This window comes from Crocodylus siamensis, chromosome 7 (assembly GCF_052110815.1).
Source record: "Crocodylus siamensis isolate JL-2025a chromosome 7, ASM5211081v1, whole genome shotgun sequence".
In the NCBI taxonomy this organism is placed as follows: Eukaryota; Metazoa; Chordata; order Crocodylia; family Crocodylidae; genus Crocodylus; species Crocodylus siamensis.
In genome coordinates this window covers 1-276,842 of record NC_143401.1, presented here as the reverse complement: position 1 = coordinate 276,842, position 276,842 = coordinate 1, and the positions used below count along the sequence as shown (strand labels likewise).

Below are 276,842 nucleotides of genomic sequence, written 5' to 3'. Positions count from 1 at the left end.
AGCTCCGCGGGGGTGCAGCGCTCTTCTGGCTGGCTGCCCCCCCGCACCCTCCCTGCGGCCCGTGCTGACAGCGATGCCTTGCCCAGATTTCTTCTGCCGCTGCATCTCAGCAGGCACTTGGCCGTTCGGCATTGCTCGTGCCTCTCTCTCTGTCGTGCCAGCCTTTCCCGTCGAGGAGCTGGCCCCATTCTCCCGCCAAGTGCTTCTTTGCCCTGCTTCCTTCTCGTCCATTGCAATTCACCAGTCATGGCACATGTCAATCAGAGGGAGATGGATGAGCCCAGGGTGAAATAATCGCGCCAGCTGCACTTCATTGCCCTACCTGGCCTGCAGAGGAGATCACTAAAGATAAAATAAAATAAAGATCTCGCTCACCCATACTTCACCTGCTTTCTCTACACCCTGAGCCAGGGGAAGCCCAGGAGCGTCTTGCCTGAGCGCTCGTGTGCACATGAACCAGGAGGCCTTTACAGGCGAACTAGTCCTACATGATTTCTCCTGGTAGCTCTCCTAGTTCTCCTTGAGGCCAGTTGAAGGGATCCTTAGCAGTATGATGTCAGTAACACTTCACATTTCCGTGAGTTTCATTATGTCACTAGTGGTCAGCTGAAGTTAATTTGACCTTTAAACTCCATTTCTGTGTGTGCCTCGTCTTGGCATCCGGTACGATTTGCATTTGGCAATACTGCCACTCAACCTAACAAATGACTTTCTTTCCAAACTGCCTTTGAAGTATCTGAACTTAATGGACTATAACATTTATGAACATCTGAGTTCTTCTCTCAGCAGCTGCACCAGGTTATTGATGACCTAATTGAAATGCTGGAAAATATATCCAGCAGTATATGGGAAGCAGCAGACTACTTAGTAGTGGGATCCTAGTCTTGGAAGCGTATGCTTTGCACGCTGTTCATTACAAGCATGCCATATATTTTCAGCTGTGTCTGCTGCAGAGAGACCAGAGGCAGAAATATCCACACCCTCACGCAGGAAGAAGGCTGAGATTCATTCATACTGCTCGGCCTGGTGCCTGCTCTGAGAGATGCAGAGTGAACCTGTTACGAGCTGCTTTCTGCTTTGCACCTGTAATTCTCTTGCACCGATACTTGGGTTCAGCTCACGTATCCAAGGAGGGACCTTCCTGACACAAGCTCTCCTCCAGTTAGAGTATGATAAAAATCACTTGGTTTCCTGCAGGAGAAGTGGCACTGGACTTAGGTACCTCATGTAACCCTGTTCCACATTGCCTGAATCCCTGAGAAGTCGCCCATATCTCTATCCTTGTGTTGCACCAACACTTTGCCTCAAACCTAAGTCACAAAGATGCAGCAAGTGGGAGAAGAACCCACCTGCCTGTTGGGTCTGAGGTTTACAGCTATCAGACACATCTCAGAATGACACTTAGCCTTCAGTGCGTGGGCCCCGGCCGGCTGGGAAGTGTCCTGGTTTCTGGGGATTCTCTACTGATTGCATATTTGTAAATTGGGGATAGAAACACTTGCAGGAAGCGTTTACAGACTGGTCCAGGTTCCTATTACTCTGGATGTGCAGGACTCATGGGACGACTATTCGGCATCGCAGGCACCAGGGGAAGCTGCCTCTGGGACACGAGCTGCTTTTGAACTTGAGCTTCATTGATCTGAACATTAGTGCTGCAAAAGGCATGTGGCAGAGTCCGATTTTCACACACAGTTGGGGCTACTGGGTGGCTTCCTGCTGGGCTGCACCCTGCAGTGCTCATACTATGAGTGGATGGTTCTTGCAAGTAAAGCATGGCCTGTCCATGGCAAAGGCAGTGTCATATGGTGAGCATCTTTTGCAGCCTTCTGTGAGGTTCTGGCTTATGCACAATAGGTTCCTTCCAATCTGCTTGCATTTGCACTCCTGTCTTTTCCACACCTGGAGCAGGGAGTCTTTAATCTCTTCTACACCATCAGAGCCTCTCCAGAAATCCACGGGGGGTGATACAGCCCTGGAAATGTTCTAATTGGCCATAAGATGCCACCATTGCTCCATAGAAATGCAGCTGGCACACATTCCCTGCAACACTTAAATACCTTGAAGTTTGAAAATGCCCATTTCAGTTCTTAGTAATGTCTCCAATTTCATTGCTCTCAATATTTATCCAGCAGTCAATTGATAGCAACCACTTTGCTTTACACTGATTGGCACATAATTAAGCAAAGGAAAGGAAGTCATAATGTTTAGCAGCAATATAATTTGAATATTCAACAATAACAGGAAAGAGATGAACGTTGTGCTATTAAAAATAAATAAGGGATGTCCTATTAAGAGGTGTATTTAGTTCCCATGCAATGAATAGCTGCAGGCACTCCATTACATTTTATTTTATTCTGATGGTACTCCATTTATAAGATGGCTACAGCAGGAAGAAAGACAGATATAGGAAAAATAAGAACAAACTACAGAGGAGAGGGAATCCAATTTGTATCGTGCAGCAGATGGAGGTTGAACCATTTCTGGCACTGTCCATGCAGCTGGATTTCCTCCCCTGGCCCAGCTGGCTAAGAGAAGCAGATAAAAATGAAAAAATGCAAATTAATTTTCTACACCTTCCTGGACATCCATAAATGGAGGATGCCACTCAAAACGCAATCTCTCCAAAACATTTAAAAACACTGTGCAATTTATATCTTGTGCTTGACAGAGCATCCAAAAGTAATTTCAGCACTGTGTACCAGTGCCACCGCTATTTGCCGAGGGTGCCAGTCACTGCTCTGTGACTGCCTTTCAGCTGTATAATTTCCCTTTTCTTTCCAAGCTGCAGTGCTTTAAAATGTAATATGCATTGGCCACTGGCCTCTTGTTTCTGCTGGAAAATCTGGCTGTGCCGACAAGGGTAAGGTCAGCAATGGAAAACCTGTTATTGCTTGTAAAGGAGGTGGGTGGCCGGGAATGGGGAAGGGTGCATTGTTTGCCAGAGAATAGCTTTCAGTCTTTGTGAAGGCAAAATAAAAGGCCCTGGGGGCTGGCTGGCTACACAGGATGATCAGGTATGAGTTTTTATCCGTATCTCCCTCTTGCAAATGTTCTGTCTCCTTGAGTATCTGAGGCCATGCCCTGCCCTCCCGGGCTGAAGACCCACAGTCCTTCGCTCTCAAGATACAACGGCCTTCTGGGCTAGTGATAAAAACATGACCTATAAATAAGAAGAATTTTTCCAACTATTTTCGTTAGTCTAATAAAAGATATTGGATTTACCCAGAGAACCTTATCTGCCTCAGACCTACACTAGTGATAAAAATATGACCTATAACCACACACGCACGCACACATTTTCAACCCAATGGATAAAAAGTACTGTGCCATCTGAACTAGGTGACTGTACAGGAGATAACTCAGGCAGCCAGATACACAGCACAGGGCACAGAGAACCAGGCACAGTTCGTGTATTCTGGTATCAGCACGGCGGGGCTTAGGACGGGAGGGACAGAATACAGCATTCACCTCAAACACGAGGGAGAGTTTAGGAAAGACCATTACATCATGACCCAGGTAGCAATTCTGATAGGAAATCAGGCACAGGGCACCTCACAGTTAGATGTTTAATAGCGTGGTGTTGGTCGTGCAGATGTTCTCAGCCCACAAGTACAGCAACGCGGACAAGGGCAGGAGAAGGGCATTGAATTGAATGATGCCACCTGTGGAGTCAAAGCAGTGCTTCTGGGAATGCAGGGGTTTTCCCTTCCCCCCTCCCAGCCGCCCCACCATTAATGCAAGAGGGTTCGATTTGCACAGCTGCATGGGTGCACAGGACCTTTTGCACAACCTCCTGAGATTCTGGTTTAGCACAGTGGGATTTCTCCTCTCCCTGTTTTCTGTCTATCCACTGTGATAGCATCCCCTGAACATGGAGGGACTTAACCTCCCTTTACCCATGTGAGGATGCAATGGCCCTATCTCTGTGGCACAGATGAGCAGCACGGCGACATGAAGGGGCCTGCCCAGGGTGCGTGGCATTGTACAGGAGCTCAGGGTCGCCAGGCAGGATGCGCCAGTCACTCCTGTGGCCAGCGTGCTGTCACCAGTGAGAGCGAGCCGCCTCCGAGGGAAGGGCAAGGACCTGCTGGAGCCCGTTACGGGATAGCCTGGCCCCAGCAGGAGCCCCGTAGCCCAGGTGCACCTGAATCTTCAGGGTTGTGACTCGGGATGTTCAGCATCCGGCTCAGCCGCAGGACCAGGCTGCATCGTGCAAGTGCAGCTTCTGACTTCTCCAGTGCCCGCAGTTCTGGGCTTAACTTTCACACCAGGCTTCCAGAACTCACTGAGTTGGGGCTGGAGCACGCAGTTTGTTTCATTTCAAAATCTGCAAAAGAAAACAGTTCTGCTTCATTACCACGTAACGGGAAGACCAGCATGTGGATACGTAAAGGAGCGATCTCAGGGCTACTTCTTTCTGATTCACCCAGAAATTCCCTTTCTTTTCAGCTTTTCACTTTCTTTCACCCACGAACTGAGAGTCAGGGCGAGACAGTCAGATTACCAACTTTTCCGCTGTAGCCTAACATCTACAGCAGGCCAGACAAGGGAGTCAGACCCAACAGGGGTTATGCCCATGCTTCCGTTACACATGGGTCTCACAAGCTATACTGCTTTATATTTTTGACACCGTTCAACTTTTAGCCTTTTTGGACACTAATTCTCACCCACACTCTTGCTGCAGTGACGTCTGCAGAAAGGGACAATAGTTCACCAAATTAATTTCCCCCAAATTCATCAGTTCCCAGCAGAGGTGAAAGGATTTACACTTTTGATAATAAAAAAGGCCATTAAAACAACTGTATTCCACTAATTTTTGCAAATGGATTTTGGGTAGAAAGATTAACATTTCCACTCCTGGCTAATGTATCATGTAAAGTCTAATGATAATACAGCTCCCTTCTCTCCCAAGCTCTTAAATGATTTCCTCAGGCTCCTCACAGAATACATGCTTCATTTAAAACCTCTCGCTTCTCTGCTGCAAATAATGAAAACCAGATTCATTCTGTGGATTTGTCACTTAAAATTTCTATTAAGAAAGTGAGCTTTATGTTAAAGCCATAAGAATTTTGAACCAGTTAACAGAAGCGGTGACAGTCCTTCATAGGTTCAGCTGTCATACTAAATAGTTTCCAACCTAATTAGCTCTCCAAGGCGAGGAGAGAGAGACTTTTGAAAACAATGCGACCCAGCGAGCTGGGATTAGATTTCATTTGGTCTGAAAGACGGCACACCGCAGGGATAAAGCAGATTAGTGATACAGACCTTTCTGTCAGATTTGCCTTGCATGTTTTTGCACTCTGGATTTTTACCCAGTGCCCCAGATCCTCACGGCATCATTCAGCTGGAAAGGGCTGTGCCTAAGGCAAAACCAGAGGGAAGCAGAGATCTGCCTGGCTCCTTCCCAGACCCATAAATCACCCTAAAGCGATTCCAGATCGACGCCCCCGTTCCCTGGAACAGTTCCTGAAACGCGGCCAAGTTTCTAGCGAACCTGGCGTTAGTCCCAGGTGAGGAAAGCGCCGTGGAATTAGGAGTTTGACCCAGAGCGTTGCCTGCTTCTGAACATGACTCAGTCCTTTACAACAGAAAAGGCAGAAGTGTTCAATACAAATCTCTGTTTTCTCTGTGGGAAAAAGTCAGATAGTGCAGCCACATCCTAGCGTGATAATGAACACTTTGCACACCAACAGCAGCTCAGCACAGCAACTGCTAAATTTAACCTGAAAGCTACTCTTTAAGTCAGCTAGTCTGGAGCTCTTGCTTACAAGAGTGGCAGAAGAGCTGGCTCAGGAGTCCTCTGGGCGTTGTCAATGATCTGGAAGAAAACTGATGAAAGCTGCAAGTGTTGCAAACCCTGAGGAGTGAAGAGTGAAGAGGAGAGGTCCCTGACACACAGGGATCAGGATCGCTCGGTCAGCAGGGTGCAAGCAAACAAAGCCTGCCAAAGCAGCTGAGGGTAAAGGCATGATGTAGACAAGGCAGGCAGGCTCCCCTTGGAGAACAGGCAGCTTTTCTGGGAAGCAGTGGCCCACTCAGGGCACAGACAGCTCAACACAAGGCTGCAGCACAACTCAATGGGTGGAAGGGTTGAATGCCACCCTGGGGTGAGGAAAGAGGCAGGTATTGAAGGGGGTAGACTCAGACTGAAATACCACCTCTGCACTTGGCACTGGTACGAGTGTGCCTGGACTGCACTGCCCCGTCCTAGTGCCACGGCTCAAGAAGGGCCCAGGACAGGTGGAGAGGGCTCATGGGGCAGCCACAAGAACAACAGGAAAACATGTCCGAGAGTGAAACACCCCAGGGGCTCGATTGATCTAGCTGGGCCAAGAGTGGGACAAGGCAGGACTCGATCGCGGTCTCTGTGGGCGATGCTCTGTTCTTTCCTATGTGTCAGATCCGGTCGCCTACACGGCTGCACCTTCTGCTGGGGCAGCAGTCCAATCAGGGACATGTAGCCGACCCGTGTGCAGTGGCACGGCTGCATACGCACCATGCCTGGGCCTGCAAGGGAGACAGAGAGCACCCCATCCTGCAAAGCACCGAGGCTGAACCCGGGGCTCCCTGATTTCCAGCACAGCGCTGCACCCAGCCATTGTCCATGGCTCCTTCTGAAGCTCCCGCAGGCAGCGCTGAGAGAGGGATGGCCGTGGGACACAGGAGGAAGAGTGCAAGCCAGAGCGTGCCTGGGTCAGGGAGGTGGCTGCCACTAGCTCCATTTTACAGACGGGGAACAGAGGCACGGGGGTTGCTAAGTGATTTGCCCAAGACCATACAAGCAGTCAGTGTAAGAGATCACAGGGCCATCTTTCCTGCCCCAAGGGGCTGGCCCTGGGCAGGCCTCAGCCCAGGTCCGAGGAGGCAATGCCCAGACAACTCCCAAAAGCACCTGAGCCTTTGCAGGTGTCCCTGCACCGCGCGTCATGAGCTGCCAGGGTTCCCGCTGCCGTTGCAGAGCTCACGTCTGCGTCTCGTGTTCCCGAGGATCAGGTGATTATTTCTTTTTCCAGCATCCTTTAGTTCCTAAGTGAACACAGCGTGTTTTTTGATCTGCATTTCCCCACTTTGATCATCTGTTCTGCATATCAGTTTTCATGTTTAGCAGTACAGAGGAAGACGTAATGCATGCAAATGGCATGCGCTCCGAGATGAATGTCTAGACTTCAGAGCCTAATCCGTGCCAGCCGTACACCCCAATACAATGTTTTCATATTTAATACATTCAGAGGGATTTTGCTTTTATAAATAATGAACTAATCTAATCTTCAAGGCGCCGCTTTGCAGTTTAGTCGTGAAAAAAATAGCTTGGCTCTCTGAGCTTGAAGAAATCGATTCCAACCCATTTTAGCTGGCGCCACCTTTGGATGAAGCCTGTTCACACTAGATGTTGATCCCCCTTTAAACCACAGCGTCCGGCTCCAGTTGCACACCAAGGGCAGAAGAGCAGGGACCCTCAGAGCGATGCTGCCTGGAGCAGGATGTGGCCTGGGGTATGCCCTGCAGGAGCCCGGGAACCCCTGGTCTTTGCAGGTCATTTCCCAGCCAAGCAGCCCAGGCAGATGCAATGCTTTGCTCTTGTTCCCCCTTGTCTGCTCGCCCAAGGAACCGCAAGGACCCACAGCCCAGATCCTGCCCCTCTAGATCAGTCAGTCTTGGCCAGATGCGGCTCCGAAGACGGCGGCGTGAAGCTCTGGGGTGAGGGTTCAGCATCAGCGTGGATTTACACTGCTGCAGGCGGGCCTGGGCATACGTGTCTGCGTGGGGCGCAGCTTTGCAGAAGATGCCACCAATTTTCTGGCAGTCGGGACTCTGGTGTCCATTCTTCTAAACACTGAATCGAGGGTTACCATATGTCCAGGTTTTCCCAAACACATCCACTTTTTGGATCCTCTGATCTTCATCTGGGTGGTTTTTTAAAATATGAACAAATGTCCAGGATTTTGGTCAGCTGAGCTTCCAAGTTTTTCCTGGCACTTCCCGGCTTGCCCGAGCTGCCTGGGGCTGAGGCAAGGGGGAGGGCAGTGGGAAGCAGGGGCCATGCCCGTGGCCGGCGTGCATCTGGCAGGGGGTGGGAGCAGCTGCTCACCTGGATGCAGGTAAGTGGGGGTTGGAGGGCCAGGGCTAGGGGATTCCCCAGTGTGTGTATGGGGGGGATGAAGCAGGGCCGGGGCACCCAGCAGGAGGCTCCTGCCCCTCCAGCGGTGAAGGGGCGCATGGGAAGCCGCGTGGCTGGGGCAGCCTGGAGACCCTGCAAGGCTGGGGGGGCAAGGGGCTGTGGGTCGGGAGTGAGGGGCACCGACAGGGCTGGGGGGGGCTGTGGCTTGGGAGTGAGGGGCAACAGAATGGGTAGGGGTCGAGTCACTGCCCCGACAATCATATACCCCCCTCCATGTGACAGGTGTCCTCTTTTTTGGAACTGGAAATATGGTAACCCTACCGAATCCAAGTACAATCTCCTGCATGACGCAGAGTGGAGACATGGAGACCTGTCCTGACTTACTATAAAATAATACGCCAGCTGCCACGTTGTGATGGGTAAGCACTAGCCGCCCCATGCTTACTGCTGGAATTCCTATCGAGGTTGCAAAGGAAATGAGGCAGAGTTACCCTGATTGCCCAAGACCATCACGCTTCACATACGAGAGCTTCCTGCAGCAGCACGGGGAGAAGGGAAGGCTGGAAGGATAGATTTTGCAGAGCCACCTGCAACCCCCACAGCTGCCTAGCATAAAAAATACCACGCGGTACCTGCACAACCTGAGAACAGAGTGAGCAGGAGTGCTAAACTGGACCTGCCACGTGTCCAGCTCTCTCTGTATTTATTCCCATGGAGAAGCACAGGAAATGGACTTTTTTTTGGCACCTGCTGGGAAGAGGAAGCTCTTGGAGCGTGTGCTGCAGTGCTGCCTTGGAGCCTCTTCCACCCTCTCTCTTTCTGGAAACAAACACAGGCTTGCAAGCAAGATTGCGGGGTGCAAAACACCAGGGACTCCTTCAGCCACTGCCTCAGAGCCAGAGGTCACTGCATTTCCTGCCACAGTGTCCTGGGGCTCCAGCCCCACGGCAGTGAGGTGCTGGACCCCTGCCTCCAAACACCCACTGACAGGGCCGGGACTAATCCTGCACTGAAAGCAAGGCCGGTGCTTGGGGACTGGTGGCCTGGACCACTGTGGCTCCGCAGGGCTTGCATTGCTTTCTGCAGCAATCCTGGTAAAACCCCCCGGAGGCAGCAGAAAACAGCATGCTGAGGGAGGCGAGGTCCCTCGCATCCTGGGGCCCGCCAGGAACACCGCAGGGAGCAACCTGCTCTGTCCCATCCTGGTACAGCTTTCCGGTGGGGCGAAAAGGTCCGGCTAAAGCATCACGTTGGTGCGTGGCCCACGTAAGGGCAGCACCTGGTCACGCTGCCCAGGAGCAGCCGAGGAAGCCGGCCGCAAGTCTAGCACAATGGGGAGCCGAATTTGCTGGTGGGGGGCGAGAAGGTTAGCGCAGGCCCTCAGCAGCCAGCTGCGTCCTGCCGGCACGCCCCGGCATTCGATGAGCCCTCTCCCCCCGCTCAGACACCTCTCCATCACCGCCGCCCTCTGCCTTCCCTCGTCGCGGCTGTTTTAGCAGCAGCATCGCTCACTCTGCCTTTTACACACTTCGTATTTCACTACAGATGCTTCCCATCTGGCCTCCGGCTTTATGAGGCTTTTCACCCAGGCCTGCTTTAAAATATCCAGCCTGAAAAAGATGCCAATCAAGGGGGGATTATTTCCGTTCCTCGCTTCTGTCTTGAAGTGAGTTAAACCAGCCGTCCTGCTCGCAGCCTGAGGACGGGGTGGCCCCAGACCTCAGGCCGGCAGACGCCTGCCCAGAGGCCCGGCTTTGCAGTGAGGCTCCAGGCGGTTGCTCCGGTATGTAAGGATCCGCACTGGCTTGTGCATCCTGCAGCCCCGCAGCCCCAGGCCTGCTCAAAAACCTATGGGAACAACAGGAGATTGGAGCCGCACCCCACACCCTAGCCTGACGTCCTGGGCCACAAACTGCCCGTGGCCGCCCCGGTGTCCCGGCACTCGCCCAGCGCAGACCTCTGCCGTCGGGCAGCTGGGCGCTGGTGCTGCCTGCACGCGCGGCAGCCACAGGAGCGAGGGGCCAAAGGGCCCGTGACCGTGGAGGCTCAGTCCCGCTCGCAACCACAGAGTGGGGTCCGGCATGGCCAGCGTGCCCTCGGGGCCCTGGGCCAGACCCTGGCTCCTGCTGTGCGCAGTGGCCAGCGCCAGCACCCGACAGGAGCTCCCGCCGGCCCCCGGAGCCGCAGCCTGGTGCTGTCCTGCCCCATGGGGCGTTATGATCCCAGCACCGCTCCTATGCTGCTGAGGCTCGGCTGGTCTCACAGCCCACACGTGGGCTCGGCCGCCCCTGGGTCCCACCAGGCTCTCGGCCGCCACGCTGCCTGGTGGCAGTGAGCTCCACCATCCCTTTACCCCCATCTGAAAAGCGTGTCCTTGGAGCAGTCCTCAGCGCACGATCCAGCCCTTCTGCTGCCAGGCCTGTCCCCCGGCACCTCCCATCAGCACCAACCTTTAAACAAATGGAAAAGAAGGAGCTCCGTGGAAGAATCTCTATAAATAAGACAAAATAAATGACAATATTGTTTTGTGAAAGAAGCAGAGCATCCTATTCGTTTTATTTCATTGATTTTTTGGCAGAACCATTATGTTCAATTTAGGAGCACCTTCCAGTTACTTTCTCAGCCTGTTCCCCGCCATGCAGGTTTTTGTTCCTAGCAAAGGCAGGCAGGTGAGATAATTCACAATGAATATAATACTAGCGTTATTTTGGGTTCTGTGAAAGCAGGAAAGGTTTTGCATCTCTTTCCAGCCACACAGCTCCTCTCTCAGTGATTTAAAATTAATGGAAGGCATCAAACTTGTATTGCCTGAAGCCTGGAAACTCCCCAAAGTCTGCATCATGCTGCTTTGCGCTGGAAGCCGGGGCCCGCTGACACCCGATGCAATCCAGGCAGCAGACAGCGCGCGCTCCAAGAGAGGATGCTGCATGCAGAGCTGATTTCCATCTGACAGTCTTTAACAAAGGCTGATGCAAGGGGAAGAATCGCATTTTGGAACAAAATTGTCTGCTGTAATAGTCATTATCTAAGCAGCAAGGAAACAAGTGTCCCCTTTAATATGACAGGCCCAGGAATGTAGCTTCCTAAGCTTCTCGGGACCGCATGTTTCTTAAGGAAACTGTCGACAGCCAGAATTACTGTATTTACATCTTTCCCACTCATAGATCTCACCTAATAGCATCCCCAGAGAGGGGCAGGAGCTTGTCGCATCGTATTTCTTTATGCTGATACAGACACTGCTGTTCCAGTTCCTCCAAGTTCCCTGATAGCAGCACAGGCCACTCGGGGGATTTAAACCAATTGATCACAGCAAGAGAATAATTTATTTTTAAAAATTGCAAGCTGAGGCAGCTCTGAATTGTTTCCAGGTCAGAAAGAAAAACCAGATTTTCCCCAGGAGCTGTTTTGGGTGTCTCTGCCCTAGCACAAGTGGGTTTTCACAGCAATTGGCTCTAGATACCCCTCGAGTCACTCCCACCCCGATGCTGCCATGGGCAGTGAAGGCGGGGGGGTCAGCGGTGCTCTGCGCCCCGGGGGACAGGGCCTGGCCCTGCTCAACGGCCGGTTGGAGCCGATGAGAGCCTGGCTTCAGTGGGAGACGTGTCATGGCTCGAAGCCCCTGCTTCCACCTCCCTTTGCTGACCTGGCAGCCGAGGCACGGCCCTGTCCAGGATGGTGTTCGGCAGACAAGAGGCTTTATGACGGCTGCAGCGATGGGCACCTCAGACACTGCAGCGTACCCCTGCCCATTTTGGCTCCCAGGCTACCACCGGAGAAGCCCCACTAGTGCCGAGATAGCACCGGGTCCTGCTCCCTGAACGAGCTGCCCCGCAGCGCTGGATGCTCACGGCGGTTACTCCCCGGATGGGACTGCTGGTCAGCACAACCGGGACCTGTGAGCCCACCTTCCCCCTTATCACCCAACCTTGCTCAGTCCACAGGGGACCAGAAAGGGCAGGGAGGTGCCCAGCGTCCGTGGGAGGTGGGCAACCGTGTCCCATTAGTGCTTTTGGGGCAGGGACATGAAACATGGCAGCTCGAGCTGCTGCCCCGCTGCCGACTTCACAAGCTGCCCTGGCCATAATCCCCAGCCTGGGATGTCTTGTCCAGCAGCAAAGCAGGGTAAATGCAACCAGATGCAACGCCAATCAGCAAGGCATCACCGGGCAAATGGGACACAGGAAAGCGTGCAGGACGCTGGCTCCCTGCAGCACTGCCAAGGAGCGCTTTTGGCTCCCTTGGCTGCCGTCCTGCCCACACAGATACCAAGGCACTTTCCAGCCGTCGGCAGATCATGCCACGTAGCCGCAGATATAGCTCCCGCCCGCGCTGCCACCCGGGGAGGCGGCAGGGCAGGGCCATTGCAGTGCTGCGCACAATCTGGGAAAGTTCCCACCATATTTTACAGCATCTGCTCGGCTGACTCTGCTTCTAGCAAGAGCAAAGAGGAACCACAGAAGCATACGGCGCAGGCAGAGGCCTGCCTGGCACTGCTAGACACGGGAGCAGTGTGGCCTGCTTTCCCAGAGCTGGAACAGGGAGTGCTGTGAAAGCTGCCCAGCCGGAGCTGGAGCCCAGGCGCCCCAGTGCCGCCTTCTGCCGGGCCCTGGCAGCACATCCAGGAGCGCGCGGTGCCACTCATCTGTGGTCTCGTTGCCTGTGGATGCCCTCCCCGCCTGCCAGAAGCTATTAGGATGCATGGAGCAAGCTCCAAAGAGGCTGCCCAGATGCACTTCCCTCGCACACACAGGAGTGCGGGCTGCATCATGGGCTGCGGCAGTAACTAATACTAGCTCAGAAAAAAGCCAGATCCTAGAAAACTGCCTGCAAGGTCTAATTTCATAGACTCATATAATGGAAAATGAGGTCTGAGGTGGCCCTCAGGAGGTCACATCTACTCAGAGCAGGGCCAGCCCCAACTTGATCATTTCAGGCAGTATCCTTCCAATTTGAGCAGCTCCTTGGATCTGACGGGGCGTCCTGGTTGTTCAGGCTGGGAGCCAGGGAGGGCCGACCTTGGCACTAAGCCACGTCATCTCTTTCAGTGTCCATGGTCCCCTCTGCCAGTACGCCTTGACCAGGCTGGTTTCATGGGATGCCAGGCTTGGGGGAGGCTGGGACATGTTTTGGACTCATAGGAATAAATGATTGCCTGATGCAGCCATAGCTATGTCTGCCCCTTTCGAACACCAGCCAGCAAACGTTGTTCTCTGGAGAGGCTCCTGCTTCCTGCTCGGGCGCTGGGGCGGACCAGCATTTTGGACAGAAACAGCAGCATCTGCCTGGCTGCGGTGTCACCCCCACATGATTGTAAGGGAAAGAGACGCCTCCAAGCCACACTGGACACAACCTTGGAAATCACCTTTTTCATCTCCAAGCTCCTGGTGAATTTTAGATGAAAGGGAAGCTTTCCTCTCAATAATGCATTCCCCCCAGTTCCCTTGCCTTTCCCATCACAGAAAGCTCAAAAGATGAAGCTTTCCCCAGTTCAAACTCCTGAGCTGAGGCTCCTGCCTCCCCAAAGCCTGGCTGGGGAGAGAGCAGAGGAAATCAATGCATGAATTTCACATTCAAAAAACCTCCGGCCTTTTTTTATCATTGAGTTTCTGAGACCCTTTGAGGAGACAGCAGAGGCGTTAGCCGTTGTGTTAAATAAGGATGTTGAGAAGCAGGGTCACTCAGCCCCACGCCTGTCCCCCCCCCCCGAATGGCTCTGCACAAACCGCAGCCAGGGCTGTGCAGCCTGCGCGGAGTGGGGAGACAGGCAGGCCATTTGCAAACCCGCATCACTGCCCCGGCTGGGGCTGCGCCCTGCTCTGGGTCTCAAACCCTGCTCACCGGGTGGACCCCACCGTTCCTGTCCCATCACACCCACCCCTGCCCAGATGGACAGGCAGAGCAACCACTGCCCCGTACTGAGTGGGCAGCATGATGCGTTTGGGGAGAACTTTTGCAAGAGGAGTACCCAATTGCCAAAAGCTGTGCTGTCCCCTGCCGCCCCCCACCCTGGTTGCACAGAAAGGGGTGGTGGTAGCTGCTCTGCTGGTACCCCTCTGTGTACGTGAGATGAGAGGGGTTCACCCGCTCACACCCCAGTTGGCCCCAGTGCTTCCTCTCCTGCAATCTCTCTGCAGCGGGCGGGCGAGCCGCGGTCCTGCACCAGGCCTGCTCATCACGTCCCCGGCAGAGAGGAAAAAGCAGCGTCTCAGGTCACCTTGGCCAGCACCACATTGCTCCCCAAAGTGCCTTCCACAGCACTTGCAATGCAGAGCTGCTTTGTTGACTGTCCCGTTCTCAGCCTGAAGATCGCATTGGCACATCCAGAGCAGTCCGGGCTAAGTGCCATTTCCCTGTAACTCCTGCCAAAGGCCTGGAGCAATAGGAGCTTGAGTGCACACAAGTGTGTGTGTGTCTGTGTGTGTGCACGTGTGCATTTCTCCCTCGGTGGAACTATGGGCTGTGAAACAGGTACAAAAAACAACCCAATTCTGGCATAAATGCACTGCAGTCCGGTGCCACTCTGTGAATGGTTTTAGCGTGTCAGACGCAGGCCTGCGGTGCTCCCCAGCCCGCTCACAATGACCTCTCTTCAGCGCTGGCTGAACAAAATTAAAATGGAAGCTCTTAATGAATCCAGTGCCACGCTGGCTGTGAAAAAGACCTTCCCTGGTCAGCCACATTTATCTTGCCTAAAATGTGCATCTTCATGAAGAGCACCAAAGGCAATGTCTTTTATTAAGGCAAATTACTTACATGGGATTATATTTGTGCTTATACCTCAGGTTTACTTGCCTCCTCTCTCAGGGCAAATGGCTAAGCAAAGCTGATCCCTTGGCCAGCGCCTTCCCTGGAAGGTGGCTCTGCTGCATCCAGGTCAGGACAGGCTGTATCGGGGTTTTCTCCCCCTGGAAAGCTGCTGCCTGTAAACCTCCAGCTGGCCAGGAAAGCCACATCTCTGGGGACGTGGCTGTGAGCGGCACTGCCCTTTCTGCCTCCCTCCCATGCGAGCACGGCATTGTCCTGACTGCGAGGCTGGACGGGCACTGTATTGCTGTGCTGACCTCACCCCTTCCCCCTGTGAGAGAGAGATGAGACGGGGCGGTATAGGACCAGCTGCCCAATGCGGTGCTTCTCAGCCATTTGCAACTCAAGAAAATGCCAGCTCTTGGCTTTTCCTTGTTATTTTTGGCTCTGGAAAAAAGAATAGAGCCATTCTCCTGTCACAAAGACCCAAATGCCCACAACAGGAGGCATTTGACTCTATAGCCTCCCCTTTGAAATCTCTCCTGTGACTCGTGGAAGGTTTGCACACCTGACAGGGCGTGACAACCTGCAGCACCCTTGCAAGGGTCTCCTGGCACCCCGGGGAGCTGCAGCAGCCTGGCTGGGACCCCCTGACATAACCCCTGTGCCAGGACAGCCCTGGCTGCTCACCCAGGACAGTTCTGTCCAAGCGGCACAGGGGTGCACGCTACAGCGTGTGACGGGATCAGGCCCATTGACATTCAGAGAGATGCTTGTCTTAAAGCAGGGGAGAGGCTCCCTGTCGAGCTGGGGCAGCGCTGGGGGAGGCACCTGGGCTTACCCAAGCCTGAACCTTTCAAGGTTTTCTGCAGCATCTTCCCCTGACTCGGTGAAAGTCATTTTCAGGGGATTGGATTCAGCCCCTGGGCTTTAATTGTTAAATGAAAGCACTGAAACATCGTCCCGATATCGGCAAGAGCCTCCCAGGGGCTGCGTGCTGACAGGCCTCCGCTTTTCCCTTGACAGCTTAATGAGACGTGATTCTGTTTACTCGGAGGAGTTCCCGGACCACCACTTTGCCAGGCGCATCCTGACACTTCAGATCAAAACTGTTTCAGGCTCTCTGCTGCTCAAGCCCCGCCACTCCCTCCCTGCAAACTCAATCAAAAGACATAAAGAAGCACAGTGGAAAGGGCGTTTTATTGTGCTTTTGTCTTGTTTTGTTTATAGCGTCCCATGGTATTTTTCCCCCCTCTTTATTGAAACATGCAGCCAGGAAGGGAAAACAAAAAGAGATCAAGCCGCACAAGACAGACAATGTATTATGCAGCGCCAGACAATAGGAACGGCAGGATAATGGCAAACGCGGGTGTATTTGGAGCCTGACATTTCAGCATCGTTTTGTGGGGGAGAGGGATTCTCCAAGGGCTTGGGCTACCCGGGGCTGCCTGCTGAATGAATTCTCCTGTGCAGTCGCATGTGCATCCACACCTCCTGCGTGCCGAGCCTCCACGGGCCATCCTCCGCGTGGCTGGCTGAGCAGAGGATTGCTAACAAAGACATGAGACGCGGGGACGGGAAATGTGCAGGAGGCTGGAGCACAGGGCAGGGGACTGGAGGATCTGTGGAAATCCCCCTGGGCTTTCTCCTGCCCCAGCCTGGCTGGAGAGCGGGGTGTGCAGCTATCCCAGGGTGGAGCTGTGAAGAGCCTTGCCAGGTAGGTCAGGCAGGCCTGTGCCCAGCGCCTCGTGCAGCTGCTTCCCCGACGCGTGAGGCGGGGGACAGGACCCGCGCTGTCTGGCACCACCTGGCCGCGGGGGCTATGCGGGCGCGGGGCAAGGGAGGAGGGCACTGGCTCACGGGAGAGCTGGGTGACCGTGGGGTGGCTCCGTCAGCCTGTGCCCTGCTGCCTCCCACTAGCCGCTGGCACAGGCAGCAGAAGCAGCATTTCTCCCCTGCTGCTTGCTCCAAGCGCCTTTCTAAATTCACCACCCAGGCAGGCACCAAACCTCGGCTGAAACCAACCCGGTCCAGCAGCCTGGAGTTCAGCCCCAAACTCTCCCTTCTGCTTTATCGTCTCCCACTCTCAGGTGCCTCCTAGGCTAGGGTGCCATTGCTCCTGAGAAACCTGTCATTTCATTAAGGTCAGCTGCTGAAGTGCTGGGGGCCGCTGGCTGCCCAGAGCAGGGTTTTAATAGGGGCGTAGCCCCCTCCCCTCCCCTCCTCTGCAGTGCACAGGGGCTCTGCCTTCCTCGGCAAACCGTGTCCTCATCCAGCGCTCTCCAGGGAGCTGCGGACGGGGGCTTGAGCCCTCTCCCCTTTGGGGGTGTGCTGGCCGGAGCAGACAGAGCTGGGACACACAGGGTCAGGTGGGGACCAGGAGAGGCTGGCAGGGGGCTTCTGAGTGAAGTGCGAGCTTCAGAGTCTGTCTGGTTTGGGCCAGTGCTCGTGCCACAGAGAAGGGGCCGTGCTAATTCCTGCCCTCATTCCCCTCAGGCCTGCTCTGCATTGCGAGCACCCCCAGAAGCCTTCTCGGCCCCGGCATCGCCGGTGGCATGGGGCGGTACCCACGGCGGTATGGCGGCAGGCCTGTCGGGCAGCACGGCCACGCGGGCTCTGCGCCACCCAGGAGCAAGCCCCGGCACAGGGACGTGGTGCTGCAATGGCACACGTGGCCGGGGTATGGATGGCGCTTTCCTTGGGACGGCTGTGTTCAAGTGCAGACGGGGTGTGCTGGAGGCCAAGCGCCGAGCTAGCGTGCACTCACTGCCCTCACAGCACATTCACCAGGATGCACTAGCAGGCAGACCGGTGGGCTGGCTGCTTTTATAGGCAGCGACAATTAAATAAATAAAGGTGAAGTGAGAGGGAGGGCTGTGATGGCTAACCCTCTCCTGCCCAGGCCCGTCTGCTGGGGGCACACAACAGAGAGAGATGATAATCATGTTTATTTCCTGGCAAGCATATTTTTGACATAATGACAGCAGCCGACAATTTGCAACTCCATAAACTGGAGGCATTGCTCTAATTTATGTAGAGAACTAATGGATCGTTGCTCCTGTAATAAACAGTGCTGGCTAGGTAGGCTTTACCAGTGAGCAGGTTGCCCTTCACACATTTTTGTTTAATTTTATTTTATTTTGTGAGGTGCCAAGTCAACAAGTTATTAAATAGGAGGCTGGATTTCCCCACTGGGGTCTACTGAGTTCCCTAATCCATTCAAGGGATGGAATTTAATTGCTCCTGGAAAACAGAACTTGTTTGTTCACAGGGGCTTTCAATTCAAAACAAAGATGCTGGGTTTGTATCTCGACAGAAGGGAAGGCTCTGAAATACGTTATAACAGGAAATTAGTGAGCGAAGGAGTCTGGAAGGGGATGGACCGGCCAGGCCAGAACTCCCTGCCTTCTGGTCACCAGGCGGGCGAAATGTACAGCCGTCCTCCCCTGCATATGCTGTCTGGCATCTGAAACTCGTCACCGCCCTTTGCCAATTAGCAGGGCCTCTCCCCTGCATATGGAAAGGGACGACCGGGCCTGAAGAGAACATGTCCAGCCTCTGGCTGAAGTTTGGCTCTGGACCCATTTCCCCTGCGCATCCAAATGACGGCATTACCTATTCTGGCTTTGTGCTTGCCCTGGGTGCTGGGGGGCCGTAAGCAATGGGAAACTCCGGGGCACTGTGGTTGCGATATGTACAGCACCAAGCACATTGTGGCTGTGTAACCAATAATGGTTGTAATGGGCAGTACTGACAGATCCTTCCTCAGTAATGAGTACACACTTATTCAATAACACCATGCGACCCTGCTTCTCCTGCATGGGCATTTTGGGCCTGGGGAAGCATGTAGCTGCATTGTAGCCACGGTCGCGCCCATGTGGCTCCATCCACCTGGACTGATCTGCGTTTGCTCGTCTGCTGCCCCCTCCGCTCCAGACACGCCGGGCCGGGGCTCTGCGGGGAGGGCCAGAGGGGTCCCAGCTCTTCCACCCGCACCCGCTGGCACCACGAGCCCACGACCACGCGCGGTGTGCCGGGCACAGGCTCACACCAGATCCCTTATCAGGGGCTGAGAGGGGTCATGCCCAGGAGCGCTAGGGCGGAGAAGAGCCGCCAGCAAGCTGCTTTGTCCCTGGAGGCAAGAACCTCTTTCGGACCGCAGCCGGCCGGCCCTCCATCCACCGCCCCGGCCACTGCCCTGGACTGGAGGTGCTGGGGCAGGGCCTGCGGCCCCGGTGGCACGCGATGCGGCGGGGCTGCTCGCCGTCACGGTCGCCAGGAAATGCTGCGCTCCAGCAGGCGGGCTGGGGGGACGTACGAGCGGACCTGAGCCCAGGGGCTAGGCTGCAGCCGAGAAGCAGAGCCTGGCCGTAGAGCCGCGGGGGCTCGTGACTTGCCAGGGGCTCATGCACAGCCGGGAGGCAGGGCCGGCTGGGGGTGCTGAGCTGGCGCGGGGCACGGCTGTGCTGTGCCTCGGCTGTCACTGCCAGAGCTCGCCGGGCACCGCAGTCCCGAGCGCGCATCTTGTTCGCCGATGCTGCCATCTATAGCAGGCTCCGCAGCAGTGCAGTGCCCCCGGCCTGGGCTCCGCTCCGCGCTCTGCCAGGAGCAGCAAGGGGGTCCTCGGCCCGGGGAGCAGGCGGAGGGTGCGGCGCAGGCCCCCGCAAGACGGCCGCTGAGGCCAGGGGAGCTCACGGCCTGCCCGCGCAGGCGGCCGGGCAGCCCTCACCTCGCACCGGCCCTGAGCTCTCTGGGCTCGTCGGGGAGACGCCGCACGGCACGAGGGGTCCGCGCCAGCCCTGCTTGCGGCAGCAGGTGGGAAGGCGCCGGTGCCCTGCGAACCGTCCTCTTCGAGGACACGGCAGCCACCGGGGCGGAGGTGGGAAGCGGCCAAGGGCACGGCCACCTCGACGAGCCCCCGAGCTCCCGGCGTCACCGCCGCGCTGTGCCCCCCCGCAGAGCGCACCCGCCACAGCGGCTTAGCCGCCTCCAGCACCTAAAACAAGCGCACATGAATATTCAAAAGATGCTAATTCAGCCAGCTTCCCAAAACTGTGGGACCTGTGGGGGCTCCCCCTCTCCCAGCCGAGGCGGGGGGGGACTGGCAGGTCGAGCTCCCACACAGGATGGGTTTGCCCCCATCACGGCCACAGGCCACGCGCCCCTGGTGCACTGGAGCTGGGTTTTTCCCGTGGACGCGGAGCTGTCTTGCCAGCGGAGCTGCCTAATCTGTGGAACAGCTGCTGCGCGCAGGCAGCCGTCTTTTAAATGGCACCGTGCACTTGACGGCTCTTCGCCTCTCTGCGGGCCCCGGAAGGCTCTCGCTCGCGCAACGCGCCCCCGCTGCTCCTGCTAATGACCCCAGTGCAAATGATATTCGCGTGCCATGATATTCCCCCCGTGCAGCCAGGCGGGGTGTCCGAGGAGTGCCAGAATAACGTCTATTAGTCCCCACGGCTTTATTTCCCGTTCTCGGGGAATTGTTTCCAGCCCCGGTAATAGCCAGCATCAGCAAGGACAGGCCTCCTGTCCGCTGCTTTAGCGGCGCCAGCTCAGGGCATTTCGCTGGGTTTGGGTGGCTGATGGATTACCGCGATGCCTGGAGAGGACGAAGAGTCGGTCTGCACCGTCGGCAGCTCGCGGCCCCCTGCCCAAAGGGGCTGTGGAGGAGGTGGCGTTGGTGGCGCGGGTGGGCTGCTGCATCCACGGCAGTTATCATGTGTGGCCTGCGGGCTGCTCTGCCTGTGCACCAAAGTGTGCTGTTCAACATGGGCTTCAGCCGGATTTGCAGCTCTCCTGGCACCCGGCCACGTTCTCGGGGCATCCCGGCTTGATCCGTGCAATGATCAAGGGACCAAACCCAGAGCGTGGGAGCAACACGGTGTGGGCAGCATCCGCTCCTCTGCACCCCCGCAGGGCTCTGGGGCCTGAGCACCATGATCCCCTGAGCCTGGAGAGTGGGGGCACTGCTGAATCTGGGCCTCCCCAGAGAGCAAGTGGATCTCCATCACCACCATACCCACAGCCCCTTTGCTCAGGGGCCTGAACACACAACCCAGCAGCACCCTGACACCTGGAGACATTTGAAACACAGCTCAGGTCGGGGCTGAGCTCCTGTCTCTCCTGGGCAGGGGGCAAGCAGAGACCCCAGCCCCCGGAGCCAGTTCTTCAGCCCCTTTGCAGAAGGACAAAGCTTCTGCAAGCCCCTCCACCCCAGCCCCTTTCCTGCTGCGGAAACCAGTTAACCCTCCTCTCCCTTTGCCCTGCTCAGCCCACACCACAGCCTCCAGGCTTCAAGCCGCGCCATCAGCAGCTCTTCAGAAGATGGAGGCTTTGGGTGCTGCTGCCTCCGTCTGCTTCTCGGGTGGCTGGAGACAGGGAAGGGTTTGCTCCGTGCTTGTAAAGACCCAGTTCGCCATGAGAGCGGCTGGCTGTCTGCTGCATGGGGGATCACGCCGTCCCCACCCCAGCCAGAGCAGCAGACAGTCCCCCTGGTTTACACCCAGTGCATCACTGGGTCCATTTCCTCTCTCTGGGGATTCCCAGTTCAGAGGAGAATCGCACCATCCTGCCAGAGCTTTAGCCTGGAGCCTGGGGGTGCCCCTGGGCAAGCAGCCCCCTCGTGGCTCTGCTTCTCCTGCTGTGATATTTGCTGCTGTAGCCAATCTCTCTGCTTTTTCCCCTCTTCCTCGTACTTATCCACCCATAATTCATGGTGCTGTAATTCCCTGGGCCCTCCTGGGACGCAGGTTCGCTGGGAAGGAAGCCAGAACAAAGCCTGAGATGCGCTTGTTTACCTTGTGGCTTCTCCGTGCTCCCCCGCCCCAAATTTTATGATTAAAACCCACTAACGGTCAAGTTGTTAAAATGTGAGTGACACAAAATCGATGAGATGATATTGCTGCCTGGGAAGGCTTCAGTAAATATTTTGTTTCTTATTGTTTGCTCACTGAAGAGGCAGACAGCCCCGCTGGAACGAGATCACGTTAATGAATTAAAAGCTCCCAGCCGGCAGGGCCGGGTAATAGCATTAACATTGTAAAATGCATCATTAGGTCAGTGCCTGTCAGTGTCGTGAGGCATCGGAGCAGCGTGCAGCCAGACAGGAGCTGAGGCCTGGAAATTAAACCCAGATTTAAGAAAAAAGCTGCTTGCAAAAGTATGTTTCACATCCCTTGTCTCTGATGCACCGCTGCAGCTGGATTCCCCAGGCCCGGGCATGGGAGGTCTGAGCGTGGCCCGGGCCCTCGTTCATGATGTGGTGTCTTGAGGAGCCCTGCAGTTGTCCCCCCAGTGCTCCCTGGGGAGGACACGGCCATGGGACAGTGCACCCGTGCTGTGCGTGCCTTCTCCACCCGCCCGTGCACCCGTGCCCGTCCTCCTGCCCAGGTGCTTTTATCGTGCGGCGTCGGGACGTGGGCGGCTCCTGTTTCGTGTGGACAGGCCGCGTGGCCCAAAGACTCCCGCAGACCAGTTTTGAACTCCCTTTGTCAACTCCTCACACGTAACACTCTGAAGTTCACCTTCTGAGGCCGTTTACCAGGAAATTTAGGGGTAAGTGAATGCAGAAGGGGAACAAATGTAAATGAAGAAAAGCGGCTTTAAAATAATTCAAACAGATATTGCGAGAACTTTTTTCTCCCTCCCGAGCTCTGGCTCATGAATTCTGCTAAACTGCAGTTTTCATTATCACCTCTTCCGTCTCCTGCCAGCGGCTAGTCCAAAACTGACTCTATCGTGTAGATTTCTTTAATAAAATAAAATAAAAACCCATCCCTGGAGATTTTGAGCTCATGCTGCCTGGAATTCCCAGACTCAAAATCAGCTAAAACTGACAGAAGCTTTTAAAAACACTGTCAAGTGTTGAAAGTGTCAGATTTGGTTAGGGCGATGGCTGAGGCACTGGGGAATACAATTGTTCTCTTTCTTTCGCCCAGGTAGGCTGCAGTCATTACAGTAAAAATAGACAGTTTGTGCCAGGAGGATAAAAAGTTGCAGTCCAAGCAGTTCTGAGGTGCACTGAGATGGGGCATGAATGCATCGGGGAGGTCTGTGCTCATGAGACGAGCTCAGGGAAGTATTTCGTTTATTCTTAAATACTGGGTGAAAGTCTGGCCCTGGGTGCTGTGATATGATGGAGTAGAAAACTGAGAGATCTTTTCAAATCAGACTGGAAGGAAAAATATCAGGGGATTTCACTCCTTCTGCAAATCCTATCCGGAATTACCTCTGGGCATGGACACACCTACTGCGGTTTGCTATATGATGTCAAGTGCGCCCGGATCAGAGGAGCAGGAAGAGATGCACAAGCAGGTATCCTGGGGTAGCTGCACGCAGTACAGAACGGAGCAGGTAACAGCAGGTTTGCCTTTGCAAAACACTACCGTGGGGTAGACATAGAAGGACAACACCTAAACCAGTATAATCCAGAGGAGTTTTACCCTTGATTTTTCTGGGGGTAATTCTATGCCAGATTCTGCTGATTTAAACCAATTCAGTGGTGTGTGTCATCTGCCCTCCTCTTTCTTTATGTGTGTAATGCCATCTGTCCATGGCCCGAGTCTTCAGTTTGCGGGGCCCTGCATCGTGCGCTTCATGTTCCCCTCTCCCATCTACATCCTGAGGACTCAGAGACTCAGTAGAACAGCCCTTGTTGCTTTAATTTCTCTGACCTAGGAGCACATTAGCAAAAAAAAGAAAAATGTCTGTTTGCTTCCTCCCTCCATTTCTTTCTTGGAGAGAAAGAAACCAGAGATCTGGAATGAAAATGAAATTAGTTAGCTGGTTGTGCATCAGAACCAAGTTTCAGAAGAAGAGAGGAACGAGAAATAGCTGTGTGCCCCCCACCTGCCACCCCTGCCACAGCCAGCCAGAGAGACCCTCGCAGGACATGCAGCCAGGGAGACAAGGACAGAAAAAGATGGAAAAATGGAATTAAAAATGCTCCCAGAGCCAAGTCTCCAGACAAAATAAATAGAGATCGTCATCTCTTCTCTAAGGGAGGGAGCTGGAGCACAGGGGGAAACGGATGCCCTCTGCCAGAGCCATTCAAGCCTCTTGTTAGCGACCCCGTTTATCTTCTGCTCGCTCCCCTGGGGTTCTCGGCTCAGACGAAGCGTCTTCGCCCCGTGTCTGAGAACAAAGCTCATCTGAGCAAACCTTTACTTTTTGGTTACTGTCATGCCAGGGACCTCTGGCTTCGTGGGCCCCTCGGTTTGACCCAGGCCCTTCCTCCTGGGAGCATCGCTCCTCCCTCGGGGGCGTCCCGCTCCAGGCCTGCGCTGCCCCTCTGGGCACCCTCCCATCTCTCCCCACACAGCTAGCGCACCACGTCCCTGCACGTGCACAGCTCTGTGAAAAGCTTCCTACATCACAAGAGACCTAGTGCCTGTTGCAGGGCTTTAAATTCGGTCCTTCATGCCGAGAAGGAACTAAGGGTTCAGTCATCATTAAAGAAACTCCACGTCCTGATTTTCCCAGATGAGAAACTCATGAAGCAACCGGCCCGTGCTATTGCTACAGGAGAACACAGAGAACCAAAATGTTCTAGTCTTCTCCCAGCAGCTGCTTCCCGAGATGTGGCAGCAATGCTGCGCTCGCTGCCCGTTTCGCAGACAGCCAGTCCAGGATGTAACGGCTGGTGCAAAGGGCGTCCCGACCTGAATTCACACTAGGTCACTTAACTCCTCCCAATAGACCGGCAGTATGACAATAATAAATCCCCTGAATCCACAGTGTTGTACTAAGCTCTGCATCTCTCGCCTGCTCTGACCTCCCTCGGCTTTGCTGCCTGCCGCAGGGTTCGAGTCTCGGCTGGTACCAATGGCAGCGCTGCGCGGAGGTCGCTGCAGATGCCCCGGGCAGTTTCCAGCTGGGAAAGACCTGGCCGTGCGGGCGCTCGTGCTCTCGTCCTGTTTGCAGGAGGAGCGCAGGCTGGTTCCCCTTCGCTCCCCCACCACCCACTGCTGTTGTGTTTGGCGGGGCAAGGCGGCCTAAGGCCTGTTTGTCGGCTCACGGAAGAAGCGGCTTGTATCACCTGGACCCCACAGTGCAGTGAGCTGCCTTGCTGCAGTGGCGTGCGACGCACCATGTCCTGCACAGAGCAGCTGTCACCCACCCGGGCGAGAACAAACCCCCAGGCCATGTCGCCCGAGCTCCAGGCCACGTTTGGTGGACTTGCAAGTGTTTGAAGGAGAGAAACAAGAATCCCCTCACCTCAGGGCAACTGCTTCACAGCAGAGCTGAGGGGTGCAGTGCAAACACGCAGGTCCCGTCTGGTACTGGGGCATGGCTACGCTGTCACTGGATCAGAGTCCAGGTGCCAGCCACCGCAGGGACAAGGCCCCAGGAGCATGCAGTCTCATCAAACGGGCGAGAGACAGGAGGGATTTCTCCAGCCACAGATCTCTGCCACGGGCATTCGTCTTCCCAGAAACTCCTGCACTCATCTGGTGGCTTACTTCTTTGCTTGCTTCACACCTGACTTGGCCGGGGGGATTTGCCCAAAGCCGGTCAAAGTTTGGTCAGGGAGCATTTCCAGTTGCTTTCTGCCTGGGCAGCCAGCCGTGCTTGTCTGGGCGCTTTCATTTCAAAACAGGAGAGACCAGAGCAGGGCAGTCCCGCAGAGGCAGTGCAGGGAGCTGCAAGTACTGGCTGATAAACAGGATTAAATATTGACTTGGACAGAGCTTCCAAGAGACCGGCTGAATTAAACAAGGCACTTGTCCAACCAGGCATCTCTGTGCAAGATAAGCAGCCGTGTTCCTCCTGTGCACTCCTGTTAGCCCCTGACCTGCCTCCCCGGGAATGGGCTCTCATACGGGCCTGACTCTCCTCCTTGCTGCTCTGGGGAGCGGGGCTTGGGGAAGGCGCTCTCCCCGTTGCATTTAGCTTCCCGAACTTACCACCCGTCATTCCTCAGCGCCATCTGTTTGCATTTGCATATTCAGTATCGATCTGTCCTTTCATATCATTATTTTTGTGATGTTTGAGGGAGGACACCGGCTGCGTGCAGCCTGCTAGATCTGCTTCTCTCCTTTGTCTTGTGTCAAGGAAGCTCTTGCCTTTCTCCTTGAGCAGGACCCATCCCCTGTTTTGCTACTAGTCACAGGAGAATCCTGCCATTGCAGATCTCATACGAGCAGGGTGTTAGCAAAGGCGTCTGCTCGCCTGAGCAGAGAAATAAATCAAAATGTTGGCACCCTCGCTGAAGCCGGGGGGCAACAATTTTTGTTCCCATGAAAAAATGCAGACAAAAGCATTGCCTTTGAAACTTCATGCTTTTCCCTTCAATGAAAGCCCCAAATCAGAATTTTTCCTTTGGCTTTTAGGTGAAAGCTCCCCCATTCCCATTTGCTTGACAACAACATCTTTTGACGGAAAATCACTGACAGGTTCAAATTCTCAGAACGCCCGAGACAAAACAACCTAACGCCAGTCTGAGAGAGGACAGGGTTTCCACTGCATCCAACAGCAAAAAGAGATTATGTGCCAGTCTTACGTGGCTTGCATCGAGCCATGCCAAATACAGACACTCCTGTGAAATGCTTGGTGACAGGGCCTTTCCCCTGGAGCCTGCGTGGCGCCGGGGCCCTTCCTTGGCACCTGCATTCAAGGGACAAGTGACTTGGAAGAGGCGCGGTTCAAGGAGGTTAACGAGACCAGCCGTGCCCAACTGGTCCCATGAGCGCCCTCAAGGGACACTTCTGCTGCAAGTGTGCATGAGGGTCCAAAGCCTCCCACAAACACCAGCTGAGCAGAAAATGCACCCCCAGACAATCAATTTAATTTTGCCTCTGGGGCAATTAAATGAGCTTTTGACCCCTACACAGGGGTCCAGGCAGTTGCCCCAAAGCTTGGCTGGCTTGTCCAGGGCCACCCCGCTGGTGTTGGGACCAGCCCCAGAACCGGGCGCCCTGCCCAGAAGCCCCTTTCTGAGCCATGACACCTGTCTCCCACCCTTGCATCACTGCCCTGTTCGAAGACAGCATCTCCTCTGCACCAGACGGTCGCCGCCATGGTTGTTACTTCTCAGCCAGTGGCAATCTATTACCCAAACAGCTGCAGACAAGCAACAAAATTATAGCCCTATTCAGAGCTGTGGTTGGAGACACCGACCAGTGCGGACGCCCCTGCCGATCGGCGCGGCGGCAGCGAAGGTGTGAGCTTCGACTGTGACGGCAGGGGACAGCAGTAAAGCTTCCGTGACGTGGCCAAGATGAGGCAGGAGGAGAGGGAACAAAGGCTGCCGGCAGTGAGCGGGGAGGCAGCGTGGACCGTGGGTGTCCAGCCTGGTGAAGTGCAGGCCTGGTGAGGAACGTGCCACACGTTACAAGGGGCAGCAAAGCAAAGAAAGGATGTTTCAGGTGTTGGCAGCAGAATGCAGTGTGCATGCGTGGCCCTGCCTGGGGGGGGGCCCCCTCTGCTCCACCTGCCCCCCCACCTGGCCCCAGCAAAGCAGGGGGCGATTGCAGCCGCACTGCCTGCTGCTCAAGACTTGCTCGTGGGCCAGGCCCTGAGCACTGCCCAAGCCCGTGCATGTGAGTGGTGAGGCTCCTGCTATCACGGTCCCCGTCTTTCCCCATGCACGTCGGCAGCAGCTGCTGGGAGCAGCCCCAGATGCGTGTCCCAGCTGTGCCCCAGCCTGGGACCCCCCTCCCTTCTTTCTGCCGTCAGGCAAGCCATTGCCTTCCTCTCACCAGGCACCTGGGGGGCCAGGAATCAGGTCCCAGCCCCAGCCAAGGGCCTGGGACACCTCGCTTTCCACTGATACCAGCATCCAGCCGCACAGTGAGGCTTTCAAGGAGCTGAGCTCAGCCCAAGTTCTCCTGATAACGCAGGTCCCTGCTGCTCCACCCGATTCCCCCAACTCTTCATTTCACCTCGGTACTCGTGGCAATAACCTTCACATAAATTCCCTTCCCTCCATGGCCCCCGCATCCTTGGATGGTCTGCCGACAGTTGGCACGTCCCCCTCTAGACGCCGCTGCTTGAGATGCTCAGATGGAAGTTGCCTACCCAGAAATAAACCCTTTGGTAAATCACAACAGCAGTAATTGAACACGAGCAGGAGCTTATAAGAGGAAAGGAATAAAAGATGAATTCCCTCTCCACCCCCCCCCCCCCATTTTATACCCTGACATTTAATATATGATGGTGGTTATTCCTATTGCCTCCAAAGTATATAGGCAGCAGTAAACAACCCCTCCACATCCACCGTGTACTAAACTTTTCAGTACATGGGGGCTGGAGTGCCTTATAAACTCAGAGGCCAGTGAAATTATCTCTAAACAAACATTAAATCACAGCCCTTGGGAACAGCAACAGAGTCTGCACAACGCCCGCACGGAGCTTTACAGCCCCAAAGTAAATCAGCCTCAGGACTGTAGCAGTTTTTCCCCCTCTGCTGCCAAACCAAGTTGCTCCAGGTGAGCCACAGCAGCAGCAGTCTGGACATAAAAAAATGCCATAACATAAAGGACTCTGGGAATATAACCAGGCCCAGGTAATGCACCTCCCCCCACCCCCCCCGCCCCCCGGGTGTGCATGTGCAGGGGGAAATTCCCTGTTTCCAGTGCAAAGTCCTGTCCCTACATCCAGGTAAGGCACCTTTTCAAATGAAGGAGCAATGGATGTGTTGGCACAACCTGGGAAGGGCAGTGCCCGCCTGTTCCTGTAGGCACCGCGCTGTTCTTCACTGCTGTTCGTGTGACTGAAGGGCCCAGGGAAGTGGGCCCATTGCAGCGGGTACTGTAAAAACACCTGCAAAGGAAGCACTGCGGCAGAGAAGAGCTCACGGCATCAGGGCTGTTGCAACAGAAAGCAATCGCTCGCTGTCATTGGGAAATGCAGCTTCATGGCACCACAGGGACTTAGGCACCTGCCTGGGCACCTACCTCTCCTACACGTATTCCAACAACCCAGTCTCCCAGGGCAGCCGCTTGTACCGGTCAAGGTTTGAGCTATGACCCAGAACTCAGCACATGGGGTTGTGTTTGCTGTCTCGATCCCAGGATGTGGGTACTGCATGCAGATGACAGCAAACAGCCCAGAGTTTGCAGCCACCTTCCCCCATTCCCAGGAGGGTCAGCACTGGGCGGGGGTGGTGCAGAGAGGAGGGAACTGTCTGGGGCTGCACAGCCGGTCAGCAGCAGAGCTGGGAGCAGGGACCAGGACCCCCAGGGCTGGCCCAGGGCTTTATTGACTGGAGCACTCTGAGCACTGGGAAGCTCCTTAGTTTTGGGTTGCAGGGGCCTGGGCAAATCTGCCACTGGGAGAGGGCAGTGGGCCCTGTGGGGTCTGTGGCACCCATGCATGAACCTGGAAAGCCAGTTCCTGTTGCAAGTCAGGCCTCCCTGAGGATCAGCCCGGGAAGCTGATGGAAACTGCAAGCAGCCCAGCTGAGCGACTGCTCACAGAAAACACAGCGGGATAGGGCAGAGGAATTTGTTCTGGGATGGACCCAGGCCCAAGGGGGCCATTGCCCAAGCGGCAGGAGACAGGAGAGGCAGAATTTAGAAGCATCTGCACTGGCAAGAGCCTCCCCACAGACCCGCCCAGAGGTAACAGAAATAAACCTTACGCTGGCTAGTGTCCCCCTTTCCCCCATGGTCTGCATCACTTTTATTTCCCAATTCATCCTGTCACAGCTGCAAACACGCCCGCCCCCGCCCCCCGTGCCACAACACTGCTGATGGATGGGGCCATTCCTCCACGCTACCTTCCTCTGGCCTTCGTGCTGCAGATTGCTTGGGGTTTTGCACTTCAATCATTGTCCGGCTCCTGCGCCGGCGCGTCCCACCCGGTTCAGAGATGGGGCTGCTTCTCCTTCGCCCCCAGCATGGCCGAGGGGCTCCGGGTCCTGTAGCCAGTACTGCCCTCTGGCTCCACGTGCCCGGCGTCGTCAGGGCAAGACGAGGAGAACGAGGACATCTGGGCACAGGATGCAGCACAGGAGGGCGGCAGGGACGGCACTTCCCTCGGTGCCCAGCACGGGGACCTGTTATTTCTGTGCCGCAGCCTGACCGAAGGAGGCTGTGGTGACTCGTGAGGACTTGTGGGGAGAGGCTGAGGGAACAGGGCTGATTTAGTCTGGAGAAGAGAAAACTGAGAGCAGCCTTCAACTCCCTGCAGGGGGGCTGCAAAGAGGATGGAGCTGAGCTGTTCTCGGTGGGGCAGATGACAGAACGAGGAGCAAAGGGCTCAAGAAGTTGAGGGTGGATATTAGGAAGAATTTTCTCATGGGGAGGGTGGTGAAGCACTGGACCAGGTTACCCAGAGAGGTGGAGGAGTCTCCATCCTTGGACATTTTCCAGACCTGGCTCAACAAGGCTTTGGCTGGGATGATGTAGTTGGGGATGGTCCTGCTTGGAGCAGGGAGTTGGACTAGCTGACATCCTGAGGTCCCTTCCAGCCTTCGTTTTCCATGATTTCTATGATTATTATGTCTCCACTCCCCTTTCCTATCTCTGTGGCAGATACCAGGACTGAGAATGCCCCATGGATCAAGCTTTCTAGAGGGAAACCTGATGGGGACGGGGGCGTGGGAATCCCACTTGGGCAGGGCTCTGTTTGCTTTGCCATCAGCTCGGCTGCGGGCACACAGAGGAGGCAAGTCCTGCGGGCCCTTCGGAGCCGGTCCTTTGCTGGCTGCCCCATTATCGCCCCACAGAGCCAGCCCCGGTGCTGCTGGCTGCAGCAGAAGGGGCCGCAACGCGAGCCGGCCTCCCCCGCCCCTCTCCGGACAAACACTCTCGGTATCATTTGCAACCACGGCAGGTGAAACAAATTCTGCAGGACGTGCAGCCTGTGCACTGACTGCACCCTGGGAGCGCGTGGGGGGAGATTAGCTGAAAGCATGGTTATTAGCAGAGCTAATTAGTTAATCCTTTTACAGGGATTCAAGAGCCTCAGATGAAAACAGAGAGGAAAGAAGAGCTAATGGCAGAGCTCCCTCCCTTTCTGTCTACAAACACCCTTACTGAAGAGACTGGAGGGAGTGCAAGTGCAAGAGAAGGCCAGTCCGGCCACACTCCGCACCCGGGGGAAGATGGGCAACACGCTGGCCATGGGCATCAGCAGAGCACCCCGGGCCACGTTCATTATCCAGCATGAAACCCGCCTTCCTGGCAGCTTCCCAGAGCTGGCGCACTGAGGGGACCTCCGTGTCAACCCGACCTTGGCAGCCATCGCACAATTGGTGGTGAGCATCAGAGCCGGACTTGCCAGACCACATAATGACAAAATTATGTTAGAACAAAACACGCTCTGGAGAGAAATCTGCTGCAAGACAGAACAATTACGGAGCGAGAGAGGAGTGAACTTCCCCGGCTCACCTGCCTGGCACCTTCTTTTGATTCCATAATCGCAAGTGTCAAACCACCAAGCTCTTCCTTTATTGCCCGTGACAGTAACCAGCCAAATTATTGTTATTAACATGACTCGGCACCTCTGCAGCCCTATCGAAACCCAGGAAAATCAGACCTCACAGCACCCCTCTGAGGCCTTGCTGCATGCTAATAGGGCCAAATCCTGCACACCTGATGCTTATGAGCAGTCGCAGCTCCCCGTGCAGAGGGGCTGGCCTGACACCAGCCCCCACTTTGATCCCGGTGCATCCCGGCAAGGCCTAGTGCTGCGTACGTTGTTTCAGCCCACGGGTGTTTGTGCACAGGCTGTGGACTGGGTTTTGCACAGGGCTGGATCGTGCCGCCTGACAGCGAGAGCTAGAGTTTTCTGTTATCAGTGGTGCCATGGATCACTGTGTTTGATGGACCTCTGTGCTATCAGTGGTGCCTGTGTTTGATGAGCTGTGTAAATGCCAGGAGAGCTGGTCAAAGCCTAGGAGTTCCACCCCCCTTGAAAATAAGTTCTGGAAACAGGCACAAGACTGGGCTTCCTGGCTCCCACAGAGACATCCCGGCTCTTCTTTCCTTCTTCCCGTGCTCAGGGAGCGAAGGGTCAGCAGGAAAGTCAGGGCCAGACCCCCGAGTCGGGGTTCACAGCCCCCAGCTCCGACAGTCCGGACTCAGAGGCCCGCTACGGCTCACACGAGGGGCAGCGCTCCCAGCAGCAGCCCCGAGCCCTTCGGAGGGACACGTACAGAGATACTGGATGTTGAGGTGTGCTCTGCTGTTAAATGCATCACGACGGCGCCTTCCCCCCTGCCCCCCCCCGCAGGTGAGATTACAGCCCAAATTCCAAGCTGCACTTAATGGATTCATCAAGTTTATTAAACTGTGTCGACAGGTGCTGTAAATATTCTTTCCCCTCCACTGCGCTGCATTGATCATGGGGTGCTGTAGACCTGAGATAAACTTTCTCCACATTTCTTTTAATAACTTCCCTCTTGTTGGCACTAAATGTGACCAGACTTTTGATGAAGAGACTGATGTGACACCAAGAAGCCACAGCTGCGTCTCTGGAGGGATTAATAAGAGAGGGAAAAAACACGGGGATCTCACCGCTTCCTCCACTCCAGACGGCTGTGTTTTGCTCCCCATTTTCCGGGACAGTGCTGCTAATTCAGAGAGGTGCTAAAAGCCAGGACGGGGATGCAGCCTGGCACTGCACATCTTCCCAGCATTGGAGCTGGAGCAGGGGAAACCCTGCCTGCATCAGTGGGATCCCATGTGGCAGGTACCCCCCTGACCTCTGGACTTGATGGGGGCAGGCTGCCAGCATCCCCTGACCCAGTCTGCCTGTCAGGGGCTGCCCCGGGACTAGCTGTGCCCTGCTGTGTAACCTGCTCCTCCGTCGGCCGCTACCACTGCATCTGCTTTGGGATAGAAGAGGCCTCTGCAGCTCTCCTTCAGGTCTGAGCGTGGCCTGAGCCAGGTGACAGGCCTTGTCCGTGACCTATGTTCCTCTGCTCAGCTCCGTGGCTTGCCCAGCCACACACATGTATGTGCATGTGCATACACACATGCACGCACACGTGTGTCAGGCTGGCAGACGGAAAGCTCAGCCTTCTGCCCAGGCCTTATGGCCCCTACCTGAGAACTGATGCCCTGCTGCCCTCGTCTCCTTCCATCCTCACCCTCCTCTTCCTCTCTTGCCCCCTCCAACTGGCAGCTCCTCACACATGCAGCTGGGGCAGTCACTGCCCACATGAGAGCAAGGCAGAGTGGTGCCCTGCAGAGGTCAGCTGCCAAGGGGCCAATTCCTGCCAAGACAGCACACAGGGGAAATGCCGCCGTACTGGGCTCCCATGGGGCGGGCCAGTGGCACTAAGAACATCGACCCCTTGGGGACACACTTGCAAACATGAGCCCAGGGGCTCAAGCCCACCCCCAAAGGCAATATGCAGTGCCCACACTTACTTCTTTGTCCCTCTCCTTGGGTTTGACGCCAGTCTCATTGTCTGTGGGAGGCAGTTTCCTGCAAGTGCAGCCCCTGGGGCTGTCAGTGCTGCATAGACAGGGGTGCCTGCACCCAAGAGCATCCTGCAGATAAGACAACCGTATTGCCCGAGTCCCAGGCTGGGTCATGGGAGCTGTCAGCTGAGAGCACTGGAGCACAGGAGGGGCACGGGGGTGCAGCCATCCCGTTTTCACCAGGAGAGTCTGGCCCTGACGGGTATTCGATCAGACCTCTGAAGCCCAGCCACGCCTGGGGGCAATGGCCATGCAGCCCATCGGCCACGCTCAGCTCCACAGATCCACTGCAAGGATTGGCCTTGCTCCAGGAGCCCAAAGAGCATGGCCGGGTCACCCGGCAGGCGGTCAGACCACACTGCGCAGGCCACCCCCGTTCTGCCCGGAGCCCGTGCTCATCGGGGGGCATCGTCTGGCTTTATTAAATCACCGTGACACAGGCAGTGGCAACACATGCCAGCTTGCAGCTCCCGTGACTGGCACACGCAGGAAATCAAGGTGACAGTGATGTATAAGGCTTGAATTCCTCCGGATGCTCCGTCTAGCAAAAGGTATAAATTGGATTATGTTGTGAAATTCTCGATGAGGGGAGCTCTGCCATTTGAGTGGCATTTCCATATTCTGCCGAGCACCGCGTATGCCCATAAAATCTGATCAGTTTTCTCGGTCATCACTTTGTGTATTTTTATGAGTCTATTAAAATGTGATTTACATTTTTTCAATTTTTTCCCCCTTTTCCCTTTAATATGCCCAAGGGATGGGAGAATAGATTGGAGGGAGCCCAAGACCATATGGCCAATTGGATTAGACTCTTCTAAGTGCTCTGCAGAAAGTAATAGGTGTTTTAAACTTGTGTCCCCCATTCTGGATGCTCGCCTCGCCTGAATTGCAAGACAGCTGCGGGTTGGTTTTTTTTTTTCCTTTTAAGCCTTTTGCCGTATTAAGGCAGCCAGTGTGATGACAAGGGGGATGTCTGCCTAAGCCAGTGGTGAGGGCTTGTTTACAATGGAAAACTGCCTGGCATAGCTAATCCAGAAGAACTCTTGTGCTAATTCTGTGCCCACTTGGTGCCCCGGAGAAGGGCCTTTTCCCAGGTTATTGCACCTGCTAAGGGCATTTTCACTGCCGCAAGCACGTCCACGCAGGCCCTGCTCAGGAATTGCCCTGAATTCACCACCCCCTCCTTCCAGGACTACCTCCCCTGCTGCACTTCTTCCCCTGCCGGGCTCCCAGCAGGATCGTGGGCGCTGGGCAGGTGATGCTGCTAAGTGAGCCACGTAATGGAGATCCAGCATAATTAAAGGGTGGGACTCGTGGCCACATGAGGTGGTGGACACTGGCGGTTTAGCTGACTTCCAAAAGGGACTGGACACAAGCTTGGAGGAAAGGGGACTCAGGAGCACAGGATGGACTTCCTAGATCTGAAATGCTGGAGGCTGCAAGAGGGAGAGGGGCAGGGGGACACCCTGGTCAGATCCGGGTCATACGCCCTTTCAGCCTCCAGACATGGTTTCCTTCCCTTGCCATCACTCCCCTGCTGTCACAAGCAGGCGCATCCTTCTCTCGATAGAAGGAATATGGAAAGAGAAGAGCCGCCCCGACTGCCAGAGGGCTGGGCAAGGAGAGGAAAGGTAACTTGAAGATGGATGCATCATCTGGGATCTGCTCGCACAGGTCTCGTGGGCACTTGGCCCCCAGGAGCTGCAGGCTGTGTCTGCAGGATCAGGTGCTCCACGTTTCATAGACCGGGTCTGGGGAACCTCCAAGCTACCACTTCTATTTAAAAAAGGGAGACATGGAAAGATTGCAAAGTTGCTGGCCTTCCCCAGGGGCCAGCAGGGCCCAGAAGTGCTGCCTATGGATGGCAAGAGACGGGGGAGCTCTCCGGGGCAGGAGATTGCCGGTGGTGGCTCACAGCAGGCTCCCAGGCACTGCCCAGAGAGGACCTTCCTTCCTCACCCCGCGGCCACGCCGGGTGAAGCAGGCAGACCCCACTCCTCCGCCCCCCCCCCCCCCCCCCCCCCCCCCCCCCCGCAGCCAGAGGGCTGTGTGCACCAACTCTCAGGCACGTGGAAGAGGCTCCCATCCAGTCCCTGATGTAAAGCAGCCCCCTCCCCACCTCAGCCCCGGTGAAACGCAGCCTGTGCCCTGATTGCTGGGACACACTGGTTAGAACAAGCACCGGTAGTTCTCCAGCTGTGAAAATAACAACTGCTTAATCTTTCCCTTTTCAGCTGCAGTAAAATGCGTGAGTCCACGCCATCCGGTTTTTATAACCTTTTGCACAGGGAGATGCAAAGCACTGCTAGCTGCCAGGTTTGGTTGTAAGGGTATCCTCAGCTGCACAGATTCATAGATGCTCAGGTCAGAAGGGACCTCAGCGGATTATCAAGTCTGACGCCCCACCTAGGCAGAAAAGAGCCCCGGGTCAGATGACCCTGGGCAGGTGCCCATCCAGCCTCCTCTTGAAGACCCCCGAGGAGGGGAGAGCACCACCCCCTTGGGAGCCCGTTCCAAATTCTGGCCACCCTCACCGTGAAGAAGTTTTTCCTGATATCCAGCCTAAAGCCGCTCTCTGTCAGTTGTGTTACCTTTGTGACCATGGGTCAGAGCCCACACGCTGGAGGAGGGGACACCACATACAGAAGGGAAGTAGAGGCACGGCAGGTGGGAGCAGCGGGAGCCTCCTGGTCCAGCAGCGAGCGATGTGTCGTGAGACCCGGGCTCTGCTCCCCACTGCAACCTGGAGCAAGCCGGTCAGCTGGTGTTCACCTCCGGCTCCCTGCCTCTCCTGGTCAGTCAAGCCTCTTCTCTGTGTGCACAGTGCCCAGCAGACTGGGGCTCCTGTCTCAGCTGGACACTCCAACTGGTATCACTGCTAATTACTGGGCTGTATTTGAAACTGTTGCTGCAATAGGCAGGTTGCCATTGCCTCCTGCCACTGCCCATGTCCTTGTTGCTAATAACTGGAAAAGAGTGCAAATTCACGACAATTAATTAATTCAATGAATTTCAATTTGCTTTCCTGTTCACCAGTTGTTCATGGGCAGATCGCAATATTCTCCAATTTATTCACCATTTCATCTCATTAACATGGAAATGGATGGAGCGTGTTGTTACGGTTTGTATGTCTATGCCCAAGAGGATGTGTCTTTGTCGGTGCTCTGCAGAAGCGGGTTTTATATCATTTCCATCAGTTATGAATAAAATGATGTGGGGGAAGATGGGGCGGGGGGAGAGTTTCAGTGTCAAGGTCAGTTGTCATGCACCTTGCACCGCCTTTGTTAGTTACCCAAAGCATGTGACCCTGTCTCTCACTCCTGATTGGGTAACGCATTAAATTAGCTGATCCAGTGCACATTGTAAAATTCTAATTTTGGGACAATCAAATAAATTAATGTTCCAGCTTAAAATTTGCCCCTCATAAGTATTTGCGCTTGCAAAGAGCGACAGCTGGAACACGGCTGGGGAGGGAAAACAAAGGGCGATGAATGCTGCCAGTGAATCAAAATTCACTCTCAAATTTGAAAGAGTATTTGCAGAATTTCTCTCTCTGCTATTTGCTCAATTCTGCTAATAACAGGTTGCCAACCAGGTTCAAAGACAGATGAGCAAGCAGACCTCTGAGAAGCATCTGTAATTCTCTTCTCTCCAAAGAGACGGAGGCAGATTAACAGACAAAGAATCAGCAAGAGTGAGGCTTTGCCAAAAAATAATCATTTTCAGATCAAGGCACTCCGTGTCTCGATCCTGAGCAAATGGCAGATGCAAGAGGATCAGAAGCTTTCATCCCGTGACACCAGGGAGAAGAGTTCAAACAACGCTGGTGCAAAAAGAATATTATACTGAATTATTGTCCTCCCCTCCCCTCCCTCCCCATCCAGACCCTCTGAACCCACTGGCATGCCTGGTCCCCAGAGCCTTCTCTGGCCCTTCACCTTGCCACCCAACATTACGCACCCCCCAAAGCAGCACTTAATACCCACACTCAAGTTTAATTGGGGATGAGCGATATGCGCCTGCCACAGCTGTGTGCAAAGCAGGCGAATGCTGCCATCTATGGAGCGTGAACCACAGCCCGCAGCGCTGCTCGGCAGCCAGACACGGCCCCGCAAAGGGGCTCCACTCCTCGCTCACGCTGGCGGGTGGGCGAGCACCTGGGTGTGCCATGTGCTTCCCCTGTGGGGGCTGTCGCCCTTTTCCTCCTGGCTGGAGTGAGTAGAGTCCTGCACCTACGCTGAAGGTCATGGCCCCCTTTCCAGAAACTGAGGCACGGAGCAGAGAAGAGACTGGCCACGAAGTGCCCCTGCAAGGAGGCAGGAGCCACACTCAGGAATCAGATCCCAAAGGGGATCCTGAGCCTGCACTTCATGCTGGAGCTGCCAGAGCTGTAGCGAGACACATGCACTCCTGGGGCACTTCCACGCTGTCCCCGGGGCCATGGACTATGGCTGAGGAGCACCTGGGGTGAGCAACAGCTCAAGCCGGAACAGCTGGGAACGCTACTCCCCTTCCCTAACCCAGAAACATAAGCCATGTGCACCATGACCCTCTGGGAACATCAGGTCCTGGGAGAAGAAGAGAGGGACCAGAAGCATCCTTAGGTCTGTCCAGCCTGTGTCTGTCTGTCCAGTCTTTGTCCCACAAAGGCTCCTTGCCCGGTCCAGCTGCTCTGTTCCCTTTGCACGCAGCAGGCACTTCTGGTCCTCGTCTTTGGGCCAGTTTCATTTTCAGTTCCCCAAACAGCAGGGCTCAGACATGAGCGGGGGGACCATGTCCGAGGCGCAAACAGAGCTGCCGGGGTCCCACACGCAGCGCCCGCCTGCGCTGCTGGCCCTCCCCTGTTACAGGCGAGGGGCATGCATTGCCTCCAGGCCTTCCCGGCCTGCAGGAAGGGGCTGTGCACATGAGAGTACAACCCAGAGGCCAAAGGCTTCATCCAGTCACTGGGATGATTTGTAAGGAGCAATAGCAGCCAGAAACCTGCCTCCGAGGAAGAAGGCAAGTCTCTCTCCTTCCCCTGTCGCTGCTGCGGGCAGAGAGCAGAGTCGTGGTGTATTTGCGCAGCTGCCCCACGTAATGTTGTCTGCATTAAACACCAATGAAGAAAACTCTCGGATGCTGTAAAGCAGGAAGCTTTTAAAACCCCGTTTTATGTCAGACGTTTAGCACTTCTGATTCCTCCAACAGCGCAAGCCTGAGGAACAAGGCTAGCAGGGGCTGTAAAGTCAGCACTGAAATGTTCAGTGAAAGCAGTGGGGACGCTGGCTATGGCATCCTCTTGCACCCGGCTGCATGGCACCCGGTGCTCTCACCATGGGCTGGGGCAGACATCCATCACCATGACCAGCCGACGTGAGAGACTCAGGAAGAGAACCAGCGCTTCCCCTTTCCTGTGCTCTGCTGCCAGGATCGCCGGCTTCTCTGCCTGATAAGGGAACCAGGGCGCCTCATAAGGACCCGTCGCTGACACATGCAGACCTGGGGATGCAGCGCTGGACCCTTCTATCCCTCTTAGGTGCGGAGATGTCCTGGTGATGGGGTCCCATGCATGGCCAGAGACAAGCAATTCTTTATATGCCCAGTGTATTTGTGTGCCCAAATGTAGGTAGAAAATCATGGCCTGAGAGACGTGCCAGGGCCTGCCTTTCACAGGACACAGCCATGTATCAAGCTGTGGCTCTGAGTAGTTATTTGACAACTTTACTCTTTTTACTATTTAATGAACCATACAGACTGAGGCAGGGGCCTGGACAGGAGCTGGCAAACACCAGCAGCAACTTTGTGGGAACAATAGCAAAAAGTTATCAATGTCTCTCAACTTAAAAAAAAAAGAAGTCATCAGACACCTGGTTGAAAAACTGGTCAAAAAATGAAGATTTTTTGAAGATTTCATAGTTTAGTAGTAGCTAGGGCCAGGAGGGACCTGAACAGATCATCTAGCCTGACCCCCTGCCACAGGCAGGAATGAATGCTGGGTTCACAAGACCCCAGCATTTCTTTTCTCAAAGCTCCTTCTTTCTTCTACGTACATTTAAAAAACTCATCAAAGACTTAAAATCGGGAATTTCTCCTAGCTGTAGCCTGGGCAAGGTGTAGACTTCCTGCTGGGACTTCAGACTGGCGGTTCCTGGCTAGAGGGCCTGGCCCCTCCAAAACAGGCATATTTGGGGTCAGGAAGGGATTTTCCCCCTGGGTAGATCAGTACAAGCTGTGGATGATCTGCCTTCCTCTGTAGCAGGGACAAAGGGACGAGATCCCCTTCCTGGGATATCTTGAGGGTATATTCACAACTTTGTAGCAGCGGGATGTCCCCTGCTTTCCCTGTGGCAGGTTCAGGTGTGATGTCTTGTGCCGTGTCAGGGGGGGCTAGTTCTGCTATTAGACAACAGATTCATATGGGGCAGTTTGGATAGGGACGGTCCTGCCTTGGGCGGGAGTTTGTGGCCTCTGGAGCTCCTTCCAGCCCTGCTCCTGGTTGCATGATCAAGGCTGAGCCCTGGCTGCAAAGAAGCAGTGTGCAGCATAATGGGCCCAGTCCTGACACCAGTGGCTCCCCATCAGACACTGCCACAAGGCACGGCTAGCACGAGACTTCAGTGGGGAGGGCTGAAAGTTTGGGCAGCCTCCTGCTGTCTCTTCCCAGATGGGCCGCACCAGCCAAGACCCATAATTAACATTGCAAACAGGGCTGGGCGCTCAGAGCGCTGACACCCCAACACATGCTCAGCCCGTCCAGATGCTGCCTCGGTCCCCGTGTCTTTATTCTGCTTCTGGCCACTGTGGCCTGCTTCCCTCCTGCACACGTGGTGGCTGTTTCATGTGTGAACTGCAAAGGATCCCTCCCTGTCATTTTCTCTCCATCTCAGTGCGCGTCTGCCCCGTCACCATGGTGCCTGCGCTCATCCCGCTGCCCCGGGGGCTCATCGATAAGATCTTGCACATCAGACGCCAGATGGATGTCACACAATCAATATCAGGCGAGGCCGTGTTGCAATCACTACATCAGACCCTGGGCTGGATTTTCTTTACAGAGACACTGTCATTTTTCAAGGAGCAAAATGGCAAATTTCACAGGGCCACTTTAAGTGTCATAAACACGTCTTTTAATGGCCACTGCCAAGCAGGCATGGGTGTCCATAACAGGCTGGAAAGGCTTCTCGGCCCATCTGACGGAGGAAGGAAAGAATTCCCACGCGCTTTTAAAGCTACTTGGAGCTTGATGTTGACAACTGCCTGCACTCACGGGGTCCCTTGGGCCGAACTTGTGGAGGGAATATAGCCATCACCCTCTTATCGTTGTCCCAGGAAAGAATAAAAGAGCCAACAGGCTAGGGGCTGTGCATGCAATGAGCAAGACTGATGCTCTGCGCTGACAGCCTTAGTCCAAATAGCCAAGACAGACAACGGATGAGAAAAAGGAAGCCTGTTATCCAAGGACACTGCAACATGGGGAGAGGAGAAGGGACTTGTCTGTGGTGGCGGGCATAGGTTTAGGGCCCAGCCCAGGTCTCCTGGGTTTCCAATTCAGTGTTCAACCCGGGGAGACTTCCCTTCCTTTGCGGCCTCCTTGAGCCACCTCTTCAGGGAGGCTTGGTCCAGCTGCGGGGATTCGCTGCTGCATGCGGCCCTGGGCTTTCCGGAGTCAGTCTGAAGCGGTGGGCACCCGGACCTCCTCTCCCCATGTTGCAGCTCAGCAGTCCCCGCTGAAGCAAGAGGAGGTGCCTTCCCCTCGGACCAGAGACGCCCCATCCCAGCGGCTTCACGAGGCCCCGTATTGATCAGCTCTGGGACCTTGCGCTCAAACGTGCACAAGACATCAGGCCAGTGGTTCAGAGACATTAAAACAGGAGCCAGGCCTCTGAGGGGCCTGACTGTGCCCCCGATGCACAGACATGCAGGGAGCCACCGTGTCCCAGCAGCAAACTCCCCGGCCGCCAGGCCAGCGGGCAACAGAGTGACGTTTCCTGCCCCTGGAGCGAGGGCACTCGGGATCCCCTCATCACTACAGCACAAAGCATGAAGAACCAGAGAGGAGCAATACAGAGAGACTTGGCCCACAGCCCTTGCAACGGCAGAGACCCATCCCTCGGTCACGGAGGCTGGGGGCAGCTGCAAAGCACAGCAGGGCAGGACGGCCTGGGACAGGAAATCACCCCAGAAGAACACGCGCGGTCACACAGTGACCCCTGCGCTTCCTCTGGCCGCGGCTGCTGAAACGCAGCTGGAACGTTGCAGAAAACCCGGCTCCTCCTGTACGGTTCATCGAAAAGGGATGAATTATACCAATTAAGTGGGGGGGCCGGGGGAGGAATGATCCACTCTCATTTTCCATCTCAGTTTTTACAACACGTGACTGCAATTTGTTCAATTTTACTCTTTAATAGCTTCTGTATCCCCTGATGGCTTCCTGCTTGTAAATAGTTGAGCATCACAAAAACGCTACTAAGTAAAAACCTGAAATCCAATTTTTTTTCAGCTGTGTTGCAATTTCAATTAACATATGCTTAGTTTTGCCCCTGGGAAGACTGGGGGGGGCGGTAAAAATAGGGGAAAGTGAGCCAGATAATGAAAGATTCAGACTCGTGTGTGTTCTGACAGATAGCACAAGTGCCCATTAAATGCTAAAATTAATTGTTTAAATTATTTTGAGCGGCATTTACAAAAATCACCTTGTCAATACAACTGGGCATTTGGTTTCAAAAGCTCTTCTTGTATTATCTGCATCTCAGCGTTTCACAACAAACTAATTTGTTCTACAGACATTTTTTTCCCCCCTCATAGCTTGACCAGAAAGGACGTGGGGGAAATGCAAATGGCTCGTTTCTGCGTGTAGGTGCCCTGCTGAAGGTGCATCGCCTGATATGCAGAGGTGCTGCAGTGGACCCCGTGGACTCTCCCTTAGTCCGCTCCTCTTTCCCCAGGCTGCTCTCCTCCCAGCCAGCCCTGACACGTCTCCCTCTGAGCGCAGCCTGGCGCCCGCCCCTGACGGGCAAGGTTGTTAATAGGCAGTGCTTTTCTTCTATTCTGCTCAAAACTGTGATGGAAAATACTTTGGCTGGAAGTGAGACAAAAATCAATAGTCCATTCCATTTAACAGGGTGACTGTCACAGTAACTAGATAAAAGTGGATTAGGTGCCTGTGGCTTGGAGACCCACGTAGCCCCGCACTTCAAGTCGGGGGCAAACCTTTATGTGGTGAGGGGATCCCACCTGTCCTTATCTAGTCAGGGCCAGGCATAGAGAGCACGCCTGTGGGACAGCGAGCGTCTCTGGAAGGCAGAAGAGCCATCTGCATCTCCTCCGTCGCCTTCAGACAGACCTGGTTTTCTCAACCTTCACAATCCTTTTTTTTTTCAATTTCCTTTCCAACTCGGTAACACTCTTAATCGATACTTCACCCACCAGGTTTATTTCAGTGTGTTTCTTCCACAGCAGCACATTAATTGAATTGCCTTGTTGACACTCTGAAATGAATAAACAATTAAATGAAGTCGAAAAGCCCTGGCTGGCGGAGCTGGAAGAGACATGGGAAGATGAACGAGCCTGGGGCCAAGGCCTGAGCGTGGGCTTGGGGGAGACAGGTTCCGTTCCCAGCTCTTCTACAGGTGACTCGGGGCCAGGTTTTCTGATGTACTTGGGACACAGGGACCTAAAGGCTGTTCCTAGAAATGCTGTGAGCCGTTCCCCACAGGCAGGATGGCGAGGGGCACTGATAGATCGGTGCATGGGCTGGCCTCTGTAGATGGAGCCAAGCTCCTCGGGAGTCTCCATGAGTTGGAGGGCCCTGGAGCAGGGATTGCAGCTCCCGGCACTGGCACACGTGGCTTGGGGGAATGACACTCTTCATGGAGGTGACGTGCTCTGGGCTGCAATGTCCGAGGCAGGCAACCCCTGGAGTGCATGGGCCTGGTTGCTCCACCCTACAAACCCCACAGGCAAAGCTGTTTGTCTCCATGCAACAAAAGGGTGCCCCAGACACCAGCCCACCAGAGCAGCATCCTTCAGCCCCCACTGAAGCCCCCGTGATGCCATCAGGAGAGATAGGTCCAGGTCCAAACCTGGCACCCATCACTTCAGCACAGCACAAGCTGTCGCAACATGAAGTGAAGGGAGAACCAGAGCCAGACTGCACATCCGCAGGACTAAGTCCCGGGGTCAGGGGGAGAGGACCCACCATAAGTCAGGCGCTGGAAGTACCCAGGGAGGTGACAGCTGTCAAATACTATAAAAATTGAGGATGTTAATAATTCTTACCATTTTGCCAAGCCATAATGCCTGGGCTGTCCGTCGCAGTGACAGAAGCTATTACAGAGACAAGATTGGAATATTTCAGCAGCAGTCTTGCAGCTGGTAGCATTCACTGTCTCGAATGCATGACACTGATGTTGTGAGACCAGCCGCACTGCTGGGAATAGGATATATTGCTGCAGATTAGATTTATTTGCCCCGCATAGATTTCCTCTTAGTATGTTTTAATTAACTGCTGAGATCAGTGAGCTTCCTTCCCCCCCCAACCACAAACCACCAAACAAAAAACCAGCCTATCAACTGCATTATTATTATTGCACTTTTCAGCTCTGTCCTGTAATGCACTCTCTCATCTCCGGGATGTGTTTGCATTATTTATTGATACATCGTAGGCCAGAACTCTTCAAAGTCCGGGACCTGGTGTCCCCGAGCAGCACCTCCTGCTCCCCTCACGATGGTAATCACAAAAAGTCAAGCAGCAGCAGCCTCTACTTCATGCCTTCTTGATCCATTTTCCCCATGAAAATGTCAAGGAAAGATCAAATATTTCATTCCTGCTCAAGAAGTTCTTTGAAACCTGCAGTGTTTTCACTGAAAACTCAAAAATTTGCAAAAGGACTATTTTTTTCAAAAGGTCCCCAGCTAGTGAAAAAGACATTTCCAGTCAACCCCGCTCTCAAGGATTTAAACCCGTGGGCCAGCCCTGGTACATGCCTCCTAGCTCCCAGCACTGCCTCGTCTGGAGGCTTGCACAGACCCTCTGCCCAGGCATGAATTTTGCCTCCAGGGACTGAAAACTAAGGGCATCAGGAGGCCAAGATGATCGGAAATTCCCTGCCCCTCGAAACTGGGGAATAAACAAAGAAATTCCTCTTCTCCCCCTTGTGAACCAGGCTGTCTCCCCCACAGCAAACCCTGTGCTCTTCCTCCTCTAGCACAGCAAGCCACCCCCCGCTCAGAGAAGGGGTCATTCTAGCTGGATCCTTTATGGGAACGATTGAAGAACCTGACCCCGAACGTTCCCCTAATGTAAAATTGTTTTTCCCTTTTGTTTGAGCTGCAAGAAAAGTCCACCTTTCCCTTTTCTTCTTAATTTTCACTGAGGTCTCATCTGGGGCAGGAAGCAGAAACTTCACATTGCAGATAGGATGGCTCCATTCGCCCACTGTTCCCAGGCTTAAGGAAACCTTAAGTACAGCAAGACTCTTGGCTTTAGGACTTATCTGCCTATGTCCCTTGCATACATGCCCAGGAGCGATGACCTGCTCTTCTTGCCATGCTGCTGCATCCTATCAGCTGCAACGGGGCTGCTGGAAGTTCAGCACAATGAAAGGGATGGAAACGTGCAGCACAAGAGCAGGAGGGGCAAAACCCCACAACTGCTGGTCTAACCGGCCTGAGGGATAAGGAGCAACGTCACTGACAGAACTCATATGTTGAACCCCACAAACCTCCATGATGCGTTTAGGGGCTCAACTGCAAGGACCCAAGGAAGAGGATGGAGTCATAACCTCCAAGCATTTCAGAGGCACCTCTTGTAGACTGGGGACTGGGCTGCTCTTTAAAGCTGAGCTTGGCGGCCAGTGGACTCTCCTCCACGTTATGCCCCCTCCAGACAGTGCAACCCCAGGGCACTCAGGGAACCGCTGCTGGCTGGTTTCACCCGCCCAGGGCAGAACCAGCACTTCGCTGTTATGAGTTTGCACAAGTTACCCTCCCTTTGCACCTTCGTACTTCAGTCACCATTTATGTACACGGAAGTGGGACGCCTAAAAGGTTTTTCTCCAGAACCATAGATTTAATTTCATACATTTTTATTTGTGAATAAGTCAGCCGGTGCAACATGCTGCCTTGTGCATCCTTGCGGAAGACAGAGTCAGGAAGATGCAAAAAAAGCTTCCCGTGCAACAGAAAGTGGGGTGGCTCTCTAATATGCGTCTATGACAGTGTTGCATGCCTCCATTTCCCTGACTTAATTGCACACTGTTACCCTGGAAGAAGAAGAGGTTAACTTTGCCCTGACCTAGACCTGGAAGGAGGGGTGGGGGGCGGGCTCTGCATAGAGGGGGTTTCAGACCCCCCACCCTGCACCTCCCAGAACAGCAGGGCCTAAGCCACACACAAAACACACCCACACCCAGAAATCAGGCCCCAGCACGTGGAGTCTTCCTGCTGCCTCTGGCACCGGGGGGACATCAGAGACAGGCAAGAGGCAGGTCTGAAAGCCAGACTCGGTGATGCACAGAGAGAGAAGTGGGACAGAGGCTGTGGTACCGGGGGTCTCTCGTTGCCAGCCCATGGACTCTGGCACTGGCTCCAACACCTGGGGTTGCCGCAGGGTCCCCTCTGCCCAGACCCCGTGCAGGAAGAGGGCTGCAAGGCCCCTTCTGCAACCCTGGATGCTGGAGCCAGCTTCTGATGAAGCCCTGGCCTCAGCCTCCAGCCCCACCACACTTTCATACAGAGAGCACTGGCCACCCCACAGCTTCCCCGGCAGCCCCCGTGCCCTCAGTTTACCAAACACACACCCTTGAGCAGCACCTTCCACTGGGGAGCACGAAATGACCCCTCTGCCAGGGGCCCTGCCCCATCCTGCGACACCAGCCTCCTCCGCCACACACTCTCCACAGAGCCCAGCAGGGTCCTGCAAGCAGGAGACCCCCCGAGCCAAGCACCACAGCCCCTGGGTCCTCTGCAGGGCAGTCTCTGCCCAGGGCCAGGCGCAAGCAGAGCCGCAGCCTAAGCAGCACCAGCTGAGTGGGAGCCCGGCGGGGCAGGGCCAGGGGACAAGCCAGCCGCCTGCAGCTGAGCCCCCTGCACTGGTCCTGGGCTGGCAGAGGTGATAGCACAGCAGTCCTGCAGCAGCCGCTCTGCTCTGGCTCAGAGACACTGTTGCTGGAGGGGCTCAGTGGGGCTTTGACAGGCAAGAGAGATAGCAGCGCTCAAGTCTTCATGGCAAACATTTGTTGTAGGTCAACAGAGGAGTGTAAGCAGGCTGCTGCAGCGTTGATAGCATTTATATGTTGACACAGAGAAGGGCCAAGATACAAAGCTATACCGAAAGTACTTCCAGCAGGCGGAGTCTGCAGGGCCTGATCCTCTCCAGCGCCAGCTCTTTCCCGAGTGCAATGTGGAAGCTGAAGCTGAGCCTCCTCATGATCCTGCTGTGGGCTGTCCTGTGCCGTCTCCGGTGCCGCTGGAAGGCCTGGGCAGAGCCCAGCAGGCCCTTCCTCTTTCCTCAATTAAAGACAAAAGGGACATTTTAAAACTATTGGGTGGGGCTTAGTTTAAAAAATGCATATTGTAGAGACTTTGATAAGTAACATCCAGCTCTAGTGCAAGGATTTATCCTTTCTGAAGTTTTTTTCCTCCAAAAATAGACTCCACAGCTCTTTACCAACCACCAACACATGCACCAATTATATATCCACAGTAAATGGCAATTATTTTTACCTGGGACTGAAATGCAGCCAGTTCTGGGGTGAAACAGGGCAGTGACAGTGCACATACATATTGCATCACTGCTTACATTGTGAAAACAATGCCACTATTAAATAAATAAATGAAAAAGTTTGGGGGGCTGGGGACATTTATGTGAGCTCTGAATTTACCTTGGAACAGGAAGGCATTGTCTCAAGGTCTAATTTGATTTTTTGTCAGGATGGGTGCAGGGTGAATTCAAGTGCAATTGCTACAGTCATTTACCAGGGGTACAAGTCGAGTTACTGGTAACATTTAGCATTCATTGCTCAAGCTTGGTTTGAGTCATGCCCCCCTCACAGAAGAGACACGACTCTCATGGCTTTGGCAGCTAACACTGGAGGATTTTGCGGTTTGCATGTGGGCTGTTTTGAACAACCAGGTGCAATGTGCTGAGGTGAGGGCCGGGAGAGGAAGGGAGATGCAGAGAACTGCACTAATACTTGGAAAGGAACAAAGGGAATCCTACAAGGGGCTCAGAAAGGCAGAGAAAATTCAGCAAGTCCCTTGGCTGGTCTCACCCCCTTATTTTGGCATGATGGATTCTCTTCCCTGCGTAGAGCTCCTTGCCCATGGAGTCTGTCTTAGTGATGCACAAGGGCCTCAGCAGGTGCTAATTCAGTCTTTTTTCATGCTATGTGCAAAAAACATTCTACAACTGCTCATGGAGAAAGGCCCCGAGTCCGTTAATTGAAAACTACTCAGGAGAGTAGGTGTGTATGACACCGGTTTGCAGACCCAGTGTGTGGGGGCTCCGTTTGGAAAGAGAGATTGAACTGGTCTCTTCTCACAGCGCTACACAGCAGAGTTCCTAACTGGGCTGCTACCATGGCAGGACAAATACAAAGCGTAAGAAATCCCCTCCCCTCTTCTGTCAGCTGAAAGCCATTTTTGTGTCTAATCACAAAGGGAACCACAGACACCTTGTGATTTTAGCTGTGTCCAGCTAAGATTTTAACCCCCTTAAGAATTGCCTGTGCACCAGCACAGGTGGGTTATTGGTTGCAAAGCAAGTGTCCTCCAACCACAGTCGGGGTGGGGGGAAGGGAGTTTTTGGTGGTCCCCTGGAAGCCAGAGACCTCCCACACTGTCTCCAGCTCCAGTTGCTGGCTGGAGGAAAGAGTTGACCGGGACCACATGGGACACGGTTAAGTCCTGGTGTCTCTGGTGGCATATCCAGACTCTGCTATCCCAGCGTGCACATGCAGACCTGCTCTCTGAGGGATAGCTCAGGCAGCCCAGGCCCCCGGCAGGCCCAGCTGCAGAAGCCGATGTGCCACCTCTCCACCTCGCCCCTTGTCAGTCAGGGAGCAGCCATCCCCTGCGACAGGTAGACTCCAGCAAACGCTGGAGGGTGAATCCAGGCTTAAGAGATTTGCTGTTGCATGGAGTAAATCAAGAGCAAGCACAAGCATTTTCCCTCCCAGAAAGAATAAAGGCCTGGGTGGCCACGTAGACTGCAGTAGTGACAGGAGATCAGGCATATCTGTCCTTTCCCCGTGTAACCCTGGGATGCTGCAGGAGACATTTCTCCCCCACATATGCCCAAAATGTGTCTTGCCCTTCCTAGTGCCAAGCCATTTATTCGGTCCCCACAGCTCATTCTACTACAGCCTCCCTGCAAAGATGTGGATCGGGCCTGTTAACTGACGTCAGCATGGCCGCTCTGTGGCCTGGATGCCTCCTACCCCAGTGAGAACTAGCTCAGGACAAAGGTGGTGGCTGGGCTGGGAAGGGGCTGATGTCTATCTAAGCAGCTTCATAATTAACAAGCAGAGCAAGAGAAATGATGATAATGGACTGGAAGGCAGATGAGCTGCAGAAGTGTTGTGTGCATGTCATGATTTATTGGATGCCCCCCCTCTTTGAGGATTAATATTTATTTCTTATAAAATTTTGATCTTTTAGCATAATGAAAATTTTATTTGTCATAAATTAGACATGAAAACATTTATAACTGAACCTCCAGGAAGTGAGCACCAGCAAAGCAGCACTGCAATTAGCAGACAGGCAGGTGACAAAGCTGAGCTGGGTCTGCAGACAAGGAAGTGGAATGAGAGGACTGTTCCCTTTGGAAGATGCACTGCTGTCGCTGATGAATGAAAGTACGGGGCCTGGTACAGATTTAAATATATATGTAGGATCTGCAGAGATAAAGGAAATATATGCACAGAGAGAAACGGCCTGATCAGATAACGAACTTGTTTTCAGCGATGAGGAGAGTGATAGGGAATCCATTAGCGCAGTTGATAACAATAAGCGCGTGGCTCATCTTCTGCAGAAGAATAGCCATAAATTCCAGCCTGAAAACAAATGGAAAGTAAGAAAAGAAAACTGGATAAAGGATTGATGGGGTCTTTTTAATAGTTTAATCAGTGAAGGGAAATGTTTTAAAACAAACCATTCACATTAATTGGAAATGTAAACGAAGCAGACCAGATGAAGGGCACCCACAGAAAGGTACATGAAGCCTGCCCTCCTTAGCTGAGAGCCTGGGCAGACGGAGCCCAGCAAGCCTTTTTCATGCACGTTCTAGGCTTAGTTCTTATTATTCCATGTATTACAGTGATGCTTAGAGACCCCAACTGAAACGGAGGCCCTATGTGCTGGGTGCTGTACATTTACATAGCAAGAGACAGCCTCAACAGCATGAGAAGCAGAGGGGAAGGGGAGTAACCAGCCCCTGCTCACAGATTGGTGCAAGAAATGACACTAGAGCCCAGTGCCACCACGGTGCATGGCAGTGGCAGCCCCAAACTTGCCCAAATCATGGACCGGGCCCTCCCAGTCAGCGTTCATGGCTGGCTGTGCTAACGCCCACAGCGGCCAGAGCAAGGCCTTGCTTTATCCTTCTGTCGCGCACTGAAGAAGGAGCTCAGACACCAGGCTACGGCTGCTCTTGGTGGGTCTCTCTATTGACCAGAGTTTCTCCCCTGGCTCTGAAACTCCTTCCCCAATGGAAGCTTCTCCAAAAGGGATATGCTTCCATGAAAGCTGCTGATGCTCCATATTTTCTAGCAACGCCCCTTTGCTGAAATGCCCCCAGCCTGCCTTAGGAGGGAGAGACAGAAACAAAATGAAAACTTTCCCAATGTTTTGTCTTTGAGTTTGATTGGCGGGAAGAACATGTTTATTGAATTTTAATCCTGGCACTATTCCTTTACACACAAAAATTAATAGGCTCAAAATAAATATGCTCTGTCAATAAGCTGTTTGCTGTGAATGTGGCCAGCCACAGATTCATAGCTCACAGCTGATTCATGTGAGTGAGTCACAACCGCTCCACATCCTGCATTTCATCTGATGGAGTGTCCTCTCTCAGCTCAGAGTTCAATGTTTTCTCACCATTCACTCCTTTCCAGGGCAGGTACAGTCAATACAGCATGCAGGACAGAAGAAGCCTCAGAGATGTCATAAAGTTCATGCTGTGCCGGCTTCTGAGGAGGTAAATCTGCTGCATTGACCTGTTTGCATTAGCCATGCATTTAGGAGCTGATCTCTGCCTGTTGGTGCCATTGGCTGGGGTGATGCCTGTCTGATCCCAGCTCTTTGCCTTCCTCCCCAGGGAGATCGCTTCCCATCCATGTCCCCCAGCGAGGTTTCCAGCAGGTGCAGCATGCTGGAACTGCTCTTTCAGCCCTTCCACCACGCTGCAAGAGGCCTGGGAGTAGCACCCATGGGGGCCTGAGCAGCTGGGCGACCTCCAGGGCCTGACAGGCTGTTTCTGCTAGGAGAAGAAATGGATGCTGGGGAACGTGAAGCAGCAGCAGGACTGGTGAAATCCATGTCCTACGGCCCCTGAGACAGATGGGTCATGATCTGAGAGCTCAGGTTTCCCTTCTCTGCCCAGCCCATCCAGCACCGATGCCTGGTGAGACTCGGAGCAGTGGATGCTCCAAAGGCAGAAGGTCCCCAACCACAAAGCGCTTTTTCACCAGGGGGGATTTTGCTCGTGGTACCCAGCAGAGATCACTATGCTTGGTCTCCATCCTTGGAGGTTTTTAAGACCCAGCTAGACAAAGGCAGCTTGCGGAGGCAGTTAAGTCAAAGGATGTGGTTATCATGGGTGACCTGAACTATCCAGACATCTGCTGGGAGGAGCAGTCAGCCAGGTCTGACTGCTCACGCAGGCTCCTAGCCATGTTACAGGACCTCCATCTAACCCAGGAAGTGCACAGCCCCACCAGGGAGACACCTTTTTGGACCTGGTGCTGGCCACGGGAGTGACCTGGTGAGGGGGCTGCGGGTCCTCAACCCCCTGGGCGACAGCGATCATCGCCTGCTGGGATTCACCATCCAGCGCAAGGTGGCAGAGGCCGGCAGCAAGGCAGCAGCCCTAGATTTCAGGAGGGCGGACGTCAATGAGCTAAAGAGACTAGTTGGGGAAGCACTGAGGTCCCGGAGGGGAGGGGAGCCAGGTGTCCAAGGAGAGTGGTCATTCCTGAAGGAGACGATCCTCCAAGCCCAAAGGAAGGTAATCCCAACACAGATCAAAGGGAGCAGGAGCGTTCAAAAGCCCCCATGGCTCACCAAAAGCATCCGGGAACGTCTCCTAGCTAAAAGGGAGGCGCGCACCCGATGGCAGGGAGGGGCCACCCCCAGGGAGGACTATACTGCAGTTGCTCGGGGCTGCAGGGGGGGTCAGGGAGGCCAAGGCGGAGATGGGACTGGGACGAGCAACCCGGATGAAGGACAACAAGAAGTCCTTTTTTAAATACATAGGGGGCAAAAAGAAGGTACCGGGTAACATTGGGCCCCTGCAAGACACGCTAGGAAATCTGGTCATCACACCAGACGACAAAGCCAACATGTTTAATGACTTCTTTGCCTCCATTTTCCTGAGCAGGGACTGGATCAGCCCCCACCGGCCCCCCTCAGGCCCCAGGGGAGGTGCACCCAGGCCCCGGGTCAGGGAGAAGCTAGTCAGGGAACGTCTGGAGGGACTGGACGTGTTCAAGTCAGCGGGTCCGGACGATCTCCACCCCCGAGTGCTGAGGGAATTAGCAGAGGTCATAGTGGGACCCCTGGCACGGCTGTACGAGCACTCGTAGGGCTCTGGTGTGGGGCCAGAGGACTGGAAAAGGGCCGGTGTGGTTCCCATCTTCAAAAAGGGGAGGAAGGAGGACCTGGGAACTACAGGCCAGTTAGTCTTACCTTGATCCTGGGTAAGCTTTTTGAGAGAGTTATCCTGGCTCATGTCCACGAGGGGCCGGGGGGGAGGTTATGCTCAGGGGCAACCAGCACGGGTTCATTAGGGGCAGGTCCTGTCAGACCAACCTGGTGGCCTTTATGACCTGGTCACCAAATCCTTAGATGCAGGGGGAGCAGTGGACATCGTCTTCCTGGACTTATGGAAGGCCTTCGACACTGTCTCTCACCCCGTTCTCATTCAGAAACTGGGGGCTGCGGTGTCGACCCTCACACAGTCAGACGTGTCGCCAACTGGCGGGAGGGCCGCACCCAGAGAGCGGTGGTGGACGGTCATTTTCGCCCTGGAGGGATGTGGGCAGCGGGGTCCCCCAGGGCTCGGTCCTTCGGCCCGCACTGTTCAACATCTTCATCAGCGACTTGGATGAGGGGGTAACAAGCACCCTGTTCAAATCTGCTGATGACACTAAGATGTGGGGGGATGTGGGCATGCTAGAAGGGAGGAATAGGCTACAGTCAGACCTGGACAGGTTACAGGGGTGGGCAGATGAGAACAGGATGGGATTCAACACTGACAAGTGCAAGGTGCTGCACCTGGGGAGGAAGAACCAGCACCATACCTACAGGCTGGGGAACTCCCTTCTCGTCAGGACAGAGGCAGAAAAGGATCTGGGGGTCATCACTGATGCCAAGGTGAACATGGGCCGGCAGTGTGGGGATGCGGTCAGGAAGGCCGACCGCACCTTGTCATGCATCCACAGATGCATCTCGAGCAGGTCCAGGGAGGTGACCCTCCCCCTCTATGCGGCACTGGTCAGGCCGCAGCTGGAGGACTGCGTCCAGTTCTGGGCGCCGCACTTCAGGAGGGATGTGGACAGCATGGAGAGGGTCCAGAGGAGGCCACTCGCATGATCAGGGGGCAGCAGGGCAGGCCCTACGTGGAGAGGCTACGGGACCTGAACCTGTTCAGCCTCCACAAGAGAAGGCTGAGGGGGGACCTGGTGGCCATCTACAAACTGGTCAAGGGAAACCAGGAGGCAATGGGAGAGTCCCTGTTCCCCTGAGCACTACCAGGGGTAACAAGGAATAACAGCCATAAGTTGATGGAGAGTAATTTTAGGCTAGACATCAGGAGGTGCGACTTCACGGTCAGGGCGGCTAGGAGCTGGAACCAACTTTGAAGCGAAGTGGTGCTCACTCCTACCCTGGGCGTCTTCAGAAGGAGGCTAGATAGACACCTAGACAGGGTCATTTGACCCCAGCATCCTTTGCTGCCCATGGCAGGGGGTCGGACTTGATGATCTGCTCAGGTCCCTTCCAACCCGACCAACTATGAAACTATGAAAGCCTTGTCTGGAATGATGTAGCTGGGGCGGGTCCTGCTTGGAGCAGGGGGTGGACTAGATGTGACCTCCTGAGCTCCCTTCCAGCCCTCGTTGTCTCTAAGTCTGTGAGTCTATGTGCCATGTTCTCCTGCCACCTTGTCAGGGGTCCTCAAGTCAGCCCGCGGGGCAGAGCCCAGCTGTCATTTCTGGCTGCGCAGAGCTGCTCTGTGCCGCCGTGTTGCTCAGGGGACGGGACGTGTCTCTTCAGATATACTGGAGGCCCCTTCCTTGCCAGCGCTCCTGATAAGCCGGGGAGGAAGCAGTGGAGCTGGTCATCTTTTGTGCTGCCTTGAAGCAGGGACCTGTCAGGAGAAGGAAGATGCACAGGGCTGAGTTACTGCATGCAGCCACCGCCTCTCTGGCTTCGACCCATCGTGATGCAGGCGCCTAAGGCAGATGAGCCAGATATCGCCAGACTGACCCGGTAGCAGGGGACCCAGGCTTATGCCATGCCATCAGCTTCATGTTTCTGATGGGTGTCCCAGGCCCTCCTCTTACCTTGCGGTCCCTGCGGCGCAGGAGGGAACTTGGAGAAGCTGTCACAGGCCATCTGACCTGGGCAGAGGTCAGCTGCCTCCGCATCGTGGGCACACTCAGGGATTAACCTGCAGCTGCTCAGCTGATCAGCAAAGCTAAAAGCACAAGATGCTGCCCCTCAAAGCACCTCGCTGCACCCAAACACAGCCACTCACCTCCGGGGGAATCCGGTGCTCACCTGCCCACTCATCCGCATGCGGCTGCACAGGGCAGCCAGCTCCAGGTCTGCCTCCCCGTCTGTGCAGCCAGGAGGGACAGAGTTGGCTCCAGAGGGAAGCTGGCAAACATCACCCAGCACAGACCACATGAGACGGGGCAGTGGCCGGGCAATGAGGCAGCGTTAGTAGGTGCATGCTATAAATCAGATGGATGTGCAGCTGGTCTTCGCACAACGGTCCCGTCCTGCACCTGAACAGATGTTGCTGTCATGGGTATTGTGGCAGGTGTATTTAAGTTCGTAGTGGCAGGAATTGGACCTTGTTAGCGCTGGGGTCTGTACAAAACAGCAAGGTACCCAGCTTTGGCCGGCGTCTTCATCAAGCCCAAGGTTCGGCTGACTACTGTCTCCTTCCACATTTGACTCCTGTCTGGATGTGTTTACGATGCAAAGCCCACATCTTGATAAGATTGTTTCTGTGACTCAGGCTCCTGTCCTCGTGTGCAGCCTGGGTCCCCAGTATTGCCAGCTCTAATGATTTTACCTCAAGTCCTGCAAGATTCACTGTTTTATATAAAGCCTCAGGTCTGGGGTGGATAGGATACGACTATGGGAGTGAAGGCTTCAGCTGCCCTTCTGCTGGGAGACCCGAGGTTTGCTCTGTATGAGGAGAGCTGGAAAGGGGCAGAGCTGGAGAGCACGGAGACCGTGGACTGGAGCCAGTGGCCGACCGGCCGGCAAGGCACAAAGAGGGAGCGAGGGCATAAAACCCAGTGGTGACAGCTCCCGTTGTCATGACAGCAGGGATTGCCTCTCCAGATCATGAGCCCGGTCCCAAAAGCCCATCGGCTCCTCCGGCCCTTCGCCCCCCCTGCAGGCAGTGATCCTGCACGCCCCCACTCTGGACTGTCTGTTCAATCGATGGCTCATGGCCCTGGCTGCCCTGCGCTGCCGGAAGTCAGCATGAGTGCCTGGACCTGAGACCGGCCATTGAGCTGCAATGGAAAAGCCTTTCGGCCTCTCGGGGTCCTCTCACATCCCGGAGAACGGCAGCCGCACAAATAGCCATAGCCATTTATGGCAACGGCATTCATAAAAACCATCGTCATAACAGCCTTTCACGTAGCGTTAGCTTCACGTGCTCAAAGCCTCTTCTGCTAGCACTGTGCTCTGGCTTTCCTCTTGTAGCTGTCGGGGCTTCTTGCTGCCTTCACTAAATCACACGAGCGTATCCTGGACCTAGTGTCGGCCATCACGAGCATAGCCCTCACAATCTTTTGGCCTCTTAAGTGAGAGCACTGCTTCTGGAGACGTATTTTCTGTGAACAGGTTTTCGCTTGGGAAGCCAGATGTGTGCCCGGGATCTGAATATCTCTGCTCAATGCGACCCGCTAACAGGTTTACTCTCTATCAAGGGCCCATTTCAAGAGCTGTGGTGTGCTATTTTTCAAAGTAAAATGAACAGTTTCTCACCTTAGGGAGAAGGAACAAGAGTATTATTTTCTTGACTGTTGATAAAAGCAGCGATTTTCTACTATATTACATTGTGTACTTGACCTCCCACAACCTTTAATAATTTCACCTTAAAACAATCATAAAAGAACTATTTAGAGGCGGCAGTAAAGGCAGTTATATTTCAGGATTGATTTTCTGCCAGTCCGCCTGGCATGCTGTACTTTCAATAACAGAAACTTCAGTGATCTTTCAATAAGCTCTGCGTTCCCGGGACTCAGGCCTGCCTTTCAGCCACGGTGGATGTGACTCCGGTGCCTCTAAACTGCCCCAGCAAAAGGGCAGGCCAGGCCCAAGAGTGCCTGGCCCCTAGTGTCCCACACGCACACCACGCGCAGCCTTCATGCCTTGTCCTGGAAGGAGCATGAGAGAGCAACCCCACGCACCATCCACCCTGGATGTGCTCGCTCACACAAGCCGTGATCATCGGTCTTGTCAGAGGCCAGGACCCCAAACCCAGCCGTGCTGGTGAGGGAAGTGGCCCTGGGTTGGGAGAGTGCCCCACACCGCTGTCCTGGCCCAGGTCTGAACCTACAGCCATGGTGCCAGAGGGCTGCCTGCTACCGGTGCTCTGCCTGCCTGGCTGGAAGCTTTTCACCCCTAATTGCAGCTGGCTGCCAGGATGTGAGGTCTCATCCATGTGAGCCACACACAGAGGTGCTGCCCTCGGGGGTTCCCCACATGAGACCTGGGTCTGTTAGAACAAGGTCTGCCCCGGCGTCAGGAAGAGCAGGCTTTCATCGTGTGCCGGGGGGGGACAGGTCATGGCTGCAAGACAGAGCTGACCTGGGACCTGTCTGCCCGTCTGTTCTCCAAGTCAGCCTGTCTGGTGCCACAGCATTTCTCAGAGCTCCCTCTGCAGTTGCAGGAGCCTCTGCAGGCACCTTTATCTCTTAATTCAAGAGTCTCTCTTTGAATCACCAGAAACCAGATCATTATGGAAGGATAAGGAGGTTTGATACATCCCCTCGCCAGACAACAAAGAGTAGTAATTCCTGCCCGTTCAACTCAATTATCCCCCAGCTCAGTCTTTGGTGTAAGAACCGCGATTGCTTTCCTGCCAGCCCTCGGCTGGTAAGTTATTAACGCTGCAACCTGCCTCTGATGTGCCCAGGGAGGCTGCGACGACTCTGGGAAGGATGCTCTGGGTGGGGAGGCAGAGGAAGACCCCATGGCCAAGAGGGTTCGAAGCCAGTCTCAGAAAACATCTCGTCTTTCCCACCCCTGTGATCCCACTGCAGGGCTGGCACGTGCCCAGTACTGGGGAGCTTGCCGAGTGCAGGCCAAGGAGCTTGGGTGGTTTCCGAGCCTGGAGGGAGACGTGCGATGGGCCATGGGGATGGGCACGGCTAAATACAGTGGAGCACAGGAGGCTGATCTCACATGCCCAACGCTGCCGGGACTCGTACGGCATAACAGGGCACATCCCTCAGGGAGGGAAAGCCTCCAGAGGCCCGGTCTTATGCGCATTGCCTGCACCTTTCCCCGCAGTGGCTGGGACAGACCCCGCACGGGACAGGTGGAGCACCGCTCGGGTCCAGTGTCCCCTTTGGCCGGGTCCACCAAGCCCCTGAAGAAGGAGGCAAAACAAACAGGCTCGGCACCGCCGTGTCCGGAAGACAGGCCGCTGTGGGGTGCAGCCCTCACTCTCCTGTGTGACCCCGAGCCAGGGACATCCCTTCACCCTTGCTCCATCTCTTGCCCTTTCTTGGTTGTGTCTGTTTGAGCGACTCAAGGCAGCCGTCACCTGCGCAGGACAGCACCCAGCTGCACAGCTCTGCTTGAGCGGGTGAGGGGTCAGCCGGAGCAGCCAGGGGAGCAGGACGGGGCTGCTGCACCCAGGCAGTTGTCTCATCTCGGGAGAGGCTGGAGGGACGTGCGAGGCCAGCCCCACTGCAGTGCCTATGGTCTGTCCCATGCCCTCACGCCATGCCAGCGCCCTCCACGCCACCTCTCTTGGGCAGGAAACCGCTCCTGGCAGCAGCAACCCAGCGGCAGTGACAGGTTAGAAGAGATGCTGTAACCGAGGGGAAGCCCTCCAGGCTGCAGCCCTTCTGCGCCACTACGAGGAACAGCTTGCAATGAAGAGCAGAGGCCCCACGGAGATGAAAAAGCATCTGCAGAGCCTGAGCCATGCTAGGCCCCTGGCGCCGTGTGCGCTGGGCCAGATCAGTGGAGGAAAGGGGGCCGTGGTCTCGATGCTGGGGCAGCCCAGCCACTGGCAGAGCGAGGGGTGTCGGGCCTGCCGGGAGCCGCAGAGAAGGAGAGCACATGTCCCTGCCTGGGTGTTTCCAGGGACACATTTGCACGGCCGATGAGCTGCCACGGCCCCCGTAGCTCCTCCGCACACTGTGGCGCCGGCTCATTCCCTCTGGAAACAGGCAGTGCGGCTGAGGGCTCGAGAAGGGGGCTCCATCTCTGCCTTGCTCGTGGTGAACGGGGTATTGCAGGGGGAGCCCTGGCGAAGGCGGGGGCAGACAGGTTCCTCACAGCTCCTTGCCAGCCCCAGGACAGTGGCTTTTTGGCCACTTCGAGTTTACTTTGAGTGCACAAAGAGCCTTCTCCACTGGCTGCCATGGGAGCAGGAGCAAGGCCGTCTGCCTCCCCGGAGCCGTGCGCGCTTACCGTGTTCGTACGTCTCCCACCGAGCTGAGCGCAAGGGAGGACAGGATGCCGTCCATCCCTGCCACCTGTTTCAGTAACGGGAGCCGAAGAGGGCCGGGCGCGTTGTCACTGCCTCCCAACATCCCGCACCAGCCCCACAACACCCTAACACAGACTGGCCGGAAACACACAGGATGGGATGAGACGGGACAAAGCTGACTGGCATTTTTCAGACAAACCTTTTTCAGTGGGGAAAAAAAGCCCATTTGTGTCAGATCCACCCAGCTGCATGTGTCAGAAAGAAGAGTTTTAAAAGGAAGCAGCCGCTGCCTGTTCCCCTTCTGCCGCAGCTTCAGCGGCTGTTGTGGAGTTTTCCCAAACTGCATTTAAAAAAAAGAAATCCCCAAACCTGAACCAGAGCATTTCATTTGGGCCAAACCAGGTTGTTCCTTCTATCAGAAATGAACATGTTTGTCACTGTTGTTAGCTCCTGCAGGATTTTGTTTTCCAGTTCACGGGAAACAACACGTTTAGAGACATGACCCAGCACAGCCCACAGCAGGGCAGGTGCTTTCTTAGGGAATAAAACACTTGTGGGATTGCCCGGACTTCCAGGACAGCGGGAACCAGCAGCACGCAGTCCATCAGCAGGCCATTCCCAGCCTGGGGTGCAGACGTCTGCTTTGCTGCCAGGCTGGGCCTGTTCTGCCAAGGCAAGCACAGGGTTAATGCCAAATTTCTTCTTTTCAGCACAGAAGGTTGGGATCTCCTTCCCCTCCTCCTCTTCTTTCTCTTCCTCTTCTTTCCTCCTGGAAGTGTCCGAGGAGGCTGTACCGTGTGATGAGCCTGGTAATGAAGCGGTGGGGAGATCGATAGAGCAGCAGGCTGAGCAGGAGCTAATGAGAATCAGCAACCGGACCCACAGCCGTCCACTCGGCACAAGGGGAGACGCTGCACCCCGAAGGCCACCGTGCCGGGGCAGCATGGACATGCAGCATGGGATGAAGGTTACATAATGTGCTACCCAGCTGGGCATGTCCGGAGCTGGGCTCAAGGGACTGAGGAACATATAACACCAGCACCGGGATCAGGCTGTGCCAGGCCGCTTGGAGACGTCCTTGCCAGGGCAAGGGCAAATTCAGCCCTATGCAGAAGGGTCGGCATGAGCCGTTCTGACACTGTCCACTCATGGGGAGGTACTCTCTGTCATTACTGCTGTACTTACCTGGCAGGGGAAGCAGCATGACCACGTAGGCGAGCTCCCCAGGGTAATTGTCTCTGATATGTCCTCCATAGGAGGTCTATATTGAGCAGATTCTTTTTGGTATTGGGTGGTGGAACCGGAGCGTGCTCCATCCACTCCATGCATTGACCTGGTATTGCAGTGCTTCCAGGACCGGTGCAAAAAAAAAAAAAAAAGTCTGCTGCTTCCAAGCGGTTGGTCAGACCCCAAGGGGCTATGAAAGGCAGGGCTGTTGTTCCCATGCAATAGTCTGACCCTGCACCAGCAAGCCCCAAACCCAACAGTTCTGCCAGAAGTGGGAATATTCCCACGTGGAAATAGCACCGGGGGAGCTGCCAGCTCCGGCTGGTTGCTTCATGCCCTCCCTGGCTGGACTACATTTCCCAGGAGGCCCGTCTGTGTGCAGAAGCAATGCATGATGGGATTCCAGCGCCCACGGGACGTCACCCGGGGCACGGCGCGGGAGTGCAGAAGAGCGGGTGCCGCAGCGGAGCCGGCACCAAACCGGAGCCGGCTGCTCGTGGGCTGTCGGAGGCTCAGGCGCGCGGGTGCAAAATCCGTTCCCTCCCGACGGCTGACGCCTGCAGCCCCGCTGCTCCCTCCGCCGGCGGCTCTGGCTGGAGCTTTTCCGGCGAGAGCCGCTTGCGCTGCCCGCCGCGCACCTCCCGCCCTGGCCGCGGGCGAAGGAGAGGGGCGGCGGAGGCCCCGGCCGGGCGCCGCGAGAATCCGCCCAGCCGCTGTACATCACTGGGACCAGCTAGCCAAGTCCCCCTGCTGTCCTCCTGACTCACCCCGCTCCCAGCTCCGCGGCTCAGCCTGGTCTAGTCCACCTGCCGGCCCCCCACGCGCAAGGAGTTAAACCACTTCCCCAAGACAATGAGACTTTATGGAGGCAGTTGCACATTTACACTGAGCAGCCATGAAATTCATTGACAAACTAAATCCTGTAATCTCCTTTTAAGTACCTTTGTAATGACTGGATTAGTTAGATAGTCCTCTGCTAGCCAGAGCATAATAGCTAATCCTGAACAATCCAATATCCAACATTAATTACGGTGACCTGTATCTCCCTTCCCACCTGGCTCCGCATTGATGAACTGATGAGTCCCTGGTCTCCATCTGCTGCCTGCCGTGATGCTGGCTCAGTCCATTCTCTGTTCTGTCCACAAAGCCTGAGTGTACATTTATTAAGTGCGTTTAACTAGTTACACGTGTGCTAATCTCATCATAACCATGCTGCATTAAGCCCCATCATTCATGATATATGGGGGCATCTGCTGCAGGCTGCTGTCTGCTTCACACGGGGGAGAGCAGCTTTGCAGAGCCAGTGTCCTGCGACAGGGAGGCCTCAGCCCGAGGAGGGCGTTTGGCTGGAGATGTCTGAGCCTGGACTTAACAGAAACACAAGGTTAGAAAGGGGGAGAGAGACCCTGAACAGCTCAAAACCGCGCGGCCCTGAGTGCTCACGTGCTCCCCTTGGCCTGTGCAAAGCAGGCTCTGCCTGTCCTCACGCGCCCCTTGTGCCTAGTGAGATGCACATCCTACACCCGGCTGTTTTAAGACCTCATGGCCCCAACCCTGCGGTTAGTTTGCATTGCTGCTTCCAGGGGTCGGGGCCCCGCAGTGCAGGGTGCTGGACAAGCGCAATGAGAGAACCCCTCCGGGCCCGGCTGAGCTGAATGAGCAGATGAGGCAGATGGGCACGGAGGTGCTGGGCATGGGACAGGCCAGACAGCCTCCAGCAGTGCTCATGACTGCCAAGGAGCTGGACAGGTGCCAGTGCCGGACAGTGCACGGCGTGGTCAGAAGTCTCCTGCAAGGGCTGGGGCCACACCCTGTGTCCGTACAGGTTTGGAGCCAAGGAGCCTGGAGCCTTTCACCACCTCGCAGGGCTGAGCCCTGAACATGGCGCACTCTGCTCCCTGCACCCTGCGTGCAGCCGCACGGGAGTTTGGCCTCCGCGCTGGTGTCTCTGGCTGTAAATCAGCAAGCACTGCTTCCACGCCTTCCCTTGCGCACTGGGCATTCAGCTCGAGTCCAGCTCCATCACCTGCAAAGCTGCGCTCCTGCCTGCCTCCAGCTGCCTCGAGGGGCTATTGATGTCCTTGTGTCCTCTGGGACCTGCCAGCGCCGTCCCAGAGACCACCCTGCTATTTCTGAGCCCTGGGGTGGGACTACCGCCTGCAGCAGAGTGTTTTCCCTACCGGCCCACATTGCTTCCCGTGTCAGCTCTAAGCTAATTGCATGCAGTCATTAACAAAATTAAGTGTCCCTTAGTGCTCGGAGAGCAGCCCAGATGGAAGAATCAGTACCACAGCCTTGCGCACTGCCTGCCTCCTCGTAGGGCCAGTGTAGCTATTATTTTTAATGATGTGCAAGCTGATTTGGGGAACAAGAATCGATGGGAGGTTCAAAGCCGGTAGGACCGGGCTTCACATGTGTGTGCTGAAGGGATGAGCTACCCAGGGCTTGGCTTTGTTTAAATGTGAGTGAGGAGCTGAGACTCCTGTCTGATGTTTCCTGGGTGTCTCTTCCTATTCTCCAGCTAACAGAAGAAATTGATTTCAGATTGCGTTTCTGTGTTGAAGCCAAGATGACAATCATATATTTCACTTGTGGACCTGAGTGCATAGCTCTATTATTCATTCTCTGACTTTGCGTTATGGCAGTGCTTGTGTCAAATGTACCAATTCCAGCAGATTTAATGGAGTTGGCCTCTCCACCCCTGTCTACACCGGAGCTGATATTTTCCACATACATCAGCTGTATCTACCAGCGGGGAAAAAAAAAAAAATCTCTTGCTCCAGTGACTCCTGTTTTAGAGCAAGTGAAGAGGACAGGAGAGTCTCCTGCTGAACCAGCTGAATATCCCTGCATGGTGTGATGTTGTGCCCATGCGTGTGTGCATGTAAGTGTGTAACTGTGCATGGGACCGTGCGTGTGCATAGCTGCATACATGACCTGGTAGGCCTGCTTGTGTGGATGTGCCCAGCCCTGGATTGTGCAGCTGTGTCTGGGAGCTGCATGGGGCAGTGGGGAGGGCACCCAGCCTAGGAACATGGTCAGGAGAGGGCTGTCCTGAACCAGGGCCTAATACAACCCCCAAATGGCCTCTCACGATGCCCACACGGTGCAGTGCACAGACCCTCATCCTCGTGCAGGCCTCACCAGGCACTTGTGCTGCTGGTCACTTTGGACCGACACGGAGGGAGGGCAGGGCCAACTTGGGCAGAGCTTCCCAGCTGCAGGGAGGCAGGCCTGGGTGGCTGCAACTCCCCGGGGTGGTGGCAAGGGGGCTGGATGGATGCAGAGCTCACACAGCCACCAACCACGAGATGCCAGTCTGCCAGGCCAAGGCTCAGCTGCGAGGTCCGGCAGGGAGGGAGGACAGCTGAGAGGACGGGCCGATGCTGCCATCTGCTGAGCTGCTGGGCAAGGCCTGGCTGCTGCAACCCGCTGCTGCCCCGGCTGAGGCGTCTGTCCTACGGCGGGCTCCGGTCCCAGTGGTTTGTCTGGGCTGGGGTGCACAGTGGGGCCATCTGAGCGTGCAGCTCATGACCCGACAAGCAGGGCACAGCGCTGGGGTATTGCTGGGAGCTGGGCTGCACTGAGAGCTGCCCCCTTGCTCTTGCAGCACCTTGCTCCCGCAGACCCCATGGGGCGGAAGAACCGGAGCACAGCAGAGGCACCAGCCAGTGCCACCGTGGGCCCTACCACGTCCGGCCAAAAGCCTGGCCCCTGCCCCTGCCCCTGCCCCTGCCCCAGAGGGCCTGCAGGCTGCAGCCACAACCCGACACTGTTCAGAGCTGCCAGCCACACATCACAAGTGGGGACGTCGCGTCAGACTCCTGAGGGCCCAGTTCTACCTGAGCAAAGAAACATAGAAACACACTCATATGCATGTTCGCTTGCTCACTCACACACATGTGCACATGCAGGCACCCATGCACACAACCAGCTGCTATGTGTATCCCATGAAATCCCTAGCTGATAAGTTAACACCATGAGTTCCAGACTCCTTATCGACTAAATAACAGCAATCAGGGTCATTCCCTTTCTGCCTTGTGTACCTGGACTCCCTCGCATCCACAGGTAGAGAAAGGACAAAGTGAGAATTGCCAAGCATCAGCCGCGTTGGACCTTGCGCAGGATGTGGAAGCAAACAGCGCAGGGCTCAGCAGCCCACACAAGGACTGCAGCAGGGAGGTGGGGGTCAGGCTCAAGATAACATAGATACAGCCGGAAAACAAGCAAAGGCTTTGCCTTCATCTCCAGGGAAGACAACAGGGGTGACCAGGGGCCATGGTGGGATGGATAATGGACGTGGGGACATGGAAACGGAGCTGCCCCAACAGAAGTGGAAGCAGAACTGAGGGAGCTCGGTGCTGCCATGTCAGGGTGGGAGCAGTCTCCAGCTCCCGATGCTGACAGCACTGGCCCCCTTCCTGCAGCAAGTCCCGCTAGTAAATCTATCTGGCCAGGCGGCTGCCATGAAGCTGGAGAACTGCAAAGGCAGCACCCAGATGGAGGAGAGAGCTCACGGTCAGGGTCACCACAGGCGCCTCAGCCTGATTTGACAGCGCTTGGGCCTTTCGAACACGCTCTGCAGGGAAGGGTAATGCTGCCATAGACAGGAGATGGCCAATGTGCAGCCTGGCTTCATCAACAGCACATCGCGCCCCAGCAACTGAATAACCTGCTTTGATAAGAAAAGCGATCTTCCAGGTGTTTCACAGTTGATCCAATCTCCACGGGCTTCAGCAAAGCAATTGAGAGACTCGTGTGGGAAATGTCTGTGAAGCCAGGGAAGGTGGGGATTAGCTGAGGAGGAGCTGGCGAGAAGGGAGAGGAGGCAGGGCGGAAGGGGAGGTCTCCTGTGGTTCCCAAAGACAGGTTTGGCGACTGCATGGTGGTAGGATCATAGTCTGCAACCACAGCAGAAGAGTAGTTGTGCCCCAATGGAAGTAGCCAGTGGCCTAAAGTTGGGGGGCACATTGCTAGCAGCTGGGAGAGTCTGGATATCACACCAGGAAGACTGGATGGCTTTGAGCACGGGAACAACTTCTGGTCATTTCTTGAACTGCCCAGGGTGGCTTGCAATTTCACCAGAGAGAGGTGAGAACCAGCAAGGAGGGAAAAATCGCTTTCAGCTACAATATAAACTTAGGCTGGAAACTAGAAGGTTTCTAACACTGAAAGCAGCAAGAACCTGGAAAAGCCTCCCAGTTAGAGCAGTGGGAACAGCTCACACAGCTGCCTCTGACTGCCGGGAACGGCACTCTGACCCAGGGGTCCCTGCCAGCCCTTATCGCCATACGTTGTATTTAGTGCCAGGCAATGTAAACTGAAGCCAAACTTGTCTGCCTCCAAATCTGCACAACTCAGTGTGAATGGAAAGGCTTTGGACCTGGTTTTGCAACGCTGGCTTGCAGCTAATCACTGGCACAAGTGACGGGACTCGGCAGCCGCCATTTATTGCACCTTCAGAGAGCCTAGTCAATGGCAAGTGCTCACAGAGAAATGCACCCGTTCTAGAGCCAGCTCTGAAAACGTGGGGCAGGCCCCGAGCTGGGGTGCAGGAGCTTGGCGCCAGCAGCCCTGCCGTAGCCACTGTCACTTAAAGTGTCTGAGGAAACAGCCTGGAGCCCTTGCAGCCCACGTGAGACATGGGAAAGGAAGACAGCCCTTGAAGAAGAAAACCTGCTTTCCCCTTTCCCCCAGCTGATGTGTGGACACCAGGTGTGAGCCCTGTGCTTGCTGATGGGATCAAGGGCATGTATTTGTTTTGCAACGATAGCAATTGTTGCACAACGCAATCCTGTTATGCTGGGGCCAGATCTCTGCCAGCCACATTTCATTCCCCAGCAGTTAATACAGCCCCAAGCCTCAAACTGATTGCTTCATCATGGAGGTCTGGGTGACTAGCATGGGTCCATGAGCAAATGGCCCTGTCATGGCATGAATCAGGCAGAAGCCATAACCCGTGAGCCATAGGAAAACTCAATTAATCATGTGGAGGTTTCGACTTGCGCCTTGTTTTACTCGGCGATATGTCTCATGCCAGATAATTTCTCTCTTATTACAAATGGGGTAGTAGGAAGCCAGGCTGCAACTGTTCTCTTGTGTTCGCTGGATATCGAGGCCCTTCTTTATCATGCTGTCGTGTCCTGTGTTGCATTCAGATTTTTCTCTAGGAAGTGGCAAGTATTCACCAGCTGGGAGGATCCCAAGCTGGCACAGGGCAGGGCTTTGGAGAGCAGGATTCACAATCACACCATGGCTGCCAGAAGCACCAGAAATCAGAGATGGCAGCCAAGTGTTCTTGCCAGGTTTGGGACATAAGGGCAGGGGGGTTGGGTTTGGGGAGTTTTTGCATTCATCTTGAAACAGTCAAATCGTGTTGCTCCTTGGTGCTGTGGGAACAGCCACTGCGCTGTGCCCAGATGCAGGCATAGCAAGCAGTCACATCTGGACCATACTTCGGTCCTTGAGACTGGCCTGGGTAGACGAGGCTGCATAGCAGCTAAACCCCTATGCAGAAGCGCCTTCTGCAGCCCAAGGGATGTGGAAAGTGTCAGGATTTGAGATGAACAAACAAGAGAAATGAGTCTGAACCAAGCCTCTGGCGCTGGGCAGTCCCAGATCGTGGATACGCAGATTTGTGAGCAAAGCCTGTTCGTAACGCAGACTGCTGCTCCATGAGCTCAGCCGGGCACAGCTCTACCAGGGGGCCAGTTCTAGACACCGGCAACATCGCTAGCCCTGAGGGCAAACAGAGGAGTGAGGAGTAAACACAAGCCCAGTGTGTCCTAATGTTGGCGATGGCCACAGGCCTCAGCAGGAGGTAGCCACCTCCTGTGACCGCTGAAAAGAGCAGAGCCCCGGCATCGGGGCCAGGGCGCTTGCAGACCACTGCCTTGCCCTGCTCCATGCCGCTGCCTCTCTGCTCCATGCAGCTGGGCACAGAGGCAGGGAAGCACTTACAGTAATGAAGCGTTCATTGCTGACACCTTTTAATTCCTCAAGTGATTAACTTGCAGCGGATTAGAACCAGGATGGCTATTTAATTAACAGACATGTCAAGCTTGCTTATGAGTCATTAAAAAACCCACCCTGGTGATTGACTTGTTAATATGGAGGAAATCAATTAGAGATTTTTTTTTTCCCCTGCAGGAGTTGCCTAGCTTCATACAGGAGGGTGCAGGGAAAGGATCCCTGGCTGCAGCAGAGCCAAATTCCTTGCAAAGGAGACCTGCAGCATGCCTGCAGAAACCAACAGGGGACAGCCCAGTCACACGTCCCGCATGCACCCCTGGGCCAGGACAGTGGGGTACAAACAGGAGTGTGCACAGGGCTGTGGGGGGTGCAACACCTCTTGCCCACCATCACTAAGGGTTATGAAGGCTGTGGGCTCCGGGCCTGCAGGTGAGTCAGGTCACTGCATCCAAACCACCAGCTCCTTCCCCACCTGGGAAAGAGAGAGAGAGAGAGAGCATCCTGGGGTTTGTGCTGCTGCCTGGTCAGCTGAATTGCATTGAGTAACACTGAGTTCCTTCCAGGAGCCATAGGCACTCCGTCCTCCCAGATGGTATCTGTCAGAGGGCAGCAGCAGCAGCCAGAAGCCGGAGGGCCCCGTTCCTTCTCCAGTGCCCGGGGGCTAGGCTGGGCCACGTGGGGTCATTCCCCAGGGCCTGGGGGCTAGGCCAGGCCATGCAGGGTCATTCTCCAGGGCCCGGGGGCTAGGCCGGGCCATGCGGGGTCATTCCCCAGGGCCTGGGGGCTAGGCCGGGCCATGCGGGGCCACTCTCCAGGGCCCGGGGGCTAGGCCGGGCCATGCGGGGCCACTCTCCAGGGCCCGGGGGCTAGGCTGGGCCATGTGGGGTCACTCTCCAGGGCCCAGGGGCTAGGCCTGGCCATGCAGGGTCACTCTCCAGGGCCCAGGGGCTAGGCTGGGCCATGCGGGGTCATTCCCCAGGGCCTGGGGGCTAGGCCAGGCCATGCAGGGTCATTCTCCAGGGCCCAGGGGCTAGGCTGGGCCACGTGGGGTCACTCTCCAGGGCCCAGGGGCTAGGCCAGGCCATGCAGGGTCACTCTCCAGGGCCCAGGGGCTAGGCTGGGCCATGCAGGATATTTCCATTCTGGAGCTGGAATATTGGTTCTCACATGTGAGCCATCAAGGAGGGCAAAAAACTGGATCTAGCAGTGACAGCAGGGGGCTAGTGGAAGCATCCTGCAGCTTGCTGGGTTAATGATCACGTTAGAGAAGCACTGTGGGCCTTAGCAGGCTGTGGCGGCCAGGCCTGAGCAGCAGCAGGTGCCTGCTTGAGGCTGGTGGAGGAGATGCAGGGGTTGCAAGGGGAGAGGCTGCGACGGGGAAGGGAGAGGCTGTGAGCGCCTCAGAAGTGCTGGGCTGGAGGACTGCAGGCTGCTGACTTCTCCCTCCTGAAGGACACCAATGGCACGCATGCCCTCAAGCCACGACTGCTGCAGTAGCTGGTGGCAGGGGGAAGGCGGAAGGCAAGGCAGGTTTTCTGGAGCCCTGCCCTTGCCCCTGCCCCTGCCGCTGCCCTTCCAGCCCAGAAACCCGCCTCTCGTACAGAGCAGGGGTGGATGCACCAGAGAGGACTGGCTGCAAGCCTGACGGGGCAGCTTTGAGAGCAGTCCGTTAATGTGGGCATCTGCACCCCGCAGAGGCACGAGCAGGGGGCTGGATGTGGGGCTGTTCTGCAGTGTGAGGTGATGGCTGATCCCTTCCAGCCCTGGCATCCACCCTCGCACTAGGACAGATCATCTGCAGAGCTCCTCTGCGTGGGTTGGATCCCAGCAGGAGAAAGGTGCAGCGTCACGTGCGGTATTCACGATGTACAGATCGGCCTGGATCTCACGTCACATGCACACAGACTGAATCGCAGCCCAGGTGCCAGGAAGCCCTTCTGCGCCAAGAGCTGACCCTGTGCGTGGGGGGCAAGTCCAGCGAGGGGGCAGGGGCCTGTGCCTGGTGCAGTTAACAGGGACGCAGCTGGTCTTCAAAGACAGCAAAGTCTTCCTGTGTCGGAGGGGCACAACAGCAGAGTCTAATCCCAGGGACGACGAGCACAGAGCAGGTGCAGCCGCTTTGCCACGGCCGCGCTCTGCTTTGTGGTCTGAGACCGATCAGTGGGGCCAGCCCGTCTGGTGCCCGCTTCAAAGCAAGGTTAGGCCTTGACTTCTGGATCATGCCAACAGACTAGACCAGGCCGGGCCGGACCTAGCGGAGAAGCAGGGCGGGAGGTGCTCGGGTAGCCTCGGACATCCTGTCCAGGCCACCACGACCCGCCGGCCACCCGCTATCCCACACGCCAGCAGGCTCCTTCCTGTCGGGAGACGGGGGCTCTTGAGCTCCTTCATTCCCCAAGAGGCAGCCCACAAGGGGTTAAGTCGCTCTCTTCCGCAGCATTATAAATTGCCTTCTGCAGAGCCTGACTTCAGGAACAGAAACTCTGATTGCTTAAATTGTAGATTGCCTCTTGACATTAATTACTATGTAAATCCAGCAGATTAACATTGTCAGAGGATGAGTGGCACATTGCGCTGGGAGCCAGTTGCTCAGGTGCTCCTCCGTTACGCGGGTTGCCATGGTGATCGCCTCTTTTGAGGAAGACGGCTTGTGGGAGCCAGTACTCCCGCACCCCGAAACCCCCCCTGCAGCCCAAGACCGGGGTCCGCGCAGGCTGCAACAGGCAGCACTTCCCTGGCAGCCCTGCCACACAGCCTGGGCCTCTCCTCCCTTCACGGCCAGGAAGCAACTCGGCACCTGCAGCTGTTACCCCACCGGTGCGCACCATCTGCCCCAGCAGCACAGGGAGCGCCTGCCTGCTGCAATGCCAACTGCTGGATGTAGGGCAGTTTCCAGGAGAGCTGGGGGCTTCATGGTAGGGCCCGGGGTCCCCTGGGCACTGCATGGTTGGCACTCACGCACACCGGCACCTTCCAGGGCAAAGAGGAAGGTGGGGCTGCAGGTGGGTGGCATGCAGACAGCTGTGATGAAAAGCAGGGTCTGGCATCATTTCTGTCCTCTGACAGACCTTGTGCACCAAGGCTGAGGCCCATTCAGTGCATGGGGCACATGCCTCCATGTCACTGTGTTTGTCCAGTTTTCCAGCCCAGGAAAAACATCCACAGTGATCTCAGGTCAGGAGGAAAATTGGGCACCAATCTGTCATCAAGTGCTGCTGACTGCCCATCTGTGCCCATAAACTCCTCCGCTTCAGACTCCATTAGAGCAGAAGATTAAGTTGCTTTTTGACCCGTCTGTGGATTTAATGCTCCTTCAAGGATGTGTCTGGTCCTCTCCACCCTCATGTTGAATGACCTTGATGACGGAGATTACTGCCACTTCTGCAGGCTGTGCAGAGCGCTGGCTGCCTCCCTCTGCTTTGATTGCTCCCTCCTGGGCCGTCTGAGTGCATCGGTCATTGTGTCCCTGAGCTTTTGGGAGGCGATAAAGGGCTCCCGAGGCAGAGGCACTGCCACCCTCCGAGCACAGACCCTTATCTCTGCCTCTGAAACCAACCTGTAAATATCTGTGTACTCCCCACCGGAGGGGAACGACGCATGGCCGGACTGGAGCAGTCGTGCTTGCTGCCATGGGAAGAGCCGTTAGCTGCAGAACTCACCCGATGCCCCACTCCCTCTGGTCTGACATGTGCCAGGCTCAGTCCTCCGCCACGTCCAGGCCCTGCACTCAGGCACCAAAAAGAGCTTCCCCTTCCCTACCCAGACCACCCAGTGCTCCAGTGCCAGCCTGCTAACCCCAGCCCCTGCGATCCCCTTGCAGGGAGCCCTCTCCCATGCCATCATCCTGGCCCAGGCTCTCAGGTCCCCTTGTCTTTCCCTGGAAGCCTTTGAACCAGGGCCCAGGAGTGGCTGATGCCAGGGAAAGTGCAAGCAGGTGCATGTCAGTGTCTTTGGGGCAACCCATGCAATAGACAGCATTGCACAAGGCAGGGGTCAAATTCTGTTCTGTGGGGCTTGCTTTGTGAGAGACATGGGGCCATAAAATCCAAATAACTCAGAACATATAATCCAGCCTGACCTGACCTGACCTGACCCGGGACCTGCAAGGAAGGGCCAGAGGGCAGGTGGGCTCCCAGGAATGGCTGTGCCACATCACTGCGGGTGGGGGTGTCACTCCAGCAGCCCTGTCTCTCGGGAGAACATTTTCCAGTTTCCTCTGTGCAGCACACCTGCTCGGTGCAGCATCCGGAGCAGTGTCAGTGCTGTATTTCACCGTCATGTTTATCTGCGGGGGTGTCATTCAGCTGCAGCAATGAACTGCTTCTCTCTTCTCCATCCCCAGCACTAACGGCTGACACGCTTGCTACAGACTCCACGAGCACCTGCTGTGGGACGATCAGCAGACCTGTTATTAGCTCCCAGGGGCTGCGCTGCCACGTGACCACATCGTGCCTGGCAGCCAGTGGTATTGGTAGCGCAACAGAGCGGGCTGCTGGGGTAGGCAAGCAATGAAGCTGAGCAGGTGGCAGGTGGGGGCTGGAGTCCGCGGTACCTTCCCTTGACCCAGGCACTCTGGACTCACACCCCCAAGGTAGCGCCTAAAGAGAGCCGCATCCCTGGAAACCCCGGAGCAGCCAACCTGGAGCAGGTCGGGGCCCAGCCCCTGGCTTGGACAGTGGCGGTGCCACCGAAAGTGGCGACAAAGCTCATACTCTGCAGTTACAGGCCAGTGTTTCTTCCTGACCCTGATCAGTTGGTCTGGTTCGTGTCCTGAAGCATGGGGGTGCTTGTCTCTGCCCCTTTATTTATCCAGCTTTGTCTTCCTCGAGAGTTGCCTGTTCATCACAAAGACCCACGTGTAAGCCGAGGCCCTCCTGGTGTCTCGTGAGAGGGAGATCCTCTGGGGCCTGGTGCGTTGCCATGAATTTCAAGCCAGCAAAAAACAGCTGCTGCTCGCCCCTTCTCTTCCAGTTCAGGTCCCCGGACCTGCACCCATGGTCTCACCCCCTGTGCCTCCAGTGTGAGCTTAGTGCTGATGCCAAGTGCCCACTCCCGGGGAAATAGTGCTTGCTCCCCACAGGCTCTGACAAGCCTCCAGCCCTGCCACTCTTAGTTTGCTCACATCAGGCTGTAAAAAATGTCTTAATCTTATTAACACAAACCAATCCATTAGCTCTAATTACTGTGCTGGTTGGGGAAAGGGAATGTAATTAACTGTCCTGGTTCTCTGGGATGAACTGGAAAGGGCTCTGCATGCACCAAGGGTTGCGATGCCTCTCATCATCCATGTTTTATTTGCTTGAGTGTTGGCAGAGCCGTGCGGTGCATTTATTACCTTCCTGACCCACTTCCCCAGCTCTCCATCCCTCAGGAGAGTGCAGCTGCCTCTGGAGCTCCCAGGCTGTTAGCACCTGCACAGAGGCCCCTGTCCTCACACGTGCCCCCACAAAACCATGGTGCAGGCTCATCAGGGACCTCACTGAGGGGTCCCAGCGTTCAGCTTCCACCCCTCCATGCACCTGCTGGGAAAGGGGGGTTCATACGGCTGCCTCCTGCCCTCAATGCAGAGCCATGGTGCAGGGACCAGGGGAAGGGGCTGTGCATGGACAGATGGGGTTGCTCAGGGAGGATGCAGAGTGCCTCTCAGGGTCCCTCCAAGGGCCTGGACTCTGGACCCTTGCAACTCATCACAAGAGAAGCCCAGAACCCATGCAGGAAGCACAGCACACGTCTGCTGGGAACCGGCCCAACAGGATCTGTGCTGCAAGGATGCTTTTTCCTTCTCCTGGGGCAGTGTCAGTACACGGGGCTCTCAGATCTCCAGGGAGACCATGGATGCGCCTCTCCCACAAGTGAGGGCTTTGCCAGCCGGCCAGCTCAGCTTCGAGCTCACCTCTGCACCACGGGCCTGTTAATGAGCAGGTTTCTCTCTGCAGAAAATTAGACTCTTTAGACCAAATCAGCAGGTTGGGTCCCCCCTGTAATCTCTGGATTAGCCGTGCCCCTGCAAGGTTTACACAGCTCAAAGCAGCCGCTGGCCTTTGGTAATGACCCTCCTCAGCACCAGGCTGAGGGACTCTCTCAGCTCTCCAGGCTACAAAAACTTTGCTAAATTCAGTTCACAGCATAATGAGCTACCTGTGTGGGGATGACACCAGCCGAATGGCAGGGGGCTTCACTGGTACTCAGTGACTGAGCAGGAGGTAACACACGGAGCTGCAGGCTGGTGAGAAGCACAGGCAATGCTTGCACCGCTGGGCATGGTTTGGGCCCATGGTACTGCTGAGCACCACAAGAGCTAAAGGCCAGTCCTTCAGCAAGGCAGAGCCGCTTTGTCCAGGCACCCAGGGTCCCAGCACACACGGCCCACATTGCCAGACTGCCCCTCCCCCAAGGCAGCTCAGCTTTGTCCCCTTGTTTGGGATGGGGAGAACAAGGCCCAGAGAAGGGATGTGACCAGGGTCAGAGAGCGAGTGAGTAGCAGATAACACAAGGTCCCCAGTTTGAGGTTACACACACTGACATCTGAGCCAAGCTGCCCTGCTCACCCTGCCCGGCAGCCTGAGGCTTACCTGGCTCGGGAGAGCCTGCCGGGTTCATCAGCCCAGCCAAGTTGGATGCAACCCAGGTGAAGCAGGGACCCATTGCTCCAGCCTTTCTCCCCCAAGCTCATGACAGCTGACGAGCGACAGCCAGGGGATAGTAGACCAGCAGCAAGCTTTTCTGGCACCTGAGAAGCACCGATGATGTGACAGGCAAGTTGCACTGAATGGCTGCCACAAGATCCCCGGTAGCATCAGGGTGAGGGAAGGGTGGCAGGGAGCCCCCAGCTGTCACCCCGACTGAACCATAGCATGGCTTCTCCCTGGGGCACCTGGACATCCCATCCCCATTCGTGATGGAGATGTTTCCTGTGTGTTTCATCAAGTCCCCTGGGCTTTTCCAGGCAAGAGGGGAAGAGAGCAAGAAGCCAGCGCCTTTCTGGAGCAAACGCCATGACTTGTCATCGCACCCCGCAGGCTGAGAGGTTCCCTTTGCATAACACAATATCAGCGAAGCCCAGGCCTCACCCAGTGCTGGGGCTCTGGGAGCAGGGCTGGAGGAGCCCCGAAGGGGGTGAGAACGGTGACAGACACTGCCCTGCTGGGGCTTCACCCACCAGCTGCCTCCTCCCAGGACATCGAGTACAGGAAGCCAGGCGTCCTCAAGATGCCCCTTCCTGGGAGGAGGGAAGGCGCGGAGCCCTTCTAGGGCATCGCACCCTGTCCTGGCCAGTGAGGAGGGCAGGGAGCAGCCGCAGCCCCTGCATCCCCCCTTGTTCTCCACGGGAGCACCCAGAGAGCAGGCGCCGCGCTGCGCCCCAGCCCCAGCCGCAGGAGATGGGCAGGGAAGGCCCCCCATCACAGCAGCTCTCTGGTTAGTGGTGCCCACCAGGGGACTGGAAAGAGCCCAGCCATGACAGCCACAAAGAGCTGGCCCTTGCCTTGTCCTCTCTCCCCTCCTGGACTGGGGAGCCTGCCAGGATGCCTTTGGCCCCATCCCACAGCAGAGGATTGGGAGCTCTTTGGGGATGAAACCACATGGCCATGAAGGGGGCTGATACCTGGCAGGGCCGTGACGGTAGGGCTGGGGATAGGAGGGGAAGGAAGGGAGGCCCCGGCGCTGCCTGCCTGCAAACAGGACAAAGACACAGTGCGGAGGGCGGTGCGTTTCCTGGTGGATGGAGATGCCATTTCCGCGAGAGTCTCCTCTCCCCCATGCACGAGCGGCTCGGCTGCAACTGCGGCAGGGAGGGAGCAATCACCGGCACCACTGCCAAGGCAGTTACTGCCTAATTACAACAATAAAATGTCAGTCAGAGATGAAATCGCCTCAGCACGCAGGAGTGAATCTAAAAGCCATTACATTCATTTACAGGTGCAGGGAGACAGGCCAGTAGCAACCTCCATCTCAATCACAGCCCTGCCGCCTGCTCCCGCTTCCCGCCGCGCCCAGCACGGAGGCCCATGGTGCTGCACCGGGGAGAGTGGGCTGGCTACATCGCCACAGGGACGGCTCCAGGGAGCAGTGCCAGGCCCCGGCGGCCTCAGTGGCCCTTGGCTGGGGCGAGACAAGGCAGGAACCCACCCAGCAGGTCCTGGGAAGGCAAAGGGGCTGCCCTATATGGCATGTGGTTGTGTCCCCCAGGGAGATTGGGGCCATGGCCCACGAGGAGAAGGCTAGGGTCGCCAACTGGACTTCGGTGACAGGCTCTCATGCGGTGCCTGGTCCCTGTCCCGGGCAGGGCTGCGTTCCCTGGGAGCACTCAGACGAGGGGCAGCACCACAGCCCCACGCCCCGAGCTGCCCTGCCCAAGGGCATGCAGTCACCAGCCAGCCTGTCCCTGGAGCCGCGTGCCGAGCCTGTTCTCCAGGCTTCATTCTCCTCTCTGCAGACGGCTCTACAGCTTCCTGCCTTTCACTTTCCTGTCTATTGTATTTTTTAATATACTGTTAAAAAACCCACCCTGTTCCTCCCCTGCAGATGAAAGCTACAAGTCAATGCTCGCGCTTTATTTAAGAGCGTAATTATACGGGTCTGATATTTGCAGAATTCAAAGCTATAAATTTCCCCCAGGGAAGTAGATACAGTAGCTCGTGGAAAATCAAATGCCAAACTGCTATGAAGGGAAGGTGGAAAAGAGGGGAATTGATCACACAAGGCAGCGCGGGTCCTGGTTTCCCAAAGGCACTGCAGTTCCCAGACCAGGCCCATGCCATGGGACACGGGCGTGCTCACATAGCACAGACTTGCTTCAAGATGCACCAGGTCAAAAGAGTCCCTGATTTTTCCAGGTGCATTGTTGGCTCATTTGGGCCAGTTTTGTGCCAAGATCAGGGGCATGTACATTGGTCCATGTCTGGTTTAGACTGCATTGGACCCAGGCTAATTGTTAGGTGTGTCCCTCCCTACGGGCGCAGGCTGCGCCTCTCCAGGGGCAATAGGGACCCACCAGGGAGCAGCATGGCTGGTTTTTCGCTCCTGCCCAGGACTCCTGGACACTGCTCGCTCTCATGTGTGTCCTGCTCTGCTGCCCCTGGTTGGCACAGCCGAAATCTGGTCTCCTGGACAGAGGCTTGCAGAAGGCTTGGCAAGAGGCCCTCGGTGCACTGCTCGCTTGGAAGCAGCGGCCCTGCTACAGCTGCGGGGGGACCCTGGCTGCGGAGGGCAGACCCCAGGAGACCTGGCTTCTGGCCCTGCTCTCAAACCAGCCTACATCCGCTCAGAGGTTGCCACGCCGCCTCATATCCCTGCCCCGCTGGAGGAGCCAAAGGCGCCTTGTTAATGAGCATCATTGAAGTATTATCAGGTGTTTCCTTCAATTATCATCTGTCACATCTTTTCCTTGGAAAGGGACACTTGAAACAGGCAAAAAATACAATGACCTCCAGTGGAAAAGCCCCAGAGATCTCCATGCCCACCAGCCACGGGAACCGCACGTCTGCCCCTCATCTCGTTAGTCTGTACAGTACGAGCACCTTCCCAGGGGGTTTCCATATAATGGTGACAGATCATCTTTGGTGGAGCGGCGCAGCCTTGCAGGGTTTACATGCAGGGTCTGAGGCACTTGGCTCTGACACACTGGTGTCACCGGTGGTGCTCGCGTTTCTCTTAATTGCAGCTGTATACCAACATTAGTGCTTGGCTTATTGGGTATGAAAGATGACTGTAGCAGTTCATGCCCAGGACAACCCCCTAATAAACCCAGCAAAGGTCATTTCCAGAGAGAAGGAAGCGCAGAGACAAAACAGCCTGCGCAAAGCTGGGCAGTGGAAAAAGCCGCTCCACCGAGTCCTGGCGCCCTTGTTTCTGGCATGGAGGCTGATGGCTAGAGAGGACTCAAAGCCAGTCCTGGTGGGTCCTGGCATGCAGACCCTGCTCCCCCACCAGGACCGTTGTTAATGGTTTCCATTCCTCAATATTTTCTGCATCAAGTTCCCCTTTCTTGCCCCTCGGTACTTACCTGCAAAGTAAATGCACTTAGCTGCACGGCACACCGGGGCAGGGGGTGTCTGCAGCCCTTCTTCAGCAAGAGGCTTTTATTTAACAAACTAGCCGTTGCTGGGCAGATGGACAGGCGGATTGCCACGACCCACGGTGCAGCTTGGCCTCTCTCATCTTCCAGCCGCTCTGTCAGAAATGCCCAGCAACACACAGCCCCGGCGGGGCACTGACTGACCCAGCTCCACACAGCACATCCCCTTGCAGAGCAGGGTTGTTTTGCTGCTAACCAGTACACTGCTAACTCCATACACGTATCCGGCAGCAGATTTCTGGGATCCAGAAGAGATGCAGGTCAGCTCTCCAAATGGGGGAGCAAGCTGGGAAAGTAACACTTGAGGGAGTGCTGGGTTGTTTTTACCATGGAGTGCTAGTCGGTAAGAGGACAAAAGAGGATGTTAATGTTTTATTGAAAGAAGGTTAGTCCCTTCCGCCTGCCCTCCAGGGTATTGTGCTGCTGTGGCAATTTGCTACCATCAGTAAAGTGCGTCAAGTGGGTTTGAGGAACACAGCGAATCGATTCCCACGTGCAGCGTGTGGCTCCTAACACTGAGCTGTAATGTCTTCTCGCGTTACCTGGGAAGGCCCATTTACCAGCCTCCCGGAAGCAAGGGCCCTCGTTATCAATTCGACCCTATTTACATGCATTTCACTCTCTGGGCCTGACAAGGACGAGTGCGGCAGTATTCGCAATGCCAACAGCACCAGGAGAGAGTGGCTACGCGTGGGATAAACTTGCCCCATAATTACATGATTTTAACAGCTGGAGCCACAACACCTCTCCCTTTCCTGCATGGAGGCAGGGGAATAACAAGCTGCTGTTTCTCTTGAATGCACATTTTTTTCTGTTTTTCTTTCCAAATGTTATTTCTTTCATTGTGCACCCTCCATGCCCAGCTCAGCAATGGCACTGGAAATGCCTTCTGAGGAGGGCCGGGCTCTGATCACGGGCAGTAATTGCTCCTGGACTGCGAACTCTCAGGCAGCAGAGGCTCATGCCACTGGAAACCCTGTTCCCATTTCCCAGGCTCCAAGCCTCTGGGCCTCCCTCTTGTTATTTTAAATAAGGTTTTGTTAGATGTGGGAGTGAAACTGCTGCCCAAGTTCTGCGAGGGCTCGCAGCCCAGTGCCTGCAGCACAGCAACGCAGGCCTCTGCCTCTCGAGTGCCCCTTTGTTAGCCGGCAGCGCTAGCAGCCCGTACCCTCTGGGCTCGTGGAAGAAGTGAAACCAGAATGAAACACCGAAAGCCCTGGTCCCACCACATACAGGGACAACTAAGGTCACCTCCTCTCCCTTGCAGTCACTGCAGCTGCCTGATGTTCACGGGAACGGAAAGGACTCCTGACTCCCTCGTAACTCTTAGGGTTACTCCTGGCTGTGATGAGGACGCCCCCACTTTACTCCTCCACATATTCGTGTCAAGTCCCGCCATCGCAGCGTCAACGTGGTTAACAACCCGCTTAAATGTTAACTCCCTACAAACAAGGTTCCAGATATTAACAGCTCATTAATATTTATGAGATAATGAATAGAGGCAGTGATGTTCTTCAATAACTCATTCTAAGCGGTGCGGTGATGGGCGGCCTGTTCTCAAGGGGTGACAGTGGCAGGATGATCCCACCTGATTAGAGCATGGTGGGGCAATTAATTATGTGCTAAGCACACACTAGACATCGCCCTGATGTATTAAAACATGAAGGGCATTTCACTCAGGGGGAAACAAGGACAGGTTTTCCTCTGTGAAAATGTGAGTGAAAAGCCTGGTGGCCTCTGAGGTCCAATCCAGAGAAAACACATGTTGGAGCAGCTGTCTTGCTGCATAGAGCGAGGGCAGCCGGGTCTTGCCCTCAGTTTGCTTTATGTGCTTGGAAAGGAACATAAAGAAGAATCATTGGCAAACAGAGGGCAAACAACTCCTCTACCTCCCTTTTATAGCTTCATTAGCAGGATTTAGATGACACTTGGCACTTCCAAGCCTCCGTTATTAACAAGAGGTTAGTTAATAGTGACATTAGAGTCCTGCTCAGGCTATTTAGGAATGGGGATTTGCCAGGCAAAGCGCTGTCAGCCTTGTTTAAGATGTCATTTAAGCCAGTCTGAGGGGTGTCTCTAGTGGGTTATGGAATAGAGAAAGATCCCACACAATGTACTGATTTGTTTGATGCGCCTGGCTGGGGGAGGTAAGCTGGGTACCAACCTAGGGCGCTGCGTTTTGGACAGGCAGTGCCAGGCTGCAGCAGGGCAGCTGTTCAGGGGTGCTTGGCTGGCAGAGGTGGTGGACTGTGGAGTGATGGGCGACACATGGCCCAGGTGCCTGTGGTCATGCTAGTTTCAAGCAGACTCAAGCCACGGTGCCTTGAGGAGCCTCCTGCCTCCAGAGCCCCTCACACCCAGGCCCTTGGAAGCTTGTCCGTGGCTGGAAGTCATGCATCTGCCTGACTACCCCACCAGCCCCTCGCCTGGCTCAGCCAGTGGGTGCAATGTCTTTGCTTCTCCATCACCCACCATCGCACTGATTGTGGGTGGCTGCAGCCGTTGCTCGGGCCTGACCCAGTGGCGATGGGCAGCAGCACAGGGGCTCCCACGGGCTTCCCTGAGCTCTGAACCTGCTCTTTGTCCTGCATCTGCAGAGCTGCACCAACACAGTGCCCAGCGCCTTCCCTGGCCATGCCCGTGGCACCACGTCCACGTGGCAGCTCCTGCAGGTGCAGCTCTTGGCCTCGAAGAAGAGTCTAGCTGCTGCTTGTGCTGCCCCAGCTTGAAGGGGATGTCATGCCCGCCAGCCTCCAAGAGGTGCCCCCTGACCTCCTCCAGCCGGTACTCATTTACATTGCTGCAAAGCCAGGCCAGGCATCCACAGGTGCCCTGCCAGGGGCAGGCTCTGCTTCTGATCAGCAGCCCCCAGGGCAGCCCCGACAGTGCAGGGGCCCGTGCTGCACAGTTCCCTTTCATCTCCCACCAGCCCTGCTCCCTTGTGGTGCTGCAGGGGCCAAGACAAGCTGTGGCAGTGCCTCCATGTGCTCAGCCCCTTCCCATTGCCCCGAGGCAGCTCTTCACTCCCGTAGCCCAGCTGCCAGGAACGCACTCCCACTGCCGGCCAGCATCTTGGCGATGAAGTCTCCAGCTCGTGAAGTATCCAGGGCCGGATGCTCGGGGAATGAGAGATTCTTCCAGAGAGGGGAAGGCATGCGTGCATACACACACATGCACACCTCTCTCCTCCCAGCCTGCGATCCATATTTTCAATTTTCCCAAAGATTATGTTTCCTCCGTCAGAGATGTTGTCTCCTGCTTTCTGACCTGTATAAATGGAGAGATAATGGAATGCTGATGAAATACACAGGCACGCTCCCCTCGCCGCGAGTGGGCCCGAGCACACGTAGGCTCCGGCGGGTGATCAGAGGGCGACCTTCCTCGCCTGTAATTTCCACTCCGCTCTGAGGGGATTAGATGCATTTGCGTGCAGCAGCTGCCCTCTGCCCTCCCCGCATGTCCTGCACAGTGAGTGCTGGTCCACGGGCACTGGCTGCTGGGCAGGTCCCAAGGGAGCTTCAACAGCAGAGCAGCATTTTCGCCGACACCCATGCACATGCACACGCATGCACACACATAGTGCGTAGACACATGTGCACACGCCCATACCCCAAGGCCCACAGAGACATGGTCACCTCCGGCAGCTGAGGCATGGCGTGAGCTGGGCTCTGCTCTTTTTTACAGGAGGCAGAACAAAGGGGAGGCGTGCGGACCCCTCAGGTCCATGGGCAGCGTGGGCAGTGGCTGTAGCCGGAGACCCCTCCAGAGGCCTGCCCCAGTGTCCACGGCAGCAGGGATGGGTGGATTCCCATGGCAGCTGCTCCGGGCCAACACGGCAGAGGAAGGCTGGGTCTGGCTCCTCAGGAGCTCCTGGGGTCTCCCCTCCGCCAGTATGGCTGCATACGACTGCCCAAGGCCCAGGGGCCCCTGAGCTTTTGCCCTCCGCTGCCCGGTTCTTCCCCAGCCACAGGGCCCAGGCACTGACCAAGGGGGCTCCAGGGCCTGGCACGAGGCCCCCGGGTGGTGGGGCTCGTCCTACCCTGGGAAAGTCCTGTGGCCTGGGACTAAGGTCAGATGGGTGAACAACAGACCCTGCAGAAGCTCCAGGAAAGCCAAGCGCTGCCCCACGCAGTGGGAAGGAGCCAGATGGGTCCGTGTCTGGGCCACCGCCCTGCCCTGCCCAAACACCCGCAGCATCAGACCTCCCGCGACTCCTCAGTGGGGCACGTGCACAGTAGCCAGCTCTGCAGAGACTGCAGCGAGAGCATGCCCGGGCAGGGATGGCTCCCGTAGCTACGGACCGACAAGTGGCTCTTTCAAGTCCCAACCAATCTGAGTGCAAACAGCCCAGGTGTCCCCCGCTGCACGCTGGCTGCAGCCCTCCCCTTTATGTGGTGGGGAAAGAAGAAATTGGATTTGGGGGAAGTGCACACAGCTCCCTGGAGAAGAGGTACATTTTCATTATACTTAGGTGCTGAGTAATTGGTGGTAATACAAAAGATATGGGCAGTGTCATTATATTCCAGACTGCGCTGGAGATGTATTATCATCATCTGTCATTATCTGGGCTTTCTTGTGGCTGCTAAATTGTAGAACATGATTTTAATAACCCTGGCAGGCAAGAATCATTTTTCTTTTGTCACTTAACAACTCGGCCTTGCTTCCTGGTACCTTTAAATAAAACCGAGGGGGGAGAGAGGGGCGTTGGCTCCTTGGGGAGCAGCCACAGCCGGGGCTCTGCTCCCTCCCCCATGACTGCAGAGATGCCCCAGACCCACGGCAGTGTGGGCAGCAGCGGGTGAACGTCAGGCGGTCCCGGGCCAGAAGCCCCCAGTGAGGATGCTGGCAGCAGGCTGAGGCGCTCTGCCAGGCATCCCATGCACACGGGGGACGCGGCCACCAGTGGGGTGGGGTCGGGGGGGAGCGAGGGTAACTGTGGGGAATGTAGGGAAGAAGGGAGCCCGGTGTCTGGGCCCCACGGCTGCCTGATGGAGGAGCTCCTCCTAGCCCGCTGCAGCCCCGGTCTCCTCTGGCCATGGTACAGACACAAGGCTGCCCTCGCCCGCTAACTGGCTTGCAAAGCCCCTGGGCAGCAGTTCCCCGGCCTGTGGCTCGTGGGTGGCCGGTTTGTCGGGAGCACCAAGTCCACGTCTTCTGCAGCATGTCTATCCAGGGTGGATGTCCTGGACAGAGAGCCTCCGGTCTCTGGGGTCGCTGGTCTCCCCCGCCCCACAGGCGCTTTCAGCCTGGGCACTCCCAGCCAGGCGGCCGGGCCCCGTGGGAGGCCTGTGCTGCAGGTCCAGGGCCACGGCTGTAGCATCACCCAGGAGAGCAGAGCCCACGGCCTCTACGCACAGCCCAACAGCTGGGATAAGGATGCTGCTGCAGAGCTCTGTGACAACACACAGCAACGGTCCTGGTGGGGACCCACTGCCCTCGCTGCCGAATGCCCCGTCCCCCGCCCAGCTGTGACTGATCCCCTCCTTCGCTGCGCACCCGACGCCATTGCTCATCTGAGATAGCATCACCGTGGCGGCCAGCTCAGCAGCTTGCCAGCTTTCATTACCTGGCTGTGACCTGGGAGGAGAAATTGCTGGTGGCGCTTTACTTTATCCTGATAACGGGAACACGCCACGTCTATTGTTCCCTTCCCCTCCGCCTCAGCAGAGTGCAGGCCTGGATTGCACTTTGTGGAGATGCACTGGCTGATTGCTGCTGATGAGACCAGCCTGCTAAGAGCCCTTCAGGAACATCGCCCGGTCTGCCTTCAGTGAGGCCACGTGTGAGGGTAGCACTGAGGGGGGAGGAGAGAGTGGGTCTGAACAGGGCTGTACCTCAGGACCCGCTGCCTCGGACCTCGGTGCCAGGGGCTGGACTGGTTGCCCTGTGCCTCGGTACTCGGCCCAGGGAAGTGCCTGGGGCAGGGCCCGTGGGCTTGGTCCTGTCTGCTCCTGTTCCTAGCCACCGTGGGCCCTTTACAAGCTCTGTGGGCAGGGCTGCCATCCGGTTCTGGGTCCAGAGGGCGGCTCCCGGGCACCAGGCAGAACAGACCAGTAACAGCCAATGCAAGCAGCGGTGCAGAGCTGCGGACCCCCTGGCTCTCAAGTACCCCCCTCCGTGCTGCTCAGTCGCTGCCGCAGCCAACCCAGCCGCCACCGTCTCCCGGTCGTTCATGCTGGGCGAGCCCACAGCGGCCAGATGTGACAGTGGCTCCCTCGTGGGCAGCTGGCTACAAACAGGCCTGTTGTGCTCATGCTGCCCGGGGGCTTGGCGGCTTCTGACTCTGTTTCCCTTGACCTCCCCTACGTCAGCAGCACAATTCCTTGTGAAGCTTTTGGTGACACCTCCAAACCGTGTCCCATGCTGCTGCTTTGATTGGGAGATTTGCTATTCTCCCTGTGCTGTTTACTCTCTTAAATTATGCAATCATCAGGGAGGAAAAAACAGAGAAACACAACTTCTGCAACGAGCCATTTCGGAGCAGGCTTTGAATTGCAGGCCGCCACCATCACGGCTGAGAATGAGATTCAATTATGCCCCAGAAAACAAGGGGCGACGGGTTTTAGGCAGGAGCAGGCTCCGGCTTCCTGAACCGCTAGGAACCAGCTCAGATTTTCAGACTCTCAAAATGCCAGTTACGATGCCGCGTGACAGATGCTGCCATTTCCAAGTGGCGGCTTGAGGCTGGTCCCCGCGATGCTGCAGCTCCAACGTGCAGATGAAAGTTGGTAAAACAACAAACTTGAGGCCTTTTCACCAATTTTCAAGCCATGCTTAAATTCATAGCTGGGGAAAGAATGACGTTCACAGACAGGCCTCCCCTCTCCACCGGGCTGCAGCCCTCGAAGGGGCACCGTGGCCTTTCTGCTACTGGGGTGGCTGGCAGGCGCATCGGGGGCTGGCGGGCATCTCAGCCCCTGGAGTGAGGAGGCCAAGGGGCATGACCATGCTGGGCGACTCTGGTTTGTCACAGTCGCTGCCAGCAAAGGGTGCCCTGCTCCCCGCTGCCCCCAGCCCCCCTGCATCTACAGCCCAGGCTCTCCAGACCTGGCCCAGGCAATGCAGCTGGGCAGGGTGCTTCTCCTGATGAGCCTCATTAGGGCTGTCCAGGCCACAGCTCCAGAGGAGAGAATAACAGAGTCCAACCTAGGCAGGGGTCACCCCCCCTGAGGGATGCCCTGGGTCTCGCAACCAGGAAAACAAATGCTCCTTCCTTGCTAATTTTAGCAGCATGCCAGGGCCCGGGAAAGCAATTTGCTCTCAATTTGCATATGCAGCCTTGGCAAGGCCCCAGGCAAGGGGATCCTTGCTGCAGCAGAGGTGATGAACACCTCCCTGGCAGAGGGGCGGGTATGGGTGCTGGTCCTTAGCCTGCAGAGACTCCTGCCCGCCCAACCAGTGCCCTGGCTCCCAGCCTCCCTGCATCCCCAGGTCATGGCCGGAGCAGACATGCAACCCTGTGCCCAGAGCACCCGCCTGGTGCCAGACAGCATCGGGCACCCTGTCGCGGCTCTGGCATGGGTGCTCCTCTCTCTGCCTCCATCACAGCCTTCATGTCCAGGCCTGGGCCCTGCTGCCACCTCCCCGTGGCTCTGGGGCAAACCCAGGGGTGGGCGGCTCCAGGGGTGGGGGGGCTGGTGGCACCGGTAGAGACACAGTGCCATCTAGCGGGCAGCAGCAGCAGGAGCCAGGCAGGCCGGACCATGGGCGCTCTGCTCCCCAGCCACGGGCCGTCCTGCCACAGGCATCGTGTCCTAGCAGGCAGGCGTTTCAGCAGGGACATGCACACAACCAGGCGGGTTCAGGCCCGCAGCCTCCCAACCAGCCCATGGGCAGAGCCCCGTGCCAGCGGTGCGCCATCAGTGCCCGAGGCAGGCTGCTCCAGCCCATGAAACAGCCCAGCCCTCAGGTCAGGGAAGCCCCAGGCTGGTCGCCTCCTCCCTGGATCTCAAGCACGGTTTCCTCCGGGATGCTTTGCTGAAGGCCCTGGGCCCTGCACCCTGAGTGTGGGTTCTCACAGGGCTATATGCATGTCCATGCGTGTACAGGGAGGGGGTGCACACACGTGTAGGGCTCACACTCGAGCTAGGGCTCTCAAGTCCCTCAAGACAGTACCAGCTCTCTCCTTCTGCTGTACCTTTGCATAAGGGCTGTTCCCGCTGCAGAGCTGGGGGGGCAGGGAGGGGCTGTGCCCCGAGTAGAGGCAGGCGCTTACGTTATCACACAGCTAATGCCGTGCACTGGAATTAGCCGCTGTCAGCCGCAGACAGGAGCAGATCAGCAGCACCTCTGCTGCCGGCACCTCCTGGCCTCGCTCTGTGATTCTCATCTCTACAGGGACTGGCTGCAATTTTAATATTTTGCAAATAACGCCGGGTGTTAAGAAACAAACCCATTTCCTGCCTCAAGAACTGCAAACAGCTCCGTGATTGGAACAGACAAAGATCTTCCCTTATGCAAGCAACACAATTATCTCCATGCAAATCAGAGGGTTTTGTTGTGCATCTATCACAATAGGAGCTGCAGTGATTGAGGCTTCAAGAGACAACATGACAATAAAGGCTGGGCTGGTCCAAGCTTTGGCCTCAGCTTAATGTGGGCTGAGGGAGGAGGGTGGGTAATTGCTGCATTGGGACCTCTGAGTCGAGCACAGCAGGGACACAGAGCGGGAGCGGGCCCTGCCCCGCAGCACTGGCAGTGCAGACAGACAAGTCAAGCTGAGACCTGGAGAAAGGCAGCTCCACAAGCACTGTTTTTAAGTGGGGAAACCGAGGCACAGAGAGAAGGAGGTATCCCCTGCCCAGAGACGCTGCACCCCCACTGCAGCCCCTCTGTAACCATCGCTTCCCCCGCGGACCTTGGACAGCCGCTCTGGCTCGTCTTCCCCAGGAGCGGTCCACGCTGGGCGGGGGCTACTGTGATCACCCCCACTGCCGAGAGTCCCCTCCAGCAAGCGCATCGCTGCACAGTCCCTTTCCCACCTGTCCTGCCTGCAGGCCCCGCACCCTGCTGCTTGCTTTGTGGCCTGCGCTGTCTCGTGCCGCTTGGGGGCAGGGCTGCCGGCACAGCCCCGTGCTCTGCAGCAGCAGAGCTCCCTCTTTCACATGCGCTCTTCCCCTTTTCCTGGCTGAGGGCCTGGGACCCAGACAGCAAAGCTAACATGTTTAACGATTTCTTTGCCTCCGTCTTCCTAAGTAGGGACCAGAACAGCCACCTCCCTGCTGGGCCCCCCTCGGGCCCCGGGGGAGGCACACCTGGGCCACGGGTTAGCGAGGATTTAGTTAGGGAGCTTCTGGAGGGGTTGGACATATTCAAGTCAGCCGGTCCGGATGATCTCCACCCTAGAGTTCTAAAGGAATTGGCCAAGGTCATTGCAAGACCCCTGGCACGGCTTTACAAGCCCTCGTGGTGCTCAGGAGTGGTGCCGGAGGACTGGAAGAGGGCCAACGTGGTCCCCATCTTCAAAAAAGGCAGGAAGGAGGACCCGGGTAACTATAGGCCAGTTAGTCTTACCTTGATCCTAGGCAAGCTGTTTGAGAAACTTATGCTGGCACACATCCAAGAGGGGCCAGCAGGGGACTGCATGCTTAGGGGCAACCAACACGGGTTCATCAGCGGCAGGTCCTGTCAGACCGACCTGGTGGCCTTTTACAATCAGATCACCAGAACATTAGACGCAGGGGTAGCAGTGGACATAGTCTTCCTGGACTTCCGGAAGGCCTTCGACACTGTCTCTCACCCCATTCTCATTCAGAAACTGGGGGGCTGTGGTGTAGACACCCACACAATCAAATGGGTCACCAACTGGCTGGAGGTCCGCACCCGGGGGTGGTGGTGGATGGGTCCTTCTTCAACCTAGAAGGACGTGGGCAGTGGGGTCCCCCAGGGCTCGGTCCTCGGGCCCGCACTGTTCAACATTTGCATCAGTGATTTGGACAAGGGGGTAAAAAGCACCTGTTCAAATTTGCTGATGACACTAAGATGTGGGGGGACGTGGGCACACTAGAAGGAAGCAACAGCAACAATCAGACCTAGACAGGTTACAAGGGTGGGCGGACGAGAATAGGATGGGATTCAACACAGACAAGTGCAAGGTGCTGCACCTGGGGAGGCACAACTGGCACCATACCTACAGGTTGGGGAACTCCCCTCTTGTCAGCATGGAGGCAGAAAAGGATCTTGGAGTCATCACTGATGCCAAGATGAACATGGGCCGGCAGTGTGGGGACGCGGTCAGGAAGGCCAACCGCACCTTGTCGTGCATCCACAGATGCATCTCGAGCAGGTCCAGCGAGGTGATCCTCCCCCTCTGTGCGGCACTGGTCAGGCCGCAGCTGGAGTCCTGCATCCAGGTCTGGGCGCCGCACTTCAGGAGGGATGTGGACAGCATGGAGAGGGTCCAGAGGAGGCCACTCGCATGGTCAGGGGGCAGCAGGGCAGGCCCTATGAGGAAAGGCAACAGGACCTGAACCTGTTCAGACTCCACAAGAGAAGGCTGAGGGGGGATCTCGTGGCCTGTTATAAATTACTCAGGGGGGATCAGCAGGCATTGGGGAGTCACTGTTCCCCCGAGCACCGCCAGGAGTGACCAGGAATAGCGGTCACAAGCTGGCAGAGGGTAGGTTTAGGTTAGATATCGGGAGGCGCAACTTCACAGTCAGGGCGGCTAGGGTCTGGAACCAACTTCCAAGAGAAGTGGTGCAGGCTCCTACCTGGGGGGTGTTTAAGAGGAGGTTCGATGAACATCTTGCTTTCCTGCCATGGCAGGGGGTCGGACTCAATGATCTGCTCAGGTCCCTTCCGACCCTAGAAACTATGAAACTATGACCCCATGCGGGGTGAACTAGTCATGTTGGGGGGCCATTAAGCTGTTCCCCCGATGCATTCGAGAGGCTGCCAGAAGCAGGTGGAGACCTCCCCAGAGGACCTGATTAGAGAGCCTGGGAATGGAAGAGGCCGGGCGGCACCACGGTGATTCCTGCAGCCAGCCCTAGCATGCCAGCGCGAGATCCCACCCCACCCCACGGGCTGCCCCTCCGTCCTGCCAGCCCCTGGGAAGCAGTGCAGGGCCGGCTCGGCGCTCCTAGGAGCCCTTCATGGGCTGTGCCGCGGCACTTGGGCTTGCCTGGTGCTGGGCCCTGGGGCGCTCATGGGCCAGGACAGCCAGGAGCTTCTTCCACTTTTCTTTGCTTTGTTAAATTGCCGGGGGACGCTCATGCCACCACAGGGCCCGAGTTGAGGGCTCAGCGGCCGACAAGCCTGGGGGAGCTCCCGGAGAAGCAGGCGCTGTGAGCAGACCTGGCTGGGGTGCGCTTCTGGGAAGGGGCAGGCAGGCTTCCCCGCAACGGCAGCCACAGCCTGCTATGTACGCCCTCCCACAGGCACGGGCCACGCTCCCCCAGGCAGCAGGGCACAGGGCTGGCCGCCCCGGGCCCGTTCCCAGCCTCGTAACTCTGGAAAAGCCCACGGGCTCCCGCACCACTTCCCCTTTCGCTGTTCCCGCTTGCACTGCGTCATGGCCCAGCAACCAGGGCAGGGCTGGGTCAGGGTCAGGGTCAAGTCCTACCTGCTCTCGCCGCCCCTCTGCAGGGCTGGCGGCCCCAGGCACCGCCGGCCCCTCTCACCCCGACCCCTGAGCACCGAGGCTCAGCCATGTCCCAACCCCCTCCATCCCTGGAGCTTCTCCCAGGCCCACAATGCCTCCATACCCACGTACTGCCCCACAGAGCCCCCCCATGCCCTGCTTCCCCCCTACACCTTCCCCTTCCCCTGCAAGCCAGGTGCCCTGCATGGGACTGGCCCTGGTCCCAGCATGTGCCGTGCCCAGAGGCGTGCAGGGAGCTGGTGAGTGGCGCAGGGAAAGCAAGACGGCAGGGACGACCGTCTGCCCCCGGCCCGGCCTGGCCCGGCCCGGCCCTGGGCAGTTCAGCAGGAGCAGAGCAACAGCCCGGGCAAACCCCTGGGCCAGAGGGGACGTGTGACCGCGCAGCGCCCAGCTGCCTGCCTGGGGACATGCTGGCGATGTCTCGCTCGTGGCATCACTGCGGCCCCGCACAGACACAGCTGAAGGCAGCCTCTGCCCCGGAGCCCAGGGCAGAGGTTAGCCAGCCCAGGGCGCTGGACAGCCATGGGGGAGCTACAAGCCACAGGGACCGGGAGAGGCGGAGGAGCTGCCAGGGACTTGCCGCCAGTGCGGGCAGACACGCGCCAGCTGGCACCGGGGCAGAAGCGGGGGCTGGGGATCTTGCTGGGCCCAGGGGGCTGTCGGGGAGAGCCGTGAGCTGCTCTGCCCCCCACGACTGCAAAGCACAGGTGCCGCGGGCATCAGCCCCGCCCCGGCACGCCACGCCCCGATCGCCCCAGCCAGGTGGGGGCGGCACCTCCCAGGACACCCCAGCCCCGGGCTGCAGCGATGCTCTGGGGACCAGGCAGCAAGGGTTTCCCGGGTGACCGGGGCAGGGGGGCAGGCAGCGCCGCTTGTTTACAGCTGGTTGTGTTTGTTCCTTGAATGTTTCCGCCGGGCAGGTTCCCACGGAGACACACGTTACAGGAACTCCAGCTCCTGCTGTAAACAGGCTGCAAGCGGGCAGACTTCCTTGGCAACGGGCTCCGGGTTGCCACACCCGGGGGATGGCGCCACACCGGCCCCCCCGGCCCAGCCTCTGCGCCAGGCTGCACATGGCAGTCGCCCTGTGCGCAGCCTGGGAGGGGGAGGAAGACGACGGTGCCCAGGCACTGCCAGGGCTCATGCAGACGGACGAGGCAGGGTCCTACCAGGACGTGCAGCGTGCCCGCCGGCCCCACAGAGACTGGCCGGGGGCTCCCGCCTGCATGCAAACAGTGGAGCGTGGGGCGCGATCCTGTTCTGTTGCACAGAGCCCCATGGCCAAGGCCAGCCCCACAGCGAGGACCTCCTTGTGCCCGTGCTGCAGCACCCCCTACCCCAAAACCACCTCCATGTGCTGGCTGCCTGCCACAGCCTCCCCCCGCAGCCCGGGGCCCTCCGACCTGGGGTCGTGCTCCAGAATTGGAGGCGGCGAGAGGCAGGCAGGAGCAGGGCTGCCCGACAGCCCAGCCCTGCACTGCCTGGCCAGTCTAGCACCCAGGCTGAGCGCTAATGTCCTGGGAGTGAACACCCCTGGGTGGGGAGCTGCTGTTGTCTAAGGCCTTGCAGCACTGTGGCATTGGGAGGGAAGCAGAGCAGAGACCAGGACTGAGACCATGGATGTGGGGCAGGGTCACTGGACTCCCGAGATCAGCATTGCAGGCTCCAGGCCCTGACCCGGCTGGCTCAGGCCCAGGGATCCTCCGGCCAGGGCAATAAGCTGTGCTCCCAGTTGGAGATGGGTGAGAAAGCAGTGTCGCCTGGCTGCCACCGTCCCCAGAGCTCTGCCTTCCTCACCCAGCAGCCGCCGTGCCTGCCTTCCTCTCGGCACACCCTCGGCCACCCACTCAGCCCCCCGGGACTGGACCCATGGGTGCACCTGGGACCACAGCAGTGCCAGTTCCCTGCGCCAGCCCCCTGCACAGGGCACATCCTTCTGCCCAGATCCTGCCCAGATCCAGCCTGGAAGGGGCTCCCTGTGCCACCCGCCCCATTCCCAGTGCCCACAGGTGATAAAGGCACAGCCACCGCACCAGCCCCGGGCTCCAGGAGTGACCTGGAACTCACTGCAGGTAGTAGCCGGGGAGGCCAGGCCCCTGCCCCTGCCCCTGCCCCTGCCCGGGCATAACCATTGCCAGTGCTAACGTTTGCCTGGGTCCGAGCAGCGTGTGTCATTGCAGCAGATGCAGTTGCCCGTCAGCCTGTGGCCACTGAGCTGTTCCCTCGGGCTCCTGCCCCTGCACCTCTGCTGCTCTGATGAGATGCTGCGTGCTCCCCTGTTACACCAGGCCCCCGGGAGCTCGCCCACTGGGGACATGGGAAGGGGGCCAGTCCTCACCAGTGCTGTTTCTCCTGGGGAAGGACTCGGGGCTGAGCAAGGCCAAGCTCAGCCTGCGACGGGAGAGGTGAGAGGGTGGAAGGTGCCGCATGCAAACAGCTGCCAGAGCTCACCGTGGTCGCTGCCACGAGGATGTGGGTCAGATCCCATGGGCCGACTGGTAGCTACAGGGAAACCCAGTGGGCTCCTTCCCGATGGCAGCACAGGGGAGCTCCACCAGCCTTGGCCCCAGGGCTGCGCCAGGGGTTCAGGTGCTCCCCAGCCAGGTCCTGCCAGGTGTCTGCACCAGGGCTGGGGCCCTGGGAGACCCCAGGGGATGTCAAGTCACTCTGTTGAGTCTGTGATGGCCAGCGCAAGTCTGCTCACTCTGCTCCCATTAGCTATGTGCCCGCACCCCAGCTGTGCCCGTTCCCATGCTGGGGCTGCAGGCGCTGAGCTGCGCACACCGGGCAAACAGAGTGGGCACAGCTCAGCAAGGCAGGCGGCTCCACCGTGGGACGAGGGCTACGTCATGGGGCAGCCTGCAGGCCCGGGGCAGGGGCAGGGGCAGGGGCAGGGACAAGGCTGGGGCCGTCAGCGGGCCAGAGGCTCAGCTAAACTGCGAGACACGTGCTGTGCAGGCAGAGTGAGTAAACATGCAAGTAAACATGCCGTAAACAGCAGTTTGCACAATAGGCGCTGCCATTGCACAGGCCGCTGGGCTCTGGGTTGGGCAAGCTGCTGTTGACACAACGGCTCCAAGGCGCATCCTGGTGCATCCCACGCTCGGGCCATGCAGGCAGGGCGGCAGGGGCTGGGCACGGAGCGGGGGGCTGAGGGAGCCCCGTGCAGGTGGCGTGTGCCCCCAGGCAGCCCACTGGCCTCCATCAGGCAGGGTTGGCCCAGGATTCAGAGCACACGCCCCACCTCCCTGAACTTGCCTACTGGCTGGGAGTCTCCCTGGACTGCTAGGGAGCCGTGGCGGGGTGAGGGTGTCGGGGCCTGGCCCCGTGGAGACACCTCCTGCCCCATCAGGGCTGAGGCTGGAAGTCGAGGCAAGCCTGGGCGGCTGCTCCAGCAGCAGCAAAACACCCCAGCGCCTGCAGCAGCCACACTCCAGCCTGGCACCACGAGCAGCCAGTGGGAGCCAGAACCACAGCCACAGCCACAGCCTTCCCCGACCCAGCCAGGGACAAGCTCAGCCCAGGGCCCGAGAGTGGTCTGCAGGACGGTCCTGGCATTTGCGCAGCACCACACAAAGTGCTGAGGCTCTGGCCCAGCTCTGCATCTGCCGGTGTCTCCGTGGCCATAAGCGAGAGATGGGGGCAGCCCCCAGGCCTCTGGGATCGCAGGGAAGTGGGGCCACCGCAGGCAGTGAAGCCCCAGAAACACCTCTGAACGCATTTGCCTTGGAGCAGCAGTGACTGTGCAGCCACTGGTGCCTTGGTCTTGCAGCCACTCAGGACTGTGACACTTCGGTCCCGTGGGGCTCTGAGCAGGGGAGCAGGCACTCCCATGGGCAGGGACCTGGAGCTGACCCCTGGCAAAGCCCTGGAGCAGGTGTGGAGGGTGTCTGTCCACCCCGGTGGGGTATAGCGCTGTGTGGGTTCAGAAACCAGCTGGGGATGGACCCCACAGAGCAGCTCTGTCCTCTCCAGGCCAAAATCTTGGCAGCCGGGCACTCCAAGGCACTTTCTATTGCTGGAGACCCTGCCACTGTGCCCCCTACATGTGCATGGCCTTTGGCACAGAGCAAGTGGGGTGCATGGCACTGAGGAGAGCCTGATGCCCCCACATGGGGTAGGATGGAGCTGCCAGGGTCTCCCCATTCCCATGCACCTTCCCTTGGTGCACCCCACACAAGCACCAGGTGCTGGAGCAGCAGCTTAACCAACTTCTGGGGTGCAGGGCTACAGGGGCTACGTCCAGCTGCAGCTAACAGGCACTGAGCCTGACCGTGTCCTGCCCGCTCCGGCCCCTGAACACCACAAAGGTCCTTGCTGCTGCTAGTGCTTCGGCCTCACAGGCCAGGGGAATGAATGCACGTGGCAACAGGCGACAGGCTCTGGGGGACTTGAGCTGCGTGGAAGGGGAAACCTCTGAGACTGCCACAGCGATGGGCCACTTGGGTGCCTTGTAGCGGGAGCAGAACACCCAGAAAACCTCAGTGTGCTCAGCCCCTCCCAGCGGTCTTCTCCGAGCATGCCTCCAGCCCCTCCACACCCCTGCCAGCGCTGGATCAGCCCCGCAGGCTCCAGCAAGGTCATAGCAAACAAGCTCATTATTGCTCCATCCCCACTGGGCCGAGCTGAGCTGCTTAAAAGGCGGGTGGCCAGGGAGGATGAGGAGACCAAAGCCTGCTCCCCAGGGCTGGATGTGTGGGCTGCCTTTGCGCCTTCCTTCCTGCCGGTGCGTGGGGCACACGCAGCCTTCAGGGAAGTGTTTTGCAATCACCTTTTCTCCAGAGCTTCGGAGCAATTAACGACACAGGGTTTGAGGAACTAACGGCAAAAGCAACATGCTGGAGCCTGGACAGGACACTCTGATCTCCCGGGGGCCCTGGCAGGTCCTGAGGGTAAGCAGCACACTGGGAGCTGCGTGCACCAGGCGCTGAGATGAGGTAAGGGATGGGCTGGGGCTGCCTGGACTCTGGCTGCCCCAGGTGCTGCCCCACTGACGTTGGCACCGGCCAGCCTGGCACTGAGCCCTCGGGCTGCGGGCAAGGTGCTTGGGTGGAGCGTCCCCTCCTGCACCGGACAGGGCTGCTGTCCCAGCAGCATCAGCAGGGGGGCCAGCACTGGAGCCGTGGGGCAGCGCAGGGCAGGGGCCATGCGGAGCAGGATGGCGGGGAAATGCAGAAGAGAGTCAAAGCTGGAGATTAGTGCTGGCTGGGTATCAGCACCATGCAGGAATGGTCCCCCTGGGCACCAGGGCAGCATTGTGCCCCTCAGCATGGTGTGAACAGCTGGGACCCAGGAACATTGCCAGCAGCTCTGATCCTTGCTCCCCAGCTGCTGGAGTCAGTGGCTCCCTCGGAGGGGAACTGCGCAGTGGGCGAACGCATCCCCAGCACCGAGAGGACGTGGCAGGCCCCATGCCCTCGAGCCTGGGCGCTCCCGCCCCTCTTTCTGCGAATGGCACGGGCTTCACACAATGTCCGGCATGCTGCACCTGCATGGAGCACAGGGCAGCAAGAGCTGGCAGCAGCCCCTTCCCACCCTAGCAGAACAAAGGGGCTGCCATGGCTTTAGCCAAGTGCCCCAAGCCCACGGGGAGTCTGCAGACGGATGCCTCCTTGTACCAGACAGAAGTTGCTGCTGCCACAGAGGGTCTGATGGGCCTGTGGAAGAGAGAGAGAGAGAGAGAGAGAGAGAGAGAGAGAGAGAGAGAGAGAGAGAGAGAGAGAGAGTGTGTGTGTGTGTGTGTGTGTGTGTGTGCGTGCGTGCGTGCGTGCGTGCGTGCGCGCGCGCGCACGCGCACATGCACTAGAGAGCAACACAGAGAACCATGGTGGATCTGACGGCTGAGGAAGCCGGTGTATTTTGCCTGATACTTATTAAGCACCAAACATGTATCATGTGGGACTGTATTGCAACGGTTAATCTGCACACACAAACATGCACACATATGTACACACACTCCAGCTGTGGCCTGCAGAGTGACATTTCCATGTGCGTGTCCCAGGTGATGCCAAAGCCCCAGAGAGGATCGTGGCCAAGCGCAGCGACAGGGGAATGATGCTGCCATCCTCCCTGCTCGTCCTGCTGCTCCTGGGGGGTGAGTCTGACAGCAATGCCAGGGTCCTGGGATGGGGAATCCCCCAAGCCCTGACTCCCTCCCTGCAGACCCAGGCAGGAGGCCCTGACGGCAGCGTGCCGGGTGCCACACAGGTCTCAGCCCAGCCCGTGTGGGGCGCCTCCCCGGCGCAGGGCGCTGTGATGCGCCCAGGCAGAAGCTGGCAGTTTCTGCATTGGGGCAGCACGGCCCAGAGCTGTGGCAGACACCATCTGCACTGCCCTGCAGGGAAGCAGAGCCCATGGCATGTCCTCCCCCCATGCCCATGCGGGGCCTCGGGCTGGGCTGCAGCCGTGGCTGTTGCAGCAACCCCTGAGCTTGCACTAACAAAGGCCCGGATGGCAGATCCTCCTTTTACCCCCTCCCCTGCAGACAGCCCCATTCGGAGTGAAGCCAGAGCCACCCTGGGCTTCTCCCCTGGCTGCTCCTGGAAAGCTCAGTGGGTTTGTGGCTGATGCAGACAAAGGAGCCTTGCATCTCAGGCTGGTGGGAGTTGTCCCAGCAAGATGCAGGGCTGCAGGGGGTTACCAGCCCAGGGCCCCTCTCTGGAGAGCAGATGGACTAGGATAGGTTGGGGGCACTGTGTGTGCTGGAAAGACTGAAGCCTGGAGCCGGGTGGCTGCTTCGGGCTATGCTGGGCCCTGGCCTGCAGCGCAGAGGGCCGGCCAGGAGCTGCCCCAAGGCAGGACCCGACGCAGAGGCTCATTCTCTCCTTGCAGGAGCACAGGGCTGTGGTGTGATGCAGGTGGAGCCCCGCATGGCACTGCTGGGATCCCCTGTCACGGCCTCCTGCCGTGTCCAGCGGGCCCACTGCCATGGGTGGCACGCGAGCTCCTTGGGGGCAGGCACAGCCCAGAGCCCTGGCGGAGGCTTGGAGGAGGGGGGCATCCGGCTGATGTGGAAGCTGGACAACAAGACCCTGCCTGGGACCCAGGACTGGAGTGCAAATGGGACGGTCGAGTCCAACCTCACCATCACCCACATCAGCTGGAGCAGGGCTAAACTGTGGTGCTACTTGGTGGGGATGGGGACAGGGACGAAGACAGAGACACCCCAGCTCATCGCCACAGCCGACATCCAAGCGGGCCGTGAGTCTGCCTGTGCCTGCCATCACCCCAGCCCCCAGTACCCTGTCCTTCCCCATCTGTGCCCGGGGCACCTTGCACATAGGGTTTAGCAGACCCCGCAGCAACGAGTGAGCAGGGACTGTCAGCACCCCACCACCACCACCACAGGGGTGGGCAGGTGTGCTCGGGATAGGATGGTGCCGCGGGACGAGTGTCTGCTGTGGGGCAGGACCCCAAGCTCTTGCTGCCTGGGTGCTGGAGGGGGGAAGCCAGACCCAGCTCCCGTCACAGCCCAGCTGAGGCACAGCGCAGGGTCCTGCAGCGCCTTGAGCCCCTGGATGGGGCAGGGTGCCCTCTGCACAGGCGGCCACTGCCCCGACCTGGAGCAAGGACAGAGGCAGTGGGTGGCGCAGCAGGCTGGAGGGGCAGAGCTGGGATGGGCCCAGCTGCCCTAGCAGAGCGCTGGTGCCCAGACCCATAGGTGCCCATGCTCCCCACAGTGCCGTCCTCCCTCTCTCCCCACAGACCCACCCTCGAAGCCCCACAACCTGACGTGCATGATGAGCCTCCACGAGAAGTCCCTGACGTGCCGCTGGGATCCCGGAGCAGACAGCCTCCTGCCGACTGAGACCATCCTGAAGAGCCGCAAGTGAGTGGCCAGGGCCACAGGTGTCCTGGCCAGGCCACTGGGCCCAGGAGCAAGGGCAGGGAGGGAGCAGAGCAGGCCAGGGCCAGGGCAGGGCAACAGGAAGGAAGGATTTGGGTGTTTGCTGACTGTTGGTGTCTGCCCTGCCAGCCCAGGGGTTCCCGTGAGTTGCCCAGTGGAGCCCTGGCCCCTGCGGCGCCATGGGCAGCGTGGGAGCTCCCGGGGGGCAGGCACATCCCAGAGGGGGCTGGAGCTCCCACGTGCACGAGACCTTGCAGGGTGCAGCCTCTGATGCCAGCATCGGCATGGTGCTCGTGGCCCAGCCAGCCCTGCTGGACTCCCTGCAGAGCCCCCCTTGATTGCTCTGCCAGTGGGCACTGCTCGGAGAGCACTGCCCCAGCCGTGCCAGGCTCCCAAGCGCTGTGGAAAGGGAAGTAGGAGCCACATGTCAGTAGTGGGGGCACCCAGAGCATCTGAGGAGCCACGGCCCCGCCGGCATGCACTGACCTGTCTGTTGCCCAGCAGGACCTGCAGGGTGGTCACAAAGGCTGTCCAGGAGTGTCGCCCAAGGCTGCCAGGGGAGAACCACTGCACCCTGCCGCACCAGCACCTGCAGCTCTACCAGAACATGGAGTTGTGGGTGTGGGTGAGCAACGCCCTGGGCACGGCCGAGTCGGAGCACCTGTGCCTCGACCCCACCGAAGTGGGTGAGCAGGGCGCAGGGTGTGGGGCAAGGGCCAGTGCGAGCCCTTCGGACGCCAACCCCTAAAAGCCAGCACTCAGCCCAGGACCGGCCACCGGTCTGGGGCCTCAGGCTGTGCCCATGTTCACAGGGCAGGCACTGGTCCCAACAGCCTGGCCGACAGCAGTGCTGGCACCCTGGGGCCCAGGAAGCGCCTGTACCGTGTGTGCTCACGTGGGTGGGCCCAGCCACAGTAGTGGGGGGAGCCAGCCTTCGGCATGAGGGAGCGCAGTGGTGCCAGCTTCTGCCGTCCTGCCCTCAGCCAAACTGGACGCCCCCATCCTGAAGAGCGTGCAGCCCTTCCAGACCAACTGCGTGGCCGTGGCCTGGGACGTGGCGCCCAGCAGTGCCTACATCGAGCAGCAGTGCGAGCTGCGCTACCAGAGTGCCACAGAGCTTGCCTGGACACTGGTGAGGGCTCTGTGTGGGCAGCAGGGCTGGCTGTGTTGTGGGGCGGGGGCGAGGGAGGATCCACGGCCCTCCTGCCTCTGGGGGCTGGTCTCACGGCCGAGGTTCCTGCTCTGTGTCCGCTGGTGCCATAGAGCTGCTGTCTGCACTCCCGGTTGCCCGTCGAGGAGCCCACATGTGGCTCGGAGGGGCCGGCAGGGCAGGGCAGGGAGACCAGGGGTGTCACAGCCAGTGCCCTCACTGAGGGCCTGCCTGCCGCACTAGTCTGCGGACGGGCTCTGCAGCCCAATGCCACCCCCGGTCACTGCACCCCAGGTCCCTTTGTGGACAGGACACCAGGGACAGCTGGGCTTCCGGGGCTTGGTCCGCTGCGTCTGTGGCCCTGACCTCCCCTCTCCCCCATGGGTGCAAAGCCCCCCAGCACCAGGGGCTGCCCAGAATAGGGCCAGGGGAGTTGGTGCGCAAGGCAAGGGCTCCCGTGGCCCTGCAGGGGGGTGACAGGGCCTTTGCTGTGATGGCACCAGGTCTCCGACATCATCAGCCCCAACCAGAAGGTGCAGCACTGCGGCCTGCTCTTCGGGATGCCGTACCGCCTACAGATGCGCTGCCGGCGGAGGACGTTCTCCAGCTACTGGAGCGAGTGGAGCGCGGAGCAGGGCTTTACCACCCACGAGAAAGGTGGGTGCTGCCATGGCCCTAGGTGGGCAGAGAGGCCAGGGCAGAGCCAGGCTGAGGGTGGGAGCATGAGGTGGGGGTGTTGGGGCAGGTCAGGAGACCCGAGACAAAAACCCCCTCCTCTCCTCTTCCCCCAGCCCCTGCAGGGAAGCCAGATGCCTGGTGGCAGGTGACGCCTTCAGGCTCTCGGCAGGGAGCCAAGGTGCAGCTGCTGTGGAAGGTAAGGCCAGGGTGGCCATGGCCATGGGGCTGCGGTCCAAGGACCCTCACCCCACACCTCTGAATGCAGCCCATCTGCCCCCAGGCCCTGGCGCAGCAGGAGGCAAACGGCAGGATCCTGGGGTACTGGGTGGCGCTGAGCCCACAGCAGAGGGGTAGGATGCCGACCACTGTCTGCAACACAACAGAGATGGGGTGCAACTTCTCTGTGCCCGCCGGCGTGCGCAGAGTCTACCTGGCAGCCTACAATGCTGCCGGCACGGGGCCCCCCACCGAGGTCATCTTCCTGGAGAGGAGAGGTAGGCACTGCCACGGCCTGGCAGAGCCCCCCACCCCTACTGCCCAGCCCAGAAGGCCAGTGGCCCACAGCCTGGCCAGGCAGGTCTCTGTCTTCCCGGCGGCCCCCACAGCTGGGCAGGGCCCAGGAAGCCCCTGAGAGCCCCCCAGGCCGTAGTGCAGCAGACTGGAGTGGGGAGGAGCCCCTGCCCGCACTTTGTCCCTGAGGTGCCTTTTCAGTGATTCAGCTGCGGGGCCAGGTCCACGCTGGCGCTGATGGGGGTGGTCCAGCACAGCGACACTGGCTCATGCCAGCCGAAGTTATGGCCAGGCACCCCCCTCCAGGCTTCAGCCAGGCCAAGGATGTCCAGCCCTGGGCACCTGGCCCAGGGACCAGAGCAATGCCCCGGCCCAGGGAGCTCTTGGGCTTCCCTGCGGCGGCTTCCAGCCTGCCCAGATCACCTGCTCCCTTTGCCTTTTCTGAGTGCAGGGCACACGGCTCCAGGCCCCACCTTTCCCCCCGAGCCCTGCACTCCCCACCCCAGGCCTCCCGGCTGCAGCTGTGATGCCCAGCCTGACCGTGCCCCCCGGTGCCGTTGGCAGGACGGCCCCTGCGCCGGCTCTGGGCCACCCCCCGCGACCCGCACAGCCTGTGGGTGCAGTGGGAGGCGCCCGCAGCCCCGACCAGCGGCTACGTGCTCGAGTGGCGCAGCGTGCCCCCCACGGAGCCCGGTGGCCATCCTGGCTGGCAGGTGGAGCGCAACCACAGCGCGACCGGGGCCCTGATCCGAGGTGAGTGGCGGGGCGGGGCTGGTCCCAGCCACGGCTCCAAGCTTGAGCTCTGGGCCTGGGCTGCTGGGGGGTCCTTCTTCTGCCCTCTGTTCTCCACCCACCTGCCCCACAGCTCCTTCCCTCGGAGCTGCAGGGGCGCACATGCTGCAGGGCTTGCTGTGCGCTCACAGGGCTCCTGTCCTGATGTCCGCCCTTCGGTGCCGTGGCAGGTCCCAGGCGCACGGTGGGGTGGATGCATGCTGAGCCAGGTGCGAGCAACTGTGGTGCTGGGCACACCGGCTGTCACTGCTGGGGGCGGGTGAGGAAGAGGCCTGGACAGCAATGCCCTGCCACATGAACAGCCCCCACTGTCCCTTTCCCTCGTAGATGGCATTGAGCCCTTCCGGCGGTACAACATCTCTGTGTACCCTCTGTACGCGGACGCCGTAGGCATGCTGCGACACACAGTCACCTACTCCCAGCAGAAGGGTATGTATCCTACCAGGGCTCCTGTCCCAAGCGGCCCTGCCAGCTCGGGGTTCATACCAGGCACCAAGGCCTGGATGCAGCCACCTCTGGGGTGGAGCCTGCAGCCCCTCATTCAGCAGGCAGAGTTAAATCCAACTGAACAGCAGAACCGGCAGCCCCAGGGCCTGGCCCAGTGGTAGGGCTGGTGCTGAAGAGCAAAGGCACGGGGGCCAGCTGGAGGCAGCAGTGAACTGGGAAGGGGCTGGGGCTCCAGCACCCTTCAGGCCTTCGTGCTCTTCCCCACCCACCTGTCAGCCCTTGGCTGGCATCTACATGGGGCAGCCTGGGGCGAGCCTCTGACTGTGCCTGTCCCCCCACTCCAGCTCCCTCGAGCACCCCAAAACTGCACCTTAGGAGCATCAGCAAGTACCAGGCTGAGCTCAGCTGGCAGCCGGTGCCCACAGAGCTGCAGAATGGCTTCATCACCAATTACACCATCTTCTGGGCCAGCACCTCTGCCAACATGTCCAGTAAGTCCTGCCCACCCCAGCCCCAGCTCTGGCACTGCCAGCTTCCAGCCCCCACTCGGCAGCACTGGGCCACGCACCCATCTACCTGGTCAGCCGATGTCTGTAGCCCTAGCCATTGTCTCGTGGCTGAGGCGCGTGACAGCACAGAGCTCAGAAACTCAAGGGCAGAGGAAGACACCAGGGTCTCTGCTGGACTGTGGCTGGAGCAGGGTGGGATTTGTTCCAGCCAGCGCCAGGCTGCAGGGAGAACTTTGTGCCCAGGCTGTGTCGGCTGCTAGGGGCTGATGCCCAGGCCAAGGGCGGCAGCAAGAGATTGAGGGAACTGACCCTGCCCTGGCTTCCTCAGGTGCCATCGTGGACTCTGATGTCCAGGCCTTCACCATCAGACCCCTGAAGCCTTCCACCACATATAACGTGTATATCATGGCTTCCACTGTGGCAGGCAGCACCAACGGCACCGTCCTCACGCTCACGACCACAGCACTGGGTGAGGCTGGGGCTGGGGCTCTGCCTGCTTGCGTGGGACTGGAAGGCAGGGAAGGAAAGAGGTGGAGGGGGTGGCCTCCACGTGAGTGTGCATGCACCTGCCTACACCCATGCACACACACAAGTACCCATGTATGCACACACGCAGACCTGCACACACACACGCTCATAATCGTGTGCAGACCCATACTCACACACCTGTGCACACACACACCCTTGCTAGGGATGCCTGTCTTCAGGACAGCTTGGCCGTTGGAGCCCAGCTCACAGTGGTTTCAGAGGTGCTGGGCCCACTGCAGCCGGAGCCTGTGGCTGGCACCAGGAGGAATTCCTCGGCACTGGGCCATCACCCTCCCCCTGCCTGTCTTGCAGACACCACTGAGATCCAGTTCCTCCTGCTGTGCCTCAGCCTCATCTTTGTCCTGCTCATTGTGTTCACCGTCTGCCTCCAAAAGAATGGAAGGTGAGTGCCTGCCAAGCCTGCCAGGCCCCGGAGCAGGCGGTACCTCGCTAGCCAGGGGTAAGATCAGCCGCTGCCAGGGCTGGTCTCTGCTGAGACCCCAGAGGGGCTGGCTCCAATGTGCGGTGCTCCGATGCAGCCTGGGGGCCGCATGTCCCCTGCTGCGCAGCCGCAGTGCGGCTCAGGTGGGTGCAGGCCAGGCATGTGCAGCAATGGCACATCCTGCACCAAGGTTGGTGCTGCGGGCTCTGACAGGGCAGTGCATGGCTGGGAGCCAAGCAGGTCCACGGGGCACCACGCGACTCCCTGGCTGGTTTGCAGTGCCAGGGCCCATGGCTCTGGGGCTGCACTAGACCCAGGCCCCGGACCTCAACCCTATGGCGTGACCCAGCCCTCATGGAGTCTTTGCTCTGCGGCACAGGATGAAGAAGCAGTTCTGGCCCAGCGTCCCTGACCCGGCGAACAGCAGCCTCGGCAAGTGGGTTCCCGCAGACCTGCAGCAGGTGAGCACAGGCCAGGCCATGGGAGCAGCTCCTGGCTGCTGTCCTGCCCGGTGCCCCACAAGGCCAGCCCCCCTGGGATGGGCAGGGACTCAGTGTCATGGGGGAGGGCTCCCAGCAGCAAGATGGCAGCCACCCCACCAGGCCTCTCGCAGGACATCCCAGGGCCAGTCTTGCATAGTGCTAGTGTGCTCACTTCCCAGCAGGCACTCAGGCTCAGGCCAAGGGTGAGGGGCAGCTGTGTCCCAGAGCAGGGGGACAGGAGCTGCAGAGCAAGAAGCTGGGCGGGAGCAGTGGCAGAGGGGCAGAGCAAAGCGGCCTGCCCTGATGGGGCAGGTGGTGCGGAGGCTGCAGAGCCTGTTCCCCCCTGAGCCCTTGCCCTTTCTCCCCAGGAGACGCTGCACACCCCCAGCCTCAGGGACCTGGGCCCTGTGCCCATCTCCACCATCACGGTGCTCAGAAGGGCAGCACAGAAGCAGGTGCTCCTCTGGGGCAAGAAGGAGCCTGTCCCCGGCCTGGCAGAGGGCTTCCCCGCCCTGCCCCAGCCCTACACGCACCAGCACGGAGGGACTCAGCCCTACGTGAACACGGCCGCGGCCGGGGCCGAGCCCGTGCAGTACGCCCGGGTGGTCGGGGACGGCTACCGCGGCCAGCAGCAGGCCCCGGCGCCCCTCTACCTGCGCTCGGACTCCACGCAGCCGCTGCTTGGGGACGCCTCGCCCAGCCCCAAGCCCTACGAGAACCTGTGGTTCCCCGGGGCCCCGGCGGACGGCCTGCTCTTCCCGGAGGAGCCGCTCCTCGACTTCCCCCTGCTGCGGGGCCTCAAGATCGACGGCGCCGAGGACCTGCGCGGCTTCCCCAGGGTCTAGCGCGGCCGCGGCCTGGGCCAGCGCCGAGACCGGGACGCCGGGCACCCGCTGCGGCGCGAAGCCAGACTGCTCCCCGGGGGCAGCAGCGCCCGGGGCCGGGCCAGGAGGTGCCTCCACCCCCGGGGCCAGCCAGCGCCCTCGGCCCCGCAGCACCCCGGGCCAGGCACGGCCGAGTCGCTTCTTTCCCGGACGTTTGCGAGGCGGGGGCGGGCCGGGGCGCTCGGGGGTGATTAAACGCTGCCGGGCCCGGTCGGCTGCTCGCGCTCGCGTCTGGCGCTGGTGTATTGCGCTCGCTCGGCCGGGGCCTGCTGCCCGGCCCGAGCGCCACCGGCCCATCACAGCCCCACGCGGGGGAGGCCGGGCGGGGCCCAGAGCCCGGACACGTGTGCGGCGAGGACACTCGTGTCGACGTCCCGGAGCGCGGGGACACATGTACGGCGTCAGGGGCACGAGGGCCAGGGACGCTCGGCGCTCGATTGCGCGGCTCTGACTCAAGATGGCGGCGCCCAGCCGTCCCCCTTAGTCGCGCATCGACCGGCTCGGCGCTCGATTGGCCGGTGCTGGCTCAAGATGGCGGCACCCAGGCAGGCCGCGGCCGTGATGTTGGGGGCGGTGCTGCGCGGGACACGGCCGGGGCCGGGCTGGGCCGCAGCGCTCGGCGGGGGCCTGCGTGAGCCGGGGGCAGGGGCCAGGATGGGGCTGAGCGGAGCCGGGGAGCGGGACGGGATGCGGGCATGCAGGGGGCGGGACGGGGCCGAGGAGGCTGGCGGGCTGGGGGTGGGGGGCTGGTCGAGGCTGCTCTGAGCCCGGGACCGCACGGCACTGCCAGGTCTCACGCCAGCCCGCCGTGCGAGGGGCCTCGCTGCCGAGCAGCGCTGAGGCAGCCCCGGTCTTTGCTCCCCCCAGCTGGCAGCCCCCTGGTGCAGGCCGCCCGGGCGTACGCCAGGCCGGTCCGGAGGAGTCGAGGTGAGCGGGGGTCCTGGCCCCAGGAGGTGTTGGGGGACGCGGGTGGTTCTTGCCACAGGCCCTTCCCGAGCAGCCGGTGTGCAGGGTGCTCAAACTGCCAGTAACTGGCGCCACGCTGCTTGCGTGCTTGGCGGCACGCGCTGCCTTTATACTCGTGGTTTTGGCGTGGGGCCATGAATCCGGAGCAGGGGGCAGGAACCAGGGCCCTGCCTCCACTTCTTCATTTGCTTCTGCTCCCCCAGTGGGAAGCCCAGCTCCAGGTTCCCCTTTTGACTTAGGACTCACTTCCGTGTACACTGGAGCAGGATCTGCGCGGCTCTCATAGTACCCCCGAGCACAGGTTCTTATGTGCTTTTCCCCAAATGCTGTTTCTCTGCAGAACTCCCCAGCCAGCTGGATGACATTCCTCCCACCATGCTGAGGAAAGAGTATGCCAGTCTCCCCATAATAGACAAGTATGTTGGGCACAGCAGGGGGGGAGGGGACACCTAATCCCCCCTGCATGCGTTGAGCACCAAAGACCTGTAGCCGCAGAAGCAGTGGCTGTTGCACAGCTTCACACTTACCCAGTGCTTCGTGGTCATTGACTCTGCAGCCCGGCAAAGAACTGCAGAATTGTTTTGCAAGTCAAATTTGCAGAAGTGGCCGCTGATAATAGGTACATTGGTTCTTGGTGGCTTGAGCTGAGGTGGTTTGGAGCCTGATTTTGAGATCCCACAGCTTCCACTAGTATCCAGTAAATCTCTGGTTTTCTGGTGTGCTCTAGGAATTGGGCACTGAGCTATTTCAAAGTGGGCTCCCTTGTTTCATGGTCACTTCTGAAATATAGGTCCAAGGCTGCTGCATTCTCAGGCCTCAATCCCAGAGCTGCCCTGGAGTGGCTAGCATCTCGTGCCCACATGGAGCCCCACTGACTTCAGTGGGACTCTGTGCAGATCTGACTTGAAAGATTGAGTCCAAATGTAAATGATTTTCATAGATTTCGTGGACATTAGGGCTGGAAGGGACCTCAGAAGATTGAGTCCAGCCCCCCCCCCCAAAGAGCAGGAAGTCAGCTGGGGTCATAGGATCCCAGCAAGATAAGCATCCAATTTGTTCTTGAAGGTGTTCAATGTAGGTGCGTGAATCACCTCCACTGGCAGGCTGTTCCAGACCTTGGGGGCTTGGACAGTAAAGAAATTCTTCCTTATGTCCAGCCTGAAATGGTCTTGCAGTAGTTTATAACCATTCAACCTCATCATCCCTTGGGACGTACTGGCAGTCACCCCTGATAAACGTATAGGTGGCCATCATGTCACCCCTGAGCCTGCGCTTTTCCAAGCTAAAGAGCCCCATGGCGCTCAGCCTGGCGTCGTAAGGTCTGTTTTCCTGACCTCTGATCATGCACGTGGCTCTTCTCTGGCCTCTCTCAGGCTTCTTCACATCCTTTTTGAATTGTGGAGTCCAAAACTGGATGCAGGACTCCAGCTGCGGCCTCACCACAGCCAAGTACAAGGGAAGAATGACATCCCAGGATTTGCTTGAGAAGCATGTATGGATGTAAGCCAGAGTTTTGGTCGCTTTACTAGCTGCAGCATCACACTGCAGGCTCATGTTTATCTTGTGGTCAATGATGACCCCCATGTCTGTGGCTGTTCACTTGGGGCTAATGTTTAGCACCAAGCTGGCATGTCATGTGGCTTTCAAAAGCTACAAGACGTGCTCCGGAGTGGATGAAAACTAGGGCTGTGTGAAACAGCACCGTTCCATTTTGCCTTGTGTTTCGGTGGTTCAAGGAACAGTGTTTCATCTCAAATTTCATTTTGAGTCGAAATAGCTGTTCCGTTGCATTCCATCAAAACAGAAAGGCTGTTTTGACACTTTGAGTTTTGCTGGGGATTGGGAGTCAGCCCAGCTGGGATGGCTTCCCATCCCTAGCGTTAGATCGCCCCGGGGGCGGGAGGCAGCAATCTAGCACTGGGCACGAGGAAGCAGGCCAGCTGGGCTGCCTCCTGTCCCCGAGGTGATCTAGCATGGGGCACCAAGAAGTATCCTACCTGGGCTGCTTTCCCACCTGTGTGATCTAGCATGGGAAGGTAACCCAGCTGCACTGACTTCCCATCCCCAGCCTATGATCAAAATGTTTTGACTTTCTGAACATTTCAACCAGCCTCATTTTGGTTCAAGGCTATTTCAGCGGCCTTTGTTTCGTTCCGATTGTGCTGTTTTGACCTCAAAATTGGTTGAAACAGTGTCGGGATGAAATGGCCAGTGAAATTTTGCAAAGACCCTAATGGAAACCATATGTTCCCAACTTCTGGGAATGACAAACTGGTGCTGACTATATTTGTTCTCTGCTGTGATTCCTCTTATGAATGCAAGAGAGACATTATGGCTTGATCAACTCTTCACTGTAAATTTGTAGAGTGGCTTAGACTTGCTGAATGATTCTTTTCAAGGAACTCATCTGATCTGAAAATCTAAAGTAACCCCCAGTGTCAGAAGTTAAATAAATGGTCTGTTGTGTTGTATAACTGAATCTGGGATTTTTCTGCAGGGTTGATGACGTAGTGAAAAAAATACTTTCACTGGAAATGGCAGGTCAGGTTAGTCCCTCTCTACCTTTGTGAACACTGGGAGTCTGGGTGAAAATATTTATGTAGGACCTGCTTTTTGATATGTGCGATTTTTGCCAAGTGACTTCTGGTCTTGTAATTAGCCACCCACACTTGTGAAATCTACCATCAAGGTATTTTTTTTAAAATAGGTCTGTGCACTATGGAGTTTTTGTGTGTAGAGTTTTCATATTGTTTGCTATATGCATACTGACACATTTTGGTCAAAAGTAAGCGGGGGGGGGGGAAAAAAAGGAGGTCTTAAACTCTTTTTTTTTTTTTTTAACCTTTCAAATGCTCAGAAAATATAGTTGCTTCTTCAGAAAGTCAGGATAAGATGAGGCCTGGCCCTAGTCACAAGAGCGCCTTCAATCTCGGTTTGAAAAGATGCCACAAGTAAAGGCCAGAAACAGGTGCACAGAGCTCTGTAACAGCCTGCCACCATCTTGCACGTGCCACGCTGGATGAGCTGCGAGCACTTTCCTGTGTTAATATTTGTGTAGTGCTAATCATTGCCCCAATCCTATGGAAGGGAAGGGAAGCGAATCCCACCTTCTCTGGATATCTGAGGAGTGAGATTGCCAGAGTCTGCAGGGAGCTCATCTGGTCCTGGAATGATGCCTATATCTGGGCCTGTCCACAATGGCTATGGAGGCATCTAGCTGCCAGCTCAGACTCTCCTCTCCTCTCCACTCTGGGATTTTTAGGAAAAGGGCGTGGACAGATTTGGGTCTTTAAAAAGGCCTTTCCAGCTTTTACTGCAGATGGTGGCTGCTGTGCTCGTGTCTGCATTGCCTCCTGCCTGATGGCTGCCTTTCCAGCATTTGTGCTCCACTGTGACACTCATGCAGTGAACAAAGCCAGTTGGCCTTTCCCTGGGTGGGCTGGGAAGTAATGGTGGGGGAGGGGAGAGTGAGAGAGGAGGAGCCTTATACCTAGAATAATCCCAGGGACAGTACTGGGATAAATAAATGCCCTGTCTTCTGTCTGCCCAGAGAGAGAAAGTGAAGATCAAGATGGAGCAGTTGGCAGAGAAGGTCAGGAGGGCTCCTAATGACAATGGTTCCTCCGAGGTGCAAGGTAAGGCAGGTGAAATCCCTAGAGGAGAGTGCTCTGCCTTTAACTGGGTGCTCATTCAGTGGAAGCTCCTGGGAGGACTAGGAGAGCGTAGCCTGAGGGAAGCCCTGAGGGTCTTCAAGATGCGGGAGACTGCAGAGCCCAGCAACTGGCAAAGAAGCAGGTTGCACAGCTCTCATGAGTGCTCATGGCTGCAGTACAGAGAAGCACTGAGAGGAGGCAGAGCCATGGGACCCCCCCAGGGCCTGGGTGGGAGGCACACAGCATGGCATGCTGCCAGGCCTGCAACTCCATTGAGCCTGCTCCAGCAGTGCCTTCTGGCAAGGTGACCCTTGGTAGCTCTGTCCAGCAGTTGCAGGGAGGGTGACTCCTCCCTGCTGTGGATGCATTCTTTCCCAGCAATTGTTCTCTTCTGGTTTTGCTTTTGCTGTTTCATTTCTGCAACGGTGCTTTCCAAATGCAGCAGAGTGATGTAATCGCTGTGGGATAGGCATGTGTGACAAGCCATGCCAAAAGACCTCTGCTGAGTTTGGAAATCAACTTCCTCTTGCCCATGTGCTAAGTGTTTCCTGAAATCCCAAAAGGCACACACAGGCTGCAGTTTAGCTGCTACCTGATGTTTTGGGCAATGTTTCATCAAATGAACCCTTTTTTATGGGGCAGAGAGAGATGAACCTCTTCAAACATTTGATTCTGTGTGAAAGCTCCGCAAAATCTTCTACAAGTTCCTACCGGTTTCTCCATCTTCATAGATTCATAGCTATTAGTGTTGGAAGAGACCTCAGAAGACCGAGTCCAACCCCCTGCTCTGGGCAGGAAAGAGCGCTGGGGTCAGATGACCCCAGCTAGGTGCTTGTCCAGCCTCCTCTTGAAGACCCCTCAGGTAGGGGAGAGCACCACCTCCCTTGGAAGCCCATTCTAGATCTGGCAGCCCTCACTGTGAAGTTCTTTCTAATGTCCAACTTAAATCTGCTCTCTGTTAATTTGTGGCCATTGTTCCTAGTTACTCCAGGAGGTGTCCTAGTAAATAGAACATCTCCTATTCCATGCTGCCCTCCCCTGATGAATTTACGGGCAGCCACAAGATCATCACCTCTCAGCCTTCTCTTACGAAGTCTGAAGAGATCTAGGTCCCTCAGTCTCTCCTTGTAGGGTCTTGCCATAAAAGTGGCCCTCCTTTGAACCCTCTCAAGATTCTCTGCATCCTTCTTGAATGTGCAGCACCCAAAACTGTATCCAGTTCAAGGGTAAGATTTGCCCTATGAGGCAGGTCTGAGGGTTGGTAAAAGTGCCCAGAGAACTGCATCACAAGCTTGCTGGACATTTGTGTTCCAAGTGCTTCCCTGACAAATACCCACTATGATCCTTCCAGGTTAGGACACTGAAGGCTCCTCGTGGTGCATCCACCCCAGAAAGGCACAGAATCAAAGAACAGCCAGGTCACCTCTAGTCCAGCCCCCTGCTCAAGGCAAGATTGTCCCCAATGCAGCTGGCCCAGTCAAATGTCCTTCTAACCTGCTTCTGAAACCTCCAAAGATGGAGCATCCACCAGCCTATTCCAGCACTGAACCACCTTCTGCATGAAAAGCTCTTTCCTAATCACCAACCTAAGTTTTGTAGGCCAAGGCTAAGACAGTTGTGTGGGAGCGGAGTGGGAAGAAAGCCTGTATTGCCACTGTCTGCGTTGCTGCTCCTGGTGTTTCATAGTTTCATAGTAGCTAGGGTCAGGAGGGACCTGAACAGATCATCTAGCCTGACCCCCTGTGTCACCACGCCTGCCACAGGCAGGAATGAATGCTGGGTTCACAAGACCCCAGACAGGTGATCATCCAACCTCCTCTTGAATTTGCCCAAGCTAGGGGTGAGGACCACTTCCCTGGGAAGTTGGTTCCAGATTTTGGTCACTCTAACTGTAAAAAATTGCCTTCTGATCTCTAACCTAAACCTGTTCTCCATCAGCTTATTACCATTGTTCCTTGTCACCCCAGGTGGTGCTGGGGAGAAAAGGACTCTTCCTATTTGCTGCTGATATCCCCTGATGAGTTTGTAGGCAGCCACCAGGTCCCCCCCTCAGCCTCCTCTTGCTGAGGCTAAACAGGTTCAGGTTCCCTCAGTCTCTCCTCATAGGGCCTGTCCTGCTGCCTTCTCACCAAGCAGGTAGCCCTCCTCTGAACCCTCTCCAGGCTGGCCACATCCCTTTTGAAGTGTGATGCCCAGTACTGGATGCAGTACTCCAACTGCGGCCTGACCAAAGTCACATAGAGGGGGAGAATCACCTCTCTGGACCTGCTTGAGATGCACCTTTGTGTGCATGACAAGGTATGGCTGGCCTTGCTGGTTGCGGCCTGGCATTGGCGGCTCATGTTCATCTTGGAGTCAACAATGACTTGAAAATCCCGTTCCGCCTCTGTGCTTTCAAAAGGGGAGCTCCCCAGCCTGTATGTATGCTATGGATTCCCTCTCCCAATGTGCAGCACTCTGCATATATCTACATTGAACCCCATCCTATTCTCATCTGCCCACTTCTGTAGTCTGTCTAAATCTATTTGCAGCCTCTCTCTCCCTTCAAGTGTGCCCACCTCGCCCCACATTGTCATGTCATCAGCAAACTTGGACATCATGCTTTCCACCCCCTCGTCCAAGTTGCTGATGAAGATGTTAAACGGTGCAGGCCCAAGGACCAAGCCCTGGGATACCCCACTGCTCACATCTCGCCAGGCTGAGTACAACCCATCCACCACTACTCTCTGAGTTTGCCCCATCAGCCAATTTTTTACCCATCCAACTGTGTAGGCATCAATGCCACAGTTGCTCAATTTATTGATGAGGATGGGGTGAGAGACGGTGTCAAAGGCTGCCTTAAAGTCTAGAAAGACTAGGTCCGCAGCAACACCATCATCCAAGGATTTAGTCACGTGATCATAAAAGGCAACCAGGTTGGTCAGGCAGGACCTGCCTTTGATGAACCCATGCTGATTGCCCCTGAGCATGATCTCCCGTGCTGGCCCCCCACAGATGTGCTCCTTGATGATTCTTTCCAAGATCTTCCCGAGCACCGAGGTGATTTCATAGACAGATTTCATAGACATTAGGGCTGGAAGGGACCTCGGGAGATCATCGAGTCCAGCCCCCTGCCCAAAGGGCAGGAAGTCAACTGGGGTCATAGGATCCCAGCAAGATAAGCATCCAATTTACTGTTGAAGGTGTTCAATGTAGGTGCTTGAACCACCTCCGCTGGCAGACTGTTCCAGACCTTGGGGGCTCGGACAGTAAAGAAATTCTTCCTTATGTCCAGCCTGAAATGGTCTTGCAGGAGTTTGTGACCGTTCGACCTCGTCATCCCTTGGGGCACTCTGGTGAACAGACGTTCCCCCAGATTCTGGTGGTCACCCCTAATAAACTTATAGGTGGCCATCAGATCACCCCTGAGCCTGCGCTTTTCCAGGCTAAAGAGTCCCATGGCTCTCAGCCTGTCATCGTAAGATCTGTTTTCCTGACCTCTGATCATGCGCGTGGCTCTCCTCTGGACTCTCTCAAGCTTCTCCACATCCTTTTTGAATTGTGGAGCCCAAAACTGGACGCAGTACTCCGGCTGCGGCCTCACCAAGGCCGAGTACAAGGGGAGAATGACGTCCCGGGATCTGCTCGAGAAGCATCTATGGATGCACGCCAGCATTTTGGTCGCTTTACTAGCTGCAGCATCGCATTGCAGGCTCATGTTCATCTTGTGGTCAATGATGACCCCCCAGTCTTTTTCTTCTGTAGTGCTAACCAACGTAGCACTGCCGAGCCTATAAGGGTGCTGCAGGTTTTTCCTCCCAAGGTGGAGAACCTTGCATTTTTTGGTGTTAAACACCATGAGGTTCTCGTCCGCCCATTTGCTGAGCTTGTCCAGGTCAGCCTGGATCACCCGCCTATCTTCTGGCATGGATGCTTTGCCCCAAAGTTTGGTGTCATCGGCGAACTTGGCCAGTCCACGCCTAACTCCAATGTCCACATCATTAATGAAGATGTTGAACAGTATGGGTCCCAGGACAGAGCCTTGAGGGACCCTGCTGGTTACAGGGCACCATGATGAGTGACTGCCATCAATCACAACCCTCTGGGTCCGACCACGAAGCCAATTTCCCAGCCAGCGGATCGTGGTGGAGCCAAGGCCACAACTGGGCAGTTTGGCCAAGGGGTGATCATGGGATACCAGATCAAAAGCTTTTTTGAAGTCAAGATATATGACATCAATCTCTTCTCCCTTGTCCAGGTGATAGGTCACCTGGTCATAGAAGGAAATGAGATTGGTCAAACAAGACCTACCCACAACAAACCCATGCTGGCTATCCCTTAGGATGTTAGCCTGGGCCAGTCCCTCAAGGATGGCCTCCTTAATAAACTTTTCTAAGATCTTCCCCAGGATAGAAGTCAGGCTAATGGGCCTGTAGTTAGCCGGATCCACTCTCCTCCCTTTCTTGAAGATCGGCACCACATTGGCCTTCTTCCAGTCTTCGGGCACTACACCAGAGCGCCAGGAGTTTTCAAAGACCCGTGCCAGGGGCCGGGCTATGACGCTCGCCAGCTCCTTGAGTACCCTGGGGTGCAGGTTGTCAGGGCCAGGTGACTTGAAGGTATCCAGCTTCTCAAGGTGTTCCTTCACGAGGTCAGCATTGATGGAGGGTAGGGGATCCCCCTCACCCAGATTTCCCTGTCCCATAGCAGGCATGGGCATCCCGTGTGACTGATGAAAGGCTGACACAAAGTACCTATTTAATAGGTTGGCTTTTTCCTGGGCGTCAGTTGTCAGTTGCCCCATCTGGTTTAGCAGGGGTCCAACATTGCCCTTGCTTTTCCTCTGGCTCCCCACATACCTGAAGAAGAACTTTTTGTTGTCCTTGATGCCTGAAGCTAGTTGGAGTTCAGTTGCAGCCTTGGCTTTCCTGGTTTGGTCCCTGCAGGACCGGACCAGCGCGGAGTAATCCTCCTTGGAGGTGAATCCCGTCCTCCATCCTTTGTAGGCTTTCCTTTTTAGCCACAGTAGGTCCGCTGGGTCTCTGGAGAGCCAGGGGGGCTGCTGTGCCTTCTTGCTGCCTTTCCTCCGTGTTGGAATAGACTTAGCTTGTGCACTGAGGATCGCTTCCTTGAGAAGCAACCACTCTTCTTGAACTCCCATCTCCCTGGGGTCATGGTCCCTGAGGGCCTGACCGACTAGCCTCTTGAGCTTGTCAAAGTCGGCTTTTCTGAAGTCAAGGACTTCTGTGTTGCTGACTGACTTGCCAGCTTTACGGCGGATGGTGAAGGTGATCAGCTCGTGGTTGCTGTCACCCAACTTCCCATCAATCACTAGGTCGCCGATTAGGTCATCCCCCGTAGCCAGTACCAGGTCAAGCAGCGCTTTGCCTCTCATTGGCCCATAGACTTCTTGGGTCAGGTAGAGGTCATCCACGCACGAGAGAAAGCTTTGTGCCCGCTCAGATTTAGCTGAGTGATCTTCCCACGAGATGTCCGGGTAATTGGAGTCACCCATGACAACCAAGGTCCTGGAGCAAGCGGCCTCAGTCAGTTCCCGGGCGAACTCCTGGTCAAGCTCGGGACTTTGAGTGGGAGGTCTGTAGTAGACTCCCACCGTTGTGTCCCCTGTGCCGAATTCCCCACGAATTTTTACCCAGAGGGTCTCTAGCTGTCCATGCCGGTCGCCAACATCAGCTTGCAGGGACATGTAGCTTTCCTTCACATAGAGAGCTACACCCCCACCCCTTTTGTCAACACGATCCCTCCTGTATAGGGTATAGCCCTCTATATACCCGTGGTCCAGTCATGGGTGGAGTCCCACCAGGTCTCCGTTATCCCAATGACATCATATTTCTTTGCACTAAAGGCTTAGAGGTCTCTAGTTACCTGGGTCCTCCCTCACTTTCTTGAAAATTGGGACCACATTAGCCAGTTTTGAATCCCCCGGCACCTGGCCAAATGACCACAAACGCTCATACAGCCGGGCCAAGGGCTCCGTGATGACCTCTGCCAGCTCCCTCAACACCCTTGGGTGGAGGGCATCTGGACCTGCAGATTTAAAAATGTCTAGCCCTTCCAGAAGATCCCTAACTACATCTGTGCTGACTGAAGGCCTGACAGAGCTATCCCCGAGATTGTCCCGACGTCTGGTAGGTGGGATGTCCCAGTCCCTCTTCAAGAAAACAGAGGCAAAAAAACTGTTAAAAATATCAGCTTTCTTGTCTGGCGTAGCCACAAGATTACCGTTTGCATCTTGCAGGGGCCCTACATTGCCTGGTGCCCTGTCCTTGCTCCCAGTGTACTTGAAAAAGGACTTTTTGTTGTCCTTAATCCTGGATGCTAGCCTGAGCTCCATCCCCGCCTTGGCCTTCCTAATACCCCTCCTACACTCACAGGCTGAGGAGGAGTACTCCTCCTTGGACATAGCTCCTCCCTTCCACTGGTTGTACACCCCTTTTTTAGTGTTGCATCTGGCTGGATAGGTAGATGCCGTCAGTCCTTAGGGCATCTTTCCCCAGCGCTGACAAGTCCTACAGAAGTGAATGTGGCCATAAATCATTACAGCTAGAGCAGAGCAGGGCCCGTCCTTTCCCAGTAAAATGTAAACTGTGTAGAATTAACTTGAGGCCATTGATACTTAGGTGAGGCAGGAGAAGCCTTTTGGGTGTCAGCACAAGCTCTTGGTTGTTAAAAGACATTTCAGTAGGCAGCAGGAGCATTGGCAGCGACTGTTTTAAGGTGCTATTTGGGTTTATGCTGTTTAATTTTGCAGTGTTTGGCTCCATGTAAAAATCTGTGTAGCCAATATGCATAGCATGGGCCCGAGGTTCTGAAGTGACACTAGTGTCCAAACGGTGACGTTCAGTGGCAGACAGTGCATTGTAATGCTTAGGTGGTCTCATTTGACTTTTACAGTTGCATATCTGACGGCCAAGATCCGCAGTTACCAGGAACATCTCCAGAAACACCCCAAGGTAATCTCTCATGGTGTTTTATCTATAACAGAGGTTTTCAACCTTCTTTAACAAGTGTACCCTTTCTGGTGGCAACAGCCAGACGTATGGGAGGAGGGTGGGGGTCTTGCACGTGGCCACTGCCTCACCCTGTGCCACTGCTGTGCCCCACTTTCCCACGGCGGGTTGCACATGTGGCTCCACAGGCTGCTGATGGGCCTTGTGCCCGGCCAGTCTCACACTATCCTTCAGCAGCCTGCAGAGCCACCAGCTGGGCGGTGCCTGTGTGGCCCTCAGAGGGGCACTGCTGCCCTCATCTCCCCCAGCCCTGTTCCTGTGAGGCAGCGGTGCTGGGTGGTGGATGACAGCGTGGGATGGTGGGCGGCAGCAGTGGCTGCTATGTGCGAGCCCCCCCACCCCATGTCCATCCACAGATGGGCGCTGCTGCCCCTCCTGCCCCCCCCCCGATCCGTCCCTGCCTACGTGTACGTACCCCCTATTGCCTTTCCAAGTTCCCTTGGGGTACATGTACCCCCAGTTGACACCCCCGATCTACAGGGTAGAGACTGGAAGGCCACCTTTACTCAGAATGAGAGTATTTGAACTGAGTTGAGGGATTGTGATTCAGTCTTAAATGTCTGTAGAACCTTCTCCCTTCCAAAGCAAGGAAATGGGTTTTGCGGGTGGGGATTAGTGCTGATACCTCTGAGCTTTCCTGTGCCATCTTGGGGGCTCTGAGTTATGGTTCAGTTTTCAAAGACTGATATTTGTCCAGACCTATTGCTGGAGCAGGCGTAGCCAGTGACCAGAAGCTTTTGAGCGAACAGCAAAACTCAGTCAGGTTCCGGGCACAGACAGGCCTCTCCTCTGTGCTGTTTAATGTTCCAACCTCTCTTCTAGTCTGACCCAGCAAATCTCCCTACAGCATAGCTGAATTACAAACTCCTGTGCGAGCAAACTAACCATCAGACACGGGTCACACCAATTTCCAGCTTATGCTCTATAAAACAAACAGAAACTTTCCTTTGGGGTGTTTAGAAAGGCATGGTTCAGTAGAAGCAGAGTTTCTAGCCAAGAACCCTTCCCTGTTGTCTCTACCATCTGGCCATAGCAGCCCTTGTTTACATAGGGGAACCTGAAAAGGAGCAGGAAATGAAAAATGCACAAACCAAGGTGCAAACTGACCCCCTAGCAGGAAGCAGTGCAGAAATCAGTTTGAATGACAGGTAAATTAGACTTCCTTGTGACAACCTATAATAAAAAAAAAAAAAAGTGCTTGAACCTATTGCTCCTACTCTGGACTCCTGTGAAGTTTAGCAGAGTGGGATTCTAATCTGACTGTAGCTAACCCATGTCAAACACTTCACAGGATGCACGGAATCGGCGCATGATGCTGATGGCCATAGACCAGCGGAAGAAGATACTCAACTACCTGCGTCGCACCCGCTATGATGTCTTTGAGAACACGTGCAAGCAGCTGGACATTGAGTACACGCTCCCACCACCCTATTGCAGGAAAGTGACCAAGTTGTGGCTGGTGAAGAAGGCTTTCTGTCTCCAGGTACAAAGTAGAGGTTTTGAAGGCAGCCTGCCTGGGGGGGCATGTGCACCTAGAGAGGGGAAGAGCTCCTGCCTGATGGCATAGTAGTACAGATGCTATATTTAGGTTTGGAGGAGAGGCTGTGGCTCTGTCCTGTTACAGATCTGGCAAAGTGGAACCCAGGTGCTTGGCAAGATTCAGTCCCTTGCGTGTAGCAAAGACTAGGGTTTATGACGTATAGCTGGGTGGAGGCTCCACTGTGGAGGTGCTTCGGTCATTTGCCATGGGCTTTATTTCAGAAGGCACGCCTTCTCTGATCAGCTGCACAGGAGCGCTGACATGCTTCAGTAGCTTATGAGGTGTGGTACCTTCTGAAGTAGATGAGATCCAGGGTAAGGGAACAGTTTGAATTTATCGGTGTTATCCAGGGTTTCCTGATCTTCCCTGGAATAAGTCAAAGCAGAAAGGAAAACCAGCTTTACACAGCCATGAACTGAAAAGTAAGCACTGAACCATCAACCCAGCAGAACCAGGCTGGGAGGACAGAAGCGTGAAACTGAGTGCACACATGAGTGCTCTCTGTATATAGGCATTAGAAGAGAGTATGTCAGGCTGTGTTTTTGTCACTGGGAGAAATGGTGACCATTGTAAACCTTGACATTAGGGAAGAAGTTTTCATTCCTGTAACCTGAAAGTATGATGCTCCCAGTGGGTCAGCTTTGACCAGGGATATGTAACCTTGTCTCTTTCCTTCTGTCACCTGACCATGCTGCTTTTGCAGGTTTTTAAAGAGGTGCAGAAGCTGAAAGCACCAGAGAGACTGAAGAAGAGACGAGAGTGGCAAGAACAAGCAAGGGCTGCATGGGCTGCCAGGGAGCAAGCGCAGCAGAGGGATGGGACCCCGGTGTAGCCAGCACTCTGACCTGGCCTTGTGTTCTGTGGCTGTGTGTGAAAAGTGACTGTTCTCTCCAAAAACAATAAAGTATTTTAAAACCTTTAAAGTCTTTCTTAGTGTGTGCTCTGTACTGTGTATGAATGGCCAGAAAATTGTTCCTTGATTTCACCTACTGGCTTAGCAAAACTCAAAGGATTTGACATGTCTCATAGTTCATAGGGCCGGAAGGGACCTGAGCAGATCATCAAGTCCGACCCCCTGCCATGGCAGGAAAGAGTACTGGGGTCAAATGACCCCGGCAAGGTGTTCATCTAGCCTCCTCTTAAAAACCCCTAGGGTAGGAGTCAGCACCACTTCTCTGGGAAGCTGGTTCCAGATCCTAGCCGCCCTGACCGTGAAGTAGCACCTCCTGATATCTAACCTAAATCTACCCTCTGCCAGCTTGTGACCGTTATTTCTAGTCACTCCTGGTAGTGCTCCTGCTGCAGCCTGACGAGTGCTGCATAGAGGGGGAGGGTCACCTCCCTGGACCTGCTCAAGATGCATCTGTGGATGCATGACAAGGTACAGTTGGCCCTCCTGACTGCATCCCCACACTGTCGGCCCATGTTCATGTGACGGGCAGAGGAGGGTGACGTGCTTGCTTTGTTAGCATGTTAGCTCTGACTCCAAATACTGTCATGTCATCAGTACCTGCAAAATATGTTGTGGAAGAAATTTGTGAGGTCGTTAGGTCAACAATACATGAATCAGCAATTCCAATCAAATGCAAAGCTATACATGTAACTTCAGTTTTAAGTAATACTTTTCCTGGGAATTTGATTATTCAACATCACTTTGCAAAACTTGGCAATTTTTAGCTCTCTTCCCAAATCCTTTAATACTAATGGGCAACTAAATAGATTTGCTGATCTATTTTACAAAAGGAAAATATCTGAATACTGACGTCAACAATAAATGCACATTTAAAAAAAAAAAAAAATCCTGACCCAGTTCATGGGTGTGCATTGTGATGAAATATCCATTTCTGTAAAACGAACATTGGGAGTGGTGAAATGAAGTGTCCTTAATTATGAATTCCTTTCTTCTTAGGCGCTTGGGAAGCATTGCATCCGTTACAACACCCATGTCACTGCTGTTACGGAACACGCAAGATCACATGCCAGCAATGTGGCATGTGACCACAAGTGACCATTTGGGAAGTATTTTTAACCTAGCTGGTAATGATGGGCCTGGGCCTAACAGCTTTTGCAGCTCAAAGCACTGCTATTTAGAAGCATTTTGGTGTTAACAGCTGCTTTTTGTTTTTCTCTGCAGAAAGAATGTGCAAGGGCATGGTGAAATGAGGAAATCATTGGAAACGTGTAAAACAGTGATGAAGGATGGAGGGTGTCAGCAAGATGGCTGCACAGAACGCAGGGCATCAGCCAGAAGAAAGTGAAACTACGTTTCTAGGCAGCTTGGGAAGCAGTTTCAGGCAAACCCAAAAGAATTCAGGGGCAAGACTGCAGCTCGGGGTAAGACACAGGCTCACCAGGAACCAAACAGCTACGTGCATGCTAGAAGCATGTCCAGTCTCCATCTCCCACTAAATGCAACAAGAGGGCATCAATCAGCAAGGCCGTATCACTGCACACCGATGTCAAGGGGGATGCTGCTGGGAAATAAGCAATTAACATTTGTTTCCACTTTCTAAAAGATCCTTGAGGTTTTTGCTCCGTTGGCTTGTGACATTTCCGTACTCCTATCATCACTCCCTTAAAATCAAGTTCCTCTTTCTAAAACCTTAAATACGCATACTTTCAGCTTTGTAGGAGACTGAGAACACTGTTGAGGTGAGTGAATCTATTTTTTTTTACTTCCTTACATACCTATGTTGCCCACAACATTATTCTTTTAGAGGAATAACACCTTCAAGCGTAAATTGGATGCTTATCTTGCTGGGATCCTATGACCCCAGCTGACTTCCTGCCCTTCGGGCAGAGGGCTGGACTCTGATCTTCTGAGGTCCCTTCCAGCCCTATGTCTATGAAATCTATGAATAATTTTATAACAGTCCTCAGCTCAATAAATATTTTGTGTATTAATTTATGGTGCACCAGCACTGTTAAAGCTGCTGCTAGAAAATTGCTTTTGATCTGCAGAAGGAAAGCTGTACCAAGGTTTAGGTGAACACATCTCTTCCCATTATGAATAGTCTGAACAGCTTGATGACTGACACTAGAAAGAAGGCTGAAAATATTTTACTTTCTTGATTTAGTTTGTTTAACAAAAAAAAAAATCCCAGTTCAGTAATTGGAGAAACTGTCTAGGATTATCTCCTGTAAAAGGCACTGGGATATCTCTAGAAGACCAGAAGTTTGGGTTGGTTATTTATTTATTTGTTCGCTTGTTTTATTTATTTGTGTTTTCAAATGTTTAACTTCATTTTTAATCTTAACCAGTTACATGTAACATACCATATGTGTTTAATTGGTAGGTAAGTGACAGCTGCTGTACCTAGTTGACCAACCTTGCAGGTTCACTAATCCAGACTGCACAAACTCAAAGGTCACTAACATTCTTTTCTCTGCCTTGCTCCATTTGTATACTAGAGGCTGATGTTTAAGAACAGGCTTTTAATGTGGTTTCTATTGACAAGCATTTAAATGGTAATTATAGCATTGATTTTGATCTTATTTTGCCTGTGTACTGTTTTGTTGTTTCTGTGGGGAAAAAGAAAGATTAACTCTCCTTGGCTGGTAACCATTAAACTCTCATATGTTTGCAACTAAAGAGAACATTTGAAACCAATTTTTGTACCTTCTGCTGTATACATTTAATTAAGCAACTATAACTTAATTTGCATTTATTCAGATTCATAATTTTCATATTCTGATACAAGTGGTGAAGCATTCCTTGACTTATTTTTTCATTTGATCTTTGCCTAGCTGTATTTGGATGGCAACTGGCATTCAATTAAAATGCACAATAATAATATTCAGTTTGTTTTCTTTATTTAAAACATTATCATGAAAATGTCTGCAAATGAAAAAAAAAAAGGAAAGATGTGAAAACAACCTGTTTTGCATTTAAAATTACTATGTGAATAAATAACATCTGTAGTCAATTAATTGAATCAGTTACTATGCTGTGCTGACTATAAGTCAATGTTAAATATAAATTTGACCCTGCATTTTCAGGTTCAGCATTAGGATAAACTTTTCCCTCAATGTAATTCCATAACTACAGATAAAGACCTTGAACTGCTATTGCGCTTACAAAATTCTGAAGGCGAATCAACCAACCAAAGGGAAAGAACCCAAAGGGTTAAATGCACTAAAATAAAAACCACATGAAATGCACTAAAATAAAAACTACACGAAAAAAACTGATTGGTATTTGTATTGCCTGCACAAAAATACTGCAAGGGTCAAGACATTAACTACACACCATGTAGTTACAGACTGACCCACTGCCACTACCTGGCTGTACTCATTTGAGTCCAGTCTTTTCTCCCACCCAGGCAGGGGGTCGGACTTGAAGATCTACAAGGTCCCTTCCGACCCTACTTCTATTATTCTATGACCCTGTAAGCCAAACAGAAATCTTTTGTTTGTTGGTGTGGGAGTAGTTTAGACTTAAAACAGTACTGCATTTCTTGTCACCGCGTGCTTCAGGATGTTATACCCAAGCTCTCTCACACACCTACCATCTAGTCAGCGATCAGAAAATGAGTTCTCTCCTTCCTCAACTCTGTCTGGTTCTCAGCTCTGAATGAGCCAGTCATTGAGAGAACCAAGTTGAACAAACAAACACAAGTTAGGGCAAGGTAACTCCTTGGATACTAACAGAACAAACTTCTTTTTGCACCTACAGAAGAAGCTATTCCTGTCAAAAGCTGGCTTAGTAAGTAGTCTCCTGCTGGAACAAGAGTTTATCAGTGATCTCCAGGTCAGTGGTTGGACTTAAAATTTTGGGGCAATTGGGTACTGCTTTTTCTGTTGCTGTTTTTGTTTTATATTTGGCTTGAATATTTTGAACAGGTTATAGTAACTTTAGATCTGAATGTAGTTTCCATCATTTCTAACTTAATGTATCCTTTAAAAAATGCTTTCTATTCACCTTGGCTAGTATGCACCAACCTTTCATCTGAAGCAGAGAATTGAGTAGCTTGGCTTTTACTTGCACCTTTGACTCTTTTTTTTTCTTTGTGACCTGCTGATGCATCTTGACTTTGTTTGCAGCAGTTGCACTCAGCAGCTAGAGCACTCTTCTGAACCATGTCCCAACCTGCAGTCACTCAACAGCCAGGCTCAGTCGCTTCCTCCATCATGTCCCCGACGGGCGACTGGAGCACTGGGAGAGATGACTGCTTTGCAGACTGTGGCATCTGTAAGTACTGTGCTCACTGCAGATGCATTTTTTTTTTCCTGAGGCAAGAGGCAGGGTCTCCCGTGTCAAGTCAGGGGCCACCAGCTGCTAAAGTTCCCCAACCCTCAGGTGGGGCTCTGCTGTGGGATACAGCAAAATGGAAGGCATCAGGATGTTCCTGAAAACTAAGGAAGCTGAACAACAGGTGAAGAGCCAGGTATACTGCTCAGAAGAGGGAATGGTGTACCCATTCTGATGACAGTAAAGTGACTACTTCCTTTTGGAAGAGCAGAGGTTCCCAAGCTATAGGTCATGGGTGCTGGTGGTGGCTGGAGGGCTGGCTAGTTGCACATCCCTACCTTTTTCTAACCGCTTTGTTGCACTAAAACTAGTTAAAACACTCCAGTTTCCACAAAGACCTGCAATGACAATGAACAAGAGAAGAGCTGGCCCATGGGACTGCAAGTGGAAGGGGAGAGGGTATCCAGGGGATGTGAAATACAGTCATTATGAAAGACCCTGTGATAGTGCTTTTTCCTTCTTTGTGTTGGGCTTTTGAATCCATTTCACAGCCCTGTGGAACCTCTACTTTATAAACTGGTTTACTCCACAGCAGCAGAGCGGAGCAGTGCCTCATCTGCTGCACCCTTCTGTTCACCCTCTTGTTTTGAAGGCTGGCTGGGGCTCCTCTGCCCAACACTGCTGGCATGTTACGTGTCCAAAAAATACGGAGAGAACTGCTTCCTTCCCTGCCTTTTTGGAGGCATGACAGCCCTGAGAACTCACATGCGCCTCTCTTACGGCATCCAGGTAATGTTGCAGCTGGAAAGGTTTCCCTTCTCAAGGTATCCTGCCTGTTAGGGAAGGCATTAACAGTCGGGGGTGGGGGGAATCTGGCTCCTGGAGCAGCCAGGATCTGCTTAGATTGTGAAATGCAGGGACAACTTCACAGGTCTGAATGAACCGTGGATAAACTTTGCTCAGAGCAGCCCTGGCTGAGAATAAGAACGAACATGTTTTTTAGACTGAGTCACAGCACAAGTCCCTAGTTTTATACCCTAGCGTGATGGGCCAAGGCCAGGCGTGCCAGAAGAAGACTACACTGTCATGCCACTTGGTGGTTATGTAGCACTGGTGTCCCCCCCCCCCCCAAAAGTTCTCACACCTTGGTTCTTGCTTCAAAGTGATCTTTTTTTTTTTTTTTTTTCTTCTTTGCTTGCTGAATCTATCACTGTCACATAATCCAGAGCCAGGCTCGCAGGCAGGGACGGCTGTGGCCTCCAGGCCCTGACTAACCCTGCCAGGTCGCACCTTGCCTTTGGCCACAGCCAGAAAAGACGCATTCTAACGTCCCGGCTGGGAAACGCTCCCAGACTCAAAGCCGCGTCTGGCTCAAGCTTTGCTGGAAAGTACTGCGTTGCACCAAGTGGCACAGCCAGGTGCTGGATGAAAGCTGTTGCTCCATTAGGGAGGCAGGCAGGTGCTATCGATGTGGGACATGGGGTAGGTGCCAGGCTGTGCCCTCCCCAATTCCCTGCCTGCGTTTGCAACACGGCCCAGTTAGCCAAGGCCACTGTGGTGCAACCACGGAAATAACCGATTCCCAGTGCAGGCGGTGGTGGTCGCTCTGTCAACACGGCCGTTTCCGTTGCGCCAGAAACCGTTACGTTACAAAACGCAGCGCCAGGTGGGGGCGGCAGGGCTGGGCACGCGGAGCCCCTGCCTGGCTAGCTGCGGGCACGGGGCGGGGGACGCGCGTCAGTCCGGGCTAGCGGCCGCGCCCCACCCACAGCCGTGCTCTGTCCGCAGGGCACCGTGTGCAGCGACGGCCTGGTCATGTGTTTCTGCGGCCCGTGCGAGCTGTGCCGCATGGCCCGCGAGATAGACCGCCATGGGCAGCTCTGAGGTACCATACAACAGCCTGCGCGGGAGGGGGGGAGGGAGGAGGCGCATACGTAGTGCAGACGGGTCACGGTCTTGCGCATGCGCATACGCCCTCCCAAGTTCTAATTCCTGCCGCGCTTCTCTTGCAGGCCCGGAGCAAGCTGCGCAGACGCCGAAGAAAGGAGGAGGGGGGGAGGGGCACTCAACAGGGCGGCGCATGCGCAATAAAGCTGTTGCCTAGACGACGCCTTGTGCCGTGCTGTCCTCACGCCAGGGTGGGTGGGTGGGTGGGGGGCGGTGCCTGGACGAGGCCCGACAGGCCAACAAGCTGCCCCCTGATTGGCTCGCTGCCCCGGTGTCCTGGCAACGCCCGCCGCCGGGCCGAGCTGCACAGACATGTCGGCGCGGACGCTGCCGCTGCTGTTCCTCAACCTGGGCGGGGAGATGCTGTACATCCTGGACCAGCGCCTGCGCGCCCAGAGCATCCCGGGCGAGAAGGCGCGCAAAGGTGGGAGCGGCCCCGCGGCCTTAGCTTGGAGCCTGCCGGGCAGGAGCCCCGGAGCACGGGCCCGCCCGGCAGCAGCACCCGCCCGGCCGGGCTCCGCGCATAGCCCCCAGTGGGACGGACGCGATCCCAGCCTCGCCCCGGCCCGGCTCGACTCTTGTGTTCCGTTTGCCCCTCGAGGGCGTGTCACGAGCTGGCCCCGCTCGGTGTTGCCCTGCGCCGGTCCTTGTGTCGCCCGCGGGGAGGGGGTGGGCTGGCCCAGCTGCCGCGTCTGGTCTAGTCTTCACAGAGCCTCGGGCAAGCGAGGGCAGAGGAAATCATCAAGTCGAAGTCAAAGCGGCGGTTCAGGTCGCTGTGCCCAGACCCTATAACGCAGGAGATGGTGGTGCTCCAGCCGTGTCTCCTGCGTATGTTTCTTAACCAGTTGCAAAACGAAAGCAGCGTGTCCGACTAATGCCATCATTGAGGGGTAACTGCAAGCACCTGGGGAGCGAGCCCTGGCCGGGACATTGCAGACAAACGTTGCGCAGGTGTTGGGCAGAGCTGTGATACGTGAAGTCTTGGGGGCCAGCAACCTGGGCCGTGCCACCACGGGCTGCGCTGTCCTGTGCAGCTGCCGTGGGAGGGGCTCTAGACCTGTGCTGGGTTCTGCAAACACAAGAGACATCTGTGCCCTTCATCACCCTGATGGAGAGAAAAGAATTAAAAAAGAAGATGGGGAGTCCCTGCAGACCAAAAAGCAAGTGCTGTGAGACTCTCCTAGGCATAAGCTTTAATGCGTGTCTTGCTCACCCTGATGCCAAGTGCCAGAATGGGGAAGTGCTCCAGTATGGAGCAACTTCAGCCTGACTCATCCGTGGTAGTGTCCTGGGGTCAGTAATTGTTCTGGGATTGCATTTCAGTCATTCTGGAGATACAAAGATACTTGTGCTTCGTTAATAAAATAGTCTTGTGCAGTCACTCCCGTTGATGATATTTTGCCCTTGATTATATTTATTTAGAGGATTTATGAATGTACTTCCTGTGCTGTACTGGCCTGGTATTGCAAAGATGATCTAGTCTTGACCATCCTAGGTGATCTGGACATCGTGCTGTCTGTCATCATTAGGCACACAACAGCTCCCTGACTGGTAACAACTGGACCAAGTGGTGTCTTGATTATCTCTAAGTTTCCACGCAAATCATCGTTTCCTTTCTGTGCTAGAGGTTGCTACATGTACTGTGATCAAGCGCTGGTGTTGTTGGAGGTCTCTTGTAGGGAGGAAGAAAAAGTGAAAACTAGGCTTGTTGGTTTTGTTGAGTACCATAGAAACTGGAATAAACTTTAGCATGTCTGTGCCTGTGTTTTGGAGTTTAGTGCCTCAGAGAGCCCTTTGTGGGACCAAATACTTCAAGATTTGGCCTTCTCAGCAATTTTGTCATCCAAGTTCTGAAACGTTACAGGGAAACTACTTTTTTTTTTGATATAGGTTTTCCCAAAGCTTGAAATAAACCCTGTGACAAAGTGTGTGTCAGGGTGAGACAAGGGAAATTAAACATTTGAATTATCTGTACACAATTATTGGAACCTGTGTCCATCCTTATTAAACTTTTGGGGGGCCTTTTACTTCTGGGACTAAATCATTATTACATGCACATTTTTTCCTCCTTTCAGTTTCTCACCTAAGGCACAAGTATTGGCTTTAAGTTATGTCCATCAAGCTGTTCTATCTAACTTATTAAACTAAACTTAAAAGCATCTCCTGCTTTCTATCATGATTGTATTATGAGAGAGGAATCCCAAAAATTTACCTATCTCTGATTAGTGAGAAATCAGCATGCTCAGTTTACATATTTTGCTTCAGCACTGGAGAAGGTCTGCAGTTATTTGCACTATCCATCAAACATAGTGTGAACCAACAGCATGTTAAGCCCTGAGAAACTGACAGCTCCAAAAATGACCCTTATAAGCCTTGAGAAGGATGGGAGCCAGTTCATTGTAAACTACTAATCCCCCAGCTCTGGGCAAGTACAGAGTGGCTTTACAGTACTATCAATGCTGTGATCTTAGCAGTCCTAGAAGTGACCAGCCCCATCCTCTTCAAGGGTTTTTATAGTCACTGTTGGGGCTGCTGTCACCCTAGAAGCCTTGTAAATAAGGGGTGATCGTGCCCTGAAAGTGAGTGGCTCCTGTCATTTCAAGGCCCAACAGCCTAACAGCAGCCCGTTGACAGTGTCTTCCAGAAATAGCTTGTCCATATCTGCAGCAGGTAGTCTCTAAGGTGCCACTCTGCCCTGCCTTCTGCCTGACTTCAGACTAACACAGCTAACTACCCCCTCCCCCTGCCTGTTTTCACTCTCTGCATTCTGTTAAACTACTAATGAGTAGTTAGTTGCACATTAGATAGTGGATTGAAAGATGCTAGATACTGAGTTGCTTATACAGTAATAAACGTGCACAAATTCAGTTTGTCACAATATAAGCCATGGGTAATAAACTGGAGCTAGCACCTACCCCAACGATGCCCTTATCCAGGATTCAGAAGGGCGGAGTACATTGTATTTACACACTTGGGGAAAGGTGTCCATAATAACTTTCTTTCTGTTTTCCTTACTGTCCTTCCAAGCTGAAAAAACTGTCAAACAGTCCAGGTGACATGTTGCCAGAAAGTAATTATTAATTGTCCATATTATGTTTTTAAAGTAATAACCAGGTACATCTTATTTGTCCACATGCTGTTTGGATAGCTGAAAATATAAACCTTAAACGTAACAGGTACAAGACACAGGTGTGAATTATTGGCCCAGTAAACAATGTTCTGACATAACTCAGCATGCTAACAGGACCTGCTCTTGCTTTTATCGTGTGAGAATCAGACATTATTCTTCACTGAGCTGTGGTTACAGGGTTACATCTGTTTTGGGTATCTTTATTCTGATCTTTGTCAATAAAGTTCACTTGCAAGTAAACAGTAAATAGTCAGAAACCTCACCCCTTTACCTTCCCCACTGGGTGTAGAAAGTGCTGAGCAACTGTTTGGCATAAAATCCTGGCCCCACTCGAGTCAACAGGATTTTTACTGCAGACCTCAGCGGGGCTAAGATTTCACTCTTGGTTTTTCACTGCAAGCAAAAGGCATCAAATGGCCAGCTTTTTCTTGTTAAGCATTGAATGCTGACTTGAAAAACAAAGGTAGCTAATAAAATATTTTGCAGTTCCTTTCTAGATTTGTCTTTCAAGTATTGTTCTTTCTTCTTGAACTGCTGTTTTTATTTTATATGCTTCGTGTAGATGAATGGACAGAGGTGGACAGGAAACGAGGTACTGTAACCTTTTAGTTGCATGCAGTAGATGAACGCAACCACATGCACATACATGAGGCTCGTTGCACATACGCACTCCAAACCTGGCTGCTCCAGTGCCAGAGTGATAGTGTTAGAGAGACCAACAGGATTCTTCAATCAAGATCTGGTTTTTAAAAACAGGCATTACAACTTTAGATCTAAATGAAAATGTAGGCTCTTGGTGGGGGTTGGGGAACATTCGCAAATCATGTCCTTAAGACTAGTTTCTCTGAAAATTCATTTAAATCAGGCAATGAATATAAATATTTTAACCAGAGTGACCTCCTAGCCAAATGTGAATGTTTTTAGTTAACTTTATACAAAAGTAAGCATATAACTGTTATGAGTGCTGTGAGCAGTGTTGTCATGTAAAATACAGGCAGTTATCATGTATGCTGCAAAATTGTATTGCTGTAAGATTATTCCTTACTTGCTAATCCCCTGCCTATCCTGCATTTTAGTCACCACTTCCCTGGACTCAGCACTGCTTGAGCAGCTTCCCTTTGATAATTATGATACCTGTGTTCCAGCATAAGGCCTTCAGAGTTCTCCGTACATTTATTTAAGGTGGCATTTAAATGCTGAATTGATACCACCATGTACATAACCTGGAGTTTGCTACTGTTCTTTTCTGTGGCTCCATCACATTCTGTCCAGTGACATGCTCTTCCAGAATTTAAGGTGCACTAGCAGAACAAAAGGCTCTGTAGGACTTGCATTCAAAGCTGAGGTGAGAAGAATAAAGCATTCTTTTTTTTTCACACACGTGATCAAAGCACAAATGAGTTTCACACTGATCAGTCAAAAAAAGCTTTAATACTTCAGCTTCTGACATCAAAATGATATAGAGAAAGTACTATGTCCTTCAGTGGATGCTTCTCTTAAAGAGAATGGCCCTTTGAAGTCCCAGTTCAGAATCACAGGAATTTGTTGGTGGTAAGACAAGACCATGATAAAGGTGGGTGTAACTTAAATCAGCTAGTCCCATAATGTCAGGAATTATCTTACACAATGGAGAGAGAAGGGCCTGACTTCAGGCAGGTGAACTGAAATGACTGGTATCTGAAACAATAATTAGTGATTTTAAGTTAAGGGATTTTGGTATGAATGTGCATGATGTTTGCATCTGGCATCAGCTGTCAGCAAGTCTACCCGACCATAGTAAGCTATTGGACTGGTTTGATGAAGGCAGGCCACTTTGCACAGCTCACAGTGCACAAGGGAGTGAGGAAGCTGGCATCCATCTGGCCATTTCGGACTTCCTTGCCTAAATCTGCTGCTATCCAGCAACAGGTGTGCTGCCTGGGCACAGCCTTCTGCATAAGACTACAGTGGGATTTGGCAGACTCCAGTCTGCCAGCACATCTAGCAGTTACTTACTGCATCAGCATGGTGTTTTGTCTCATAATTAAAATTCAGTGCAGGTTGGATGGGTAAATTACTGTGGGCTTGGATTACTCCCTTGGCTGATTTTAATGTAAAGTTGACAAGTATGAGCATTGTCCAGACATCCATTTATCAGCTTCATGTCATGCATGTTATTCATGTTGTGTTAAACTGCACTAGAAACTAAGATGCGAGTCACAAATGCTGTGACACATGTATGGAGAAAACTGCTGCTGTCTTTTTCACTGCATTCTCCCTTACATGTCAGCATCTCCTGTCTGCACCCAGCCCCCTACCCTTGTCCCACTGGCTGAGATCCTCCTGCCTACATTGCTTTTATGCTGCATTGTCTAGAGTGCTCCCATCCCTGCTCTGCTCCTTGTTCAAGGGTTATTGTCCCGAAGTAAGCTGGCTGGCATCTTCCCCTTGGAGCCCCTCCTTCATCCACCCCTTAGAATCTCTTTGCTTGACCCAAGGCTCTTGTCCTTAGATCCTATAAAGAGCTAACAAGCATTTGCTACCAGCTGGTCTTAAGGTGGACTTTTCTGGAGAAGACCAAAGTTGGATCTGCCGCTCACCTTGAATCTCGGTTTCTTTCACAGCTCTGGTTTAGATTTCATAGACATTAGGGCTCGAGGGGACCTCAGAAGATCATCAAGTCCAGCCCCCCGCCCCAGGGGCAGAAGTCAGCAGGGATCATAGGATCCCAGCAAGATAAACATCCAGATGTCTTTTGAAGGCATTCAGAAGCCAATGAATAATTTTGACTGCATCAATTAATGTGCATAGAGTATAATTGGTGTGTGGTGAACACAAATCTTCCCATTCAGTTGTAAAATACATGGTCTTGGCTTTGACCACTGTGGCAGCTTTCAGTAGGATTGGCCCGCTACCTGTTTGAATGGCAGTGATTTACCTAAGCCAATGGTAACAGGTGAAGGAGAAGCCTTTAGAAAGTTGCAACATGTGCCAACAGCTTTAAAATATTTTTATAGGTATCACCATAAGAGCAGAAATTCTTTACTTTCTCCTATATAGCTGACTAGCTGCAAAACCAAATGATGCTTATTCACATTGTGTTTGATTACTCTCCACTCCTACTGATGTGTGGCTGTTGTATATGGGTTCATTGCATTTCAGGGAAGTGAGTTGTTTTGGCTAGAATTAGCAACAAGTCAATTATTTGCCAACAGTATTTTCTAAAGGTCAGAGTTGATTTGGGCTTGTTTGGGTCTCTGCTGCTCAAAAGCGGGGGATGGATAGCACCTTATTAGGCAGGTCTAGATGCCCGCCAGGGGATATGCTGTTCTGCAGCATTGTGAACGTTCCCTCCCAGCAAGCCCAGAGAGAATTGCATCAGTAATGGAAAGCAGTACAGTAAGTACAATTACCCGCCCCAGCTTCTGAGCACCCAGAAGCCGCCACCTCTGGGTATCTAACAAAGCATCAGGCAGAAAGTGAAAATAATTATTTCAGTAACTTCTCTTTTGGACATCTGTGCATTAGCCCACTCACCACCCTCACCATAGCCAAAGCCCATTCTCCCCCCCCCCCGGTAGAATTAGATAATGTGTCCTACAGCTAAAGCTACCACTAAGGGGATATCAGTTCTTTCTTTCTTCCTGCCCCTGAGGTAGGTGTAACCCTTTAGAATTAGCTCATGTTGTGACCTTTGGCAGCAGTCACCTGCTTAGAAGACGCTTAGCCCGTGTTCAGTAATCTTTGGATCGTTGTATTAGTTTCATTCAGCATTCCCTTAGAAGGGAGTGAGCATGTGTGTATGATGCAGAGTTTAAGGCCAAATTAAATTAATTCCTGAAGATATAAGCACTATGGTAAGATTGTGCAATTCTTAACTTTCTCTCCACAGAGGCAACGTAGCCTAATGGCAACAGCACACTTGGTAGTCAGTCATAGGTTCTTTTCTTGGCTTTGCATCTCTGTAAGTCACCCAGCAGTCCTGTGTCTTAATTTATATGCATGTTACGCACCTTGTAGGATTGTTGTGAGACTTTCTAACACATTTATGAGACGTGTTAGGAACCTCAGGCAAAAACCAATGCATTGGCTTCAAGGGATCCCAATGTTTTAAATGCTTTCATGATGCAACCTAAGATCATCAGAAAAAGAACTTTGAATCATGCAGTAGACCTCTGTTTAGAAGAGGAAAACGGATGGATTGGAACAGGTGTTGAAGGAGGCAAAAGCAGCTGGCTACAGTTTGTTTCAAGTTTATAATGTGAAAAGCTAATTGCAAACACAGTTTCCCTCTTAAATAAAATTATAGCAATGCTGACATTGTAGGAACAAAAGATGAAGCTTCTAATGTATAATAAGGAAAGTTAAAATCTTAGCTATGCCTTAAAAAAAATGCGCCAAAAAGAGCTTTGTTTCCATCAGGAAGAAAAAAAAAAAGTTTGTTGCCAGTGTCTCAAATAAAGGTCTTGCACTTACTGGAATTTTCACCACTGCTGTTTATTGGAGCAAAACCTGGCACAATGTATTGGAATTGGAGAACTGTTACCCCTTCATTTTTGTTCTTGTGATTATGCGTTATTCTCATAGGTGACCTTCACGAGAATCATTTTACGACAGTGAATGTCCATATCCTTCATGTGGAGTGAAATACAGCAGATAAACGAACTAGATTTCTCTTGTCGTTACAGTTATGAATGACATCATCACAACCATGTTCAATAAAAAGTTTATGGAAGAGCTCTTTAAACCACAGGAACTCTATTCTAAGAAGGCTCTGAGAACAGTATATGACCGGCTGGCTCATGCTTCAATCATGAGGCTGAACCAGGCGAGCATGGACAAGGTAAGAGGGTGTCTTGCCTGTGTTCATGATACTAAAGTTAGAAGTCATTTTTTACTTTCTTCAGCGCTACTGCTTATTGGCAATTGAGAACAGCAGAATGTGGTTTTGTCGTACGCTGATTTATCAAGCATTTGCCAGACAAATCCTTTTAGATTTGAAATGCCACATTTCAAGTGTCTCCTTTCTGAAAAACATACAGGAAAATCAGTAATAGCACCAGACATATCAAGGTAACTCAAATCCACATGCAAATGATTATGGTTATAAATAAGGAAAGAGAAGTGAAGTGTCTTATGAGCATTTTACCATATGGATATAAGCACTAAACATTGTTTTCTTGTGCATCAAAGCCCTAAGGAGTAAAAACTGTAGTTCTTATTGTATAGCTACCGTAATGAGTTTTCCAAGTCTCTTTCCAGGTTAAAATTGGCACGACAGTAGAACTGAACCAAGTGGTCTTGACTCTGGCTTTGTGATCTAACCAGAATTTACTTGCATTATTTTACAGCTGTATGATCTTATGACTATGGCTTTCAAATATCAAGTTCTACTCTGTCCTCGCCCCAAAGACATATTACTTGTCACTTTCAATCATCTGGATGCAATCAAGGATTTTATACAGGACTCCCCTACCATTCTGAACCAAGTGGATGAAACATTTCGACAGTTGATTGATGTAAGAGCCTGATTCTTGGATGAGCGTGGAACCTGCCACTGTTAAATCTATTTTCCCATCTTTTTTTCTCCAGCTAATTTTAGGGATGCTAAATACTTTGAGTAATGTGTGGAACTTACCTTTCAATTTTAGGGAACCACTCATTTTGCTGCTTTTCTGAAATTCAGGAAAATAAATTTATTTTAATTACGTAACCTGTAACTCTTGGAGCCAAGACCAGGACTATCCCAATGAAAGGAGCTTTTCATGCTAAAATATATTTCTTTGCAAGGGCATTCAGTAATCTATATCTTGTAACAATAAATAAAGGCCCTGGAAGGTTGTGAATATTGTCAAAATACTTTTGGAGACATAGACGTTTAGAATTTCAGCATTCTTTTCCTGCTGACTCTTTTAAAACTATTTAGGCAAATCAAAATTGTCATAGTCTGTCTCTCCATTGACTGCAGTGCAATTTGGATGAAGCCCTTGTCCTTTAATAGCTACCTACTAGCAATGTCTTTATGCCCCGCCTTCCCCCCCGCAACATTGTTTTTGTATTTGTGTGCCCATGTTTGACCAGGACACCTAATAACTAACATGTCTTATTTTCTTTCCTAGATGTACAGTTGTCTCTCTGCTGGTGAATTTCAGCTGATCAGGCAAACTCTCCTTATTTTTTTTCAGGATATGCACATCAGGGTAAGTGCCCCGCTTGATTAGCCGATAAGAAATATGAATTTGATTTAGTGGCAGTAACATGTCATTTTTTCTGGTATTATCATATTATTCTAAAATCAGCTCATCTTTGCTGCTTGGGCTTGGTACTTGATTTGATTACTTCAAAAGTGTAATTGCTTGAAGCTCCAGAAACCAAAAATAATGTGCAGTGTAAGTGTGTCCAACCATTCTTGCTGTTTCCTAGTTACTTGAGTGATGGGGGACGCTACTACTGCCCATTCCCAGCTACTATGTTCTGAATTTGCTTATTTATTAGTGGGGGTCTCCTAAACTCAGGGAATGCCATGCAAGTATGGACTTACTGACTGTCAAACTACTTTAACCTTTTTAATTAAAAGCTTGACTGAGAAACTGAGGATTAAAGGCAAGTTTGGTATGCTCTGAATAAAGGAAAGGATTCTCTCAGTAAGCTGAGCACAAGCAGTTTATTTCAGATCAGGGTATGATGCCAAGCAGTGTGACTGTTGTGGGCCCATCACATGCTTGTTTCACACACTGGTCTCCCTTGATGCTGGTGGACTACAGGATTGAGCCCTGAGCAGGTGATGTGAGGAGGCATCTGACTGGTGCTCTCATGGGTGGGGTGTTCTTTGCAGGTGTCCATCTTTCTGAAGGACAAAGTGCAAAACTCGAATGGTCGTTTTGTGCTGCCAATCTCGGGTCCTGTTCCATGGGGGACAGAAGTTCCAGGACTCATCAGGTGAACCCTAGACCACTATTAATTATGTCTGCATTTCCCCTGCATGCATGGCCACCCAGATAGGGGGTGACCAGCCAGTGGCAAAGTGAAAGCTTGGCCGATGGGAATTGCTCTGAGACTGGTATCCGTGTTGCCTAGTTAGTTGCAAGTATTAACATCCAAAGGACGCACAAGTCATGATTTGCTATCAGTGACCTGCTAGTAAATGCCTGAGAACCTCTCTGTAATCCCCTGCTCCTTTTATTTCTCTTTTTAAAATATTTAGTTTTTTTTACAGTGACGGCAAGAAATTATATAAAATATTTTTATTCCTGTTCATAGGCAATACTGAAGGCCCCAACTAAATGTCTTGAGATAATGATGACTTATTTTTGTTCTTTTAAGGATGTTTAATTGCAATGGAGATGAAGTTGAAAGAGTTGAATTCACCAGTGGTGGAAATTATGTTATTCCACAAAGAGAAGGCTCTTTTGATCTTTATGGAGACAGGGTCCTTAAACTGGGCACAAATATGTAAGTAAATGTTCCTGCATAGAAACTGGAGGTCAGCTCTGAAGAGAGTGCCTGTAGGTTTGTTCAGAAACATATATATTCTAGTTTTTATCCAATGTGCTTATTTTTGCCACTTCTGCTTTTTGCTTGACACTTTGACTTCAGTGACCTTGGCCAGTGGAGCAAGCAACACAAATAGCAGTAGCTATGAATCACAGTAACTCCTTGTAGCCTGAGGTCTGCTCACTCTTAGTGGTCCATCAGGCTAGCACCATTAAGGTGCACCAGTTTCTGCTGTCAATAGCATGCAAGAGAATGGTATGGCTAACATTGCGTCTGCCTGCTCAAATGACCAAGCACCAATTGTGGCTAGTAGAAGCCTTAAGCTCAAGTCCAAAGCAGGTTCTAAATGGGTACCTCTGAATCCATAGTGAGATGCCAGAACTGCTCTGTCAATTCTCCCTCGTAGTTATGAATGGATGAGTTTAAATAGCTCTAGGAAAAAAAAAAAAACAGGTTCTTTACTCGTGCCTGTGGCCTAGTTGAGGGTAGACAAGGTGTTGTTTAGTACTATACATTCTCTGAGTTCATATACTTGTCACTTAGGTGTATTCAGGGGTTATTTTTTATTTATTGTTACAGGTATTTCCTATAAGTAGTTTAGCATCAGGGAGCAAGAGTTGGGAGTGCTCTTCACACATTTTCACTCTTTTCTGCACTTGGGCATTTTAACAAAATCAGCATATTAAGAAACCTAGCCGAGTATTCAGTGTCTCCAGAAAAAAAGTACATAGAAGCCTTGTTTTGATCCAGCATAAATAGAGGTGTCTTTTGCTCTTGGCCTATGTATAGCAACTGACTTTTCCCATAAACATAGTAACCCTTCTATATTTTTTCTAGGTACAGTGCAAGTCGGCCAGTAGAAACTCACATGTCTGGAGCATCCAAGAGTTTGACATCTCACACAAAGGTAGTCTTCTTCCATCTCCTTCAGGCTTTGCTAAGTGCTTGACCTCAGTGGAAAGGAATCCCATGCTCTAAGTATGTGTTCTATTAAAAAAAAAAAAGTATTTTTGATTAGTTCTGAATTTGCTGTTTAATTGCATATGGGATCTCCCTGTTCTTGTGTGAGAGCGATCTCTTGTTCATCCATTATTTAATATGCTTCTACTCTGCCTGTTTGCTTGTTCTGTTTCTCAAGCAGACCATGCCAGTATTTTCATTCTCCATCACTGGGGGTTGTTCCAGGCCTCTACCTTGTCACCCTTCTCTGAACACTGTCCACATTAACAGAGAGAGGAATCAGTAGTGTGCAGTACTCTAGACCAGGCCACCTCCTTGACTTCTGTAATGAAAGTCTAATTTTTCTGTATTATCTGTTGTCCTGTTCCTCACGCATCCTTAAATTTTGCTTCTCTTGAGCACTTTTCAATATTTTGAGAGGTGGGGAAGTTTAGTTTTCCAAATTTAGCAGCTATTCTAATTATCCAGGAAATTACTTTATCCTGTATCTGTAAAGTCAAACATCTAATTAATGTGTATGTATTTGCTAAACTTCAGGACCTACATTTATGCCACAATAACAGAAATGCGTTAATTATGTCACTCCTGAAATAACGTTTTCTTAATGAAACCAGGAACAAAAATGTGTATGGTCAGTCTCTGGATTGATAAACAAACAACTTCATTTATTGTTTTCTGCAGGAGAATGCAGCCCCTAACCCTCTTGCTAAGGAAGAACTGAACTTTTTGGCTAGATTAATGGGCGGTCTTGAGATCAAGAAACCCAGTGGCACTGAGGCAGGATTCCGATTAAACCTATTCACCACAGATGAGGAGGAAGAGTATGCTTAATTCAGAGCTTGTTTTGTGCATGTGATTTTGGTGCTGGGTGAAGTGCTATGTTAAGAGTTGTGGAGACAGAAGCTCTCACTCCACAATGTAGGTACAGTACTGGCAACCTTTCTAGTGTCTCAATTCTGACTCGATTCCCCAATGGATTCTACTGGGGAATAAGAGGTGATATTTAATCTCTCTGGCACAGCCCCATCTTGGCCTCTGTGTTGAGATTACTAGCAGGGGAGCCAGTTTGCATTGGGAGTGTAGAGACTGCTCCTCTGGAAGAGAACTGATACCTCACTGCTCAGCAGAATCTGAGTGATACCTCACTGCTTAGCAGGGAATGAGCTCTTATCAGTAGAATCTTGGTCTTAGCTTTGAACCTGTGGCCAAAAGTGGAAGAAACCGTAGCCCATTACCAATACCACTTTGCTCCTTTCAGACATGCATATTACAGCCTTCACAATAGCTCAGCCAGTCAGGTCTCTGCTCTGCTTCTTCTAGTTCCCCTTTGGTAAAGTGATATATTTTCTGGCTTGCAGTGATCAGGGGAAGGCTATGAACCATTCCATTCCCTGATGATGGGTGCAAAACACATTTGGTACAAATCTACCTCAATCAAAGAACCATTCCCATCACTCCAGTCAGCAGAAAACCCACAAACCTGCAGAGAGATAAAAGGATTGTTGCCTGTTCTCTTGTCCATTGTAGTCACATAAATGGGGAAAGTTGAGTCAAGCTTCCAAGTGCTAACCTATTAAGCATCTTCAGACAAATGTTTTCTTCATTCATTCACTTATCATTATGGGACTGAGTAAATGTATTTATCCTTTCTATCCAGACATGCGGCATTGACCAGGCCAGAAGAACTGTCTTATAAAGTTATCAATATACAAGCAACTCGGGTATGTGCAGTAATCTTTATTATCTAATCTTTATCATCTCCTTGCTGCCAAGGGTTGACTTTTATTTTAAAGATGCATTTGATGTTTTAAAAATATTAGCATGCTTTTGCAGAACCTGGTTAAGATCCCAAATCAATTAAGGAAATTCTGCACATATTTGGCTATTAATACATTTGCTATATAATAAACCATTTACTGGCCAAAGCCCAACTTTAAAAAAAAATGCCAACAAAGACCAGACTGGATTGTTCTCCTGTTCCTAGCTGCGGTCCTGCAGGAGATTAAGTTTAGCAGGTGAATGTTTGTAGCGCCAGTAGGTAAATGCAATCCAAGTTCCATGTTATGTTTCCAATCCTGTGGCCTTTACACAGTCAGCATCCCCACGGACTTTGCCTCTTTTGGGACCACACATTGCATCATTAGCTGTTCTAGGGAAACGACTGTCTACATTCTTTTCCTGTTGTTTATTTTCAGCAGCTATTCAACTGTTGATCCATGAGGGTTTTTAATTGTGCAGTTACTGAAATATCTCTCTGTTGAATTTACTTTTCATATACATAATATTCAAAATAGAAAGGACTTTTCTAAGGTTAATTAAATGTTAGCCTTTACACTTGAGCCCTTTACACAGTTACCCTGACTGAAACCCTTGTGAAATGAAGGATTTACATGGTGGGGGCCCTTTCCTTCTGAACAGGACCAAGAGCGGAACAGGGAGCTGGCTCAAATCATGGGGGAATTTGAGGTGACGGATCAGCCCAGACAGAGCACCAGCAAGGGAGACGATTTGCTGGCGATGATGGATGAGCTGTGATATTCCATCTCCCAAAGGCACAGGCAGGACATGGAGCTGCCTCTAGTCACGTAGTTTGACATGGCCAAACCCTGCTGCAGTTACAGTTTCCATCTGTTGGTTTTGGGACTGATGTACCTAGGCCCGCATATGGCACCAGAAGCAGGCTCTGGGGGCTGCTGGTGCATGTTCTGCCATAGACAGTCTGGTTTTAAATGTGGTATTTTACATATTTGCTTCCTTCACCTTCTATCAAAGCTCTAGGCCATCCCATGCCAGGGATGCAGCTGCCCAGTAGCTGAAACGAAAGTGCGGAGCGTTCCTGTTCTGCCCGTATCCTCCTCTGCTGGAGGCCAGGTTCTGTCCATGTCCTTTACTGTGAGAAGTGGGAGTTGGTGCAGTGTCTACCAGCCAGTGCCTGGCTCTCATGGATGGGGGAAGGAACCACTCCTCCTTCATCCAGCATCATTGTCAGATGTGCGTATCCATGTGTCCAGCATCACACAGAAAACACCTGGGCAGCACACAGATGAAGCAAGTGACAGGAAGTGCTCTGCTCCGGTCTGGGCAGTGTTCTTGTAGCTGTGTACATACCAGGGCTCCCCCAGGACCCCCATGCAATGTACCGCTGTCCACCTTGGTCCCTGCATGAGCAAGCACCTGCAGTGGGGCTCCCCGTGGCTGTTGTGTGCTTCAACCCCCGGCATCTGCGCCCTCTGGCTCCTAGTGCCGTGTCTGACAGTGACACCTGCTGCGGGCTCATGGGCTCCCTCCAGCTGGTGATCTTTTGCCCTGGATTACAATTGTGTAGAGGATTTAGGAATGTGCTTCCTGTACTGTGTTGGCCTTGTAGTGTAGACAATGCGGTTGTGACTGTTCTAGGTGATCTGTGCATCGCACTCTGTCATCATCAGGCACAGAACAGTTCCCTGGTTGGTAATGGCTGCACCGAGTCATGTCTCGACTTGCCTCTGTTTTCAGGGAAATATCACTTCCTTTCCCTGGAAGTTACTGTATGTACTGTGACCAAGCGCTGGTGCTGGGGGAGGTCTCCTGTGGGGAGGAAGAAAAAAGAAAGCTAGGCTTGTGTTTCAGAGTACCACAGAAACCAGAATAAACTTCAGTGTGTCAGTGCTCGTGTCTGAGTTGACTGCTTCTGGGAGCGAGACTTGGCCTTCTCAGCAATGGTGTCATCCACGTTCTGAAATGCCCCAGGGAGGCAAACTCCTTTTTTTTGATACAGGGTTTTCTGAAGGCTGAAATCAACCCTAAGCGACACGAGTGGGGGAGAGGGGAAGGGCGCATGTTCAGCATTCACACGAGCTAGACCCCCTTCCTGGAGCTGGGATCCCTCCTTATTAAACGTTTGGAACCTTCTGTTTCCGTGACCAAATCACTTCCACGCCCGTAACCCGCTCCGCGCAGGGCCGTGGACCGATCACGTGTCTACCGCAACACGGCTGCTCATGGCTCGGCGCCCAGCTCACCGCGCAGGCGCAGCAAGCAGCCAATCCCCGTGAGGGTCACATGGCTGCTTAGTGCGCGGGCGCAGTAGGCAGCCAATCTCTACGGGCCCCCGGCGCTCAGTGCGCAGGCGCCGCGGGCCGCCAATGCCGCGCGGGGGCGGGCCCACGCGCCCCTTGACCCCAGGCGGTGAGCTGGCCAGTCTGTGACCGTGTCCGCGTCCGCGATCATGTGGGCACCGGCGTCGCCGCGGGAGCGCGCCATCTCGGAGAACAGCCTGGTACTGCTGCTGCAAGGGCTGCGCGGGCTCGAGGCCACCGTGGACCTGCGCGACGAGAGTGCGGCCACCGGGCGCGTGGCCAACGTGGACGCGTTCATGAACATCCGCCTGGCGCCCGCCGCGCTCACGGACCGGCGCGGCCGCCGCCACTGCCTGGAGCAGCTGCTGGTGGCCGGGCGCAGTGTGCGCTACGTACACCTACCTGACGGCCTGGACGTGCGCGCCACGCTGCAGGCCCAACTCCGCCTGCTGCAGCGGCTGCGTCGCCCCGCTCCCGCCGCCGCCCGCCGCGAGTTCCCGCCCGCTCGCCGCAAGTGAGCGCCGCCTCCCGCCCGGACACCGCCTCATGCCCCCGCCCCCGCGCGGGCCGGACCCGGAGCCCAGCGCCGTGACGCCGCCGCCGCCCTGTGGTCTGATGACTCTGGGCCCGGCTGCTTCCGGTCGGTGCCGCCGGGCACCGGAGGACGCAGCTTGGTGGCCTGTCTGCAGGGCAGCGGAGACGTTTTGCAAATAAACCCCCATGGCGGGAGTTCTTGTGCTGTGCTGTGTTGCGCTGTGCTGTGCTCAGCTCAGCTCGTAGCGGGACCTGTCGTTGTCGCGTCAGCGCGACCTTTGCTGCCCCGTGGCCCCGCCGGGGCCGGGCTGTACCCCGAGGTGCTCGGAGCTTCCCTTTGCGGGGGCAGTCCCAGCCCCCGCCTCCGCAGCATTTCCGGCCCTCGCAGTGAGCCCTGGGGGCGGCCTGGTGTAGGAGCCCAGCTGCCGCTGTGCCGGAGGCAGCCAGGGCAGTACAGCTCCCGGTTTGCCTGTCTGGGGCCCGGCAGGGAGGCCTGGTCTGCAGCCCCTGTTCCCTCGGCGGGCTCCGAGCCGGGCTCCCTGTGCTGCGTGTGTCCGTCACCCTGGAGGCCTGAGGTTCGGCTGGGCCGGTGCCGTTCCCCAGGGCCGGGGGGCAAGAGCTGTGCCCTGCCCCCAGCAGCTGTGGTGCAGGGGTGGGGGCGCAGCTGGTCCGCTGGGTCGCGGCTGCAGAGCGGCAGCACACGCACGGCGTGGTCCCGCCCCCGGCCCTGCCTCGGGCCCCAGCGCCTGGGCGTAGCCCGGGAACACATGGACACAAGCAAATGCACACGTAGGCGGGGCAGCCCCGGGATCCCTTGCAGCCTGCTCCGGATCGGGGCCCAGCCCCTTCTCTTCCAATCACGGGGAGGCCTGTCTGAACACCCCCAAGTGCCCGCCAATCCCTGGCAGCCCTCCGGCTTGGCATCCAATAAACGCAAGCGGGGGCCCGCCCCCCTGCTCCGCCCTCGGGATCTTCCAATCAGCACTTCTCCGCCTCGCCCCCGGGAGGAGGCTGGCCCAATCTTAGCCCGAGCAGGCGCAGCGTGGCCCTCACGCAATTCCCAGCAAGTCACGTGGTTCTTTCGTGCCGCCATCTTTGCTGAGGGCGGGGTGCCCAGGAGTGGTATGGCGGCGGCCGGCGGGCGGGGGCGTGCCCTCTCGCCGGTGCGTCACTTCCGTTGTCAGGTGGCCGTGGCGGAGCGGAGTCCTGACCGGAGGACGGGGCCGAGGCGGAGCTGCCCGGAGCGGCTCCGGCCCCGGGGGCATGGGGCACGGGTGAGGCGCGCCGAGCGCCGCCGGCACCGGTGAGGGGTAAGGGCGGGTGTGGCGCTGCGGGCGTGTGGGTGGATGGTCCCGGGGGGTGTCTGAGACGAGACGGGCCCCACCGTGCTCGCGGCCCCGGGGCCCGGTCCGGGTGGTGCCCGGGGCGCTCCTTCTGCGTCGCGGCCTGCACTCTTTCCCCCCCCTTCCCTCCCGGCTCGCCCCGGGTGCTGAGGCGGCGCCGCGGACGGGCCCGGCGCTGGGTCCGGCCTGGATGAGGGCAGAGCGCCGCCCTGTGCCGGGTGGTCGACACCGGGCCGGATCCTGTCTTTGGCTTCGGACCTCCGGCAGAGCTGCATCTATGCCCGCCCTGCGGGGGACTGCTGTGCAGACCAGACTCGGACCTTTGCTGTGATGTCTGTGCCTCCAGCCCTGACTGGATCCTCTCTGTAGTCCAGGGTGCCGGTGGACGTTCGGGTGCCCTGGCTCCCATGCTGCGAGGCAAGGGCCAGCCGCTTTGGGCACACGGCACTTCCCGCCATGCAGGGGGACGCGGGCATTGTCTTGCCGTGGGCACGATAGCGACAGGTGCTGGTTAAGTCCCAGCATGCCAGTCTGGCATCCAGGCAGGCAGTGAGAGGGGATTTGTAAGCAAAGCATCACCTGGTTTCGGTCCCTGCTGTCACATGGCTGGTTGCGGAGCCTCGGCTGCGCTCCCCTTATTTTGTTAGTGACGTCCAGCTGCCAGTGCAGGGTTAAGAGCAAAGTCGGATGTTTTCAGGGATTTGCAAGGGCTTAGAGAGGAGCCATGCCGCCGTCTCCTTGCGAATATGATGCTGTCTGCTATGCAAATGCTGTGTTACGTTTCAGTAGTGACTAGTGTCAAGAGGTTGAAGCGAGCCTATGATTGTGAAACCTCTCCATGACTAAACTCCAGTTGTTCAAGGTGTTGAACTTGTTTCTAGTTCTTTGTGGCTTCTAAAAATTAGAAGCCAGTTTGTGTAAACTCTTGCGACAGAGTAGAGTCACTCTTCTGACAATTTGCATCTCAGCTCAGGTCCATGGTGGGGATGGACTCGCTGCTGGTCCAGTCCTTGCATTTGTCTGTGTCCTTTGCTCAGTGGACAATAGCCAAGTTGTAGCTGCTGTAAGAAGAGAGTGGGCAGCCGCTGTTAGGGAGTCACTGTTAGGTCTCACGAGCCTGTAGCAATATAGGTGAGCTCAGTCGCCCTGATGTTGATGCTGGAGGAATCGGAATTAAATTGTCTTGCAGGTGCTGCGGATGCTGCTGTCACAGTTCCTGCAGGTCAGCCACAGCGTTTGGCACTTCAGACAGATGATGGGTCAGCACAGGGCCGTGCTCTTTGTTCCTGGGGCATGCACAAACCCAGGTGTTTGTGTGGAGATAGCTTTACATGCCTGCTCGTAGGAAGGAGCTTTACTCACCTGTGTGACGGCCTCGGAGCCTTCCTGCAGCTCTGACTCAGTGCTGTGGAAATCTGTATGACTCTTGCAGGCAAAGTGGTTGGGAATTTATGATGAAGACAGTTAGGGAGAATTTTGGTGACTTTTAACTGTGTGCTAAAACATAAAAGGAGTTTTGCTTTCTGACTTTGCTCATCAGCTTCTGAGTGAAGGTTTCCATTAAATATGGCAGTGGAGATTTAACGTCCTAATTTTTGCAATCCCCTGTTGACTTATTGTTAAGGAAACACAGTGACATGCTCCCATTCAAAAATAGTGTTGTAGTGTTCTTTTCAACTTCCTTGCTAGACCACCGACTCTCCAAGAGGAGCTTTGCAAGACCAGAGAAGCCTGCTTTACGGTGTGGAAGCCTGTAGCCTTCTTTTCTGGGAGCTCTTTCCAAAGTAGCAGCAATTGGATAGAATGATTAGACTCATTCATTAAACTAGAGCGATGCAAATGCATGCATGTTGGCTTTCAAATGCTTGCCCTGTTCCCTTGACTACATTTGGTCAGAGAGGTAAGCTTCCTGGCTCTCTCTAAGCTGAACTTGCCAAGCCTGCATAACTTGCATACCTTCCACAGCTAACAGCTCTAAAATAGGCTCGTCCAGTCTGGTAACAGTCCTGTGTACTGGGGAGGGCCTTTAAAAAAGCAGCTTTTCCTGTCCTTCATAGCACCAGAACAGGAACTTGGGGAACCAAAGGCAAACTTTTGCTTCCCAGTTCTGGCAGTGTACATGAAGGTACACGGAACTGGTGATGTAAGTGCACATGTGTGCATGCTCATGTACATATATGGTACCTACTCTACTCTTGGGTCCAGGTATTTGAGAGACCGTGTGTTGGCAGAGCCTATGTGTAGCTTGTATAAGGTTTGCTGTGCCCAGTGTTCTGTAATTTTTAGCAGTTTATCATTCATCCTAAACCGGGACTGCTGCTGTCATTCAAGTGATCACTAACCATTCCTTGTCCCAGGTGCTCCTGTGTCTAACTGATGTATTAGTCTGACCAGCACTGTGAACTTGATCAATATGTGCATGTCACACAACTTGTCGTGCTCTTGGACATCTCCATGGGATGCGACTGACTAAAGCAGCTGAATGAAATGATCAGATTCCCTTGTTTTGGCCTTTCCTATCCTTTATTGTGGTATCAACACTATTTGTGTTAATAGATACAACCTAGACGTTCATGGGAGCAGCTCAGGTTTAACACCATGTCTTTTTTCAGGCTATATCTAGCAACTTCTTTACCATCCTGTTCTAAGCCAAGCTGTGAGCAAGAAAGTTTCAGAGCATCTGTGGGCTACTGTCCCTGATGAGAATAAACTGGACAGTAATTTTTAAAGGTGGGGATAGAGGGTTTAAGAGATTAGTTTCTGTGGTATGTGTATACTGCTATTGGCTTTGATAAGATAGTAGACGATGTATTTAAATTTGAATTGCCTTAGGATTGTCATTTTGCTGTGATTTTTGCCTGTGGCTGTCTGCAGTGGTGCTTGGGTTAAAAAGATTCAGTGCTGCTGTTTATAAGAGACAAAAGTTGTTTCAAGCTTTATCTGTAGGGAGAGCCCACACATGACTGTCCTAGCATTCCTTGTTCCCCTGCCCACCTCCCTGCCTGCAATACTTGGTTTTGTTGTGGCTACCTGACTGCTCCTTCCCTCTGACAGCAACCCTGTCCAGTGTCCTATTTGGTCAGTGGCTACTTGTCCTAATATCAGTAACTGCTGTGGTTCCTAAATGCTGACAGTAGGCAAGAGAGCGGTGTTTCCAAGTGCTGAGGTTTTGCCACTTCCTTTTTTTTAGACGTGCAAAACCCTGAACTTTGGCCGTGAAGGTCTAAAGCAAAGCAGACTTTCCATTTACTGTATTAAGCACTTGTTTGACAAAAGAAGCTAAACTTTTTTTTATTTTTTTTAAAGCTTTTCAACCTTGTACTAACACAAGGGAGAGATGAGACTCATGGTACCAGCTCAGTGCATATTACTATTTCTTTTACAGTTGTTGCTTGGATGCTGCAAACCTCACACTACAAAGGGGACCTGCCCTGGCAGTCTTATTTCAGGTGTGAGGCAATGAAGGGGGGCGGGGATCAGATGAGTGGGACGGAGGACAGAGATTACTCAGCAGAGATGAGTGCACAGTGTGGTGAAGCCCAACCTACTTCAGATATACTATATGCATAAGCTCAGGCTATGAACAAACATGCATTTTTAGCTGCTGTAAAAGTGGAGGGGGAGCATGAGCACACAACAGCCATTCCATCAGAATGATTGTGTCTGTGTAACCCTGTAGGGGTACAGGTGAGCCAGTGCGCCCCAACATTGGCCCTGGTAAGCTGGAGCGGTTATGCTGCACCTGTATTGCCACAGAATTGTGAAGAGAGAGCAGCCTGCATGGGTATGCAGTGGTCTCAACGTTGGGGTCTCCACACCGTGGTTACGCCTGTTTCCACCCTTTGCTGCTGCTGGCTGGTGTTCTGGCAGGGGGCCCCATGGAGGAAAGAGCACTGAGCTGGTGACCAGCTCAGGATATTGTGTGGCAGAGGGAGTGTGGAAGGGGCTGCAGCTGGAGGAAGGTGCTGTGCTGAAGCAGTGTTGTCTAGGCCCTGTCTGTGCTCAGAAGCGAGACGTGGAAACTGCCCTGGTGCCGTTGCACCCATGCCAGCTGCAGAAGGGCACCTGCCTCCAAGCCACAGGCACTTAACTTTGCACCTGCATCCTGTGCACATCACAGCGCTCTCCATCACTGTGCAGTGGAGACAGAGGGGTCCAAGTGCCACCATTGTACATGAAGCCTTCTGTCAGCAGCCTTAGCCTGATTTGCCACATATCTATTTCTGTTTGCACGTGTAGCTCCTTGGTGTGACTGCTGGCTGGAGTGGAAGCTGTAACCAGTTAGGGTTTGATGGACTCTTTCCAGGAGACCATCTGTGTTCTGCCAAGCATCTGAGGGGTCAGGTACCACACGCATGCAGCCTGCTTTTCAGGGTAATGTAAAAATGGGCTGGGTTACACCAAGCGACATGGTGCTTCTCTTGTGGAAACTGTGGTCACCTGCATCACTGCAAACAAAGGTTCAGAATGCTTCAGCTTGTGTCAAGCATCATGTTGAGCCCATGTCTCTAGTGACAGTCTTTCTCTTCTTCATCACTGGAGCGTGGTAACGAACAGATGAACCACTAGCTCTGGGTGTGCAGGGCTTGGTGGCAGCAGTACCTCTGCTCAAGACCCATAGCACAGGACTTGCTCACACAGAGACACTGTCCAGAAACCTGTAGTTTCTGCTGAGCAAGTCATGGAGCCTCTGTTCATGTTTGCATTAAATACATGTGTGTCTTTTTCTAGTTGGAGAGTTTTTTCCAGAGAACAGCAGAGTAGTTTGTGTGCAGGGAGTGCCTCAGTAGTGGAGAATAATGGGTGATCTGTACCCAAGAAAGTAGGATGTGTCATGCACATCTAGAAAAGTCACTCTTAGCCAAAATCAGGTATTAGAGGGCACTACCTGAATTGTACCTTTGCTTCAAAAGGGATTTGCAGTCCTGTTACTATTAAGAATTTCCAAAAGCTACAGGATGAGTGCACAATACGTGATCTCTGGGAAGGGTCAGAGAGGCTACAGTGGCACAGGCTTGTCTTGCTTAGGGAGAACTATGGCCAGTTTTTGGCATGTTCCCCTTGAGAAGAGCCTGTATTAGTGCTGCTTTAGCTCATAGTCCTCGAGAAGTAGCAGTCAATTAGGAGGTAGGAAGTATTTCCCTCTTGCTGTAGTGTTAGCACTACATCCTTTCATTGTTTCTCTGTGGCATCCGGGCTGATGATTTGGTCACATAATCACATTGCTTAAAAGCCCCCTCATGTTCATCTGCTTTTTATTCTCAGGATGTTATGGCATCATCTCCTTTTAAAAACCACACAAAGGGAAGCCTTGTAGGCAGTTAGCTGCTTTTTGATTAAGGACGACCCTATCGATTTCAGCTGAACTGCATGCTGCTGTTAGTCTAAATAAGGGTTCTGTTATCTGCATTTGCAGAGGAGACTTGGGGATGCTCTGGATTTTCTACATACTCTGCTACACTGCCGTGTGGTGTGTGCTCTGCTGAGAAGCTGGTACTAGGATTGCTGAAGTTTCATGTCTCTTGTAATTCCCTGACCAAAGTGTTCTTCTCCTCTGAGCTGTAAGTAGAGTTTAAAGGGGGTGTCTGTTTTGTTGGCCCAGTGTATTTTCATTAGCACTCTGAGCAACAGCCAGGTGGTACCACTTAATAAACCTGTAGGTAATTTGAAATGCATATGTTCGAATGGCGCCTTTCTGCCCTGTCTGGGGTATAGCACAAATTAAATCTTCTATTGAAACCAGTGGCCACACTTCATTGTAAAGAATAAAAATGTCAACACTCGCCTGAATCACACGATAGCCTCTCTGCATGCAAAGGGAGCCTGCCTGCAGCTCCTTTGTGGAATTCCTTTATGGCACCTGCCGCCACTGAAGCCATACAGGGAAAATAAAATCCTGGCTACCTGATTGTTGAACCGATACCTGCCTGGCTCACTGCGAGTTGCGTGTGATGTGGAGCTTTTCTCATGATGCACAGAGCTGGTTCAGGGTGTGCTGAGCAGTGGCTGTCTTTCTCCAGTGCCTCCGGAACACCATAGTATTTTATTTCTAGGGTCTCTCTCTGCATTGCTCTGTGGCCGCCTTGGGGTCTGCACTATGCTGTTTGTCTGTGCCTGTGAATATAGATTTTTTTTTTTTGATTTTTTTTTTCCCCCCCCCCCCAAGGTTTGGGGAGCAGAGCCGGGATGTCTTCCTTGTTTGTCTGCAGTCCTAAAAGTTCAGCCTGAGTGTGAGAGGAATTGCGGGAAGACAGCTTTTGCTCTGAGTTTTTCTGTCCAGCACAAAAGTGACACTCCTGCTAACCATCCCAGCTCTCTTCCCCTGCCACTAATCAAAGAAGTACTGTTTGGCTCTCACTCAGAAGCAGAGTTTCTCTTTTAAATGATTTAGTTTGGGGAGGAGCTGGAATGTGTCTTTGCAGATTTCCAAGAGCGTTAACCAAAGCTTCCTGAGTGGAGGCTCCCCCAACCCCATGCTTCTAAAGAGGGCTTTGTTCCTCCCAACAGGCTGGTAAATCAGTACAGGGGTTCTTTGTGTATGTCTGAAGCTTTTAAACGGCTGCACTCAGTCTTGCTCCGTGGGCTCTTTGAACTGTGTGGATGGCCTTTCATTTCATGTCACTTGCTTTTCCTTTATAAAATTGTTACCTTTCCAAAGGTTCGTTAATGTTTCAGAGAGCAAAAAGTGAAGAGTGCTTCTCAAAATCATTCGTTAACCACGTTATTGCTGCCTCCTAAGGCAGCAGTACTAATGTGATGTATACTTCCTTTAAAAAAAAAAATGAAAAAAACCCCTTTAATTCACTGGCTGCTCCCTGCACCTCTCCTCCTCATAGCTAAGGAAATTCTCTCCCCAGCAGATATTTGCTTTGCACCCAAAGGCTAGCCGAGCTGACTTTTTTTCCTTTGCTCTTGGGAGGCAGGGTGGCTGGGGGGCAAGGGGGAGAGGGTGCCTTGTGAAGTAGGATGCTGCATCAGCTCTTGGCCCTGCCCTCACAGATTCACACACAGTCTTTTACTTTCGTTGTGCTTCGTTTGCCTACATATTGAATCTGTCCCTTTAACCCCAAATCAAAGATCTGTTGCTCATCTGGGGCCTACTCAGCTTTACACAACCAGGTTTCAAGGGAGGCTTCCTCAGGGGCATCTGGGTCTGGTATTGGGGCAGGCTGGAGAGCTTTGTCTCAATGCTACACTTCTCTCCTCATGGGAGGGGCTTCTGAGGACACAGGGCACTGTTTTGTGGGACTGCTGGGGTTTTTTCAGTGATTTTAACCGGCCATTGTACATTCCCCAGCTGACAAGTTGAGTCATCATTGTGGTTTTTCTGTGTTAAACTTGAATAATACCAGTTTAAGCTGTTTGTTTGGATCAGGGTAGTGTCCAGTGCAGTTTCTCATCCATTGGAATGTGCCCTGAACCCTCTGATGCAACCTGAATAGCAGTTACATGGGAATGAATTTTAGTTGATCCTTTTGGAGGCTGCCAGGTCTGTTCTATCCTAATTATTTGAATGCAGCATTGTCTTCTGCAGCTGAGAGACCAGTAGACACTAAAAATGGGGCAGAGTCTCATAATAATGTGCTTGATAGAGACTGAAGGAAATGAGCTGAATAGTCATCTTGGGGGTGATGCCCCTGCCCGGCCTATTAGAAATACGCGGCATTGTGATCCATTATGCATGGCAGCTGGGGCTGGGGAGCAGAGCCCCTGGTGCACTGTGACTGCCTGGGGCTCCTACGGTTCAGCTCTAGAGCTGCCAAGCTCTGCAAGAGGATTCCAGTCTGGCTTCCTTTCCTGCAGATCTACAGGTCTGAGAGGTCTCTGGCCTCTTCCTCCCTCTGCAAGTGGGTAACAACATTCCTGTTCTTATCTTCTGAGTCCAGCATGCACTGAAATGCCAGTTATGAAAACCTAACCAGCTCTCCTGGGAACCAGAGCTAGGAGTCTCGTGCAGGGAGAGTCTTGCTTTCCAGCAATATTTTGCTGCCAGCGGCAACTGGCTTGTGCAGGAGACTCTATCCAGCCTTCTGTGCCAGTGCGATGGGTCCCTTGCAGCGTGGAGCAGAGATCAGTAGGCCAAACATCCATGCAGGCAAGATTAAAATCTCCCCCCACAGCCTGGCAGCCAGTGATTCTGAGAGGTCTTGTTGGCTGTTTCCACTGCAGTGTCTCTTCCTTTCTCTTTCTTTTGCTGACGTTTCAAGTTTGATGACAAATTGTAGCCTCCAGGAGTCTCCAGGGAAAAGTGATTCATTTGTCTTGCGCACATGTTTCACTCGGCAGCATGGGAACTGCACTTGTAACTCACGCTTGCCTCCCTTGTTTTGCCTGCTGTGTTTCCAGATGGGAAATGCTGTAAAAGTTTCAGGAACTTTGCTGATCACATCAGTGATGCAAAACATCTGAGCATGAATATTCCCTGGTTCAGCTTCTCATTGTCTGCTTGAGTTGTTTTGGTTTCTGGAGGCTGCTACTTGGAGATTTAAAAAGTGAATGTGAACATCTCTTCCAGCTCCCAGGCAGTGTTATGTAGTATACACCGGCTTTGTTCTTAGGATACAATCTGCAAGGCAGATGGAGCTGTTTCAGGTGCAGTCCTCTGTCCTACACCCAGCTGCAGCTGCTGCAGTGAGAGAGTACCTGTATTTGTGGAGTGGTGGCCAGTGCATCTGAATTCTAGGTTCAAAGCGATAAGACTTGCCACTTTTACTGTCTGCTGTGTACTCCCTGAATTCCAGCAAAAACAGGTGGTTTTGCTTCCAGGATAGAGACAAAAGGCAGTCTTCTCTGCCTTTGTCAGCCAACCTCAGGAACTGTTTCCAGGATGCATAGGTTCCTTAAAAAGGGTTTTGCTTGCTTTCCTTTCTTTCTGAAGACAAAAGCTTGTTGCTGGGCCCTTGCCATGCCCTCCTCAACAGTCCTGTCTCCAGAAGGTCATTCTTCCTCAGGGTGTGTTCTTGTTGTAAACAGCTTCTAGACTGCTGGGGTGTTGGTTTCTATGGTTTACTAAACTGGTGACTGGTCCTTGAATATTCATTCAGGCCTCACCAACAGGCCAGGGGGGTCAGAGCAAGTCCTGACTAGTGCTCTTTCAGGTTGTTGACAGACTTGGCTGTCACTTCCCCAGTTCAGATTTGGCTTATTTTTCAGTCTCATAAGACCTACAGCCTGAAATTTAAACTCACTTTAAGAAAAAGTTCTTAGAAGATATGTATGTGCACGGTAGTTTGCTTGGCAGTACAGTCACTTCGTAGGTGGGGCTCTGCATCCTGCATAACACTGACAGCCTGTCCCCTGTGTCTCCAAAGAATGCAGTGCAGTTATCTTCCAACCCCCCCCCCTTGAGCAAGCAGGATGTGAAGAGGCTCCAGTTGGCCTGGCCAGCTCTGTGGGAATGTGACGTTCTCACAAAGGGAAACTGGAGTCCGAGACTTGCACTTGGTGTTTGGAGGAGCTGAAAAGCTTCCTGTTCCTCTCCGGCACTCCCCAGCTGACGTAGGTCCGTCCGGTGTGGCCCACTGGTGTCACAGCCAGCTGGAAGGAAGCTCTGCTTGTTGGCAGGGAAGCTGGAGATCCCATGAGGCTTTCGGGGAGGGGTGGAGCTGCAGGCTATCTTTCTGCAGGGCTTGCAGAACCGGATTGTCATCTCTAGCTTCTGTCGCTGATCTCAAAAACCGAGCTGACAAGGCAGCTGCCCTTCAGGTGCAGACACAGTTGTTGATCTCGGGTTAGGCCTGCCAGTTCTGATGTCTTCCCCTTAAATATGACTTAGGCTTTGGTCCTCATTCAAAATCTAATTCAAGTAATTGGCTTCTCAGCAGGCAGTTGGTGAGCCAGGTATCAGTGTGATGTAGTTGCCCCCAGTGGCAAGACCGCTCAAAATGGGAGCCTCATTGTAGCAGCGCCCAGACCAGGAGGGACCAAACCAAGTGTCGTTCAGTCTTCTGGTACCTGTAGGAAGAGGGAATCCTGCCGGTAACCATGTTTTGGGACTCTGAAGGTGATGCAACCTTTAAAGAAACCTTTGAGGAAAGGCAGCAAGTGCGTTTGTGCTTCTGCTTACTGTCATTCATCTCCACAATGATGCATGGTTGCAGCTAAAGCAAAATCTGTTTCTTCGGAGGTTCCCGGGGTCTGGAGAAGGAAACTGCCGCAGCAAAGCTGTTGGCCTTTAGACCACTTTCCTGCCTTTTGTCAGGGTTGTGCAATGTCAGTAGATGCAAAAAAGGGAAGATTCTTCCTGGCACTCTGGGTACAGCCACCTTAGCCTTTCTTCCCTTTGCTGCTGGGACTTTCCTGGGTTTGGCGCATGCTGTTTGTTCTTGAAGGAGCCAACCTGAAATGCACTTGATTCCCAAACACTTCAGGTCCTCCCTGGCGCCAGAGCCTGCCTGTTTGCTTTGGAGGTGGTTGCGTGTTTCCTGTTTCTAAACTTCCTGCACTGCTGCTGTAGGAGATGCTGGGGTCCAACAGGGAAAAACTGCTCAAAGAGAAAACAGTGAAGCTGACTGGACAGAAAGTGCACAAACTCAAGAGCAGGTTTTCCTCTAGTGGCTTGGCCTAAGCTATTTTAGGAGTTTGCAACAATGGTGTTTTTTAAGCTTGCGTCCTTTTAGCAGGGGAGGAGGCGAGCTCCTCCCACTGCTTGTACTGAAACAGCTCATTGTGAAAGTGCTGACTAGACCCTTTCTGTGGGTTTGCGGCCCGCCTTTGCACTTCTGCAGCCCAACTGGCCCAAGTGTGGGAACTTAACCTGATGCTGCATGTGGTTTTTGCCCCAAGAGCGAGGGTCTGAAGTACTGAGTAAATGAGAAATGGCGTTCTCACCATACAGTACCCAGTCGTGTTTAGAAATGTCCCTGCTCCAGACTATAACACTGCAACGTATGTTGTCTCGTTACAAAAGTCTGACTTTTGCCACATCTGCATTGTACTTGGGTTAAGTTGTAGTGTAAGTAAGTGCCAGTGGAGCAAAAACGAAGCTGGGGTAAGCAAAGCTGCAAGAAATAGTGTACAAGTGTTAAGCCACATATTTGTGATGATTAGCCATTGGGAATTTAACGTACAGTAACTGCCTGACTCAAGGCCCAATGAACCTCGTACTTAAAGTCTTGCCCTGAGATGTGACCGAATGCAATGAATTTTAATGGGCTTTTTTCTTTTTTTGAGAGCCACTTATTAGCTTGGCCTGAAAAGAGAAGTTATTTTGCAAGAACTCGGTATCAAGTTCTGTTTGTCTTGCTCTCTGAAATGTAAGCTCTGCACCTGTTAACACTTTGCTGCAAATGGAAATTAAATGTTCAGTTCTGGAGAGTTTTCTTCCCTGCTTCCATGGAAGCATGGTAATGGCATTGTTCACTTTCATATAGGTAAAATAGTCCACGATCAGTCATCCTTTAAACCTCTGTAGCAAAGGCATGTTCTAGCCTAACGCTTGATTGAATTATTCTCAGCTCTAAATGATCCAGCTCGTGCCACAGAATGTCAGTGTGAAGGATCCTTTAGGCAAGTACTCGTTCATGTGTGCAGCACTGTGCACCCCTGTGACCTGCGGTCGCAGCTTCCCAATCCCGTTGTGCTTCTTCGGGTGAGAACAGGTGCTTAGGGATCATTGTAACACAAGATAAATGCACAGGCTGTAGATTGCCAGAGTGTTATCGTAACCCAAAATAATCCTGAACTGTAGCATCAAGCCTGTCTCATTTCACATTACAGAGTCCCTGACCTTCTGACCAGCCAGCTTTCTCTAGGGTGATGCCTCCTGTCTCCTGAAACATTGGAAAACCTAGTTTGGAAGAAGAGTAAAAATACAGTTGATGCTGAACAACGTGAGTCCTCAGATTGTTCTCTTTATGATAATGCCACATGTGCCAAAGGGTCCTGCGGGCACTGGTCACAGGTTTCTGCAGAGGCAGTTGGCTTCTGCATCTTCTCAGCTGCCATGATGGAGCTGTTGGGAATGGAGGGGTCTTAGACAAGGTCAAGACAGTTTGTGGTGCAGCATGAACGGAGGTGGGGTTTCTGTGCTACATAAAACAGGACACTGCTCTAAGCACTGAACTTCATTTAGTCTTGCCTTCAAAGACCTGGTTTGATCAGGATCAGTAACGGGGCATCCTGGCTGCCTCACCTCTGCTGCTGCCCATCATTGCTATCCCTGCCAGGCAGTGAAATGCTGCTGTGTAAACCCATATACTGCTGTCAGTGCCCGTTGGCGGGGCGGAGGCAGGGTAAGTTTGTCACCAGTGAGGCTCCTGGAGGAGTGAGCTCCCCACTCCCCTATTGGCAGGGTGGGGGCTGATCAGTCTGATGCATCCTGTGGAAAAGCAGCCTCCCCCTCTGTCTTGGGGATTATAGCTGGCTTGATTTAGACCTCTCTAGGGTCAGGAATATGGGGAAGTGTGGGCAGTTTGGAGGGGGCTTGTCACTGTTCCTTGTCAAGTGCCTCTCAAATGGTCAGTGCAACTAGCCCATGAGAGCTCTACACAGTGGTGCCTGCCTTCATTGCCACTGCAGTGCACTCACAGTGTGCACTCTCTGCCTGGAGGAGAGCAAATGCAGTGCTGCTCCATGGACTGGGAAAGAGGTTCTCTTCCTGCTGAGCTGAGGCCAGATGTTCCCCTGGAGAGAGAGATGGGTGTGACCAGTCTGAGGTTTGGGTTGATGTGGACCTTTAGGGTATTGTATCTGCAGTGCTTCCTCTCTCTGCAGAGATGAGCAACCAGAGGCATCTGCCTCTTAGGGGAGCCTGAGTAGGAACTAAGCACCTGCTGAAGCCTTGGCCAGGGAAGCTCAGGGACTCACTAGTTCTGGCTGGCTGTACTACGACTCCTAAAAGTGAGAGACCTCCTGTAATGGACGTGCATGTTCACATGGGTGGTGCTGCTGGGGTGCTAAGGTCCAGGTTCCCCAGAGTTTTGTTTCATGAAACATTTCTCTACTACAGCATCTCTGCTCAGAGTTGTTAAGTGTCTCAGTTCGTTTAGATAGTAGGAAACCAGCACTTCCTGCACAGGGAAGTACAAAAAAGGTCATGATTATTATTATTTATTCTTTTTTAAAATATAGGGCTGAAATTTCCTGTGTTTTGGCTTGATCCTGCTGCATAGACACAAGAAGGGGATAAAGGAATTTGTCATAAAATGAACAGATTACAAAGGGGTGGGGGGATGGCTTATTTTTGGTAAATTGTAAAGAAACATGTTTATACTTTACAAATGAGATGAACTAACTGATAATCCTCAGGTAATTCCTGTGCCCTCCCTCTGCCTCTCTCCATTTTTAGGAAAGCTGGGAAGGTACTGATTTGTGATTGTGAACAATTAAAGGCATTAGTCCTCAGACTGCTGAGAATTGTGTGTCTTTGTCCTCCTGAGGAGTTGGCTTTGGCAGTTGAAACTGAAATCCTTTACTGTGAACAGACCTCCAGGGCTCCACGGCCTGAGCTCACAGACTTATGGGTAATGAAAGAGTAGAGGCCCATTCTTCTGAAGCATTTTTAGAACCTGTCCATTCATAGGCTTATTTGGTTGTAAAACAAACCTTCATTATTTTGATTCTTCCCCGCTACATCTGTTAGAAACTAATTTTCTAGGAACACTGTGCTGTGTATAACAAGGCTCACTTGTACCTTCTAGAAATGCACAAAGCCTATAGCCCTCAATTAATCCAGGAGTAAATGAGCCAAAGCTTTTTGTCAGTAGGAACTGCCTTCCACTACGTGAGTAGGTGGAGGCACAGATGCATCATCAAGTAAAAGACTTCCAGCACAAGATAGGGGGTTAGCATAAGGAAACCAGCCTGGTTACTCATCGACGTGTGATCTTCCCTTTCTTTCAAGAGCTGAGGATGAAGCGGCGAGCATCAGACAGAGGAGCTGGGGAAACATCTGCTAAGGCAAAAGCTCTTTGTGCTGGGATTTCTGGAAATAATGCCAAGAGAGCAGGCCCTTTCATCCTAGGTAAGTACAGGGGCTTTTGTGGTCATATGCACTAGTTTTGGGGGATGTTAACAGTGGCAAAGTTTCTGGAAAACAGAGCCCAGAAAAGGGACAAGACAGAATCTTATCAAAATCTTCAAACATGTTGATCCAAAAGAGCAATCCTTGGAGCTGCTGTCTTGAGGAGATCCCAGGGTATTTTTAATGCAGGTTTAGCAAAGTTGGCATGTGTGTTATGGAGACAGCCACAAACCTCTGATTGATTGATTTATTCTTCCCCCTTGAATATCTAACTTGTGCTTTATAGCAGATCCTGGGGGGTAGGTGTGGTAGGGTCCTTTAGAAATCCTTGGGCTGTGTGTTCAAGGCTACTTTACACTGAACATGCTTTAAATCAGTATGCACACATTTTATTAAGACAGTGGCGGTTCTGTCCGGGGCACAGAACCTGCAAACATTGTCTAAGCACTTGGACACTGCTTGATTGCTAGAACACTGCATTACTCTGGTCACTACCTCCAAGTTCCCCTGTATGAAAATGGGGATGGTTGGATACTAGAAGTGGACTGATGTATCTGGAGGAACAAAATGGGTGGCTGCTTCGGTGCATTGAATAGATTTATGGAGCCATGCCTACAGCACTGGCAGTTTGGGATCAGATTCCAGCCATGGTTATTCCTTACTGTGGCAGATGCTAACAGATGTAAGCGCTGTATGGCTCAGGCATGCAGAAAGACCTATTTAAAAGAAATAGCTGTACAATGTGCAGTGTTTTGCCAAAGGTCGTTCCTGTGAACAAATGAGCCATTGTCCAAAGAGGCTTCAAAATTCAGGGTCCTTTGTTTTCTTAAGATCAATGCAGTTTCTGGGGAAAAAAAGACTGCACAGTGTAGACATTCATACCCTGGTGAAAAAAGGAACTTGATTTAAACTAATGTAAACTGCATGACAGCTGAATATTGACATAACACTGCATTAGTCATCACTTTTTAAAGGCAAACAAGTCTGTTCTGCTTTGTGCTGTCAGGTCCACGTTTAGGTAACTCCCCAGTGCCAAGTATTGTTCAGTGTTTGGCAAGAAAAGATGGGACAGATGACTTCTATCAACTGAAGGTAAGGGAAATGCATAACGGGAAGATCTGAGGAGGCATTTTAACTCCCTGCTCCTTGAAATGAGCTGCCAACGTACAGGGATGTTTCTGTAGTCAGAAGCTGTGCGCACTAGGGAAAAGCCTGCTAAAATTTCCCACCAGCGGTTCATCTCTACCAGCTGCACTGGTGTGGCTCTGAGGTGACTCTACCTCTGCTGCCACTCCCACCTAATTAGAAGATACTGTATTTAAACCACCAGTTGCTTCTTGGAGATCTATCTTCACAGTTGCCATTGGAACTGAAATGGTGGTGGCAGGAAGGGATAACGGCTGGGGTTACTTTGCAAATAGTAACCCAAGTATTTCCTGTGAGCTAATTGTATACGTGCCACATCACTCTGCACAGATGTTAGCTCAGGTTTGTGACAAGTACATAAACGCTAGAGGAAATGCATTCCACTGTTAAACACGCATGTAAACAGTTACACAGTGCAATAGTGGCTCAGGATTTGGCGTCACTCTGGTTTTCCTGAGAGGAACGTGGATTTTTTCCTTTCTTGTAGATCCTCACGTTGGAGGAGAGGGGTGACAAAGGAATTGAAACCCAGGAGGAACGACAGGGCAAGATGCTGCTGCACACGGAGTACTCTCTCCTTTCCCTTCTCCACAATCAGGAAGGAGTGGTTCATCACCACGGACTCTTTCAGGTACAGTAATCCACCTTGCAGGTTCTCTGAGGATATGGGCATGCTGCTGCCCTAAGTTGCTCTGCCGTGCAGTGCTGACCTTGTTCTCATGCATAAGGAATTACTGGTATGCAAGCCATGTTTAATCAGTCCTGCTGAAAGCAAACAAGACTTGCAGAGGCTATTGCATGTTATCCATGATGAAATGTGTCTTGTCACTTGTGAAATGTGAAAAGACTGTGGCAGGATGTGGGCCTAGGTAACAAGCACTTGTTATCCTCAAGCTGCTTAGCATTAGGTAGCTTCAAGTACAAGAGCAGGAGCGTGGGTCTGAAGTGACCCTCCTACATGTATCAGGTAGTAGAAGTAACTCGAGCATGTCCTGAATCTGGCAGGGGATGGGGGAACTGCCCCCTGCTAGGCGCTGCTTCCACAGAGCAGTTTCTGCCAATTATCAGAGAGCCCTTCTGGAGCTGAACCTCTGCTTTCCCGTTTCTGTAATTGGTCTGGCACGGAGGTGGGAGATGCAGACAGCTTACCAGCTGCTTTTCTAGCATGTTAAAATGAATTTGTGAATGTGCTATTTAGCGATTTTAAATACCCTTAAGTTGAATGAGTTTCAAGGTTCTTAACACCTTGAAATCGATAAGTCGTTTACTGAATCTGTGACAAGCTAATAAGGGTTGTAAACTATGATGCAAGTAATTGTTCACTTGCTGAGTGTTGTGTGTTTGTCAACAACTTCTTTCGGTGAGGTCCTTTCTGTTATATCTAAAATAAACTTATAAGAGGCCTGGAAAACATGATTTGTGAGGAAAGACTGTAAGAACTGGGATTATTTAGCGTGGAGAAGGGAAGACTGAGAGGGGAATTTGAAGGCTGTTATCTAGTAGATGAAGACGGTCTGTTCTTTGTGGCTGCAGGGGACAGAACGAGGAGCAGTGGTCTTAAATGGCAGCAAGGGAAATTCGCACTGCAAATTATATAAGAACATAAAAAGTGCAACACTGGGTCAGACCAATGGTCCATCTCGCCCAGCATCTCATCTCCAAGAACAACAGGAGTGGGTATTTGGCTCACTGAACCAGATGGATCTAAAGTGATCTCTCCCCTATTCATTACCCTGCTTGACATCTGTCATTATTGGGGTAGAGATGGTAGAGAAACATCTCCAACTGTAATGTTCAAAAGCCTTTAGTAGGCCTTTAGTAGATCTTTGTCGTGCATCCACAAGTGCATCTCAAGCAGGGCCAAGGAGGTGATCCTCCCCCTCTGTGCAACACTGGTCAGGCCACAGCTGGAGTACTGCGTCCAGTTCTGTGCGCCCCACTTCAGGAGGGATGTGGACAACATTGAGAGGGTCCAGAGGAGGGCCACCCACATGATCCAGGGACAACAGGGCAGACCCTACAGTGAGAGACTGCGGGACCCGAACCTGTTCAGCCTTCGCAAGAGAAAGTTGAGGGGGGACCTGGTGACCGTCTATAAACTCACTAGGGGGGACCAGAAGGGTTTGGGAGAGACCTTGTTTCCCCTAGCACCACCCTCCCCTTCCCCCCCCCCCCCCGGCATAATAAGGAATAACAGCCGCAAGTTGTTGGAGAGTAGGTTTAGATTAGACATCCATAAGAACTACTTCACAGTTAGGGTGGCTAGGATCTGGAACCAACTTCTAAGGGAAGTGGTGCTGGCTCCTACCCTGGGGGTCTTTAAGAGGAGGCTTGGTGTTTACCTAGCTGGGATCTTTTGAACCCAGTTTTTTTTTCTCCTGCCCAGGCAGGGGATTGGACTTGAATATCTACAAGGTCCCTTCCGACCCTACTTCTATGATTCTATGATCTATCTGCCATGAATTAGCTTATTTCCTTTTTGAACCTGGCTCTGTTATCTGCTTCTACAGCTTCCTGTGGCAATGAATTCTATGCATTAACTATGTTTTGCATAAAAAGTGCTTTCTCTTGTTAGTTTAAAACCTGTCAGCTACTAATTTCAGCAGGTGCTCTTTAGTTCTAGTGTTCGGAGACTTGATGAACAGTGGTTCCCTGCTCGCTTTGTCCGTGTCCTTCGTGACTTTTTATTGACCTTTGTCGTATTTCCCCGCCCCCCCCAGCTCTCCTCCAGCCTTCTCCTTTCCCAGCTGAAACGTTCTAGTTGTTTTAGTCTCTTCTAGCATGACTTCCCCATGCCTGTGATCATTTTGGTTGTCCTTCTGTTTCTTTCTCTAATGCTACCATCCTTTGGTGGTGCAGAAACCAGAGCTAGATGCGACTTCCTGAGGGCCCTTCCAGCCTGACTATTCTGTGATTCTAGGAAACTTAAGCCTTGCCTTCACTGATACTTTTTCTTGTTTTCCTACCATGACTGGTACTGTTGCTAGCAAATCTTACCCGCTCTATTTGTATTATCCAGTTCACATTAATTTAGAAAAGGCATAAGCAGGTAATAAACACTTGTACATCTAACCTCTTTCCTTGGCTTCTGTCAGTAAAGATCACATCTGGTTTCTGAATGCATGCCAGTATTTTATTTAGGTTTTGGAAACCTGGACTAGCCAAGTTCATTCTTGGCACATTGAGTTTGCTATACTCAAGGCAGAAAAACTGAAGGGGTAGATGGACATATCTTTTAATCACTTTAAAATCTGCCCCTGGTTACAATTGGCTGTTATGACCTAACTGAAGTCTGCAGAATCCTGTAGCAAGGAAAATTAGCTAAATCACTGTAACTATAAAATTCAATGGAAGTTAAAGTTGCAATAGTTTATCTATACTTGTATGGCTTCAGAATCATGCAGATAAAAGTTGCACTGTAACGGCTTAAATTGCTATCATTGGTTCTGTCTATACCCTAATCCTGTAGCATCTAATCTTAAACAAGATGGGTGTGTCCCTTGTGTGACTCTTATCAGTACTTTCTTGTTCTCAAAACAGCTGTCTAAATGGCCACTGCATCATCTCATGTTCTGTACTTGGTAATACAGCTGTCCAGGTGACTTCCCTAATTTCTGTCCCTTTGCCTCCCTCTTCCACGGCAGGACCGAGCATGTGAAATCATAGAAGACCTGGAAGCCAACAGGATGGTTAGGAAAATGAAGAAGCGGATTTGTCTCGTTTTAGACTGTCTCTGTGCTCACGATTTCAGTGACAAAACCGCAGATCTGATCAACCTGCAACATTACGTCATTAAAGAGAAGAGGCTGAGCGAGCGGGAGACAGTGGTGATATTCTATGATGTAGTACGCGTGGTGGAAGCATTACACAAGGTAAGGGCTTTGTGCATCCCTGAGTGTGCTAGAAGAGTTAGCTGTTCTCCTAACTAACATCTCAAGCTTCATAACACTTCATCCTACAATCAAAAAGAGGGTGATGACTGTGGAATGTCTAAACTGTCTTCCAGTGACATTCCTTTGCACACATTGAGCTCTGGGTAAGTCTGTGTGCTGCAAACTGTAGCAGAGCATCTCTTCTCCCCTGTGACTTATGGAGGAGTGCGTGTTAGTTGTTTGGGCAGAAGGCAGCTGAATTAAATGCAGATCAGGTGAAGAGCAATACTGTTAACCTTTCTGGGCTTGCAGCTTATCAAATCCAGGAAATGCTCCAAAGTGTTTTGTGTGGAACAATACAGATCATAAAGAACAGGAATGTTGATTGCAATAAGAAAAACCCTGTGTTTGCAACAAGTTTGAGATCAAGTGAACTGAAAATTACTGTTCTAAAAACAGATTCTGCTGTTTTCTGAATTGTACCCTATAAAAAGGGACAACCAGCTTCTCATACCAGAGCTTTGTCCATGAGCTAATAAGCTCATGTGCAAAGACATTTTTCAGCTTATTGAGAGGCCTTACTGAGGCTGGAAAGCCTGAAGCTCAAACTTACCAGTAGAGTCAAAAGGGACCTTGTAGATCATCAAGTCTGACCCCCTGTCCTGGGCAGGAGAGAAACTGGGCTTAAATGACACCAGCCAGGTAGACGTCAAGCCTTCTTTTAAAGACCCCCAGGGTAGAAGCCAGCACCACTTCCCTTGGAAGTTGGTTCCAGATCCTAGCCGCCCTGACTGTGAAGTAGTGCCTTTGGATGTGTAGTCTAAACCTACTCTCTAACAGCTTGTGGCCGTTACTCCGGGGGGTGCCAGGGGGAACAAGGTGTCTCCCAAACCCTGCTGGTCCCCCCCCCCCCCAGTGAATTTATAGATGGCCACGAGGTCCCCTCTCAGCCTTCTCTTGCGAAGGCTGAACAGGTTAAGGTCCCATAGCCTCTCTTCGTAGGGTCTGCCCTGCTGTCCCCGGATCATGTGGGTGGCCCTCCTCTGGACCCTCTCCATGCTGTCCACATCCTTCCTGAAGTGCGGTGCCCAAAACTGAACACAGTACTCCAGCTGTGGCCTGACCAGTGCCGCATAGAGGGGGAGGATCACCTCCTTGGCCCTGCTTGAGATGCATCTGTGGATGCACAACAAGGTACTACTGACCATAACCTCACATTGTTGGCCCATGTTCATCTTGGAGTCGATAATGACTCCAAGATCTCTTTCTGCCACCGTGCTTTCAAGAAGGGAGTTTTACGGCTTATAACTGTGCTGCTGGTTCCTACTGCCCAAGTGCAGCACCCTGCACTTGTCAGTATTGAAACCCATCCTGTTTTCGTTAGCCCACCCCTGTAACGTGTCCAGGTGCTGCTGTAATCTGTCCTTCCCTACTAGTGTGCCCACCTCGCCCCAAATCTTGGTATCGTCAGCAAATTTAAACAGACTGCTTTTCTCCATCATCCAAGTCACTAATAAAGAAATTGAACGGTGCGAGCCCAAGGACCAAGCCCTGAGGGACTCCACTGCCCACTTCCCTCCAGCTCGAAAAAGACCTGTCCACCACTACCCTCCGAGTACGACCCTTCAGCCAATTTGCAATTCACCTGACTGTGTAGGCATCAGTGCCACAGTCTCCTAGTTTTTTAATGAGAATGGGGTGGGAGACAGTGTCATAAGCCTTGCTGAAGTCCAGAAAGACTACGTCCACCGTGACACCTGCATCCAAGGATAATGTGACCTGATCATAGAAGGCAATCAGGTTGGTCTGACAGGACCTGCTCCTAATGAAATGGTGCTGGTTGCCCTTGAGCATCATCCCTGCTGCTGGCCCATCACAGATGCATTCCTTGATAATCTTCTCAAAGAGTTTCCCCAGGATTGAAGTAAGACTAATGGGCCTATAGTTGCCCAGGTCCTCCCTCATCCCTTTTTTAAAGATGGCTTTCTTCCAGTCATGTGGCACCTGGCCAGAGCACCACGAGTGCTCGTAAAGCTGTGCCAGGGGCCTCTCAGTAACCCCTGCCAATTCCCTCTCCACTCTGGGGTGGAGATTATCTGGACCTGCTGATCTAAACATTTCCAGCCCCTCCAGAAGTGCTCTAACCCGGTCCTCCCTGACCTTAGGCCTGGTGGAGTTTCTCCCGAGTCTGTGTGGAATCTTGGTCAGGGAGTCCTGGTCCCTCCACGAGAAAATGTAGGTGAAGAATTTGTTAAAGAGGTCTGCTTTCTCCTCTGGTGCAACCACCAGATTGCCAAGCATATCCTGCAGGGACCCCAGATTACCCGATGCCGCCTTCATTCTCCCTATGAGAGAATGAAGAAGGCACTGAGTAATGTGAGTAAGGAGTGTTTATAGACCATGTGGCTTTTAACCTGCACATGAGAATAGAATAATTGGAGTGGAGAAAGTTTACTACTGATGGTGTGTGTCATGCTCTATCAATTTGGAGGTTCTGGGGTGTCCCACAGCTTGTTCGATTCAGGACCCTGCACTCCAGACTGTTAGGATTGCTGGTATGATTCTGACAAGCCTTTGTTCTTTGCTATGGATCCCAAAAATGACTGAAAACTTCAGGTGGCCTTACCAGTATTTGCTGAAACTCACATAACTATTTGAATCTAAATCCATCTCCATCTGCAGATACTGCTCCCATCTGTGGGTTTCTTGTGTGGTCGTATTGCTCTCCTAGCTTCGCTTGGAACACGTATCAAATTAACAGACCTTGCAGGGAAAGCCTGGGGGGAGGTGGTATGGTTGCTAATGTTTTTCTAATTTCTGTCCTCGTCAGTGTACTCTTATATTTACTTAATGCTTATGTCTTCTGAGTACTGAACAATCTTGAGCTCATCAGACATGTTTGTGTTCGCATTTACTGATCTAAAATGGAATATATTTTGCAGAAAAATATTGTGCACAGAGACTTGAAACTAGGGAACATGGTGCTAAACAAAAGGTAAGTGACTTTCTTGAGCCTGTATTTAGGGTGCTTGTGTAAAGATTCAATCAAATTTCCTTTCCCTTAGACAGATGCTTTTGGCATCACACAAGTGACAATCACTGAATTCACCCAGGAGTAGCTGTTCCCAGGAGGGAGTAGGAAATGCAGTTGAGCATGGTCCCTTGTCAAAATCCTGTTCTTATGGGTTTCCAGAAATAAACTAAGCCCAGGTGATCCAATGTGCCCAGGTACTTCTGCTGCCCATACACAGCTGTTGGAGTGCGTTCTTGCAGCCAGACTCCTGGGCTATGTGCAATGCTGCTATAGCACAGCTAATGGCAAACAGCAGTGTCAGCTTACTGTTTTGTCACAAGCTGAGATCTGAGAGAGAGAACCCCATGGAAGTGTGTTTGTCCCACACCCAACTCAAGCATTCCTGCAGGTACCTGCATAGCTGCTGTGCCTTGGGACTCCCTAGTCACCATCGCAAAGCCAACTGCAGGGCACTGAGTAAACCCTCCCATTGCCCCTCCCCCCCCCACTCCTACAGGGTTGTGTGGTGGAATCGCCTGATTCTTGCTCTCTGGACCTGGGCTCTGGCTGCAGCCCTCTGACATGATTTGCTTCAGCAGATCTAAGCCCCTCCAGTGCCTGCTGCTCTGTTTCTGTAGGGGCAGTGGCTTGGGTGTTCAGCCTTCTTGAGGGAAGTAGGAGAAGAAATGTGTTTAAGAGAAAACAATATTAAAACAACAAACCACTCTGTGCACATGCCTGTCTCCTAAGATGAAGTTCCCTGGGGTGCAGGGAAGACCCTGGTGCTTTCACATTTCTGCCACTCGCCCGGAACCTGTGTGTCTGTTCTCACTACAAACAGCTCTTCCCCACCCCACCCAAAGAAAGGCTTTTAAACTGGTGTGTGTCCTTTGATCTTCTAGCTACCAGCACTGGCAGAGCCCTGGTCTGGGAATATGTCCTTGCCCTGTAATGCTCCCCCTCCCCACGTTTACTAGGAAGTTCTTCATCTGCAGTTATGGTGTTTCCTTGCCTTTCCCCACAGCCCCTATTAAGCTAGAACTATCATTGGTCATGCAGGATATCTTGTAACCCAGCGCACAGCAGTTCCACCCACTGACCAGGTTGTATGCAGTGTCAATAGTATTACACCTTGCTTATACAGCTGCTGATCCATTGCAGTCACGCCCCATGACAGTGCCTCAGAGCAGAGTTTATAGAGGGGAAGCAATGGCATTTGAAACCAAGTGGTGACCAAATTTCATTTCCTAATTGTAGATGGAGTTGAGCCAGAAATTTCTTACTGTCCATTACCTTGGCCAGGGGTGTTACCAGTGGCACAGTTACTGTAGATGACCTTTCTGTTTCTGGTGTTAATGCCTCACATTCACATACCTTGAGCATACTGCCACTCAGGCTAAGGGATCAGATTCTGAAGCTTCCCCAGGAAATTCAGCAGAAGTTTCATGCTCTGCTAGGTGAGGAAGGATTATTTTCTCACTTTCTCAAATGCAGGATAGCTCTTGTGGATGGCCTGTCACTGTGCTGTAGAGGAGATCAGAGTAGATTATCATAATGGTTCTTGCAGGCCTCAAAGTTACAAGTCTGTAAAAGTCTTCTAGCAAAGGCAGCATAGCAAACAACTTCCTTTCTGCTGGTTGGCGAGTGGCAGGAGGATATACTGGAGAATGGTTCTTCTTAGTAGGACCTTGGGAAGAATGGAATAGAAATGAGCTCTAGTTGTGAGTGGCATTGTCTTAGGGGGTTTCTGATTTTACTAAAACAATAAGTGAACATAAGAGCTGGGACATGCTCAGAGCACCTTTGTGTTTGCAAGTGTTTGGATATCTGCATGCTAAACTGCAACACTCATGGAAGAATCCCTGTTCTGTGATTCAGACCAGCGTAACTGTAAGCTCTGCTCATCCTCACAGGTGAATACAGATTTCCTTTACAGTAGGGCATAAGAAGCTCGGTGCTGCTTTAACACAAGATCCACCTGCAGCACAGAGTACCTCCAGACCTGGCTCTTAGCTTTCATAAACACCCAGCTTCATTAACAAAACATGCTCTGTTTTACAGTTGGGCAGGTTTTTGGTAGTCACTGAGACCTGAAAACTCACTTCTGCCTCTTGCTGCACCTGAGGACTACCTTATCATTTGAATGTATAAAGCAGACTTGTGCTCTTTAACAAGCAGTTCTAGGAATGACATGCACTGAACCTGCACACTTCAGCTGTTGTGCGCTCTTGGCATTTAGGTCAGTGTGGATATCGTAATGACTGTCCTTGCCTGGATGTGATTCACAATTAAAATGTGGTCAGTACAGTGACGTGTCTCTATGTGTAGGGAGCAAGAACCACTAAATAACCTGTAGGCTGCTCCTGTCCTTATTGTAGTCATGCTTCTTGCCATTGTCACTCTGGTCAGCCAGACTGAGGTCCTTCCAAGTGATCCTTCAAGAAACCATTGTTCCGGTACTTCAGGAACCCACCTCCAGATAGCTGGCTTCAAGCTCCCCTCCCTGTGACCTAGACATCGGTTGCTGTTCCCCATTTTATCTTGCTGCACAGAGGCAAGGCCTGTTTTTGTTCCATTCTTTCTCTGAAGCTACCAACTTCAGGCTGCTGCTGCTTGCCTGATATCTTGGAGTTGCTTAAACGCCTGGGACCTGACCCTGCACTTAGCCCCATCTGGGCTGCCAGTCAGGGGTTGGAAGGTAGAAAAGACCTTGCAGTTAACACTTCTGATAACCAACTGCAACCAGGCTTCCAGTTTCTCTTCTATGAAGAGAAAAGCTGGATCCCTTCTTGCAGTGTGCATTGGACACAGGGCAGACTCTCTGGTCGTCGTATTGTTAGCGAAATGACAATGGGGAACCACTTTCCCAGAGCATCGGGGCACACAGCCCCACCGTCCCCAGGAGAAAGTTCCTAGAAAAGGAAAAAACACATGGCATCAGCCAAAAGGTCATAGCTGAACCATGACTCATACAAAGCAAACGGTGCTGACGCAAATCTCATTTTACCACCCCCCACCCCCATTCCTTTTGAATGGGAATGATTGCCTTGATGGGATGCAGCTGTCATTTCTCTCCAGTCAGACTGGAGAAGCTGGTCACCAGTGATACAGCAGTGGATAGAAAATGGAAAAATATTCTGAGGGAAATGGAGGCTTTCCAATTTATCCTGGAGGACAGTCAGACCTGCTGCCTGCCCTCAGCCTATTTATTGTCTGAAGCAGAGTAAACTTAGCTGGAGCTTTTAAACTGAGTGGATCTAACAGGAGCTGAATACCTGAGCATGTGTGCAGTGAGCTTCTGCCTGCGCTCACATATACTTTACAGTGACTGTGTGAGACTTGCAGTGGGTGAACCTCTGGGTGCCTCGCTGTGTTCCTCTCATGTGGCCTTCCAGCTGTGGGTGTCAAATGATTCCCTGCCTTTCCTTAGAACTTCCTGAGTGTTTGGCCATCTGGGCCTTCTTCTCCACCTCTTGAAGTACAGTGGTAGCAACTTTATTCAGCTTTAGACTCCCAATTGCTCTTGGGTTTTGGTTTGGAAATAACAACAGTTGCATCTCAGCTTGTACACAGTCTAACCTCACATCCTGGAGTTTTTCATGTGCCAGTACTCCAGAACACTTGGTATCTTGGGGCCTGTGCAGTCAACATAGGACACTGTCCTGTGGATTATCAGAGTAAAGTGCTTTAACAAGTAGTTCCAGGAATGACATGCACTGCACCTGCACACTTTGGCTGTTTTGCACTCTTGGCCTTTTGGTCAGCCTGGGTTTCATAATGACTGTCCTTACCTGGAGGTGACTCACTCTATGATGATTTGGAGCTGTCTGGTTTTCTTGCGTTGTAATAGTGTCTAATGCCCTTTTATTTTCAAGACACCCAATGAGATATTTTCCAAGCATTTTCAGCTTTGTTTCCTGTTTGTACAGCTGATTTCATTGATGTGAAACACTGACTTAACAGTTCCATAAACTCACTTTGTAATGAACTTCCAAACCAGAGGATAATATTGTTGAATATGGACAAGTTGGACTCCTGCTTCCATCCAAAAATAAGTAATCATGGTTATTTTTTAGTGGGCTATTAACATACATCTTTAGTGATAGCAAGAGATGGTGCATTGCCATCTTGACATAGTCTCATGCGTAAAGTGTCCCACTCTATCTTTCAGGCTTCTCTGCCATTTTCAAGTCTCTCATCTTGGAGGTTGTGGCTTTAGAATGAAAGCATCAGCATTCCTTTGAGATTGGTGGTTGGACCCCTTTACCCCATTTTGTGTATACACTGGGATGTGGACAGGAACCATGTGACTCCATGGCTTTACCAAAGCTGTCTGTGGAACCTAGAAGAGCAAAGTCCAGTGTTTTACAACTGAGCTGTGTCGAGCACCACTGCTCATGTACTTAAATTCCCTTCATGCTAAATGAACTCCCGGTGCTGCAATCTCTACTGTAATTACTAAGAAAATCAAATCACTGACAGTCAATACTGTGTAACAGCTTGTAGTAAAATATTTACTAATCTAAATATAGCCTTTCTATCTGGTTCTCTTCGTCAGTGCTGAAAATATTTTCCTTGTTCCCATTAGTTGAATTAATACAAGTTCTAACATATTGACTTATTCATGATGGAAATTAGTTCACTGTAAGTTACTTTACAGACAAGCTGGAAAGCACAGTTCCTTCCCTGAATAATTAACTAGTTATAAGCCATGGGGAAAGGTTACAACCTAACAGCACGTGGTAGCAGTGGGATGTGCATGCGTTTTGTCATCACTTGGGACCTCACTGGCTTGGGCAGTTCTTTCCTGAATAGTCAGACTGCCAAGTTGGTTGCTCAGGTCCATCTTGGGAAGGCAGTCTATTGTATCCACTAGAATCGGCTTATAGGAGAGTTCAGAGACCTCTCAGAGTGGTTTTGGCAAGCGAGTGAAATTGGTTGACACGTTATCCTGCTTGCTTTTCTGTGGCATAAATGTCCTTTCAAAGCCTGTGGATATGCTGGTCTCAAATGCAGTTCCTTGTTTGTGCTGAAGCTGCAGCAGTGTTTACCTGCAGCATCCTGGATTGTTGTCAGTGTCCTAGAGGAATTTATCTTGTTTGCTTAGGTTTTTGCCAGTCTGTTAAGGGGCTGAAGGGTGTGAGAGATGGAGAGAAGCTGTGGGAATGTAAAGTCTTAACTCGACTCCAGTGATCCTATAACACTGGCTCCCAGGAGAAAGCATCTGCTTGGGAGTACCTGTCCACAGTGACCCCAGTGCCTCCTGGAAGGCAAAAAGAGGCTTTTGCTCTCAAGAGTGGGTTTTCTGTTTCTGCTGCAACCATTGATGGCTTTCAGAGATTCCCATGTTGGCTTGGAGTGTTTAATGCTCACATCTGGCAGAGAAGAAACATTTGTTGAACTCTGGCTTAGGATCAGGGTCCTGCCTAGTGGGAAGAGAAGTAGACAGAAGGAGTTGCAGTATTTGCCTCCTGCTCCAGGCAAAAGATGGAATGGAGCATCAGACTGTTAGTCATGGCTGTGCAAGGGCCGGCCCCTCAATAGCCCACAGGGAAAGGCATTTGGCAGCACACCAGCCTTCAGATGCACAACACTGCTTGGGCCAACACATGGTTAGTTTGTGCTCTGCTAAAACAGTGAGTTTTAAAAGCAACAAAACAGTCAGCTGTGGTGAGAGAGAAGTTTGCTGTATCCTCTAAAGCTGTGAATCACTGGAAAGGATGGGAGGTATTTCTGAATAGACTCATGGGGAGGACCAGTGGCTTGGGGCTGATCAGATGTGCTCTTCCTGTGCCTGACATGCTGGTGCAAAATCTCTGTTCCTCTGCTGACTGGAGGAATGCAATGGGCTTCCTGCTCTTCCCCCCCCCCAAGCATTTAAACTGCATGTGTCACGTTCCTGGCAGAATGAAAACAGGGAAGGTACCACCCCCCAGAACACGTGCATGCTCTAAAACCGTGTCTAGCTCAGTCCTCCTCAAAAGAAGTGCAGCAACTGGGTTCTGTGATTTACAGATTAGATCATTTTCAAGTGACTAAATAAAACGAGACAACCCTGAGCACTTCTGCATGGGTCTGAACACTGCGTTGCTTAGTTGTTTCTCTTCTTTCCCAGCATGTCTCTTGATGCTCTGCTCTTCACATCCCTTAACAGCAGAGGCTTGTGGGAGCTGCTCAAATACATCTTACTTTCTTTAAAAATCATCATGGCTTTTCCAACCAACACTTGGTTTTGTTTGACTCATCTCAGTTTAAAAACACTTTCCAAGGCAGAAGATGATATAATCTTCCTGGCAGTGGCTTTGGGCTCTGTCCTCTAAGTTGTATGTTAAGATTTTTATATTCAGTTGATTATTGCAAGCTTAACATAGAGGTGATTAATTTCCCATGTGAAAGCAGTCAGAGCAGGCAGTCCTGTAGGAAATAGCGGTATTTTCATGTGAAAAAAGCACATATCCGCAGTTCGCAATTCCTTTTACCACGAAATACATAAGTGCAGGGTTTCTTTCTGGGTAATTGATTCAACTGTGTCCATACCTCACCTATCCACAGAGTCTGGCAGCAAGTCTGTGCCATGAAAGAGTGTTGCAGCAGAGTGCTGGTAAACAGAAAGGACTGGGGAGTCGGGGGCATGTTGAGAGAAGCAGAGAGAATTACTTCTCAAACGAGAGCGTTGCGACTTCCTCAGGGTCATAAGGCTTTGGAGACTTTAAATGCCAGCACAGGGTCCCCCTACCTTGTAAACGATGAACCGCAAGTCACGTTAGCACTTTGGGATTTCATCTCCCCTGGTAGGCAGGGTTACAGCTTCTGCTGCTCAGCAGCACAGTGTTCCTGGAGAGCAGCACAAAGCTGGCTCCAGGCCTGCCTCCCTGCTCACTAATGCATTGTAATCCTCCACAGGACTCACCGGATAACCATAACTAACTTCTGTCTTGGAAAGCACCTCGTGAGTGAAGACGACCTGCTGAAAGATCAGCGAGGGAGCCCAGCCTACATCAGCCCAGACGTGCTCAGTGGTAGGCAGCCCCTTCTCTCCTGGTGGGAGCTCATAGCCCTGTCCCACCTTTAGCATTCTGTAATTATTTGTTGCATGTTCTCACTACTAGGCAGCACTCCCTTCTGGTGAGAAGCCTTTGAAGTCCCCTAGTGCCCTGATGTACGATTGAGTCTGTTTTTCCAGCAGGGAGGGAATTGGGCAAGGAGAGATCACTTTTAGCATTTGTCTCCAGTCAAAAGCTAATTTGGAATAAGGCAGGGAAATGAAGCAGCTTTTGGGGCTGTTCTTCAGTAACTCTATCACCAGCCCTGACATAGTAGGGATCACAGAAACGTGGTGGGACTCATCGCATGACTGGGCGGTGAGTGTCAAGGGCTATAGGCTATACAGGAGGGACAGGATAGGAAGGAAAGGTGGAGGAGTAGCACTCTACATCAAGGAGGAATATACTTCCTCGTTAATTAGCAAGGGGGTAGAGGGGGGGCACTCTGAGGTGCTCTGGGTTAGAGTAAAAGGCAGTCCAGGGGAGAGAGACTTAACGGTGGAAGTCTACTATAGACCTCCCAACCAGGGAGAAGAGCTCGACCAGGAATTCTTAGGTCAGCTCACAGAGGCAGTGAGGGCTAAGGATGTGGTCATCATGGGGGACCTGAACTTCCCAGACATCTGCTGGGAGGAGCAGTCAGCCAAGTCTGATCGCTCACGTCGGTTCTTAGCCAGAGTGCAGGACCTCCATTTAACCCAGGAGGTGCACAGTCCCACCAGGGGAGACGCCTTGTTGGACCTGGTGCTGGCCACGGGTGATGACCTGGTGAGGGGGCTGCGGGTGATGGGCCACCTGGGAGACAGTGATCATCGCTTGCTGGAATTCACCATCCAGCGTAAGGTGGCAAAGGGCTGCAGCAAGGCAACAGCCCTAGACTTTAGGAGGGCTGACTTCAACAAGCTAAGGAGGATCGTTGGGGAAGCGCTGAGGACCCAGAGGGGAAGGGAATCAGATGTCGAAGGTGAGTGGTTGCTCCTTAAGGAGACGATCCTCCATGCCCAAAGGGAGGTAATCCCAACAAGGGTCAAAGGGAGCAGGAGGGCACATAAACCCCCATGGCTCACTAAGAGCATCCAGGAATGTCTCCTTGCTAAAAGGGAGGCATATACCCAATGGAGAGATGGGGTCATCACCAAGAAGGACTATGTTACAGTCGCCCGAGGATGTAGGGGGGCAGTCAGGAGGGCCAAGGCAGAGATGGAGATAGGACTAGCTTCCCGGATTAAGGACAATAAGAAGTCCTTCTTCAAATACATAGGGGGTAAAAAGAGGGTCCCGGGTAATGTGGGGCCCCTGCAGGACACGATGGGCAACTTAGTCATCACGCCAGATGATAAAGCTAACATATTTAACGATTTCTTTGCCTCTGTCTTCCTAAGTAGGGACCAGTTCAGCCACCTCCCTGCTGGGCCCCCCTCGGGCCCCGGGAGAGACACGCCTGGGCCAGGGGTTAGCGAGGAGTTAGTTAGGGTACTTCTGGAGAGGCTGGACGTGTTCAAGTCTGCTGGTCCGGACGATCTTCACCCTAGGGTTCTACAGGAACTGGCCGAGGTCATTGCGGGACCCCTGGCGCGGCTCTATGAGCACTCGTGGTGCTCTGGCGAGGTGCCGGAGGACTGGAAGAGGGCCATTGTGGTCCCTATCTTCAAAAAGGGAAAAAAAGAGGACCCGGGAAATTACAGGCCAGTTAAGTCTTACCTCAATCCCGGGTAAGCTCTTTGAAAAAATTATCCTGGCACACATCCAGGAGGGCCTTGCGGGGGAATGCATGCTCAGGGGCAACCAACATGGGTTCATCAGTGGCAGGTCTTGTCAGACCAACCTGGTGGCCTTTTACGATCAGGTCACCAAATCATTAGACGCAGGGGTTGCTGTGGATGTAGTCTTTCTGGACTTCCGGAAGGCTTTCGACACTGTCTCTCACCCTGTCCTCATCAAAAAGCTGGGAGACTGTGGTGTCGATGCCCACACGGTCAAATGGGTCGCCAACTGGTTGGAGGGCCGCACCCAGAGGGTGGTAGTGGATGGGTTCTTCTCGACCTGGAAGGACGTGGGCAGTGGGGTTCCGTAGGGCTCGGTCCTCGGGCCCGCACTGTTCAACATCTTCATCAGTGACTTGGATGAGGGGGTAGAAAGCACCCTGTTCAAGTTTGCTGATGACACTTAGATGTGGGGGGATGTGGGTGCACTAGAAGGGTGCAATAGGCTACAAGCTGACCTTGACAGGTTGCAACGGTGGGCGGATGAGAATAGGATGGGGTTTAACACTGATAAGTGCAAGGTGTTGCACATGGGGAGGAAGAACCGGCACCACACTTACAGGTTGGGGAACTCCCCTCTTGCCAGCACGGAGACGGAAAAGGATCTTGGAGTCGTCATTGACTCCACGATGAACATGGGCCGGCAGTGTGGGGAGGCAGTCAAGAAGGCCAACCGTACCCTGTCATGCATCCACAGATGCATCTCGAGCAGGTCCAGGGAGGTGATCCTCCCCCTCTATGCGGCACTGGTCAGGCCGCAGCTGGAGTACTGCGTCCAGTTCTGGGCGCCACACTTCAAGAGGGACGTGGACGATATGGAAAGAGTTCAGAGGAGGGCCACTCGTATGATCAAGGGTCAGCAGGGCAGGCCTTATGAGGAGAGGCTACGGGACCTGAACCTGTTTAGCCTCCACAAGAGAAGGTTAAGGGGGGACCTTGTGGCCTGCTACAAACTGGTCAGGGGGGATCAGCAGGTATTGGGGGAGTCCCTGTTCCCCCGTGCGCTGCCAGGAGTGACCAGGAATAACGGTCACAAGCTGGCGGAGGGTAAGTTTAGATTAGATATTAGGAGGCGCTACTTCACAGTCAGGGCGGCTAGGGCCTGGAACCAGCTTCCAGGGGAAGTGGTGCAGGCTCCTAGCCTGTGGATTTTTAAAAGGAAGTTAGATGAGCACCTTGCCGGGGTCATCTGACCCCGGTGCTCTTTCCTGCCAAGGCAGGGGGTCGGACTAGATGATCTACCTAGGTCCCTTCCGACTCTAGCTACTATGAAACTCCCTTGGTCATCTCTTGTGCTCTCCCTCTCTCAATTCTTTTCCACTGGAGGTCTCCATGGCTTAACAGGCTATATACCTACCCCGGGGCCAAAGTGGCCACAGGCTCAGACCCTGCACCAGATTCAGGACTGGAGTCTGGGCAGCCCTTGCCCCATGCTGACTTGCAGACATGGTCACAAGCAAGGTGTTCATTGAGTTTCTGGGAGACTGATTCTAGTACATAGAAGCTGCCCTCTGTCTGCCTTCTGCCTTGCTAATGTGCCTGTGTGAGGGGGAGCTAAAAAAGGAAGCCACAATGAATCAGTGTTGTAAGTCTCACTGGAAGGAGCTATCTTCTAGATGGCATGAATCTTGGGCTCACAGAACATGACTTCCAGAGGAGTAGGGGGGAGGAAGTGGTGGAGGTGCTACGCTGAGCTGTGCGCAGCAGAGCATGAGTGCAAATGCAGCAGGCTGTAGCAAGGACTCTCCTGTGAGTCACAGGAAGTCTTTTTCTTCATCCCAGGTTGTGGTGCAGTGAAAGGTGTAAAGTGCCAGTCCCACAGTGGGTCCTGTAGTGGGCCAGTGCTGCAGCGTGAGGCTTCCCAGCATGCCTGGGCACAGGGGAGGGGTCCCTGAGCACTGGGCCATGCATGTCGCATCAGACTCCAGCAGTCGTGTGTTTCTGATAGCATCTGAAGGCTGAGTCACGGCATCTTGACAAGGTTGTATCGGAGCTAGATGCAGGAAGCCTGGAGCTTGCCTTCTCACGTGGAGGCTATGGAGAGGAGGGGGTGTAAGCTGACTGCCTACAGATTGCTGCTCAAATGGAATTTTTTTTTTGTCAGGGCTTCCTTCCCTGTCCCCCATGCCTCTCACTTCAAATACTAACAGAGCCAGGATGGCAGGGCCCTCAGAAGGTCACATCTAGCCCAGCCCCCTGCTTAAGGCAGGATCCTTGCTGCCCAAACCATGCCAGTCTTAGGCTCATGCTCCTCAGTCTGATTCACGATTACAAGCTACCACGTTCCTCCCTGCTTTTTGGCCTTGTGTAGCAGGAAGCCTTTTCAATCTCTGACATCTACAAGTGCTTTGCCTTATGCTCCTGTAAGCACCACTGAAATGCAACTGCTTCGGGGGGCAGACACTGACCAGTGAGCACTTAGGGACAGAGGGGAAACCTCTCGGGCATCTGCAGCATTGGATTTAAAGGAGACAGGACCTGAGAGAGAAACCACCGGGCTGAGTCTTGCCAGGCATTGGTTCCCAAATCAGGGCCGTGGAGGGTCCTCAGTAGTGTCGCGAAGGTTCTGCACACACATGCGCACTCACATTCATGTGCATGGCCCAGGGTTGGGACCACTGTGCACAAAGGGGGCAATGGTGGCTCCCCCATCCCCAGGCCGCTGCTACACTCCCAGCACCCCCTGCAGTCCTAGGTTGGGAGGTCCTATTGGTGGCCAATTTAGGATTGCAGCAAAAAAGGTTGGAAACCAGTACACTACATACCTGTGTCCAGAAGAATGAGGGCTGAGGGAGTGCCCCCAGGATGGGAAGCTGCAGGGCTGGGGCACAGACACAGGCCAGGCTCTGAGCTCCATGGAAAGCACCTGGTGTCTGGTCACAGGAGCCTGCACATCACTCATCTCGAGACCCTGTTGTAAACAGTTCTTTCCACCACAGGGAAGCAGGCTGACTTCCTGAACCCCCAGCCCCAAACTGCACTTCCACACAGAGTATACCCTTTTGTCAAGGGCCTTTGTGAAGGCAGCTCTCTGATGCAGGATGTGGGCTGTTACACATGCTGCTTTAATGGCAGACTGGCTCTAATGCTAGTTCTGATGCTCATGCTTGCTGTTGGAGGCTGGTCTACATGTGATTCTGTGTTCCTTCTCTTGAGTGCTGCCAAGGGCAAAGGCCCCATGTGACGGCTGTCCCCTTCCTCTGCAGGTAGGCCATACCGCGGGAAACCCAGTGACATGTGGGCCTTGGGCGTGGTGCTGTTCACCATGCTGTACGGCCAGTTCCCCTTCTATGACAGCATACCTCAAGAGCTCTTCCGCAAGATCAAGGCCGCCGAGTACACCATCCCTGAGTGAGTCTCCCACCCCTGCCCTTGCCCTCGGGTCTAGCTCCTCAATGTCAGGTGGGTGGGAGGGCCTCAGCCCAGTGCAGAGCCAGAGCCCAGCAGGCACAGCTCTCCAAGGCGCGAGAGTGGAGCTGAGGCGCCTCATCCAGCATGAGCCCGGCCCTGACCCGTCTGCCTCTGTTCCCCTGCCACAGGAATAGGGAACACATTGGTGGGTGGAGCGATGCCTGCTGCTCAGCTCTGACCAGTCAGAGCAGTTGCATGCCCCCAGCGTCCAACCCATCCCTGTCCCTGCTTGGCCCCACAGCACCCTTGCTATACATCCATGTTCGCCTTGGCTACGTACCCCTGGTTCCCTTCCTCCCAGCCTCATGGTGATTTTTCCTGACAGAGATGGGCGAGTTTCCGAAAACACGGTGTGCTTGATCCGGAAGCTGCTGGTCCTAGACCCACAGCAGCGCCTGACTGCCTCTGAGGTGCTGGAGTCGCTCAGCTCCATCATTGCATCCTGGTAAGTGCTCCTAGGTCACCAGAGGGACTCTGCATGCCTCCATGGTCAGCGACATCTCCCACATGAAACAGGAACACGTTGCCACAGAGATGACAGCTCCCCAGGTCCAGCTCAGTGAAACCAGGCATGAAACCTGGAGGGGGAGAGCTTGGATCTAGAGCAGACTGGGGAGGGTGGTAGGAGTGAGATTGAAGGTGCTTCTTCAGGGATTGCAGAGCCACAGTCCAAATGGGCCCACCCCTCACCCAGCCCAATGGCGCTGCCCATTCCAGCAGATGTTTGTGCCAAGTAGGCACTGGCTGTCCAGCGCTGTGACCCCAGCATCTGAGGCCAAGGGCTCCCAAGCTGGATGCAGTTATGCCCTGCCTGAGTCAGCCGTCAGGCTTGATGACTTCTGGAGCGGTGGCTATTTTCACTTGTATCTAGGCCAAACTACGAATCCCACATCCTGTTTAGAGCTCTGGGCGCTGGTAACACAACTTCCTTCAAGTCAGAACAACAGTTAGCTGTGGGTTTGGAGCAGCCCATCAGAGGCGCAGGCAGGGCTGCACCTATGCGCTGCAGTGCCCCAGATGCACCTGGCAAGCTAATTATGCATTGCCTCCACTGCCATTGCACGGCAGCTGGGCCGAGCCCTGCACAAGTTCTGTCCTGCATTGCTCATGCTCTGTCTCCCCCAGGCAGTCCATGTCCTCACTCAGTGGCCCTCTGCAAGTGGTGCCTGACATTGATGACCAGGTGGCCAACCCAGAGAACCCCCAGGAGGTAAGGATGCCGTGGCAGGGGGAGGAAGGGAGTGGGAGTGGTGTCCCACATCCTCACAAGTGAGTGGGGAGCTGTTGAGAGCAGGCCTATGCCCAGCAGCTCTTCCAAAGGCCCACGCAAATCTGCCTCAGGGCTAGGGCCTTCCTCTTGTACTGCTGCTGCTCCACTGCAGCTCCTACCTTCTCCTGTCCCTCCGCTGAGCCCACAGCATCTGTGCTAACAAGGGCTGGGGGAGGCATGAGCTGGGCAGCTGCTGAGAACCTATATTCCGTGTGGAAGTGCAGTTCAGGGCTGAGGGTTCAGGAAGTCAGCCTGGTGGAAAGAACTATTTACAACAGGGTCTCGAGATGAGTGATGTGCAGGCTCTTGTGACCAGACACCAGGTGCCTTCCATGGAGCTCAGAGCCTGGCCTGTGTCTGTGCCCCAGCCCTGCAGCTTTCCATCCTGGGGGCACTCCCTCAGCCCTCATTCTTCTAAGCGCTTGCAGGTGCAACAACAGCGCTGTGTGCAGCCCCGTCCAGGGAGCAGCCAGCTTGGGGGCACGTTCAGGTGGCCTTGCGGCTTTCCTGGTTCTTCAACTGAGCTTGTTTCCTGGAGGGAGCGGGAGCATGGGCGGCGGGGCAACAGGGCGGCAGTATCTCAAGGATCACCTGCCAAGTGCATAAACTTCCTGTTTGCTGTGAGCAGGGAGCCCAAGTGCCTGCCTGCCCCTGGGCTGCTTGCCCACACGAGCCAGGCCTCTTCCCAGCGTGTGGGAAGCAGCACTGACCACTTACTCAGGCTTCTCAGTGGGCTTGGAAAAAGCATCAGTCAGCCCGAAGCCACCAAAGAGCCATCTTGCAGGTAACCAGCTGCAAGTGTCACTGGCTTCTTTTGATACAGATGGCTCCCATCTGCCAGCTGCAAGTCTGGGACTGTCTGCAGTGGTGAGTGCCTCCCCTTGTGGTCACCCTGCTCCAGTGCTGAGCAAGTCCTGCAGCAGGCTGAGGCCAGTGAGGGTGTTCAGGGGTCAGGCTGTGAGCATGTGTGGCCAGCGCCAACTGGCTCTGACTGGGTCTGTCCTGGCTGCAGGTGAAGGTGACAGAGGAGTGCTCACAGTACGAGTTTGAGAACTACATGAGGCAGCAGCTGCTCCTGGCGGAGGAGAAGAACACACTGCATGAGGGCAAGAGCTTCTTGCAGAAGCGGCAGTTTGGGAACATCCCGCCCGTACGGCGCCTGGGACATGATGCCCAGCCCATGAACCCTCTGGACGCAGCCATCCTGGCCCAGAGATACCTGCGGAAGTAGCAGCCCTGTGCCCACAGCACAACGCACCATCCTGCAGTCTGCCTCTCGCCTCATCTGCCACAGCTCGACAGCAATACCTGTGTCCCCTGGGAGAGAGCAATGTAGCAGTTCCTCCAAGCTCTACAAAGGGACACACACTCGCTCTGTCAGAGGGAGAAGACTCTGAACAAGCTGGTTTTGGAAGCAGCAGACTCTCAGTGTCTTCTGGAACCCTTGTTTTTAAATCCAAGCCTCGATGACTAATTGCTTTTGATCATGACTTTTTAATCTACCTCTCTTGTCTTTGTAACCACGCTGTCCTCCGGATCGAGCAGCAGCTCTGGGGAAAGGAGATGATGATCGAGGGTGAAGGCGGCTTGCTGGCGCACGCGCTGTGGTGGGCTGCGTAGCGTAACCTGGAGAGTGGCTGATTGCATTTGCTCCATATGGTTTGAATAAGCTTAATTTTTATCTGGGTTTCATGGAAGTAGTAACTTCTTGAAACCTCCCACTCCCCCTCCTCTGCATCCAATCTTTGTTCTGTTTTTAACATCCCACTGGTCTGAACATTCTTGGTCTGTAGGGTCCTGGTCACAGTGCCACAGGGTCTGAAACAAGCTGCGTGCAGATATTTAACAGCCATGTTTCCTTGGTCAGCTAAGGATGAAGCTTGTTTTCTCGTCAGAGGAACCTAGTGAGACGAGACCAGCCGTTGCAGCCATGGCCCAAGCTCTCATCTGCGTTGCGTGGAGTCTGGCAGAGCTCCTTTAGGCCCTCCCTGGCTGCTTCCCCTGTGCATACCTTCACCGATTTTTCTTTTAGCTTCAGAATATATGATTTAATCTATTTTTTTCAGTAGCTTATCTGAGGTGCAGTTGTTTTGTTGTTTTTTTTTGGTTTTTTTTTTTTTGCATTAATTCTGAGTTAGTTTTCACACTTCATTGTGGTACAGATCTAATATATGAGTTACAATGTGAACAAGTTCCCCAGAATACTCTGTTTTGACCCAGCACAAGAGGCCTCTTTGTCAGCCAGTGCATCCTGCCCTCTGGGTCTAGCAGGAGAACTTGGCAGCCTGCATGCACCTGGGCCCCTGGAGCCAGGGTGGAGGGGTGTCCCTAGTGCCACATGTGGGCCCTGGACCATGGTGAGAATAGGGTACACTGTTTCTGAGCCTCGTTTTGTGAACTGGATGCCTGTCTTGCCAGATAAACTGTTCTCACTATGGGGCCGGGCCAAGGCCCTGGCCTCTCCCAGAAGCATGTTCCTTCCCGCAGCTGGCACCCCAGACCTGACTGCGCCATGTTGCCCTCCCCAGTAATAGCCTGATCAGCGTAAAGGCAGTGCTCTGACACAGCCGGCTTCCGTGGTGGTGGGAGTGCGGCCAGGCCACGCTGGAGCAATGGCATGGGCAGAGGCTGGCGCGCTCTGCACTGGGGTGCAGCAGCTGGGCTGCCTCCAGGAGAGGCTTCTTGTGAACCCTGGGGCTGGGCCTGTTTCTCCAGTCCCTGTCCCGGGGGCCTGGCACCCACTGCCTCTGCAGGGCTCTAGCTTCTGCCTTCCTGTGGCACAGCAGCCCGTGTCCTTGCAGTCAGTGGCCTGTTGTACCTGGCCACTGGCTGGAGTCCTGCTGCTTTAGAGCTGCCAGGGCAGGGGCCTGCGAACACTAAGGGGGAGCCAGGCGGATGGGCTGAGAAGTCCTGTTCGCCTTATTTATTGTTGTGGGGAGGGTGGGGGCGTGGAGCTGGGGCTGCCCCCCCCCTTGAAGCAATACTGCGGCGCTCGGGCTGGGGCCAGGAAGGCCCCTTTGTGTAAAGACCTATTTTTGTATGGGCGAGCGCAATAAACACTTCCCTCCCTGCAGTGCCTGCCTCCCTGTCGGGGTTGGGGGCTCTGCCTTGGGGGGGGATTGGGGGTGGGGGGTCTACCAGCCTGGGGAGCAAGGTCGGGGGGGGGGAGCTGCAGGGTGTGGGGGCAGCCTGGCCCGCGGGTGGGGGAGGTTGCTGTGGTGGGATCCTGGCAGCATAGGGGGCCTCAGCCTGGCCAGGGGCCAGCGGTGCTCCCTGGCCCCCGGTTTCTTGTTGCGGTTGTGCGGCTCCGACTCCTGCCTTGGGGCCCGGCCGCGAGTCCAGGCGCTGCTCGGGCCCGAGCTCTTCCCGTGTCTGCCCCGCACGGATCCGCCCCCGGGCCGAGGAGACCCCGGTACCCGGCCCGGTCCCGACGGGGCGGGAAGAAGAGCCCAGGTCCGGCCCCCGGTGCAGCCCCGCCCGGGGCCGACCCCCTCCCCGCCCCGCCGGGGTCCCTGGGCGGCTCCTCCCCTGCCCCCGCCCCCACCCCCACCCCCACCCCCATCTGGTGCGGCCGGAGCAGCGAGCGGCACCTTCCCCGGCCCCGGCCCCGGCCCCGGCCCCGCCGCGCGGCAGGTAGGCTAGGCTGGTGCTCGCCTCCGCCCCGGGCCGCCCCGCGGGCGCAGCCCCCGCACCGGGGCCGGACGGGCGGCCGCCGATGGGCGCGAGTCGTGCCAGGGGCGCGGGGCGGCGGGGCAGCCCGCGTCCCGCGCGCCCCACACCGGGCCCGCCGCCGAGCGGCCGCGGGCAGACGCCACGGCCCGGGCTGGGCTCCGCCGGGACCGTGCTCCCAGCCCGCCGCCCGCACGGGAGCGGGGCTGAGCCACGTCGCGGGCCCGCTGGCATCGCCCCCCGGCCGAGCGGGCCCGGCCCGGGCCGTCCCGGCGGGGAGACGCCCCGTGTGAGCCCGGCTCCGCGCCCCTCAGCCAGGGCCGGCAGCCGCGAGCCCTTTGCCCGGGGCAGGCCGAGCTGAGCGGGCTGCGCCGCTGCCCCCGGCCGGACCGCGGCCGCCCGGAGCAGCCCGGCGCGGCCCCGTAGCGGGTCCCGGGCAGCCCCCGCCCCGCCCCGCCCCGCCCCTCCTCTCTCACCGCGCCCCTTTCCCCAGGGGCGGCGTCGGCGGGACCCGCGATGGAGACGCACAAGCGGGACGTGGAGCTGCTTAGCAGCAGCATCGCGGCCTACGCGCACGTCCGAGGTGGGTGCGGGGCCAGGCCCGGGGTGCGGGGCCGGGCGTTCCCCCCGTCCCGTGCCGGCGGGCCTGCCCCCCTGACCCGCGCTGTCCCGCGCTCCCGCAGCGCACCCGGAGAGCTTCGGGCTATACTTCGTGCTGGGCGTCTGCTTCGGGCTCGTGCTGACGCTTTGCCTGCTCCTGATCCGCATCTCGTGCCAGCCCCGCGCCCGCCCCGGCCCGCGCCCCCGCCCCGCGCCCCGCGCCCGCGGCTCCGAGCAAGACGTCGACGACGACGAGGGCGCGGCGGAGCGCGGGGAGTCGCCGCTGCCGCTGACCGAGCTGCCGCCCGACAGCCCCGGAGCCCCCGACGGCGCCGCCAGCGTCTTCGCCTCGGCCGAGGAGCTGGAGCGGGCGCAGCGCCTGGAGGAGCGGGAGCGCATCCTGCGCGAGATCTGGCGCAACGGGCAGCCCGACCTGCTGGGCACCGGCACCGGCACCGGCCCGCGCCGCGCCCGCTACTACTGACCCGGCCGGCCCCGGCTCCCCCGGACCCCGACGTCGCTGAGCCCGGGGCCGCTTGTGGGCTCCTGGGGCGGCCGGACCTGACTGGACGGACAGCCCCGTCCCGCCCCGCCGGGACCCCGGGCTGGGGCTGGGGCAGCAGTCGCGAGCCGCAGCTGGGGCCCGGTCACAGTGCAACCGGAACCGCCGGTACGAGCTTCCCGACCCGGGAGCTGGCCCCGCTTCTCCCCGAAGCTGCCGGGCCGGGACTTGCCGCGGGGCGCCCGGGCTGTCGGTGTTTGCATAAAGCAACGGACTCCGCCGCGGCCGCCTGTTCTCTGGGCACGGGATGGGATTGCGGGGCAGCAGGCACGCCCGAGCCGGGGAGGGGTCCTTCCGCCTGGGCCCGAGCGCCTGTCCGAGCTGCGCTGCGCTGGGTTGGCCTCGTCCGGCCACGTCGCTGCCCCCTCCCGGCCGCGTGCCCAGGCTCCTTCCTGTCCCGGCCGCGGCCCTGCCAAGATGAGCCGCGGGGCCCAGCCCGGGGGGGCTGCCCTCGAGCTCCGGGCGCCCGGCAGCACGGCTTCGAGGGGCAAGGCCCCCGCCCGCAGCTGGGAGGCAGCAGCTTTCGGCCCCCAGCCCCACTCTGCGCAGGGGATAAAAATAGCCTCCCGCCCCGCCCCGCCCCCAGCTGCGGCCGCGCCAGATGTCTTCCAGATGTGCGGCCCGGCCCCGCGCCAGCGCCAGCGCCAGGAATGCGCGGCCTGGGGCGGGGAAGGGGCCGCTGCCGGGGGGCGCAGGCGGATGCGGGTCCCGGGCGCGCTTCCTGGCGGCTGCCCCGGCCGGACCGGACCGGACCGGACGTCCCGCACCGCCCCCGCCGCGGGAGGGGGCCGGGCTCGACGCTGTCCGCGGCCGCTGTGGGACCCCCGGCCCCGGCCTCTCTGCCGTGGCCCGGGCTGGGCGCTGCGCGGTGCCCGCGGGCCCGGGCCCCTCAGAAGGTCGACGCAGGGCGGGCCGCGCTGCCCCCAGCACTGCAGCGGCCCGGGCCTGGGGCGCGGCGCCCGACTGCATTCCGGGGCGACTCCGCACGGCCCAGGGCGGAGGCAGGGGCGGGCGCGTACCCGCCGCTGCGACCCCTGCCCCCAGAGCGTGCAGCCCGCAGCGGCCCCTGCTCCTGCCGGCCCGGGGAGAGCCGCGCCTCCACCGCCCCCGGCCCGGGCAGAGCCCAGCCCCAGCGAGCTCCGCCCGGGCGCGGGGCGTGCCCGGGCCCAGGGGCCCCTTGTCGGCTCCGCTGAGCCGCGGTGCGGGACGGGCCTGGGCCCCGCGCGCTCGGCCGCAGACCCCGGCTGCGGGGGCTCCCACCCCCGACGCGCAGCGGCGGTGAGCGGGGCCGGGGCCGCGCCAGCACGCAGCTCATGGCCGGGCCGGGCCGGGCCGAGGGGAGCGGGGCAGGCCCGCGGGGGCAGTGCTGGCGCCCCGCGGCTCAGGCCATGCGTGGAGGGGGCGCGGGCGGCTCCCGCAGCCCCCCCGCGCGGCGGGCCCGCAGACCGTGGGAACCGGCGCCCCGCGCTGCTTGGTGCGGGGGCTGTGCCGCCCACGGCCTGCCCTGCCCGAGCTGGCTGCGGCCTCGCCCGGGCAGGAGCGGCCCCGCTCGGCGCCACCCGACAGGGCCCGTCTCTCTCCCTCGGTCCAGCCCGTGGTCTGCCCGCGGTCCCGTGAGCATGGCCCTGTCTTGCGCCGCGGCCCTGCTTCTCTGGGTGGGCCTGGGCCTGGGGCAGCAGTTCCCCTTCCAGGACCCCTCCCTGCCTTGGGACCAGCGGCTGGACGACCTCGTGGGCCGGCTGAGCCTGGAGGAGATGGTGCTGCAGGTGGGGTGCGGGGTTCACGGGCGGGGGACCCGAGAGGACCTGGGGCACCCGGCGGAGGGGCCGGGCCGGAGTTGGGCTATGGGAGCTCGTGGACGCCGGTAGGGGGCGCTGCCAGGGTCTGCAAGGAGCTGACCGCCCTCGGTGGCGTGGGGCGGGTCGCAGGGTGCCCACAGCCTGTGCTGCCCCGTGCCCACCCACATCCGCCCCACAGATGGCGAGAGGCGGTGCTAAGGGCAACGGGCCGGCACCGGGCATCGAGCGGCTGGGCATCCAGCCCTACAACTGGAACACCGAGTGCCTGCGGGGCGATGGGGAGGCCCCTGGCTGGGCCACTGCCTTCCCCCAGGCCCTGGGGCTGGCCGCCTCCTTCAGGTAGGGCTGGGGGATGGGCAGGCAGTACCTTGCCTGGAGGCTGGCTCTGCCCCTGCCCTTCCCCAGGGCTGGTGCTGTGGCTTTGGGGGGCGGGGAGAGAGGCTAGCTCTGGGTCTCCCCTCTACCCCCAGCACATCAGCTGTGCTCCTTGCCCCACAGCCCAGAGCTGATCTACCGTGTGGCCAATGCCACAGCCACCGAGGTGAGAGCCAAGCACAACCATTTCATGGCCATAGGCAAATACAGTGACCATACAGGCCTCAGCTGCTTCAGCCCCGTGCTCAACATCATGCGCCACCCGCTCTGGGGCCGCAACCAGGTGAGGGCCATGTGGCCCGGGGTCCCAACTGCAGCAGCAAGGAGGAGGGTGTGGGGGCAGGAGTCCCGGTGGAGGTCCTAGCCACAGGGCCACAGCTGGGACGTGTCCTGTCTATCCTGCAGGAGACATACGGGGAGGACCCATTCCTGAGTGCAGAGCTGGGGGCAAGTTTTGTGAAGGGGCTGCAGGGCCCCCACCCACGCTACGTCAAGGCGAGTGCGGGCTGCAAGCACTTCAGCGTGCATGGGGGGCCTGAGAACTTGCCCGTGTCCCGCTACTGCTTTGACGCCAAGGTGAGGTGGGGCGGGGTCCAGACAGTCAAGGCCAGGCTGGGGAGGGGCGGCACTAAGGAGCTGCTGGGCCAGGGCCAAGGCCAGGCTGACCACATTGACCAGGCTGCTCCCCTGGCATCCTGCAGGTGGGGGAGCTGGACTGGAGAACAACCTTCCTGCCCCAGTTCGAGGCCTGTGTCCATGCCGGGTCCTACAGCTTCATGTGCAGCTACAACAGGTGCCAGCGGGGCCTGGCCAGGGAGGTGGGAGGCTTGGCAGATTCTGGGATGGGGCCATGGCCTGGGGGATGCTGTCCCATGCTGGGACAGAGCTGCCCCCAGTGGCTCAGCACTACCTGCCCGCCCCCAGGATCAACGGGGTGCCGGCCTGTGCCCACGAGCAGCTGCTGACGGGGATCCTGCGTGAGGAGTGGGGCTTCCAGGGCTACGTTGTGAGCGACGAGGGTGCCGTGGAGCTGATCCTGCTGGGGCACCACTACACACACAGCTTCCTGGAGACAGCGATCGGTGAGTGTGGGGGCGGGTGTCCCAGGGTCCCTGCTGCTCCAGCTCCTGCTGCTGCCTGTTCCCAGTGAGAGCAGGTCGGCACAAAGGGGCTCCCAGGGCACCAGAGGCCAGGTACTGGGCTGTGGCCAGGATGCCTGGGCTCCATCTCCAGCTATCACCACCTTGCACGGATGTTGCCCTGCTCGGTGCCCCAGTTTCCACAGGGGCAGGGATCCATCTCTCCTCCCCCATAAGCCTCCAAGGGCTCAGGAGCCCTGGGAAGGGCTTTGAACCTCCAGGCAAGAACTGCATAGGTGCCCGAGCTCACGGGGGCCCTAGGTGACTGATGTGTTGCTTTCCTCCTGCTGTGCAGCTGCAGTGAACGCTGGCCTCAACTTGGAGCTGACCTATGGCCTGCGGAAGAACATCTTCACCCTCATAACAGAGGCTGTGGCCCAGGGCAACATCACCATGGAGGTGGGAGCCACGGGGCAGAGGTGGTGCCAGCAGAAGGCATGGCACCAAGGATGTGCCAGATGCTGGCTGCCCTGGGGGCAGGGGCCTCAGGCTGCTCCAGGTGCCAAGCTGGGGCCAGGGGGCCCTGGGTGAGGAGGAGGAGCTGTGGTTGCCTCCAGCTGAGCCCCTGGGTTCTTGCAGACAGTGAAGGCGCGAGTGCGGCCACTCTTCTACACGCGTCTGCGGTTGGGGGAGTTCGACCCACCTGAGATGAACCCATACCGTGCACTGGGCATGGACACCGTGCAGAGCCCAGCACACCAGGCCCTGGCACTAGAGGCTGCCATCAAGACCCTGGTGCTGCTGAAGAATGTGGAGGACATGCTGCCCCTGCGGGCCCAGGACCTAGCAGGCGGGCGCATCGCTGTGAGTACCCCCCACACAGACACGCATGGGAGACCCAGGAGCCGGGGGACCTGGGGCTGCCTGATCCCTGGGCACCCTCAGTCCCTCCACAGGGCATGCACTGTTCCCTGTGGCCCCACCGGGAGCCCTGCCCACTCCAGCCATCCCATGCCATGGGCAGACACAGTATCGGCAGAGTAGAGTGAGTGGTGCCCCGACCCCAATTCAGACTGCCGGACAGTGCCGCCTGTCCCCTGTGATCCCCATCCTGGCCCTCTGCAGCCCGCACATTCTGTGGCCAGTGCTGGTGCTCCCCAGTCTGCGCTCCCCTGTGTAGGGGCCCGTGGCAAAGCAGGCAGCCTCCCCGCCACCCTCCTTCTCTCCACAGGTGGTTGGCCCCTTTGCTGACAGCCCCCATGTCCTGTTTGGAGACTATGCGCCTGTCCCAGACCCCCAGTACATCGTCACTCCCAGGTAGGGCATAAGCTGCCCCCTGCTTTGCAACCACCCTCAGGGCAGGTCTGGCTTGGGCAGGGGTTATGCAGGGCGGGCACCGTGGTTTGAAACGCTGCCTGGCTCCTGCTCCTGGCCATGCCCCTTCCCCCCACCACTAGGGCCAGAGCCAGGGCCAGGGCCAGGCAGCGCAGTACATGTACTTCCCATGCCACACAGGAGGGGCCTGGAGGCACTGCCAGCCAATGTCAGCTTTGCGGCCGGCTGTCATGAACCACAGTGCCTACACTATGTGCCCGCTGAGGTGAAGGCAGCCGTGCGGGGGGCCAACGTTGTCATTGTGTGCCTGGGCACAGGTATGGGGGTGCAGCAGATGGGACCCCTGTCCCTAGAGGCGGGTATGGGGTGGGGGTGCAGCTTCCAGGCAGCTCCTCTGCGGCTGGCGGCTCCCAGCCCCGGGAATCTTCAGCCACCGCAGCCCACGAGTGCCAGGATGAGGTCCATAGGTTGCCAGACTTGGAGCCTCTGCTAAGAGGCCAGGCCCCTCATGCCTTCAGGGAAGGGGCCTATGGTAGGGGCTGTGGCCAGGGCTATCCTGCTGTTCCAGCCTGGTCTTGGGGCGCCTGGGGCAGCAGGGGACAGGCGACAGCCTCGGCTCTTCCTGCCAGGGACTGACCTGGAGTCGGAGATGAAAGACCGGAGGGACCTGGCTCTGCCTGGGCACCAGCTGCAGCTGCTGCAGGACGCAGTGGCCGAGGGTGAGGCAGCACGGGGGAGGGAGCAGGGAGGACGCTGAAGCTCCTAGGGCAGGGGTGGGCAAAATGCGGCCCAGGGGCCGGACGTGACCTGCCAGGCCATTCTATCTGGCCCGCAAGACCCCTAAAACATTTAGAAAATTAATATTAAATCTGCCCTGGGCTTCCTGGCCCTCAACGGCTTGCCAAAACTCAGTAAGCGGCCCTCTGCCCAAAATAATTGCCTGCCCCTGTCCTAGGGGCACTCCCAGCCTCCAGGGGGGCAGGCCGGTGGGGAAGGGCCTCTGCTTTGCCCACCAGGGGCTTTCCAGGAACTATGTGGCTCCCCAGGACCCTGGAGGAGTGGGGAGGGTCACCTGCAGGGATGGAGGCCTTGGTGATGGGCAATTCACCCAGAGCCTGGAGGGGACTGCACTTGAGGTGCTGCCCTGCTCAACCCAGCCCATGCAGGGACAGGGGTCCGTGCTGAGCCCAGAGTCCCTGGGCCCTGTTGCAGGGAGTGTCCAGATCGCGTGACACCTCTCTCTCCCATCGTCCCTGCAGCTGCCGGACGCCCCGTCATCCTGCTGCTCTTCAACGCTGGGCCCCTGGATGTGAGCTGGGCACAGGCCCACCCCAGCGTGCACGCCATCCTCGCCTGCTTCTTTCCAGCGCAGGCAGCCGGCACTGCTGTCACCAAGGTGCTGCTGGGCCAGGACGGCGCCAACCCAGCAGGGCGGCTCCCAGCCACATGGCCGGCTGGCATGCACCAGGTGAGGCCGATGGGCCTGGCCCTGCTGCTGGGCTCAGCATCACTCAGGATCTCCCCAGGGGCACTCGCCCCCTGGGCCATGGCTGCCCCATACTGTAGCAGTGGGGTCTTGCCCATGGCCAGCACAGCCTAGGGCAGCCCCTGCTAGGAACCAACCCCATGCCCCCTCCCCCCACATGCCTGCAGCCAGTGGGCCCCCAGGCCCCCTGGCCTGGCCTAGCATGGTGCCAGGGGTTGTGGCTGACCTCACCCGCCCCATGGCTGCAGGTGCCGGCGATGGAGAACTACACCATGGTGGGACGGACCTACCGGTACTATGGGCCGGAGCCCCCGCTCTACCCCTTTGGCTACGGCTTGTCCTACACCTCCTTCCACTACCAGGACCTGGTCCTGGATCCCCCCACCCTGCCAGTCTGTGCCAACCTCAGCGTGTCCGTGGTGCTGGAGAACAGGGGGCCGCGGGATGGCGAGGAGGTGAGCGCCACTGGGCATTCATGGCACAATGTGGGGCCCCACTGCTACGAGGTTGGTGGGGGTGGGGGGGTGCCTGGGCTCCCTGTCACGTTGCCTCCTGGGCGCGGGGGGGGGGGGGGCGGTGGTGCCCCGAGGCAGGGGTGGCCTCTGGGTGCGCGCTGGTGGGGGCGGGGCTGGGCTGGGCCACTGCCCTGCAAGGGCTGAGCAGCCCCTGACTACCCCCCCGCAGGTGGTGCAGCTGTACCTGCGCTGGGGCCGCCCGTCCGTGCCGGCGCCGCGCTGGCAGCTCGTGGCCTTCCGCCGCGTGGCTCTGGGGGCCGGCCGGGCGGCCAGGCTGCGCTTCCAGCTGCCGCGTGCCCGGCGCGCCGTCTGGGCAGGCCGCTGGCTGCTGGAGCCGGGACCCTTCACGCTCTTCGTGGGCGGGCAGCAGCCGCAGCAGGCCCGGCGCGCCGGCTCCGCCGTCCTGCGGGGAGACTTCACCGTGGCCGGGGCGGCCCGGGCCCTGGCGCAGTGCTAGGGCGGCGGGCCGGGCTGTAGCGCGGCCGGGGCACAATAAAAGCGGCGGTCGGGCCCGTGTGTGGCCGCCTGGAGCCGGGACGGCTTCGCGCCTCCCTCCGAGACCAGGGGCTGGGGGCGGGGGGCCGAGCCGGCCGCGGGGCCCCGGGACGCGCAGCTCCGGCCGGGGCCGCAACGCCGTCGGGGCCGGAGAGGAGGGAGGGCCTGGGGGCGGGGGCGTGCAGCGGCCGCGCCGCTGCTGCCTCCCCGCGGCGGCCGAGAGCCCGGCCGGCGGCGGCTGTAGGTCCTCCGGCCCCGGGCGCGCGGGCTCTGTCCCGCGCCGTCCCCGCACTCGGCACGCAGCAGGCCGCGCAGGACCGAGCGCCGGGGGCGGGTCGCGGCCCCTCATGCGCTCCCACCCCGCCCCGGGGCCGGCCCGGCCGCGCTGGCGCCGCCCTCGCTCCATCCCTCCATCCAGCATCCATCAGCTGCTGCTGGCCCGGCGCAGCCGCGCTCCCCCGCCCCGCCCCGCGCCGCCCCGCCCCGCGCCGCGCCGCCGCCGCCGCCGCCGCCGCCGCCCCCGGGACCCCCGCCGCCGCCGCCGCCGGGCGGGCCCCAGCCGCCCGCGCCCGCCCCGAGGGACCCCGCGGCGCGGGACGGTGATGAGCCAGCGACAGCGGGGCTGAGGCGGCTCCGGCCGCCGGACACAGGACCGCAGAGGCCCGGCCGGCCGGCATGGAGCAGCGCCGCGCGGCCCCCGAGCTGGTCGGGATGCGGCCGCCGCCGGGGCAAGGTAACCGCCAAGGGCCGGGCCGGAGGCGCAGCGGAGTCAGCCCCGCCCGGCCATTGTGCGGCCAAGAGCGCGGCGGGCCGGGGCGGAGCTCGGCTCCTGCGCGGGGGCCCTGCCCGGGCGCGGTGGGGTTAAAAATACCGCCCGGGATCGCCCCCCTCCACCGGGCCCGCTGCGAGCTGCCGCCCCCCCGCCCCCTTAGACGGAGCCGCTGCGTGGCCGGGCCCCGGGCAGCCCCATCCCGGGCCGCGGGGGCGGGCAGCGAGGGGCACCGCTGGGCCAGACCGGCCCTCCACCGAGCCCAGGCCCGGGCCTGCGGGGAGGATGCTTTTGCCACCAGGGCCTAAAATGCCGGGCTGGGGCCCACTGCGAGGAGCGGCAGCCTGGGGGGCTCCAGCAGCCCTGGCGCCTGGGTTGGCGGATGTGGCTGGCAGGCCCAGCGCCCCTCGGGGAAGCCGGCGCACAGGATGGTCAGGGCGAGGGAGCGGCTGCTTCCAGGCACCTCCTGCTCAGCTGCTCGCTGCAGCCCTGACTGGCTGGACACCCCTACCCAGCGCTGGGGGTCGAGCAGGCAGGGGCTGACTTGGCTTCTGAGCCCCAGAGCACAAATCGGGGCCTAGGGGAACCAGTCATCAAGGGCCTGCGAGTGGGTGCTGCCCTTGACCAGGCTTCCAGGCCCCGAGTCTGGCTCCAGTCTGCAGCGCCCTCCCAAGCACCTGCCTGCTTGGGTCCAGGCTGGAGTCTCCCTGGGATCCCTGCTGTGCCCCAGCCTCTGTTCTGGGCTGTCGCCCTCTGGGAGAGGCAGCCCCCAGCCTGGGCAGCACCGAAACCCCGTCCTCCCACCCTCCGCAGCTGCCCCCTCGCCACCACCAGGGGCTGCAGCCCGTCTGTGCAGGGGGGCTCTGGGTCCACACTGCCTCTGCCACGTTTGGGCCTCTGCTGTCGTGCTTCCCTAGGCCGGAGTGAGTCCCGCTGGCACTGAGCCCTTGGGGTGGGCGGCAGGGCAGGGCTGGGCAGCCCTGATGGGTGTGGGGTCAGATCAGGAGGTGAAAGGAGCAAGCAGTGTGTGCTCTGGACTGCGCTTGGGCCAAATGTTGCAGGCTGGCCTGTACTGAGCTCTGCCCCTGTCTCCGCAGCTCATGGGCTGGGCTGTGGCCAGCAAGCGCAGACCCTGCCGACCCAGGGGTTTGTTTTGGCTCCCAGCTCCTGAGTGGCCCCAGCCAAGTGCTCTTTGGCCCTGGGTCTGCTGGTGCCCCAGGAAGGCCGGGCCCCACGGCTGTGACTAAGCATTGTGGTGGCAGGGCGTCTGTGCCTGCAGATGGACGGGGAGGAGGAAGGCAGGCGGCCTCCTCCCCCTCTGCCCCGTGCCTCTGCTGGGAGCGGGAGGGACAGCTGCTGTGATTCATCCGGCCCAGTCTGTGCCCGCTGTGGCAGTGTTTGAGGTGGGGCAGGAGTCCTTATGGAGCCCACTGAGCCCTGGGCCTGTTCCCCGCCCCCAGGCTGATGCCGAGCCCCTTGCTCTGCAAACAGCTGTGGTGTTTTCGGCCCAGCCAGCTCCGTGACTCCAGCACCCCTTGTTTACAGCACGCTCAACAGGACTTGTTCCCCCCCCCCCGAAGTGACTGTGCTGTGCCACACACGCTGCTTTGCTGTGTGGGTTGGTCCACGCCACGCCGGGCCAGGTAGAGTGGGTTGGCGCTCTGGGGGCTTGTTGCTGCCTGTGCCACGGTGCTGAGCCCTTGTCCCTGGGTGGGAGCCAGTTGCCCTCACTGCCCTCCTGGGATTTTGTGTCCCATGAAAGCATCAGAGGCTGTTTTGCTTCCAGGTGGAGCAAGAGCAGTGGGAAGGAGCAGCACTCACTCCCCCCCCCCCCCAGGGCCACGGTAACATGCCTCTGGGGAGAGAGGAACCGTGGGCAGGGGTACCCTTGGCTCCTGGGCACAGAGGCCTCCCTGGCATTGTCCTGCAGCAAGCAGGGCCTCACTCCCAGCTGGGGTCAGCACCGGAGCCTGCTGCCATGCGGGGTTTTGCCCTGTGCTGTTGCAGCCTGGCTTGCCTGTGCTGCTTGGACCTGACCCCTCCAGGCGGCAGCCTGTGTGTCTGGCTGAGCTGGTGCATGAGCAAGAGGGTGTGTGCTGCCAGCACGCCTGTTGGGAGCTGCGCCGATAACGTCACCCAGGTGTGAAGGATACAGTAGCTATTAGCTCAGCCTAATCCCCAGGATGTCACGTGTAGGCATGCATGCATGTGTGTGTGTGTGTGCGCGCGCACATGTATGTGGATGCAGTCAGGTATGCCTGGGACACAGCCCAGATGCTCATCACGGAGCCAGGGAGCTGCAGGGTGGCTGGTAGGGGTAGGGTCTGATGCCAGGGGCCTGGGGCTGTGTGGCTCGGGGAGGGGCCTTTGCCCAGCACCAGCCCCTCCCTGCCCCCCCCCCCGCACTGGCAGCCGCTCCTTGCCAGCCAAGCAATGTGTCTCCAACATCCAGTTCACGCACCAGTATCTAGCTGCCCACAACAAGCCGGCCTGGCCAGGAGCTGCAACTGCATAGGAAAGCCTCTGCCCTGCTCTTCCTGGCCTGGACTATGGACTGGGGGCTCCTGGCAGTCTGCCCTCCTGTGGGATCCCACATGGGCTCCAGGGCGGGTCCCAGTCTGGCCCCATCCTCCTGCTCCCATCTCCTGCCATTGCCCACCCATGGGTGCAGATTGCAGGGAGCAGCTTGAGCGCCTTCCATCTGTCTGGGTCAGTCTGTTAGGCGCAGCCTCGTAGGGTGGCTGCACATCCCATGGGGATGGGGCTACATGCAGGAGGGGCTTCTCCAGGCATCCCTGTGAGCAGCCCAGCCCGGATTTGCTCTCCACGGCAGGATGTCTGTTCTTGCCTGGACATTGGTTGTGCTTGGGGGCGGAGGGGCCCTGGGGTTTGGGTTTCCACAGTGCCCCTGCCCACCTGCTGCATTACCCCAGTATGCAGGACCCACTGGTGCAGGTCCCAGAAGAGTGGGGGGGGGGGAGGGCAGGCCCATGAGCACTCAGGGAGGGGGCTGGCAGCACGTGTGTGCATGTGTGTGCCTGCGTGCAAGCCGCACCTCCCTGGAGTCCCCCGCCCGCAGCCTGGATGCATTGTGGCGTTAGGTTTCAGGGCAGCTGCTGGGAAGAGGTGGTGACAGGGACAGATGGGAGTGGGGCTGCGCCAGTTCAGCCACGTGGCCCTGGCAGCCCTGTCCAGTGGCCCCAGCTCTGCTGGGCTGACCTGGTGAAGTTGCAGTGCTCCTGTCTGTCTGGTCAGCTGTGTGTCCAGCTAGCAGTGCCTGGCTCCAGCCTGGCTCTCCGCTGCCCCCCAGCACTCCTGGCAGCCCGTGCCCATGGTGCCACTGCTGGGGCTTTGCATCGGCCTCCCTGAGTTTGGCTGGAAGCAGGCATTCCCTGTCCCTGCTGTGGCAGGAGGGATGTGGATGCCCAGAGGCCCCTTGCACTGCTGCCACACTGCGTGCCTGCCCAGACAGCCTGCCATGCAGGTCCAGGGCATGATCCAGGACCCAATTCTGCCCCCACCCAGCCACCCACCTGCCTATCCCCCACCATGCCCAGGCACAGATATCTGCAGGGAGGTATCCTCCTGCCCTTGAAGCCACTGGCCCTGTCCCCAGGCTGGGCAGAGACTGTGTCTCTGGAGACATTTGTCTGGCACCAGGGGCGGTCCCTCTGAGCCAGGTGGCTGGGCCTGTGGTGCCCGGGGAGCTGCCTGTGCTGGGCTGGGGGGGGGAGGTGTAGGTATCTAGGTGTAGGTATCTCCTGCATCTTAGGAGTGAAGGGACAAGCTGCAGAGGCTAGGCAGAGGGTGTGGGGGAAGGTGGGGCACATGGCTCTGGCTGCAGTGGGTTGCTGCCCCTATGCAGCAGCCATGCCCCACGGTGCCCTTCTGCAGCCTGCGGGGCCTGGATTGTTTCATAGTTGGTTGGGTTGGAAGGGACCTGAGCAGATCATCAAGTCCGACCCCTGGCATGGTAGGAAGAGTACTGGGGTCAAATGACTCTGGCGAGGTGTTCAGCCTCCTCTTAAAGACCCCCAGGGGAGGAGCCAGCACCACTTCTCTTGGAAGCTGGTTCCAGATCCTAGCCGCCCTGACCGTGAAGTCGCGCCTCCTGATGTCTAACCTAAACCTGCCCTCTGCCAGCTTGTGACTGTTATTCCTGGTCACTCCTGGTCATGCCTGGAGGAGCAGGGACTCTCCCAATGCCTGCTGGTCCCCTCGGACTAGTTTGTAACAGGCCTCTAGATCCCCCTCAGCCTTTTCTTGTGGAGGCTGAACAGGTTCAGGTCCCATCGCCTCTCGTCATAGGGCCTGCCCTGCTGCCCCCTGACCATGCGAGTGTCCCTTCTCTGGACCCTCTCCATGCTGTCCACATCCCTCCTGAAGTGCGGCGGCCAGAACTGGACGCAGTACTCCAGCTGCGGCCTGACCAGTGCCGCATGGAGGGGGAGGATCATCTCCCTGGACCTGCTCGAGATGCATCTGTGGATGCAGGACAAGGTGCGGCTGGCCTTCCTGACCGCGTCCCCACACTGCCGGCCCATGTTCATTTTGGAGTCAATGATGACTCCAAGATCCTTTTCTGCCTCTGCCCTGACGAGAAGGGAGTTCCCCAGCCTGTAGGTGTGGTGCTGGTTCTTCCTCCCCAGGTGCAGTACCTTGCACTTGTCAGTGTTGAATCCCATTCTGTTCTCATCCGCCCACCCCTGTAACCTGTCTAGGTCCGATTGCAGCCTATTGCTCCCTTCTAGTGTGCCCACATCCCCCCACATCTTAGTGACATCAGCAAATTTGAACAGGTGCTTTTTACCCCCTTGTCCAAGTCGCTGATGAAGATGTTGAACAGTGCGGGCCCGAGCCCTGGGGGACCCCACTGCCCACGTCCTTCCAGGTTGAACATGACCCGTCCACCACCATGCTCTGTGTGCGGCCCTCCCGCCAGTTGGCGACACGTCTGACTGTGTGGGTGTCGACACCACAGCCCCCAGTTTCTTAACGAGAATGGGGTGAGAGACAGTGTCAAAGGCCTTCCGAAAGTCCAGGAAGTCGATGTCCACTGCTACTCCTGCATCCGGGGATTTGGTGACCTGGTCGTAGGGGGCCACCAGGTTGGTCTGACAGGACCTGCCCCTAATGAACCCGTGTTGGTTGCCCCTAAGCATGAAATCCCCTGCTGGCCCCTCGTGGACATGCACCAGGATAATTCTCTCAAAAAGCATGCCCAGGGCCGAGGTAAGACTGACTGGCCTATAGTTCCCGGGTCCTCCTTCCTCCCCGTTTTGAAGGTGGGAACCACATTGGCCCTCTTCCAGTCCTCTGGCCCCACACCAGGGCACCACGAGTGCTCGTACAGCTGTGCTAGGGGTCCTGCAATGACCTCAGCCAATTCCCTCAGTACTTGGGGGTGGAGGTCGTCCGGACCGGCTGATTTAAATACATCCAGTCCCTCCAGAAGTTCCCTGACTAGATCCTCCCTTACCCCTGGCCTAGGTGTGCCTCCCCTGGGGCCTGAGGGGGTCCCAAGCTTAGGAAAACAGAGACAAAGAAATTGTTAAATAGGTTAGCTTTGTTGTCTGGTGTGACGACCAGATTTCCTAGCGTGTCTTGCAGGGGCCCCACGTTACCCAGTACCTTCTTTTTGCCCCCTATGTATTTAAAAAAGGACTTCTTGTTGTCCTTGATCTGAGTAGCTAGTCCCAGTCCCATCTCCGCCTTGGCCTTCCTGACCGCCCCGCTATGGCCCCAAGCAGCCGAGGTGTAGTCCTCCCTGGGGGTGCAGCAGCTGCTGTCCTGCTCTTGGGAGCACTGGGCTTGCAGCTGCCTCCCAGGGCGGGCGGATGCTGGGCTGTGCCGGGGCTCGGATGGGGGATGTTGCTTCCTGCTGCTGAGAATACCAGGAAGCCGGGGCTGCCTTTGTTCACCCCACCGCAGCAGCCCTGGCATGGCCTGGAGACTCCCTTTGGGGGCCGCTTCCCAGCCTCTGTGCTGGCCCTGGTGGGTGCCGGAGTGGCTGTGTGGCCATCCCTGCCCAGGGCTGGTGCTGCCATTGGGGCTCACAGGCTCTGCCAGTGGCATCAGCGTCTCTGGGCGTCGGAGCCCTCAGGGCACCCTCACCAACACAGCTCCCGTTTCCAGGCGGATGCTGGGTTTGGGCTCAGGAGCCCAGGCCTCGAGCAACTGCCTTTGTGGCTCTGAGGGGGCCCTCTGTCCTGGGCACTGGCAGGCACTCAGCTTGGCCCTGCTTTGTGCTGCACACGCAACCCAGCTCCCCGTGTGGGTGCTGCTGCAGTCCTGTCTCCAAATGGGCCCAGTGCCTCCAGGCCTGGGCTCAGCAAGCTCCTTCTTTGCCCCGTGCTGCTCTGTGTCCCCTGGACCCAAGGGCACTTTGCAAATGGGATTTTGCCTTCTGGCCGTGGTGCTGGCTACCTCAGCAGGTGTGGGCCCCTTCCAGGGACTCTCAGTGCCCCCTCCCTGCCCCGGTGACAGTTCCCACCGTGGTGACTGCCAGTGACACGCAGTGGCTTCAGGGTCTGAGTGCAGCCTGCCCTGCCTTGGCGTGTGGGCATGGAGTGGGGCTAGAGCCACATGGAGCCAGGCAAAGACCCCAGGCATCCTGTCAGTGCTGCTAGTCCTGCAACAGTTCCAGAAGTCGGGGCTTGATGGCAGGAGAGCGTGGCCCCCCCACAGGACACTGCCCTGCAGAGGTCCTGGGATGCTGCCTTCTCTTGCTGTGCGCACAGCAGCAGCAGGGTTGCCACATATTGGTTCCCTAGCATCACTGGCCCCTTCTCAGGACGGGGACCTGGTTTCCTGGCTTTGCACAGCTGCTCCCTGCTCCCCTAACCCTTTGGTGCCTGGCTCCTCCTGGACTGGTGGCATTGCCCGTCCTGCTTGCTGGGGTCAGCAGGATCCTAGGCCAGGCCTGCCAGGAGCACAGCACCGTGGCTGTGTGGGGACCTACGTGAGAAAGTCGAGGGGGAAATTCCCATGGATGGGAGCCCTTGTGTATTCAGGGCTCTGAGCCCTTCCAGCTGGAGGGCTTGCAGCAGGGTCTGGTGGGGTTGTGATGTTGGCCACAGTCCCAGCGTGTGTCTAAAGGGGTTACAGAAGCTGGTCAGCCCTGCTCTGAGGGTCCTGGGTCTGGCCCTTGTGACTTCAGAGTCTGTAACCAACCAGCTCCCCCCAGCCTGGGTTTGCTCTGGCTCCAGCTCCAGCCCTGGGAGGAGACTTCGGGGCTTCCCAGGTTGCTCCCTGCTTGTTTTCGTCAGGGCGATGGTTGGGGGTGGGTGGGCCGCTTCCTAGACAGGCCCCCCCCACCCAGGATCTGCTGCTGCCTCCTCATGCATCCACGGCCTGGCTTGGGCCTGTGCCGCAGCTGGGCTGGGGAAAGCCAGTGTCGTCATGCGTGCACATGTGTGTTGAGGGTGCACACATGTGCGTGTGTGCACCCCCTCCAGCTTGGCTAGGCCAACACTCGATTCAGGTTTGCTTTTCCTTAGCTCCCAAGGATAGAGGACATGCACACGCCCACACACAGACCATCTCTGGCTCTTGTTGCTGGTCATGCAAACTCCCCAGGGTGGGGAGTGGGTGGAGGGGAGTTTCCTGGCGGGGGGAGCATGTTGCTGGGCACACAGGTGTTCTGCAGGGAGTGTGCTCCAGGCCAGTGAGTGCAGGAAGGATGTCGGCCCCTCCGGGTGGGGGTGCCAGAGCAACCTTGGGAGTAGGGAATGCGCTACGCTGCCTGCCTGGGTTTGGTGCTGTGCAGGCCGAGCCCTGGCAGCTGGCTGGAGCCAGGCGCCTAATGCAGGAGCACTGGTCGCTGTGGGGGCAGGCGCCCAGGCCCAGGCGGCAAACCAGGCAGGCTGTGCTCACTCGCTGCCTGCGGCCCACCAGCGCAGGGCTGCCCCAGGCACAAGCATGTCCCTGGCCCTGACGTAGGTGCTGGAGAAGCCTGGGCCTCGTCTCCGTCTGCTCCCGCCCGGTCCCGCCCGGGTGTCTCACTTCCTGGGGAGCGGCGTAGCTGTGTGGGGGGAGGGCTGGGCGGGCTGCAGCTCGCTGCCTCGTCGCAGGCCCAGGCGCATTCTTGCGGCATTAGTTAATTGCTGTGCAGGCTCCGCGGGCTGCTGGGGAGGGAGGAGCTGGGCTGGGTGATGTCAGGGAGCCTGCGGAGCCTGATCCCCCCGCAGGGTGGGGGCGGGGGGCAGCTGGCACGTTCCAGGAGGCAGTCGCATGCCCTGTTGTGACAGGTGCTGAGGGGGTGCCTGCTCCTGCCGCTGTGGCTCGCCCTGCCCCTTGCCACCCAGGAGCTCCACCCTGGGCCCCGTGCTTTTTGGGGGCAGCTTTATCTGAGGCGCATCTCCCTGCACCTGGAAGCAAAGGCTGCAGCTGGCTGCTGCAGGAAGAAGGGCGGCTTTGTGCCCTGTTGCCCAGTCCCCAGTGGCTGGTGGCGCTGGTTGGCCGGGCGGGCGCTCTGTGCATTGTGTGGGGCGTGCGCTGTGCCTGGCACCTGGGCCTGGGGGAGACCGCAGGGGCATGGGCTGTTGTTTGCCTGCACTGTGGGGCTCTGCCGTTGTGCTGCAGGGCAGGGGCTCGGGGCAAGGTGGGACATGGGCTCAGTGGTGCCTGTACCTGACCAGTCGCTCTGGGCCCCCCTGCAACCTGGTCTGAAGCCCCCAGCACTTTGGCTGTGGATCGTGTACCATGCTCTCCACCCCAGCCCCACTGAGATCTGGGCCCACTGTGGCCAGCAGCTGCTCCCACCCTCGCCCCGTCACCAGAGGGCAGAGCTGGAAGGGTCTTGAGAGATCACTGTGTCCGCCCCAGCCACACTGTCTCCATCTAATCCATCTCTGACCATCATCGTCTCAACTGCACATGCAGGCTCCCCGGGGCAGAGACCCCAGGACTGAGCCCCCATGCTCGGGCTCTCTCCCATGGTGGCCACCCCTGCCCGGGCTACCTGGGGCTGGGGACCATCTGGCAGCCCCATCAGGGGCCAGGATCCTGGAGCCGCTCGCCCTACCAACTCCCCCATGGACCTGCTGCCCCTGAGGTTGCTGCTGCCTGAGCCAGAGGCCTCTTCCTCTGCTGCAGATGCGTCTGCTCTGGGCACACTGCCGGGGCTGGGGTAGGAGACAGGCTGGGCCCAGGATCAGGGGTGGGGCTGTCTTGTTCTCACAGATTCACTGCCCCTCTTGCCCCCGCTAAGCAGCCTCTTTGCTCTGACCTTCCCCCCACCGCCCCTGGGGTGACCATGGACTTTCACCCACCGTGGCCTGTGGCCCAGGCCTGGGAGTGCAGGATGGGGGCTGAGCGTGGGTGGCTCAGCTAACCCTCTTCCTAGGGAGTTTGGAGTTGAGCAGCTTTCAGTATCGGTTCCTGTTTCAGGGCTCAGGCAATCTCTGGCTGCAGCCTGGTACATGCAGCCCTCGGGGGCCCCTGCCCCTGCCATTGAGCAGTCCTGAGTGCTGGGATGGGGGGACTGCTGCCTGGTGCCCTCTGGTTGCCCAGGGCTCTCCAGCCATGTGTGACCTTCTCTTCTGCTTGTTTTGCAGCTGAAGCCAGGACCCCAGCTAAAGACGTCGTGAGCCCCGAGAGCAACCAGCCCTGCACCCCTGCCAGTCCCCACCTGGCACAGAGCGACCAGACCTGTGCTGCGCTCACACCCCTAGGCACTGGGAGCCTCCCCCCTCGCAGTAACCAGCACCCCCCTGCCACTGGGACCCCCCCAGGAGAAATGCTGCCTGCCACGATCGACCAGCCTGCTCCTGCCCTCACAGCTGCTCCAGCACCTGGCCCAGGGCAGACGTGCTCCCCCGGCAGTAAGGAGCCTGCCCCTGCCAGTGCCCCCCTGGTTGCAGAGGGGACCGCTCCCCAAGCCGAGAGCCCTCCCAGAGGCACCCCACACTCCCCGGCCGTGACAGCCCCCATGGGAGATCCCGTGTCTCCAAAAAGTGACCAGCCTCCTCCTGCTGCTGCTGCCACTTCTCTGCCTCCGGCCACAGTGGTTGCCAGCCCCCGGCCCAGGCAAGGTGCGTGCACATCCCACAGTGGGGCCGGTCTGGGCCTGGGGGTTCTCCTCTGCCCCCATTGCACTGTTTGTTTGGCCAGCCTCCAGCTAGTGCCGGGCCAGGCCTGGCTGACCCGGCTGGGTTGGCCCATGCTAGCTGTGAGATCCCCTGGGGTACACCAAGGCCTGCAGTGGCTGGCTAGGCTCTGCCTGACCAGGGCATCAACCTTGCAGTTCTAGGTGCTGGCCCCTGCTTTCCAGGGGGACCTGGGATGGGAGCATGTGCATGCGCCAGGGAGCCCTGGACCTCCCTGTGTATGCAGAGCCACTCCACCTGGGAGCTGAGGCTGCCAGGACAGGGCCTGGCCCTGATGGGTGCCTTGGAGCTTGCCCCAGGTGTGTGGACTCACCTGCCCAGTGGGCAGCAGAGCAGACCTGCTGGGCAGGGCGGGAGCTGCACACGGAGCAGGGCCATGGCACAGGGGCAGGGACAGGGCCAGTGCCAGGGTTGGCAGGGCCGTCCAGAGCACGGCTTTGAGCTGGTTTCCACTCTTTTCCCTACCCAGATGTTCAGAAAGCCCAGGTGCGGCACCGGCAGGCGAAGGAGCGTCGTGAGGAGCGAGCCAAGTACCTGGGTGAGGAGTGGGTCAGGCTGGCAGGGCCACTGGGTCCTGGTACTCTTGGGGAGCTCAGGCTGGGCCCTGCGAGAGGAAGCTGTGGGGGGCACTTATCACTTCCTGGCAGGTTGCCCCGAGTCCCATTGGGAGGCTCTGAGGGCGGTAGCCCCGGGGGGGATGGGGGCAAATGACAGCCCGCTTGCCAGTGGCCTGCTGGGCTCCTGCCCTGCCCAGGGACCCTGGGGTTCTGCAGGCTGACGGGCCTGGAGGAGCAGGCAAGAGGCCCTGCTGCACTCCTGGCCCCCTCCCTGCACAGTGGCCTCCTTGTCCTGCTCTTTCCACCCTCATTCCTCCATTGTTTCCCTGAATGCTCTTTCCAGGCCGGCTCCCAGGCTCCCTTTTGTCCTGGCCCCAAACTCCTCCCCTGGCTTCAGAGCCATTGCTGTGGGTGCCTCTGCCCCCCACCCCCCTTACAGACCTGGGGGTGGGGCTGGGGGCTGCTGCTGGTTGTGCTTAGGTCAACCCAGCCCCCCCACAGACAGTCCTGCCCCGGCCAGGCCCAGCTCAGCCTGGCCTTCCCAAGCCGTGCACTCTGCTTGGTTTGGCCTGGCCCGACTTCCCCAGGCCCTGCTCCCTGGGCAGGCTCTGTGAGCAGGGTGCTGCCAGGAGCATGGCCCCCCCCGCCACACCAGCCCATGCCATTGGCCCCCACAGACAGGGCTCCGTCCACCTCCTGGGAGCAGGCGCCAAGGAGGGGGAAGGCTGGGGCGGGAGATGTGCCCTGCTGCAGACCGAGCAGCGCCTGCCCAGTGGTGCTGAGTCTGCAGCTTGGGAGTGTGGGGGGCACTGGGGCGAGCAGGGGCTGGTGTCAATGAAGTAGAGGGGGCAGCTGGAGCCACCGGCCGGTGCTCCTGGGGAGCGAGGTGACCCATTCCCTGGTGGTCCTGCTCTCCCCAGCTGCCAAGCGGGTCCTGTGGCTAGAGAAGGAGGAGAAAGCCAAGGTGCTGCGGGAGAAGCAGCTGGAGGACCGGCGGAAGCGGCTAGAGGAGCAGCGCCTGAAGGCAGAGCAGCGCCGTGCCGTGCTGGAGGAGCGCCAGCGCCAGAAGCTGGAGAAGAACAAGGTGGGCAGGGGGGTGGGCACAGGCAGGTGGGCAGACAGACAGACAGGCTGTGTGGGCAGACCCTACTGCTGGCAGGTGTGTTGGGCATGTCCCCAGTGGCACGACCCTGCCCCACGGGCAGCTGTCTCAGCCCCACCGCCCTGCTGGGCTCCTGCACCAGCCCCCACACCATGCTCATGTCCCCAGCCAGGCTGGGGGCAGTGCTCCCTGTCCTGCTTTAGGCAGAGCTGTCCCAGGCCACAGCACCAGGCTCAGTGCCAAGGCCCTTGGGCTGATCTTGCCAGGCTGGTCCCTGACCCCTAGGTGCAGGTGGGGCTGTGGGCTGCAGGCAGCTCCAGGCCTCATGCCTGGTCCCTCTCACCCTCTGGCAGGAGCGCTATGAAGCCGCCATCCAGCGCTCAGCCAAGAAGACCTGGGCTGAAATCCGGCAGCAGCGGTGGTCATGGGCCGGCGCACTGCACCATGGCTCCCCCGCACACAAGGATGGTGAGTGGGGTTTGCACGGGCAGGAGTGGCCAGCCTGGCCCTGCTGCATGAGGGTACAGGGGACCAAAGGGTCTGGGGTCTTCAGAAGCCAGGGCAGGGCACTGGCTGCTGGGTTCACCTACCCAGCCCGGCTCAGACCTGAGAGTGCTTGTGTTTTCGGTGAGGCTGGAGCAGGGCTGAGCAGGAGTGAGGCTTAGGGTCAGGCTCCTGACACAGGTGTTTTTGTGTGGTTTTGTCCTCCTGGCAGCGGGCTCCGAGCGTGGGAACCTGGTTGCTCTCTACTGGGGCAGCATGGGGACATCGCTGCGGGGCTGATACAAGCCATCCTGCAGCCCCTCCCTTGGGCACCCATGGCCAGCAGAGCTGGAGCGTGCCCTTGCTTCAGTGGCTGTCTCGGTACCAGTGTCTAGCATGAGCTGGTAGCATGCAGCTTTCCAGATGGGGCCAGCATGCCCGGGTCCCTCAGGCTGAGCAGCTGCAACTGTGTTGCCCTGGTTGTGAGGGTAGCTGCACGTGCACAGACGCATTGTGGGGTTTAGGGCATGTGGCCAGCACCTGGGGCCCTGGGAACTGGCTGCAGCAGTGCTGATCTCTGGAGCCAAGGGGCACAGGTGCCTGCTAGGAAGATGCTGTGGGAAGGACCCTGTGGGCTCTGGGCCTGTAGGCAGGAGCACTAGGGAGGCTCCTGCTTCTGTCCCCTTTGCTGCAGCTGGGCTGGCATTGCCCAAGCTGGTAGCACCTCCCTCAGCCCTGGGCTTTGTTGCGGAGGTTGGCTCTTGGAGGCCCTGACCCAGGGGATGGAGGGGCTCGGCACATGCTGGGTGCAGGGAGAGAATGGGGGTTCCTAGGTGCAGCTTACCCTCCACAGACTCCAACATGCCCCCAGTATCTCCGCGCAGCAGTGGCTGCAGCGGCCTGCCTAGGCCTCAAGGAAGCCAGGCAGTTTGTGGCTCTAGGCATGGGTGCCGCCGAGCTCCTCTGTGTTGGTTGTGCGGGGGACGCGCCGCAGCTGGAAGGGCCGTGTGTGTGTGGGTCACTGCAGCCCAGGGCCAGCGACGTGTGGAGCTGTGGATGTGACTGAGGGATCCTGCTGTGGCAGGAATGGGCAGACCGTGGGCTGCAGAGACATGGGCAGCTTCCTGCTGGGAGCCATCGGTGATGCGCAGGTGCTGGGCTACACATTGATCCTGCCCCTGCCCGTTCCCTGGGTTCTGGCAGCTGCCCTGCCTGGCTTGCAGTGAGCTGGCTGGGGTGCTGTCGTGGTTTTGCCGTCATCTGGTGTGAGGGAGCCCCTGGGCCTGCTCTGCAAGGGGTCTTGCAGGTGTCCCAGATCAGCAGCTGCTGCCAGTCATGGCCATAGCTAGCCTGGGAGGAAAGTCCTTTTGCTGTCTGACTGAGAGACCATTTTCCAGCTGTGAGCTGCCTGGGAGCCCCAGTTGCTCCTCCTAACCTACCTGCAGGGACCCATGGGGACCCTGGCCTCACAGGAGGATCATGCCCTCAGCTCCCAGGCACCTGTGCAGAGATGGGTGCAGGTGGCCTCAGCAGAGATGCCCCCTTGCTGTACTATGGGGGGCATGGTGGGCTTACAGGCTGGGGTGCTACTGGGCAGAGGCGGGGCCCTGGCAGGAGAAATTCCTCAGCTACCCTGGGCAGTCATTTGTGGGGCCCAGGTGCTGAGCTGTGGGGCCCTCTTGGTCCCAAGCAGCAGCAACAGCAGGACCAGGCCTCACCTTGCCTCCCAAGGTAGGGAGTCGAATGCCAGCGCTGGTGCTGTGTAGAGCTGCTCTCCTTCTGCAGGCACCTCCTCTCTGGTCCGTGTCGCCAAGGGATGCCCCTGAGGCCATCCCTGTGTGAGTTGCCCCCATCGGGGCCCAGCACTCTGTGTCCTCTGTATCATCCCTGCTGCGGGCGCGCAGCAGGCCTCGCCCTTAGCCCCATGGCAGCTGCATGCTGGCCTAGGCCCAATGGGAGCCCCATGCTGCATGCTGCATGCCGGGGGCCCAGCGCCTGCCACCGTCACCTTAACCCCATGTGTCTTTTGCCTCCCTCAGGTGCGAGCCGGTGCTCGGTGTCAGCCGTAAACCTCCCCAAACATGTGGACTCTATAATCAACAAGCGGCTGTCCAAGTCCTCTGCCACCCTCTGGAACTCTCCCAGTAGAAGTAAGACGCTGTCGCCTCCCGGCAGTGCACGGGGCCCGTGGCACAGGCCGCTGGGGGGGGCAACCCCAGCACCAGACAGTGCCCCAGGAGCGCCAGGGAATGCCTGAGCACCCCTCCACGCCCCCACCCCGTCTTGCTGTGCCACCCGCACAGTGAAGAGCCGCCACGGTGTTCTCTTGCAGGGGGAGCTGGGAGCTGTGGGCATTCCTGGCGTGCTGGGCACTGGGCCTGGCCCCCCGCCTGCCAGATCTATGTTGGCTCTGGCAGGGCCTTGGAGCCCCAGTGGTTGCTGTAGTCTGGGGGGCGAGGAGAACCTCAGCCGGGCACAGGACACGGGGGTGGTGCAGGCAAGTGCTGCGATCCCGGACCTGGCACAGTGCAGGTGTCCGCGCGACTTGTCTGGGCTTATGGGCGCTGAGGCTTAGGCACCAGCTCCCTCAGACAGACACAGCCCTGGCCAGAGCCCCCTGCTATGGTGGGCACACTGGCCAGGGCTGTGGCGCTGGCTGCTGGGACACAAGGGAGCTGGAATTGGTGGGGTGTGCGTCAAAGCCCGCCGGGGTCTGGGTGTCGAGGGCTCCTCGGTTCTGCCTGGCGCCCCTTGGAGCTGGGAGCAATGTGGGGCTCACAATGCCTCCACTGGCACAGGGGGCACCAGGTGCCCCTCCAGGCACTCGGGGGGTGTAGGGTGGGGACATGGGACAGCGGGCTCAGCACTGTCCCCTGCAGCCGCAGTGGTGCCCGAGGGACAGGGTGGGACACCCGGTGCTCCAGCTCCCCACGGCAGCGCCAACCCTGGACCCGTCTGAGCAGAACACACCCACCCCCCGCTCCCTGCGGTGCCTGGGGCCACCGCCTCCTGCCCACCCTGCCAGGTGTCTCGGTGCTGGGGCCATGTGTAGAGCCCCTGGCTGGCGCCCCGCAGCCTCGCACTGCAGTCGCTGAGCCAGAGCCTATTTATAAGCGCCGGAGCCGCTGTTGTGTTTCTCGGTTGCCTGGTGACAGGTGCCGGCCGCCTGCACATCCTTCCCGGGTATAAATAATGTGAGCAGCTGATGAAGCAGGGGTGACTGGGTGGGGGGGCCGGGCCCCTGTGGGATGTGGCTTGGCCTTGACAGGGCAGAGCGAGCTGAGCTCCTGGAGGCCAGGACATCCAGGCTCAATCCAGGGTGGGGGGCAGCGCAGGGAGGAGAGCTGAACCCCTGGCCTCCAGCAGGACCCTTCCCCTCCCTGTGCCATGGGGGTCACCATGGCACCCCTGCCCTGGGAGCTGGGGGTTGCGCATGCCAGGCATGGGGCTCTGCCCTGTCCTGCGTCCCCTCGGGGGCTCCGTCCTGCGTCTTGTGCCCACTCTGCTTGTCCTGCTCTCGCCACATCGCCAAGACTAGTCAGGGAGACTGAGCCTCCTGGGAGCCTCTGGCTGAGGCCGAGCCTGGCAAGGGGCAGGGCCCAGGTAGGGGAGCCATCTGGAACCACATCTGCCACTGTGCTGCCCTGCCAGCCCATGCAGCTGGGCCACCACCGGTGTTTGCCCTGGGGCAAGGCCAGCAGAGGTGGCTGGGGCTAGGAGTGCAACTTGAGGCCCTCTGCCTACTCCCCAGCCAGGGCTCAACTAAGCCTTCCAGGACACTGAAGCCACTGTCCCCCAGGCAGCCAGGGCACTGTGAGCCATGGGGCTGGGGCAGGTCCTGCCCTGCCAAGGGGACAAGCCCCTTGCCTGGTGTAGCAGGTGCTGGCTCGAGCGTCGACAGAGACCCCAGGGAGCCAACTTTTCTGTGGCAGCTTTCAGGGAGCTGCATCCGTCTGCATCCTTTATTGATGAGGGCTGTGGCTCACGGGCACGCACAGGTCAGAACAGTGCATGCATCTACACGTGTGGGCACCTGTGTGGGCCTGGGCATGGTTATGTGGGCATGTGTGTCCTCACGTGCATACATGTATGTGTCTGCCTCGGGGGAGGTCATGTGTTCACATGTATGTTCATATGTGCGTGCGCCTGCCCATATGGGCGTGTGCTACGTCACCCAGGGTGCAGGTGGGCAGCCCTGAGCTCCGACTGCAGTCACTGTTGCGTGCAAGCTCTGGGGTGGAGAGCTCTGCTCCAGAGGAGGCAGGGTAGGGACGCCGTCTCCTGCAGCACTGCGCCTGACCCTCGCCTGCGTGGCTGGACCTGACCTGCCCATATGAAGCCTCCTGTCACCGCCTGCCCTGGAAGGGCTTTCACAGAGCCTGCTCCAGTCCCTGTCCCAGGCCTGCTGGACCCTTGGGGGTGTGGGGAGCTGGGGCAGAGGCAGAGGCAAGAGAGCCCTGTGATGATGGGCCAGGCCAGTGCCAGCATGGATGTGGGGATGAGGGAGGGTGCTTGCGTGCAGAGACAGATTAAAAACTGTGTTGTCTCTCCTTCCAGACAGAAGCTTGCAGCTGAGTCCCTGGGAGAGCAGCATCGTGGACCGGCTCATGACACCCACACTTTCCTTTCTGGCCCGCAGCCGCAGCGCCGTGACACTGGCTGGGAATGGCAAGGAACAGGGTGAGCTGGGCCACAGGGGCTGAGGCTGGGGCAGGACCGGAGCCATCAGGCCCTGAGCCGAGGTTTGGGGAGTGGCCTGTAGCTCCCAAGCCTCAGGGATTGGGGGTGACCACTGTGGGCAGGAGCAGGGGTGGACACTGGGCATAGCCCCCTTACACCCAGGACTGATCCAGGGCAGTGGTGCTGGGTTTTCTGCCATCTCCAGAAGATGTTGGGTCTCTTGCGGTCCGTGTCAGTAGGGATGGGCACTGGGGCAGTTGCATGCAGCCAGAAAGGCCTTGCATCAAACTGCCCCATCTCTCTGCAGCCTGTCCCCCACTGTCTTGAGACCCCCTGCCCCCCACGCCGCCCACTTATTCCTGTGGCTCAGGCAGGATCAGGGTGGCTGCCCTGGGGCTGGGGCTGGGGCTGGGCCTAGCCTGGCCTGTCCTTGCTCGCCTGGGGCAGTGCCTCCTGGCTCTGCAGGGCTGCTCTCACAGCCAGGGCCCTGCTGCCAGTGGTCCAAGTCCTGCCAGGCCCCGATCTTCACAGGGACCCTGCCCACTACTCTCTCCCCACAGGAGTGCCCGTGTGCCCCCGCTCCACCTCTGCCAGCCCCCTCAGCCCCTGCAACAACCACCGCATGCAGCACCGGTGCTGGGAGCGCCGGAAGGGGGCAGCCGGCAGCCCTGATGTAACGCCGCGCCGGAGAGCTGAGTCCTTGCCGGTGAGTGCTCCCCGCCCTGCATGGCAGCGTGGCAGGAAAGCAGCTGACAGATGGCCCCTCCAGGGGCTCAGTCCTGTGCTGGTCCCTGGGGAGCTTCGCCTGCCTGGCACTGGCCAGAACATGTGCCCAGTGGGAGTCGATCACAGCACTGACCCCAGCTGCTGCCAGGGTGCTTGCGAGTGAAAGGCACTGGCCACCTGGTCTCCAGTCAGCATCCACTGGCTCTGCCTGCCACCGCCCCAGTCCAACGTGAGAGCCACTGGTGCTGGAGCCCATCCCAGCTCCAGGCGGGGCTCCATGCCTTGGTTTCCCCACCCTGCTGGGTCACACGCCCCCTGTGCTGGCATCAGCGCTGCTGCTGCAACTTCGTTTGCCCGTCCCCGGGCTCTGACCCAGATGCTTCCTCCCTGCCTCATGCAGAAGAGGAAGGAGAAGAAAGACAAGGAGCGGGAAAATGCCAAGGAGCGCAGCGCCCTGTCCCGTGAGCGCAGCCTCAAGAAGCGCCAGTCCCTGCCCGGAGGCCAGCCCAAGCTCCTGCCCACAGCTGAGAGCAGGTCAGAGCCCGGGCCATAAGCCTCTCTGCACTGGGGAGCTGTGAGCCCTGCGGTGGGGCATGCCAGGCATCCCAGGACTGTGACCTGGGGGCCGGGGGCTGGGTCTGGCTTGGGCTCTGGCTTCCCAGGCCAGGGGGTGAGGCCACCCAATGTCCAGGCTGCAGCGTGGGGGCAGGTCCCATGGTTTGCCCATCACATCCTTGCTCTGTTCCCTTCACAGTCCAAAGAACCGGCCCTCATCACCTGCCACCCCCAAGGCCCGGCCGGCGTCCCCCAGCCCCGCACTCGGCTCACCCAACAGGCCCCCGCTGCCCCGCAGCACCCACGCCTCTCCCAAGGTGCGGGCTAGGATCAAGGAGGAGCGGAAGGAGCGAGGGAGGAAGGAGGAGGAGAAGGACACTGCATCCCCCGCCCCAACTGATGCCCCCAAGACTCCCAGGGCCACAGAGGAGCCCCCAGGTCTGAGAGCGTACACCTACCCCAGGGGCCTCATCCGGTTGCGCACACCACGTGCCCCACACCGGGTCTGGTCTGGGGTGGGGATGGGGTCACAGGGCCAGAAGGAGCCAAGGCTCCTTGGTTCCCTCTGCAGCATGGGAGGGTGTGGGGATGGGGGAGGAGGGCCAGGAGGACCTAGGACACTTGGGTCCTCCCTCTGGAGGGGTGAGGGCACCCTGAACTTGCTCTGTGAGGCTTTATGCATTATGCAGGTGCCGCAGTCCCCTCGGGCGCCCCCAGCCCGCCACCTGCCCCTGCTACACCATCAGGCCGGCCCACAGCGGGCACCACAGACCGCGAGGAAGCTGCCCGCCTGCTGTCGGAGAAACGCCGGCAAGCCCGTGAGCAGCGGGAACGCGAGGAGCAGGAGCGTCAGGAGCAGGAGGAGCGGGAGCGGTGAGTCCTAATGGGAGGGGGGAGGCAGCGTTCATCTGGCCAGTAGGTGCCCCCAGCACACCTGGCCCCCCACACAGCTGGCTAGGAACATGTTTGGCCTCGCAGCCCCTGGGCCAGCGAGGTTGGCGCAGCCGTGGGATCAGGCCCAGGACCCTGCCCTGGGCTAGGGGTGCAGCAGGCGGGCAGGGCCGACCGGACTCCCTGGCCATCCCGGATGCTGAGGGTCCTTGTGCCACAGGCGCGAAGCGGAGGAGCAGGCGCGCCGGGTGGCTGAAGAGCGGGCACGGCGGGCAGCAGAGGCACGCCGGCAGGAGGAGGAGCGCCGGCGACAGGATGAGGAACGACAGCAGCAGGAGGAGCGCGAGGCGCAGGAGAGGGCACAGGCCGAGCAGGAGGAGATGCAGCGGCTCCAGAAGCAGGTGGGCTCAGGCACAGCCAGGGGCCACTCGGGAGAGGACAAAGTGCAGTCAAGTGCTGTGGAGGGGGAGCCGGGCCAGAGCTGCCCCTGCCACTGTGCCGAGGAGCCATACTGACTCTGCTTCAGCCCCAGGGCCCTGCCAGCTGTCTGCCTGGGGCAGGGAGCACGAGCAGAGGCGTGCCCTAGGGCTGCTGCAGCAGGGCTTTGCTGCATGCAGCCTGGGACCCAGCCATGCCTACCCACACTACAGGGGCCTCCCTGGACCCTGCTGTCCCCACCTGCTGGTGTGGCACTGTGTGCTGTCCCCCCTCCAGGGTTGGGGCAAGTCCCCCACCCTGCCACATGGTGCCTGCAACCCGTAGTGCTTGCCTGTGAAGCTGCCCTCCCCAGCCCGCAGGGCATGGTTCTGCCTGGCTTGGCCCCACCATGGCATTAATCCCTAACCCCTGCAGAGGGAAGAAGCCGAGGCCCGGGCCCGGGAGGAGGCGGAGAAACAGCGGCTGGAGAGGGAGAAGCACTTCCAGAGAGAGGAGCAGGAGCGGCTGGAGAGGAAGAAGGTGGGAAATGAAGCGGGCTGCAGGAGGAGTGGCTCCAGCAAGGGCGTGTGTTGTAGGGAGCACAAGCAGGGTCTGAGACTTCAGGCCTGGGGTGGGGAAGGGGTAGAGCCCTGGGAGACCGATGTGATGTGGTGTGAGGCAGAGGAAGGGCAGGGGGCATGTTTCCAGAGGGGCAGGGGCAGCCTGGGCTGGGACAGAGGGGTCTCTGGCTTGGGGCCATGAGCTGCCAACAGGGGACATCCCAGAGATCCAGTCCAGGGAAGACCTCGGCCCCCTAGGCAGACCCAAGCTGGGCTGGCTGCACCTCTGGCACTGCTCGGGCTCCCAGCTCGAGTGACTCAGTCTGTCCCTCCTGCAGCGGCTGGAAGAGATCATGAAGAGGACGCGCAAGTCTGACACGGCTGACACCAAGGTGGGTCTCACAGGGCAGCAGTGGGGCAGCTCCAGGAGAGGTGGGACACCCCTGCCCTGTACTGTGGGGTGAGCAGGGGCATCCCCAGCAGGGTCTGTGCTTGGGGTGATGGTGGTCCCAGTCCGCACCCCTATCTGTAAGGGATCTGGGCACTGGTTGTGCCTGTTCCCTACTTGGAGCGGGGCCCAGGCTGCTGCTGTGGCAGAGTCTGCAGGAGCGGGGCTTACCCTGGCCTGCGAAGCAGGCAGCCCATTGCTCTCCATCCTTTTTACAGAAGACAGAAGACAAGAAAATGGTGAATGGGAAAGAAGCCAGGCAGGAGGGTGACACCGGCTCAGGTGAGCCCGAGGCTTTCCCTGCCCCCCAGCCTGCCAGGACCATCGGATACACACATGGCCTGGCAGGACCCCAGCCTCACCCCTGTGGTCTGTCTGGGCCCCCAGCCCTACTCTGCCAGTGCACGTGGTGGGGAGGGGGCAGGGATGGTACAAAGTGCTGGGCTTGATCACTCCTAGTCCGGGCCTGCTCCCCTCTACCCTGCTCTGGCCTGGGGGCTGACACCCCCCTGCCCTCTTCTCCAGGCTGTGAGAAGCGGCTGGGGCTGCTGGCCAAAGAGGAGGAGCTGCCTGAGAAGGAGGCGCCAAATATAGAGAGCCCAGATGTGCGGCAGGAAACTGCCCCTGCGGGACTGCCGCCCAGGTATGTGCTGGGTCGCGGGGCACAGGGGGAGGTTGTGGTAGCTCCGTGCTCCACCAGGCATGGAGCATGGGCCTGCTAAGGTGTTTCACAGCCCGCCTGCGTCTCCCACAGCCCCCTCACAAAGACCACAGCCACCTCCGTAGCCCTGGTGAACGGCGTGCAGCCCAGCAAGCATGAGAATGGGATCCACGCCAAGGCAGCAGGGCCAGGTGTGGTGGAGCTGGCACACCACAGCAGCAGTGGGGACCCCCTCATCCCCTTTGGGGACACTGAGCCCTTCCTCAAGAAGGCTGTCGTCTCACCCCCCCAGGTCACAGGTGAGGGGCTGGCCTGCTTCCCCTTTGGGCAGGCTGGCATCAGCTTCAGGATGGAGGGAGGTCCTGGGGAAAGCCGTGGGAGCCACAGGGCCTGGCAGCCTCTAGGCAGTCCGGTGCTGCCTGCAGCTTCTCAGCCAGGCCCCGAGGAGCCAGGGGCTCTCCAGGCGCTGGGGGCGGGTGGGAAATGCTGCACGTGCCCCCTCCTAACACGCCCTCTCTCCTGCCTGCAGAAGTGCTGTGAGGGGCCGTGCCCTGCAGAGCGCCCGTGCCCGCGGCGCGCCGAAGTGCCAACACGCGGCCGTGGCAGAGCTGTAGCTGTTACAGGATGACGACCCTCGCGCCCGAGCAGCAGCAGGGTGCAGCCGCCTTCCCCGGGGCTCGGGCCTGCTCTCGTTCTTGGTTTTTGTTATTTTAACGTGCACCTTATCGGACTGCCCTCCCCCACGCGCCCTCCCGCCGTCTCCTGTAGCTATTGAGCGGGCCGGGCCCAGGCCGTGAACACTGCGTGCCGCGCGGGCGGGGCCGGGGCCGCGCCCGTGTCCCAGGCCCAGGGCCGCGAGGCTCGGAGCGACGGGCTGGGCCTGCTGCGCCGCGCAGGGGCGGGAGCTGCACCGGGCGCGGCCCTGTGCCCCGCGCGTGTCTTTCCCAGCAGTGCGCGCCGGGTCCAATGTTGGGCATCCGGGCCGCCTCCGCGCACAATAAATGGAAACAACGCCTGCGTCTCCGTGTCTCTGGTGTGGGCGTGCGGGTGGGGGGAAACACACTGGCAGAAACGCCCAACGCGGAGGCCGCTGGGAGTCGTAGTTCTGCGCGGCGGCAGTCCAAGGGCGGGGCCGGCGCCTCCCGGCAGCCCGCGCGGGGCAGGGAGGGGGCGGGGCTGCGCCTGCGCAGAGGGGCCGAGCTGCAGGCCGCTGCGCGAGCGGGAGGCGGTGAGTGCGGCCGGGCTGGGCCCCGATCCCTTCCCCCGCCGCCGAGGCGGGCCCCCCCCATCACCGGGACCTGCAGGGGGTGGCCCCGGACCCCTGATCCCCTCCTAGCGGGCGAAGGGGGGGCTGCGGAGCACCGGGCTGGGCGGGTGGTGGCGGCCGCTCCCTGGGCTGGGGCGGGCTCGGCTGGAGGCCTCCGGTTCGGCGCGCCGCGATGGGCCGTGGCCGCGTTGGAGGGGGGCGAGCGGAGGCGGCCATGTGCCGCTACCTGTTCCCGCCCTGCCCCAGCGCTGATGGGCCTCGCGGCGGTGCCCCGTCCGGCCGGGCCGGCGGGCGGCCTTCGCAGCAGGCCGCTGCCGGGGTCGTGGTGCTCACCTGGTGGCCCGCCGGGCCCCAGCACGTCCTGCCCAGCCCCGCCGCGCGGTTCTTCAGCAACTGAAGGACGAAGGCGGCTTAGCAGCGGCGGTCGCAGCCCCAGTGGCTGAAGGGGGAAGCGGACGCGGGGCCCGCGGGCCCTGCCTGCCTCGAACCGGCTGTAGGCTGCTCCGCGCCTGCCCCGAAGGGAGTCCAGTGCTTACTTCTCGCTTCCTGCTGCGTGGCTGCCCAGAGCTTCTCCCAGAGCCTCGGCCTGCACGCGCCGTTAGCTCGCTAAAGAGTAGTGGGAGTTTGCCAGAAGCTGGATTTTCAGCTCGCCTGGCTTTGGCCTTATAGAACGACTATTAGCTTGTCTGAACTTGCTACTTTGTGTAAGCAGCCACCTAGCCTGCAGTTCCAGGGCATGGGGGTGGCTGGCTTGCGCCGTGTTTAGTACTGGAGGTGTTGGCATGGTACACGCAGGGCTCTGTGAACACGTGGCATCATCTGAATTACTATAGTGATCGGCAGAGTTGTTCTGGGCACCTGTAAATTTTTGCATCGCATCTGTTTATGCGGTATTCACTTACTGGCATTGGGCGAAACTAAGAGAATCAGCATTCAAAAGCTACCATGGCTTCCCAGAAAGTCTTTGGGAAGGAGACTGTTTATACAATGTCTCAGGAGTTAATAGTAGGCATTAGACTTATGCTGGCACTCCAGCCGCTCAGCAGGTCTCTGCTTTCCCTTATGCAGATGCTTCAAAACTGACATATGGGAAAGTACTGCTAGGTCTTTTCCTTTCAGCAAAGACAGACTGACTTGCTTCCCCAATCAGTAGCATATGGAAAAGGTTTAGAACAGGGGCAGGCAATTATTTTGGGCAGAGGGCTGCTTACTGAGTTTTGGCAAGCCATCGAGGGCCGTGTGACAGGCAGCCCAGGGCAGATAAAAATTTAGAAAATTAATATTAAGGGGCCGGATAGAATGGCCTGGCAGGCCGCATCTGTCTCTTGGGGTACATTTTGCCCACCCCGTTTTAGAAGTTGTCTTGTACACTGCGATGGCAGACTCCTGACAGGATGGAAGCTCACTTAAGTGGCTAGAGGAGCTCATTTTGGTGGCTGACGACAAGTAACCATCATGTTGAATGTCTTCTGGTTAACGGGCCAAACGTATAACTCTTTGCATCTCTTATGCCTTGTTTCTCAGCACCCTCGATTCCTCTTCCTTCGATAGGGAGAAGCATTATTACTTTTGCGAGAGGTAGGCCAGGGTAGTGAATGTGACTGCTACTGGTAAATCTGTGGGCGCCTTGCCCTTTTGCTTGGTTTCCCTAGATGATGGTGGAGCTTTGAACAGAAAGACATGGAATTACTTCTTAGCTGGCAGGAGATGCATGTTGCGTTGTGTCATAGCGTAGTAACCGGAAACTGCTGTTTTCATAGAAGACAATGGCAACTGGAAGCAATAGCCAGTGTTACTGAGAGAGCCCTGAAGTGGTGTGGGTCCTCATGAGCAGACTACATTAGTAATCTGAGTGAGACAGCACTTGGGGCTTTCTCCTGCTGTTTTTAGTAGCCTCTTGCTGACCTTTCCTTTAGAGATGAATAGGTTCAGAAAAACTTCTCTGTTCTCAACTGTGAGCGCAGGGTTGCACAGTGAATGCTTTACTGTACACAGGCCATTTTGGCAGAGCGCTGAGATGAGGTGCCCAACTGTTGTTGGGCTTCCTCCTGCCTTCTAAAGAAGGAAGTTCTGTTCTGGCTCTTGTGGAATGAGGGAAGTATATTTTTTCTCTGCTGGTCCCAATTGATAGCAGGTGCTTTGATCCTAGATCTGTAGATTATTGCAAGTTTGTTAGAATGTTATTTTCTATTATACTTTTCTGCTGCCTTAAATGCTGAATCGTTAAATTATTTACGTTTTATTTATATTCTCATGTCAGGATAAAATTATTCTAGCTTCTGTCTGGTCCATGGGAATTTTTTTAACCTCTCCTTCTGTGTTACAGAGTTCACCGTGCAGTCTTCACTGCCAGAGCCCTAGCATATTAAATGCTAATTTCACTAGCAACCCTTTCTTGAAGAACAGGATTGATCCCTACTTCAGTGCCCGGTTATCTTCTGTCATGCTTTAAAGTGGCTCTTCAAAATCTGTCCCGCAGTGCCCATTTCTTATTTGTTTCGTTTCCTTTCATTGCTTTTCGCTTTCCACTAAAGACCTATTTTACAAGCTGCTTTTCATCTTCATACCTGCAGGATCACGGTATTTGACTTGGACATAGCATAACTCCAGTTGATGTATGTCAGTTTTTCCTAGCTTATTGGAAACATGCCTTATCATGGCTCCCAGTAAGCTGTACTGTTTGGCTTTGCTGCCTCAGAGCACTTTACGCAGATGAATTACATGGAGTTATTGTTCTGTCAGGGATTCTTCCAGGTCTGTTGTTTGTTTTATCATAAAGACCAGCTGCTTCTTGTAAATGTTCATCCAGCCTGATGTTTAATTTAGCTCTTAACTAACTTGCTGTGGCACAGAAGGGGATAATATCTTACTGTTACGAAGAACTATGAAACCCCTGTGTTGTCCCACAACTGTAGAAAAAGGAAAGACTTCTTTTTTCTTTGCTCTGACAGGCAATGCCGTGTTGCTGTGGAAGGTAAAGAGCAAAAATTTGTATTCTGATAGTGCTTGCTGGCCCAGGCTAGGTAGGCCTGGGGCCCTTTGCACAGGGCTCTGCATGCAGTAGAGATGACCCTGATAAGCTAACAGCCGAAAAGATAAGGAAGCAAACAGAAACCATTTGTCAAAGTTACCTTGCAGTTCATTAGTACTTTTCATTTACCCAGCATGCTTTGTCACCTCCCCTCCTCCAGTCCAGCCATCTCCTGATCTCCCTCTCCCTCCCTATTTAGGCCAAGTGCCATCCTTTCTTCCCCACCCCACATAAGAAAACATTTTAGTCTTCTTGCACTTGTAGAGGTTAACTTAAAATCTGACCAGCTGCTGGACCACTTGCTACTAAAGTGAGGAGGTTCGGGGGTAGAGCTGCAGGGCAGGCTGCATTTAGGTCTGGGACAGAAGTTTCTTAAACCAGTTTAACCTAAGTCAGTTAGGTCTCATGCTACGTTCATCCTGCTTGCATGCACTGAACTTCTGTTCTGTTACAGGTTTAAACCAGTTTCTGATCACTTAAACCGATTTATGCGTAACTTCTGTCCCTAGCCTTAGAGTATCTTTTTCTCTCTTGGGTGTCTCTGCTGGTAGTTTTTTTCTTTCTGTTTAATTATAGAGAAGGATGTGACTATAAAAAAAAAAAAATTGCTCCATATAAAGTGAGAGCAATTATAGTTTTCAGAGACTGCTGGTACATGCATGTGATTTTAATTTCTTTGAGAAGTGCAAGAAAGTAAGGCTTAGTGAATAGGCTCCTGGATTCCCTGCAACCAATGTAGAACAAAAAGTAAATAAATAAATAAGAATGTTTTCTTGTACCTCACATCTAAAATCTGTCCTCAGGAATTAAATCTGGTCTAAGTGGGCCAGGTTCCAATATGTGGACAAGAAATGTAGAATGCAGCTAGCCTCTGTCTCGATGCAGGGATTTGAGCTATAATCCCTTTTGGTCTTGCAGTTTTGCAGCTCTTGTTAGGAGTTGTATAGTGTGAAAGATGTGTCCACTACACTGACTTTCAGTTCAATATCTGAGCTGATGTACTAATCAAACTAAATGCTTGAAATCTGACATGTTTTGATACTTTGGGAAGAATAAAGGGAGGTGTGTGGGGACACGTGGGATGACTCTTACCCCAGTAAATAGGTGGATGCTCACCGATACCCTGATTTGGTCCCAATGTTATTTCTTTTCTTTAAAAAGCAGAGCGAGTTCAACTGTTTGAAGAGGCAGAGCCAGCATTTAGAAGCTGACGACCACAATTAAGGGGAGGCTGCAACAAAGGTACCTAAATAAATCCATGTGTTTAGTTTTCACAGGTGTAACTTATTTGCATAGAACATATTTCTGAAAAGTTGAGAGAGTGACTCAGAGAACCACAGGGGACAAATCCAAGAGAAAGATTTAGGTAAATGATGCATCTTTTTGCCAAAGACAGAAGTCTGGAGAATCTTCTTTGCATAAGCTCCATAAGGTGCTGAGCTCCCTTTGGCCAATTTAATCTTTGGATCATAGGAAAGTAGGGCTGGATGGGACTTCACAGGTTTAGCTAGTCCATACCCCTGCTCAAGGCATGATTATCCCCAACTAAGCCATCCCAGCCAAGTGTCCATCTAACTTGCTCTTAAAAACTTCAAAGGAAGATTTCACAGTTTCTCTAGCTGCCTGTTCCAATGCTTGACTCGTCCTCATTAGAGAGATTTCTCCTAATCTCCAACCTAAATTCCCTGTGCTGCACTTAGAGGCCATTGCTCCTAGTACTATCCCTTACAGCCACAGAGAAAAATCCATCTCCATCCTTTCTGTTGTTGCCCTTCAGGTATTGGAAGACGGTTATCAAATCCCCCCTCAGTCTTCCCTTTTCCAGACAAAATAACCCTACCTCTTTCAGCATTTCCTCATAAGTAGAAGCCTGGGAGGCAAAAATCATTTTTGTTTTGTGCTGGACTCTTTCCAAGCTGTCCACATCCTTCTTAAAGTGTGCCTCACCAGTGCTGAATATAGTGGGAGAATCATTTCCTTTGATTTCCAAGTGACACTTCTGTTAATATAACCCAATCTGATGTTGGCTTTTTTTGCTGTTGTCCAAGTTCATAGAAGTCAAATGCTGGTTTGGGAATAGATGTCTGAATGGCTTTGTTTTCTGCATCTTCTAAATAAAATCTGTCATAATCCAGATTTTTGTAGGCTAACTGTCTAAAGGGTCTTAAGTCTTCATCATGGATGGAATTCTGGCAGTAACTGTATATAATATGTCATGTAGGGCCCCTGCAGGATATGCTAGGAAATCTGGTGGTCACACCAGATGACAAAGCTAACGTCTTTAACAACTCCTTTGCCTTCATCTTTTTGACCAGGGGCCACGGCATTCCCTGCACTTGGATCCCCGACGGACCCAGGAGAGGCGCTGCCAGGCCCAGGGTCAGTGAGGACCTAGTCAGGGAACTTCTGGTGGGTCTAGACATGTTCAGATCAGCAGGTCCTGACCCCAGAGTGCTGAGGGAATTAGCAGAAGTCATTGCAGGACTCCTGGCACAGCTTTACGAACACTCATGGTGCTCTGGTGAGGTGCCAGCGGATTGGAAAAGGGCCAATGTGGTCCCCATTTTCAAAAAAGGGAGGAAGGAGGACCCAGGAAACTACAGGCCCGTTAGTCTTACTTCGGTCCTGCGGAAGCTTTTTGAGAGAATTATCCAGGCGCACATCTGCGAGGGACCAGCAGGGGAGATTATGCTTAGGAGCAACCAACATGGGTTCATCAGTGGCAGGTCCTGTCAGACCAACCTGGTGGCCTTCTATGACCAGGTCACAAAATCCTTGGACGCAGGTGTCATGGTGGACATAGCGTGAAAGGCCTTCCTAAAGTCCAGAAAGACTGTCTCTCACTCCATTCTCATTAAAAAAAAAATCAGGCAACTGTGGCATCAATTTCTACACAGTCAGATGGGTCACAAATTGGCTGGAGGGCCACACCCAGAGAGTGGTGGTGGATGGGTGTTGTTTGACCTGGAGGGATGTGGGCAGTGGGGTCACCCAGGGCTCAGTCCTCGGGCCCACACTGTTCGACATCTTCAAAAGTTACTCGGACGATGGGGTGAAAAGCACCTCGTTCAAATTTGTGGATGACACTAAGATGTGGGGAGAAGTGGGCACGCTGGAGGAGAGGGACAGGCTGCAACTAGATCTAGACAGGTTACAGAGATGGGCAGATGAGAACAGGATGGGATTCAACACTGACAAGTGCAAGGTACTGCCCCTAGGGATGAAGAACCAGCAGCATACCTACAGGCTGGGGAACTCCTCTCTAGTCAGCACAGAGGCAGAAAAGGATCGTGGTGTCATTATTGATTCCAAAATGAACGTGGGCTGCCAATGTGGGGACGTGGGCAGGAAGGCTAACAGCACCTTGTCATGCATCCAAAGATGCATCACAGACAGGTCCAAGGAGGTAATTCTCCCCCTCTATGCAACACTGGTCAGGCTGCAGTTGGAGTACTGTGTCCAGTTCTGGGCGCCGCACTTCAGGAGGGATGCGGACAGCATCGGGGGGCAGCAAGGCAAGCCCTATGAGGAAAGGTTAAGGGACCTGAACCTGTTCAGCCTCCACAAAAGAAGGCTGAGAGGGGATCTGGTGACCGTCTACAAACTGGCCAAGGGGGACCAGCAGGCTATGGGAGAGTCCCTGTTCCCCCAAGCACTACCGGGAGTAATGAGGAATAATGGCCATAAGTTGACTGGGAGTATATTCAAGCTGGGTATCAGGAGGCACTACTTCACAGTCAGGGCGGCTAGGATCTGGAACCCAACGTCCAAGGGAAGTGGTACTCGCTCCTACCCTGGGGGTCTTCAGAAGGAGGCTAGATAATCAGCCAGTTGGGGTCGTTTGACCCCAACATTCTTTTGCCAATGGCAGGGGGTCAGACTTGATCTGCTCGGGTTCCTTCTGACCCTACCTACTATGAAACTGAAAGACCCAAATGGGCCAGAGTTTTATTGTTCTAACCATTGCTCAGCATTGCTCACTATTTCTTTGGAAACATAACTTCCCAAGTGTTTACAAGTGCAGCGGTAGTGGTTTTGATGACATAGGGACTCAGCTTGTTTCCAAGCTGCGGCTGGTATCGGTGGTGACGGTGGAACTTAGAAACTTCACTGGAGGTCTTGCACCTTGTACTTCTGTGGCTGTGTGGGGAGTGCACAGTAATTGAGACTATATGTATAAGTCAGGGTGCATTATTTTGTCATGTAAAATAGAAGGGATTTTTTTTTTGAGCATTTTCTGCTTCTCTTGGAGGAGGGTATGAAAGTTGGGATAGAAGGATTCATGGACCCCCAACTGTTTCCCTAAGGGCACAGTTTGTTCAAGCAGTTGCTCAGCAGGACTTCAGTGTGTGGAAACTATTTAGTTTTGGACTGGTAGGTTTTGGCTGCTTATTTACTTCTTTGTTCCCTGTTAGTGTTTTTTTTTTTTTTAAGTACCATCTACCAAATTACTCATCTTTCTGTTGAATTGGAAGCTTTTTGTTCTGCTAATGCGAAGAGAGCAGAAAATCCAGGCTGCTGGTTATGTTTGAGGTGCAACTTATGTTAGAAGGTACCAGCCTTCTTACTTTGTATGAAATATAAATGAATTTTAGTAGGAAAGTAACTGATATCAGCTTTAAATGCAGTGCTTGCTTTACAGCTGGTGGAATCATTTAGAATGCCGATATTCCTGATTTGACATAGTTTGATCTGGAGCCATAATGCCATGCTGTAGAGCCTATTTCTGTCACTGGCTCTTGGCTTGTGGATGGCTTGGTTGATGTATGCATTGTGGAAGAATTTTGCTGAGTTCATAATACAATGAATTATATCTGGGGATATGCAGAAATACGCATATCAGGAAAGCAGATGTTGTCAACAGGCAGCTTACCCGCTCTCATTTTTTCTTTCCTTAATTATGCAAACAACAAAATGTCCTGCATATTTTCACTTTACTTTGGAGCGGTCATTGCTCTTCTAAGATTGTATGGGTGACCCTCCATGCAGTAGGACAAGAAGATGAGAAATGATGGCCATTGCATCCAAGTGATGTAATACTTTAGAGGGGAAAATGAAATTGCTAAACTGGAATTTACTCAGGACTTAGAAAGATTCTTACTATTGAGGAAAAATGTCAGTGGATCTTCATCAGTTGTGAGTGGTCAGAACATCCTACTAACTCATCCACAGTTGGACCACTAAAAATACGTTGCTAAATGGCACTTTGTAGAAAGAAGTCTTTGGATGAACAGGGTTGCAGTGCATAGTGATTTTTTTTTTTTTGCTGCTAGAAATTCTGACCTGAAAAATATAAAATGCATCCTATCCCTGTGGCATCAAAATAGAGGCCCCTAATATTTCTTAGTATAAAAATGCATGGTGCTTGAAAACGTGTTGTGATGTGTCATTGATTCAGGGTATAACTGTCAGTGTGAGACTGCAAATGCTTCATCTCAGAAGCTGGTTCAATTTCAGAATGCTTAGCAACATATAGTACACCAACTAACCTTGCAGTGGCGAGTTATCAGACTATAAATTATGTGACTTTTTTTTTTTTTACAGCTACACAGCCAGCTGTTTCTGGAGGCTGTGTATTCTGCATTTCATGTAAGGTTGCAAACATTTTCTTGCTGTGTCTGAAGTATAACATGATATAATATTGTAACTGTTAAAGATCGCTACTGCTTTCTGGGACAGCTTTTCCTTATTAGTACTTTCCATTTGTTATACATAATGCCTTTGCTCAGCAGTCTCACATCTATTGTATTAAAACAAAAAAAACAGTTGATGTCCTTCAATAAGAAATTGCACTGGGGGGAGAGGGGGCAGAGGCATTTACTCCCTAGGAGGCTTCTGCTAATCTGATAGTTCAGGAGTCACCAATGTTTTTGGTCCAAGCGCCAAAAACCCCCACAACCTGGACTTCGAAGATGTTGGTATACCATGGGTGGGCAGTGAGGGAGCTGCAAGGTGCCTGGACCTTGTTGTAGCAGTTCAGCCCCAGCCCCTTTCCCACCATACCCCCTGAGGTGCGTAGCTGCTGTCAGCAAGGAGCTGGGCCGCACTGCAGACGCTGGTACAGCCGCTTGCAGCCTCACGACTGCTTGCTGCAAACAGCCTGGGCTCTGGGCAGACCCCTTCAGCCTGCCATGGAGCTTGGGCTGCTCACAGCAGGTAGCAGGCAAGCTGCAAACAGCTGCTCCAGCCCGGCCCAGCTCTGTGCCCCCTTCCCCACCATGCACCCCAAGATGTGCAGCTGCTGCTGTGATGAAACCAGGCCAGGGCGCTGGACCCTGGTGCACCGGTTGCAGCTTTCTGGCTGCCTGCCACATCCAGCCTAGGCTCTGGGCAGCTGCTGCCTGCCACAGAGCCTGGGCTGCTCACAACAGGGCTTGCAGTCTCTCTGCTGCTTGCTGCAAATACCCTGGGCTCCATGGCCAACAGCAGCTTTCCAGAGCCCAGGCTGGCTATGGTGTGCCAAGCAAAATGGCCTTGCATGCCATGCTCTGGCACATGTGTTGGGGGTCACCAACCCCTGTGACAGTTTGATATTTCACATGCATTTTAAGTGACTGCTTGGAAAATCAGTAATACTTTGTGTTCAGAAAGCTTCTTATCAGCAAGTGTGATAGGACTAGGTGAATTTTCAATAGAATGAGAAATTGCACTAGAAAGGGTGCAGACATTTTGGTAGAGGTTTTGCTTGCAGGTTCATTATCCTGCATCAAACAGTTATTATACACATTGTGTAATATAAATTAAAATACTTAACCATGTGCAGCTAATCCAATGTACTGAGTTGGTTAAATGTTTTGATTCTGGTAAGTTGCATTAATGAGAGGTGCATCAGTTTGCTGAACAAATGTACAGCTAGTGATGCTCAATGCTTTTGTCCCATGGGCCAGATAAGTGATGCAGGGCCAACACCGTGGGCCAGATAGGGGCCTGGCAACCCCCTCTCGTGCCCCTGCATGCTGGGTTTGGCCCCTGGGCCCTGCTGGCCTTGCTTGCTGGAATCTGACAGCTCTGCTCCCTGCCTGATCTGTTGCTTGGCTTTTTTCCCTATCTGCCGCTGTGTTCCCTGCTCCCTCCCTTGTGTGCCACACACAGAGGCAGCCCATGCCACTTGTAGCATAAGTGCTGTAGGCTGACCGCTCCTGTATTAGATGGTATCCCTTTACTAATCCAGAGGAAAAATACATTTTTGCTATAGTTGAATCCTTACCGTTGTGTATAAAATACTCTCATTGTAGTGCCAAATAACAGCCTTGCATAAATGCGTTTGTCCTTTGTCTGAAATAGGCAGATCACTTTTGGATGTGTGAGTGCCATATCAATAGATATTTAATAGTCTTGCCTCAGTGAGGATAGGTGAGTTTATGATCATTTCTCTCTTTGGGGTCTGATCCTCTGAACACTGACAACTTCCATGGGGCAATACTGATGGTTTTGATTCCGGTTGATTGCCAAAGAAGGTGAATGTTTGACCTCTCATGAGCGGTATTGAACATTTTACCTGATGAGTCCTTGGAGGACAGATTGCAAATGTGCAGAACTAGCTTACAAGCTTTCTGTAACTAACTTTTCTAACCTAGTGCCCACTGACATGTTGACTACCTAATGCCATGTTGAAACTCAGCATTACAACCGTCTCAGAAGTTAGTTTGCTTACAACATGTTTGGGGTTTTGTGTAAGAATACACAAACATGCATTTGAAATCATAGAAATCGGACTAAATGGATCTCAGAGACACAAATCTAGTGGCTCACTGCTATGGCTGGATAACTGGCATTCTATCCTCCACTTCCCTTTCCCTAGAGCATGTTTGGCATTAGGTGAAGAAGGATACTGTGGCCTGGCAGTGTTTTCTATGAAGGTTCCCTTTCAAGGAGGTAGGGCAGGTGCAGTTATTTTAAACCACTGTTTTATAGACTTTACTATGATTTCTGTCACTAACCTCATCAATATCCAGCATCCCGCTCTGTATCTAATTTGTAAATGGGAATTTCAGTGTTCTGCCTCTTGGACTCTTAATATAAAAGTTTGAACTGGATGACTGGTGAGCTCTTTAGGATGCATCACCACCTGTGGTGGTGTCCATGTGAGTGATCCTTCCTGTCATGCAGAATCTGCTGACCTCAAGGGGATTCTGCCTTGGTGGTTTCCCATGTAAGATCAAACTGATAGGAAAAGTAAAACATAGCAAGTGAAGTGAAATCATACTAGAGGTATTGTTCTTATACCTTGACAAAAGTGCCAGGTGCTTTCAGGGATCTCAGAGGATTGCAGTTTTTAGTATGCTTCACTGAGAAGTTAGATCAATATCTGGTTTGCTGTAACTTGATCACTTCTTGTACCACTCTATATAGGTTGGACTGTCGCCTTATCGGAGTTGTGGAGTGACTCTTGCTGGTAAATAGCTGTTACACAGCTGTTACCAACAGCAGATCTAAATTATTTTGTAAGGAGGCTTCACTGTTTGTTTAGCTCAGCAGCTTTAATTGGTTTCATGTCAAGTTCCTGGACAGCTGTCTAAAATACTGAAAGAAGACATTATCATTTTCATGCTTTCATTTGATATGATGTAGGTATCTGCGTTTGTCAAAAGCTGCTCCAGTAAATTCTTTGAGTCAGTCATTCTTTCATATCACTGACAGATCTTGCTCTTTGCACTGCACTATGATGGAGGCAGTAATTTTAGTTCAGCTTTCATCTGTGACCACCAACACAAATATAGTTTTGATTTGGTAATAAAACAAAATAGCGTGGCAGTGTCAGGTACTGTCATAATGTCCATTATGAAGGAGGCATTTTTTTGAAGGCTAAATGGTTGCTCCTTGCTGATGTGCTTATAATCTGTAGGAATGGGCCAAGAGGAGAGAGCCTTTGGAGAGCAATGTGGTTTGAATTCAGATGCTGCCAAGCATGTATTCACTTTTCGTGTCCTGTATGGTGGGGAGGGGAGAGCAGGCATCATATTTCTTAGCAGGAGTTATGTTTGAGGTTTGGGCGAGGGGGGGTTTGTTCAGATTTAGGCTTGTTCTCCAGACATAAGGTTGTGACTGTGAGTTTATAGCTCACAATTGGTCATGCTGCAGGCCTGACAGGTGCAAGTGGCAAATGAGCCTTAAACTAAAGCTCTTTTTATTTGGGGAGTTAATGCAATGTGTGGAAAATATTTTGCTTGGACTCTCCATGTAGGAAGGGAAGGAGCGCCCTTTTAATTCCTTTAGCAACAGACAGAGTGAAGTTCAGCATGTTACAGTGTCATGTTGGAGCCATTTTCAATGAGTGTATAGTATCTGGGTGCAAGAGAATATATGAAAGACTGCACATATTTTGGTTGTGTGTGCACGTTAGATTATCCAGTAGCTTTGTCTGGCGGCAATATGTCTAGCTTGCGCTTTCTAGTATTGTTTTGTTTGCCATGTTAAGTGGACTGCCATCACAGTATTGTCCGTAATCCACAGGTGGACAGTTAACTTGGAAACAGCTGTGCTGTAAAATATACTGAAGGACTTTTCTGTTTTATACTGGTCTGGTTCTTGTTGGCAGACCAGCTCTCTGTGGCGCCTGTGCTAATACTGTGCACTCCTCCACAGCTTGCTTTTTTGAACCTCACAGCCCTGTACACGACGCTAAGCAGGTCTGTGACCTAGGAGGCAAGGGGGGTTGCTCTTTTTAGTGTAGGTGCCCAACCAGAGTAAATTGCTTGTCTAAGATGAGAGGCAGGGACGAAGCGCAGGAGTCTCTGATCACTTGGTTGCACTTCCTGTCAGCAACCTGCTGAATACAAGTTGGCAATGTTATGTTTAAGTTACCAAATAGGCAAACTTAGTTGCACACACCTTTTCAAATTACTTTGTTTCCAGCCCTCAGCAGGGCAAAGCCTGACTCCTTTTCAGTTTGGAAGTTGAACTTCAGCTGCTAGTGTTTGTTTTCAAAGTGCAAGGCAGGTCGTGGAGTTCCTCTGAGCCTTTGCAAAGCTTGCTTTGTTCGTCCAAAACAGTTGTAAGCAATTTTCCTTTATTCTGAAATAGTTTTTCTTTAATTCTTTGTCTAGGCAAAATTCTGTAGTGGTGGCTGTTGCTTAATTATTCAAAGTACATTTTGTGCTTAGAAACAGCAGTTATTTCTGTGGCTTTTCTGTACAGTGTATTGTTGCTTATAAAACTGAAGCTTGTAGCAAACAGATTTGTTAAAGAACAGTGAGTTTTTATTTTCACTGAAAATGATGGCAGCTTAACACAGCCTGTGCCTAATGGGCTAGATATGGCCTGCAGAGCCTTCTGATCCAACCCATGGACATGGGGCTTTGGCAGCAGACACTTTCCTTGTGCTGGCAAGTGGAAAAGCAGTGGTGGCAAGTGTGAGGAAAAGTGCCTGCTGCTGCCGCTTTTCCCTGAACTTGCATGGAGAAAGTGCCTGCCCAGTGAGCACAGGGGAAAGCGGTGGCAGCAGACACTTTCCCCATACCAGTGGCGGAAAAGCAGCAGCAGTAGCTGGTCCTAGCATCCATCTGTCCACTCGCCAGCCTGCCTCTGATCCTCATTGAGTCAGTCTGGCCTGCAGCCTTTATAGGTTGCCAACCTCTGACTTAATAGTCTCTGCCAGAATAAAACACAGACTTTTACTACCAAAGGTACTAATGTAATGGAGCTGTGATCTTTGTTTCTGTAACATCTGGTTTGCGGGGGTACTACTACCATATCAGTAATCTACAAGTATTCCATTATTTGCACACTTGATGATAAAACAAAACTATCCAGAGAGGAGGAAGCAAGAATTAAACTTTGTTCTCCCTGCCTAAAAACACTGTTCTGTAGAAGCTTTGAAAATCATTTTTTGGCCCCGTGGGCCCAGTTGTTCTATAATTGCTTGAACCATTTTCAGGTGAACCTGTAAGCAGTTGTTTTGTTCCATTCATTCTCAACTGTTATGCTTGGTGCATTACAGCCAGGTAGGGAAATGAATGAAGCATTTCTTTTGGTAGAGGCAAATCTGCTGTGGTTTTGCTTGCCAAGTTGGCAGAATGAAGTGATCTGTGATGTGCCAGTTGTTGAGTTTGGCATCCAGCAGGTTGAGAGTTTTGAGCTCTGACAGTGTGTGCAGAGTTTGCCTGAATATATACCAAGGTAGAGATTCTATTTTTCCCTAACAACTCTAAAACGATTCGGGTAATAATTGAACATTACTATGAAAAAGTACAAGGTCCCGCAGAGGGCTTATTTTCTATAAAGCACTTTAAGCTAAAATACAGGCCAGCAGTGTGTGAAAATGAAAGTCTAAGCATGCATACTGCTGAGTATATATGAACTCTGAAGGTCAGGCAGAAGAGGAAGGAAGAGTGGAAAGAGAATTACCAAGAGAGATGAGAAAGAGAGAGGCGGTCTTCCATAGTACTTGTAGCCCCTGCATTCTGGTGACTCCTTGTGTGCACTTCAGAGACCTGTATAGAAAGAAGGCTGTCGGAAAGAAATGGGACAACTAATGCTATCTAGAAACTACAAAATGTGTACAGGCAGTCCTCAGCCTTATAGCACAATTGGTTCCTGAAAACCATGTCTTAAGTTGAAACGTTGTAGCTCATAACTGGTTTTTCCCATAGGAAACAATGTTATAAATGTGGGATTGGTTCCTTTACCAAGGCCCGATACCTTAAATTCATTAAAAAAAACAAACAAACAAAAAAACCCAGAATTTTGTACTCGGTCAATTATAGATGAGTAATATAGCTACATTAATGTATTTATATTGTAAATAGCAATTGCATTGATTTGGAAGGACTTCTTTGAGGAGCCCCTGCGGGACATTTTAAAGGGCTCTTGTTTGGATTTTTTGACGGATTCTTGGCTGGTGCCTTCTGAAGTGTTTTGGCTGCAAGTTTTTCTGGAGTCTTGTAAACTGACGTCAGAAAGTTGAAACAGGGTGTCGGTGTTGCAAGTGTGAAATGTAACTCGAAATGTTGTAAGTTGAGGGCTGCCTGCACACTGAGAAATGGTCTGTGCAAAATGGAGGTAGAGGAGGCCAGAAGTGACGGGTGAGATGCGCAAGGACCTGTGGTGACGGTATATGTTTGTGTAATTGCTGCTGTCAAGTAGTTTGGAGCCCAAAATGTGCTAGAAACTTTACACGTTCAGAAGATGCTGCTGCGATCCCTCTGCATAGAATCCTGGATGTTTAGAAATGACTCCCACTGATCTCTCTTAATAATAAAACATACCAAGAGAACCAGCTTAGGCTAACAGTGAGATGTGCTTTGAACAGCTGTGTACTGTGGAATAGACTCCTGGGGAAAATAGTGGTTTTATGTCAGGAGAGTTAATTTGTCAGGCTGTCATCACGGAAGTGTCGATGTGTGATACAGCTGCAAGTTCCTACGGCAACAAGTGTCAGGGTTTCTTTGGTGATGACACTGGTTTTAAAACATAACACTAATAATAAAGGCAGCAAAATGTGGAATAGCAAACTGCCAGCTCTGTGGAAAGACCTAGGTAGCAAGTACAACTCAGGCTCAAATGAAGTTTCTCCAGACAGCCTAAAGAGTCAGGAAGGCTTTGCGGAAAATTAAATCACTTGCGTCACTCTCCAACTCTAGAATGTTGATAACACTCTGCTCATCCTCGTTTATACACTGTTTGCACTCATTTGGAGTTGCTTCTCACAAGTTGAGAAGTACTAACCTAAATATAGAACCTGTCTTGTTTTGGAAGACATCCTTTATCCTAGCATAGGCATTTCTGCTTTGCACAGTACTGGATTAGCTGAGTACTAGCATTTCAATAAATAGGTCAGTCTTAAGTTTTGGTAGGGTGTTTGGTTGCATTTCCCCTTGTTAGGTCAAGCTCTTTCAGCAAACTTAGCCTGCACAAAAACTGAACATAAAAAGGTGCGTTGTGTGCAGATTCAGTTATCTTCGGCATCCATGTGCTGCATCCAAGAACAGAACTGCAGGATGAACAAGTGAAGAAATCAGAACACAGGAACAAACTTTCAGTGACATTAGGAGTCCTAACTTCTTTTGATCACAGGCTGAGCTGCTTGTCCTTCTAATTGCGTAACTGTAAAGTTCATCACCATTTTATAACCAAATAACAGAAGTGATGCTAAGTCTGGTACCACTGGTCATTTGAGAGCCAGCGTAAGAATAGTTGCTGCACTGTGTTATTTTTACCTTTTAGTTCAAGTAGCGGTCTCATGGCATCTAGTTAGTTTGAACAGCTGGCAAAATGATATTGAGTCATTGTCTGTCAGCGTGCCAGAAACTTGGTAGTGTTTTCAGGCTGCAGGTTTTTGTGGGAGGAGGTTTTGTGGGATTGTTGTTGGGTTTTTTTTCCTCAGGTGATGCTCCTCTTATCTGCTTAAACTTAAAGAAATAAGCAAAACATGGGCTCAGCAATTAGTTAATAGCTGAATCGTTTGTGTTTTTGTTATGTATAGGTGTTGGCAACAGAGACCTGCTTCAGACCAGGCAACAAGTGAATTGTTAAGATCTACATTTATTCTAGTATTTCTAAGTTAGTTATGGCAGACCCAGCTCCAGTGTGCAGAGAAAAACATGGTCTGGAAAAGTGAGACACCCATTTTCTGGTGATTTAAAGCCCAAGACTGGGCATTTGGTAATTGCGTTTTGATCTGCTCTCCATTACTGACTTCAGGAAAATAACTTTCACTTCTGCCTCACCTTCCCCATAGGCAAAAATGGCATAAATTGCTCAGGGTACAACTGAAGTTTGAGTTATTGCTGTTTGTAAAGCATTTGGAATGTTGATGTGCTATAAATACAATATTAATTATTTCCTAGATATAGAACTCTTTTGCTTAAGTTTATTGCTACCTACTTTGGCCCATTAGCTTTTCAGCTACCATATTTACTTGACTATCAGACAAGGTTATTTCCTCCAGTTGGCACAGGGGCAAAAAAGCCCGTCATAGAAGGAAATTTCACTAAATATGTCATCTATCATTAAACTGCTGTCAAAAGCAGCATGTGTTCAGCAATGGAAATCAACTTTGAAGTTGAGTAAGTGCAGCCAACACTGAGCATGACTGTAAAATACATCCCGCCACCCCACATTGTGCAAACATGCTGATGGAAACCCGTCACAAGGATAGGTTACTGCAACCAATCTGAATAGTGCCCATTAAGCTCAGTCCCCCTCACTGCTGACTCTGGAGTCATGGTGAGCCACAGCACTGCTTACAGTTCACCCAGAATCCCTCTGGTACTGTAGCTCTCAGCTTGGGACATGTGATTAATGTGGCCACGCCCTCTATGGGGTGAAGTCGGATCCGGTTGCCCTGTATCTCACTGGCATGTAGATTTTTGGAGCATCCCAGGACTGTTACAAGAATACCCAGTTCCAGCTATGAATGTGGGCTAATTAGCACATGGATTCTTGGGGAGGCATTTGGAATACACACGCATATTGAGCAGTGCTGAGCTGTGGGCTCACTGTGGCTTGAAATGCTGCTGGCTCTAGTGGGGCCCAGCCCCATGAACTACATGGTGAATCATGACACTTTGGCTTTGGCCTAATTTCATGGATAGTTTGTACTATGTATAAGTAGGTGCCAAAGTGCTGCTCAGAGGTGTGCTAATGGAGCAGCTGTGCTAAAACATACGGCAGTTTCAAAAAAAAGGTAACATGCATCAATTCTGGGTAAACTAAGTGCATGGGTACTGTACATAAGTTGCTACAGCCATGTTTAATTTCGAGGTTATTGTTTTCAAATTTGCTCTTCACTTCCATGTTCTCAGGGAGAACAGGGTCTGATAGTAAGGAGAGGGGGGAAGGGGATGCCAGGGGAAAACTTGAGAGGAAGCAGAGAGCAAAGGGCTACCTGACCCCCCCCCCCCCCCGATTTATTTTCCCTGCTGCGGTAGTAGGAAGGGGACAAACTCAGGGCAGACCTCCAGTAATTTGATTCTATACTGGGAAAATTGTAACAAATTTATCTCATAATCAGGGTCATCTTCTGTTTGAGTAAATACAGTATTTAACCTATATCTATCTATAGTGATATATCTATATATCACTATAAATAGATATAGGTTAGATATTTCTGAAAAAAACACGGTTGATTAGCTTTGTTTGTAGACCTGGTCTGTGTAAACAAACAAACAACAAAACAACAATAAACCCAAACAAACAAACAGAACTCATCAAAATTTAGTATAGGTATTTTAATAAATATGTAAATATATACATGTGTATGTGTGTATATGTATCTTGGTAGATAAATAACATACACACACACTCATTCAGTTTTGATGAGATTTCTGTACAGGTCATGTCTCCAAACAAAGCTAAATCTACCTTGTTGAGTTACTTTTTCAAAGATACTAGCAAAAGCCTTGAATAAAGACAGTTTCTAGGGCTCAGTTCTGCCTCTACGTACTAGCATCTATTCATCTGAAGGCAAACTCCTGTCTTAATTGGATGGATGCATCCCTGTTAGGGATTTTTATGCACATAGATTTGTTCTAGTCAGCTTCTATAGTCTTTTGAGATTTTGGTGCCTAATCTAAAATTCAGTCCCCAAAGGAATTCTTGTACCTCTGAATGTTTGTCTCTGGTGTAGCTTTAATGTCTCTCATCTGTCTCTCTTAATCTCTCTTTATATTGAGACATAAATTAGAGCTACTCTAGGAGTTTGGACCGCTGCATGGATAGACTAGTGTTGCTATAGAAATGATGAGGTGTTAATATAGCTGGCATCCTATCCTGTTCATTGGTTTTTTTTTTAATCTTTCCAAAAGGGCTGTACCTTTCCCTTTCACAAACCGCTTAGACAAGTTTGAGATGTGTAAATCAAGCCCCCTCTATCCCCTGTGAATTAGTACTTTGTGCATAAAGCATTTTTCATTTTTATGGCACCCCATGCACACACATTTATGGTCTCCATTAAATTCTTCTATAATACTCTCTTCTGCCTGCTCTGGTTTAACCCAAATGCTAGGTTTGTCATAAAACAGTGACTTACTCATAGTGATACTGTATCTGCTGTTGTTTAGGCTATAGGGCAGCAGACTGGAGTGCCCTAAGGATGATTATTTGTGTAGGGACTCAAACTGTATAAAGTACAAGCATTTTTACAGCTACTTAAGTTGTTTGGTACCCTGGTGTGAATAGTCCACAAAGCCACTACCTTCCACTGTCAATTACTATGTAGTTGATTTATTTCACAGCTTGTACGGCTTCTGGGCATCATCTTAAGACAAACCACTTTACAGTGTTGTTAAAAATGAAATGGGAATCTTGATCTGGAAAGAAGAGTGTCTTCTGTTTTTGCTTGCTATTTCTTCTGGGGCAGTGTGCTAGAAGGAGCACCTGGCTTCTAGGAATAAAAGGAGGGAAAACGTGATTTGGGTTGAAGGTAAATTAACTCACCGCCCAAAATGAGCACTTTCTAGGTTTAAGCCTATAGTAACAATGCCTATGCTTTCTTGTATGAAGCGTTTGGAAAATATAAATGCAGATTCTTCACAATGGTTTCTTTTTGCAGAATTGTTTCTTGACTTTGGAATCAAAGAAGCTACGAAGGTGACAGCCTACTGTGGAGGGACACAAGGTATAAGTCAGTTTTCCAACAAGGTAGGTTAACAACGAAAGCAAGACCTCACATCTCTACGGTTGATGTAAGCATTTCTTTAGGGAGTTGATCCAGTGTGATGGTACTAGCACAGACTCTGTCAGTTGAATTCAGTTTGTTGGTTGCTGCTGGGCAAATAAAGCATGTTTAATGCTCTGGAGCATGAGTTTGTCTTAAAATCAAGTGTCAAAGGGAAATTCTGCCACTTGCCTAGTTTATTGTCTTGGCAGTGTTCTAGACTGAGTCTGTACTTTCTGTTCTTAGCTAGTGCTTTAGAAAGTATACACCACACTTCTGAAATATCCCAGAAAGAACAGATACCTAGTCCTTCTCCCCCTTTCAGTCCCCCAAACATTTGTTATGGTGTTTGAGTACTCCGTTCATTTATGGCCCTGATATTTTCTGGGTCAGAGGGAGCATTTCTCCTTCCTTGGGCCTTTTTTGGCTTTACTATCAACAACTTAGATCAGTGTAAAATCTAACACATTTTCCCCATTTTGAACATGGTGGTTATCATGTTTAATTCTTAATTTCTTCAAACTAAATTGAAGTGGTCGCTGTTTGAGAAACTTAATAAAAATCCCCCAAATTAAATGACTAACATAGCCTGGATAATTAAATTCTTAAGTGTTGGCAGCTATTGGGAATGTAAAACAGTGGTAAACTATTGACAGTGGAAAACTTACTGGGTTACTGGAAACTGTTTAAAAATGAGGTCAGACTTGACCACATGGGAAATAAAGCTAAAGAACATCTTCTGCTAATACCAAACGTATTTAATTAAAACTTACGAAACCACAGAAAGGCTTGATTAGTTTTGAAGTGTCTTTACTCCTACCGCAACAAAACAAAAAAAGCTTTTCTTTTAGATTGGGAGTTGCACAAAAATTAGTTGCTATTTGATGTGTAATTATATCAGCCTGCTCTAACATGAACAGTGGACTTTGTGCAAAAAAGACAGCATGCGTATGCCATTAAATTATACTGCTTCACAGGAAATGGAAACTAGACATTTTTGCCATGTTCTCAAAAACTGAGGAGAGAGCATGGTTGAGAAGAGTGGTGTCCAAACTTCCTGGGGTTTTAAGCAAGAGACAAAGATTCGTTTTGGGTGATATCTTTTATTGGACCCGCTGTATAGCTGGGATAAAGTTAGACAAGCTTTTGAATGTAAAGCATTTTTCCTCAGGTTTTAAAGGTTTCTGTAACAATGAATGTTCTTTTATCACTGTAGAAAAAAATCTTAAGGTCCTTGTGAGTTCTGTTGAGAGGTTCAACACTTGTAAAATATTACCCCCACCCCTTTATGGAGCCGTAACAGAAATGTCCTGCTTTCTCTGCCAAGTAAGGCTCAGTAGCTCAGCTGAAGCTCTAGCTGCCATTTTTGTAAATTTGAATTCTATGGTAAATTAAAAATGAAAGCCCTTTGAGCTGGGAAATAAAATTCTCTTGTTAATTTGTGACATGTGAAACAGCCTCCTGTGCTGAAGAAAACATTTCCAATTAATAGGAAATTAGAATTTCAGACGCACAAGTTATTGTTCACCACTCAAACAAGATTTTGCAGCATGTCCAGTTTGACTTGGAATGACTGTCAGTAATTGGTCAGTAAATCTTTCAGGTAACTGAACACACAAAAACCCCAAACAAATGTTTTTGCAGCCTAAAACAGTTTGCAAATTGAAGAATAATTTAACCAGTTGCCATGAAACTTGGATATAGGAGGTAAAATAAATCTCCCATGTTTTTTTTGCATATATAGAGAACTTGAACTTGAGAGACAGAAACACAGCTGCTTATTCTAATACACACTGGGAGGTTGGGCTCTGAGTTCTGTTTTGGGATCTGCCTTTTACTTTCTGTACTGCTATAGGAAAATTCCATGCCTTTTTTCTGTCTCTCTTTTTTTTTTAAATTGGCAACCAGCTGTTGTAAGGGGTTTTGAAATCTATAGATGTGGTTAGTATTATGCTTTGCGTTCCTGAATTAACTTTATTTTTAAGGAGGCAGCTACCTTAATTTGTTTTCAATTTCTAATAAAGTGCAGAAATGGCAACCTGCAGGAAACTGTGCATAGCTGTTATTAGAGTAACCTTTAGGTAAAGTACTTAACTTCTGGAAATCATGTGGCCAAATTCCATCAGAGCTGACTTGCTTTTTTCCTTCTGTGGTAGATTTAACTACATGCCACTCAGTTAACTGTTTGGACAAGACCCTTAGATACCAGGACCTGCTGGACATTAAAGATCTCAGGGCATTTACTTAAGAACAAAGCTCTGTCTCTTAGCTCTTGGCCAGAATTCATTCTTGTTCCCACTTACCTGGCTGTGTTGTGTTTGTCTGCTTGGCTCTAGTGCCTTCCACCGCTGAGGGAGAAGCATTGTGATTGTCTCGGAAAGACTTCAAGAGCCTTTGAGATGAAGTGGGGCTGTGTAAATAGTATTACAGCTCTACACAGTTTCATGACCGGCTCATATTTGCCTGCTCTCTAAGCATGTTTCTTGTGGAGATGAATCCTTGGTGTGTGCTTTTGGTAAACATATGAAGTGAAGTTGAGCTTGATGTGTGGAACTTAGCTGCCAGAATGGAGACAAAAGTAAGTTTTATGCTTTACTGCTTATTTGAGAAGCCAAACTGAGAATTAACGACACCCCTTGAGCACTGAAGTGAAATTTCCACAGCTCTGGAAAACCTTATTTTCTGTGTAAACTATTAGCAAGACAGAAGCAAAAGATGGTTTGTTCCATCAGGAGAACTTGCCAACTGAATCTACAGAGAGTTTCTGGATACAACTTGCTATTTTCCAAAAAGTTACTGCCTTTAGTATTATTCAGGGCCCTCGGGATGAAGCAGGCATTAGCTGGCTTTTAGGCATCTCCTACAGTGACAGGAACCTCAGAAAATAAAAAAGTAAAATAACCTTATGTAAACGTGATTTAATTTCAATGCATCTTCTCAGTGCACACACAAATGGTTCAGTATTGTAGCTGTGCACACTTCTGTTTGTATTATTATATTCAGAAGTGTCATCTTACTGTGGAAATCAATTAATCAGATACAGTAATTGAACTCAATATTTAAATGTCATCTAAGTCCCTGGAAAACCAGTCACTTTGTATGGTTGTGTTGACTGTTCTGAGCTGAGTGATACAAAGAGAGATTTGAAGAATTTGTATAAGTGCTGCTACTTGAAAGCATTTATGTAGGACCCACGAGAGCGATTATACAAATGATGGAACTCCATTCTCCCTTGGTCTTTGGGGAAGTGCATATAAAAGCTTCCTTATTTTCTTCATTTTTGCAGGAAGTATTTAGCCCAGGTTCCTTTGCTAGACAAGGACAGAACAGGACATTCTTTTGAACAAATCGAGCAAATAATATTTTGACGAGATCAGCAAACTTCTGTTGTTTATGCTCTAGAAAAAGACAAAGTACTATTACTATTCAGAATGGCTTCAACTAATGTGACTTGTTTCTAGTATTTTTCTTTATTTATAAATGGTGATCATTTACAGGGGTGCACCTTTCCTGCAACACGTCATTTAAAACCAAGAAAATCACAGCCTCTTTGTTAATTTAGCAGTGGTGAAAGGTTTGTATAGCTTTCATTGAAGAGACCTTTCCTGTTCATTTTTTCACAAGACTACTTTGCTTTAAATTGTGCTTCTCATTTCAGGAGCTTCTCACTTTCCCCATGCCACAAGCTGAAAGAGCGCACCTTTCATCAAAACTTTTGAGGGCATCAAGGCAGTGCCACAACTTGTCTGTGCTGTATTCGTTCATTTGAGCCCTGCTTTTACTAGAGTATATTTCTTTGACGTTTCAACAACCTTTTCTTTTCTTTTTTATGTAATGAAGAGAAACACCATTACGTCTTTATAAGACCATGGTCAAATTCCTCTCGTGGTAGGTTCTGAACTCATTCTGCATTGAGGTGACAGAGCAACTAAAGGCTTGTTAGCAGGTGGGAATTTCTCCCTTCCTGCAAAAGGAGCAACAACATGATGAGGAGATTAGATTACATGGGATTCTAGATAAAAGAACTCTTGGTTTCAAATGTTTAGAACCCTTAACCGTGACACGGGATGTGTGGCCAAGATGCAAACATTTCACTCTTCAGAATGTAGTTAATTTACATTGTATTGTATACATTTTACTGAGTTCTAATAAATGGACTGCCAGATTTGAATTAGTTTAATTTGTCAGCAAACACAGGATGGTTCAGCCTTTCAGTAATGAGGTGCCAGAGGCTGTAAGCTACCTCTGTGAGCAGGATAGCTGCACTCTGTGAAAGGGCATGCAATGCTGATCCCTATTCCATCTTACTTCAGGGTAACGTCAGCCAAATGCTTGTTGTTTAGCTGTGATTTTCTTTGTGAACTGGTAGTTCAAACAGACTCTCTTTAAATCGGGAGTTCTGTGGCATCAATTTATGGAGTTCATTTGAGCACGTCTGCTACTCCAAGTTGGGGTGGCAGCATTCCATGATCATTGGATAAAAATGCCACCTACTATAACAGAGCATGCTGCTGTACTGCTGCTTAATGCTTTGTCTTCCCAAAATACCTTCCAAATTTAAGAGACCATTGCTCTGGCTAGGTTCTTTTTGATGATTAATTAAAATTATTGCTTTGTTTAGCACCAGCTCATGTGACTGTGGAAGGAACAGTTATGTTTAAACCTTTGCAACATGAGTGAATTTAGCCAGCTAATTGTAAAAGACAAAGTGGTTTGTATTATAAATTAGCAGGTGGTGGGTGCTTTTCATGCAGCACTATGTCAATAATCAGCAATAGTTTCATAGTTTTATAGATGTTAGGATCAGAAGGGACCTATTCAGTCATCGAGTCCAACCCCCTGCCCTGGGCAGGAATGAGTGCTGGGGTCAGATGATGCCAGCCAGGTGTCTATCCAGTGTCCTTTTAAGTACCTCCAAGAAAGGGGACAGCATCATGTCCCTTGGAAGCGTTTCCATATTTTGGCAACCCTCACTGTAAAGAATTTTTCTTGTGATGTCCAGTCTGAATTTGCTCTTTTTCAGTTGGTGGCTGTTACTTTTAGTTACCCCAGCAGGCGCCCTGGTAAATATTGTATCCCCTGTTTCTTGCTGGGCCCCCTGATGAGTTTGTAAGCGGCCATGAGATCACCTCTCAGCTGCTTCTTGTGGAGGCTGAAGGGGTTTGGGTCTCCCAATCGGTCCACATAGGGTTTTTTCTGTAGGCCTTTAACCAGATGAGTGATTAAAAATCATAATTTAATCAGATATAAGGTAGCTAAAGTTCATGATGCATGATTAGATGTTAAAGGACGATTTTAAAGATGTGTAGGATATTTAAGTGTTATTTTAAAACATGAATACCAACATGTGCTTATTACTGAGACTCCCAACATTTCAGCACAAAGCCTCTGCTCCTTTTGCTCCCTGGTGCTTACTAGCCATCATTGGAATGGTGTTAGTTTGCACACTCTAATTTGTAGACATTAGACTAAATCATGATTTGGGAAGATTAATTCAAGAGCTAAGAAATGTGATACGTGGCTGTGGCCTGGCTTCCAGAAAGAATTAGCAGGTCTTGTTGAAAAGAGCAGTTCTGAAAATATCAGCTTCAAAAATCTGCTACCTCCATGTGGAAGTCATTCCAAGTACACATGCGAGTCACGAAACATGGCCTAACTGTCTGTAGCAGATCATGTAGGATTGTCAAAGCCTTTTCTGTTGCCAAATAAGACCTGAGTTGGAACTGGGGGCATTGTAGCTCACTGCTCTACTCATGGTGCTTCACAGAAGGTGCCATGAGTTGGAACGAGCCCCCACACAACAAATCTTTGCTGTTTGGGCAAGGGGGAGGGGGGTGGGATTGAGCTCCCACTTTGGAGCCTGCAGCCTCTCTCCCCTAGTCCTCCTCTCCCCGCTGTCCTCCCCTCTCAGCTCTGGGGGAGAAGGGAGGGGAGGAAGCTCTAGGCCTGGGGTTTGTCCAGCCTGAGCTGGAGGAGGGGCCTGGGGGGGGCCACAAGGCAGGGGGGCTCCAGTTCACTTGCCCCTCCTCCACAGGCTGGGTGTGAACCCAGCCCTGATTGCAAGCAGGGACTGACGGAAGTTAACGAAGGCACTCCACATTTTTTTTTTTAGTTACACTTGGCGCACTTAGATGAGGGTTAATTTGTTGTGCGATCCGGCACTTTTAAAGCACTGCAGCTGTGCACTTGTCAGGGCACGGGTGTAAAGCACGGTCAGGGGGCTGATCACAGGACAAATGTCACTTATATCTGCACCCAGGAAAACAGTCCTGTTCGTTTAAAGGTGGAGGGGGTGGGGTTTGAAGTACCCAGAGAAGGCTTAGCTGAAAGCAGGAAGGAAACGTGATCTCTCTTGTAAGCTGAGTCCCAGAGGAGCCTCCATAGCTCTCAGTGCAACACACTTGTATTGCAGTCCCTCTCCCGGACCCACAGTTTTAGTTTATGCCCCTTTTCAGAACTGCTGAACTAAGCTGTGGCAGGCAGGCCCCGGGGGCTGTGTATGTGTTTTCTTCTGGTGGATTGCACCATACCCAATAAAGAAGTCCAAACAAACAGTAAGGTAAGTGAGCAGCCAGGGCTGCTTTTCCTGGCTAGTTCCTCACTTCCATTTGCAGGTGGCTCTTTCATTTAGAGTAAGAATAATCTTAATGAAGTCGCGTGCTTCAGTAATAGACTCCTTCAACACACTTCCTGAGAATTTCTTCCAGGCTTTGATAAGGAGTAGAGAGAGGGAACTCTTGATGCTGTGAGGTAGTTATAGTATAACGTTCAGAGGCAGTTTGGTAAATGATTCACTATTTTACTTTATAGAACCATCTGTTCAGCTGTCCAGAGCTTGCAAGTGTGGTGTCAGCAAGGAGAGGTGGAAAGAATCGGTTTATTTTAACTTTGGCTGAAAATAGGGCTGTGTTTTAAAATTAAAAAACCTAGGAGGGTTTAGTTCACTTGCAGGAGCGAATTCTATTTCTATTCCTTGCCTGTTTGGTGAAGGTTAAAGCAGCAAACGGATGATTTCTGTTACTCTTGCAGCCAAGCTGGTTTGCACCTGCCCTTCCTTCGGATTAAACCAGCAAGGCCGAGAGGAGGGTATTGGTGTGCAGGCAGCTCAGTGTCTCTGTATACATTGCCCAGGCTCTTGTGCCCTGAAGAGGTCATTCCAGCTTCGCTTTATTTTCGAGTGAGGATTACATACAGCAAACTGTCTTGCTGGGCATAAATTCTTTTGTCTTGCGAGACAAGCAGATGCCGCCTACTACTACTAAAGCAGCAAACGGCAGAGTTTGTGAGAAGAAATTCCTTTTGGCAAGTAACCATTTTATTTTATGTGGTTTAACTACTAAATGATGTGGACACAAATACACTGCTGGTGATTATTTAAAATTTTTAGGGGGGGTTGTTTTTTTGTTTTTAATGTGATTAAATAATGTTGTAATTTTAAGAGTTTCTTTTTGTAATCTGAGGGCACTCTCTGATCTTGTTCTTTCTTGGAAAGGAATACACTTAGCATTGCTCAACAGTTCAAAGTTTAGCATCTTCCTGTTTTTTAGCCTGATCATGTTCCTTGCGCTAATCCAGGCCTGTGAGGTATAGTAGTCTACTTTAAGCCTGTCCTTAACTGAGTGTGGGAAGATCTCTGTTTTATTGATTGCTCCACTGTTTTCAAGTTCTTTTAAAATCCAGCTCTGTGGGGGTGAAATTTAATCCCACACCCAACGCATGAGCCAAGCAAGCTGTTGTAAGGGTCATAGTGTTGTGGCAGTGAGGGTCTAGGGAATATGAGAACAGAGTTTTTTTGAGTAACGTATTGGATGTGATATATAGTTGGTTCAGTACAAGATCTTGCTAGATAAGCATTGCTTTTAATATGTTGTAGACATTTCAGAAAATAAAATCCTAGAAGAGAAGGAAAACATAGACTTAAATCCTTGTTAATGTGAAGAGAGCTTTGACAATGGAGAGTGCAGAACATTAGCATTCATTGGTGGGTCTTAAGGAAGGATGGCAGTGATTTTGTCCTGAAGTTTACTTATATCAGCTTTGATATAAGTTTGAAAATTAAAATGAAACTTAACTCTATGGGAAATAACCTGCATGTGTGTCCAAGCTTCTGTGGACACTTCAGCCTGGACTTTGAAGTAAACCTTGAATGCTATGGCAGCTAAAATCATCCAGAAGAAAAACTGTCAAGAATATTACACTTCCTCCATCTGATTCCAACATCAAAACCCTGCTTTTCACATGTAGAAGAAATATCAGCCCTTCCACTTTTCCACGGGGTCATAGGTCCAATTGGAATGAGTAACTTCCTGGTTTTACTTTCGTGCAGGCAGTTGAATGTCTATGGAGTGATTTTGTTTGTAGTGTTAGGGCTCACAGGATCGTTGCTCCGGTATATCCTGGGCCAGCCTTTTTGGCAGGTGCACCACAAAATAAGCCTTGTGCCCTCCCTGAATGTCACCATGATCTCCTTCCCCTTCCTGGTCCACTTATCTGCTTTCTGCATGGCACCCAATCTGCTGCTCTGGTCTCCTAAATTCATAGATTGCAAGGGGCTGGAAGAGAGCACACAAGATCATCTGGTCCCAGCCCCCTGCACTACGCAGGAAAGACAGCTGGGGTCAGGTGACCCCAGCAAGGTGACTGTCCAGTCTCCTCTTGAAGATTTCCAGGGTAGGTGATTACGTCTCTGCTGTATACTCCCTGCCTGATCCACTGGTCTACTTTCTTCTCCTTGCCCTATCTACTATTGTATTCCTTGTCCCCCTCTGTTTATCCACCAGGTTGAAATGATGATCATTGCGTACATTCTCCTCATGCTTTTATAGAGCATGAAAACCATTTATGTAATAGTTTTAAGAAAGTAGAATAGCAGAAATGTATTTTATTCTTATGGATTTTAACGGCAGGTACAGACTTTTTCCCCTTTCCCTCTTCATTTGTAGATTTTATTTGTGGACTTACAATAATGAAATGCCAGTGTTGCCAGGCTAATGTGTCTAATTTCTGCATTTTAGATATCACATCAGCTGTTGGTTCTGAGGAACAATAGAGTAAATTTCTAACAAAGTGTTTGTTCTGTAGATCAGTGTGTGTGTGGTGAAGAAATATAGCTCTTTAAAGCAGGTGGGGGTTTTTGGATAGTACCCTGCTCCTTTCATGTGTAAAAGGGTGTGCTGGTACTTTCGATAATGGAAGCATACCTATTTTCCCTTCTGTTTGCTCAGCTCTTTTTATTCATAGATTGTATTCTTTATTAAGTAAATCTTGCTGTACTTCATTATAGTCAAGCTTCTTGGGTTCTTTTTTGGTTAATGCAAAATAGTCCCCAAATCCATTGCAGTGGTCCCATAAATTGTATAGTTTCTTGAGGCTTATAGCTGCTTAGTGGCTGTTGGCATTATCAAAGCAACAACTATTTAGCTGAAAAAAATGTTTACGGGTTCTTTAGGGTGCCACTTGGATGGATCACCTCATGTTTGCCATCAGATATCTTTGTGAACTGTCTGACTGCTTAGTTCCTCCCACTGCTGTTTCTCATTTGTCCTTCGGTTCCACTGCACGTTGGCTTGTTGTGCTAACCTTCGGTCTGCTGTTGGTTAAAGGACGTTGGTAAAGCGGTAACATTGTGACATATATTTATAACTATTTTTCTTTTAATTTTTAACTTAAACGTTCTGTCACAATAGTTCATTTCCCTGAAAGGGGGGCATCAGTTAGTGCTTTTCTGCTAGGCTAATAAGTGCTTGTGACCTGTGATCCCTCACTGCTCTGCGAGTATCACGCAATGACACGTGTACTTTGGATGCCGAGAGACCAGCTGGAAATGAAAGCGCTGCTAGTCAGTCCATTGGAATTTGCTTAAAATGGAGGCGTGCAACAGAGAGACTAATTTATTCTCTGCTAATTAAAAATAGAAGCATTTAGTTGTATAAACAGCCATCTGGTGAACAAAGAATAGACTCTTAAGTGTTCCTGTTCCTTTTTTACTTCCTTATGTATTTATTTATTTATTTTGCCTCCCTTTCTTGGTCTTTAGAAATAAAGCTAATTTCAATTCTTTAACCATATCCAACCAAAGGTACAGAAGTAGGTAGAATTCGCCTAACTTCTCCTCTGTATCCTGTTAATGTTAATCTTAGTTTGAAAATACCTGCATTATACAAAGCTTGCACTTCAGATGTGTCGTTGAGCCAAGTTATAAAATAATTTACAGAGCAGTAAAGTTCTAAATACTGTTTTGGCCTAAACATAACACCTTTTTCAGTTTTAAGGATCTGTTCTTTAGGATCATTCCAATTTTAGATTGCAAGATCAATAATTTTCACATTGGATGCTATAAAACATTGTCCTTTTTCCAACATTTTACTTGCTTCAAAAATCTTAATTTCATTTTATATTTTGTTCATCCCCATCCTACGGTAAAAAATAACTAAGATTGGGGAAATAGTTTGTTAGCCGGTTTTTTGTCTTTCCCAAACAGTTTTTAATAAACAGGTTAGGGAAAAGCATAGTTTCATAGGCATCTCTATGCTTGTAGCTTTTCTGAGTTTTTGCAAAATTTCTAAGCTATTGAACTGTAATGTCTTATTATCTGCTTGGTATTTCTGTGGCTCAGTTCTTTCATTGTAATTGAATTTACCTCATACTGTACTGGGGGGAGGGGAGGACTGGGAGGCATTTTCTCAATCCTGGCAGAATATTCTTTAGTTTAGTATAACTCATTTTATAGAGATCTGACATAGCAGTAAAAAAAAAAAAAAATTGTGTTTATACAGCCAGGAGACTCATTAATAGAATGTATTATGAGACAACCTGAAAGTTCCACTTTCAGAATTTTAGTTTCAGGTTTAGGATTTTATTCAGATTTTTCTCCTTCTCTACCCCCAATGTCTGACTGTACTGCTCCTGTGGTGGGAAGACATTTTACTTATTTTAGGTATTCATCATTTTCTGAATTAATAACACGTTTCGGGAGCCTTTGGTTTGTACATCAGTCTGGTTTTGTTGTATTTTTTTAGGTAAAACAGAGTGCTGTTTAGTAACTACTTTGGCATTAACAGTTCTATTTAAATCTCATGTGGTAATAGTCTCCTTTAAATGTTGACTTGTCCTATTCTGAGGATGTGTTGGTAAATTGCTTGCACTAGGGTGCACCGGACAGACAGTGTCAGCTGTTTTTCAGCCAGATGGAGAAAGTCTGAAAATAAATGTGTATGAGCAACTCATGTTTTTTAAGAGGAAGAAAGTTTGTTTTAACACCCATTAAGGAACATGGATTTGTAAAACTTTCAGGGGGGTTTCAGCAGTGAGAAGTTGTCATGGGTGCCATGAGAGTTGCCAGTCTATCATAGTAGGCAGCGTAGCTTTTATATTTTAAGGCAAAATATAGTTAAGTCTATCAGTAATGCAGATGAGCAACAACAGTGTAATAGAGGGTGGTTCCTTGTGTATTTATGGTACGCTTCCAGGACTTCTGAGTTTGGTAACTTGAGAGTCAGGTACGTATAACATCTTTCAGGAAGTGTTACACATGGCAGCTCTAATCTTACTGACGCAACATTACCTTGCTGTGCAGCAGTATAATGTCCACTAACTTCCGCCCAAAGCGTACATTTTCATGTCTCTGGCTCTTGGGGACTTAATGTTTGGCGTTATAAAGGACTGACTTATTAGAGTGCTGAGTAGTTGAAAACTGATGAGTCTGTAAAATGTGCCCAGTTTGCAAGTGTCATTTACATGTCTATACATATTTATATCATAACAGTCTGAAATCTTTTACTTCTGCCGTTAGAGGCAAACAATTCTTCACTATTTTTAAGCGTACGTATACAACGAATAATGGCATTTGAGTAAATGCAATTTGTGCAAAGTACACAATACTTTCTACCAGTGTAAATAATACAATTATCCTTTGTTCTGATTTTTAAAACATGTCATGTTGTGTTATCATATTTTGTGGCTGAAGCAATTAGTGGAGTGTAGCAGGGAATGTTCCCTCTGAGATCAGGTTACGCAACCATTATTTCCATGCATTTGTATCATAATTGAAATAGGTTGTCATGAGATGTTTCTTGGACTTTAAGAGGCCAATGTGGATTCTAGTGAGAGGGTCCATCTTAAAATATGACTGGTAGCAATTCCATAGATGTTTTAGAACCAAATTTATTGAGATAGAAGCTTCTATCCTTATATGTGGCTTTGCTTAGGATTTGGAGCCTGTAATCTCTCTCTTGTGTTTTTAGGGGTATTTTGCTTTGCCAAGTCTTTCCATTTCCAAATTCTGAGAAACTTTGCCTCAGATGCTTGTTCTGGTATGCGTGTGTCAAAGTGTGCCAGATGAAGAATCTGGTTCCAGGCCTGCATGTGTGCATTTCCAACATGGAAGGGAGACTTCAGTTGCTTGAAGCTAATCTCTGTTTCAGGCACACAAGCTAGACAAAGCCACTCACTCTTTGTAATTACAACTCTAGTGTTTTGTTTCCATTGTTAATATTAGTGTAGATGAAGGAGGTTCTGTGTGAGGAATTTTTGAGTTGGCATTTATCAGTTAGGAAGCATTTTATAAACTGTCCTGGAATATATGTAGGTAACTCACTTGGAGCCAGTGGGCCTGATTTACAGATGCTGGCATATAAAACTTGGCATTTGTCTCTTAAAATGCCAGAAGTATAGCAAATTATATATGGCTTCTCCTCTGCAGCAGAAGTATTGAATGTAGAGAAAATGAGGCAAACAGATTGCGGCTGGTTACAGTTCCAACTTTAGAACAATTTATGACTTCATTTAGCCCCATTGCATCTAGGTGAGAATATTTATTAACTTTTGTGGTTTTTCATTGTACCATTAATCTCTCATTCAGAACTACAGAGGGTGCCCACAAACTGTGTGTGTGTGTGTTGAGGGCGGGAGGGAGGAGACTGTCTTGTTTATGCATTCACCATCTGTCCCCAAAAGAGTGAGTCTTTTGGTCCTTGTGAACAGATCTGAAATGCAAGCATTTTTGTTGTTAGAACTGCAGGTGTTTGGCTCCATGATTTATCTGTTAAGTTGCATGTTTTTATCCGAAAAATACTAAGATTGAGCAAAACCTCTTCTATGATTGTAGTAAACAGTACTGAGAAATGGCCCATGCCTCAATCCTTAGCATAAGTGCTAGGTTGAAATCCTTATTCAGCTTTGGAGAACATCTGTTATATAAGGGAGAGAACAACATTGCAGCTTGTTCAGGAGGAGAGTTAAGCAGTGTTTCTGGTGAAATTCACCATCCTGCACATAGCCACTGATTGTGCTGCAGCGTTTTGCCGGTTCTTATTACAAGTAGTATTTATCTTGTTGACTTATATTCCCCCACACCCTTTCTTTTGATAAATAAGCTGTTTCTCAACTGTTTGTCAGTTAATTCAGTCAATGTATATTGAAAAAAATGGCAGGGAGGAGCGTGTGTGCATGCTCATGCAAACTCTCCCTCATTAAATAAAGGGAAGGAATCTTGGTACTCTTCATTCTGATTAAGAATTGTATCAGCTGTAAAAAGCATGTATCCAAAGGTTATTAGGTCAGGGAACCTAGTTTTGGAAAGTGATGACTTTGGATGACTTATCAGGGTTCTTAAATGTGTATTTTGGTTCTTAAGTCTGCAGACAGCCTTTCTCAAGGATTCCTTAAGCACTAGAAAAGTAAATAGGTACCGACAAAAGCAGGTTTCCCCTTTCATTTGTTTAGCTTTTCCTTTGTCATAATTTTACTGGTGCCATAGTTGCCAAAGTATCAGTATTTGTAATTTGTTTTAAGTATATTCTAAGTATCCTTTAAATGATGTATCCCAAAGACACCTGTTTGTTTCTAGGCTGGTTGCCTTTAACTGAATCTGTGCAAGCTGAAGGTCAGGGAGTTTAGGGTAGATTGGGAAGAGCATTTGAGCTGGCAGCAAAAGCTGGCAGTTCATACCGTGTGGTGTTTTTGAAAAAAAAAAATGAGTGCAGTCAACACCAAATTAAGGTGAAAGTTGAGCAGAATGGCAAACCGCTTTCCTGACATGCAGATTTAAGTGAAGGTTGGGTTTCTTTAAAACCTCATTAGCAGCTTCAGGAGCAGTCTTTGTTCTGCTACTGAAGCTTCACAAAAGCCTTAGGTGATATGGGGTCCCTCCCTCCTGCCTTGTCTCAGATCACAAGGGCCATCTGCTTAGTGTGTGTGTGTGCGCGCGCATGGGCGCGTACCTGATTATCTTGAATGAGGCAAAATATGGGATTATAAAAATCTGAGTTTTTTTTCTTTGTCTTGATTTCCTCATCAATAAATTTGGGGCTCTGTTTGGCCTACTGTGCCTGTGGAAAATGTGTATGTAAAACACTCTGAGCTCTTAATTTGGAAGATGTATAAAAATTGTGCAGTGGTATGCATAGATCAGTTCTTAACATGTCAGTTCTCTGTAAGGCTCTTCATACACATCCATTCCAACTGATGAATGGGTAATAGCATGATGAATTTACAGCTAGCATGTGCTTTTTGCCCTTGGACTCCCCATGTTGCAGGCAGGGCCCATTTCACATTTGTGGTGACGCAGCTATCAATTAGCATGTACTTTTTCTTTGGCACCTTCTGTGTCTGCCATGTATCTTCATAATATTTAAGTTGGTGTTGCTGGGGTGGGGGGGAATGACATGATTCCCAATATAAGGAGTTTCTTGGTAAAGAATGAGCTAATAGCGAACCAGAGTTTGTGAAGAGAATGGCATTATAAATGTAGGCATTCCTTAGTGTTCCTGGGAGCACTAAGGAAAACTATTCTTTTTCTTGCCAGCTGGTTTACTGTCACCCTGCAAGAATAGTGCCTCTTCCACCCCATCCCCAAACTAATATCTTTTAGTGAGTCAGGTTTCTGAATGAGATGGTGGGAATAGGTGAGAGAGAAGAGTTGAGAGGAAGCTGAGCATAGCTGTGTAGAGGCCGGGGTTTGCTGAAACCTCTCCAGAGTCACTGCGCACTTTTGAAACAAAAGTTGTTATGTTCCTGGTTTTTGGTAACTTTTTCCAATTTCATTACTAAAAAACAACTATTTAAAGTGGGTCTTTGTCCATCCCTGGTAAAAAATCTCTGCCATGGGTTGTGCTACATATTTTGGGTTTAATCCTGTTGCACCTGAAATTTAGGGTGTATTCAGTTGCAAACAACCCAGCGCTCTAAAACTGGGAACACTGGCCCTCCTCAGTCCCACCCAGTCGGTAGGGGAAGTAAATGGCCCTCCTCAGTCCCACCCAATCGGTAGGGGAAGTAAACTTTAACTTTTTTGATGCCATGTGCTAATGCAGAATGTTTAGCAATCTAAATACAAACAGTGTTTAACTCTCGCTTCATTCCTGAAGTTCTGGGAATGGAGGAAACCAAAGGAAGACTGGAAGAGTTTGCTCTGCAAGTTGGAGGGACAGTTCTTTTTCCTTTCCTGCAGTTAAAGCCCAGAGCGTTTTCAGACTGAATGGAAAAGTTTTGTTGAAGCCAGTGAGGAATTGAAAAAGGTGGAGCATTATCTGCAGCACTATAAAAGTTTGATTTGGAAGGAATTTGCTTCTTAGCGGAGCTAAGTGATGTCAGGCCAACTCTTACCATCTCTTTGGGGTAGTTTAACTCTCAGACAAACGACGGCACTGTTGTGACCTGTTACAGTACAGAAGGCTGGGTTTACTTCTAGCCCTGCCCCCTCCGTGACTGCCACTGTCCCTGCTTGCTCTGTTACTCTGCCCTGTGCTCCCTGCCTGCTCTGCCATTGTGCTTCCAGTCCCCCTGGTTCTGCCACATGTCACACGCGCAAAGACTGCCTACACCCTTTGTGGCACATATGTCATTGGTTGGTACCTGTGTGGTAGGTTTTGGACAGTAGATGTAATGGGAACAATTTTAGGGTGGTGGACTGTAGGAATTAAGGTCTTTTAAAAAAAAAAAAAAAGTTAGTCTGACTTTTTGTGGGTCTGGTGCAAATAGCACAGGGAATTTTTTGGTGCAAATAGCACAAGCAAATTCATCTTTTAAAAAAAAAAAAGTATTTGTATACTATAATAGTACTCGGGTCAGATAATGTTATGGGATACTCTCCTCTATCATAAGTATTTGAATCACTGGAAGGACTTATGAATTATTTTGGCTGCCACAAGACTCGTCAGTGAGTGATATATTCTTTCAGCTGATTATAGCAATTGTATAAACTATACTATAAAAGCAGTGTGGAGTTTCATAGTATGATGGATCTTTGGCTGAGGGCTGAGATTTGTGTATCTGGGGAGGCTGTTTTATTAATAGCGTCTTTTTTGTCTTTTATTTTAAAAATTGACAGTAAAGCAAGTTTTAGGCTAATTCTTGTTAAAGTCTCTTAGCATTGTTTTGAAGTGGTGGTAAGTGGCTCTTTGGTAATGGTGTGGAAAAAAAATGAAATAGCTTGTTTTTCAGGAGGAAAAGATGTTTTCGTGGCAGAGAGGCTTCCTTCTACCTGGTTTTTTTCCTAACTTGGAGAGCAACATTTTAAAAAGCAATGCTTGTTCCATAGAGTAGCTTACCAACTCTTCATGCTTCTTCGCAGGAACATAGGATTGGAAGAGTGTGTTCGGTGTCCGAGAGTCTAGTTGCCTGCTCTCACAGGCAGCTGCTCAGATGTCCTGTTCATAATTTTGTCAAGCTTCATTATAATAACTAGTTTGGCTGTCCAGATGGCTAAGGAGAGAGCTTGAAAAAGCTGGCAGGATCCTTTCACTTACTTGTTGGGTTTTTTTTTTCCATCCCCATTTCTTCAGGTGTGATTGGAGGAGCTTCAAAGATGTCCAAAACGAACAAATCGAAATCTGGATCCCGCTCCTCCCGATCAAGATCTGGATCGAGATCACGTTCCCGTTCCTTTTCCAAGTCCCGCTCCCGCTCCCGTTCTGTCTCACGATCAAGAAAACGTAGGCTCAGGTAATGTATACAGTTCATTGTGCCCTTCAGAGGGCTCTTCTGTCTGTTTAGGTGGTGACGCTTGGCCTCCCAGGAAAACCTTTTATTAGGCTCTGAAGTAGATTATGCCTCAGCATCTCTCTCTTAAATTCTTGCTTTAGTTTGTAGCCAACCTCTGCTATTTCTGTAATTGCTTCATAAAATGAATTAAAAGGGAAAAGCCCCATGTCTATTATCTAGCAGTGTCAGATAGTACGTTTTGTTTGCTGGCTATCTATCTCTGTTCAACCTTTCGAAGTTTTGTTTGGAGACTTGAAGTGGTGACTGAGGAGATGTTTGCCAGGTATTCTTGAGCCAGGATAATTGGAAAAGAAAGGTGCAATGTTTTTGTTATGACCTGGAAAATATCAGATTTGGCTTTAAACCTCTTGGCAGACCAAAGTTACTTTTGATCACTTTTTTCACTTCTTTCCACTCTGACATTTGGATGCCTGTCTTGCGGGGATCTTTTGACCCTAGCTGACTTTCTGCCCCTTGGGCAGGGGGCTGAACCCGATGATCTTACAAGGTCCCCTCCAGCCCTAATGTCTATGAAATCTATAATTTAAGGTGCCAATAGCATGGAGAGAGTCTTGTTGTCTTAAGATTGTTCCCTGCCAAAACAAACACGTGGGTGCATAGCTTGGAGATTCTATAGCAGAATGCTTTGTCTGTTAACTTCTCTGTTCTTTCTGTTCTTTTAGTTTAATTGCTAAGAGGTTTAAAAAGGGTCTTTTGGAAAAGTCATGTATTTCTTAGAGCTGTGAATGAAGCTGAGTCTTTACAGAGTGGCAGTCTAAACTACTTCTGGGAAAGGTAGATATGAAGTCCTCTTCCCCCACCTGCAGGACGGTAGGAGTTGGTAAGGGAATCGTCAACAGTAAAATAGGAAGGAAATGTGATTCAGAGCTAATTTCACTGCTAAGAGATACGGTGATAAGTCCTCTGAGTGCTTGATAGCTATTGCCTGGGGATTGCTCAGAATTGGATCAGTTTAAGCCTAAACCATTTCTTAAAACAAGAAAACTATGGATTTCTGTTATCCAAGCAACTAGGTTACTGGTGGAGGATTTTGTATCTTGCAAAGCCACCATTTGGCAGTTGCGCTGCTTTAAAAAAAACCAACCCAAAAACCCTTCCCCCTCTAGTTGGCCAAGGTATAATGCTATTCAGCTGTTTTTCAGTAGTCTAAAATGCCTGACAGGTATTCTGAAAATTCTGCAACTGTTGAATTATTAAAAGGATTTTTAAGATGCAGAAAAGCAACTGAAAGAGGGAGACTGGACAAAACCAGATGGGGTGGAGCCTCAAGTGGAACGGAGCTCTTTATAGAGAAGCTGGAGCTTTAGGAAAGATGCATTGTACTTGGGAACATCTGACCAGCTACAAGCCAGCTATGATGAATGGAAACTCAGGCTCCTTGATCCAAAAAAGACAAATCTTCCCTAACCTTGTGTTGCTTCTGGGACAACTTCAGCGGTGTAAATAACTTGGTAAAAGAGAATTGAGATGGAAGGGGTTATTGTAGACAAGTCATCTTGTAAGCCTTTAGTGTATTCACTGAGGTAGGTCTAAGGCAGAATCGTAGCACAGAACAAAGAATAAATTGAGGGAATTATTTTGTTTCAGTCTGTTTTAGTGGCTCAACTCGTATTGCAGGTTGTATTGCCACGCTTGATTCTGGTCAGCCTTGTCTGTATGGTTTTTGTTTGCAGGAGAGACTATCTTCCTCTGTTTCTTTCTCTTTTTGCCCACTATTGTAGGAGTGGAATCTCCCAATGCAAGAATGATCTTTGCTAACTTAATGGGCTAGCTTTGGAGTCTGTCAGACTTGAAAGATGATTATCATTTCTAGCATATTTCTGTTGCATTTCACATTGTATCTTAAAATGACTTCTTGCAAATAGTCTCTGCAGCTCTGAGCATGAAAAGTTCATGTTCCATGCCTCCGTAAAATAACAGAGTGGATGCTGGAAGCAGCATGTAGCAGGTTCCTTACTAGTAATTGGTAACAAATAAATTAGTCACTTGGGGACAGGAGCCGTATGTATTCTGCTTAGTGCTTCTGGATCGCCTCTCTAAATTGGTTTGTTTTCACTGCCTGCATCTGCATGTGTTTTTCCATCTGTCTTAACTTGTTGATACCACTTTCAAATGAAAACCTGTTTCAGGTAAGTTGTACTGTTTTCTTGTTTTGAACAGAGGATAAATGCTTTCAGGAAACCATTAATTAGTTTCCATTAAACTAAATGCATATTGGGTGTAGCTAATGCTGTAATATAAGCTCTTGCCTGTTAAACACTAATGTATTTGATAATTTGACAAAAGAAAACTACACTTAAAATACATGTTTTAGCTGGGTTAGGTCTTTAACATTTTAGGAGTAGTGGTAAAGTGTGGTGTTTTATTGTGCTTTTTTTTTTTTAAAGTATTTTGAGGAGAGAAAAGTAGTAGGTATGGTCCACTAGGATAAGTGATTCAAACATTGCTGCTATAAGAGTTACTTTTTCAGAGACGATTTAATCTTTATTAATAAAGTATCCTAAGATATTTGCAGTAAATAGGCATCGCTTGAGTAAAGCATGTGGAAATTGCTTTTGTGTGTGTTTTAGTGGGAACATTGTCTGCACTTTTTAAATAAGTGCAAAGTTACTAAAACATCTCCCTGTAAACAACTCTGTGACTTCCCTGTATTCATAAAGTGTATTAACCTGAGCTGTCCTCAGCTATCTTGCTGCCTTTATAGTTCTGCAACAATTGAGGTTTTCAAATATTTGATAAAACTGAGGGAAACCAGTTGTACTTGGAAGAAAAAAACTGTATATTGTCTGCCCCCAGAAACACTGTTCAAATCTATAACCTCAGGTGTGTTTAACTTCCATGTTGTCTGCCTTCCTACCTGAATGCTGTTTTCCCCTTAAAAGTAAAAGAGGTTTGCAGTATTAAACAGTGCCATCTCCTGGCATTTTGCACGCTGTTCCTGAAGTGCTATAACTTATTTCACTTGACTGAGCTCAAGGTTTTGAATCTCAGTGATTCGTATACATTTTGAGATTAGAAATGGAAAAACCCTGTCCTTGATCTTTCTCTTCAGTGCTGTTGTTTTCATTTTGAAGCGTTGGCATTCATTTAATGTCTCTAGCAAGGGAAGTCATTTAGGATTCCCCTGCCAACCCCTTCCTTGGTGCTGCAGGGACTTAAATCTGTTACAGGAGGAGCAGCTGCCCTTTGAGGCTGAAATGCATCCCTGGCTTATCGTTAGGAGAGCTGGGGTTAGGTGTAACCTTGAGTTGTGAAGGCCGGGTGTTTGAAAGAAGAAACCGTTTAGTCTCGTGAAGGCCAGTATCAGCAACATTAGCCCTAGACCATTTGGAACTGAGCTATTCTTGTCCTGATCTCAGCAGTGACTTACGGCTGTGGGTCTCCTCTTCAGCTATAGTACAGATACTGTGTACTGTCACTGGTTGTGTGGGGGAAGAGTTTTCACTAAAGCAGACAGTGTCATGTTTAGAATAATGAGACTGGGTGTGGGGCAAGCAAAAAAGATAATTTTAGACCTTTTTAAAGGAGATTCCAGTATGGTTTGTTTAATTCTGTACAGTTTTCAATAAAAATAGTTTAACTGAGGGGAAAGTTTTCCGGATAATTGTATCTTTTCTCTTTCCAGTTCTAGGTCTCGTTCAAGATCATATTCTCCATCTCATAATAGAGAAAGGAACCACCCAAGAGTCTATCAGAACCGAGATTTCAGAGGTCATAACAGAGGGTACAGGAGACCGTATTATTTCCGTGGGCGGAACAGAGGATTTTATCCGTGGGGCCAATACAACCGAGGAGGCTATGGAAATTACAGGTCCAATTGGCAAAATTATCGCCAGGCCTATAGCCCTCGCAGGGGACGGTCGCGTTCTCGGTCCCCGAAGCGGAGGTCCCCATCACCAAGGTCTAGGAGCCATTCTAGAAACTCCGACAAGTCATCTTCTGATAGATCTAGGAGGTCTTCATCTTCTCGGTCTTCCTCAAACCACAGTCGTGTAGAGTCTTCCAAGAGAAAGTCTGTAAAGGAGAAAAAGTCCTCATCCAAGGACACGCGAGCATCGCAGGCTACAGGAGATAATCAAGGTGAAGATTCGAAGGAGCAGTCGTTTTCTGGAGCAGGTGGTCAGGATGTCAAGGCATCTGAGGGGTCAAAACCATGGCAGGATATGACCAGCTATGGGTCAGGCTCAGTTTCGAGAGCTTCTGTGCCAGATCTTAGCCCAAGAGAGCGCAGCCCTGCCCTAAAAAGTCCCCTCCAGTCTGTTGTGGTGAGGCGCCGTTCACCTCGGCCAAGCCCGTTACAGAAGTCCAGCCCTCCACTCTCCAATCCTTCGCAGATGAGTTCTGTTCTACAAAGTGGTGCCTCGTTTCAGACAGGCTCACATCAGGGCACGTTTGAGCACAGTTCAGCAGGTTTGAGCCCAACAAGGAAGAGCCCTGTCTGTAAAAGTCCAACAGCAATCAGTTCAATTTATGGTACCTCCCAGAAGGAGGAGGCAGCAGCTCCTGGTGGAGCAGCCTTCTCAAAAAGGCAAGTTGTGTGTTTTCCCATTCTTTGTTTTGGGTGGGGGCATGAGGGTGCACGTACAAACGTGTTCCTATTGGCATGAATCACTGTAGTTATGATGGGATCTTTGGATTCTTACAGAAATCAGGGACCAATTACGGTATGTTTTGAACAAGCCCTATGTATGAGTGAGTACCTGCCCAAAAAAAGTTGCAGTCTAAATTGTTTTGCAGAATCTAGCTGGGATCTGTTAGAGGAATTTTGTGTTTCCTTAACGCTTCGATAACATTGTGAAGATGATGCAGATTACCTAGAAGTTCATTTTTATAACATGACCCCAGTTTTTTTTCATTAAAAAAATTACGTAAAGTTGCGTGTATGAATTCTCGCTTCAGTTAAAATGGTCTGATTTCTAGGTAATTATGTAGTTAAGTCTCTCTGGACATGGGAGTTGGTGGCTAGTGCATCTATATGAACAAACTGTAATAGTAAACCATGTCTTTTGGGGGCATTTCCCAAGTTTAAAGGGACATTGGAGATATTAAGAAATTGATGGTAGCGTTGATGCTGGCTTGCTTAACCTGGGGGCAGGAGTGCTCAGGTAGCTGAGCCATAGCTTGTGAAAGTTTGGTTGCTGTTGGGCACTGTCAAGTTTAACCGACAAAATACTGATCGCTTTGAAAATCTCTCTTATATTGGTAGGCTGTGGCTCTTGAATTCTAGCAGCTGTTCTTGTATGTTGGCACTGGCACACGTTGTTTAAAAAAGAATCTAACCATGCAACTTCCTAACAGAAACAAGCAAGGGCTAATAGAACTGTGGTGCTCAAGCATGTGTTTATTTACATTGGGATGTCTAGGAAAACAGTGCTTGCTGTTTGAAGTTAATTTTGTGCATCACTGGGGACAGGGAAGAAATGACTTTCAGTACAGGGATATCTTTCTTATCTGGTTTGAACTGCAGTCCAGAACCCTGGTAAATGTGCCACTCATTGACTTTTGTTCCAGCAAAGCACCTCACTTAAGAGGCAGTAATCATTTTGATTCTTAGTTTTTAGTTTGGGAGCAAATACTGTATCAGAGGGACCTGAAATTGAGAGTCTCCAAGTCTAGTGTAGGCTTTTAAAATGGTAAAATTAAGTCTTTTAGAGAAATCCCTCTGCAGCTCTATTGAAACTTGGGCTGATCACTCTTAACCAGCATAGTTGGGGCTCTTGAAATTGGTCTGAGAGGTGTTATCATTCTCAATGCCAGAATAAATAGTTTTGTTTGTTCTCCCAAGACATGTGATTCTTCCCCTCCCCCCCGTTAACTTTTTTTCTTTGCTTTTATTTGTGTTTACAGTATATGTTGAAATATGTAGCTTTCCTAGGAAACTTGCATCCAAAGTTTGAAGTAGATTTTGAGACTTTGCTCTCCAGTGTGTATTGTTTAAAAAGGTCAAGTTGAACATTCTGATGTGTTAATTCTCCTGAGCCAGGTTTGTAAGTGACTAAACAGACTGGGTAAGACCTTATGAATTTTCTTAAAATAAATCTGGGTAAGTTGGTTCTTTCATTATTTACTCTTGAGTCTCACCTCATTGGTTCACGTCACATTCATCTTCCAACCTTTTTGGTGAATATATTCAGAACTCAAGCCGTCTAATATTGAACAAAGATTATTTGTTTTGCATATTACCTTATTTATTATTTATTTAGCCTTTGGTGTCTTTACAGGTCTGACAGTTTCTGTGTTTTATTTTATACTTAGAAATTTTAAAAATAAAAAGGCTCATGTCTATAGTTTAATAAGAGAATTGTTTTAATATGTATGTTTTATAAATAGGTATTTGGAAGAGCAGAAGACTGAGAATGGGAAAGACAAGGAACAGAAACTAACAAATGTTGAAAAGGAAAAAATGAAAGAAAAAGGAAGCTTCTCGGAGTTGGGGTTAGCCGATAGTAAAACAAAACCTGATCCCTATTCCTCCAAAACCGATCCAGAAAAGTCTTATCGTGGCAGCCAGTCACCTAAACGCTATAAGGTTCGGGATGATTTTGAGAAGGTGAAGATGGCAGAATTCCACAAGGAAGGTCATTATGGCAAAGAGGAGATGGATGAGCAGGAGAAAAAAGATAAGGCTAAGGGCCGAAAGGATTCAGAGTTTGACGATGAGCCTAAATTTATGTCTAAAGTGGTGGCCACCACTAGCAAAAACCAGGATGAGGATAGGCCAGGAAAATGGGAAGGTGTAGTGTTCTTGCCATCGGCAAAAGAGAAGCAAAGGAAAACTGAGGAAGTGGAGGAGGAAACCTATTCTGAAAGGTCTAAGAAAGAAGAGAAAGTAGCATCCAAAAGAGGTGAAACGGGTCACAGAGGGTTTGTTCCTGAAAAGAATTTTAGAGTAACCACTTACAAAGCAAACCAGGAGAAAAGTACTTCCCCTCCACCAAGAAAGGCCTCTGAGACCAAGGACAAACCAGGCAACAAAGGAGATGGGCTAGCAGCGGGCAAATCTTCCTTCTCCATTACCCGAGAGGCCCAAGTCAATATTCGAATGGATTCTTTTGATGAGGATCTTGCACGGTAAGGGTTTGTCTTTGTTCAGTTCCGTGTAGTCACTTTAGTAGACTGCTTTACCTCTCGTGGATCCTCAACCTGACAAAATACCGGGGAAGTTAATTACAGGATATTGCGTGACCGGATGTTAACATTACTCTTCTCATCTCTAAGTGTTAACACATCCACATATGGATCCCCCATGTGGAAGGCCAGTGATTATGTTCCCTGTTTTGCAGAAAATGAAGCATACAGTGTAAGCGAACTTTTCATAATCTGCATAGGGAAGCTGTGTAGGAGACTAGATTAGCACTCGGGAGTTGGTGGCTCGCAGCCTGCACTCCGACTATGCCACGCTCTATTCAGAGGTAATAAAAGCACTGCTCTTGAGTTGTTTGGAGGTCTTTGTCAGCATGGCAGCTCAGTTATGCACATTTGGAGGAGAATTTGCTGCTTTTCTTCTAAAGGTAGAGTAACTGCCAAAACTGCTTGGGAGCTCTGACAGCCATTTACCATTTCTGAAAGGCTGACAGTGTGGAAGACCAGTAGAGGGTGCTCGCTGCTCAGACACGATCTCCCAGCAGTAGTCAGAAAATGTCAGTGTTCCCGCGGGACACCAGAGGAGGCTCTAGAACTCAGGAATGAAGAGAAGGAGCAGAGAGGACGGTGGATGGCAAGCAAGTGCTGGCACTTCACAGGGTGAGGTGGGCTAATGTTCGTGCAGCACTGACCATGGAAAAAACAGTAAATGATCAGGATGACCACTGCAGTGTTCTAGCACAGCTGGGATCTGCTTTAAAAACAGCCTAGGCTGAGCCACACAATTTGCTTTCACGCCTGAGTGCAGCTCTGCACTCATAGATTTGCTGTGGGAGTGGCTCTGCTGCAGCCAGGTGAATAAACATGAGATTGGATTTTTTTTTAATGTAAACACATTTTTCCTTTTTCAAAAGTAAGCCTGTCTTTAGAACTAAATTTGAAACGGATTACCTGTGCTAAGGCCCGCCGTTACTACCATCTGTTCAAATTGCTTAAATAAAAAAATGCGCTGTAACAACAACGAGAACTTGTTTTAGAATGTTGCTTTTTAAGTGTGTACAAAATCACAGGGAGCTTTTCCATAATCTCAGAATAATAGTACGCGCAATAGTACAAACCTGTCTGCAGTTTTCTGAATGTCATTGCTCTGAGTTCCATTTGTGTCAAAGCTGCTTCGTTAATTACTTCTTGTTGCAGGTCAGTTATAGTAGGTGCAAAAAATATTCTATTTGCTCAGTTTAGTTCATTTGAAGTTGAGAAATGAATTGAAAGGAGGAAAGACAGAAAAGCTTGATTTCCTCTTCCCATCCACGAATTGAAACCAGTTCTGAAACCTCCACGAGCACAGGGCTGTCGTTTCAGAGGTACCCGAATTAGCAGTATGGGTCTGGGCCGGACTCGCGTAAGTGCTTTTGCAAAATGTACAAGGTGCCCACATTGTACCCTCTGGGATGTAAAAGTACCTCTGTCTCTGGTCACACAGGCCAAGTAGTGAGGTCAGACTTAACTGCAGCCTCTGCTGCTTATGTTCCCAAAGCAGTCTAGTTTTTAAATGCAAAATATATTTTGATAAGAACAATTTTAAATTCTGCTTTTTGTGCATTGTATTGAATGCTAGTTTTCACCTAAATTCAGGTTGATGCGAATCACAATTGAAAAGTTACCTAAACCAGCCACCTCCAGCTTATATATATTAAAAGTGGCTGAAAAAAGGGTTAAAGGTGTTAAACAATATGATAGCTTAAATAGATGCACACAAATATAGTGCCCTGCTGGCTTGCAGAAAGTACCAAAGTTAGTCTGAAGGCTGCGTTGAGTTACAAATCGGCATGCCTTAATGGTAGCATAAGTACCAGGCAATGAGAGTGACTGTAGGAAAGTAACAAAAACAGCAAATGGGAAACACAACACTGGTTATTTAAGTTAAGGTTTCCCCGTTTGCTCACTTAAATCATGATTAAAATCAGTGACTGAAATTTCTCTGATTTAAATGAGTCTGCCTTTGCAGCAAGATAGTGACTGCTGCAGAGATGCAGTGGGAAGGCAAGGAGTTTGTGCCATTTTCTAGGAGGCGGTGATGAAAGGGCTGTCTTCAATGCAAGACCTGGGATGCGTGTAAAGTAGTCTCAGCTTGTTTCTGGGCAACCCCTTGGAGATTGCTCTCCAGGCCTTATTGATGCTTGGAGAACTGAAACCAGGGAGTTTTTTTGCCAATAGTTCCAGCTTTCTTTGGATTTGTTTTAGGAAAAATGTTACGGTCTTACCCAATCTGTTCATAGCTTTAAGGAACCTCGTTCTACCTTCTGTGCCTGCCACTCTTAGTCGAGAAACTGTTTGCTGCTGTGAGTTCCTGAGCCAGGTTCATGTGTCTCTGACTTGTGAAACTGAATCTGTCCTGGGTGTCTGGAGTGCAGGGAAATAAAATACTTAGTGCTAAACTCCTGGGATCTGATATATTATAGGAAGACATTACTAAAAGTAGGGAACATTATTAGTAATTTTGGCAGAGAAGAAAGGGCCAGAGTTCCAGGAGCCATGTAAGTGGAAACAAAGCCATTGGTGTTTTGCAGGGAGGGAGGGGGTTGTTTTTTAGATGACCTACAGGAAGATATGAAATACAGCGCTTGAGTTTATTTTACTTTGAGTGTTGTCTCTTTACAGTGTGAGAGCTGCTTCGATCCAGCGTGCCCTTCCGGTAGTTATATTTATAACGTCTGTGTGTTCTCTCTTAGTCCGAGTGGTATATTGGCACAGGAACGCAAACTCTGTCGCGACCTTGTACACAGCAACAAAAAGGAGCAGGAGTTTCGCTCCATTTTCCACCATATTCAGTCAGCTCAGTCTCAACGAAGTCCTTCTGAATTGTTTGCTCAGCACATAGTGACTATAGTCCATCATGTAAGAGGTGAGCCAAATGTCCTGTTATCTTTGGTCAAAAGTTTATGCTCCCCTCCAGTCTACTGGGTCTACCCCCCTGCCTGCCTACGCTTAAAACAGCAAAAAGCAATACTCTAGCATAAGATTGGGCCGGGAGGCTAGTGCAAAATCTGCAAATATGTTGTGTATTTGGATGGCTTGCATAACTTTAGTTTAACACATTAGATTTGTTGTTAAGCAGATTGAATTCACTACTGGTGCAAGCAGGCCCCGTTTCACTGATTTTTGAGGGAGTGGCTTTGTCAACAGTATTATTGACTATTTGAATCTTGCCTGCTTGCCCTCTGTCTTCACACTTGTGTGAAGCCATTCTGGAGCCATTGCAGACCCTTGTAGAACTGGCGTGTTTTCCTAAAATCCAAATGATAGTAATTCCATGGTAGTTTTTCACTGAACAGTCCCCTCCCCCCTTGCAGAGCATCACTTTGGGTCTTCAGGAATGACACTGAATGAGCGTTTTACTAAATACCTAAAGAAAGGAATGGAACAAGATGCAGCTAAAAACAAGAAGAGCCCTGAAATCCATAGGTAAGGAGCACTTAATTTTTTTTTTGAACATTCTAGGGATATTTTTAATATTTTCTTTAAACTATATGGCATGACTCAAAAATGAAACTCACCAAACATCGTCTAGCTGGGAAAACAGTAATTGCCATATTGGATAGGTCACTGATCTGTCTTGCTATGTCTGCAGTCTGCCTTGATGGTACTAAATGTGGAGGGATGCGGAGAAACTTGAGAGAGTCCAAAGGAGAGCTACACGCATGATTAGAGGACAAGAGAGCAGGCCTTATGAGGAGAACCTGAGAGGCATGGGACTCTTCAGCCTGGAGAAATGAAGGCTCAGGGAGGAACTTGGTGGCAGCCTAGAAGTATAGAAGGGGTGTGCATCAGGAACTGGGAAAATGTCTCTTCACCGGGACACCCCAAGGGAAGACAAGGTCTGGTAGTCACAAACTGCTGGAAGACCGTTTTAAGCTGGGCATAAGGATCCCCAGAGCCTGGAATAAACTCCCCCACCAGAAGTGGTGCAAGCACCTTCTCTGGACACTTTTAAGAAACACTTGGATGCCTATCTTGCTGGGATCATTTGACTCCAGCTGACTTCCTGCCCCTTGGGCAGGAGGGCTGGACCTGATGATTTTGTGAGGTCCCTTCCAGCCCTAATGTCTATCTATGAAATATTTCATAGGAAGCTGTGAGAAACATTGTAGAAGATGGCTGTGGGATATATATCAGGGCAGTCCTTGGAAAATGCCAGCTCTTAGTTATTACTTGTTTGACTACAGCACAATACCTAATACAGGCAGTCCTCGCACTTACGGCAGGTTCCGTTCCTGGAAAAGGTGCCGTAAGTCAAAACGATGCGAGTCGAATCTGATTTTTCCCATAGAAAAACAATGTTATAATAGGGGGTTATGTTCCTGACCAAGGGCCTGATGCCCAACTTTTTATAGGAATGACCATAAACACCATATTTGAATCAACTATAAATGATATGCACTGTACAGTACAAAGCTTTTTAAAGTGTACTGTATATGAATCGATTAAACAGGGGGAATACAGTAACCACATACATTTTTATTTAATCAGAAGGTGAAGGAACACCTTCCTCAGGGTTGTGAAATTCAGAAGGGCTTTTTTGGGGAGATTTCTGGGGAGACTCAGGGCCACTCGATGGCTTTTTGAGAAACTGCTCTGGGCGTGTTTGTTTTGCTGTCCTCTTTTCTCATTGTAAATTTTACTGTAGTGCTGAAAGTGCGAGGATCTGGCGCCGTAAGTAATAACATGAGTGTAAATGGCGGAGCGCCGTAAGTCGAGGACTGCCTGTAGTTCAGTTGTTCTGTGGTGAAGGACTCAGACTGCAGCAAGTCAGAATGGTTTGGATGCTATGGATTCCTTTGTGAATCGTGTTTGCCCATCGTACGGTGCTACCATTGTGTGGCGTCCTGTGGCACCTTTGAAAGGATTTCAAGGAACCCCAGGATGCCATGGCAACCTGGTGGTAAATCACTGGAGTATGGACTGCTTATTTATTTATTTAATGACATTGGGACTAGGAAAATGTGACATTCTATTTATGGTAGGGCCGTGGCTTCATGCTTTGCTTTTCTTTTCAGGCGGATAGATATTTCTCCCAGTACGTTTAGAAAACATGGATTCTCTCAAGAGGAAACGAAAAGCTCCAGAGAGCCTGGCTACAAGGTGAACTGTTACTGTGATCAGTTATTCAACAAAATGAGTGCATTGGGCATGAACTTAACAGTGATGTTTTGTTTAAATTACTCTCTACTTAAGTTTGTGTTTTTCTTTTAAGGATGGGCATAATTCTAAAAATGAACTACAAAGGGTTAATTTTTAATAAAAAAAATGTATCAACAACCTTTGTGAAGTGGTTAGAATATGGTAAATGATCCCAAAGTCAATTGAGGTGAGCTTGAGAAAAAAAGAGAGGATTTTTGGAACAAGTGCCCATGATGAGAGAAGAGACTTTTTGTGATATTTTTCTGCTTGTAAGTATTATTAAATCAATTGTATACACGCGATATTTCCAACCATATTTTCGAAAAAGACATGCATGTCAAAGAGAGGAAAGTAAAACTAAATAGTTGAACCAAATACCCTATTACTAAGCAGATGATAAATTTTGTTCTGACACCTTGCCGTATCATTTCTGTTTATTACCGTTACTTTAACATTCAGTACCTGTTTTTAATAAAAACAGACCGTTTAAAAACAAATAATAGTTTTTGTGAGTAGAACACTGTTGAATCATAATACACTCTGTAAGCCATCGTAAAAGGATTTGGAACCTAAGATGTTAGATTCTGGGTTTTTAACCTTTGTTTGTTCCCCTTCATACGTATTTACATTGAACGTTGAAGAAATTTTAAACAGTCCTACTGAAACCTTACTTGTTTCATATTTGTTTTTAATTTTTTTCCAAACACATTTGTGGCTTGACATGGACGATGGTGAGATGGATTTGATGGGCCTGATCTGAGCGCCAGCTTGGCAGCGTGTATATAAAACAAACAAAACAAAAATAAAACAAACAAACAAAAAAAACCTTGTGGTTTCCAAACAGCCCGCCAACCCTCCGTGAAACAGCTGTGTCCTCACAAGTACAAAATAGGTGTTTGCTGCACCACACGAGGGAGCTGCTGCTGACTGTGTCACTTACCTGTCCTTCATCGCATTGGGAGCAATTTTGTTCTCAGAGTAGGAATTAAAGCTCTTTGCCTGGGGAAAGCAGAAGAGCAAAAAATACAAAACAAAACGCCAACTCCCACCTCTGCTGTTAATTGAAATGTTTAATTAAACAAAATGTGTTTAAAAACTCATGTAAGTAAAACTTTAAAGTTAGAGAATTACTAATCCTTTTTATTTAATTCAAGAGAAATCTTGATTTATGTTGCTTTTCAAGCTTTGCCGTTCCCAAGCATAGAACTGTGTCAGTAATCTAGAACTTTTAAATCCACTATTTAAATGATAATTGGATATTAAAGCTAAGGCACTCATTACCCATTTTCCTCGTACTGACTGGATTTAAAATATTGTACTTGGTGTTTGTTCATACAATTTTATGTTTCTGGTTATTGGATATTTTCATCTCATGATGCTCCATGTAACTTGCATTAGTAGATCATTTAGATGGGCACAGGGAGGGAAACATATACCCTTTTGTGCACCATTTCCTCACCTAGTGTAGAATGTCTCCTGTTTCCATGGAATAAGGTGCAATTGGACTGTCTGGGATAGGGCAGAGCAATGCTTACAGTTGGGAATGTTTGGTTCTGGTTTGTAAGTTAGAAGAGATTTCTGCAAACAAATCAACATCTGCATTTGTGTGGCCTCTATACAATTCCTCTAGCTTCATGTAGTAATCTTGTCAGATCTCCAGAGGAGTTCAGTTGTTCAATAACAATCCTATGTGGGAGATGAGAAATTTAAGGTGCTAGGACTGTGTGTGCCAAGTTCTGACGCACAATCTTTTGGATGGGACTTTAAACGAGAGGGCTATTACCAGTCTCAGCCTTCTCTGGCTGCAACATCAGTTAAGTCAGTCTTTGGTCCCCTTGTGTTGTTGGGGGGGGGGAATAGGTGAATAAGTATCACCAGAGTAGGAAAACTCTGAAGCCTTTGAATGAAGATGCTAGGTTCTCATAGTGAATTGCTCTGTATTGTAAAATGGCGCACACTCTCCAGAAGTCTTACAGTCAGTAGCAAAGTGATGGTTCTGAAGTTGCTGATTTAAACTGGAAACCTTGCTGTGTACAATTCTCATCTGCTTCATGTCTTTTCAGGCTGAAGGGAAATACAAAGATGACCCAGTTGACCTGCGCCTTGATATCGAACGTCGTAAAAAACATAAGGAAAGGGATCTTAAACGAGATAAATCAAGGGAATCTGTGGACTCGAGAGATTCTAGTCACTCAAGAGAGAGATCAACGGAGAAAACTGAGAGAACTCACAAAGGGTCAAAGAAAAAGTATGTAGGAAACTAAATCTTCATTTCCTTATTTTACGGCGTATGCTGCTTCTGTTGCGATTGCACGGTGAATAGATGCTTTGGGCTTTGCTATCACTTATGGAGCTGCACTGTGCTTGCCTTCTGAGATTTGATCCAGGAGGCTTCTTTCTGTAGTGCTACTGAAGTGCTGGTCAGCGTAAGTTTGGTGGCTGCTCACGGCAGGGTGAGGGGAATGTTTGTTTGTTTTTTTTACAGATCATTTGCTGTTTCATCTGTCAAGTGAAGTGTTGGTAGGGTTCCCATGCTACCTCTTCTTGGTTACTTTTACTTCTTTCCTGTGAGTTCAGTTTTTTAGTTAAGATAAAACACTGAGGTTATTTTACTGGGATTTGTTTGTAATCTGGGAAAGACCTTGCAACTTTTGTGTTTTTTATGTTCATTGATGCAGTAAGTAGTTGGCTATAAAGACAAGGTGTTCTCTAGGCTGCTGGCTTTTGAATTCTACTCTGTCTCAAAAATGGAGGAGAAAAAGCAGCACCTTTCATAGTATATCATTTTAGTTTTGGACAGAGGCAGTAAGCTAGGTTCCAATCCAGCAAAGTGTGTGCTTGTGGTGAATCGTGTTTTTTCCATTCACAGAATCATACAAAATTAGGGCTGGAAGGGACCTTCACAGTCCCTTCTTCTCTTGTAGTTCAGCCTCTTGCCTGAGACGGGATCATCCCTATCTAGACCATCCTGTACAAATCCATTGTCTTTAACCAGTTAGTAAAACTACATCCATCCTGATACAACCACAAGATGTACCATCCTAATCTGTCGTAGGTCAAGCAGGAGGACTGTAGTGGGCAGTGTAAAATATGCTCAAGGAAGATGGACTGTTCTGGATTTAAAATTGACCGTGTGCACAAGTGTTGGCCTGGATCAGGGCCTGGGAGCCTCAGGTCACCTCGGTGTAGTGTCTGAGCACAACTCCTGGTTGCTGACCATTTTATTTCACCACATAACAGTGCAGGACTGCATTTGTTGCATGACAGCACCTTAAACACAGCAGATGCAGCTGACTGCTTCTTGAACAGACAGACCAGATGCTTTTCACACCCCTCCTTGGGCAGGTAGATACAGCTTTTGGGAAAAGGAGGTTGGTAGGAGGAGTGAATTAGTGCTGGCTGCATGCTCTGGTGACGGGGGATCGTATGTTGCTGGAACACCTTTGTGTCAAAAAAGGGATGTGGCCAAGCAGAGAGACCACAGGCTGTGTTGGAAGACCCTGGGGGACCTTCACCAAAATCAGTCCCTGTCCTCTTTAATCGGTCTGATTTCTGAATCCAAGCTCCTGGAGGAAGGCATTGTTTTTCTTGCAAGTTTCTGCGGTGTCCAGTACAGCGGGTGGTGGTGCATGGCAGGGCATCTCTATACTACCTTAATACAGATGAATGGGGGATTCTGTCAGCTGCCTCTACCATTTGAAAATAGCCTGTCCAGGGACCTTGGCCAGTTGTCACCATGGGGGTGCACAGGCGTCATAAGGGAAGAGATTGTTTTTCTGGTGGAGGCATGGAGGAAAGTGATTTGACAGCAGAGAATGGAAGAACTGGGTCAGACCATACTTCCATCTTACTCAGTGTCCTGTGTCACAGTGGCAGAGAATAACCTGGGCATGACCAGGGGTTTTTCCACTGTTCCTTTCTGACTCGGAGCCTCAAGCATTTGTCTTAGGAAGTTCTGATTAAGAAGCACTTTTTTTCCCCCCCCTCTCCCCATTCCTGGTACAGAAAGCACAGGAGAGTGCGTGAACGGTCCAGGTCCAGTTCTTCATCTTCACAGTCCTCTCGGTCCTACAAAGGGGAGGATTACCCAGAGGAGAGTGAGGAACGGGAGGAGAGCACCACTGGCTTCGACAAGTCCCGGCTGGGCACTAAGGAGTTTGCTGGACCTGAGAGGGGACGAGCTAGAGGGACCTTTGTAAGTCATCCCCTTGCCCCCTGCAGAGAACCCTGAGAATTGCTGCTCTTCCCAGTTCAGGTGTCAAGCACAAAACTGGTTCTCTAAATCCATGGGCCTAGTTATGATCCAGGGTGACAAGCTAAAGCATGGTAGCTCCTAGCTGCCAGCATGGCTTAGGATGTGGAAGGCGCCTTGGAGATGTTGAAACCTTAGAGCTGGCAGTCTGGTGAGGATCCTGAAGGCCATATGGAAACTGGAAGGCTTTTGCAATGCCCTGGCATCTGCATTGGCTGGGGCGGGACCACTGTTTTATGTCAGTAAACTTGGGGAGGAGCCGTTTTCAGTAACTCTTCCCATCTCAGCTGCACTGGTGTTTGCAAGCTCTTGTCTTCGTGGCACAGCCCCCCCCACTTATATTTGTTACATGCCTTCTCTAGTGTTTTATGAAAGAGACCCAAGGACACTTCGCTAAGCCCTGTTTTCTCCCCCAACCCTGTTTGTCTCTTCTGTTTGCCTCCACAGTTCAGAGCGAGGGGACGAGGATGGGGCAGAGGAACCTTTTCCGGCAACAACAACAACAACAACAGCGGTGGCAATACTGATTTCCAGAAGCGGAACAGGGAGGAGGAGTGGGACCCAGAGTACACACCCAAAAGCAAGAAGTATTACCTGGTATGTCTCAGGAGAACCCATCCACATAGGAATGTGCTCTGCCAGCTGCTGGGCCTTTCCCTGCAGTCGATGTGGTTTGTGTGGGAAGGAAACTGGGTGCCCTTGTCACTGGCTACTAGTTGTAGTATCCTGGAGGCACTGCTCCTGAGGGGATGCAGTTGATTTCACAGATTTCATAGACATCAGGACTGGAAGGGACCTCGGGAGATCATCGAGTCCAGCCCCCTGCCCAAAGGGCAGGAAGTCAGCTGGGGTCATAGGATCCCAGCAAGATACGCATCCAATTTACTCTTGAAGGTGTTCAATGTAGGTGCTTGAACCACTTCCGCTGGCAGACTGTTCCAGACCTTGGGGGCTCGGACAGTAAAGAAATTCTTCCTTATGTCCAGCCTGAAACGGTCTTGCAGGAGTTTATGACCGTTCGACCTAGTCATCCCTTGGGGCGCTCTGGTGAACAAACGTTCCCCCAGATCCTGGTGGTCACCCCTGATAAACTTATAGGTGGCCATTGGATCACCCCTGAGCCTACGCTTTTCCAGGCTAAAGAGTCCCATGGCTCTCAGCCTGTCATCGTAAGATCTGTTTTCCTGACCTCTGATCATGCGCGTGGCTCTCCTCCGGACTCTCCCAAGCTTCTCCACATCCCTTTTGAACTGTGGAGCCCAAAACTGGACACAGCACTCCAGTTGCGGCCTCACCAAGGCCGAGTACAAGGGGAGAATGACGTTCCGGGATCCGCTCGAGAAGCATCTATGGATGCAAGCCAGTGTTTTGGTCGCTTTACTAGCCGCAGCATCGCATTGCAGGCTCATGTTACTAGAAGGTTTTTAAGGAAGGAGCAGTTCCAGCAGTCACTGCGCAGCCGTTTGCTGTTAAATAGAATCCTGAACACCAGTGAAAGTGCCTGCCTGCTATTTTGTGTTGATTAACACTGTTCACTCTTGGCACAGGCTGGACTGGTCTCCCACCCTCTAGCAGCCATTTGGTTAGGCCAGTCCTGCCCAGATTCCTTCCTTCCTTTTGAATCGGCTTTAAACAGATTTGCACCAACGTGCTTGTATTTCTCCCCCTGTTCTTGGATTGTTAAGACCCTGCTAATCTCCCTGCAGCACTATTAGAAAGAGTTAAGTATGGCTTGACTTTTTAATAACTGACCATAAAGCCCTGAATCAGTTAAGTTGTGTCTTCTGCTCTCTGCTTTGATTTTTATAGAAACTGCAAATCTCTAAGCTCTGCTTCTGTGTCACTAGATACAGAAATGTGGACCACTTTTCAGTCTATGGCCTAAAAAAAAAAAAAAAAAAAAATAGCTGGGCCAGTAGTGTTTCCATGAGATGGCAGGGTGTTTGGGGGCGAATTGCTCTGCCCAGAAGCCCTGCATAAAGAGCAGCTTAAGGTTAGATGGGGCATGGTATAAAACCTTCCCCGGAGTAACTTCTAGTTGGACAAGTGCAGTCAGCTGCAGGTCTGTTGCCTATGGAGGGCTTTGACCCCTGGGCACCTCTTGGTACTGGCTGCTGCAAAGAACTCTGTGCAGAAGAGGGGAAATGTATGCAAAAGCAGAGGGGGAAACTTGCTCGAGGAACAATCCCAAACGCACACTTGCACCCTTTCATGTGTTGAAAGTCACCAAGTCATCTGACTTTGGTGTAGATGGCATAAATGCAGAAGGAGGTTGAGTCATGTGGGAGCACTGCCCATTTGAAATGCTTTAGGGGTGGGGGGTGTACTAATCGTCTTTCCCTGGCTGATGGGCATGGCTTGCCGATGTTTGCCAACGCTGTTGTTTTCTCTCCTCTACAGCACGATGACCGAGAAGGTGAAGGTAGCGAGAAGTGGGTGAACCGGGGCCGTGGCCGAGGTGCTTTTCCCCGGGGAAGAGGCCGCTTCATGTTCCGGAAATCAAGCACAAGTCCCAAATGGGCCCATGACAAGTTCAGTGGAGAGGAGGGAGAGATTGAGGACGATGAAAGTGGGGCAGAGAACCGGGAGGAGAAGGACAACCTGCAGTCCGCAGCTGAGTAGCCCCCGTGCCTGCATGTCCCCAGAGAGCCCTGGCATGGGGAGTGGTGGGGGTTGGGGGCAAGGTCCAGCTGATAGTGTTGGAGATGGCCGGGGGACACTGACATGCTGACCATAGCCAGAGGCAAGCTTAGAAATTGTCCCAGGTTAACTGTGGCTTCCAAGTTCTGCTTCTGAGAATGTGGGCTAAAACCAATCAAATCATTTGCATTCAGATCCACTCTTGGAGTCTGTCTTTCCCAAAGACTTTACCTGCTGGACTGAGTAAGGTCAGATGTCGGATAGAAGCCTGCTCGCTCACTCTCCTCTTCCTTTCTCCCTCTCTCTCTGTCTCTCAGCTCTGTGACCTTGTTGGATGGCCGGTTATGGGGTTTTTTTTTTTGGTTTTTTTGGGGGGGGGGGGCGGGGGGGGGTTGGCAGCAGGCTTTGAAGACTGTGTGGATATTTTGGTTTGTGTCTGTCTTACCCAGTTGTATTGACATTTTTTCATGTTTCTCTTCTATGATTTGAGATGATACAGGTGGGGAATTAATTCACCAGTTCAAATGTTCTCCCTCCGGTGTATTCTATTTTTTAATCTCATACTCTACTTGTTTTAGGCCTTTGCTTATGTAGTAACACCAATTAAGAACAATAATTTTTGGAAACTATTTTTGGTTCTTATAAATAAGATAACAGTGCAGCATGTGAATAAACATCTACAAGTTATCTTCAAGTTGGGACCAAATGGCTACGATTTATCTTTTAAAAACTCTTTTTTCCTATCTACCAGTTGAGTTTAGGGTCTGTTTTAAATCGCCCCCTTTTTTTCTCTTTTATGTTGACAGTTAAAGTTAGCATGGTAAAAATGCACCCACTCTTCCCACCAGTGTTAGTGTGTATGCTGCTAGACCTGGTGCGTGCGTGTGCTGGAATCCCAAACTGCTTGTAGACAATGTGTGTATCCTCTTTGCAGCTGGTTGTGAACTTGAGTACTCTTTCCAAGGTAATATAGTTTTCTAAACCTTAAGAATTCTACTAGGTTAAAAAAGTATATAAAAGGAGATGGAATTTTTTCAATATTTTTTATTAATCTTTTTATAAAAGCAGCAAAGCCGTTCCCTCCTGGGCCGGCCAAGGCAGGAGGTTCCAGTTTGTTTCTTCAACTTTAGAATGTTTCTGGAAAGGTTTTGCAAACAGTTCTTTGCTAGTTGAGTTGGAACCTGTTGGGGGAGAGGCATGTTCATCATGCACAGGTGCCGAGTGTACACGTGTTGTAAAGACACCAACTTCCCTGCCCCAACCCTGTCTGCCTTCCCTTCCCTAGGATTGCTGTGCTTCCCTCTCCCCCCATAGTTTGGTTTGTTTGGATTTGAACAGTTCCTGTTTAGCAACCCCCCAAGTTTGTTTCAGCTCCTCATGCAAATAAAAATACAATGAATTAAGCAGGAGGTTGTAAGCTCTGCTTTCTTTCTCATGCTGGATACAAAGCTTAGTGTCCAACGCTGGCCAACAGGAGCCTCAAGCTGTGGAATCAGAGCTGCTGCTGTTGTACTGTACTGGAACTAAGAGCCCTAAGAAAATTGCCCGTGGCGCTGCCATGCCACAGTGGGGTCCTGAATGACACCTTCACTGTCCCTAGCACCTAGTGGTTTGCAGCTGCCTGTTGGCTTCACTCTATTTCCAGGTTTAATGACACTAAAAAGGAAGGTGTTGCTGCCTGGTTGTTATGAGGTGCAGGGCTTTACACTTACAGGCATGAGAATTTGCTGCTCTGGGGTTCACGATCAACAGTGGGAACGAGATGAAGCCCTGTGGAACGCGCTCCACCAGGTGGGGCGTTGACCGATGCTCTAGTAAGGAAGACCAGGACAGCGCATGGTCATTGGAGCACTGAGCAGCTTGACCACATCACAGAAGCACTTTGGATTTGCCCTGGCAGCTGTTCCCTGTGTGGTTGGGGCCAGGAGGGAGCTGACTCTCAGACAAAGCACTTCCCCTTGCCAGTATGTGGTCTGCCATCCCACCTGGGACCACAGGCTTGGGGATTAAGGTCCACTGTAGCACCTTTTATATGAGGAACACTGGTGGTGGAGTCTGACCTAACTAACCCTGTCCCTTCCTGGGGCCTGACGTCCGTGTCCCTCGCGGGTCTCCCCCCAGCCCTGCAAAGGGCAGCTGAGAAACCGTTCACTATCTCCCCGCCAGGGGCCGGGCCCGGCCCTTCCCCCTCCCTGCCCCCTGGCGCCGGTTCCGGCTCCGGCTTCGGCTCCTTTCCCTGGGCTTCGCGGACCCGGCCTCGGGTAACACCGGCCCGTGCGGGCGAGGCCGGATCTAGGGTTCGCCTTCCCATTGGCCGCTGACAGGAGCGCCGCAATTCGCTGGAACGGTTCCGTAGGCGGTGACGAGCTGCCTTGCCAGTCCTCTTCGTGGTTGGCCGCCGCCAGAAGCAACTCTTTCCCCACGCGATTGGTGGCGGCGTTCCCTGCTCTGCACGCTGATTGGTCCGGCTGCGCACAGGCGCGGGCCCTTCTCCGGAGCAGTCCCCGGGTCGTTCCCCGGGCCCGGCCTGAGCTATTGTACCGATTCCCTGCTGCCCCCCGCGCGCCACACGGGGCACCGCGGCCGGGAGACGACAACGCGGCTCGGCGCCGCCGGGCGACAGAGGCGGAGAGAGCAGGGGGAAAAAGGCCTCGCTCGCTCGGGGCGTCACCGGAGCAGTGCCCGCGGCCGGGGTCAGGCGCGCTCGCGCTGCTCACGGCGGACGCACGATCCGCGGGACAGGGATCCGGGCTGGGAGGAGCGCGGGCGCTGCGTAAGGCGGTTGGGTGGAGTGGCCGCATGGGCGGGGTCAGGCCCGCAACGCCCTTCTTCACTCTGATTGGCTCTTGCAGTAGGGGGCAGAAGCACGTCCTCCTTGTTTGCATTTAATTGGCTGCCGGAGCGCGGTGCGTGGCGCGCGCGCTTCTGTGCGCGCGATTGGTCCGACTGCGATCCCCAGCGGCCCGGTCCGGCTGGTTGTCTGCCCGCTGGGCCCGGAGCCCACGTCCCGCTGCTGCCCCGCACACGCGGGCGGGCCCGGAGCGCTGCGCCAGGCTGCTCTGGCGACTTCGGCGGATCGTGCGGGCGACTCCATTCCCCACCTGCGGGGCCTGTCGGGATCTCTTCTGCGGTGGGTGTTGAAGCTCGAAGCGGTGTCTGTCCCAGGGCCTCTCTTCTTTCAGCCGCCCTGTCTCCTCGACGCGATGCGAAGTGGTCTACGTGGGCCCCAGGAAGGACCGTTTGCTTCCGGGCTGACGCTGAAACCTCTCGAGAGCGCCTTGCGAAATTTCCCATTTTTAAAGAAGCAGCAATGAAAACCTGTTGTTGCTCAGGAAGCATCGCAGGACATCAGTTCATTTCGAGATGAGAGCCTGGAATCTTTGGTGTCAGACAGTAAGATTGAGAGCAGGGGGTTGAAGTGGTGTCCCGCAGGCAGTCGGGTTCAGGACGGGCTCTGGCACAGCACCTGGTGAGAGCACTTTGGCAAAGTTGAGGCTCAGCAAGACCTCCCCACACCTCTGCTTGCCTCCTTCGTGTCACAATGTCGTTTTGGTTTCCGAGTTCCCCCTGTTTCCTGTTCTTACCAGCAGCTCCCTACCGCCGGGCCTCGACCAAGGAGACTGCGGCCAATCTGCGCCAGAACCTCGCAGGCGAGCACAGGCACAGAAATAACACGCGGCTACGGTTCTCTTGATGATTACCCTCGAAACGGTAAAGGCAGGTCCTAGTACAATGCGTGTAATGATGGCCACCCGGTCCTCTAAGAGGCAGGAGAGCTATCTGCAGCCTGAGATTGCCCAGTCAAACCTAAAGGTCCCCACGCGCTAGGGCAGCACCACGCCCGTTCTCCCAGCGGGGTGGGAGACCGGGGTCTGACCGGCAACGGGTCTGGAACGGGTGGAGTTTCTCTCACCTTTACCTTGTCTGCCAGCCCCCTCCCGCAGACCCCCGATGCAGGTTTGTGGTAGGAGCTAGATGCTAACACCTGGGGGTTGGGTTTAAAGCCCTGTTCTGGGTAATTGGGTCTGGTCCAGGTGCTCTTCCTTGGCTGACTGGGTTAGGTGTCTTACCTGTAGAGGTGCTGGGGGTTATGGCATTAACGCCAAGCTTGGGAAAGGACCTGTGCTGGAAACAAGTGCTCCTACCGCACTGTCACGGGACAAGATTTTGTGCAGCTCTGCCTGACAACGGGGCGCTTGCTGCGGTGATGCCTGACGCTCACTCCCGCTTCCTTAGAGGAGGTCGGACCTCCGTGGGTGGCGTGCCCTGCCCCTGCCCTGTCCCGGGGACTGCACCCCCGGCTGCTGCGGGACTGGGTACCTGAGGACGGGGGTGGCAGACGGGGAGGGCAGCTTTCCCAGACCCCGAGCGCACGCTGCCCCTGCGGCGGCGCCGGGGTGTGCGGTGTGGCCGGAGGGCGGCTGGCAGGAGCCGGGGGCGGCTGGGGTCCGGCCTGGCGCGGTGGGACGCCGGGGACTGCCGCGGGCGGGCCCGGGAGCTCTTCCTGAAGGCCTGGGCGGGAAACCGGAGGTCCCGGGAGCTCGGGGCGGCCCCGGGTCCGAGGGAGGCGGCGGGATCCCCGTGAAAAGCCGGGGCGCGGGCCGGCGCGTCACGTGACCGGAAGGGGCGGGGCTCGGTGGGCCGGCTTTGGGGCCCTGGAGGCGGGGCGGGGGGAAGGAGCCTCGCGGCGGGGAGCGCCCGGCTCCTGTTGCGGGGCCGCCTGTGTGGGCCCGGCCGTGCCCGGTCCCCCCGTGCCGGCGACGGTGCTGCTTGTGTCTCCCGCGCTCGTTTTGTTAAATCGCTGCTTTTCCTCCCTCCGAGCCTTCCGGGGTGGGCGCGCTGCTCCGTGGGCTCCTCTCCCTCGGGGGCCTGGAGGCCCCGGCTTTGCCGGGTGTCGGGGGCTGCTTTGGGAGCCCTTGTCTGAGAGCTTGCCCTCGGTCTGAGTCCTGGCCTGGGAGTGGTGTTAATGGCACGAGTGTAGGCGGGTCTCTGCCGCGGTGTCTGGTGTCCGAGGAGGAAGGGGGGTCCGCGGGGCCCGGGTGCGAGGAGTGTCCCCTGTGCCGCCTGGGCCCGGGCCCCTGCGCGGCGCTGGGCCTTGGCCCGAGATGCCCCCAGCTGCACCTGTCCTGTCCTGCCGGGGGCGGGGGGCAGGCTTGACCGTGTGGGTGCCGGGAGCCAGCGGTAGCCGGCTGGTCTCGGGGCCGGCAGAAATGTGTGTCTTGCGTGGGGCTGGGGGGTGAGCAGTCCCGGGGTGGGATCGTGTCCTGAGCTTCACGCTTGCAGGCTGCGGTTTTCCAGCAGGGGCCTGCGGTGCCAGGGGCTGCTTCTGCCTGTGGCACCGGAGAGTCTGCCCTTGTGTGCATCAGTTGCTCCTAAACTTCCCGAGTAGGGGCTGGCCCTGGCTTTCGGGGCCTGGCTTTTCTCTCTCCACCGGCGGGCAGAAGCTCGAGCGTGCGTCTGCCAGCGGTGGCTGTTGCCCAGGCCTGCGGTGGTGGGCGCTGCTTTGTTCTATATTGGCTTAGCTGCGGTTTTTAATATTGGTTTACTAGCTGCAGCCTGCAAAACGCTAGGAACTATATCATTCTTGCAAAAGTGTTTTAGTGAAGCACAGGATTGTTAGGTACCCTTTGACTGCCTACTTTTAACATGGCATCAGCAATTATTTTGGGTGCAGGGCCACTTACTGAGTGGTGGCACCTGTTGCAGCCTTGCCCCTGGATAGGTGCCCTGCCCTTGGTCGCTGTCCTGTGGCTGCGAGTCCTATCCCGTAGCCCCTGACCTTTGCCACCACAAGTCCCTCTCTCTGCTGCCCTGGAAATGCTCCTTTCAGTAATTTGATTTCAAGAGTCACTCTTGTGCTCCCGGGGCACTGGAAACCCGTCCAGCCCGAGCTCTCTGAGCGCAGGCAGGCTTCCGGAAGCCCGTGCGCCGTTGGATCCGGCAGGTGCAGCCTGTGAGCTGGGGCTGCACCCGCACAGCTAGCACCCTGCCCGGGCAGCCCTGGGGGAAACCGCCGCCGCGGAGGGAAGCGGCCGGCCCCCCTGCAAGGCGGGGGTGCGCAACCCGCAGCTGCTTGTATCGGCAGGCTCTGCTGAGGGGTGGGGGGCAAGCAGCGAGGGGCCCGACCTCTCTTTCCCGGCCCCCCAACCCAGAGCCTGCCTCCATCTGTGGGGAGGCTCCAGAGCGCTGCGGTTGTTTCATTAAGCATTGCGATTAGCTGCCGAGATAACCCATCAGCGTGCTCTGGAGAGACGGAATAATTATCGGGATAGGTCGTTAATAAAATCTCTGCAGCCATAAGGGGCAGGATGGCTGTGTGCTGTTCTGCTGACTGACTCCTTTCCTGTGGAAGGGCAGAGCTTATGGAGGGGATGACCGGCTCCCATGCAGGGGGTGCGGGGTGGCATAGAGCTGCTTCTGTAACTCTTTGGTGGGAGTTGTTCTGCCCTCCATGCTGCGAGGCCTCTAAGTGGAGTTGCCTGTACCAGGTTGTTTTTGGTTGTAGGGGGCGGAGGTGTCGGTTGGCCTTTGTGCCAAAGTTTTTAAGGTCTGAGAAGGTAGCCTAATGAAGAGACTCAGAGCCGATGAGTGGTGGAGGGTAGAGGAGGGAGCAGGAGCCTGGGCGCGTGCTTCTGGATTCCCTGCGGTGAGGCCTCTGCTCCTGTGCCGTTAGCTGCCTTGGAACATGATATGGTCAGAGCCAGGGGCAGGTGCAAGCTTGCTTGGAGGGGTGTAGGGCTGCCTTTGATTTGTCAGTTTGTTGCTTTGTCCTTTCACGTTTTGCTTATAGTGATGGGTTTTTTATTATTTGTTTTTGCAAGTCCCTCTCCACCCCCCCCCCCCCCCAAGTGAGCAGGGTTGATGTGGAAGGTGGAGAAGGAGCAGATGTCTGTGGTGAGTAATGGCTTTGAGCCCCAGGTGGTTGCATGGCCTTCTGTGTGAGAGATGTTGGATGTAGAATACCCTGCCTAGGCGAGGCGCAGAGATGGCTTTTGTGAGCTTGGAGGCACTGGGTGGTGGGGCCTGGACGTGTGTGCACACTGCTGGGGGCGGATTTCCCCTGCCTCTGTCTGGTCTTGATTGACCCTTTTGGCTCCATGGCTTGTTTTTTCTTTTAGGATCCTGGCCCTTGTGGAGTGACTTTAGGTTGGAGATGGATGCAAAGAAGTGGAGTTGTGCCACGGTGATGGAGGATGGAGCAGGAGGAATAGCGTAAGGGAAGGTGGGCTTACCTCAGGCAGGGGTGGTGTTTTGGCTGGGGGTGTCTGGTTGGGCTGGGAAGTCCCTGCTCTTAGTTGGTGTCGTGAGCTGCACGCTTCCAGGGCAGGGCTACTCAAGCGGAGGGCCATGGCAGCCAGGAGTGCCTCTGAGATGAGCGCTCTATGGCTGGGCTGGCTTGGCCTAGAGTTGCTCTGAGCCTGTGCAAAGATGGACCGTCTCCAGGTTGCGGTGGGGCAGAGGATTGGGTCTCTGCCTGGCTGTAGCTGTTGCCGCCTGCCTCCTTTCGGTTCTGGGAATTGCCTTTTTGTCTCATCTCTGTGGGTGTGTCACCGGTGTCTGTCTTTGTCTTAAAAATCATTGCAGCACTTGTTCCTTTGCTCTTCCCAGGACTGAAAGGAGGGTTGTGTTTGCACTTAAATTGGTCCGGTCACTTGGGAGGGGTCTAGCTGCAGCCCCCTGCGGTTTGTTTGTGGGGGCGGTGCCAGCTGCTGTTGTAGCCCTGGATGGGATGGAGGGAAGGAGTGCTGTGAGACCTGCACATAATGTTGCCAGTGTTAATTGCTGTGGTTCATTTTTGGTGTTGCAAACATGTTTGGGAAGATGAACAAAGCCTGGTCCTGAGTGGAGGAGAGCTGAGGAAGAAGGAAGAGGCCTGGAGCCAGTACGGAGCGCAAGGAGTTGGAGACGGCATGAAGCCACGCTCACGCGGTCACCTGGATCGAGGTATTTGCTGCTTGCGGCTCTGGATGGACAGATCGTGCAGTCGGTAAGGGGTTTCCTTTCTCGGAGCGGTGTGGGGTTGTCTGAGTCTAGCAGTTATTCCTGCTTTCCCTTTGCAGATTTTCATGCCGAGGCTTTTCTTTTTTGCCCTCAACGGGTGCCTCTGTCCTGTTTGGGCAAGGGATGGGACTCAGGAGGGCTGAAGGAGCACAGCGATGCCAGGTGTGGCGAGCGCTGGGTCTCAGGGCTGAGGCCTTCCTCCGCTGTCTGCCTACCCTGCGTACCTGTAGCGGTGGGTTGAGGTGCTCCCTTGGCCGGACGTGTGGGGTGGGAATTCCCCCGGTGGTTCCCTTGACCTGTGTGGTGTTCTTCCCCTTGGGGTGAACACCTGTTCTCTGTATCACAGGGTCCTGGTGTGTGCGGGAGGAAAGGGTGAGGGCGCAGGGACCGGAGCAGGGCAGTGGTGAGGGAGCCAGAGGATCAGGATGCCAGAAGGTGTTTTGTGTTTGGGATGGGAGGGTGTCTGGGTGTGGTGGGAAGACTAGGGCAGGGTGCTGGTGGGATTGAAGTTTCCCTCCTCTCTTGTGGTGGCATGCTGTGGGCAGGGGTCCCTCATCTGGCTCTGTATGAGGCTTGAGCATCCCTGCCTGCCCCTGGCACTAGGTGTTGGGGGTCCCTGAGCTGGGTTTAGTCTGGCATTTGGGTGCTGTTGTCTGGCCCTCCCCAGGTTTTGCTGGGGCAGGAGATGGTGCGCGTCTCTGCCTAGCTGTTTGTCTTGCCACAGGCTCTCCCACCAGTGCTGGGAATGGCTTGTCTTGTGTCCGTGTGCCTTCCCGTTTGTCTTGTCTTCCAAGTCACTGCAGTTGTTCTCTGCTCATCCCAGAACTGGCAGGAGGCCTGTGTTTGTACATCTAAATTGCTTCCCTTGCTTGCAAGGGGAAAGACCTGAGAGGGCTCTGCCTGCACCTTTGCAGCTATGGGCTGGGTGGGGGTGGTAAAAAAAAAAAAATTAAGTTGCCTATGGGGTCTTGGCAGGGAGGGTTCGCTGCCCCCAGTGCTGTGAGGCCTCTGAGTTGTTAGCAGCGGCAAGCGTCTCACGGCGTTTCGTTTGCGCGCGCAGAGGAGCCGCCTTGCCAAGGCTTCGGGCGCCGAAGACGAGGCGAAGAGCTGCAGAGATGGCGTAGAAGAAAGTCTCTCGTGACTTCCCAGTTTCTGTGGCGCGAGGCCTCTGCCCCCGTGACGTCACCTGTCTGGAGCCTGCGGTGGGTTTGAGCTTCCTCGGAGCGGTGCCGTGTCTTTGTCTTCCGGTCTGACCGCTCGTTGCACGCTTGTTCTTTCACGTTTCCCGGAGCTGTTGCGCGTTCATCTTTGCAGGTCATACTCTGCGTACGGTGGTTGCTGCGATGCGTCGCGTTTGGACTGCCTGGGAATATGCAGCTGCGGGAAGCCACAAACAAGCCTTTTGAGAGCTTGGCTAGTGGGTAGGGGGGTGTTGCAGGGCACTTCTGCACCCCGCTCCTAAGGAGGCTCAAGCCCTGGAGGGGGAGATGTGTAGCAGGGCTCTAGGGTGCCTGCTACTGGCATTGGTAATAGGGCTTGGCTGCCAATCATCAGGGCAGCACAGCTGAAGGTTGCTTAGGCAACTGATTGGGTCAGCTGACTGGAAGGGGGCAGGGCCTGGCCTTTATAAGCAGCCAGGCTGAGGCCAGAGGTCAGTTCCCCTCTGACAGGCTGAGAAGCGGGAGCTCTGCTGCCGAGCAGAGCGAGGCAGGGCTGCCTGAGCGCTCGAGCGTCTGCGGGTTGATGGGACAGAGAGGCCTCTATCACGGAGGCTCGATGGAGAGCCGGGGTGGCGCGGAACGTTATAGCCGGGAGGCTGATTTTGTGTTACGGCCGGTGGGCTCGGGGCTTTATGTTACCGGAGGACCGGGTGAGGCTGTAGGGGAAGGAGGCAGCCTCAGGGGAGCCCCCCAGCAGAACGGGGGGGTTCCTGGCAGCGCAGAGGGCGCTGCGTTTTGGGGTGTGCCCAGGGAGGGCGCAGCGGTTGGTGCCAGAGCTGGCACTGTGGATGAGGCACGGGTTTTGGGGTGTCCCAACCCCGGCCCCAGTGGGGTGACCTCAGGAGGAATTAGGGGGTGTCCTAACGACCAGCCCAGTGGGGGGCGCTATCGGGAGTAAAGCCCAGTGGCATA

The 276,842-nt window shown here is 53.4% G+C and overlaps 10 protein-coding genes, 2 long non-coding RNA genes and 1 pseudogene across 33 annotated transcripts; 12 read left to right on the top strand and 1 right to left on the bottom strand.

The window, feature by feature from the left end:
- The first annotated feature begins 59,510 nt into the window (after positions 1 to 59,510).
- Positions 59,511 to 59,721, top strand: LOC149859214 (U2 spliceosomal RNA; annotated as a pseudogene).
- A 33,134-nt stretch (positions 59,722 to 92,855) lies between these two features.
- CSF3R (colony stimulating factor 3 receptor) lies at positions 92,856 to 102,861 on the top strand. Of its 2 annotated transcripts, none has more exons than XM_090057130.1 (16): positions 92,856 to 93,122; positions 94,232 to 94,324; positions 95,062 to 95,430; positions 95,935 to 96,058; positions 96,581 to 96,762; positions 97,060 to 97,208; positions 97,730 to 97,883; positions 98,018 to 98,100; positions 98,185 to 98,398; positions 98,979 to 99,167; positions 99,534 to 99,635; positions 99,998 to 100,144; positions 100,491 to 100,631; positions 101,003 to 101,093; positions 101,512 to 101,593; positions 101,983 to 102,861. In XM_090057130.1, the coding sequence occupies exons 2-16, from the start codon at positions 94,282 to 94,284 to the stop codon at positions 102,457 to 102,459; spliced, it is 2,547 nt and encodes an 848-aa protein (XP_089913256.1). In that variant the 5' UTR covers positions 92,856 to 93,122; positions 94,232 to 94,281; the 3' UTR covers positions 102,460 to 102,861. The 2 variants fall into 2 exon arrangements, with proteins under 2 accessions (XP_089913256.1, XP_089913255.1); XM_090057129.1 differs by having other exon boundaries at positions 92,856 to 93,167.
- Positions 102,862 to 102,974: 113 nt separating this feature from the next.
- On the top strand, positions 102,975 to 116,590 carry MRPS15 (mitochondrial ribosomal protein S15). 2 transcript variants are annotated; one of them, XM_090057132.1, is made up of 8 exons: positions 102,975 to 103,129; positions 103,366 to 103,425; positions 103,805 to 103,880; positions 105,962 to 106,010; positions 107,015 to 107,099; positions 114,012 to 114,070; positions 115,419 to 115,610; positions 116,371 to 116,590. In XM_090057132.1, the coding sequence occupies exons 1-8, from the start codon at positions 103,030 to 103,032 to the stop codon at positions 116,497 to 116,499; spliced, it is 750 nt and encodes a 249-aa protein (XP_089913258.1). In that variant the 5' UTR covers positions 102,975 to 103,029; the 3' UTR covers positions 116,500 to 116,590. The 2 variants fall into 2 exon arrangements, with proteins under 2 accessions (XP_089913258.1, XP_089913259.1); XM_090057133.1 differs by lacking the exon at positions 103,366 to 103,425 and having other exon boundaries at positions 102,997 to 103,129.
- Positions 116,591 to 116,732: 142 nt separating this feature from the next.
- LOC149859211 (cornifelin homolog B-like) lies at positions 116,733 to 122,964 on the top strand. 7 transcript variants are annotated; one of them, XM_090057135.1, is made up of 7 exons: positions 117,678 to 117,704; positions 117,802 to 118,319; positions 120,343 to 120,417; positions 120,711 to 120,858; positions 121,511 to 121,647; positions 122,647 to 122,743; positions 122,871 to 122,964. In XM_090057135.1, the coding sequence occupies exons 4-6, from the start codon at positions 120,747 to 120,749 to the stop codon at positions 122,740 to 122,742; spliced, it is 345 nt and encodes a 114-aa protein (XP_089913261.1). In that variant the 5' UTR covers positions 117,678 to 117,704; positions 117,802 to 118,319; positions 120,343 to 120,417; positions 120,711 to 120,746; the 3' UTR covers position 122,743; positions 122,871 to 122,964. The 7 variants fall into 7 exon arrangements, with proteins under 7 accessions (XP_089913264.1, XP_089913260.1, XP_089913261.1 ...); XM_090057138.1 differs by having other exon boundaries at positions 116,733 to 118,319; positions 120,714 to 120,858; XM_090057134.1 differs by having other exon boundaries at positions 116,733 to 118,319.
- A 103-nt stretch (positions 122,965 to 123,067) lies between these two features.
- OSCP1 (organic solute carrier partner 1) lies at positions 123,068 to 138,014 on the top strand. The gene is made up of 10 exons (XM_090057622.1): positions 123,068 to 123,229; positions 130,603 to 130,757; positions 131,266 to 131,433; positions 132,034 to 132,114; positions 132,750 to 132,853; positions 133,238 to 133,366; positions 134,246 to 134,315; positions 135,050 to 135,189; positions 136,026 to 136,089; positions 136,787 to 138,014. Exons 1-10 carry the CDS (start codon positions 123,118 to 123,120, stop codon positions 136,901 to 136,903), a joined length of 1,140 nt encoding a protein of 379 aa, XP_089913748.1. The 5' UTR covers positions 123,068 to 123,117; the 3' UTR covers positions 136,904 to 138,014.
- LOC149859210 (uncharacterized) lies at positions 130,805 to 136,019 on the bottom strand. The gene is made up of 5 exons (XR_016443522.1): positions 135,849 to 136,019; positions 134,277 to 134,395; positions 133,763 to 133,840; positions 131,553 to 131,589; positions 130,805 to 130,941 (listed from the first exon to the last, which is right to left on the bottom strand). It is a non-coding gene; the product is annotated as an uncharacterized LOC149859210 (long non-coding RNA).
- A 455-nt stretch (positions 138,015 to 138,469) lies between the features above and the next one.
- Positions 138,470 to 139,155, top strand: LSM10 (LSM10, U7 small nuclear RNA associated). Its single transcript, XM_090057624.1, has one exon. The coding sequence runs from the start codon at positions 138,576 to 138,578 to the stop codon at positions 138,942 to 138,944; it is 369 nt and encodes a 122-aa protein (XP_089913750.1). The 5' UTR covers positions 138,470 to 138,575; the 3' UTR covers positions 138,945 to 139,155.
- A 958-nt stretch (positions 139,156 to 140,113) lies between these two features.
- Positions 140,114 to 178,857, top strand: STK40 (serine/threonine kinase 40). 6 transcript variants are annotated; one of them, XM_090056493.1, is made up of 13 exons: positions 140,144 to 140,270; positions 145,720 to 145,864; positions 152,022 to 152,134; positions 154,147 to 154,266; positions 155,273 to 155,358; positions 155,900 to 156,043; positions 159,057 to 159,284; positions 162,227 to 162,279; positions 169,201 to 169,316; positions 174,310 to 174,454; positions 174,840 to 174,959; positions 175,640 to 175,724; positions 176,797 to 178,857. In XM_090056493.1, exons 4-13 carry the CDS (start codon positions 154,155 to 154,157, stop codon positions 177,013 to 177,015), a joined length of 1,308 nt encoding a protein of 435 aa, XP_089912619.1. In that variant the 5' UTR covers positions 140,144 to 140,270; positions 145,720 to 145,864; positions 152,022 to 152,134; positions 154,147 to 154,154; the 3' UTR covers positions 177,016 to 178,857. The 6 variants fall into 6 exon arrangements, with proteins under 6 accessions (XP_089912617.1, XP_089912618.1, XP_089912620.1 ...); XM_090056491.1 differs by lacking the exon at positions 145,720 to 145,864 and having other exon boundaries at positions 140,114 to 140,270; XM_090056492.1 differs by lacking the exon at positions 145,720 to 145,864 and having other exon boundaries at positions 140,130 to 140,263.
- Positions 178,858 to 179,312: 455 nt separating this feature from the next.
- On the top strand, positions 179,313 to 180,680 carry EVA1B (eva-1 homolog B). The gene is made up of 3 exons (XM_090056496.1): positions 179,313 to 179,417; positions 179,947 to 180,036; positions 180,137 to 180,680. Exons 2-3 carry the CDS (start codon positions 179,970 to 179,972, stop codon positions 180,535 to 180,537), a joined length of 468 nt encoding a protein of 155 aa, XP_089912622.1. The 5' UTR covers positions 179,313 to 179,417; positions 179,947 to 179,969; the 3' UTR covers positions 180,538 to 180,680.
- Positions 180,681 to 181,095: 415 nt separating this feature from the next.
- On the top strand, positions 181,096 to 187,739 carry LOC149859205 (uncharacterized). Its single transcript, XM_090056486.1, has 15 exons — positions 181,096 to 181,893; positions 182,207 to 182,381; positions 182,593 to 182,753; positions 182,913 to 183,072; positions 183,195 to 183,365; positions 183,491 to 183,582; positions 183,714 to 183,871; positions 184,224 to 184,327; positions 184,508 to 184,732; positions 185,100 to 185,185; positions 185,384 to 185,520; positions 185,833 to 185,922; positions 186,463 to 186,671; positions 186,938 to 187,144; positions 187,374 to 187,739. Exons 1-15 carry the CDS (start codon positions 181,217 to 181,219, stop codon positions 187,659 to 187,661), a joined length of 2,940 nt encoding a protein of 979 aa, XP_089912612.1. The 5' UTR covers positions 181,096 to 181,216; the 3' UTR covers positions 187,662 to 187,739.
- Positions 187,740 to 187,879: 140 nt separating this feature from the next.
- MAP7D1 (MAP7 domain containing 1) lies at positions 187,880 to 210,671 on the top strand. Of its 2 annotated transcripts, XM_090056487.1 has the most exons (18): positions 187,880 to 188,432; positions 198,026 to 198,502; positions 199,047 to 199,115; positions 200,055 to 200,218; positions 200,590 to 200,704; positions 202,759 to 202,869; positions 205,277 to 205,399; positions 205,960 to 206,105; positions 206,526 to 206,659; positions 206,880 to 207,118; positions 207,370 to 207,553; positions 207,792 to 207,972; positions 208,424 to 208,528; positions 208,887 to 208,940; positions 209,215 to 209,278; positions 209,522 to 209,639; positions 209,751 to 209,956; positions 210,187 to 210,671. In XM_090056487.1, exons 1-18 carry the CDS (start codon positions 188,375 to 188,377, stop codon positions 210,195 to 210,197), a joined length of 2,559 nt encoding a protein of 852 aa, XP_089912613.1. In that variant the 5' UTR covers positions 187,880 to 188,374; the 3' UTR covers positions 210,198 to 210,671. The 2 variants fall into 2 exon arrangements, with proteins under 2 accessions (XP_089912613.1, XP_089912615.1); XM_090056489.1 differs by lacking the exon at positions 202,759 to 202,869.
- A 145-nt stretch (positions 210,672 to 210,816) lies between these two features.
- On the top strand, positions 210,817 to 268,113 carry THRAP3 (thyroid hormone receptor associated protein 3). Of its 8 annotated transcripts, none has more exons than XM_090056479.1 (13): positions 210,829 to 210,885; positions 215,120 to 215,197; positions 230,448 to 230,536; positions 247,334 to 247,493; positions 251,179 to 252,081; positions 253,884 to 254,624; positions 257,369 to 257,541; positions 257,990 to 258,101; positions 259,694 to 259,778; positions 261,881 to 262,065; positions 263,823 to 264,012; positions 264,517 to 264,666; positions 266,470 to 268,113. In XM_090056479.1, the coding sequence occupies exons 4-13, from the start codon at positions 247,357 to 247,359 to the stop codon at positions 266,689 to 266,691; spliced, it is 2,898 nt and encodes a 965-aa protein (XP_089912605.1). In that variant the 5' UTR covers positions 210,829 to 210,885; positions 215,120 to 215,197; positions 230,448 to 230,536; positions 247,334 to 247,356; the 3' UTR covers positions 266,692 to 268,113. The 8 variants fall into 8 exon arrangements, with proteins under 8 accessions (XP_089912608.1, XP_089912605.1, XP_089912606.1 ...); XM_090056480.1 differs by having other exon boundaries at positions 210,847 to 210,885; positions 215,117 to 215,197; XM_090056482.1 differs by lacking the exon at positions 230,448 to 230,536 and having other exon boundaries at positions 210,817 to 210,885.
- Positions 268,114 to 273,609: 5,496 nt separating this feature from the next.
- LOC149859202 (uncharacterized) lies at positions 273,610 to 275,093 on the top strand. Its single transcript, XR_016443626.1, has 2 exons — positions 273,610 to 273,931; positions 274,531 to 275,093. It is a non-coding gene; the product is annotated as an uncharacterized LOC149859202 (long non-coding RNA).
- The last annotated feature ends 1,749 nt before the right edge of the window (positions 275,094 to 276,842 follow it).

Coding starts and splice junctions, on each gene's coding strand:
- CSF3R (XM_090057130.1), top strand. CDS start 94,282: ATGATGCTGCCATCCTCCCTGCTCGTCCTGCTGCTCCTGGGGG. Junction 96,059..96,580: donor ACCATCCTGAAGAGCCGCAA/GTGAGTGGCCAG, acceptor GTTGCCCAGCAG/GACCTGCAGGGTGGTCACAA. Junction 101,594..101,982: donor TTCCCGCAGACCTGCAGCAG/GTGAGCACAGGC, acceptor CTTTCTCCCCAG/GAGACGCTGCACACCCCCAG.
- MRPS15 (XM_090057132.1), top strand. CDS start 103,030: ATGGCGGCACCCAGGCAGGCCGCGGCCGTGATGTTGGGGGCGGTGCTG. Junction 107,100..114,011: donor TGGTTCCTCCGAGGTGCAAG/GTAAGGCAGGTG, acceptor TGACTTTTACAG/TTGCATATCTGACGGCCAAG. Junction 115,611..116,370: donor AGAAGGCTTTCTGTCTCCAG/GTACAAAGTAGA, acceptor CTGCTTTTGCAG/GTTTTTAAAGAGGTGCAGAA.
- LOC149859211 (XM_090057138.1), top strand. CDS start 120,747: ATGTCCCAACCTGCAGTCACTCAACAGCCAGGCTCAGTCGCTTCCTCC. Junction 120,859..121,510: donor CTTTGCAGACTGTGGCATCT/GTAAGTACTGTG, acceptor CTTGTTTTGAAG/GCTGGCTGGGGCTCCTCTGC. Junction 121,648..122,646: donor GCCTCTCTTACGGCATCCAG/GTAATGTTGCAG, acceptor CTCTGTCCGCAG/GGCACCGTGTGCAGCGACGG.
- OSCP1 (XM_090057622.1), top strand. CDS start 123,118: ATGTCGGCGCGGACGCTGCCGCTGCTGTTCCTCAACCTGGGCGGGGAG. Junction 132,115..132,749: donor TTCAGGATATGCACATCAGG/GTAAGTGCCCCG, acceptor TGTTCTTTGCAG/GTGTCCATCTTTCTGAAGGA. Junction 134,316..135,049: donor GTTTGACATCTCACACAAAG/GTAGTCTTCTTC, acceptor TGTTTTCTGCAG/GAGAATGCAGCCCCTAACCC.
- LSM10 (XM_090057624.1), top strand. CDS start 138,576: ATGTGGGCACCGGCGTCGCCGCGGGAGCGCGCCATCTCGGAGAACAGC.
- STK40 (XM_090056490.1), top strand. Junction 155,359..155,899: donor ATGACTTCTATCAACTGAAG/GTAAGGGAAATG, acceptor CCTTTCTTGTAG/ATCCTCACGTTGGAGGAGAG. Junction 174,455..174,839: donor GCCGAGTACACCATCCCTGA/GTGAGTCTCCCA, acceptor TTTTCCTGACAG/AGATGGGCGAGTTTCCGAAA.
- EVA1B (XM_090056496.1), top strand. CDS start 179,970: ATGGAGACGCACAAGCGGGACGTGGAGCTGCTTAGCAGCAGCATCGCG. Junction 180,037..180,136: donor GGCCTACGCGCACGTCCGAG/GTGGGTGCGGGG, acceptor GCGCTCCCGCAG/CGCACCCGGAGAGCTTCGGG.
- LOC149859205 (XM_090056486.1), top strand. CDS start 181,217: ATGTCTTCCAGATGTGCGGCCCGGCCCCGCGCCAGCGCCAGCGCCAGG. Junction 183,073..183,194: donor CGCTCTGGGGCCGCAACCAG/GTGAGGGCCATG, acceptor TCTATCCTGCAG/GAGACATACGGGGAGGACCC. Junction 186,672..186,937: donor GGCCGGCTGGCATGCACCAG/GTGAGGCCGATG, acceptor CCATGGCTGCAG/GTGCCGGCGATGGAGAACTA.
- MAP7D1 (XM_090056487.1), top strand. CDS start 188,375: ATGGAGCAGCGCCGCGCGGCCCCCGAGCTGGTCGGGATGCGGCCGCCG. Junction 202,870..205,276: donor CTGGAACTCTCCCAGTAGAA/GTAAGACGCTGT, acceptor CTCTCCTTCCAG/ACAGAAGCTTGCAGCTGAGT. Junction 209,640..209,750: donor CCTGCGGGACTGCCGCCCAG/GTATGTGCTGGG, acceptor CGTCTCCCACAG/CCCCCTCACAAAGACCACAG.
- THRAP3 (XM_090056482.1), top strand. CDS start 247,357: ATGTCCAAAACGAACAAATCGAAATCTGGATCCCGCTCCTCCCGATCA. Junction 254,625..257,368: donor TTTGATGAGGATCTTGCACG/GTAAGGGTTTGT, acceptor GTTCTCTCTTAG/TCCGAGTGGTATATTGGCAC. Junction 257,542..257,989: donor TATAGTCCATCATGTAAGAG/GTGAGCCAAATG, acceptor CCCCCCTTGCAG/AGCATCACTTTGGGTCTTCA.